Raw genomic sequence first — 263,743 nt, 5'->3', positions numbered from 1 at the left:
CCATGTCCAGTTCTCCAAGGGCTGGAGCCAGGCTGGGAGAGCTGGGAATGTTCCCCTGGAGAGGAGAAGGATCCAGGGAGAGCTCCGAGCCCCTGGCAGGGCCTGAAGGGGCTCCAGGAGAGCTGGAGAGGGACTGGGAACAAGGCCTGGAGGGACAGGACACAGGGAATGGCTTCCCACTGCCAGAGGGCAGGGATGGGTGGGAGATTGGGAATTGCTGGCTGGGAGGGTGGGGAGGGTCTGGGATGGAATTGCCAGAGCAGCTGTGGCTGCCCCTGGATCCCTGGCAGTGCCCAAGGCCAGGCTGGAGCAGCCTGAGACCTGGGAGGTGTCCCTGCCTATGGAATGGGATTTAAGGTCCCTTCCCACCCAAACCATCCCAGGATCCCATGATCACCCCGTGGCTGGGACCTGCAATTAGAGGTCTGTAATTACCGACTCCCACTCACCATCACCTGCATTCCGTGCCCAGACTCCGTGTCCTGCTCCAGCCATGCTCCCAAAGCATTCCCTCAGCACTGAACCTCTGGATGATTTTCCAAGTGCCTGGAAAACAAAAAGAGAAGAAAACCCCAATGACTTTTCCGTATTTCCTGAATTATAACAAAATTTTTTATAATTAAAAATCCCTCCTCAGTTTTGTCCTTATTTTAACTTCCTTATCTTAACCCCTCCAGTCTTCATTCCAGGAGTATCCCAAGTGGGATCTTTCCATTTTCCATCCCATTTTAATTCAAGTTCATCGGGGACGGAAGAGCAGGAATGATTTAAATAAATTAAATGAATGATTTATTTCATCATTCTTGCAGCATTTCTGTACCGACTCCTCATTAACAACAATTCCCATCTGTCCTAAATATCAGCCAATGGCTCTTCCTGCTCAGGGATTCCCAGGCAGCGGATTTAAAATTCCAGGAATTGCTGTTCCAGGATAACACAATCCATTTCCACACCAGTCACGGGGAACAGCTCTATTACAGGAAGAAAATCAGGAAGAAAAACCAAATTTCCCAGCAAATCTGTGGATGCTCCATCCCTGGAAGTGTCCAAGGTTGGACGGGGCTTGGAGCAACCTGGGATAGGGGAAGGATTCCCTGCCCATGGAATGGGATGAGCTTTAAGGTCCCTGCCACCCCAAAGCATGCCAGGATTCCATGATTCCATAAAATCCCCTCCTCCAAACCCCCAAAAGGAAGCAGCTGCCCAAAAAATAGGATTTATTTGAACTAAACAGAGCCTGACAGGGTTTGCAGGAAGAGGAGGAAGGGACAAATCCTGAGCTTCTGAGCTCCCACTTCTGGAATAAACCCAATTTAACCCATTATCCTGCAGCAAAGCAGAGGGGAATTCCTGCCCCAAACCCTGCAGCTGGGCAGGGCTGGAAGCAGGAAAAGCAGGATTTGGGGATAGGAAACGGGGCAAAATGAGGAATCTGCCAGCCTTTCCTAGAACTGACCCCACAGGATGCTGTGCTGGGGCGTTACGGAGGCTGCAAATCCCAGGGAATGGGAATTCAAGCTTCCAAACCTTGACTGACCTTTCCCATGGATTAAAGATCCCAAGTTTCTGCAGATATAAAACAACTGTCCAGGATTCTTTCTTGTGACCCCACAGAGCCCCTGGTTACCCCCACAGCCACGCCTGACCGCTGTTTCATTTTCCCCGCGGCTCAAAGCCACAGAATCCATCAGTTCATTCCCTTTCCCAGCATCCCTGCAAGGTAAAATCAACATGGATACAGCAGAACCCCCACTCTTGAGCTGCATTTTCCCACCACTGCTGGGAATTTCATTTTTTAGTGGAACCTGGGGTCATTTCTGACTCTTCTGGGGGCTGGAGAGGTGGAAATTGCAGCAGCACAGGGAGGGGGTAGGAAATGAAAGGGGGTTCAGAAAAAAACTCAGCATTTTAGGGAATCACAGAATCCCAGACTGGTTTGGGTTGGAAGGGACATTCAGGATTATCCAGTTCCACCCCCAGGGACACCTTCCACTATCCCAGGCTGCTCCAGCCTGGCCTGGGACACTGCCAGGGATCCAGGGGCAGCCACAGCTGCTCTGGCAATTCCAGCCAGCAATTCCCAATTCCCAATCTCCCACCCATCCCTGCCCTCTGGCACTGGGAAGCCATTCCCTGTGTCCTGTCCCTCCAGGCCTTGTCCCCAGTCCCTCTCCAGCTCTCCTGGAGCCCCTTCAGGCCCTGCCAGGGGCTCAGAGCTCTCCCTGGATCCCTCCCTTCTCCAAGGGAACATTCCCAGCTCTCCCAGCCTTTCTGGCCTCATTCCAAGAGGTCAAAGCCCTTCCATTCCCAAATGGGCACATCCTGTAAATCCGGATCAGCAGAGCCCTGAGCAGCTCCTTAATCCTCTGTCACTCCTCAGGCTCATCACAAATGAAGTGTCCCAATCCTCAGCAGGACAGGAATAACCTGTGACGGAAATTCCCAAGGAAAATCCCAGAGAAAAACGGAGGAATTGTCCAGTTTACCGCCCGGCTCTTCGACTGACTCAGCAAAGGAGCACAGCTGGAATTCCAGATCCAGCTGCATCCTGGGAATGTGATGAAATCTTCCTAATTAATACCAGAACCATTCTGACCTCAGTGTGGCCTCACAAACCTGTGGAACTCCAGCCTTTCTTGGCCACCTGCATTCCCAGGAATACCAAACCGAGTGCCCACATCCAGGTGCTTGGGTAAGGAAGGGCACAAAATCCAAATCATTGCCAGCATCGCTCCCAAGCCAAATAATCCCGTTTTTATGGGGTGAAACCTAAACCGGGGCTGAACAACATTCCACGAGTCAAAACTGCTTTTAGTGCCGCCCTAAACCCACCCTACGACCCTACCGAGGGTTTCCATGAGCTGGGCCTGGTAAAGCTCGGCTTAACCCGAGCTGTGTGACAGGAACAGGCACAGGCTGGGGCAGGGGTGTTCCCCTCCTCCCCTGCCAGATGTGGCCACAGCTGCAGCAGCCCCAGGCAGCTGCAGCAGCGCCAGCGGTTGCCTGGCAACAGAGGGATGCTCCTCTGGGTACCCGGACCTGCCCAGTGCCCCCAGTTTGGCCATCACATCCAGTACTGGGCTGCAGCAGCTTTGGGATTGCTCTCAGGGATTTCCCTGCTCCAAGGGGTTCCCAGCCCTTCCCAAACTCTCCCAGACTGCCCAGTGCCCCCCCCCCACTTTCCCCATCAGGTGCCCCCCATGGAACTGGGACCCCAGCCCGGCTTTCCGGCTTTGGGATTGCTCTCAGGGAGGGGAAAGGATTTTTTTCCCTGCTCCAAGGGGTTCCCAGCCCTTCCCAACCCCTCCCAGGCTGCCCAGTGCACCCCCAGTTTCCCCCTTGGAACTGGGGAGCCCAGCCCGGCCCCCCAGGCTGCAGCAGCTTTGGGATTGCTCTCAGGGATTTGTTTTCCATGCTCCAAGGGGTTCCCAGCCCTTCCCGAAGCCTCCCAGGCTGCCCAGTGCAGCCCCAGTTTGTCCATCAGATCCAGTATGGGGAACCGGGGAGCCCAGCCCGGCTTCCCAGCTTTGGGATTGCTCTCAGGGATTTGTTTTCCATGCTCCAAGGGGTTCCCAGCTCCTCCAGGGAGTGCCACGGGATCATCCAGGAATCCATCCAACCCCAGGGGCCTTCCCACAGGAGAAGGACAAGGAACCCTCCTCCTGTCCCCTGGTCACACCACAAGGACTGAGGAAGAAAAATGAAAACATCCCAGAGTCCACCCTGGCTCTCCTGCAGGATGAGAGCTCTCACCAGAGCTCAGCCATGCAAATGGGATCAGAAATATTCCCGGGAATCTGTTATCCTTTGTGCTGCTGGTTTGGTTAAACAGGGAATTAAACCTCACCCACAGCCAGGAGGGGTCGGGAAGTTCTCTGGGAAAAACTCCCAAGCTGGAATAAAATCATTCCCAAATATATTTTTCCACGGAAAGAAGGCAGAATCCTCACACAGAATTCCCAGCTTTCCCCTCTAATAAATCCAAGGATTGTTCCTCACAGCTGTCCTGGGATTCACCACACAAAAATATTCAAGTGGCACAACAAAACATGGCAAGGAAGGTTTGGAACTCCCCCTTTCCAAGGCACAGCTGGATTTTTAAAGAATCAATTTTTTTAAAATGATAAAATACTATATTAAAATAATCAAATTAAATTGAAATTATTCAATTAAAATCTAATTTTAAATTCTATTTGATCTAAGCCACCCCAAATATAAAATCCACCTTCCAAACCCCACAAATTAGCATTTAATTCCACGAGCAGCTCATTAATTCATGGATAAGGAAGAACTTTTAATGCCAGAACTGTCAAACTCCAATCAGGGAAAGCTCTTTCAAATTTAGTAAGGAATAAAAATAGGAGGGGGGAAAGGGGGGAAAAAGGAACCAGGTACCTTTAGTCAGAGCCACACAGTGTTTTTTGGTTTCAGAATTAAATTTTCTCTGCCTCTCTCGTCTCCTGAAATTCAATAATAGCCCCATTCTTCCCTCGGGAATGCATTCCCATGACTCAGGAATCCAGGTGGAAAAGCCTCATTAATTCCTCTCATCCCAGAACTCGGGAGGAAAACCTGCCCTGGGTTGGGGGGGCTTTGTTCAGGCCACAGCCACACAATTCCAGGATTCTCCCCAATTCCATCCTCCCAGCACCACATTCCCAACAGCTCCGTGTGTCCAGAGCCACTCAGCTGGAAACGATGGGAAATTTGGGAATTTACCTGGATTTCCCTCTCCTTTAAAGGCCTGGTGCTGTGCTGGCACAGAGCATCAAAAACCTGAAGTCAATTAAAATAGAGATAAACAAAAATCCCTGAATCTTAATGGAATATCACAGAATCCTGGAATGGTTCGGCTGGGACATCAATCCATGGGCAGGGACACCTCCCACCATCCCAGGCTGCTCCGAGCCCCACCCAGCCCGGCCTTGGACACTTCCAGGGATCCAGGGGCAGCCTGGGAACAGCCCGATGTTGGGAATCAGCACCCAAGCATGAGAGGAGAGCCCCTTTCCAAAACGCCCCTCCTGTTCCTGTTCCCTTCTCCAGGTTTTTCCCTCAAACACAGCCCACCTACAAAAGCAAATTGAGGGATTTTGCTCACCGACCTCCCAGATTCCTCCTTCCCAGGCAGCCCTGGCATCTCCCATTCCCACATCTCCTCCTCTCCCAGGTGAGGCAGGGAATTCCCCCCTCGGCAGCTGCAGAGCCTCATCAAGGCCGATCAGCAGCCACAGCTGCCTCTGGATATTCCCATTCCAGAGCTGGGAGCTCTCCCACGTTCCCGGGGAATTAAAAGCACTTGAGCAGCACTGACAGCTTGGCAGATCCCACCCAGGAGGAGTTTTCCAGCTCCTCCAACACAAGGAAATGTTGGAGAAAGCCAGAGTGACCCAAGGAGCAGGGAAATCAGGGAATAGTCACATTCCCAAGGCTGTCGGAGCGCCAGGAACGTCAGAGCCAGGGTGGGAGCGTTGGGGTGTCTGAGCAGGGTCAGGGGTTGGGTCAGTGATGCTGGGGGTCCCTTCCAGCTCTGGTATTCCAGGATTCTGGGATCTGGGGAATTCATGGAGCAGAGGATGTGCCGAGGGAGCAGGGATGTCCCCATGGAGCAGAGGGTGTCCCCCACGGAGCAGAGAACGGCCCCATGGAGCTGTGCCCAAGGGGGTTGGACACCTCCCACCCCACAGAGGTGTGGGGCCATTATCAACGGGACACCAACACTGCACAAATCACTGAACATTCCCATCGCACCAGGCATAAAAACATGGAATTCTGAAGTTGGAAAAGACCTTTAAGGGCAACTCCAGCTCTCAACCAGCACCATCCCTGTGTTAGCACTGAACCCTGACCCCGAGTGCCACATCCACAGCTTCGGGAACACTCCCAGGGATGGGCACTCCACACTGCCCTGGGCAGGACAATCTTTCCAGGAAGGATTTTCCCCAAAATCCACCCTGAGCCTGCCCTGGCCCAGCCTGAGGCCGTTCCCTCTCCTCCTGTCCCTGTTCCCTGCCAGCAGAGCCCGACCCCCCCGGCTGCCCCCTCCTGTCAGGGACTTGTGCAGAGCCACAAGGTCCCCCCTGAGCTCCTTTGCTCCAGCCTGAGCCCCTTTCCAGCTCCCTCAGGAATTCTCCAGCCCCTTCCCAGCTTCCTCAGTTTCTCCTCATCCCACCCATGCTCCATGGACAAGAATTCCCTCACTTCTTCGGGAAAGAAACCGAATTTCTGAGCACCAAAAAGCCGCTGGGACAACCAATAATTGTCATGTCCCACTCGCCCCAGCTCCAGACTCATCCTCACAAAAGGACTGGAATCTCCTCTGCCCATTCCTGCTTTATTCTTCCCCCATGCCCAAGCTTTTGACGGGAGCAGATTTGCTGGAATTGTTTGGCTCTCCCGATGTGGGATTTAAAAATAAGACAAAAAACCCCCAAACCTCCCGTGTCCATAAAAGTGCAGCCACGTGGAGCTCAATGCTCCCACATTTCCAGGCAACGTTTTCCTTGGCTTCAAAAAAACCCTCGGGAATTTTCTTACCTAAAACAATAAAGGAGAGATTCCCAATTCCCTATTTCCAGGCAATTCCTGGAAAATCCCTCACGAGCCACAGTTTCCCTGCCCTCCATCGGCGGGGTTTGCTTCCCACATTCCCGTATTTTGCAAACCCCAAATTCCATTAAATATTAGGAGAAAGTAACTCCATCCCACTCCCCACATTCCCACATTTCAACCAGCCCCGATTTTCCTACGGAACGGCCTTTTGGGGCTGCAGATGGTGGGAGCAGCTCTGGCACCTCTCATTTCCCAAGGAAGTGGAGCTGTTTCTGGAGCAGGTGGGAAGAAGGTGGGAAGAGGCAGAAAAACCCCAGAACCGTGTGGGATCACGTCCCCCCTCCCCTCGGAGGGGAGGAAAAAAGCAGCCGATTTTTCCATTAAAAAAAAGCAGCTTTCTCACAAGAAAAGCAGATTTTCAGACAACAAATTCACTTTTTCGAACAAAAAAAGTAGATTTATGTACCAAAAGGGTGGTTTTTTCCTCAAAAAAAGGAGGTTTTTACACCAGAAAAGCAGATTTTTAGGCAAGAAAATCACTTTTTTTGCATAAGAAAAGCAGCTTTTTACACAAAAAAAGGTGGGTTTTACTCAAAAAAACCCCGAGGTTTTTACTCAAAAAAACGAGGTTTTTACTCAAAAAAACCACTTTTTTGAACAAGCAGCTTTTTACACAAAGGCGGGCTTTACTCAAAAAATTGAGGTTTTTACTCAAAAAAATCACTTTTTTGAACAAGAAAAGCAGCTTTTTACACAAAAAAGGCAGTTTTTACTCAAAAAATGAGGGTTTTAGACAAGAAAATCACTTTTTTGAACAAGAAAAGCAGTTTTTTACACAAATAGAGGGACTTTTGTTCAAAAAGGTGTGTTTTTATGCAAAAAAAAGGTGGTTTTACTCACAAATGAGGTTTTTAGACAAGAAAATCACTTTTTTGCACAATAAAAGCAGCTTTTAACACAAAAAGGGAGGGGTTTGCTCAAAAAAGGAGGTTTTTACACCAGGAAAGCCGATTTTTAGACACAAAAATCACTTTTTTGAACAAGAAAAGCAGCTTTTTACACAAAAAGAGAGGTTTTTTTACTCAAAAAGATGGGGGTTTTACTCAAAAAAGGTGGGTTTTTAGACAAGAACACTTTTTTTGCAGAAGAGAAGTAGATTTTGACACAAAAAAGGAGGTTTTTACTCAAAAAAGGTGGGTTTTAGACAAGATATTCACCTTTTTTGCACAAGAAAAGCAGATTTTTACTCAAAAAAGGTAGGTTTTTAGACGATATTCACTTCTTTTGCACAAGAAAAGCAGATTTTTACTCAAAAAAGGTAGGTTTTTAGACAAGTATTCACTTTTTTGCACAAGAAAAGCAGATTTTTACTCAAAAAAGGTAGGTTTTTAGACAAGTATTCACTTTTTTTGCACAAGAAAAGCAGATTTTTACTCAAAAAAGGTAGGTTTTTAGACAAGATATTCACTTTTTTGCACAAGAAAAGCAGATTTTTACTCAAAAAAGGTAGGTTTCTAGACAAGATATTCACTTTTTTGCACAAGAAAAGCAGATTTTTACTCAAAAAACCGAGGGTTTTCACAAGAAAGGGAGATTTTGACCCAAGAAAATTGGGGTTTTTTACACAAGAGAAGCAGATTTTCCCCCTGGAGTTTTCCCGAAGCTCATGCCCAGCCCGCCGGAGATGGGAAGTCTGGAATTCCAGCCCTTTTCCCGACGCTGGGACCTTGCAGACACCGGTGGGATCACACAGGTGGCACACACAGCACGATTTGCCTCTTCCAACACAACCTCTGGGAAGAAACCCCTCCTAAAACCAGGCTCCATCCCCTCCAAAATCCACTTTTTACATCCCCAAAGAAATAAAACCCAAAAGGTTTGGGAGTCCCAGGCCTGGCTGAAAAGCCAGGGAAAGATAAAGCGGCGCTTTCTGATGGATGCGGAATTCCAGCTCTCCTCGTTATCACTTTCGAGTGGCTTTGCTGATAACACAAAGCACCAAGTGTGCAGCACAGCAGGAAACTTTAAAAACACCCAAGAAAATGCCCTAAAATACCTGAAAAATACCCTTAAAAATACCCTAAAATACCGTTTAAAAACACCCCAAAATATCCTAAAATACCTGAAAAATACCCTAAAAAATACCCTCAAATACCCTTTAAAAACACCCAAAAAATATCCTAAAATACCTGAAAAATACCCTAAAAAATACCCTAAAATACCCTTTAAAAACACCCAAATAATACCTGGAAAATACCCTTAAAAATACCCTAAAATACCTAAAAAGTACTCTTTTAAAATACCCTTAAAAATACCCTAAAATACCTAAAAAATACTCTTTAAAAACACCCAAAAAATACCCTAAAATACCTTAAAAATACCCTTAAAAATACCCTAAAGTACCTAAAATGTACTCTTTAAAAATACCCTTTAAAATACCCTAAACTACCAAAAAAATGCCCTTTAAAAATACCCTAAAAAACCTACAAAATACCCTAAAAAATACCCTAAAAACCACCCTAAAAATACAATAAAAAATACCTGAAGAATACCTAAAAAATACCTTCGAAATACCCTAAAAGTACCTAAAAATACCCAAAAAATACCTAAAAAAAACCCCTAAAAACCACCCTAAACCCCTCAAGTTTTAAGGCCTCATCTCCCCTTCAAAGCCCAGCAGCCACCAAGAGTTAAAATAATCTTTGCCTCCATCATTCCCAGCGTGCCTTAATCTCCCATTAATCTTTCCTCTCGCTATTCCCAGCGTCCAGATAAATTCCTGCCCGTTATTTTCCGCCAAAGAGCAGCTTTCAGCAGTTACTGTCTCTTTATCCACTCAGATCAATCCAATTTCTAATCAAAAAATGGAAATTAAAGTTTCTTTTCCACCAGCTTGGGAGCGGCTTTTAGCCCTTGGAAAGCGGCTGGCATCCCAACTTTGGGATTTTCCGAGGGAAAATCCCAGCTTTTAAGAGCCGTGCCAAATCCCATTTCCAGCAGTCCGGGTTGTTTCTCGCCTTACTTCCATGCGGGAGGAATTTAAGTGGAATTTAAGTGGAATTATCCCGGCGCATCCTGCTCGGTGCGAGCGCTGCGAAAAACCACCGGGAAAAACGGGAAGCAGCCAGGCTGAGGCGCTTCCAGGGAAACCTGCGGCTGGGACTGCCAGCCCCGAGCATTATTCCAGGGAAACCTGCGGCTGGAATAGCCCCAAACGCAATTCCAGGGAATCCTGACAACCCCTAACGCAATTCCAGGGAATCCTCACAGCCCAGCGCTGTATTCCAGGGAAACCTACGGCTGAAATCCACAGCCCTAAGCGTTATTCCAGGGAATGCTGACAGCCCAAAGTGCTATTCCAGGAAAACCTGCGGACGAAATGGATAAAACGTCGCTCCATCCTACCATAAGCAGCCTCCGTGCGCCGTTTTCCAGGGATATTCGGATCCTTCCTCGCAGCCCAGCGGAGCCGGTGTCGCTTCCTTGGGGAGCTCCCGAGCAAATCCCGGGGCCGGGCTTCAGTCAGGGCTTGTCACACATCGCTGGCCCCAGCCCGGCTGATCCCGGATTAAATAAAGCTCCCTGGAAGCGGCTGGAAAGGCGGCGGCAGCGGGATCGGGGAGAGCGGGGGGAGCGCAGGGCAGCGCAGCCGGGAGCGAGGGGATCCCTCTGGAAAACCGAGTCGGGAGCGAGGGGATCCCTCTGGAAAACCGAGTCGGGAGCGACGGGATCCCTCGGGAAGGGAGAACGGAGCCGGGGCTGGAGGAGCAGGGGGAGCCCAGCAGGAGCCCCGAGCTCGGAACCGGCCCGGGGGGGGCTCAGCCCCGCCAGTCCGGGGGGCTCAGCAGGGTCCAGGGGGGCTCAGCAGCGGCCAGGGGGGCTCAGCACCTCCATTCCGGGGGCTCAGCAGCGGCCAGGGGGGTTCAGCACCCTCCTCCTAAGGGGTTCTCAGCGTCCGGGGGTCTCAGCACCGCCAGTCCTGGGGGGGCTCAGCAGCATCCAGGGGGGCTCTCAGCCTCCACCGGGGGCTCAGCACCGTCAGTCCGGGGCTCCAGCAAGGTGCCGGGGGGCTCTCAGCCTCCACCGGGGGCTCGGCACGGAGCCGCCGGCCGCCTCCTCCTCCTCATGGCCGGGGCCGAGCGGGGAGAGCGCCGGGAGCGGCCCCGGGAGCGGCCCCGGGAGCGGCCCCGCCTCGGCCGCAATGGCCGCGGCTCCCGCGATGCTGCGGCTCGGCCCGAGGGCAGCGGGGAGGGCTGGGAGACGGGAAATGATGGAGGGAGGGATGAGGGATGAGGGAGGGATGAGGGATGAGGGAGGAAGGGCCGGGCAGGTGCCGGGGGCGGCTCCGGCCTCGCGAACCGTGCGGGGAGGGAAGGGGCGGAGGCGGGGGAGAGGGGGCGGGGATGGGGAGGGATGGGGCGGGGATGGAGAGGGGTCGGGGGGTGGGATGAGGTGAGGAGGGGAGCCGGGAATGCGGGAAGAGGGGATGAGGAGAGCTGGGGTAAGGTGCTGAGGGGAGCGGGGATAGGCAGGGACGCTGGGGGGATCGGGGTTTGGGATGGGGTGATGAGGGGAGCAGGGGAAGGGCAGGGACACTGAGGGGATGGGGGAATGTGGGGGATGTGGGAAGGGGTGATGAGGAGGGCAGGGGATCAGGGATGTGGGATGTGGATCTGAAGGGAGCAGGGGAGGCTGGAGGGGCCCGGGAAGCGCAGGGAATGCCGAGGGAAGCACAGGGAAGGCAGGCGCGGGCACTGGAGCAGAGCTATTTCCCCATATTCCAGGTCCCCAGTCCCAAGGGCCGTTCCCATCCCAGCTGGATTCACACCCGTCAGTCCCGGGGGCTGCACCTCTCCTGCCGGCCTTTGGCTGGAATTTCCTGACTTTTGGGAGGGAAATTCGCTCTTTGGGAAAGGAGACCAAAAGGCAGAAGCTGCTCATCCTCTGTGCAGGAGGAGCCGGGAACAGACTGCCCAGGTTCATGGGGAAATCCCGGAATCCTGGAATGGTTTGGGTGGGAAGGGACCTTAAATCCCATCCCATCCACTGCCCCAGGCTGCTCCCAGCCCCAATGTCCAGCCTGGCCTTGGGCACTGCCAGGGATCCAGGGGCAGCCACAGCTGCTCTGGGCACCCTGTGCCAGGGCCTGCCAGGAATTCCCAATTCCCAATCTCCCACCCATCCCTGCCCTCTGGCACTGGGAAGCCATTCCCTGTGTCCTGTCCCTCCATCCCTTGTCCCCAGTCCCTCTCCAGCTCTCCTGGAGCCCCTTCAGGCCCTGCCAGGGGCTCGGAGCTCTCCCTGGATCCTTCTCCTCTCCAGGTGAACATTCCCAGCTCTCCCAGCCTGGCTCCAGGGAGGTTTTCTTGGATCCAGGGATCCCTGCGCTCCTTTCCCTCTCCTGTCTGTCCGGCAGTGCCAGGAACTCCGGACTCACAACATTTGATTGTCGGTTTAACAATAAATGGATTTATTTTTCCTGAACACCAGAGGCACAGACGGACGCAGGAAACTTCCGGGTACCTTGGACTTTGTTCCTCATCCAAGAAATAATGAAAACATGTATCCCCTAAAAACATAATTAATGAAAATTAATTTTCATTCATTCATGGAGCAGGGAGGTTCTGGGATTGGGCCATTGAAATCTCATTTTCTGGAGCTTCCAGGCTCAAAATTTGGGAAAAACCTCGGGAAATTCCACGTTTGAAAGGACTGATCCAGCCAAAATGTAAAATGCCCTGGAAAGATTTTCCTCATTTAAATATTCTAGGAATACTTTGACTCTGTGTGCTCTGCAGCAAGTTCTCCCTATTTCCCCCCCTAAAAGCAATAAAAACCTTTATTTTTCCTTTAAAAAACAAGCCAAAAATGCTTTTTTCCCCCCTTTATAAAACAAGTCACAAAAGGATTTTTTTCCTTTAAAAAAAAAGTTATAAAAGCATTTTTTCTTTATAAAATAAATTCCAAAAGCCCTTTTTCCTTTATAAAAGAAGCCGTAAAATGAACTTTTTCCTTATAAAGTAAGGAATAAAAGCGCTTTTCATTAATTAAAATATTTAATCAACGATTCAGGGGCCTCTTTCTCTTCCCAACCCCACCCGAAAAATTCCTTGGGGATTTTCCCCCTCCCTTTGGGGTGCTCAGGGAAGGGTTAAAGGATTCCTGAGGAAAGCTGGGAGCGAGGAAAGGCGGGAATCCAGCATTCCCTGCATCCCTGAGGATGAGCCAGGGATTCCTCTGCATTGCAGCGCTCTCCTCTCCAGCCCTGCCCAGGCCGGGCGCGTTCCTCCCTTCCCGGGAATGCAGGGATGGAGAATTCCCGGGAAATCGCGGAGCATCCCTTCCCTCCTCGGGGCAATACTCGCGGGAAGGGCTTTGCTCCAACCGCAATCCAAGGAACTCCTGATCCATGGAGTCTGGCAGCGTTCAAACCATCCTCAAAAATAGGGAAGAAACAGCAAAATTCCACGGTTGAATTGTGAATTTGATCCCAATCCCACCCCTGTGGAAGAGCAGCAGGAAAACCCTTCTGTTTTACTCACGGAAGAATCCTGGAGCGGGCTGAGCTTTGAGGTCCCTTCCAACCCAAAGCATTCCGGGATTTTGGGATGCAAGGACCACGACGCCGCTTCTGTGTCTGGGAGCGAAGGGATCTTTAAATTCCTGGGTTTTCCGGGAAGGATAAAGGAAAGTTTTAGTTGGAAAATAAATTCCCACCCAGAAAAAAGCCTTGGATGAGTGGAGATGGGGAATGGATGCTGTACAGAACCCAAAAATCCAAGTTTCGCTGGAAATAAAAACTTCCAGGAAACAGCAAAAAAAATTTTTAAACGTTCCCAAAAAATTCCCTTTTAATTGTGTGCAAGAAAATTCCATGGAACCTTTGGAAACAGCAAGGAGAGAACAATAAACTCCGAAATTAGCTGGAAAACGCTCATTAAAAATGATAATTAAGACACAGGAATACAGTATGGAATTTCCGTATGGAAAAAACAGCTGGAGCTGCTGCAGTTTTCCCTTTCTTTTTCTTTCTTTTTTTTTTTTTTTTTAATAGAAAAATTCCAGCAAAAAAAATGCTGAATCTCTTTAAAGTCAACCTTGAAACAATAAAAATCCATTTCAATGCTGATGAGGAGCTGCTAGGACTGGGAATGTTCATCCCTGGCTCCAAGTGCGAGTCCAGAGGATCCCAATCCCCAGAGAATTCCATGGATGGAATGGTTTTCATTTCAAATCCAGCCCCATTTGTTGGCCGAGTGTCCGTATCCAAAGAGAATTCCAGAATTTGGGGGGAGAGAAACTCATTGCATTCCATGCCCAGCCATGGGAAGAGACATGGGGAATAAATCCTTCCTCCCTCCTTTATTTTCATGGAAATGGGATGAATTATGGAATGGGGGGGGGTTGGGACCAAAAAAAAGAGGGATAAAGCAAGGAGCGCCATCCAGGGGAAAATTCCAGAGGGTTTTTGGGCTATCCCGATCCCACAGCAGCCAATCCACGCCCTCGGTGTTGGGCTCCCGCCTCCTTTTAAAGGGGTCCTATCCAAGGATTTATCCATGCCTGGAACATTTCCGTTCCTTTTCCAGAGCTGTTTCACTTGTGAGCGCCAGCGTTGGGATTTTTCCCTGTTTTCCCGTATTCCTGATGCGTTATCTCACGGAGCAGGGGGATGTTGGGGCTTAAGGAACAGCAGGTTCTGGGATTGGGCCATTGAAATCTCATTTTGAGCTTCCAGGCTCAAAATTTGGGAAAAACCTCGGGAAATTCCACGTTTGAAAGGAGCTGATCCAGCCAAAATGTAAAATGCCCTGGAAAGATTTTCCTCATTTAAATATTCCAGGAATACTTGGGCTCAGTGTGCTCTGCAGCAAGTTTCCCCTAAAAAAGGGGGATCAGAATCTTCCCTGACTCCCATCCTGCCTCTGGAGCACGGATATTCCCGTGGCAAACAGGGCTGGAAGCATCCAGAGGCTGCAATCCTTGGGGAACCAGGAAGGGAAGGAAGGTGGGGAAAGTCGGGAATCTGCTGTGATCCACAGGGAAAACTTTTCTGTGGGAATTTCTTAGCCTTGGAACAGGATCCAACTGCAGCCATGCAGAGGGAGCATAAATTCCAGCTGGGAAGTTTTATCCCTCCCTCTGGAATGGCGGCTGAGCTTTATTAGCATCCACTTTTCCCAAGCTCTGGGTTTTATTCCTGGGTTTCTTTGGCATTTTCAGGTTTCCGCTCCTATTCCAGAGCCCTGATTTAATTCCCTGTTTATTTGAGGAAGAGGGGATTTAAGTTGGGTTTTGGGAAGGAATTCCTGGCTGGGAGGGCGGGGAGGTCCTGGCACAGGTTATTCCATGGGTGCTCCAACCCTGGAAGCATCCAAGGCCAGGCTGGATGGGTTTGGATCAGCCCGGGATAGTGGGAGGTGATATGGGAAAGGAATCATGGAATGGGGTGGGATTTAAGGTCCTTTTCCACTCCAGCCAACCTGGAATTAAAGGATTTCCCCCTCTCCCTCCCCCCCGTTTCTTTGGAATGTTTTCCACTAGGTGTGGGAAGTGTCTTGATTTTGCCATATTTGAAGGAGCAGGATGGAAAACCAGATGGGATTTTGGGGGAGAGCCTCCCACGGTGTTCCAATCCCTCTTGGAATGTCCGTCCCAATTTGCCAGACCAGTGCATTTTTATCCACTGTGCTTTTAAGGCTTCCAGCACACAGATCCCATGCCCGGGCAGATTCCCTGATTTTAAGTGTTCCTAAAATCCATCTCTGGGAGTTCTCACATCCCAGGGCACAGATCCCGCATTCCCGAGGGAATTCCCTGATTTTAATGCTCCTAAAATCCCTCTGTCCCAGGGCACAGATCCCGCGTTCCCGGGCAGATTCCCTGATTTTAAGTGCTCCTAAAATCCCTCTGTGGGAGTTTATTCCCATCCCAGGTCACAGATCCCACATTCCCGGGCAGATTCCCTGATTTTAATACTCCTAAAATCCCTCTGTGGGAGTCTATTCCCATCCCAGGTCACAGATCCCACATTCCCGAGGAAATTCCCTGATTTTAAGTGTTCCTAAAATCCATCTCTGGGAGTTCTCACATCCCAGGGCACAGATCCCACATTCCCGGGCAGTTTCCCTGATTTTAAGCACTCCTAAAATCCCTTAAGTCTGGGATCCTTCCCCACCCAGAACACTCTTCCCATATCTGATCTGATATGCAGGGGGTGGGAAGGGCTGATCCCTGCACCCGGATCTGGGATTTCATTCCCAAATCCCAAGGAAAGAGACCCCTGCTCCTCTTAAAACATTCTAATAAGGCTACTCCCTCATTCCTTATCCACTGACACAGTGGATGAGCACCATTCCCTGGGAAAACTCTTCCATCCCCTAGGAGAACTCTTGGATGGCACTGGCAGATTGATTTGAATTGGAATTTAATTGGAATTTAACTGGAGTTTTAATTGCCCTTTATATGAAACTCTGTCACTGCTGCTCTGGGAATGTGACCAGAGTTTCCTGCATTATCCCATGATCCCAAACATTTGGGAAGCTGAAGAAATCCGTATTGATTGGATGGCTGGTGATAAACGGGAATGTGTTGGGATCAAACCGACACCGGTGGCTGTACACCCGCTCTGCATTCCCAAGGATCTTTCCTGCTATTCCCAGCTGCTCTGGGAATTCCAGCCCAGCCCCTCCCCACCCTCCCAGCCAGCAATTCCCAATTCCCAATCTCCCATCCATCCCTGCCCTCTGGCAGTGGGAAGCCATTCCCTGGGTCCTGTCCCTCCAGGCCTTGTCCCCAGTCCCTCTCCAGCTCTCCTGGAGCCCCTTCAGGCCCTGCAAGGGGCTCGGAGCTCTCCCTGTGTCCTTCCCTTCTCCAGGTGAACATTCCCAGCTCTCCCAGCCTGGCTCCAGCCCTTGGAACCTCTCCATGGCCTCTGGAGTCGCTCACCAGCTCCACATCCCACCAATCCATGGGATTGTTTCCCACCCTTTCATTCCTGCTTATCTCACTTTGATAATGAACTGGAGCAGAACCAAGCTGGGAATTCTATCCCAAAATGGAGGATCCTGGTGTGGGATATTGGGATATCAGCCCTGCTGGCAGTGTGGATTCCCAGCTGGATCCTGGGATGAGACGGATCCTGGCACAATCCTTTCCCAAATTAAAATTTCCCAAATTTTGTGTGCACAGCCCTGCTTGGAACAGAACAAATCCCGACCACAACCAAAGTGGAAATGTAGGGAAAAAAACAGGGAAAAATTAAAGCTGCTGGGGCTCTAAAATTCCCCTGGGGAGAATCCCAGGTTTTTATCCAGTCCTGGGATTCCCGGGATTATTTCCACAGTGAGGTGTGGTGGCTGCAGGAGGTCCCTGCCAGCCTGGGATAGTGGGAGGTGTCCCCACCTGTGGAAAGGGGGGAATGGGATGGGATTTAAGGTCCTTTCCAACCCCAAACCATCCCATGGTCCGTGATTCCAGCCATGGAATTCCCGGGAATTTGAAGTACTCTGCAGTACCAGCCAGTCAGGCAGGCCCTCCTGGGATTTCAGGAATGGGATTCCTGTCCTTGGAAAATGGAAGCGGTGGGGAAACGGCTGCCCGGAGCCCGTGCCCGGTTCCCCGGGCTCGTTCCCGTGTCCCTGTATCCCGGTATCCCGGAGCCCCTGTATCCCTGAGTCCCGGTATCCCGGAGTCCCGAGGTGTCACTAGGTGTCACTGCTCTCCCGGCAATCCCGGCCCCGCTCCGCATCCCGGGATACGGGGCCGAGTCGGGCACCGGGAGTCAGGAAACGGGACCGGGATGTGTGGGATAGGGAGGGATGAACGGGACCGGGATGTGTGGGATAGGGAGGGATGAAGGGGACAGGGATGGGTGGGATAGGGAGGAGGGAACAGGACCGGGGTGGGTGGGATAGGGAGGAGGGAACAGGACCGGGATGGGTGGGATAGGGAGGAGGGAACAGGACCGGGATGGGTGGGATAGGGAGGAGGGAACAGGACCGGGATGGGTGGGATAGGGAGGAGGGAACAGGAGCCTTTCCACCTCCGGTGATCCACAAATCCAGCGGGAAGAGGAGCGATCCCTTCCCTGAGCCCTGATGGGCTCTGCACCCACCTGGCGCTGCCCTGCCCCAAATCCCTGTTCCCAAGGCTTCTAGGGACTTCTTTCCCTAGAAAGATGAAATGCAGACTCCTTCCCAGCGCTAATCCCATTCCAGCTGGCAAATCCCAAGGATAAAAGGGACATCCAGGGGTCCAGTCCTGCCTTCATCCTGCCCTGACATTCCGCTGGGGTGGTAGAACCCCCCAGGGGTGCCTGCTCTGACCAAGGCTACTCCTGGTACTGTTCCCTTATCCCAGAAAACCAAAAAAGATGGGATCTCCATGGGAAAGGGACGGTGTTTTCCGTGATTTCTGAGGCTTTCATGCATTTTGACACAGCCACCACGAGGCTGCCATGTCCCTCTGCTAAGTCAGGCCTAACTCTGCTCAGGGCATCACTTCCCAGAAAACATTCCCAAAGCACTTCACATTTAGGATTTGCAAAGGATAAATCCATGGAAAACCTGCATTCCCAGAGCAGGAGTGGCTCCAGCTCTCCTTGCTCTCAGCCTCGCTCCTCAGAGCTGAAAGCACACGTGGGATTTCTCCCACAGAATTTAGGGATGGGATCATTCCTGTCCTAATTCAGGGACGGGATTGTTCCTGTCCTAACTCAGGGATGGGATTGTTCCTGTCCTAATTCAGGGATTGGGATCATTCCTGTCCTAACTCAGGGATTGGGATCATTCCTGTCCTAATTCAGGGATGGGATTGTTCCTGTCCTAATTCAGCATTGTTCCTGTCCTAATTCAGCGGTGGGATCGTTTCTGTCATTATTCAGGGATGGGATTGTTCCTGTCCTAATTCAGGGATTGGAATCATTTTCCCGTGGAGCTGCCAGGAGCTGGGATTTGGAGCAGGGCCCAAGGACGGACCCTGCCCCACATGCCCGATGGGAAGGGAGGACACCATGCTCCAAACAGGAACCGTGTGGAGTTCCAAGAGCTCTTCCAGCTTTTCCTCTGGCTGCAGTAACTGCCAGCACTGCCTTGGCTCATTAGGATGGATCCCATCTTTTTCTTCCAACTGGAAAACAAAACGTTCCCATCCGCTGGGGGAGCGAGGCAGGGAGGGACCCCACAGGGCACCATCACCCCTACAGGGGACCCTAAAGGTGGCCCAGGGGTGCAGGGGACAGGGCGTGGGGACAGGTGACACCCATGATCCAATGCAACATGGAATCATGGAATGGTTTCATTGGAAAAGCCCTCCAAGGTCATCGAGGCCAGCATTCCCCTGGCACTAAGCCCTCAAGTGCCACCCCACTGTCACCCCCAGTGCCATCCCAGTGTCACTCCAGTGTCACCCCCAATGTCACCCCAGAGCCATCCCCAGTGTCATCCCAGTGTCACCCCAGTGCCACCCCAGTGTCACCCCAGTGTCACCCCAGTGCCACCCCAAGCCACCACACCAGGACAATTCAGCTGGAAGTGCTCTGGAAAACATCCTTCCTCCAGGCCTGGGCCTCTCTGCTGGCTCATTCCCAAGAGGAGAAACCCAGGAAATCCCCAGGAGCCCCAAGGCCGCTGAACCCCCGGACAGGGATTGTCCCAGCCCCTGATCCCACACAGCGATCCCTCAGAATGTTTGGGATAACCACACAGCGATCCCTTGGGATGTTTGGGATGATCCCATCCCCACACAGGGATCCCTCAGGATGTTTGGGATAACCACACAGAGATCCCTCAGGATGTTTGGGATAACCACACAGGGATCCCTCGGGATGTTTGGGATAACCACACAGGGATCCCTCGGGATGTTTGGGATGATCCCAATCGCACTCGGGCAAGGACAGCGCAGGGTTAAGCTGGGCCGCAGCTCCCAGCTCTGCATCCAGAGCCTCCTCCAGGAAATCTCCCAAGTCATGGCTCGGCCGGAGCTCGGGATCGTGCTGCCCATCCCTGGGAAAGCCAGGAGCTGGAATGTCGGGATGCGCAGCCAACCCCCGGCTCTGGCTGTCGGGAGCTGCTCCAGTTATCCCCAAAACCTCCCAAATCATCCGTGGGAAGCTGGCCCCAGGAGCAGCCCCGGGCTGGGCACTCCCCTGAGCTGAGGGGGACAAGAATTCCCCAAAACCCCCAGGCCCCTGGGAAGAGTTTGGCTGCCTGGGGTGCTCGGGGGCTGCCCAGGGAGGGGCAGTGGGGTTCAGGGGTGCGCGGCGCCCAGGAGCACCCCAGGGTCACACCCGGCTGTCCCCGCTCCTCTGCCGCCTCCCCCGGGCACACGGGAAGGCTCCGAAACGCTTGGAGCTGGATCTTCCATGAAAACAGAGCTGGGGGAACTTTGGGAATGGGGGGCTCGGCCACCTGAGCCCACAGGGCCCCAAAGGGCGGCTCTGGCTCTTCCCGCAGTTCCCAGGAGCGGCTCTGCATCCCCTCACCACAGGAACCTCTTCCCGGACGCGTTTTTTCCAAAAAAACACTTCCCAACCCCACTCCCTGGGAATGCACAGCCCAGAACTCGCTGCCACAAGAAAAACCCACGTGGGAAATCCCGCTCCCACAAAATCTGATCCCTGTGAGTTCCCCTAAAAGCACTCCCAAACCCCATTCCCAAAGCTCCCTCCCTTGGGAGAGTCCAGCCCTGAAATCCGTTCGCCAAAACCCAGCACAAATCCCACGGGCAAAAATCCTGCTGCCCCAATGCCCCCAAACCCCCAATTCCCCCTAATCCCCCTCCTCATCCCCCTCCAAACTTCTCCCATCCAAACCCGCTCCCTAAAGGCCCCTCACATCCCCCCCCTTGCCCCATCCAGCCCTCCAAGCCCCCAATCCCATTCTCCTGCTCCCCAAATCCTCCCCACTCTCCCTGGCCCCCCTCGCAGCCCCCTCCCAGCCCTTTGTGCTCCCAACCCCTTCCCCGCACCCCCCTCCCGCCTCCCCAAACGCACTCCCCTTCCCGACCCTTTTCCAAGCCGAATCCACTTCCCTCTTCCCAAAGCCACCCCCAAAACGCCGCCCTCACCCTTTCCTGATTCCCCATCCCGATTCCCAAAGAGCCGCTCCCCTTCGCGAGCCCTCTCCACGCCGACCCCTCCTCTGTGCCCCAAAACCCCTCCCTGATCCTTTCCCATTCCAGCCCAACTTCCCACCCTCCAACCCTCCCCACTCCCTCCTCCCTCTCCCACCCCAAACCCTCTCCCCTCCCTCTCCATCGCAACCCTCCCTCCTCATCCCCACCCTCCTTCCCATTCCCAAACGCTCTTCCCTCCCTGCCCATCCCAACCCTCCCTTCTCTCCCTCCCATCCCCACTCCAACCCTCCCACTCCAAGCCCTCTCCCCTCCCTCGCGTCCCCTCCCTCCCCATACCCATCCCCACCCTCCATCCCTCCCTCCATCCCCATCCCTCCCTCATCCTCCACCCCCACCCTCCCTCCGACCCCTCTCCCCTCCCTCTCTCCATCCCATCCCATCCCATCCCGGTCCCCTCCCCGGCTGTCCCCGCGGGGCGGAGCGGAGCGGGCGGTGCCGGGCGGGCAGCGCGGAGCGGCCAGGCTGGGCTCGCCTGGGCTCGGCACGGCTCCGCCCGGCCCGCCTGGGCTCGCCTGGGCTCGGCACGGCTCCGCCCGGCCCGGCTCGGGCCGCCTGCATGCGGCGGCGGCGGCCGCGGGGCTGCCGGGCGGGACGAGCGGCGCCTCGGCGGGGCTCCCGGCGGGGCTCAGCGGCTCGCTGGGGCTCCCGGCGGGGATGAACGGCTCGCTGGGGATTCCAGGAGGGATGAACGGCTCGCTGGGGATGCCAGGAGGGATGAACGGCTCGCTGGCGATGCCGGCGGGGCTGAACGGCTCCTCGGCGGCGGCGGCGGGGCTGCTGGCGCTGGAGCTGGAGCGGGCGCTGCGCTGCTGCACCGCCGCCTCCGTGGTGACCGACGGCAGCGGCGCGGCGGCGGACGAGCGCAGCCTGTACATCATGCGCGTGGTGCAGATCGCCGTCATGTGCGTGCTGGCCCTCACCGTGGTGTTCGGCATCTTCTTCCTCGGCTGCAACCTCCTCATCAAGTCCGAGGGCATGATCAACTTTCTGGTCAAGGACCGCCGCCCGTCCAAGGAGGTGGAGGCGGTGGTGGTGGGGCCGTACTGACCGCAGCGCTGGCCGCCGGACTGACCGCAGCGCTGGCCACCGGACTGACCGCAGCGCTGGCCGCCGGACTGACCGCCCGCAGCCCTCCCGCGGACACGCGGGCTCGGCTTGGAGCCTCCTGAAAAGCAGCAGGCGAACGGATCCCGGGATGCCGGAGGCCAGGAGATGCTCGGGGTGGCCGGAGCCGCCCATCCCGGCCCATCCCGGCGCATCCCGGCCCGTCCCGGTCCGTCCCGGTCCCGTCCCGCCGCCCGCGGCTGCCGAAGTAAAGCGTGCTCTGATGGCAACAGGTCTGGGCTGCTTATTCCGTCCGCCTCCATCCCATCCCATCCCATCCCATCCCATCCCATCCCATCCCATCCCATCCCATCCCATCCCATCCCTCCCGCCTGCGAGTCCCGGGATGCCGAGGAGGGGAGCGGGGAGCGGCCGGGATGAAGCTTTCCCTGTCCCCCCGCGGCCCGTCCGGGCGGGATTTCCCGTCCAGCCGCGTTAAAACTTCCCTTTTCCAGCGCTTTTCCGGCGCTTTTCCAGGCCCCGCGTCTGGCTGAACGCGGGACCCGCATCCCTGCGCGCGGGGAGATGCGGGAATTACGTTCCTGCCCCTGGATCGCGGCTGTGCCCAGGGAATCCACGCAGCCCACCCCGGCTGTATCCCGCTGGCCGGGAGCAGAGCGGGAATTTTGGCTCTGGAAAACCCCCAAATCCGGGTTTTATTATCCCAGCTAAAATCCTGCCCAACAGGTGACTTCGCACGGGCACATTCCAGGGAGGGAGAAGCCGCTGCTCCCACGGGATTTGGATTCCTCCGTCCATTCCCTCCCTAGGGATCTTTCCCTGCGAGCTTTCCCGGGTGTTTCTCCCATTCCCGGCGGGATCCTCCTGGGGATAAATCCACGCATCCACATCGGCTGGGGGAGGGGTGGCCACTTCCCGGGAATCCCGGCAGCGGCATGGGGACGAAGAGGCTCCAACAACCTGCGAGAAAATCGTTCTCCCGACACCCAAATTCCTGCTGGGAGATGTTCATTGTCCAGGTTTTTAGTGCTGGAAGTTTTTTGGAGTTTCCTGGTTTTTCCCGGGGCTGGAAATGGCCGAGCTCCCGAAATTTTATGGACACCCCTAGGAGAGGTAATGAGGAGTTTAAATTGGAGTGGAAAAGGTGAAATCCATTTACACCTGGGCTGGAAGGGGGTGGGAAAAGCTGGAGCTGCCAGAGGCACTCCTGGGAGAAGCTGAGACAAAGCAGAGCATCCCCATGGAATCAATTCCCTGAGCCCGGCAGGAATCTCGGCAGCGATCCCTCATTTCCAGCCACGTTTAAGGGAAAGACAAAGAACAGATCTGCCTGTTCTCCCGGGAACAAACACACCCTGGATCGGGCACCACGGAACAGAAACGCTCCCGAGGCATCCCGGCTGAACCAGCTGGAGAAATCTGTCCAAAATTCCCCTTTTTTACCCTTTAGTGCCGGAGGAACGTTAGGAAAAGCGGGATTTTAGGATAACGCAATAAGAGGGAGAAATAATAGAGAGGTTCCAGTCGTTCCAAAGCACTTCCAGCTGTTTAACTGGAATCACTTCGTGGTGGAGCGGAGAACACGAACATTCCCGTATCCTGGAATATCCAGGAGTGCACTGAACGCTCGGGCACTTTTTGGGAGTTAAACCATCAGGAATCCTTTATTAATTACAGGGAATGCTTGGAGTAGAAGACATTTGGATTAAGCTTTGCCGGGAGCCACGGCTTTTCCCAACACCACAATTCCAAGCTGAGGCAAACTCCTGGTTCTGACCTAAAACTGTGGAATTTTCAGCCTCAATCCAAGATCCCTCCTTGCCTGCTGCCCCCACCCTAACCCAGTGTTTGTGGCTCTAATCCCTAAAAATATCCCTCATTTTAAGCAGGGAACAGTTGGGAAAAGGGTTTTTCCTGCTGGGTGCTACGGAGGTGTTGGGACACATCCAGGGAATCTGAGGGATTTGGGCCTCTCTCCCTCTGTCCCGTGGGGATTTGGGAATTGGCACAAAGAACAGATGGGATATTTATACCCTGTCCACGGGCAGGAAGAGGGAAGGGCTGGAAGAACCTCTCAGACTCTGGGATCACCTCAATCCCGCATTTTTGGGGTGATAGAGGAGCAGGAACCTCAGGGGGAATGGAGATTTTCCAGCTGCTCCCGTCATTTTTTGGAAAACCCCTGGAAAGCTGCAAGGGCAGCCTGTGGGATCAACAAGCCCAGCTCTGTCAGCTCCTGGAAAAACAAATCCGGCTTGTGGTGCTGAGGGGTGAGGAAAGGGGGATATTTGGGATGAAGCCAGCGTGGGTCCCCACAGGAGGCTCCACAATCCTGGAGCTGGTGTAAGGAGAGCCCGAGGAGTGGCTTCCCTGGGCCTGGATGGTTCCTCCAAAATGGTGGCATTTTTCCCATCTCACCACCAAATTCCAGGCCCTTTCCTCAGTGTGCGTTCCCACTTCTCCACAATGTTTCCATCCATGGAATTCCCAGAGGAGCAGAAGACTGAGTGACCTGGGAGACGTGAGCAGCTCTCAGGAATTGCTGTGGGATCCCAGAAAGGTGGGATCCTGGAATGGTTTGGGATGGGAGGGAACTTAAATCCCACTCCATCCCACCCCTGCCATGGCAGGGACACCTCCCACTGTCCCAGGCTGCTCCCAGCCCCAATGTCCAGCCTGGCCTTGGGCACTGCCAGGGATCCAGGGGCAGCCCCAGCTGCTCTGGGCACCCTGTGCCAGGGCCTGCCCACCCTCCCAGCCAGGAATTCCTGCCCAAAATCCCATCCATCCCTGCCCTCTGGCAGTGGGAAGCCATTCCCTGTGTCCTGTCCCTCCATCCCTTGTCCCAGGGTGAGGTGTTATTGGGAGTATTTCCAGTTTTTGAGAAAATCTTACGATTCCTGGCAGGGAAGGACTCTGCAGCAGGGCCTTGTCCCTGCAGAATTCCCACTGGGATGGCAGGGATTGGAATGAGGTGATCCCTTCCAATCCAAACCGTTCTGGGATCCCATGACCCAGTTTGGAAATTTTTATGGCTGTTTCGGAGTGAACGACACCCAAGAATTCCCTGCAGCCCCAGGGAGAGCAGTCCCTCATGGAATATTTGGAATTCTCCTGGAGTACAGCAACAGAACAGCTCCAAGGTGACTTTCCTGGAGCCAGGATTGGAGTGGCATCACCTCAGGCTTCCTGAATTCCTAATCCCTGTCTCCACAGCCATGACATCACCACTTTCATGGATTAAATCCCAGTGCCAGGAGCTCCAGGGCAGAGCTCAGGGCCACACACCCCTCAGTGCTCAGCTCCCAGCTGGAAAAACCCCGGGAAAAACCCTTTCCTGGGCATCAAACCCACCCAACTGCCCCCTGGATCCGAGGGGCACCTGCTGCTTGCGCTTCCCTCCAGGAATGCAGGCTGGGAAGAGCAGCGATGGATTTCACGCTTCCAGCCCCGAGGTGCCGCGGATCCTTCCGGAGACAAACCCGGAGGCGCCTCGGCCGCTCCCTGGCGCGGCTGGGTCGATACCTCAGCCCGGAGCCGCTCATTAAAAACACTCCGGGAGCTGCCGGAGCCTCCGGATAGCCCCGGGAATGCACTCCGGGTAATGGCTCCGCGTTTTGCATTGTCTGCTCTCCACCTCGTCTCGGGAATCAGCGTCCAGCCCCGGCGAGGGATGAGGGAAGGAGCACTTTGGCAGCTCAGCCACACCAGGGGCGGGGGGGTAATTCCAGGTCCATATTCAGGCCAAATTCCCATCGATTTTTAAAGCAGCTCAGCTCGAATGAGGAAAATCTGCTCCCGAAGTTCATTTGGAGCTAAGAAAATGAAACCTTTTAGGGCCAGAGCTGTTCCAGCTCCCTGGTTCGCCTTAATATTTGTCATTCCAAGTGGAATCCGTTCCTGGACCCCACAGCGCTGGGGCTGGCAGCTCTTAGTGAAAGGATGGTCCCTAAAAATCCCAGTATTCTGCTGGGATCCCCTGTAAAATTCCTGATATTCAGCTGGGATCCCTTTCTAAAAATCCCAGTATTCAGCTGGGCCCCCTCATTAACAGGATCCCATTAACGATCATTAGCGAGCGGCTCGTTAGCGGGGCTGCTCCTCCTCCCAGCCCTGTGTGTGTGTCCATGAATGGATCGTATCCATTGATTCCAGCCGGGAATAACTGGCCCAGCCCACGGAGCCCCAGGGGACAGCGACTCTTCCGATTCCTTTGGAAGAGAATCCAGCACTGGCAGCTCCAGAATGAAACTCGGGAGTTGCTGTCCCAAAATTGGATTTTCGGAGCTGTTGCTGGCAGCCAAATTTCTCCAGCCAGCTCCCAGCCCCTGAGCCTGGAATTGTAATTCCCCAACTCTGGACTCAAAGGGTTGTTGTGGGAATTATTTTGAAGTGTTCGGGGACCTGTTGGAATTCAGGGCTGGTTTTTCTCATCCCAAGATTCCATGAGGCCTCCAAGGTGAAATTGTAGCAGCAGCATCTTCTCCCTTCACTGGACTGAATTTCAGACCAAGGAATAATGGTGGATATACAGTTTATTCCCTCTGGAATATGGAGCCGGGCTGGGAGAGCTGGGAATGTTCACCTGGAGAAGGGAAGGGCACAGGGAGAGCTCCGAGCCCCTGGCAGGGCCTGAAGGGGCTCCAGGAGAGCTGGAGAGGGACTGGGGACAAGGCCTGGAGGGACAGGACACAGGGAATGGCTTCCCAGTGCCAGAGGGCAGGGCTGGATGGGAGATTGGGAATTGGGAATTCCTGGATATGAGGGTGGGGAGGGGCTGGGCTGGAATTGCCAGAGCAGCTGTGGCTGCCCCTGGATCCCTGGCAGTGCCCAAGGCCAGGCTGGACACTGGGGCTTGGAGCAGCCTGGGATAGTGGGAGGTGTCCCTGCCCATGGAATGGGATGGGATTTAAGGTCCCTTCCACCCCAAACCATCCCATAATTCCATGACTCATTCAATGATCGCTGATGAGTTTACAGGGATCTGCCTTTTTTATGGGACACCTTTATTATTTCATGCCCAAAATCTGATATTTTTTATCGCCGGGGCCCAGACTCTTCCTCTGAAGAGGGAAACCGAAGGAAGTGGGAGCTTTCCAGGGCTGAGCAGATCCATCAATTTGGCCACGGGCAGCTTGGGACCTATTCCGCAGTTATGGGATGTATTTTTAGCCCATGGAAAAACAGTGTCAGGAGCACCTGATATGACAAACACACAGAGCAATCCATCACTGCCCGGCCGTCATTCCACTGCAGCCAGGAGGGTTTCATTTCCCCACCACTCACTGCTATTTTGGAAGTGTCTCCAGGGAGCCTGACTGGAGGAACCAGGGAGGGAGATGGAGCTGGGATGGAGGAGATGGAGATGGAGGAGATGGAGCTGGGATGGAGGAGATGGAGATGGAGAGGGGATGGAGGAGATGGAGATGGAGGAGATGGAGATGGAGGAGATGGAGCAGGGATGGAGGAGATGGAGATGGGATGGAGGAGATGGAGAGGGGATGGAGGAGATGGAGCTGGGATGGAGGAGATGGAGCAGGGATGGAGGAGATGGAGATGGAGGAGATGGAGCTGGGATGGAGGAGATGGAGATGGAGGAGATGGAGCTGGGATGGAGGAGATGGAGATGGAGAAGATGGAGGAGATGGAGATGGAGAAGATGGAGGAGATGGAGCTGGGATGGAGGAGATGGAGAGGGGATGGAGGAGATGGAGCAGGGATGGAGGAGATGGAGAGGGGATGGAGGAGATGGAGAGAGGATGGAGGAGATGGAGCTGGGATGGAGGAGATGGAGATGGAGGAGATGGAGCTGGGATGGAGGAGATGGAGATGGAGGAGATGGAGCTGGGATGGAGGAGATGGAGATGGAGGAGATGGAGCTGGGATGGAGGAGATGGAGATGGAGAGGGGATGGAGGAGATGGAGATGGAGGAGATGGAGATGGAAGTGATGGAGGAGATGGAGCAGGGATGGAGGAGATGGAGATGGAGGAGATGGAGGAGATGGAGCAGGGATGGAGGAGATGGAGCTGGGATGGAGGAGATGGAGAGGGGATGGAGGAGATGGAGCTGGGATGGAGGAGATGGAGCAGGGATGGAGGAGATGGAGATGGAGGAGATGGAGCTGGGATGGAGGAGATGGAGATGGAGAAGATGGAGGAGATGGAGATGGAGAAGATGGAGGAGATGGAGCTGGGATGGAGGAGATGGAGCTGGGATGGAGGAGATGGAGATGGAGAGGGGATGGAGGAGATGGAGCAGGGATGGAGGAGATGGATTGGGGTGCCAGGGGTAATCAGCTCAAGGTGGAGGTGCCAAATTCCAGCCAGGACCACGTTCCTTCATTTATTCTGGAAGTTTTCCTGTCAAAACGCCAAACCCTGGCAATCCACACATGGCTGGAATGTGCAGCTCCTGGAAGAGTCCAAGCCTGGCTTTGCTCCCTCATCCTCATCAGCGCTGCTTGGAGCATTCCAGGGAGCTGGTACAGTGGGGTCATGGAATTCCAGGCTGGTCTGGGATGGAAAGGACCTTAAATCCCATCTCATTCCACCCCCTGCCATGGGCACCTCCTGCTCTTGCATCCCCAAACCGGGGCCGACCAAACTCCTTCCAAAAACTCTTCCTTCCAAAACCTCTTCCTTCCTTGTTGCTCCCAAATCCAAAAGGAAAACCCAAATTACAGAGAGCACAAACATCCCATGGTGGTTGTGAAAAATCCTAAAAAGCCCCACAAAAATTGGGCCAGGACTCAGGAGTTGGGTGGTACCTCCCTTCCCATCCGTGTTTTGTTTTGTTTTGATTTTTAGGGAATTGTTTGGCAGGACAGGGATTGAATCCAGACTGGGAATGACTTAATGAGGCCAGAAAGGAAATGTATTGCTCTGCTCCAGCCCTGGATGGGGAGAGCTCAGAGATCCTTTAAAAATGAGCTGGAAGCAGAATTAATTTGGGAATCATCCCTCCCTCAGCCACCAGAGCACAGCTGAGCATTCCCAGGTGAAATCCCAGCTGCTTCTCTTGGGAATAAAAATCCAAACTGGGATTGGACAGGCAGGAATAAACAATAAGTAAGAAATGATGAATAAATAATAAATAATAAGGAATCAAGAAGGAACAGAAACATTTAAATCCCAAAAAAGTTGCAAGAAAGCTCTGGATCCTCCAGCCCTGGCACAGCTGCCCAGGGCAGGGCTGGAATTCCCGTTCCTGGAGGGATTTCAAGCCCTGTGCATGTGGCACTTGGGGACAAGGCTTAGAGGGCTTTTCCAGCCTTAGCAATTCCATGATTTCTGATTATCCCGAGCAGGAAATTCCCTGAGGACCAGGAAGGGTCATTTTGGGTGATGCGGGACCATTTTCCTTCAGGATGAAGGGAAATAGTGGGATACAACCTAGGAATGGGGGTGAGGGAGAAGAAAACTGGGAAATATCCTTCAATTTCTCCATTCTGGGCGACTCCAAAGATTCACCAGGAAGCGGGGAACGGCCTCGGCTCCTGCTGGAGCTCTGTGAGATTGAGGATTTATGGAAGGAAGAAACTGAGGAATTCTCTCCCTCCATCAATCTCCAAAGGCCCTTTCTGGGGATGGATCCCTGGGAAGAGCAGCCCCTTCCAGCTGCTCCTGCTGGTGTCAAATGGGATGGGGGGGATTCCAGCACGGCAAGGCTGGGATAAATCCCAGTTGAAAGATGGAGATCGGGCTACAGGAATGGTTCCACACTGCTGGAGTTCCCAAGGGGAGTTTTGCCATTCTCCCTCCACATCCCAAGGCGGATTCATCGGGATAATTCATTTTCTTTGGGTCTTTGGGACAAAGCTTCTGCCTTTCTTTTCCATCCAATGTTTCCTCCTAATTCAAGATTCCACAAGAGGTGAGGAGAGAGCCAGGAGGGAACGAAGCTCCCGCTCGGAGCCGGGATGGGAGAACAAGGCTGAACTCCCCAAATTCAAAGCGTAATTAAAGGAAATTGAGTTTTGTGAGGGAAAAAATTCCCAATCCCACATTGATTTCGAGAACAGGAGTTGGTTGAAATAGCCAGAAAAAGGAAAAAATCAGTGTAGGCACCATTTTCCCAGGAAAAGCTGCTGCAGCCGCTTCCCAACATTATGGATGAAGCTGTCACGGAGCTGCCGGTGCAAACGAAATCCTGGATTCCCTCTGCTGCCATCCCGGTGTCAGGAATGATCTGCTTGGAAAAGAGGCATGGAGGGCTGGGAGAAAGGGCTCAGGGTGGTGGGAAGAGCTTTCCATGGATAAATCCTGCCCTGGGATCCGTGTCCATCATGGCCAGCCCACGTTTTCTTGGCCAGTTCCCGGGATTTGCCTCCACACCACGTGTGGGGTTTTCCTGGAATGGTTTGGGGTAGGAAGGACCTTAAACCTCATCTCATTCCATCATGGAAAGTTCCGTCAAATCCTGTCCCCAGCTTGGTGTTGAGCTTTTCCAGGGATGTGGCAGGAGCAGGACATGGCTGGCCAAGGATCCTCCCACACCTCCAGCTTTTTATGGATAGCGTGGAATTGAATCATGAATCAATAAAATCCTACCAAATGTCCAAACGTTGGCATTAAATTCCCGAATTTCCCAAAGGGGGAAGGCATTCCAGAAGAAAATGTATTTGGGAAGGGGATTATGGTAAAAAAGTTGGGATTTTTTCCCCTCAAATGTTGTTCTCTACCTGCAGAACTTGTGGGGCTATGAGGACAGTGGGTGGGAATCTTTTATTGGGAATGGATCATGGAATCCTGGAATTCCAGACTGGTTTGGGTTGGAAAAGACCTTAAAGCTCATCCCATAAAAGGAAACCAGGAGGTTTGCACTGGAAATAGAGGGGGGAAGAGGGGTAAAAGGGGAAAAAAGGGAAAAAAAGGGGGGAAAGGGGAAAATGGGAGAAAAAAGGGAAAAGTGGGGGGAAACGGGGAAAATGGGGGAAAAGGGGGAAATGGGGGGAAAAGGCGGAAAAAGGGAAAAAGAGGAAAAAAGGGAAAAAGGGAAAAAGGGGGCAAAAGGGAAAAAAAGGGATAAAAGGGAAAGAAAGGGGGAAGGGGAAGAAAGGGGAAAAAAGGGAAAAAGGGGAAAAAAGGGGGGAAGAAGGTGGAAAAAGGGGGTAAAAGGGAAAAAGGGGAAAAAAGGGGGGAAAAGAGGAAAAAAGGGGGGGAAGGGGGGGGAAGGGAAATCAGAATATTTGCACCATAAATAAAGGAAAATAAAGGAAAATAAAGGAAAATAAAGGAAAATAAAGGAAAATAAAGGAAAATAAAGGAAAAGCAGGAGGTTTGCACTGGAAATAAAGGGAAATAAATGGAAATAAAGGAAAAGCAGGAGGTTTGCACTGAAAATAAAGGGAAATAAATGGAAATAAAGGAAAAGCAGGAGGTTTGCAGAGCTGGAGGCTTTGCTCCCATCTCATTTTAAACTGGAAAATCACCTCCTGTCATCCAGGCTTCAGCAGAGGATTAGGAACTGTCCGGGATATAAAAGGAAAATAAAGCATGGAAGATTTTATGACAGGAGAAAAATGAACAATGGCCCAAATCCATCTCCGAGGGGGAGAGGGGGCTGATCCATGCTTTTTGCTGGATGGAATGTAATTTCTCCGGTGTTTTCTGTCTGATAAGCAGGGATGAAGCGTTTGTGTCAGAAAAATTCTGTGTGCTCGGGAAAGGCTCATTTAAAGGGATGGGAAGGGAAGGAGGATGGAGATGAGATGGTGCCTCCAGCACTGAAAACTTCCCCGGGAGAATTGTCCGGAATTCTCCTCTCCCATACAAAACCCACTGAAAGCCCATTAAAAATCCCGGATCCGGATGCACGGCTCATTAGCACTCGGACAGACGCGGGAATGGCAAAGGAGTTGTTGGGAAAAGCCTCCAAATCCAAGTTCCTGCTGTCCCTGCTCCCCCAGCTCTGGCTCGGCCTCCTCTGGGGAGGGATTGCTTCCCAAAAGAAACAGGGATGCAGCTGCCTCTTGGATCAGGGCTTCCCTTTGGAATCTCTGAAGGGAAACACACCTGAAAGCCCCAGGAAATCCGCCCCAAATCCAGATTTTTGGGACACAGAGGGACACCTGCAGCCAGGGTTAACTCTAAACTTGGGTTTAGCTTTAGGCGACTCCTCACCAGTTCTGAATTCCCATCAAAGCTGGAATTCCCTGTTTCTCCTGAAGCCCCATATCCAGCTGGAATTCAGCTTCCAGGGATTCCCTGACTCCTTTTTCTAACGCCTTCTTGCTTTCCTGCCTTGCAGCAGGCAGGGAATGCCAAAGGAGTGAATCTTCTCCCGATCCAATCCCGTGCGATTCCCTGTCCCTGTCCCCCCGTCCGGAGGACACGGATCTCCACTCCAGTGCAATCCCACCTCTGGAATGTTTGCCAAAGCAGAGACAGGGACCAAAGGACCAGGAAAAACATTCCCTGAGGCTCCATTCCCTGGATGCAACTGCCCCAATCCCTCCCATTCCTGGAGGGATTTCAAATCCATGTGGATGTGGCACTTGGGGACATGGATCGGGGTGGCCTTGCTTGGATTCCATGACTTCCAAGGGTTTTCCCAACTCAAACAATTCCATGACTCTTCTCCTCATTTCCTGGCTTTAAAAAGAGCTTGTAGCAATATTCCGTCACTTTTCCTAAGATTTAAAGTCTGAAAGATTTCCTTAAGAAATGTATTTGGGAAAATTACGGATGGCCACAAGTAACAGAGATCCAGTAAGAGTCAGGCATCCCAAAGTTTACTGGGACACCTGGAAAGCTGCTGTTTGGAGTTTTGCACCACATTCCAATGTTTTCCCCATCTCAGAAAGCTGCTTTTCCACAAAACCCGCGGATTTTTCCGTAGGTTCCAATTGTTTTCCACAATTCTGCTTGATTTGGGAAAATCTTCCAAAGCTCTGGAAATTCTTTGGGGCGGCCAACTTTGAAATAAAGATTCCAAGGAAACGTTTAAATAAAGGATTTTTTTAGGAAAGATCTGAGCCGGCTGGGAAACATTCGGAATACTGAGAATTCCTTAAATCCTAGTTTTCCATCGTGTCCATCCATATTTTAAAATTTGGTTGCGTTTTGAGGAAGGAAAAGCAGCAGCTCCAAGGAGCTCCAGAGGGATGGGAGAAACTCTGGGATAAAGGGATATAAAACCATGAGGAGTTGGAGAGATCCATGAATACTGGAGGAGTTTTCCTTCTCTATTCAGTTCTCCAGGAGCCACCCAAAGGGAAAGCTGGAATTCCAGCCCTGGATACCAGCGGAGTGGTTTCCTTGGCGATTGTAACCATGGGAAGGACTCGGATTCCCTTCCCTCCTCCTGATATCAGGGAATATTGAAGCCTCTCCACTGATCCATAAGGATCAGTTCTGAAATCCATCGGATTAATGGAAACCACCGGGTCAGATCCAGAGAAACGATGGAAAAACACATGGAGATGGGAATGTGTCAGCAATGCCACAGCCTGGAGGAATTATTCCCTTCCCTGCTCTGCCTGGATTGTCAGAGAAAAACCTTCTTCCTCTGCAATTCCCAGGTGGAGCCAGGTGGGGATTGGGGTCTGATCCCAGGGAACAGCAACAGGATGAGAGGAAACGGCCTCAGGCTGGGCCAGGAAAGATTTAGGTTGGATATTGGGAAAATTCCTCATGGAAAGGCTTGTCCAGTCCAGGGCAGGGCTGGAATTCCAACCCTGGAGGGATTTGGGTGTGGATGTGGCACTTGAGGCCATGGATTGGGGTGGCCTGGGAATGGTTGAACTCCGTGAGCTCAGAGGGATTTTCCAAGCCAAACCATTCCACGATATTCCTGAATCCCAGAGGCTCCCTGGAAGCTCCTCGGGACCCCCAAACACCAAGAAATGGAATATTTTCTGTCAATTAACACAGATCCAGAATTTCTATTTTTAACTCCTCCCATCCCACAGTTTGCACTTCCAAAGGCTCCTCATCCCTAAATCCCTTGGATCAGCTCTCCCAAGGCTCCTGGAGCCACCTCTGGTGCCAGCCCCAGCCCCTTCCAAACGCTGCTCCTTCCCCTCCTCAGGAGCTGCTGCCAGGTGGATGCAGCTGCCCCGGAGCTCTTCCCTCATTGCCTCCTGGGAATTCCACCTAATGGAAGTCTGGGATGCGGCCAAGCTCTGCTTTTCCTGCAAAAAAGCGGGAATGCAAAGAGATGGAAGCAGGGCAGCCATGGATGGAGCAGCGGGAGCGGCTCCGCCCCGCTTCCCACCAAACCTTCCCCTCTCGTGCAGGGAACATTCCATGGATTACCCATCCCAAACCCGCTATTCCAGTGAAAGTGGGGTCCCAAATGTGCTGGGAGTTGGGCCTTCGGACAGAAACTGCTCACAAAAAACCATTCCATGGTGTGGGATAAACACAGGGATCCCAGTCCTGCTGACTCGGGGTGTGATGAATGTCCAGGGGGTCTTGGATGCCAAAAAATGGGAGGGAAACTCCAAAAAGGGGAGGAAATCTCTAAGAAAGGGAAGGAAAACTCCAAAAAGGGGAGAAAAACTCTAAGAAAGGGAAGGGAAACTCCAAAAAGGGAAGGAAAACTCTAAGAAAGGGAAGGGAAACTCCAAAAAGGGGAGAAAAACTTGAAAAAAGGGAGGAAAACTCCAAGAAGGGGAGGAAAACTCCAAACAGGGGAGGAAAACTCCAAAAATGGGAGGAAAATTCCCAAAAAAGGGAAGGAAAACTCCAAAAACCTAACCCTGGATCCCAAATCCTCGAGTGAAACAAGATTTTATCCCAGAAGCACATCCCACTGAAAAGGGGGAGGTTGACTTCAACCACGGAGCTCCTCTTTCCGTGAAAATAAACCAGCAAAAATTCCCTGCAAATTAAACATTCTGAAGGGATGGGCTAGTGAAAAATAGGGATTTCTCTTGGACACAAAGATTTCTCTCCCAAAGTTTCTCTTCCCATCTGGGGGAGGTTGGGCTCTGCCAGAAATTCCTGGAAGAAAACAGGGATTTGGGGAACCCCGGCATCTTTGGGTGTCGATTCCCAGCTCTACACTCCTAAAAATCCCTTTTTTTTCCCCCCAACTGGAATAATTTTGCCAAATTAGGAAAGCTCAGATAGGAAAGGGATGTTCATTTTGCACGGAGTTGTAAATATTCCATGGAAACATCCCAGCTACTCTTGGATTTAATGTTTGCTGTCAAAATGGGACAAATTCCCCTTCCAGTGACAAATTTTCCAGCTGGGATCTCATCTGAGCAGCTCCACTCCAGCTTTTTATGGAGCCATCCCTTTGTATCCCAATGGAAATAAACGGGAGAGAGGCAAAAATGGTGTCTAAAAGCATTTATCTCCAAGTGCTTCCAGCTGCTCTCTCCAAAAGCACTTCCAGGGAGTTCCAACCCCGCTGGGAGCTCAGGGATTTCATCCCTCCAAACACAGCTCCCCTCGACAAGGATTTATTGTTGTTTCATGGAATCGTGGAATGGTTTAGGCTGGAAAAGCCCTCCAGGATAATGGACAGGACACAGGGAATGGCTTCCCAGTGCCAGAGGGCAGGGATGGATGGGATATTGGGAATTGGGAATTGCTGGCTGGGAGGGTGGGCAGGGGCTGGGCTGGAATTGCCAGAGCAGCTGTGGCTTCCCCTGGATCCCTGGAAGTGTCCCAGGCCAGGCTGGAGCACCCTGGGATAGTGGGAGGTGTCGCTGCTCATGGAATGGGTGAAATAAATGGGATTTAAGGTCCCTTCCACCCCAAACCATCCCATGATTCCATGGAACCCGAGCGTGTGCTGCCCAGCCTGGCTGAGGAAGGTAAAACCCCTGCAGCAGAACAGATCCCGGGATTCAATCCAACTTCTGGGATCACATTTCTCCCCCTGGGACGCTCCGTTAAAACCAAACCCCCTGGATGGACACCCTGAGCACAAACCCAGCAAAATCCAAAATATTCCAACGTTGGCTCCATTTCCCAAAAGAGCTGATCCTGTCGTTCATTTTTAAACCATCCAACCATTTCCCTGGGAAGAAATGCCTCAGGAATGAGCTTCTCCTGGAGTGACAACCATGGAAAACATGGAGAGCTAGGGAAGGAAGTAACAGATGTCACTCAGGCTCCCCTGCTCCCATCCCTAATTAAGGTAGGAACCAATCAGCTCTCATTAACATATGGAGCTCTTCTCAGCCATATTTCCTTTGGTTTAAAAATATCCCATTCCTGCCATGCAGGGAATAACTGCTCAGGGAATATTGACCTTTCAGCGATTCATTTGCATATTTAAATGCAATTTTTAATGGATTTGGTACAATTTGGATGCAAAAGGAAAAGTGACCCTCCAGGAAGAGGGAGCAGGAAGTGGCTGTGCAGCATTCCCAGCGAGGGGAAGACTCTGGGAGCTGTTCCCAGGGTGGGAATGGCTCCAATAACCCATTTTTTGGGAAATTTTCCTGTATATCCTTGGATCAGTCATGACAAAACAGGGGCTTTGCCTGGCTGTTTGTATCCTAGGAAACTGGGGCAAAAACCTCACAGCCAGGAAAATTCCAGGGCCATTCCCAGTGTGGCTGCGGGCTGGGAAAGTGATGGGAACTGGGATGTCTTGGCACTGGTGGCCCTGGGTTTGGCTCAGAACAGGGATTGCTCATGGATCAAATCAAGGAGGGATGGAATCATGGAATCCCAGAGTGGTTTGGGATGGAAGGGACCTTAAATCCCATCCCATTCCAAGGGCAGGGACACCTCCCACTGTCCCAGGCTGCTCCCAGCCCCAATGTCCAGCCTGGCCTTGGGCACTGCCAGGGATCCAGGGGCAGCCACAGCTGCTCTGGCAATTCCAGCCCAGCCTCTCCCCACCCTCCCAGCCAGCAATTCCCAATTCCCAATCTCCCACCCAGCCCTGCCCTCTGGCACTGGGAAGCCATTCCCTGCCTCCTGTCCCTCCAGGCCTTGGCCCCAGTCCCTCTCCAGCTCTCCTGGAGCCCCTTCAGGCCCTGCAAGGGGCTCGGAGCTCTCCCTGTGTCCTTCCCTTCCCCAGGTGAGCATCCCCAGCTCTCCCAGCCTGGCTCCAAAGCAAGGACAGAACACTTTCCAACAACATTCCCATTTCCCATTAAATATTTTAATTCCTCTTTAAAACCTCCTCCATTTGGAAAAGCTCAGGAAAACCTTCCCATGCCTTTTGTGCATTGCAGCAGCTGCTCCGGGCGGGGGGAGCCTCTGCCCATCCCGAGCGGCCCAGGAGGGGACGGATCGGAGGGGATGGATCGGAGGGGATGGATCGGAGGGGATGGATCCCGGGAATTCAGCGAGGCGTGGCCTGATGCCTTGTGACAAAGTGCTGCCCTGTGTCCCCATGGAACGGCGCTTCCCAGGACAATTGATTTTGGAGCGGCCGAGAACCTGAGGTTATGTAACAGCAGCATCCGACGGTACACCGCAAACATCCCACATTTTCATTTTCCCCGCTCTCACATCCTGACTTTGGCATAAAATAAACGAGAAATGCGCCTTCTCATGGAATATTCTGTAGAATTCTGGAGTCTCCCAGCAGATCCCCACGGGAACAGTGGGACACGGCTCCTCCCAGCTGATTTTCCTGCCCTGCTGCCTTGGAGTTACACACAGAAAATCCATCCGCTTCCAATATCGCTCCAGGGCAGCTCTTTTTTCCAGGCCACTCTCCCATCACATCCCTGCTTCCCTTGCTCAGTGGCTGATTTTATTTTAAAAAACCAAATTACCCAGCACTGACCCCCCCAGCCACCCCAGTTTGGCCCAAAAAAACCCCATGGAAACTGCAGGAAAATTCTGCTCCTGAGCTCCATCAGGACTGGCATTTTTGCCCTTTCCTCAGCTGCCTCCAGAATTTGGGGTTGGGAAGGAAATTCCTCTTGGAATTACTGATAATCCCTTGAATTTATTTTCTTTTTTATGCAGTCAGGTGATTTTAAATTGCCTTTATCCTTCTCCTGGGAAGTCTCATCTCACCCAACACCTCCTGTCTGCTGTTCCTGCACCACATTCCCATCCCATTCCCGTTCCATGCCAGAGACAGGAATTAGCATGAGGAAAACACAATTCCTCACCTTAAATCCCAAACCCAGCTGGAATCTGGGAGCCCACCACCACCCTGCTTTCTCACATCCCGCTCTCCACCTCTTCCTCCTTCCTTAAGGAAAAATGCTGGAGCTCATTTAGGATTTCAGAGCCACTCCAGCACCCGATGGGAAAACCCAAAGGTCACCAAATTCCGGGAAAATCACCCTGGTTTGGGTGGGAAATGCTCCTTTTGATCCAGCTCTTGGCCATTATCACCTTCCAGTGGATTTGGGAGCTCCTTGGACTCCCAAACTGGGCATTTGTGGGAAAACAAAGCATTCCTGGCCTGAGATCCAACAAATTTAAAGGCATTTAAAGGATCAGGGAGCACCTCTGGCTCTGTTACTCCTGAGTTACTCCTTCTAGTAGCGTTTGAGGTGTGGAGATTCAGGAAGAGAGCCTGGCAGGGAAAAGCAGGACAGGCTCATCCACAGCCTGGCTTGGGTTTTTTTCCATCTTCTCAATCACTCCCCCTTTTTTTGCTCAGTGGGATTCATCTCTCCACTGCTCCCAGGCTGCTTTTTCCAGGATGGATTCGTACCTGGACAGGTTTTGAATTTAAAAGTCCAACTCTAACACAAAAAGCTGCAAATAAAATCAGTAACAAGCACATCTGGCTGAAAAAACAGAAAAGATCATTTTAAAAAGAGACTCCACATCCAGGAATGTTCACGTTGCAGGGAAAACCAATCCATGCCCAAGAAAGGGTTTGTTGGCACTGCTGGAGTTTTGTTTTAAATGGAATAAAAAATGCCACCAAGGTGGGCCAAGGTCTTTGCTCACTCCTGATCTGAGGGAAAAATGAGGGGGAAAACCCCATTTAACCGCAGTAGACGTAAAATCTGCACTCTTCCCATTAAAACCTGGGAATTGCAGCTGCCTTTGGCACCCCTCTGGTTCCAGTGAAATGTCAGGGCCTCGCGCTGTGCGAAAGCAGCAAAACCCAGTGACAGGAATCCTGGAATGAGCTAAATTCCCATTGATTTATTTCCACACAAACCCCAGCATTGCAGCAGGACAAAAAACAGTGACCAAAATCTTGGGAAAAGTTAAATTTATCTGGATTTCTTTTCACTCCTCCCACAGACAGAGCAGGCCAAGGGTTCCAGGCCCACCCCACCCTGACAGGGAACAACTTCTTCCCAATATCCCATGAAATCTTCCCTCCTCCAGCTCCTTCCCACCTTTGGAATAAATTAGATTTTTACAAAGTCTTTGCATTTACATGGAACAACAACGAAGTCCTTGCTGAAGGAACTCCAGGAGTGGCTGCTCCCAGCTCCAACATTCCCATAAATAAGCCAGGATTTCACCTTGGCTCCGCTTGTTGCTATTTGGAATTTGGGAGAGGTTTATCCACGCACCCCCAGGAAGTTTCCCAGCTGTTGGAAATGGGGGAAATGAATTATTCTCACTCTTAACATTCCCTCTGGTCCCTGATTTTTCACTCCCCATCGCTTCCCACATATTCCCCTTTCTTTCCATCAGTATTTTCTCCTTTTACAGGAATTTCTCCTCAAGGAAAACTCCTATTTAAAGCAGACACAGTTCTGTGAATACTGCTTTAATGGCACTAATCAGGGTCTAAGCAGCAGTTTAGCAGCTGGAGAAAACAAATGGGCTTATTTTAAGCTTAGCTTTTGTGCTGCAGTTCAAACCTAATTTCATTTTCTAATAAAGCCAAACTCTTCTCATACTTGGAGAAATATTTGGATGACTTTCCCAATTTTTAGGCTAATTCCTGCCAATTTATTTTGAAAGCTTAATTGCAATTGTCATAACAAGCAGCAATATCCGACCTGGAATTGCACATCCAAACTGCAGGAGGACCCCACAGCAAAAGCTGCTGGAAACATCCAGAAACCTCTGGTTTTATCACAGTGCCACAGCTTCCTCTTGTCCAACAGCACAAAAACTAACAGCAACCACCTCTATAAAAGTTAAATAATAAAAACAACGAGATATTAAAGAGATAATTAATATTTAAATTAAGCAGGAATAAAAGAATGCATGGAAGTGCTGGATTTAAATGCAAATTACTCACTCAGTTTAGGAGCAAGAGAGCCCAGCAAAAAATCCCTGCACAGATGAATTCTGGGATCTTTTTTATTTGGTCTGGATGCATTTTGTTGGAAAAATAAACGTGGGAGTTCAGACTTAAACTGTTGGGACTCGGTGTCCTCATTAAGCACTAATTGCTCCTGTTTATCTGGCCAACATTTTTCTGTAGGAGAAGCCTTCCAAAATCCTCCTTTTCTCCTTTAAATCATCCCAGGATTTGTTGGAATAAAGGGAACGGCCTCAATTCTATTTTGGATTTATTTCGATTTTATCCCATGACTGAACCAAAATCCTCTGGGCAATGGAAGCCAAAATTCCAGGAGGAAATGGGATGTGTTTCTCCAGGAGGAGGCGGCTGTTTCCCTGAAAACAATCCCACTTGTCAAAGCTCTTCATCAATGCACCTGATTTGGGACAACATATTTTTGGGAAAAGAGGATTCTGGCACAAAGGCTGACCTTCAGATTTTTTGGGAACAGCTGCCAGTGGGTTTGAACAGGGCAGGGTTCTAAAAACCAGGAAAATGGGACTCAGCAGACTTGGGAATTGCAGCCAGACCTGTATCCATATCCTACCAGGAGACCTTCCCACCTGTGGGATGGACCTTGTTTGGAAAACCCTCCCACAGCCCTTAAACTCCAAGGGCTGGAGCCAGGCTGGGAGAGCTGGGAATGTTCCCCTGGAGAAGGGAAGGAGCCAGGGAGAGCTCCGAGCCCCTGGCAGGGCCTGAAGGGGCTCCAGGAGAGCTGGAGAGGGACTGGGGCAAGGCCTGGAGGGACAGGACACAGGGAATGGCTTCCCAGTGCCAGAGGGCAGGGCTGGGTGGGAGATTGGGAATTGGGAATTGCTGGCTGGAATTGCCAGAGCAGCTGTGGCTGCCCCTGGATCCCTGGCAGTGCCCAAGGCCAGGCTGGACATTGGGGCTGGGAGCAGCCTGGGATAGCGGGAGGTGTCCCTGCCCTTGGAAGGGGTGGATTGGGATCATCCTTAACATCTCTTCCAACCCCAGCTATCCTGGGATTCCATGAGGTCCAAACCCATATTTTTCTCTCTTCCTGTGGGATTGTGGCCCAGGAAAATCCAGGCCCCAGGGCAGGAAGGGCCTCTCTCCATTCCCTGCACACAAACACTGCTCGCATTCCCAACTTTCATTTCCTTAGGGGTGGGAAATTTGCCAAAATCCCAACATCCTGCTCCACCTGCAGCTCCTGGCAGCCCTCAGGCTTTTTTGGGATGAGCCTTTAATCCCATTTCCCTGCTCAGTGCCCAGCTGGAATGGGGTAATAGGACCTAAAAGCCCCAAATTACACTGAATGTGGGGGGCCTGGAGCTGTGGAGCCCCAAAGGTGTTGGAATGGGATTCAATGGCACATTCCCTCCCGTTCCTGCTTCATTGTACCCCAGTTCTGGGGCTTCCTATGGAACAGGGATTTGTGTCCATCTCTCATCCACAGCCTTATTGCACAGAGGGTTACACAGCTCCACAGCCTCATAAAACACAATAAACCCTGGAAAATGCTTCTCCTGCCTTCCGGCCCATGGCACAAATCAGATTTCAGGGATAAGATCCAGCCTGGCTTTATGAGGAGAAAGGGCATTAAACCAGGACTAAAATAGGAATCACACCACCCTGTGTTAGTCCAGGTTGATGTGGAGAAAGGATTGGGATGTGCTTTAAAAAATACTTCAGCTATTTTCCCTCCCACTCAAATTCTACAATCCAGGGAAAATCTGGGATCAGCAGCAGGAGGTTCCCAAACACACAGACAGGTGAAGCATCTGCCCACAAAAACCTGCTCAGACCTGGCAGCATTCCCAGAGGTTGGAATAACTCCTTTAAAAATCATCAGTCAAGGCACAAAGGGCAGCCAGAGGAAGGAAGAGGAGATGATAACAAGAAAAATTGGCTTTATTGAAGCTGCCTCTGCTAAAGAGAAAATGACACCTCGAGGGCAGCAGGCCTCCCAAACACAAACTCGTCCTTGAACAGACTGTCCATGTTTCCCAGCCAGAGCAGCAGGAAAAGCCAGGCCAATGGAATTGTTAAGGCTTCAATATTCAGGGAAGGGCACAAATGTTGTCCCAGAGCAGCTGTGGCTGCCCCTGGATCCCTGGCAGGGTCCCGGGCCAGGTTGGAGCAGCCTGGGACAGTGGGAGGTGTCCCTGCAGGGATGGATTGGGATCATCCCTAATGTCTCTTCCAACCCCAGCTATCCTGGCATTCCATAAAGTCCAAGCCCACATTTTTCCTCTCCTCCTGTGGGATTGTGGCCCAGGCAAATCCAGGCCCAGGGGCAGGGAGAGCCTCTCTCCCATCCCTGCAGACAAACACTGCTCACATTCCCAACTTTCACCTCAGGGCAGGGGTGGCACTGGATGGGATTTAAGTTCCCAGAGATTCTGGGATTTACAAAAGCTCCATGTCCAGACCAGACCCCACCACTCTGACCAGTCCAACTCATGTCCTGAACTGGCCTTTTACCCAAACCAGCCCAACCTTGAGTAATTTCTGGGTGTTGCTGGGAGGCCAGAGGCTCCCCATCCCTCCTCATTTCCCACCTGAGAGCTGAATTCCTGCCCCAAATTCCCATTTCCAGCAAAACCAAACCCACAGTCAAGCCAGAGGCATTTTCCAAGAGATCTTCAGAGCTGAAGAGAGAGATTCATTTCGGATAAATCCACTTTTCCTTCCCAGCTCTCTACCACGAGGCTGAGGCAGAGCTTGGATTTGAGATGAATTTTTCTCCACATGCTCTGGAATCAAAGCCTGGGAATAAAAGCAGCAGCAGGACAGGCAGCACTCACTGCACTCCCAGGATTTGATTTATTGTGCAGCTTTAGCACTTCCATTGCTGAGAAAGCACAGAAAAATGGGTAAATACAACTTCATATTGCACTGAGCAGCACCAGCCCCGAGCGTGCTGTGAGAGCTGCAGTTCCTTTGGAATTGCACCTCTGGGAGAGGCCTGGAGATGGAGATTTATTCCTGTCACTCCACAATTTACATCCTGGGAGCAGACAAGGCAGGACTGGAGATGTTGTAATAAAGCAGCTTTTTGTCCTGACTGCTTTATTGCCTTGAGGAGGGAATAAAGGCACAGAACAGGGTTTGTTTGCAGGATTATAATTTGAATTTTCTTGCTAAAAAATGGATTTCAAATCAGTCCATGCACCTAAGAACCTTTCCCTTCCTGGAGTGGTTTTCCTTTTAACGGCATTCCCAAACATTCCCCTCATGGAATGTTTCCACCCTCCTGTTTGAGTGGTGAGGTGATCCTTGAGCTCTTCAAATCCAACAAATCACCAAGGAACGGCAGAGCCAGCAGTGAAATGTTGCTCAAACTCCTCCTGGTGCTTCTGCTGAACATTCATTTCCCAGATTTTCAGCAATTATGGGCAGCCAAACCCCAATTTAAACCCAAACTCAAGCCTGGTTTGACTCCTCTGAGCACCTTCAAAGCCAGAAATCTCCAGCCCACACCCTTCAGGGATTTTTCCTCCCTGTCCAAACTTCCCCAGCCCTTCCAAATCCCTCGGCATCACCTCAGGGAACATTGAACAGGAATTATTGGACATTCAGAACTCAGGGAAGTGATTTTGCCTCAGGGGTGTTCCAGGCTCTGCAGGCAGCCAGGTGAAACCTGGGCCAGGAAAAACCTCAACCGTGGTGGAAAAAGCAGGAAAAAACCAGGGAAAGGGGAGGTAAAAGCATCCAGGGACAAGGAATAAAACTCCACAGCATGCCTGCAACCAGGACAAGGAATAAAACTCCATGGCATCCATGGAATCAAGTGTAAAATCATCAAGGTTGGAAAAGCCCTTCAAGATCAAGCCCAGCCATTCCCAGCACTGCCCCATGTCCCCCATGCTTGGAAATCCCTCCAGGGCTGGTGATCCCACCCTGTGCCAGGGCTGGCCAGCCCTTTCTGGGAATAAAGCATTCCCAGATGGGGAGGGAGGGAGGGAGGGAAGGAAGGAGGGAGGGAGGGAAGGATCAGTGTCCAGCCCAGAGCTGGGGCAGCTTTACAGGCCCCGCACCCAGAGCCGGTGAATTCACGTGCAGCCTCTCATCCAAGTGCTCAGACACTGCCACAAAACCCAGCAGCTCAGGAGGCAGCTTTATTCCAGGAGGGAGCAGAGCTGCCTTTTGGACACAAATTTGAGCTGGCAAATCACGATTTGAAAGCCTGGCTGGCTGCTGGCAGCTCGGGGCCTGTCGGGCCTTCAGCTGTTCCCTGCTCTCCTTTCATTCCCAAGCTTTCAGATGTCTCCCTGGCACTGTTCCCTTCATCTTTATCCTCTGGGAGACACTCCCTGTGTTTCCTGGCAGAGCTGCTGACAGCCAGGACAGGTTTAAACCTTCAGGGAAAGGCAGAAATGCTCCCCCAGAGCAGCTGGGGCTGCCCCACATGTGGGAGAGGGGTGAGATGATCCCAAATCCCCCTCTGCAGCCATCACCGGCAGCCCAGCACTCCCTGCCTCATCCAAGCCCAAATATTTCGTTTTCCCAGGGGATTCAGGAGGACCAGATCCAGCAGGATCCTCAGGGAGGGAAGAGGTGGCTGAGTTTTTCAGGATGAACAGCCCCAGAGCTCAGGAGCAGCTGGCACAGCTTATCCAGGGAAGCTGCCCCATCCCTCATTCCCTTCATGTCCTCAGGCACCTGGGAATAAAACCCAAGATTAGAAGCAGAAAAATGGGAGTGAAATGATTCTGATCATTAATTCCACCTGCTCCATGGGCAGCGACACCTTCACTATCCCAGTGCTCCATCCTGGCCTGGGACGCTGCCAGGGATCCAGGGGCAGCCACAGCTTCTCTGGGAATCTGTGCCACTGCCTCCCCACCCTCGGTGGAAAAACCTTTCCTTACATTTCAATTTTCTTATCTTTAAAATTATTCTATTCCAGAATAGTAATTGGATTAATTATCCTTATCTCAGCCAAACAGACATTTAATTACAGAACTAAGGATCCTGTAACCTACCAGCATTCCCAGTGTTTTGTTTAGAACCCCTTTTAATTAGAGAGAGGGATGGGGGAGTTATTAATCACAGAATCATGGAATGGCTGGGACCTTAAAGCTCAAAATTCCCCAGCTCCTGCCATGGGACACCTCCCACTATCCCAGGCTGCTCCAAGCCCCATCCAACCTGGCCTGGGACACTTCCAGGGGCAGCCACAGCTGCTCTGGGAATTCCAGCCCAGCCCCTCCCCACCCTCCCAGCCAGCAATTCCCAATCTCCCACCCATCCCTGCCCTCTGGCACTGGGAAGCCATTCCCTGGCTCCTGTCCCTCCAGGCCTTGTCCCCAGTCCCTCTCCAGCTCTCCTGGAGCCCCTTCAGGCCCTGCAAGGGGCTCAGAGCTCTCCCTGTGTCCTTCCCTTCTCCCACCCCATCCCAGTTGGATCCTGGATCACCCAGCCCATCCCTGCCCTGTTGGGATCCAGCCCTGCAGGACCCTCTGGCTCCCAGCTCTCCAGGAGAGCAGCACCAATCCCTGTGGGATTGGGAATGTTTCAGCCCTCACCCCCCCCCCCCCCCCCCCCCCCCCCCCGCTGAACTGCTCCAGGTGCCAGGGGATTATCCAGAATATTCCACTGCTCTCCCACTCCCAAGGAAAAATTCATGGCTCATTCCCGGTACTTGTTTTTCATCTCCTGTTTTGTCATAAAATAAATTCCACCTCAGCTCCATCTCAAAGCTTTGCATCTTCAGGGCAACGGGGGAGATCAATTTGCTTTTTTTCCCTGGGAAAAATACCCAAAAACTGCTGAAGAATCCAATTAACTTGGGAAACTTCCCGTCACTGGAGATGATGGAAGTGAAAAGATGGGAATAAATGCAGCTGGAGTGGTAAAGGCTTCTCTGAGTGCATGGAGCACACAATCCATCACCCTTAATGCAAGCCTCATTCCTGGAATTTTCCAGAGTGCTTTCACTGCTCCATGCACCCCCAATCCCATAAAAAGCTCCCTGGCCAGACCCACATCCAGGTGGGATTTTCCAGCAGGGACACTCCTACCTCATGTTTTTATATCAAATAGAATTCCCAATAAAACCCCATCCCAGCCAGAATTCCTACAGCAGCTCTGCTCCCACATCCCAACACACTGTTCCTCTCCCTGCTCACTTGTTCCCTGGATTCAAATCCTGTTGTACCGCTCCCAAAAAGTGCCAAATGGATTCCTGGGAAGCTGCAGGAGCAGCTTGGAGCAGGCCCGGGCAGAGGGAATTGCACAATTCCCGTTCCCTCCAGGTTTTTCGCAGGGGAAGCTGCACTCAGGAAACCTGGGAACAATCCTTTGTTTCCATGGTCCATTTATCCCTGGGAATTTCCAGGTGCCAGAATTCCGGAAGACACCAAGAATGGCTTAATCAAGACCAATGAATTCCCAATTTCTGTAATAATCCAGGTTTTGTGCAATGCCAGGAGGGTAAAGCAACAATTTCTCACCAATAACAATTCCTTACAGACTTTAATTCCAGGATTCCAGGGAAATCCTAAAAGAAATCACCCCAAATTACTCAAATTTGAAAATCATGGAATATCCCGAGCTGGAAGGATCCCACAGGATCATTTTTCCAGCTGCTGGCTGTGCACAGGCATCCCAACAATCCCACCCCGTGCCTGCGAGCATTGGCCAAACATTCCTGGAACTCCAGCAGGAAAAATCCAGCAGGATTTTGTTGGTCCACGAAATTCAGCCTCAAATCCAAAAGACACCAGGCAGAGCCTAAATTTTGGGATTAATTTATGCAACTCAATTCCCAAGATTTTTACTCCATCCTGGGAGTTTTTGCTGGGAGAGGAGGAACTTCATTCCCTCACCTGCATCCAGGGGCTCATTGGGTGCTTCCCAGGGCTCCTCAAAGAGAGGGAAAAACACATCCAGGAGGGAAACAGACAGCAGGAATATCGGGAAAAGGACACTGACCGCCATGAATTCCAAGACTAATTTAATGATCAATATCCAAGAGCTCCCACTGCTTCTTTCCCCCCCCAATTCCCAAGTTCTGAGCACTAATTCCTTGCGCTGACACCTCCACCTGCATTTTTCCAGCTTCTGAGCCGGGTTTAGAGGGAAAATCTTCTGGGAATATCCTGATTTCAGCTTGTCTGGGAGCCTGGGCTGACTTCCGTGTGCTCATTAAAATAAAAAAATCTCCAAATAAGAGCTGCTGGCTCCCCACTGAGGGGGCGGATTCAGATCCACATCCCTCAGCCCTGGAAAATTGACACCCCTGAGGCTCCGAGCATCCATCCCAAATTATTCTGTGAATCATTTTCCCCTCCTGGGAAAGAAAAAATTGTGGGGGAAAAAAAAAGGAAAACAAGCAGCAGCTCAGCAGTTATTCTGTGGTTTTGCTCGTTTCACCATTGCCACCTGCTGTGGGATATTTGGTGCTCCATTTCTTCCACTCCGACTTTTTCCAGGTGGGAAAACAATGCCATTTGTTTCCTTCAGGAGCAGGAGGTGCTCGGCCTTTGTGAGGAGGGAGGGGCACCTCTGGAATGGGAAGAATGGGAGCGGGAATGGGGCACAAGGAGCTGCAAAATCCCTCCCTTCATTTCACCCTAGAGCAGGGATCAGCTGCTCCAGGATTCCAGGAGCACAGCGTGGGAGAAGAACGAGGATTGCTGGAACCGGCTTCGATAGGAACGCAACATTCCGAAGCAGGGACTGTAAAGGGTGGGACCAGCCCAGGATCCCCCTGCACCCCTGGGTTTGTTCCCCAACTTTGTGGGAGCAAGGATTTCTCCTGCTGTTCCATGGAGCACAGCTCCGGAGCTGCCCTGACTTCCCTTCATTCCCAGTGATGGATTTGATGCCTGAAGCCCAATTTTGTCCTTTTTTTTGGCCTCCTCCCAAGCCAAACCCCAGCCCTGCTGTCACTTCCCTCATCACCTCCCAGGAATTATTGCAGCCACTGCAAATATCCCGGGATGCAGCCCCAGCTCCTTAAAACCTCCCATCCATCTTTCCAAGAGGAAAAACTAATGGCTTCCCCCCCCTCCAGCCAATCCTGACTCCAGTATTCCGGAGCATCTTTTATTTAACAGCAGCAGCCAAGCTGCCCCTGCTGAGAGCAGAGGCTGGGGGTGATCCGTGGGATAGCAAAGCCATTCCTGCTCTTCCCATTAAAGCTGTTCCCTCCAGGATATCCCAGAGCACAGCAGAGGAGGCTCGGGATGTTCTGGCAGAGCAGAGGAGCTGGCGCTGCTCAGCCACTCAGGCAAATCCCAAAGGGATTTGATCCCAGCCAGGGCAGCTTTGTCTCTCCCCCCGTTCCCACTGTAGGAAACATTTGGATATCTCCCTCTGGAGATGAATTTTGAGGAAGAAAAGAGAGTTTTCCTGCCCAAATTCCTCCAGTTTTTCCAGCTCCTGGCTCCTGCAGGAAGCAGCAGGGGAGGTGAACAAGACAAGTCCTTTTAATGTCTTTTAATTGACCTGAGGCTCAAAGTCACCACATTCCTTCTGCTTGCACCTGGATCCTGGAATCTTGTGGCTATTCCTGCCTAAACAACCCCATTCCCAGAGGGCAGGGTTAAGGATTTGGCTGGGTTTTTCTGGGATAACCCCAGAGCCTCATTTTACCTCTCTGGGCTCCTGGAATCCCAGTTTTCCTGGCTAAACAGAAGGAAGTGTCCACTCCAACTCTGGCACTCCAAGCAAAGCCCACTGCTAAAAATGAACCCCGAACCCTTCATTTTCATAGGATCAAGATTGGAAAACAGCCCCAAGATCCCCAAAACCAACCCTGAACCAAGCCCCACCTCTCACCTGAACCATTTAGGCTCAGAATTAGCCCAGGAAAAGGTGCTGGACCCCCAAAACTCAGAGTGATTTTAATTAGGAGCTAATTAAGGGTGTGAGTGACAGCACAGACGGGATGCAGCAGAGCTGAACCTTTGAAATTCAAACCTCCCAACAATTCAGCTCCCAGCAGGTGGGAGATAAGGCTGGGAATCAGAGCAGGTGAAGGCAGAGGCACCAGAGAGAGCAGTGACACCTTGGGACAGCTCAGGGAGCCTGAAACTTTTAGGGATTTGACCCAGCCAGGTTTTATGGAAGAGGACGCACCCTCAGGAATGGAGATGTTTTAACTCTCTGATTTTGCACCATTCCATCATTTTTGCCAGGTTTTGTGGCTGAACAAAACCTCCCACACCTCCCTCCTGCTTCCCTTGGGACTGCCAGGGACATTTGGAGCAGAGATTCAGGAATAACCCCATTCCCAGCTCTCCTCCCGTTGTCCTGGGCCTGGCACTCCCCACATGGATTTTGCCTTTTGTGCCCTCTCTCCTCCTTTGCTGGGGGAACCTCAGTGCTCAGCCAAATCCAGGGATTTTGGGCTCTCAGGGAGCAGCTTTGGGAGGGTCTAAGTGTCCATTTTGCTGAGCCACCAACAGCAAATCATCCCTGAATTTTATCACCTCGATCCATTTCCATTCCCGCGTGGAAGAAAAGGCTTTAAAATCCAGGAAATGACTGGAATCTCCTCCCTGACCTTCAGCCAAATCCACATTTTACCTTTCCCTGCAAGCACAAACCATCCACAGATCCTTTCCCACCCCCTCCTGCTCACATTCCCTCTCCTCCATCCCTGGTTTTTGAAGTGGGGTTGCTTTGTGTTCCAGGCACAGGAAGGATAAATGTCAGGGATTCATTGTTGTGGGAGATAATGGGAAAAATAACACCAGGAAGCAGGCTGGGATATTTTCAGGAATGCAAGAAAGCATTTAGAGAAGGATCCAGGGAGAGCTCCGAGCCCCTGGCAGGGCCTGAAGGGGCTCCAGAAGAGCTGCAGAGGGACTGGGGACAAGGGATGGAGGGAAGGACCCAGGGAATGGCTTCCCAGTGCCAGAGGGCAGGGATGGGTGGGAGATTGGGAATTGGGAATTGCTGGCTGGAATTGCCAGAGCAGCTGTGGCTGCCCCTGGATCCCTGGCAGTGCCCAAAGCCAGGCTGGACACTGGGGCTTGGAGCAGCCTGGGACAGTGGGAGGTGTCCCTGGGGGTGGAACAGGATGGGATTTAAGATCCCTTCCCACCTAAGCCAGTCTGGAATTGTACCAAACCGTGGATTGATCCAACAGAGTAAATCCAGGGAATTCACAGCATCAGGATCAGTTCAGTGAGCACCTAATAAAACCTGGAAAATCCTGGTGATTTTAAACAGCATCCCTGTGCCTTGGCAGCACGCTCAGACATAAATCCCCCATTCCCCATGACAGCTTTATGGTTTTCCCAAGAAGAACTGTATGGTTCCCAGTGAACCCTTCCGTGAGGACAGGAGCAGGGAGGAATTCACTCCCGGGTTTATCTTTTGGAACATCCAACGTTGTTTTCCACCTCTGCAAGGGAGGAGCAGTTTGTGAGGGAAGACAAAAAGGGAAATTTCGTCATCTGATAAGAGCAAAGGGACTCTGCATGGAGAGAGCCATCCCTAATGGGTTTCACCTGCATTCCCAATTAATCCTGCCTCCTTGTCAGCCACTTAATTACCAGGCATCAATCTTTAAATTACTGCGAGGAGTGGAAAAATTCCTATGTGGAGGAAATACCATAGGGGGGGGTTTAATGTAAAACCATTCAAATTCACATAGGACCTCTAAAGACAGCCCAAATCTTCGTGCTCAAACTCCGTTATTTCCTAAATAATATCCCAATATTGTGGGAATAAATGGAAACATCTGGGTGTATCCCAAAGATTTGGGTACTAACACACATTTCCCTCACAAAAACCCTCTTGGTGGCTTCTTCCTATCTTGCTTTCCTCACAGCTCCCTTCCAACCCAGCGCATGCTCCAAGCTGGTAATTTCCCAATAATTCTCCAATAAATGTCCATAAATAACAAGGAAATGCCACCACTTCCAAGCCTCTCGAAGGCAGAGCAAGTCACCAAATTCTGACTGAATTGGTCAAAAGGGCAACAAGAGTCTCAAATTATAATTCCCACCCTCAGCAGGGAATTTAAAACTGCTCCCAGAGTTTGCTGGACAGAGGTAAACCCAGAAATAAAGACAGGGAGAGCCAGGATAGAATTATTTGGGAAAAGAGGGGCTAATCATGGAATAAAGTGAGCATATCCCAAAGATTTGGGTACTAACACACATTTCCCTCACAAAAATCCCAAAAAAACCCTCTTGATGGCTTCTTCCCATCCTGCTTTCCTCACAGCTCCCTTCTGATCCAGTGCATGTTCCCAGATGATAACTTTCCCATTAATGTCCATAAACTTCCAACAAATGTCCTCAAATATCCAGTAAATGTCCAATAAACATCATCACATCCAAACCCCTCCAAAGGGGAAGCCAAACCTTTGCCAGTCTTGGATGCCAAACCCAGCAGGACCATTCCAACTCATCCTTTCCACTTCCCACTGCCCCAAATCCCCTCCAAGCCCATTTATACCCAGGCAGTTACTACCAGGTGTAGCTGCTCATCCCCCAACCTTTTCCCTAAGAAGCTGCACCTGGGAGGAGGATTTTGGGAAGGGATTGGTCCCTGTGAGGGTTTGGCACAGAATTCCCAGAGAAGCTGTGGCTGCCCCATCCCTGAAAATGTCCCAGGCCAGGCTGGGATAGTGGGAGGTGTCCCTGTGGAATGGGATGGGATTTAAAGTTCAGTCCCCAAAAAGTTTTGGGATTCTGTGGGAACAGTGCCTGTATTCCCTCACCGAAGTGTGACCCTAAAAATTGCCTGTCCCCACTTCCCTCCGGGGTCAGCACTTGCCTCCTTCAGCCATGGAGAACCTGCTCCTGCTGCTCTCCCTTCCCAAAGGATCACCCCCATCCCATCCACTTTTCACCCCGGAGTGCAAAATCCCAACCCCAAATGCCGGTGAATCCCAAGATGCCGATCGCAGTCCCCGTGCTGTTGCAGCAGTGATTGCTCGTTAGCAAGCGCTGTTCATTAAGGGCTGATTAAAGAGCAGCCCATGGAAGGTGCGGCAGCTTTGGGATCGATGCGGGGGAAGTGCCGATGTTTGCTCCGCGCAAGCATCGAAGGTTTCCTCTCATTCCAGAGCCACGGGAATCCCCGGGAGAGCAGCGCTGGGATGAGCCACGGCTGCCAAAGAGGCTCCAGTCCGTGCAAAACTGAAAGATGGGGCTTCGTTAAAGCACAGGAAAATATTATTATTATTAATTTATTTATTTATTTATTTTTTGTAATGACTTTGTTATATTTTTATTATATTTCTTTTATTATTATTTTAATATTTTTGTTATTATTTTATTATTTCGTCATTTCATTATTATTTTGTTTTATTATTTGATGATCATTTTATTTGATTATATTTATTTTAATATTTAATTATGTTATGATTTTATTCTATTTATTTTAATATTTTTGTTATTTTAATGGGATTTCTTTTTATTATTATATTTTTTTTAATGTTTTATGGTATCTACTTTTGCTATTTTTAGGCTATTTATTTTTTATATTGATTTTAAATTTTTGGTATACTTATTTTTATTCTGCTTATGATATTTTTATATTGATTTTGATTTTTATTATATTGATTTTTATTCTGTTTATGATATTTTTATATTGATTTTCATTTTTATTATATTTATTTTTATTCTGCTTAGGATTTTTATTATATTGATTTTGATTTTTATTATATTGATTTTGATTATATTTATTTTTATTCTGTTTATGATATTTTTATATTGATTTTGATTTTTATCATATTGATTTTTATTCTGTTTATGATATTTATTTTTAGATGGATTTTGATTATTATCTTTATTTATATTCTGTTTATGATATTTATTTTTATTTCCATTATTATTTTTATTTCTATTATTATTTTTCTATTTTTAATTTTTTTAAAAAAATTTATTATTTTTTTTTATTCTTATGCCATCACAACCATCCCAAATAAAGCAGGACTTCCCTCTGCTGTTCTGTTGTTCTATTCAGAGCTAAACTGAAGTTCAAATTTACATTTTAGATGGAAATATCTGGGTTTAGCACACAGAAAGTTCAGGCAAACTCCCAGGGGAATATTTTAAACCCAGGTGAGCATTTAGACCACGCCAAAGCAGAATTTCCTTCACTAAACTGAGCCTAACACAGCTTTAAACTTCACTAATGAAGTTTTAACAGGGTTTAAAAGCAGCCTAAAGGCAGGGGAGGGTGTGAAAATTATTTATTTATTATAATGAAAGAAATAAATAATATGTGTTATTATATATTTCTATATTATCTATATCATTTAGAAATTAAATATTATTATTAATTAATGTCATGGGTTAGCGAGCATAGTCCTGGAAGTGATGTTCTTGCAAAAGGGAATTCTAATTAATTTTTTAAATTAATTTTAAATTAATTCTAATTTTAAATTAATGTTAAATTAATTCTAATTAATTAATTAAAAATTAATTCTAAATTCAATATAAATGCATGCAGCGCATGCATTTATATTATATATTATATATATATAATATTTTAATATTTCTATTTTTTAAACCATTCCAGCACCAAACCAATTCCGGGAATAACCCCTGGAAACCAGGAAGGGAAAGAATATGATAAGGAAAACAAAGCCCTCGGAAGGTCTGCCAATATTTCCAATTATTCAGTCAAATTTTAGCCACAGGAAGGAGGATTTGTTTCCAAAATCCCCCAGAAACCCGGATTTGTAACACCTAAAAACGCTGCCGTTCCTACGAGCTCCGGAGGAAGGGAATAAAAATGATTCCAGGCACAATTCCTGGAAGGAATAGGGGCAGGAAAAGACGGAGTGCTGGGAATGCAGCGGGGCTCATTCCTTGGGATCATTTCTCGGGATCATTTCTCGGGATCATTTCTCAGGATCATTTCTCGGGATCATTTCTCGGGATCATTTCCCGGGCTCATTTCTCAGGATCATTTCTCGGGCTCATTTCTCGGGCTCATTTCTCGGGATCACTTCTCGGGATCATTTCTCGGGATCATTTCTCGGGATCATTTCCTGGGCTCATTTCTCAGGATCATTTCTCAGGATCATTTCTCGGGATCATTTCCCGGGCTCATTTCTCGGGATCATTTCCTGGGCTCATTTCTCAGGATCATTTCCCGGGCTCATTTCTCAGGATCATTTCCTGGGCTCATTTCTCAGGATCATTTCCCGGGCTCATTTCTCAGGATCATTTCCTGGGCTCATTTCTCAGGATCATTTCCCGGGCTCATTTCTCAGGATCATTTCCTGGGCTCATTTCTCAGGATCATTTCTCGGGATCACTTCTCGGGATCGCTTCTCGGGCTCATTTCCCAGGATCATTTCCCAGGATCATTTCTCAGGATCATTTCTCAGGATCATTTCCCGGGCTCATTTCCCGGGCTCATTTCTCGGGATCATTTCCTGGGCTCACTTCTCAGGATCATTTCTCAGGATCATTTCTTGGGATCACTTCTCGGGCTCATTTCCCGGGATCAAAGGCGACAGAGCGAGTGAGGCATTCCCAGAGCATTCCCAACCCGCCAGAGCCAGGGAGCCACGGGAGCGGGGAGAATTTCGGGATCGGCTCCAGCACCTCAGGCTCCATAAAAATGAAGAGATGCAGGAAGGAGGTCGGGGTGCAGTGACGGTGCCAGGGGCTGGAGGGCCTGGAAGCCCAGGCTGCAAGGAGCCCGTTCCCGGGATTTCATTGCCGGTCCCGAGCTGACAGGAGGTTTGCAGCGGGAGCGAGCTTTTATTGCCTCATTGCCTTCATTAGGCAGAGCAGCCGCTCCCTCTTTATTCCTTTCGGATTCCTTCTGGATTCCTTTTGGATTCCTTTTGGATTCCTTTTGTTCTCCTCGTCTCCACAGCTCCTGGCTGCCGGCCTCAATCCCTCATCCACGCCCTTCCACAGAGCCTCTGGCTGCGGGAACAGCTGCATGAGCCCGTGGCGTCCGTTCCAGAGGCTCAAATTAATCCAGAACCAGTTCAGCCGAGCTGGGAGAAGCTTCCCACAGAATTCCCTCAGTTATTGCTGGGCCGGCCGGGAGGGAGGGAAAACATCCAGGAATCCAAGGAGGTGGAGGCTGTGCCGTGGGAATTGCACAGAGCTGTGGTACAACACATTCCCAGGGAAGTTTGGCTGCCCCTGGATCCCTGGAAGTGCCCAAGGCCGGGCTGGACAGGGCTTGGAGCAGCCTGGGACAGTGGAAGGGCTGGAATGGGATGAGTTTAAGTCACTCCCATCCCAAACCATTCCATGATGTTGATCCAGGTCTATCAGGGACAAGGCTGAGTTGCTTTGCTCACCTGCTGAGGGAAGGGGGACATCCAAGGGAGGAAAAAATGCCCAGAAATCGGGATTAAACATCCCAGACTGAAGTTCCCAGTCCTGACAGGACCCTTCAGTCAGGATTTCAAACAATCCCTGGTTTAAGTGAACCCCAAACGTGGTTAATGAACAATAAATGATCAGCACTAATTGCACTGGACTTGTTCCGCTCCTCTGGAGAGTGACGTTTCCCAGAGGGATGAAGATTCCCGGTTTTCCCTCCAAGGGCCTGTTTTAGAGGCACAGGTCACTCTGGCCACGGCTGCTCTGCTCACCGAGGAGTTACAGACATGAGCAGCTCCGAAAATTCCTCCCGCAGGCTCCAGACCCAGCTTTGATCCCAAGCAAGGCCCGGGTTTAGGAAGTTTTCCACACCCAGAGCATTTTGGGAATCATTTCTCACAAAAAGCAGTGGATTTGGAGTCCTGATGATCTCCAAGTTCTCCTGGAAGGGTTGGATGAGCACTGGAATGGTGGAAGCATCTGCAAGGTCACGGAATCCCAGAATTCCAGACTGGTTTGGGTTGGAGAAGCCTTAAAATCATCCCATATTCCCCCCTGCCATGGCAGGGACACCTTCCTCTCTCCCAGGGTGCTCCAGCCTGGCCTTGGGCACTGCCAGGGATCCAGGGGCAGCCCCAGCTGCTCTGGGAATGACATCCTGGCTCCTCCCCACCCTCCCAGCCAGGAATTCCTTCCCAGTACCCCATCCATTCTTGCCCTCTGGCACTGGGAAGCCATTCCCTGGGTCCTGGCACTGATTTTATCCCTTCCTGATTGCTCCCAGGTTATTTTCTCTCTGGTGTTGCTCCCTCAGGTTTATTTTGCCGTGGAAGCCATTCCCAAGCAGGAGGAAGCTGCCTGTTCCCAAGGCAGAGGGATACGGGCCTATCCAGGGAGCTGGAGAGCATGGAATGTCGATTCACGTTGTTTTATCCGGGATAGCATTCCCGTGGGACAGGAAAATACAAAATACGGCCTCTGGAAGGAAGCAGAGTTGGGAAAATCCTGTTAAATGTGGGATGTTCCAAGAGAATTTGTGGGATATTTGCTCATGGAGTGGCTGCAGCTCCAAACCGCCGTGTGCCAGGTCCTGCAAGATCAAAGCAAACCCCAAAACCAACCTGGGGCCGCCCCCAGGGCTGGGACTGAAACCTCACACTGTCCTTAAATCCGGTCCTCAAATCCTGCCCTGCATCCATAAAAACATTGGAACACCAGCACCAAGCGCTGAAGGGTTAATACTGACACTGAGCATTCATCCCTGGATCCCAAATTGCTTCCCAGGATCTCTGGGAGCTGCTCCAGGAGGCAGCTGGGAGCATCTCCTGGATCCCAAGCAGGAAATTGTGTCCTGATCCCCTGGGACTGGCCATGGAACATTTCAGGAGTGCTCTGGAGTGGGGAAGCTGATACTAACCTCAGTCAGGGAGGCAGCCATGAATTATTCAGGAATTTCCCGAGCAGTCAGGTCCCTGCTGGGTGCCAAGGGAAGCTCTCCAGAGTTAATTCCTTCAATTTAGGGTGGGAGCCGGGAGAAAGGGAAAAAAAAATGGAGTCAATAAGCAAAAGCTTTGCTCTTTGCTGTTGACATGGGAGCTCAGAACAGCCAGGATATAAATCTGTGAGTCATTTCCTGCCCTTTTCATGGAATTGCAGAATCCCAGGATGGTTTGGCTTGGGAGGGACCTTAAATCCCGTTTATTCCACCCCTGCCATGGCAGGGACACCTCCCACTGTCCCAGGTGAATCCAAGCCCCAATGTCCAGCCTGGCTTTGGACACTGCCAGGGATCCAGGGGCAGCCACAGCTGCTCTGGGCACCCTGTGCCAGGGCCTGCCCACCCTCCCAGGGAAGGATTTCTTCCCAATCTCCCATCCATCCCTGCCCTCTGGCACTGGGAAGCCATTCCCTGTGTCCTGTCCCTCCAGGCCTTGTCCCCAGTCCCTCTCCAGCTCTCCTGGAGCCCCTTCAGGCCCTGCCAGGGGCTCGGAGCTCTCCCTGTGTCCTTCCCTTCTCCAGGTGAACATTCCCAGCTCTCCCAGCCTGGCTCCAGAGCTGAGGGACTCCAGCCCTGGGAGCAGCTCTGGGGCCTCCTCCAGAATCATTCCAGTCCTCAGAGGCCCCGGAGCTGATTTTGGGAAGTTTTGCCTTAAATTCCAAGCTCTCCGAGTCTCCAGATGACACAGAGTGCTCCCAAGGCCTCATTAATTCCTTAAGAGCTGCTTTGGACTTTGCTCAAGGCCAGCAACTCCTGTTTGATATCCCCAATCCCACCAGGACATTCCTCATGGACCACCAGCAGGAGAAGCTCCCAGGCAGTGGCAGATCCTGAGGATTTTCATGAGGAAATAAACCCAGGAATTAAACCTGTGCTGCTCTCAGGACATTCCCAGCTTTCTGAACCAGCCTGGAAGGAGGCAAAACGAAGCCCAGCCCTAAGAGCTCGTTAAATCCAGCAGCGAAAAAGGCCACAGATGGAAAATAAGTCGTCCTAAGCCGATCCGAGCACAAAGATCCTTTCTGGGATCAAGGATATCCTGACGTAATTCCACGGAGTTCAGGAAATCCTCGCCTCGCTGGGTTTGCACGAGCTGCTGAGAGCAAAGCACACATTCCCTTCGCACAGGGATCCCGTGGGGGAGTGATCCCGCCCCGTGGGGGATGGCAGATCCAGGCACAGCTTCCCAGTTTGGGAATTTGGCTGCTGGGAATTGGGCACAACCCCGCTGGATCAGCAGCTGTGCCAGGCTGGCTCCAGGCTGGGAATCGTGGGGGGTTTTCCATCAGCTCTGCTTCCCGTGGTGTTTTCCAAAGGTTGGGCTTGGTCAGCTTGGAGGTCTTTTCCAAGCCCAATGATCCTGAGATTCCCAGGGATGACAAGAGCATGATCCAGGCACGGAGTCGGTTTTGTCAGGCTCTTCTTGGACATCCTCTGGTGTCAAAGACATTTAAAATCCCACATTTAGAGGGGGAGCTGAACCCAAGATGTCAAATTAATGTAGATACATGAAATTCCAAAATTTCCTGTTAATACAGATCTATCCAATTCCAAAACATCCTATTAATGCAGAGACAATAAAGTCCAAAATATCCTGTTAATACAGATATATGAAATTCCAAAACATCCTGTTAATACAGATCTATCCAATTCCAAAATATCCTGTTAATGCAGATCTATTAAATCCCAAATTTTCCAATCAAAGTGCCTGTATCCTATCTCATATATTATATTTACATGTATGTGTGTATATTATATTCCCATACAAATGTATATTCACGGAATTGTTATTAAATAGTTTAAAATTCCAGTCACGTGCCCCAAATCCATGGAAACGTTTGTTTCCCCCACTGGCAAGATCCAGGCTGGATAAAGCCCCACAGGAGCTCATTAATCCCACAAATAATAAACGTAAGGATGATGTGGGAATGGTTGGGAAAGCAGGGCAGGCACTGGGAGAATTCCATGCCAGGGACACAGCCTGCACAGCAAGAGGATTTCTCAGCAAAATGTGGGATTTTATGGAGCTTGGAGCAGGACAGGGATCCTCCCAGAGGTGGGACATGATCCCAGAAGGGACCCACATTCCTGCCCCATCCCTGGAAACATCCAAGGCCGAGACTTGGAGCAATCTGGGATAGTGGAAGGTGTCCCTGCCTTTGCTGTCACCTGTCCTTGGAACCAGGTGATCTCCAATTCCTTTCCAACCCAAGCCATGCCAGGATTCTGGGATTCGACAAATTCCTAATTCAATGAATTCCTAATTCAATGAGTGGCCTCAAATATTTGTCTTGTGGATCCTTAAAAATTCAAGTTTGATCCAGCTCCAAATCCACCCCCCCAGTGAGCAGGATCCTGCACTCTGCAGGCCACGGGAGTGGCCTGGAGGAGCCTCTTCCCAAAGGGAATGTTCCATCCCTGGCTGGAGCCAGTTTTGCCCCCAGAAAGAGCAATAATTCCATATTTTCTCCCCCAGTGTTGCTGTGTCCCTGCCGTGTCCCGCTGCTGCTGCTGCTCCAGACACACAGGGAGTGTTCCTGGGCTGAGGGATGGAATGGCAGGGAAGGACATCCCAGCGTAGCCATCCCGGCCCCCTTTCCTACAATTCCCATTAGCTGAGATCCCATTCCCCGCTCCAAGGTAAATCCCAGGATCTCCCTGTCCAGGGAGGTTTTCTCTGCCCTTCGAGGCTCAGCCATTTCAGTGCCAAAGTGCTTTAAAGGCATTTCTGTCGTTTCCATAAAATCTTTAGCCGTGCTTTCACTGGAATTTGGGAAAAGGGAAGAATCTGGGGGAAGCAGAGGCAGACTCTTTGGGAAAGCAGGTTTTCAGCTCTGCCTGGCAGTCCCACGTGGATCCCGGGATGGGCTCCGGGAATGTGGTGGCTGCTCCGAGGAGCTGCCAGAACCCATCCATCCCTTCCCGATCCCTCCTTTTCCCTCGGGAATCGCGTGCTCAGCCACCAACACCTCCGTGCTCATTAACAGCCCGGCGCTAATTGTCCGGATGCTTGTCTCGCCCCAAAGCCGGGGTGCAGAGCCCCAGTTCCCCTCTCCTGCCGGGAGCGGCTCCCTGACCTTGATCCTGGGCTCATCCCAGGGGAGGGAGCTGCCGGCAGCGCCTCTGCTTCCCTGGGATGTGCCGCAACATCTGGCAGGAGCCGGACTCTCCGCGCAGCCCGAGCCGCTGCACATCTGGGCGCCGTCCGCTGCCACCTCGGGACACGCACGTGGGAAACACGGGATCGGCGGGATCATGGGAAGCCGGCCCGGACAGGGATGAGGATCAGGGAGACACAAAGGGAACAGCAGCGAGAGCTTGATTTGGGAATCGGCTCCTGGGGGCTGGCCCGCGGCACGGTGGGAATTCCAGGGAATTATCTCTAGGGGCGGGCTGGGAATTGGAATGGCAGCACATCCTGCTCCATGCCTGGGATCCGGCCCCAGTGCTGGCACTGCTGGATTTGATCTTTCTGGAGGGAACTGAGGGAGTTATCCTGGAAAAAAAGCGGGATCAGGAGGGACCTTCTCATTCCACAGCTCCCTGGCAGGAGGGGGCAGCCGGGGGGGTCGGGCTCTGCTCGCAGGGAACAGGGACAGGAGGAGAGGGAACGGCCTCAGGCTGGGCCAGGGAGGGGCAGGGTGGGTATTGGGGAGATTCCTTCATGGAAAGGGCTGCCCAGCCCTGGCACAGCTGCCCAGGGCAGGAGTGGAGTCCCCATCCCTGGAATTGTGTCCAAACCTGTGGAAGTGGCACCTGGGGACACAGGGCAGTGATGACCATGGTGCTGCTGGGTTGGACTCGATGATCCCAAAGGACTTTTCCAGCCTGAGCAATTCCATGGCTCCATGGTCTCCTCAGCAGTGATGGACAAACAGCCGTTCCCACCACGCTGGCTGGAAGCAGAATTCCACCCTGGCATGATCAAGTCCCACCTTGGGACCAGAGCCCTGTGTAGGACCATCAGCTTTCCCAATATCCATCTGGGAATATTTGAACCTAAAAGCTCAGGCCAGTGTGGGATTGTACAGCTGGAGAACCTGGAGGTGCCCACAAACATCCCTCCAAAACTGGCTTAGGGCATCCACACCCCATCAGCCAAAACCCTTGGAGTTCAGCCGTGTAACCTCCAGCCAGATTGCACTTTGTGGATCTAATTCCAAGAGTTTCCCATTAGAGAAGGATTCACACTCAGTGAGGAAGATCCAGGGATCAACAGAGGGCACTTCCCTGCTGAGTTTTCCTTCCTTGCCGCTGGAATCAAAGGCAGCATTGAGGCTTTCCCATAAATCCAATATTTTAGATCCCGTTAAAATTCCCTGGGGATGGAGCAGCTGGAGGAGAGCAGCCATGGATCATCCCAGCAATCCCAGGTTCCACAGAGGATGTGGAGAGCCCGGGGCTGTGGCGAGCTCAGGGTTTGTTCTCCCACCTTCATCTCCAGGAGATGCTCAAGTTCTCCAATACAGTTGGCACCTGCCACGATTTTAATTAATTCCCTGCTCCTAAGGCTGAGGAAAACTTGGGAAACAGCTCCAAATGTTCCTTTGGGCCAGGCTGAGGGTGACAGGCCAGAGCTGAAGGAGCAGCAGGGACAGAGGGAGCCACAGATGTTCTGCTGTGGGGGGAAAAGTGCCAGGAAACCCATCCCAAAGGCCAGCACTGTCCTTGAAGTTTGGAATTGCTGTTCCTGGCTGAAATCAGGGATTTATTTGGGGTATCCCAAGGAAATGCTGCCCAGAAAGGGATGCTCCAGTCCCAGCCCCGCTCTGTGGGTGTCTCCGCTGCTCCAGACATGAACTGTTAAACACAGGCCGGGCAGAATCTATTGGATTCTTGGGATAATCTTCCAATAAAGTCCCGATTTGGCTGGGAGCACTTTCACTTGGTAGCAGAGGCTCCTAATTTGTGGCTAAACCACTTTGGGAGGGATATTCCGGGATATTCATCAGCGCCGGGATTATCCCTGCATTTGTCCCTGCTCCGTTGGCAGCTCCGGCTGAATCCCCAACAGCTTTAAGAGCAGCGTGGGAGCCGAGTCTCCAGCCCATCCCCTGGAATACTGAGGATGGGATGCTCCTCATCCAGCTTTTCCACACTCACCGTCTTCCTGGCTGCTTGGGAGAAGGTGGGAAATCCATGAGAGGGAAGAGGGGATGAAATCTCTCCAGGAGAGGTGTTTTGTCAGGAATGTCTGGAATGGGATGGGTTCCATCCAGTCTTTCCCCACTGGGGTCCTTTGAGCTGCTCCGAGGAGCGAGGATGGCAAATCCAGGGAGACGCGGAGCTGGATCCCTGTTGGGCTGCTCAAGCACCCGTTTATGCTCCAGAGAATCCCACAATTCCGCTGGGAGGTCAATGGAGCCGCTTTCCATCAGGATGTGGAGAACCTGGGAACCTTCTCCAAGCTCCTTCTCGCAGAGCTGCAGTCCATGGAAATGAATATTCCTTGGACATTGAGCCCCAACATCCTCCGAGGGGTAAATTCCTCCTTCCCGGTGAAATCAGATGAAGCAATCCCGACAAAACACACAGCCTGCCCCGAATTCTCCGGGATGGGGGAATTCTTCCCTCCCCACCTCCCACACGTCCAGATTTGGGAATCTCCCCTCCGGTTCTCCCAGCTGCGGCCATAGCGGATCTGCCCATTGCTGGGGAGGTGATCCATGGTCTGCTCCCAGTGGAGATTCCCAAAATTCCCAGTTCCCCATCCAGTTCCAAAGGCCTGCAGACACAGCCGGAGCCTGGGAGGCATCGCTGGGAGTTTGGAAATGCCTGGGGACTCAATGACCTTGGGGGGCTTTTCCAGCCTCAACAATTCCATGGGTTTAGGATTTCATGGGATGTAATCACCTTTATGCCGTATTAACTCTAACCACTCACATGGCATTTGTTTTCCAAAAATGATTCATTTCCATGAAAATTCTGTATAAATGTTGGATCTGGGACAAGCGAAGCCCAGCAGGTGACTGTCACTGAGCCATCCAGCTGGGAGAAGGACATCGGCAGCATCTGCTCCAGAAAATTCCCAACTTTTCCTGCAAAAAGCCTGATCAGGCTGCTCCAATGGTTAATTTAAAAGGGCCAATTTCCCCAATGCTCGTCAGTGTTTCAGAATCATTTAAGTAAGGATTAATTTAAATTTTAATTCTAATTTTTATTTTTATTTTTGTTTTTGTTTTTGTTTTTATTTTTATTTTTAGTTTTAGTTTTAGTTTTGGTTTTGGTTTTGGTTTTATTTTTGTTTTATTTTTATTTCTATTTTTACTTTTATTTTTATTTTTATTTCTATTTTAATTTCTATTTCTATTTCTATTTCTATTTTTGTTTTTATTTTTATTTTTATTTTTATTTTTATTTTTGTTTTTGTTTTTGTTTTTATTTTTGTTTTATTTTTATTTCTATTTTTAGTTTTATTTTTACTTTTATTTTTACTTTTATTTCTATATTTTACTTTTATTTTTATTTTTATTTCTATATTTACTTTTATTTTTATTTTTATTTCTATTTTTTTTAATTTTGATTTTTATTTCGATTTTGATTTTTATTTCGATTTTAATTTTAATTTTGATTTTAATTTTGATTTTACTATCGTCCCAGCAATTGCACAGCACGGGATGAGCGGGAGATTCCCACAGGGATGGGAGAACCATCCCCGTCTCTAAGGAACTCACTGGAATTGTGAAAGGGATTTTGAGCTGCTTTGGAACATAAAATCCAGCAATAATTAGGTAAAATCAGAGCTCTAATTAGTCACTGCTTTTAATGAAGCTGCACTTTAGGTGGACAGCACATGAAACTTCCAGCAGAATTCAGTTTTAGGGCTTTTCTCCTGGAATTTCTGATTGGTTTGGGTTGGAAAGGCTTCAAAGCCCATCCCATTCCTGCCATGGACAGGGAAACCTTCCAGCAGCCCAGGCTGCTCCAAAGCCTGTCCAACCCAGTTTAACTTTCATTTTCATTTTCATTTTCATTTTCATTTTCATTTTAACTTTAATTTTAGTTTTAACTATAATTTTGATTTTAATTTTAATTTAAAGTTCATCTTTAATTTTAACTTTAACTTTAACCTGTAATTTTAATCTTACTTTTGATTTTAATTTTAACTTCAATTTTGACTTTAACTTTAACTTTAATTTTCATTTTAACTTCAATTTTGCTTTTAATTTTAACTTTAATTTTGATTTTAATTTTAATTTTAACTTCAACTTTAATTTTAACTTTAATTTTAACTTCAACTTTAACTTTAACTTTAATTTTAACTTCAACTTTAACTTTAACTTTAACCTTTAACTTTAATTTTAATTTTGATTTTAATTTTAACTTCAATTTTGACTTTGACTTTAATTTTAACTTCGACTTTAATTTTAAGTTTAACTTTAATTTAATTTTAACTTTAACTTCAACTTCAACTTTAATTTTAACTTCAACTTCAACTTCATCTTCAACTTTAACTTTAACCTTTAATTAATTTTAATTTTGATTTTAATTTTAATTTTAACTTCAATTTTGACTTTAAGTTTAATTTTAACTTCAACTTTAATTTTAACTTTAATTTAATTTTAACTTCAACTTCAACTTCAACCTTAATTTTAACTCCAACTTTAATTTTAAGTTTAACTTCAATTTAATTTGAACTTTAACTTGAAACTTTAATTTTAACTTCAACTTTCCTTTTAATTTTAACTTTCACTTCAATTTTACATTTTCATTTTCTCTCTCTCATTTATGACTGGGATAAATAAAATTCAAACGCCGCCCCGAGCTCCTTTTGCCAAGAGCTGCAGCCCGGCTGATCCTGACGCTCGTGGGCTGTCATACATGAAATCCCTATTTGTGCTTGGTCTTTGCATATTAAGTGCTTTAAATAATTAATTTTGAGTTAATTATTTTTAAATTGAATGTTACAATTAACCCATCAGCCCAGGTACAAAAATCCAGTTCCGTTATCAGTGTTTCTATTTGTTTAAAGTTTATTAATAGAGTTGCACCCTTCCCAGTTAAAATTTTCCCAGTTAAAAATCACAAACTTGCCCCTTTTCAAGCTACAAACCACTGGTACACCATAAGAGTTACCTTTCCTGTGTTTACTGTATACTTTTACAAGTGTTCTGAGGTGTGTTGGATGTATTTTAATACTTTTTGTAGGTGTTTCACTTGCATTTTGATTCCAAGGCCAAAACCCCCCCACCCAGTCTTAATAGCCAGCAGCTATTTTTAGCCACGGCCATTACTCTGCAGGCAAGTTCCATGGCAACCTGAATACCTGAATTTTCATGAAGGTATTGTATTCCCTTATCTCTAACTGATACCACCCCCCTTGACAACGATGAGCCATTGGTGGACGGAGATGATCCATCAAAGGGAAAGCACCAATCGCCTTGGACCGAAGGGGCGGGCTGGGGGCGGATTGGGGGCGGAGCAAAAACTATAAAGAGGACGAAGCCGAGAGGCGGGCTCTGTTTTCTTTTTTCTCTTCTCTCTTCTCTCTTCTCTCTTCTCTCTTCTCTCTTCTCTCTTCTCTCTTCTCTCTTCTCTCTTCCCTCTTCCCCTCTTGCTCTCTCCAGACTAGCTGTGGGAGACATCGGTGCTGGGCATTCAAAGCCTTACCCCTTTTAAGGGGCTTTTAGTAATTTTTTTAAGTCAACCCAGCACTGCAAGTTTTTTTCTCTACCTGAGGTCTAGTGCTGTCTCAGCCAGAAGATCTCAAATCCCTGCGCTCCTGGGGCATACCATCTACCGAGCCATAGGATCCCAAATTTTTATATTTTTCTGATTTCTGTAATTTTTCAATTTTTTTCTGTTTTCAATAAATTAATCTTTTTAAGAGTTGTCTCATTTCTCACATGGGCGATAAATCCCGCGGCTTCCTCGCGGAACCTGCTGGAACAGGAGCGAGCGGGAAGGGCTGGCGGCTCTCGGGGCAGCTCCTGGTGCTGTGTGTGGGATGCCAAGGGAGCCGAGTTTGGGTGGAAATCCCTGCCCTGGGGAGCTTTTCCCTGCAAGAGGAGGCCGGGCTGGCTGCAGGGATGCGGGGAATTATGGAGCCATTCCACCGGGCAGCATCCCCCGAAAATGAGATTTATCGGGCCCTTTGTGTTCTCGGCGGCCCCAAAGTCGCTGTCCGAGAGAAAGAAATCCCGGGAATGGTACTGGGAGTGGTTTGGAGCCTGATCGACAATGCAGGAGCAGCCAAGCAAATGAAAATCACCCCGGGTTTAGGCGTCGAGGAGATGGTGACAGGAAATATCCTCATTTATTTAGGTAAAAAGTGCAATTCTCAGAGTTTTCAAGAGCCGTAAAGCTTTTTTCCATTTCCAGTAATTGTTTAAGGTGGAGATATTATAGCCAGATTAAATAGAAAATAAATGTAAATACAATGCAAATATAAATATAAATACAATGTAAATATAAATATAAATATAAATATAAATATAAATATAAATATAAATATAAATATTTGCATTAATAGCCATATAAATATTAATATAATTATAGTATAAATATAAATATAATTACAGATATTAATATTTATCGTTAAATAAACATAAACATAAACATAAACATAAACACAAATATAAATATAAATATAAATACAATATAAATATAAATATAATTACAAATATTAATCTTTATAGTAATATAAAGATTAATATGAATGTAGCGATATTATAGCCAGATTAAATATAAAATAAATATAAATGCAATATAAGCATAAATATAAATATGAAATAAAGAGAGATATATCAAATAAATAAATATATAAAATAAATAAATAAAAATATATAAAATTAAAAAAAAAAATAGCTATAAATATAAATATAGATATAAATATAAATACAATTATAAATATTCATATAAGTACAAATACAATATTAATATAAATATAAATATGAATTAAATATAAATATGCATTAAATATGCATTAAATATAAATATAAATATAAATATAAAATAAATATAAATACAAAATATAAAATAAAAATAAAAATAAGAGTAAAAATACAAAGGTAAAATAAATAGGTATAGACATAGACATAGACATAGACATAAATATAAATATAAATATAAATATAAATATAAATACAAATGTAAATATAAATATAGATATAAATACAAATATAAATATAAATATAAATATAAGTGTAAATATAAATATAAATATAAATATAAATATAAATAATCTCCAGTGGGTTGGGTTGCAGCTGCTGCCAGTGAAGCTCTGGGACACCAGGACAGACCAAACCTAACCACACTCAGGATTCAGAAATCTTCCCGAATTCCTGGGTTAGCCAGAGGCTCCCCAGGTGGATATTAATGACTCCTCATTAACGATTCCTCCTTAATGACTCCCCATTAATGACTCCTCATTAGCGTTGCCCCTCGGTGCCCCCTCGCTCAGGCAGTCGCTGGAGGCCGAGCCCAGCCCTGTGCTGCTGCCACTGCAGGCCGTGGGCAGTGCCAGCGTGGGAGCGCGGCGCCATTCCCAGCACGCTCGGTACCAGCGGGATCCGGAGGGAAAGCAGGATGCAGGCGCTGAAGTCATCCCTTGGCACGGCCCTGGCGAGGCGAGGGTGGCACTGCCGTGCCCTTCAGCCGCTGCTGCTCCTCGTCGTGGCCCTCTCGGGCCCCTGCAATCAGTTCTGCTCCCTGCGCTCACCCCGTGTCCTTGTCGGCGCTGGGGGATCCTGATGGAATCTTTTCCCGGCCTTGGAGCGCTGAGGCCCAGCTCTGCCTGCTCGGGGCCGGTGTCGGTGCCATCTGTGCCAGCTGCGGGCCGGGCACGCGGGGACGGCTCTGATCCTGTGCAGGGAACGCTTGGGATTTACCAGTGACATTCCGTGCTCCTTGGAGTCAGAGAATGGGGGAATGACGGGATGGCTTGGGTTGGAAGGGATGGGAAAGGTCACCCAGTGCCAGCCCTGCCGTGGCAGGGACACCTCCTGCTATGCCAGGCTGCTCCAAGCCCCAGTGTCCAGCCTGGCGTTGGGCACTGCCAGGGATGGGACACCCTGGGCCAGGGCCTCCCCACCCTCCCAGCCAAGAATTCCTGCCCAATTCCCAATCTCCCATCCATCCCTGCCCTCTGGCAGTGCGAAGCCATTCCCTGAATCCTCTCACTCCAGGCCCTGTTCCCAAAGTCTCTCTCCACCGTTCTTGCAGGCTCCCCCCAGGTCCTGGAAGGACCCCCTGAATTTTCTCCAGGCTGAACAATCCCAAGATCCCTCTTTTTTTTGGAAGAGCTCCCATGCCAACGCCAGAACTTTCGTTCCATTAAGCCCTGTGAACATAAATCCTGCAGGAGGGCTGGGATATTTGGCTGGGCCGGTTTTTGGCAGGAGCAGTTTCTGAGGGACAGCTCACCCCACGCTCCCTGCAGGCCGTGGTTCCAAGGCTGGGATTCATCACGGGGATGGAAGTGGATCCTCAGGGCTGTTCATTCCTGCAGAGAACAATCAAGCCATGGAATTATGATCCCTCAATTAGCTGCAGGGATAACTCCTGATGGAAATGAGGCATCCACAGGGCCTCAAACTGGGCTTGACGAGGCTTTTCCTGATGAATCTCTGGTGCTTTTGGATGCCAGCAGAGCTGGGGCTGAGCTGAGCTGCAGGGTGCAAAGTGTGAGCTGGGCTTGGTAAATCCGAGCTCAGAGGAGCTGGGCTTTGCTTATGCTGTGGTAAAGTAGGGTTAGGCAGGATATTGGGAAGGAATTCCTGGCTGGGAGGGTGGGGAGGGGCTGGGATGGAATTCCAGGGAAGCTGTGGCTGTCCCTGGATCCCTGGAAATGTCCAAGGCCAGGCTGGACATTGGGGCTTGGAGCAGCTTGGGACAGTGGGAGGTGTCCCTGCCCATGGCAGGGGTTGAATGGGATGAGATTTAAATCCCTTCCATCCCAAACCATTCCAAGATTTTATGATTTTGTGCTTCAAGGACCTTCAGGGAGCTCCAGGCACTGAAAACTGGGGCAATATTTAAGGGTTCATAATCCCTGTGTCCTGTACGGTGCTGTTGGAGCAGAGCATCCATGGATTTTCCTGCCCCAGTGGCACCTCCTAATTTTGGAATCAGCCTCTGGAAGCCCTTGCTCAGGCTCACTCTGCACCCCTGCCTGGATTCCAAGGGAGCAGATCCACCCTCTGCCCGTGTCTGAGGGCAGGAAGCTGTCCGGGCTGGAAAAAGGCACAATCCTGAACCTATGGATGCACTTGGAAAAGAAAAGGGATTTTTGTGGGGCACCGGGGAGGACCAGAGAGAAACAAACCCGAACATTTCCCTTTGTTATTTCCCACAGAACATTGGACACACCATCCCTTGATTCTCCCCTGCCATCCAGGCTTTTCCAAGCCCATCAGACCCCAGGAGCCGCAGCTCCTGTTGTGCCCGTTAATTCCACCTCATTCCCAGGGACGTATTCGGACGCGAAGAGCAGCTCTCAGGACATCCTTTATTCCCTCCGCATAATTCCCACACAAAGCACCACTCGATGCTGGTGTAAAACATCAGGACTCAGATTTATGAAGTGCCCGTGGCACGGATGAATCACTTTGCGCATTAAATATGGTAATTTATGCAGATGAAAGGCCAGAACAAGAGAAGTTTCTATTTATTTAGACCAAAAGCACAAAAGCCTCAGCAAATTGCGTTTTAACCAGGGAGGAAAAGGGGTTTTCAGTAATTTCAGCCTCACAATGGAACTCAGGCCGAGCTGTCATTAAAGAGATAAGAAACAGGGGGTTTTAATGGGGCTTTTTAGCTGCTTTTTGTTCATTAGTTCCTTGAATCATCCCAGAATCCCAGATTTTTGTGTGGGAAGGGGCATCAAAGCTCATCCGCTTCCACCCCTGACACCTCCTGCTATCCCAGGCTGCTCCAACCTGGCCTGGGACACTTCCAGGGATCCAGGGGCAGCCACAGCTTCTCTGGGAATTCCATCCCAGCCCCTCCCCACCCTCCCAGCCAGCAATTCCCAGTTCCCAATCTCCCATCCAGCCCTGCCCTCTGGCACTGGGAAGCCATTCCCTGGCTCCTGTCCCTCCAGGCCTTGTCCCCAGTCCCTCTCCAGCTCTCCTGGAGCCCCTTCAGGCCCTGCAAGGGGCTCGGAGCTCTCCCTGTGTCCTTCCCTTCTCCAGGGGAGCATTCCCAGCTCTCCCAGCCCGGCTCCAGCCCTTGGATCATTGCACCAACAACATCGATCCCATTTATTTTCTCCCAAAAGCCAAAGGTTTTCCTGGTGCTGCATCCACCTGTTGGGAAAAGGATAAGATTTCTCCCAGTCCCCCAGCACTACTCTCTCCCAATTTCCTGCTTTTCCCAGGATTTTGCACTGGGATCACGTGGCATTTCCTTAATGCATCTTTATTGCCTAAAAACCAACTCAGTGAGTGCCTTTAAATAAACATCCACAACACTTCAGAGCTCAAACAGGGAGCAGGAACCACCCCTTGGAAAAGCTGAGGGAACGTGGAACTCTCAGCTCATTTGCAGAGTTGTGTTGATGAATAAATTAACGAAAATAACATCCTTTGCTTCAGCTGCAGCTTTCCAGAACTATTTGTTTGTTCTCACAAGTTAACCCAAAAACTGGGAGTTAAAACAGGCCACAGGTTCTGTATCTGACAGGAAAAAAACCCAGGTGAGTTTTAGAAATCCTACAAAACCTAAAGGGATGGAGGGTTACAGATAACAGCGGAAGAGGAATATTTTCCTGGAAAATCCTTTGTTTTGCTGCCACATTTGGTTCTTCCCACAGGTTCCGTCCATGACCGACAACGAGGCATCAATTTTGATCCCAATCCATGGATTCACGGCAGCAGTGGCTGGAAACCTGCAGCTACCAATGCTGCTGCCGTCTTCCTTTTCCCATCATTCTTTTTTTCCTTCCCAAAAAAACCTCTTTCCCAGATCTGTTATAATCCATGGAGCGAGCAGAAACTTCGTGTGCAGCAATGGAGCTGGGAAGGGTCTGGAGCACCAGGATCCACTGAGGGAGCTGGAAAGGGGCTCAGCCTGGAGCAAAGGAGGATGCAGAAGGAAAAGCTCTGCAGCAGAGCCCTCCCCAAACTTCCCTCACTTTCCTTTCCCCTCACGTTTTCTCCCACTTTTTGATTTTCCCCTCACGGCAAGGGAGACCCTGAGGGGCTGGAGGAGTCCAGGGAAGGGAACGGAGCTGGGAAGGGGCTGGAGAATTCCTGAGGGAGCTGGGAAAGGGGCTCAGGCTGGAGCAAAGGAGGCTCAGGGGGGACCTTGTGGCTCTGCACAAGTCCCTGACAGGAGGGGGCAGCCGGGGGGGTCGGGCTCTGCTCGCAGGGAACAGGGACAGGAGGAGAGGGAACGGCCTCAGGCTGGGCCAGGAGAGGGGCAGGGTGATATTGGGGAAAATTCCTTCATGGAAAGGGTGCTCAGGTGGAGTCCTCATCCCTGGAGGGATTTCAAAGCCATGCTGGGAACAGTTGGACTCAATGATCTCAGAGGACTTTTCCAACCGATGATTTTATCCTTGAGCATCATTCCTTTAACAACCATTTCACCTCTCCATCCCTTCTCCATCTCCTTCCCGTGGTGCTTCCCACGGTTTCACTCCCCCTCCAGCAGCCCTTTCCCAAAGGCAGCTGAGGCCGAGTGCCAGAAGGGGAGGAAGGATGGGATCAAAGGCTCAGTGTGGATTTCCAGAGCCTCTCCTGGATCTCCAGAGTGTGAGAGCAGCTGAATTATTCATCCTTGGGATATCATCACCCGGCTTTTGTAGGTCACCGTTGGCAGCAACAGACGTTGAGCACAAACCAACGGCCTGAAATTGCTCCAAGGAGGGAAATTTAATCCAAATCTGGGAATTATTTGAGAAAGCTAAAAATAAACTTTCAAAAAAAATCCCCGGTGGATGCTGGGTGTGCTCCGGACTCACACGTTGGGATAAAGAAATTGTGAATTGTCTCCACAGAGCGAAGAGTTTTGGGAGCCATCCACGGGGGTGAGGCTGCAGGGAATGACAAGGGCTGGAAGGTCAAGTTTCAATCCACACAAGAGGAAGGAAAAAAGAAGGAGAAGGGATGAGGCCACCCGAGCACAGCTGTGGCAACTCTCAACACTCCGCCAGTGACACGGAATTGGATCCGAGCCACTGTCCTTGCCCTGTTCTTCCAGACAGCTGGTGCTGAGAGAAATCGGAAAGCTCTCGGGAAAATCTGATCCTGCTCGTGGAAAAGGTGGAAGTCTGGGTCAGGGATGGGTTTGTCCATCAAGCACAGGCCAGGAGCTGGCCCTGGGGAGGCCCCTCCAGGGCTGTGTCCTGTTCTGGGACCCTCAGGACAAGAGGGATACGGAGGGACTGGAGTGAGTCCAGGGAAGGGAATGGAGCTGGGAAGGGGCTGGAGAGTTCCTGAGGGAGCTGGGAAGGGGCTGGAGAATTCCTGAGGGAGCTGGAAAGGGGCTCAGGCTGGAGCAAAGGAGCTCAGGGGGGACCTTGTGGCTCTGCACAAGTCCCTGACAGGAGGGGGCAGCCGGGGGGGTCGGGCTCTGCTGGCAGGGAACAGGGACAGGAGGAGAGGGAACGGCCTCAGGCTGGGCCAGGGGAGGCTCAGGGTGGACATCAGCAGGAATTTCTGCATGGAAAGGGTGCTCAGGCCTTGGAAGTGCCCAGGGAATGGTGGAGTGCCCATCCCTGGAGGTGTTCCTGGATGTGGCACTGAGTGCTCTGGGCTGGGGACAAGGTGGGCATCGGGCACAGCTGGGTCTCAGTGACCTCAGAGGCCTCTTCCAACCTCAGAGATCTGTGCTGGATCTGGGATTCTGTGCTGGAAAGCTCCAACTTTTCCAGACGTGCAGATGCAATTCCCCTCCCATTCCTGGCACACAGGGAGAAATCCCAGCTCCATCCCAGGTGGAGAAATTCCAGCTCCAGCCTCCCTCAGCCCCTCACCTCTGCCCCGCTGGTGGCACCAGCTGAGCCGCAAACCTCATTTTATTGAATTATTTCAATAACCAAACCGGGCTCTGCAAAGTCATCTTGACTTTTAAATGCATTTATTTGAAATTCCTCAGATCCTGAAGGTGAGGAGACTGGAAAGGAGAGCAGGAATTTGTTTTCCTGGTGTTTTGACAGCGACAGCTGGAGGAGGAACAGGACAGGCCTGGTTTGAGCGCTTTGTACAGCCAGTGCAGAACCTGCTGAGCTCTCCCACAGACAGCACCTGCTTGAATAAAATGCATTTTTGTACCAATCAAAATGGGGGTTGATACATTTTTAATAGGGGCTGTCAGTCACACAAACACCTGCTGCCACTGGGGCTGTGCTTTCTGCACATCTTCCCAGAGAACGGCTCATTCCCAGGCTTCCCGGGATAAATAATTCCTTAAAATCCTGCATTTCTTACAGGGAATGTTCCTCCATGATTTAATTCTGACACACATCCAGTTTATATTTCTCTAAGCCACATTTTCCCCCTCATGAATTGTATGAAGGAAATTAAGTGAGACAAACGAAATTCCACACACGACTGGAGACTTGATTTTCCTGGGAAAAATCTTGCAGGAAAAGCGGGTTTAGATCATTTGTAAAGACAAAACCTCCCCTAATAATTCCTCCTGCAATTATTTAGTCTTCAAATCTGCAACACAGTTCTAAACAACACTAAAATATATAGAATTTAAATGTCCAATAACACAGCAGCCATTTTATCCTTTGTCTGTTTGTCCAAACCTTTTTACATCCTTGGTGCAATTAATTTTGGAATTTACGCCTGGCAGCAAAAGCCTGGTATGGAACTATGACTCCAGGAGTTATAAAAACCATAGGGAAGAGAAACTCCTAAAGTCAGAGAGAAGAGCAATCCTATTTTCACTGAATCCAATAAAAATTCTTAAATAACTCAGTCCCTGCAGGGTTAGAAAATAAAACAGTGCTGTACAAATATCACCGAGCCTGAGGATTTGAATATAGGAACCAAAAATTGCTGATTTTTATCAGGTGGAAGTTAAACAGAAGGAGAAGTGAGGAAAAATTACTGGATTTCATCACATTTTAATTGTAAATTGGTTTTGCCTGCTTTTCTCCGCATGCCCAAAACCAGCATGAAAATAACATCGAGAAAATCAGAAAATAACCCAGGGGTTTGGAACTTTGTTGTGTGGAAGACAAATATTCCTGTTTTGTGTTAAACACCTCCCACTATCCCAGGCTGCTCCCAGCCCTGTCCAACCTGGCCTGGGACACTGCCAGGGATCCAGGGACAGCCACAGCTGCTCTGGAATTCTATCCCAGTCCCTCCCCACCCTCCCAGCCAGGAATTTCCAATTCCCAATATCCCACCCAGCCCTGCCGTTCCCTGTGTCCTGTCCCTCCAGGCCTTGTCCAAAGTCAGCTCAGGGGCACAGGCACTGCCAGGATGGAAACACAAGGTGCTGTAATTGCATTTTGCATCCAAATGAAAAAATCCAATTATGTCCAATGCCTTTAAACACAGTTAATGAATTGAAAACTTCCTCAGGAGCTTGGCCTGGAGGAGACGAGCTTGGAGGTGACCTAATTGTGCCCTTGCAGGGCCTGAAGGGGCTCCAGGAGAGCTGGAGAGGGACTGGGGACAAGGCATGGAGGGACAGGACACAGGGAATGGCTTCCCAGTGCCAGAGGGCAGGGATGGGTGGGAGATTGGGAATTGGGAATTGTTCCCTGGGAGGGTGGGCAGGCCCTGGCACAGGGTGCCCAGAGCAGCTGTGGCTGCCCCTGGATCCCTGGCAGTGCCCAAGGCCAGGCTGGGCATTGGGGCTTGGAGCAGCCTGGGACAGTGGGAGGTGTCCCTGCCCATGGAAGGGGAGGGATAGGATGGGCTTTAGGGTCTCATCCAGCCCAAACCAGTCTGGGATTCTATGGAATGAACTCCAGAACTGGGTTAAGGTACATAAGGTTTAGTAAAAGAAGAAGAAAGGAAAAAGGAAGGAAGAAGAGAAAAAAAAGAACAAAAAAGGAAAATAGAGAAGAAAGAAGAAAAATCATTCCAGAGGATTATTCACAAAGAATTTGCCTTCCTGAGGGAGAGGCCACACCTGGATCTGGAGCGAGCTGATGTCCAAATATCCCTCCCAGGGTGTTTATTCCGTCTCTCCAGCCCCAGCTGGCATTCCCCGGAGCGGCCGCCTTTGTTTCCCCTCCTGCTGGGAGCGGCCCCGTGCTCAGGAGCAGGGAATGGCCATTATCCCACTTTTCCCCCGCTGGGATTGGGATTTAACTGCAGCTCTGCTGCCCTTTAAGCTTTATCCGCACGCTTTTATCTTGAGCCTCATTAGGCTCCTTAGGGCACATCCCAGACAGCTCCAAAGCTGGGAAAACAACGATTCCAGCTCACCCTGGGCTGTTCTATCGGGATTTCTCCACACGCTGCTCCCCCCACCTTCCCCACTTTTATTTCCCGTATCCAAAGGCTCCCAAGTGCCGCTGGAGAGCTGGATTCTGGGAAGCAGCTGTCACCACTCTCCTGGCTTTTTAACATTTCTCTGGAGAGATGTTTTATCGTTCCAATTTTAATCCTCTCTTACGACTCCGGGATTTGTTTTTCCACCAATAGTCCGGAGCCCATTTTTATTTCTAGCACTTGCTGGTAATGAAATCGGGATTATTTGCCCTAAATCCATGAATTCATCAGCTATGCAGCAGCAGGATCAAGCCAGAAGTATTACTGATCTATGTCCCAGGGCGTGATTTTTATGGAAAACAACAAGCAGATGAAAACAATAAGGTGGGAGACACAATTATTTAGGATCAAATCCCTTATTATCCATCCAAATCTGGGATTAGGCATGTGAGGTGCAGCAGGTTTTAACTGGGATTCTCCTGGAGGGCAAATCAGGTGGGAAAAGTCCAATATTTATTATACAAAGCCCAAATTATCCCTCTTGGAGTGAGAATTCCCATGAGCCAGGAGGTATCCAAGGGGAATATCAATTTATTTTTGGAATTCTCACTTATTTTCCTTTGCACTTTTGCCTGGCTTTGCTCCAGCTGCCTCCCATCCTTCCTCTGGCCTGGATTTGGGATGTGCTGCTCCTCATGGCTCCCATCCCTCCAATTCTCACTTTCCTGCGCTGTGAATAAATAGGAACTGCCCAGATCCTGAGTTGTCCAGGCTCCCAAATTCCCTCAAAGGGATCTCAGGAAATGGACACATCCATGCTCGAGGTGTGCCTCCAGAGGTGACACCTCATTTCCAGAGGCATTCTGTTTCCATCCCATGAAACATTCCCTAGAAATTATTCATCCTCAGCTTTAGACTTTTTTCCAGGAAAAAAAGTTGGAATTACTCTTTTTGCTTTTCCCTACATTGGGCTGGCGAGAATCCAGCTGCAGCCTGCTGTTCTCTGGGATGAGAGAGCAGGACATGACTGGGGTAACACATTCCCATAGGGAATACCGCAGCATCCAGCAGGAAACCCAATCCCACAGCTTGTAAGGAAAGTTCCCTGCTGGAAAATTTGATTTTCATGGGCTAAAGAGTGAAAAAGAAGTTCTTCAGAGGAAGAAATAACTGCAAAAAATACTTCAGGACTATGAGAAAAAGCTCCCTGCCGCTGTTTTCCAAAGGGTGATGGGCTGAATCCATGGATTCCGACATCCCTGGCACTCCTTGGAAGGAAAGCAAAGAGCCGCACCCTCGCCACTGGAGAACCGTGGCTTTAAAAACCCGAATCACTGCAATTCTTCAATAACTTATGAGCTCTAATGGAAAAAAACCCCAGAGCTAAATCTCCTGGAGGCACCGCTGCTGGGAATAACCATGCAAGGAAACCCAGCCCCAGCTTCCTGCTGCATCCCGTTGTCCCGGCTTTGGGATTGGGAATGTCCAGAGCGAGGTTTTACCCGGGTGGGGTGGAATCAGCAGCTCCAAATTTCTCCTGGAAGTGAGATGTGGTTGCCAAGGCAACTCTGCCCATTAAACCCACAGCTCCCGGCTTTTACACGGGAAATCGGCTTTTCCTGGGAAGCAGCACAGAATTCCAAATGGAATTGAAATGAGAAGTATCTGTAGAAGGTTCGTCCTTACCCAGCTCCTGTTGATTCGCGAATCCCGGGACAAGCTGGAAGCTTCCCTGGTGCTTCCCTGCCCTAAAGATTCCGTGTGCAAGTCCTCTCCCTGCTGGCCACTCCGGGGATTCTCCTGGAATTCTCTGTGCTTCCAAAAGAAATCCTTCTATCGGTGCCTAGGAAACATCTGAGAGCAATTTTATATTGAGTTTACAGGAAAGAGAAGAGTTTTTCTAAGAGTAAAACTAAGAGATCACCGGTTGAATATACTCTAAGTAGCAGTTAAAATTCCAGGGAAAAGGAATGTCAGGGATCATTGTCCCAAAAAAATCTTGTATTTCAGAATTCCATTTTCAGAATTTGCATTTCAGAATTTAGCTTTCCAAATTTTCATTTCAGAATTTGTAGTTCAGATTTTTTTATTTTAAAAATTTGTATTTCTGGAATTTTTATTTCAAAATTTGTATTTCGAAGTGTTTTATTTCAAAATTCGTATTTCAAAGTTTTTTGTTTCAAAATTTGTATTTCAAAGGTTTTTATTTCCGAATTTGCATTTCAGAATTTGTGCCTCAGGGTTTTCATTTCAGGGTTTGTGTTTCCAAATTTATATTTCAAAATTCTCTATTTCAGGACTTGCAGTTCCGAATTTTTATTTCAGCATTTGCATCTCAGAATCTGTATCTCAGAATTTGTATTTCGTTTTTTTATTTCAGAAACTGTGTTTCAGAGCTTTTGTTCCAGAATTTTTATTTCAGAATTCGTATTTCAGGGGTTTTGTTTCAGGAATTGCATTTCTGAGGTTTTATTGCAGAATTTGTATTTCAAAATTCTCCCTTTCAGAATTCAGTATTTCAAAAGCTTCCTACAACTTCTGTTTGAAAATCCAGATTAAAAACCAGGAGAGTTTCCTCCAGGATCAGGATGGAAGAGTGAAGGATTGGATGCTCTATCAAAATTTCTGCAAAACCATACAAATAGCTTAAAAAATCAGAAAAAGTAAATAAATGCACTTGATTTAGACATTTTTAGGCAGCTGTGTTTAAAAATAAATAAATAAAAATACTCTAAGTAGTGAAGTTACACCTCAGGCTGACAAAAGCAGCTGTGCCCCACTGAAGCTCTGCTCCCGGCACACCACGAGGGAGATCGAAACGAGATTTCAGGATTTAATTAAAAATCAATTCAGACTTTAATGTCACTGCTGGATCATGGCAGGAAAATCAGACAAATCAGGGCCTTTTAGTGTGGATGTGTTTAGAGAATTCTTTAGGCTCAGTCAGAGGGGTCAGGGTCAGGCTTGGTGTTTATTCCAAGTGTCCAAGGCCAGGCTGGAAAACCCTGGGATAGTGGGAGGTGTGGGACTGGAGGGGTAGGATTGCAGGAATTTTATGTCCCTTTTACCCCAAACCATTCCACATTTCTGTGATCTGAGCCAAACCAGCTCCTGCCTCGCTGCAGCAAAGGGATTTAAACACCTGTACCCCCAAAGTGCAAAATGAATAGTGTTTGCCAGCAATGGAAGTGTGTGGAAATCCAGAAATACGATGGGAAAATAAAATCCACATCCCTGAACATGCCCTCTTCTCCAGCAGGATGACAATGAGACACGGGACATGCAATGCTGGGGACAGGGAAATATTCCAAGTGGTGCAGCTCCAGGGATGGGAAGAGGAACACGGCATAAATAAACCGGCTGAGGGAGCAGAGGTCATTCCCTGCATCTCCCAAGTCACGCCCCTTCGGATCTCCCACTTAAATCCAGTTCATCCCGCAGAATTCTCAGCCCTCTCTCACTTTGCTGTGTGGGATCAACTCCATCCCAGCTAAACTTGATGGGAAGTGGTACAAAACCAAAGTATAAGTTATTGGGAATTTTTCCCACCTTTCCCAGACCTTCTCCCACTTTATTCAGGTGGATCTTGACGTCTTGATATCGGATTTGTGATATTAAACCAAGATTATCAAATATATCAAATGCATCTCTCCCAGTGATTTGATTGACGAGCAGTAATTTTAGGTCATATACAATTTTACCGTGATTTAATCAATTAACTCCTTCCTCCACACCAAAACCTTGGCAGGAGGAATTTGTGCAAGGAAAACACCAGGATTTTAACTCTTCTTTGAAAACCAAGAGTTACATTTTAGACAATTCCAGCTGAAGTTACATTGAGCTTTAACATTGTTTCTGTTTTCAGTTCTCCTTTTTGGCCTTTTCTCCCGGGCCCTGCAATGCCAGGACGCAGGGAACGGCTTCCCACGGCCAGAGGGCAGGGAAGGATGGGATTTTGGGCAAGAATGGATGGGATTTTGGGCAGGAATTCCTGGCTGGGAGGGTGGGCAGGCCCTGCACAGGGTGCCCAGAGCAGCTGGGGCTGCCCCTGGATCCCTGGAACTGTCACGGCCTCAAGGCTGCCGGAGCTCCAGGAGCGCTTGGACAAGGCTCTGAGGCACAGGGGGGGGTTGTTGGGCTGTGCAGGTGCAGGAGTCGGACTGGCTGATGCCTGTGGGTCCCTTCCCACCGGGATATTCCCCGATCCCAGCGGGATCTCCCCCGCCCGCCATGGCCATGGCGGCCGCTCCCTCTCAGCGGCACCAACCACGGCGCGCGGGGCGGGGGGGAACGGGCACCGGCCCGGCCGCGCTCGGCCCGTACCACCCCGCACCGCCACGGGGGGGGCGCAGGAGCTCGGCGCGTACCACCCCGCAGCACGGCTGAGGGGAGATCTACCGCCACCTCCCGGTCGGCTTGAACGCCAAGCTGAAATAGGTGGAGCGGGAAGTCCCCCCTCCTTCCGGCGCTGTTGGTGCCGCCCGGCCCATCGCGCACCGCCCCCGGTCCCACGTGAGCGGTTTCCCGGCGTGCCCCGCGCTCGGCCGCCGCAGCTGCCGCTTCGCTCCGCGCCCCGCGCTCCCGGGAGCCGCCCGAGCGAGCCCCGCGCGGCGGGGCCGCGCCGCCCGCCGCCGCCATGTCCGGCGGGGACTCTACGGCCGCGGCCGCCGCCGCCTCTCCGCAGCCGCTGCCGTTCTCGCTGCCGAAGCCGCCGCCCCTCATGCAGCTGACGCCGGGCGACGCCGTGCGGCCGGTGGGCTCGGGCGCCGACCAATCGCCGAAGAGCGCGCGGCTGGCGGCGCGCCCCGATTGGCCGGCGGGGAAGCCCGTCAGCCTCCTGGCGCCGCTGCTCCCGCCCCGCGGGGACCCCGAGCCGCTGCTGCCCTTCGGGCCCGCGGCCCCGCGGCCGCCGCTGCGCGGGCGCCTCCTGGGCCGCTGCGGGGGCTCCCTGCTCAGCCCCGCCATGCGGCCCGGCGGCGTCGACCGCGGCTCCCTCATGGTGAGTGCGGGCTCGGGTGGGGGGGCGCGGAGTCACAGCGTTGGGGAGCTGGTCCCGCCTCCCTGCTCTAGCGGGGTCATGCCAGGGTTGGGTGGGATGGGCATCCCATGGCACAGAGTTGTGTGCAGGCGGTTCTGAGTATCCCCACTGAGGGAAGCGCCAAACTTTCTCTGGGTACCTGGCACCCGCACAAGGAAGAAGTTCTTGCTCCTGTGCAGGGCAATTGCCGGGCTCAGGCCCTGCCCGGTGCTCTGGTGCCGCTGCCGGGCCCCGGAGCAGAGCCCGGGCCCTGCCCTGAGCCCTCCCTGCAGCCAGGGACACCCAGGGCTGAGGGCCCCTCTCAGCTGGGGCTCCTCTCGAGGCTGAGCAGCCCCGGCTCCCTCAGCCTGTGCTGGGCACGGGGATGCTCCAGGCCCTTCCTCAGCTGCGCAGCCTCCGCTGGAGCCTCTCCAGGAGCTCCCTGGCCCTGCTGGGCTGAGGATCCAGAGCTGGACACAGCACTCCAGAGGTGCCTCATAGAGCTGGGCAGAAAGGCAGGATCAGCTGCCTGACCTTCTGGAAATGCTCTTCCTGATGCCTGCCAGGACACACTGGATCACAGACCTGGCTGTATCCAGAGCTGGGAAAGGGTCTGGAGCAGCAGGAGCGGCTGGGGGAGGTGGGAAAGGGGCTCAGCCTCGAGAAAAGGAGGCTCAGGCGGACCTTCTCACTCTCCACAACTGGTGACAGACAGCACCAGGGTGACGGGTCCCTCTGAACTCAAGAAAACACTGAAAAAGGTCAGAGGAGAATTTTAAGGAACACTGTTCCACCTGGAATTACCTGGGACTTGGGAAACAGGAGCTGTCACTGCATGTGCTGTGAGAGGATGTGATTGAGAAAAGTCAGGTGTTCTCTCCAGAAGATTCAAACCCTTTTAGTTACTTGTGGTTTCTGGCCTAAGAAAAATCATTGGAAAACTGGTTTTGGACTGAAAGGTGGTAGAGTTTGGGGTAATTAGGGAGAAATCCTCCCCTGGGAGGGTGGGGAGGGGCTGGGATGGAATTCCCAGAGAAGCTGTGGCTGCCCTTGGATCCTTGGCAGTGTCCAAGGCCAGGCTGGAGCACCCTGGGATAGTGGGAGGTGTCAGGGGTAGAGCTGGATGAGCTTTAAGGTTCCTTCCAACCTAAACCATTCTGGGATTCTGCAATCAATAATTTGATTTCTTTTTCCCCGTTAAATGTGTTTTCCAAAGGGAAATTCTGCCCAGGGTTTACCTTGAGGTACTCTCAGAGCTGTTGCCTTTGTTTGGAACAGAAAGTTCTTAAAGTGTTTCAATAATTAAAAAAGCAGGAAAGGCATCTCCCTTATTCCCTTTAGTGAATGTTTTGGGTCATTGCCTTCCTGCTGATTTTCCCTGTTTGTTGCTGTTTTCCAGATGGGACACCCAGGAATGCCCCACTACCCCCCCATGGGGATGCATCCCATGGGACAGAGACCTCCCAACATGCCCCCAGTTCCCCACGGGATGATGCCTCAGATGATGCCCCCCATGGGAGGACCCCCAATGGGGCAGGTAAGGCCCTTCCACAAGGATCATTTTATTCCCTGTCTTCCCATAATGATGCCAAGGGATCCCTGAGCTGGGTAAATCTCCCTGGGAAGAGGAAAGGTCAGTAATTCAGGGAATTTTATCCTGTCCAGGTTAAAACTCTTCTCATGGGGAACACTGTAACTTTAATTATCAATTGGTATGTGAACAGGTAATTAGTGCACCTCTAACTCCAGTTATAAACAGGTATGAATCCATAATTTGGGGTTTATTAAAGTTTATTGGAAGTTTCCTGTACATTTTGAAGGGATAAGGTTGGTTTGGAACTTCATGTCTCTTGAATTCTTGGCCGATTCCTACATCCACACACAAGAACATTACAGCAAGGGAAGAAATAAATACATATTGAATTTTTGCAGAATTCCTGCTTGAATCCTAGGGATTGATTTATAATCCCTGTATCCCGTTGTTGCTGATGCCATGGGACAGGAAAAAAGCCCTGAGAAGTGTCACAGCCACAAGCAAGGCCCCGCTTTTGGCAGCTTTTCTTTTCAGTTATCACATTTCCTGTGTGGTTTCTGATTAAACCCTCAACTCCTGAAAGAAATAATTCTCTTTCTGGATATAATAAATATCCCAGGAATGGTTAATATCCTAGGGATGCTCCCTGTGATGGTGGATTATGGAAGTGGAGACTGGGCAGAGAGGGGATGGCAGGGAAGGATTAAACCTTTGGGAACAGCCCATGGTGGCAACTCTTCCTTTGTAATTCCTTGGACACAGCATCCGTATTTTTCCTTAAATTGGAGTGTAAAGGCTTGGTAGGAATTTCTTCACTGTGAATTTGCAGCTTCTGGGGTGAAAATAAAGCAGTTTTTTAAAAAATGAGGAGGATTTGACTCATTAGCACTGTGTGTGTTCATTAGAAAGCAAAGCAGAAATTCTGGTTTATTCTTCTACTTTTTTGTAACTTCTTTTCCACAATTCCCACTCTTTAGACAGGAAATATTTCACATGTTAGGGAGCAACTCAGGACTTTTTGGTAGATGGAGAGCAAAAAGCTGAAGGTAAATGTCGTGTCTGGGGGTTCACCTTTCCTTTGTTCTTTTATTCCCTGTAGCCTTGGAATTCTGCAGAAATCATTCCTAACCTTTATTTTTTCCTGCTTTTACTTAGGATTTCAGTGATGGTTTATTAACAGCCCCCCCCATCATTTGATGGTGTTCCTTTGGGGTTTAAATGGTCTTTATTGATATTTCGTATCCAACTTTGGAATCTGGACATGTCATTCCTAATATGAGGATCCCTGTGTAGTGGGAGTGTGATGAAGGGAATCACAATCCCACAAATCTATTTTATTTTTTGTCACCTAAGAGGGATGTTTGGGGTTTTTTTAATTAAAAAGAAGTATCAGATAATGGCTTTTCAATAAAAAGATTGTATTATATGTTGAGAATATGGTAAAATACATGGAAAATACTCTTGAATTCCAGATGCCTGGAATGATGCAGTCAGTGATGCCTGGAATGATGATGTCCCACATGTCCCAGGCTGCCATGCAGCCCACGGTTCCTGTGAGTTTCATTTCAGTTTTCCAGTTTTTAAAAGCTTTTTTTAGCAGTTGCTGTTGTTCAGTCTTTACTTTCTTTAATCAGAAAATAAGAATTTCAGTTTTAAACGTATTTTTCATTGCAATGGAGTTTTATGTGGCTCTTGAATTATTGTAAAACAAAGAATTTTGTGATTTTCATCAGTCTTTAAACTCCTTTTAGTTTTCCTTTCTGGATTCTGCTCCCCACATTCCTTGTCCTTCACTTCCTGGAGTTTGGCAGGAGCCACTGTGACCTTGGACTGTTTGGAGGAAGGAAAAATTGTCTGACCAAGAGATTCTTCTCTCTTAAATTTTAATTTTTTGAAGAGTTTTAATTCAATATTAATGAGATCTGAATCCATTAGAAAGAGATTGTTTTGTACAAGGTCCTGAAATTCAGTTGAGTATAAAAATTGCTGGAATGGCTCAAGGAATGAGGAGTTCTTTGGGTGGAAATGGAGAGGGAAACGTTAAAACAAAATACAGGTGAAATCTCTGAGGGGAGAAAATTTAGATTAAATTCTGTTCCTAGGAAATAAATTCAGTCCAACCCTAAGAGATCCACTTAAAACCAGTAACAGCCACTTAAATGTAGAAATAGATTATTTTAATGGTTTTTTTCCCCATGCAGATTTATATCCCTAAGTGAGATTCCTCTGGAATTTCCTCTAGTGCAGAGCACAAACCTTTGCTCCCATTTTTGTGGATTATTTTGGCTGCCTGGTGGAAAACCTAATCTGAATAAAGATTGAGGCCAACTGGATGATCCTGGAATGTGTCACCCAAGGATTGTGGTTTTTCCAGGTCATTCCCCTCTGGGAAGCTGATTAGAAGCAGTGGAATTCCTAAAAATCAGTATTTTAGTCAGATTAATGCTCATAAAATATGCAAAAAATTACAATTTTGATCAAATTAATGCTCTTAAAATACACAGCAAATTCCTGTGAATTCCCTGGTTTCTTCCAGTTGGATATCAAATCAAATTGATCCAATGTGATTTATTTTCATTTTTTAACCAATTTTTCTGTTTTCTTGAGGAATATTTGAGGTTTGTAGCTGAGAACTGAAAACAAACCTTAATCAAAGCTAAATCCACAAGGAAAAAAATGGGAAAACTTTGAATTTTGTTGATTTTTTTTTCCTAAATGTAAGGAATTTCAAGAAGGAAGAGCTCCATGAATGCAACTTTAATACATCCAAAGCCTTTTGCCACATAATTATCCCAACTAATGATGTTCCTAATTGCTTATTTAAGGAGCAGGAATAATTAAGAGGGAACCAGGAATCCTTATTTAAGGAATTAGAGCCTTTTGTGGCAGTAAGTCCTTGTTTGAATAATGAATATTGGATTTTTTTAGGATTTAATTCCTCAGTATTTAATGATTTAAATTTAATTGTTTAAATGCCTAATTGTTTTAATTTAATTATTTTTACAGCCAGGGGTGAACAGCATGGATGCACAAGTAGGTGAGTAAAAAGCTTGTTATAATTTCAAAATATTTACCCCAATTCAGCTGAAATATTAAAAAATTGCACTTTTCCCTAAAATGTGATGGAGCATTTCAGTCCTGGAATCTCTATTGGTGCCCAGGACATTTTTTTCCTGGCACACATTGAGGAATATTTAGAAAAATGAAGCAACCAAACCTGGTTTTAATTCTTAATTATTTTATTTTTTAGGTGTGACCCCTCCTGGAACTCAGGTATGTGGAAAGCACAATTCCAGAAGGTTGGAATTCCAATGTGATGTGGGGCAAATGTGGCTTTAGGAATTTCAAGGAAAACCTTGTTTCTTTTTTTCCTCCCCCTTTTTTTTCCCTCCCCTCCTTCCCCTCCCACCTTTTTCCAAGTTTTTGGTTGTTCCTTGAAATCTGTGGGCCTTGTCCCAGCTTAATTATTAAATATAGATGAATATCCATATTATTTCTGGGAGATTTCCATCCTGGGCCATTGGACTGTCAGGAAATCCAGCTCCCCTTGGCCATATCCAGTCACTGATCCACAGCAGGTGGATACAGTCCTGATTCCAGGGAATTCGTAGGAAAACTGGCCATGGAAAGCAGCAGGAAGTTTGATGTAAGCTCAATATGCCAGAATCTTCCTGAATAAATTTTCCTGAAGTTTTGGGAACGGGGAGTGCTGCTGGAATTTTGTCTTGGAGTTGTTGGAGTCTGACCCCTTCACTTCCACTTTCTGGTGGGGATTAGGCCCTTCAGAATGTGGAATTTAACAGCTTCACTCCCAAAGAAGGAGGTTTTGTGGAAAAATACTGACTTAAGGTGTGGATTTGGGTCCCTGCCTTTCCTGTGCTGCTGCAGCACTTGGAAAATCCAGGATATTTAGGTGAAAACCACCAATTAATCAGGATTTTCCAAGGCCTGTTTTGTCTCCTCCTCAGACAACGCATCCCGTGGTCTCCACAGTCCAGCAAAGCTCTACTACCACCAGCTCTGCCAGCGAGGACCACTCCAAACAGGTCTGTATCCCACTATTCTTGTGGAGTTGGATCCCATCCTTTTGTTCATTATTAATTTGGCTTTGAATTTTCCCAGAAATCCACGTGGACGGAGCACAAATCCCCGGATGGAAGAACTTATTACTACAACACCGAGACCAAGCAGTCCACGTGGGAGAAGCCAGATGACCTCAAAACCCCTGCTGAGGTAACCAAATCCCAAATTAATTCTGGGAGCTTGTGCGAACACGAGGATTCCCAAGCCTAACACCTGCAGCAGGGATAATTCTGCTGGAAGCAATGGGAGCAAACTCTTCCAATAAGAAATGTTCCTGAAGCATTTGGATCGTTCTCCTTACGTCGGGAGAACCTGAGGGTGCAACGTGGCCAAAATTCTTCAATTTTCCTTATTTTTAGATAGGGTTTTTTTTTAAAAATAGGTATTTTTTTAATATTTAGAGAAGTCATGTGGAATTTCAGAATCATGGAATGGGTTGGGATGGAAGGGACATTAAAGATCATCTCATTCCATGGGCAGGGACACTTTCCACTATCCCAGCTTGCTTCAGCCTGGTCTTGGACACTTCCAGGGATCCAGGGGCAGCCACAGCTTCTCTGGGAATTCCAGCCCAGCCCCTCCCCACCCTCCCAGGCAGGAATTCCCAATTCCCAGTATCCCATCCAGCCCTGCCCTCTGGCACTGGGAAGCCATTCCCTGTATCCTGTCCCTCCATGCCTTGTCCTGTCACTTTGTGCCCAGATAAAAAAAGTCCCTCTCCCTCCTTTTTATAATCTTGTTATTTTACGTGTTTATTTATTGCTAAAGGAGATTTTCCTTGGAAAATCTTTGTTTTCTGTCCATCAGCAATTGTTATCCAAGTGTCCCTGGAAGGAGTATAAATCAGATTCTGGGAAGCCTTACTATTACAATTCCCAGACAAAGGAATCCCGCTGGGCAAAACCCAAAGAGCTGGAGGATCTTGAAGGTAAAAGGGGGCTGGACTTGTATTTTTATAAATATGTATAAATAAATTAATTAATTAAAATAGCAACAAAATCAACTGGGATAAAAAATAAGTGTAAAAAAGACTAGGCAGCAGTAATTTAAATATTTCCTTTTTAAAAATTCTTTTTAATAATCCTGACTTTCCTTCTGGGTGTTCGGACTCTTTTTTAAAAAATGAAAATAATTATTTTAAACAAAAAAGTCATTTTTATATTCCTCAATCTTCCTGTAGTGGCATTTTCTAAATCTTATTTTAATTTCAATTGATTTAATTTTTAAAGGGCACAAACTTAAAATTATTGATAGTAACAAAAATATTTTAAATTTTGCTTTTATTAAATCAATAATCACCAGAACCCCCTGTGTATATAAACTATTTTAAAGCAATATTTTAACTGTTTGTCTCCTTTTTTCCTCTAGCAATGATTAAAGCTGAAGAGAACAGGTATGTTTCTAATATTATGCTATTTTTTTGCTGAGGGAGTTTAAACCTTTTTGCTGAGGGAGTTTAAACCTTTTTTCTGAGGGAGTTTAAACCTTTTTTCTGAGGGAGTTTAAACCTTTGCTGAGGGAGTTTAAACCTTTTTTCTGAGGGCCTTTCAACCTTCCCTGGGGATCTTCAAACCTTTCCAGAGAGCCTTGAACCCCTTTTTTTTCCTGAGGGCCTTGAACCCCTTTTTTTTCCTGAGGGCCTTGAACCCCTTTTTTTTTCCTGAGGGCCTTGAACCCCTTTTTTTTTCCTGAGGGCCTTCAACCCTTTTTTTTTCCTGAGGGCCTTGAACCCCTTTTTTTTTTCCTGAGGGCCTTCAACCCTTTTTTTTTCCTGAGGGCCTTCAACCCTTCTTTTCCTGAGGGCCTTCAACCCTTCTTTTCCTGAGGGCCTTCCAGCCCTTCTTTTCCTGAGGGCCTATAAACCTTTTCCAAGTATTTAACTCTCCCTAAACCCCTCATTCCCCACTTTATCTCTCCTTTAACCTCTACCCTTGCCCTGAATCTTTAAGACCAGTGCCTGGCGGTGACTGTTGTTGTTTGTATCCCAAGCACGAAGCCGGAGGATGCGGCCGCAGCCGCCTCAGCTCCGGCCGCAGCCGCGGACGCTCCGAGCGGAGCCAGCGCGGCCCCGGCCGCCGAAAGCGCCCCGGCCACGGCTGCTGCCACGGGAGCCGCTTCCGAGGGGGAATCTGCTCCAGCCGCTGCCACGGGGGACACGGACGGTGCTGGGGCAGCCACGGCTGAGGAGCAGGGCCAGGGAAGCGCTGCCCCCGGCACACAGGACGGGACTGCGGACACGGCAGCAGCTGCCACGGATGAGGCGGCCAAGCAGGAGGCCTCGGGAGAGTAAGTGGAGTTAAAAGGCAAGGGCATGGATTGCAGCTCCAGGAAAGTGGATTGGGATGGGATATGAGGGGGAAGTCCTTCCCTGTGAGGCTGGGATGGAAGTCCCAGGGAAGCTGTGGCTGCCCCTGGATCCCTGGAAGTGTCCAAGGTCAGGTTGGGTGGGATATACCTTGGGATAGTGGAAGGTGCTCCTGCCCATGGCAGGGGTGGATTGGGATGATCCTTTATGTCCCATCCCACCCTACCCATTCCATGATTCCATGATAATTTATGAAGCCACATGGCTTTGCTGCCGTTTTTCATTTCTTAGCAGCCTCAGTGACAGGAACATTCCATAAATTTTCCAGTAGCTGTAAGAATTTCCCAGGGTGCCATTAAACTCTTCCCCCTTATGCTCCTTTTCCATGGTTCTGTGCCATTGGTTATCACTGGAAGAAAATAAAATACTAAAGAGATTTTTATCTGTTCCCGCCACAATTCCTTTTATTTTAATAATGAAAAATTGATTATGTGAAAAATTAAAACTTAGGATTTTTATCATTCAAAGTAAAAAAGAAATGCTGTGGGGGATTTTAGACAGCAAGACATAATTAAGGATAAGAGGCACATTTTTAGGCACTTCTCTTTATGTTTTTATATAAAATATCAATATTCCTGCTGAATTTCAACATTATATTTTTATGAATCATTTCTAGGTAACTTCAGCAGGCAGCAAATTACAGGAGGGAAATATTTTGCTGAAATAATTTGCTTTTTTTGATCTTTTTTTCATCAGTTGTGGTGCCTGTAAGGAAAAGCTTTACATGAATTATCAGAATGACTTTTTTACTTTGAGTTGCTATTTAAAAAACTCATTCTGTGATGGTTTGTGACTCTTCAGTGCCTCTAACTTAGAAAAAAAGGCTGAAATAATTAAATTCTTCTTGTTTTAGTGCTGCTGCAAAGAAGGAGGATGAGGATGCCCAACCAGTTAAAAAAACCTACACGTGGAACACAAAGGAAGAGGCTAAACAAGCATTTAAAGAACTGTTAAAAGAAAAGGTATTTGGGCCAATTATTGGTATTTTATTGACCAATTACTAATGTTTTATTGAACTACAAAACCTGGTTTAATTTTTATTTTATTTACCAGGTTTTACTGGATTTTTTTGGTGAAGAATTCCTCACTCTTGTAGAAATGAAAGAAAAGAGTTTTCCAGTGAAATGTTGTTTTAGCTCAAAAATAAAATGCCTTTTTCCCCCTCCCCCCCCCCCCCAATGGCTGTTTTTAAGGAATTGTTCCTTGTTGGATGTTAATTCCAGATTTGATTAATCCATAATTTCCTGTTTTCACAGCGAGTTCCATCTAATGCTTCCTGGGAGCAAGCCATGAAAATGATCATTAATGACCCCAGATACAGGTACTGAGTCCTCCTTTAATTCCACACAAACCCTTTTTTAGGGAATTTGCCTTCCAAACAATCCAAGATTCTGTCAGCAACAGATATTCCTGCATTTTGTGCCGTTGGCAGGGAATTTTCCTCCTTTCCCCCATAAAGAAACGCTTCAAACAGCTTAATTTTCATTGGGAAGAAGCTTGGAAGTTGGTATTTTATGCTGAGTTTGGGATTAAAATGTTTAGATTATATTTGATTTTATCTTAAATCTGGATTAGTCAAACCTGTTGCCTTGTGCTTTTTGGTTTAGATTTTCTTATGTATTTTTTTTGTTTTCTTATTTTCTTTTTCTGATGTTTCTGAGTTTTTCTCTGACTTTTCCTTTCCTTTTTCTCTGACTTTTCCTTTCCTTTTTCTCTGACTTTTCCTTTCCTTTTTCTCTGACTTTTCCTTTCCTTTTTCTCTGACTTTTCCTTTCCTTTTTCTCTGACTTTTCCTTTCCTTTTTCTCTGACTTTTCCTTTCCTTTTTCTCTGACTTTTCCTTTCCTTTTTCTCTGCTTTTTTTTTTTCTTCTTTTCTCTGCTTTTCTTTATCTATAAATGACATTATTCTTTCCTTTTCTTTCCTGGGAAGTGCTTTGGCAAAACTGAGTGAAAAAAAGCAAGCCTTTAACGCTTACAAAGTTCAGACAGAGAAGGAGGAGAAGGAAGAAGCCAGATCCAAGTACAAGGAAGCCAAGGAATCCTTCCAGCGGTTCCTGGAAAACCATGAGAAGATGACATCCACCACCAGATACAAGTAAGGGACTTGGGACAGGAATGTGGGATAAAAATCCTGATGGGGATCCACTGCTTGGAGTGGCATCAACTTCCATTTTCAGCTTTTTCCTTCATTTATAAAAATTCAAAAGGTATCCTGGAAAAAACTTTCTCAAGAGGGAAAATCAAGGAGAATTCCTATAAAAGTGTTCCTGCTTGGGGCAGAGCTCTCCCTGATGGTCTTGGGGATTGATGGGATAATTTAGTCACCAATAAATAAATAAATAAAGAGTTGTGTGTTTTTCATTTGTTTTGCCCAGAAAAGCTGAACAAATGTTTGGGGAGATGGAAGTCTGGAATGCCATATCCGAGCGGGACCGGCTGGAGATTTATGAGGATGTTTTGTTTTTCCTGTCCAAGAAGGAGAAGGTAAATTCCCTTCAAATACATCCAGTATCTCCTCACTTGTTCCTAGATCACTTTAAACCTGTGGTTGAGGCTTTGTGGCAGATAAACAGCAGATTTTAGGGAAGTTTTTTGGGTTTATTGGGATTTATTCCTGCTGATTTTGCCATGTGTTGAATTTTTAGAGGGATTTAAATAAATTCCATGGTGACTTTTCTGCTAAATTAATGAAGCAATAATGATATGGAAAAACTGTGTTGTTCTGTGTCCAAGGCCAGGTTGGATGGGACTTGGAGCAACCTGGTCCCTGTCCAGGGCAGGAGGTTGGAATGGGATGAGTTTTAATGTCCCTTCCAACCCAAACCACTCTAGAATTCCATGATTTTATATAAATTAAAGTTGAATTCTACATTTTCTTGGAGAACACACTTGGTATCCTGTACTTCTGTCCAAACCACCTCAAACTGAACCCCCCAAAAAAAACTTTTCCCCTCAGGAACAAGCCAAGCAACTCCGGAAGAGGAACTGGGAAGCTCTGAAGAACATCCTGGATAACATGGCCAACGTCACCTACTGCACCACCTGGTCAGAGGCTCAGCAGTACCTCATGGACAACCCCACCTTTGCTGAGGATGAGGAGCTCCAGAGTATGTCCATGGGCTCTAGGATTCTTTGGGAAGGAGGGTTTCTTCCTGAGTGGGAAGGAATAACCTGATCTTTTTTCTCCTTTTCTCCCCTGTTTTCTTGCTAGACATGGATAAGGAGGATGCCCTGATCTGTTTTGAGGAACATATCAGGGCCTTGGAAAAAGAGGAGGAGGAGGAGAAGCAGAAAAGTTTGCTGAGGGAAAGGAGGAGGCAGCGTAAAAACAGGGAGTCTTTTCAGGTTGGTGGAATTTGGGGGTCTGTCTTAAACATGTCATGGAATATCATGGGATATTCCACGTGGGGTTTTTTATTTCTGAGGGTTGATTAAAGGGGGGTTTAAAGCCTCAGGTGTTGGGTTGTAGCATTTTCTCTGCTGTGTTATGCCAGAAAGGTGGAAAAGTAGGGAAAAGTGACAGGGAATAGGCCTGGATGGGAAGGAGATGCAGCTGGAATGTTGTAGATGGTGGAGAAAAGCAGGAAGAACAACATAGAAAGTGATTTTTCAATGCTATTGGAACAACAATGGAATTCCAGTTACCAAGACAATCCATCCCAGCTGGTACCAAGGAGAAGCATGAGGAATGACTCCAGATTCCCATTTTCCTCGTGTTTTCCAGCTGTTTTTGGATGAGCTGCATGAGCACGGCCAGTTACATTCCATGTCCTCCTGGATGGAATTGTATCCAGCCATCAGCTCCGACATCAGATTCACCAGCATGCTCGGCCAGCCTGGTAAGGAAGGGAAAACCTGGGATTTGGGGCAGGACAGGGCACTTACTCCTGTTTTTTAAAACCTAAAAATGCAACTCTTTGGTTAAACCTGACCTGTGGCTTAACTAAACCCTCCCTCAGGATCAACTGCGCTTGACCTGTTCAAGTTTTATGTGGAGGACTTGAAAGCTCGTTACCACGATGAGAAGAAGATAATTAAAGACATCTTAAAGGTGAGGTTTACCTGGCTCCTCCTTGAACTCCACATTTCCCATCCCAGGGAGCTGGGATTTCCTTGTGGGAATTGAGGGAATTCCTGAGTTCCCTCATGCCAAAGGAGCCACTTTTTTCCAGGATAAAGGATTTGTGGTGGAAGTGAACACTTCCTTTGAGGATTTTGTCACTGTCATCAGCTCCACTAAAAGAGCCACCACTTTGGATGCAGGGAACATCAAGCTGGCTTTCAACAGTGTAAGTATTAATTAATACATTCATTAATTAATTGGGATATCTGGGTAATTAGGATGGGAAATCCCTTTTCCAGACAGGAATTAGGGTTTATTTTCTAAGTAATTCCATAATAGTTGAGGAATATTCTGTTATTTAGAGTTATTTAACTGATTCCAGTTGCCAAAATAAACATAAACCTTAATCCGAGCCATCAACGTTCCCAAACTTGAGGAATTCTGGGATAGGAATTTAATGATGTTCTCCTGTTTGTACATAAGATTTCCCCCGATTTGTGTGTTGCTATAATTTTCCATAATTGGATTCTCAGGAACAGCAATTCCATGCTTGGAAAATAAAGAATTGCTTAATCTGCGATAAAATAATCATTTATTATAATAACTTCGATTTAATAATTAATGCATTTACCTGTACTTAATTTCCTTGTCATTCCCATGTGACTGAGACACAACTCTGAGGGTGAACTGTCCCAAAACCCCCAAGAAACTGAATGATTTTCCTTCTGCTTTCCAATCCCTCGTTCCTTTCGCTTCCCGCAGCTGCTGGAAAAGGCGGAAGCGCGGGAAAGGGAGCGGGAAAAGGAGGAAGCCCGGAAGATGAAGAGGAAGGAATCAGCCTTCAAGAGCATGTTGAAACAAGCCACCCCCCCTATCGAGCTGGATGCTGTCTGGGAGGATGTAAGCATGGCAATTCCCTGGGAAAGAATTCCCAGATTCCCAAAGGGAATCCCTTAAAACGCCGCGGTTTCCAAGCTCTTCCTGGTTCCGCTTCTGGGACTTCAAAATCCCATTTTGGGTTTTTTTTCAGGAAAATTTGGAGTTGCATGGGGAGAAATTCATCCTGATCCCTTTGATTACAATTTGAAATGAAAGAATTCCTAAAGCAAATGGAAAAAAACTCGAATAATCCTACAAAGCTCCCAAAATTCATTGGAATTATTTCAAAGTGTAAACGTTGTCCGGGATAAAATAACCTGGAAAACCTTTCCAAGGACAATTTCTAGAAATATTTGGGGATTTTTATGCTTAAATGGAATGTGCAGGAAAAACAGTGGGATTCTCCATGTTTCCATGAGTTAGAGCTTCCCCAAACACTGGAAATTTGGGATTTGCTTGGAAATCTGGGATTAAAAGAGTTTAGCCTCGTACCAGTTCAGGAGCTTTTTCAACTGGTGAAAATAAACCCATTTTTATTAAATTCTTACTATTTTAAAAATTATTATTATCTTCATTTTTTTTTCATTTTTCTTATTGTTTTTATTTTTCTTTTTTATCATCTTATTATTTTTACTATTCATTTTTATTTTTTCTTATTTGTATTATTTCTGTTATTTTTACTGTTTTTATTTTTTACTGGTTTTATTTCTTGCAGATTTTAGTTTTCTTATTTTTCTTATTTTTATTTTTCTTTTCCTTAATTTCTCTTATTTTTTTTTATTTTCTTATTTTTATTATTCCTTATTATTTTTCGTATTTTTATTATGCCTTATTACTTTTATTATGCCTTACTATTTTTCTTATTTTTATTTTTCTTACTCTTTTCTTGTTACTCCTTACTGGTTTTATTATTTCTTACTGTTATTGCCATTATCATGACTATATTATATTTTATTATTATACTCTATTTATTCTTTTCTAGTATTTTAACAAATCAATCATTAAATTATTTTGAGTATCATTAATAGAATTATTTTCCTGACAGATCAGAGACAGATTTGTGAAGGAACCAGCATTTGAGGACATCACCCTGGAATCTGAAAGGAAAAGGATATTTAAGGATTTCTTACACGTACTTGAGGTAATTATTCCTTGATTTTTAAAATCATTCGACAGCAGACAACAAAAATTCCTTTTCTTCCTAAATTGGGTGGGAAGGGGAAGGATTGGAGGGAATTTTTGTTCCGTAAAGTGATAACAGGAGATGAATTTGATTTTTCAGCTCTCACTCTTGGAGGTTTTGTTCCATTTCCTGCAGTTTGGAAGAATTTTAACTGACAGTTTACCTTCTCATTTTATAGTTTGCAATTAGGCAGAGCAAGGGGTGGGTTTAGGCCAGGCTTAACTTGGATCCAGGGAACAAATCCATGTGTTTTCCCTTGCTCCTGGCTGCTTTTATGGCAGCTCCAACATGGCAACAGTGCCCATTTTTAGGGATTTTGATACTAAATGCTGATTGTGGAGGTTTTAACCTTTCCCAGCTTTTGTGGATCAGGAAAAACATCAATTTTTTGGGATGTCCTGTAGGAGCTGATGAGGTGGTGCTGCCATTAAATGCTGCTTTTGTGGAGTGTTTAACATTTCCCAGCTTTTGTGGATGAGGAGAAACATTCCATCAGTTTTTTGGGATGTCCTGTGGGCAGTGATGAGGTGGTGCTGTCCTTAAATGCTGATTATGGAGTTTTTAACCTTTCCCAACTTCTGTGGGTGAGAAAGATCCCATCAGTTTTTTGGGATGTCCTGTAAGAGCTGGTGAGGTTGTGCTGCCCCATCCCTGGAATTGTCCACGGCCAGGTTGGAGCACCCTGCTCCAGGGAAGTTGTCCTTACCCATGGTGGAACAGGCTGGGATTTTAGGGTTTTTCCAAGCCCAATCCCTGCTGGAATTCCGAGCTCACCCCTCCTTGCCTTGCCCACAGCACGAGTGTCAACACCACCACTCCAAGACCAAGAAGCATTCGAAGAAATCCAAGAAACATCACCGGAAGCGCTCCCGTTCCCGCTCCGTGAGTATTCCTGAAGATCCTCCCTCTGCAATTCCAAACTGCACTAATTCCTGCTGCAATTCCCATTTGTTAATTGGCATTCTCCCCCTGGGCTGGCTCTGAAGGGCTCGGAGTCCGAGGACGACGACAGCCACTCCAAGAAGAAGCGGCAGCGCTCGGAATCGCGGTCGGTGTCCGAACGTTCTTCCAGCGCCGAATCCGGTATGGGATGGGATTGGCTTCCCAGCAGCTGGGGGTTTATCCCTGGGGATTTATCCATTGATTCCTGGGTTTTTTGTTTCTCCCTGTGGCTGCAGAGAGGAGTTACAAGAAGTCCAAAAAACACAAGAAGAAGAGCAAGAAAAGGAGGCACAAGTCTGTAAGTGCAGTTCAGTTTGGAGCTGGATTATGGAAAACCTGGCACCTGCTGTCAGTAATCCCAGCTGGATTTTCCAAGGGAAAAGTTGGGATCAAACTGGAGGAGGGTATTGCCAAAATAACAACTTCTGTTAAATATTCTTAATATTAAACCACTTCAAACTGCTGAATGTGGAGGATTTAACTCCGTGTGAAGGACTCCATGAGTAACCTGGGATTTGCTGGTTTTCTTGGCAAATCCAGGTGGTCCCCTTCATTGTGGAGAGCTGGGAAGGATCCCAGCCATTCCTCATGCCTGCCTGAGCATCAGGGTTGTGTTGGAAGCTCTGAGTTGTTGTACAAGAGCAGCAGAAGGATCTGAAAAGCAGAAAGAGCTTCACTTCTTCCTGTGAGGGTGGGGAGGCCCTGGCACAGGTTTCCCTGGAAAATGGTGGCTGCTCCATCCCTGGCAGTGCCCAAGGCCAGGCTGGACAGGGCTTGGAGCAAGCTGGGATAGTGGGAGGTGTCTCTGCCCAGGGCAGGGGGTGGAACTGGATGAGATTTAAGGTTTCTTCCAACTTAAGCTGGACTTAATACTCACTATTCCCTTTTTTTTTTTTTCCCCAGGATTCGCCAGAATCTGATGTGGAACGAGAGAAGGACAAGAAAGAAAGAGAGAGGGACAGTGAGAAGGAAAGAGCCAGACAGAGATCCGAGTCCAAGCATAAATCTCCCACTAAAAAACGGCCTGGAAAAGATTCCGTAAGCTCTGCTTCCTTTTTTCCTGAGGCTTTGGGCTCTAGCAGCAGGATCTGCTGGATGCTGATTCCATAGGTGTGCTCTGGGAGAGGTCAGAGGTTGGATTTTCATGATCCTGGAGGTCTTTCCCATTCCCAAATTTGGATTTTGGGGTTCCCAAGTGACACAGAGCAGCCAGTTCTGGCTCTGTTGTGGAGGCTGCCCAGAAAATCCCATCCTGACCGCTGTCCCATCTCTCCACAGGGAAACTGGGATACCTCTGGCAGCGAGCTCAGTGAGGGGGAGCTGGAAAAACAGAGGAGGACTCTTTTGGAACAGCTGGATGAAGATCAATGAGCAGATTCTTGATACCAAAAATGTTTACAGGTGGCAAAATAAAACCAAGCCTTGTGTGGGCGAGGCCCTGGGGCCGGTGGCCGGTGGCCCATGGCCACAACAACGGTGGCTTTTAGTTTTTTACCACTTCAATCCAGTCAAAAGTAGAAAAATCCATGGAATTCTGAGGGCAAAGCTGTGCCTGGCCTGGAGCTGCGGGGCGGGATGGGGGCCGGGATCCCCTGGAGGGGACACAGAGGTGGCAGCAGTGTCCCCAAGCACTTTCCCTGTGTCCTTCCTAGGCAGGGAACAGCCCTGGGCTGCCTGGGCAGAGCCCAGTTCAGCTTCAGGAAAAAAATTCCTAATTTAATTCCTTGTGGTTTCATTCGTTGGATGGATTTGGTTGGGTGGGGTTTTGTTGGGAAGGCAACGGGAGTAAGGAATCCGTGTCCTGATGTGTTCTGCACAGCCCTGGATTTTGGGATTGTCTGGCACTGGAGATTGTTTCTCCAAGCCTGATTCTTGTCCAAGTCCCGACTCCCATCGATCCCAAATCCTGGGGAATGTGGTGGATGGGAATTCTCCTGCTGTGCCAGCAGAGGGAGCGTGTGGGCCACAACCACCTCGGCATTCCCTGAATCCCGACCCGGCCCAGCCCTGGCTGTTACTCCAGCGTTTCTCTCCACCTTTTCTCTCCCCCTTTCGAAAATTTAGGAATAAAAATCCAATGTTAAACGCAATTCCATGTGTTGCCTTAAGAACCTGCTGCAGAATGTACCTGCACAGCCCAGAGCAGCCCAGAGGAGGGAGGAGGAAGCAGCTCCAGCCCTGTTTTCCAGCCCCTGCACATTCAGGAAGGTGCCCCCAGCCCTGCTCGGTGAGAAAATTGGGAACCCGCTGTCCTTGGAATATTTTTGTACATTTTTATCGATGATTAAACCTTGTCTTTTAGCATGTACTGGTATTTATTTCTCCTTAAATACTCTGTACAGCTCTGAGCCACATCATCACTCACAAAACCTGCTTGAAGACTCTTTCAAGATTCCTTTGCAGGAATTTTTCCCTGAATTTTGACCACTTTTACCAGTGCATAAACACCCAAAGGATCCATTTATGCAGGGAATTCTCTGGCTGGGGTGGTTACAAGGCTCAGACTCCTTAAGTAAGAACACCCTGGGATGGAAATGAGTTATTTGAAATCTAAAATATGCAGGAGGTTGTAACCATTTTTTCCTGGGATGCTTTGGGATTTTCTGGGATGCTTTGGGATGGGAAAGCACATCCCAATCCTGCTGTTTCCCCCTGAAGGGTCATTGCTCATCACCCATTGCCTGGGGGAAGAACACCTGGATTTGGTCAAACAGGGCTTGTGGGAATTTTTGGCATCCTTGGGCTGTTTGGTGTGGAAATCCAGGTTGGAAGCAGTGGCAGGGAATAGATTCCAGGTTTTTCCCTGCAGCAAGTGGCTCTCCCAAGGAAGTTGCTGCTCCAGGGCTTTACCTCTGTGCTTTGCTCACCTGCCAGCCACGTCCCTGGATTTATATCCCAAAATGGGAATGCTCCAAGTGGGAACTGCCCAGCAGAGTTTGGGAAACACAAGGGCAGCTGGCCCTGAAATCCTGCATGGAATTGGGAGAAGGATTTAGGGTGTGACAGGTCCTAAGGGTTTGCAGACAGGGAGGAACTTCTTCCAATACTCTTAAAAGGTTTGCCTTTATTGAATATAAGAAACTGGGAACATAAATTATTCCAGTGGTGGGGTATTTTTAACATCTTCATTCACTCTGCTGGAAGAACCTCATCTTAAGCTGAGCCTGCTTTTAAACCAAGCAAGACAGGATTGAGTTTTCCAAGGAACTGAGTTCAGGCTTATTTTCCCAGTTTTTTTGGTTTTTTGGGGTTTTTTTGGGTTTTTTTTGGTGTGTTTTCCTCCTCTTCCCTATTTCCCAGCCCCATTTTCTCCTGTGGCAGCCCCAGCACAGCCAACAGCTCAAACTCTGCATTCCCACCTGGAAACTGGAAGGAGTTTTAGCCAAATGGTTTCTTTTTAATGAATTATGGGATGATTTTGAACTGTGTCCATCAATGTTGAAACCTTGGCTGTGCTGGTTAATCCTGACCCCCCTCAGAACAATTTTATTAAACCCTTCTAAAAGTTAAGTTGGAATTTTAATATCAAACTGTTACATTTTGGCCTTAAATATTTGGATTTTTTGGAATGCATTTGTGGCAAATACTAATCCCCATTTATTTCTCTGCTGGAGCTGATCCAGGTGTCTCCCAGGAACATCCACCCCAAATTTCTTCCCTCAGCCTCTTCCAGAATAACAAAGAATCGATGCTGCAAATGATTTCAGTCTTCACCCACACAAGCTCCAGGTGTTCACCTGTCAAATATCACGATTTTTAGGGGGGGGGAAAAAAGGTAAAAGTGACCCAAAAAACCCCTCTGGATTTCAGTGTAGTAGTGTAAATAGTTTATTTGATTTTATGGCAGGAACAGACCAGGAAAGGAACGTGAACTGCTTTATAAAACACTTCTAATCTTGCTAAGAAGCAGATCTATGACTAGAAAAATATTAAAGAGAACATGCCAGCTTGGCTTTCATTTTGAGCTTTAATTAAAAAAAATACCTTTGAGCTGAAGCAAATGAGATTTAGTGCTTATACCCCAACAAGTGCTGAAATTGAAATTCAAATTGTCCAGTTCTCTTTGATCCAAACTCTCATTCCAACAGTGGCATGTTCTCTTTAGCAGGTCAAGTACACGGTGCTGCAAATGCAAAACTTGGCAGTTTTTCAAGGAAAAATTCCTGGAAATTGGTCAATGTGGTAACTCTGAGTCCCAAACTGTCCTTTTAGTTAAATATAAAAACAAAAACTATAAGTTAAAATAACATTCCGATTGTATAGCACAGGCTTGATGCATTTATTTCCTTTTAAACAATATTTACAATATTACCCAGAGGCTAAAGTGGGGGGGGAGAAGGGGGGAGAGTGTAAAAACCATAAAAAACTGCACCAATTTTGTAGCAAAATATCTGTACATTTAAAAACAGATTATCATATAACTACACATTATCCAAGGAAAACAAAAACCAGGGACCTCCACCAGTGGTTCACGGGAGCACAATGGAAAAGGGCAAAGAAATTCAGTGGTTAAATACTATACAAGAAATTTTACAATTAACAGATGCATGAGCCCAGGCAGGGAAGCTGGAAGCAAAATGGGCCTTGGGAAGGACAAATTTCTCCTCAGTCCAGCTCTTCCCAGCTCCTGGATGCTGCCGGCACGGAGTGGGATCCATCCCGCTGCTCCAGGGCATGGGGTGGTCCTAAATCAGCCTCCTGTCCTTTGTTAGGCTTGGAAAATGCCATGGAGAACCTAAAACCTACCGGGAATTTTAGGCTGGGCTTCCCTTCCACAGGAGCCTCAGCAGGGAATCCGAGCGGGAATGTCTTGCAGCCGGAGCAGGGTTGGAATCCCCGTGCCAGGAACTGGACTGCAGTGGTCCTCAGAGCCTAATACTGATTACTGGGTGTTAATTGCTTAGTGCTAATTAATAAATACGCTGTTATCCCAACGCTGCCTCCCTCGGCCCCCCAGCCACGGCCCTGGAACATCCCAAAGCCCCGGCCTGGGGTGAGCTCCTGTTCCATTCCTATCCCTGTGACTGTGGGCCCACATTCCATGCGGAGGCTGCAGGGGCTTGGAAAAGGGCTGGGTTGCTCCTTGGGATTATTAATTCCGTGTATAGAAAGCCCTTAAATGTCTTTGTTTGCAGTTTTAATTAAAATAGAGCCGTTAAGTGCAGCTGAAGGCCAGGCCCGCCCCTCAGCCCAGCATTAAAAGCCAAGCACATCCCAGTATTCCCAGCATTCCCAGTTTCCAACCAGTCGGGCCCACAGGAGCCCTCGCTCTCATCAACCCAACCCCCCAAACTAATCCGTATTTTACATTTTGGTTACAAATCCTGCAGAGTCTTGGTGTCCAGAGAAACCCAACCAACCCCCATCCTATTGCTTGGATCCATCGGAGCAGGAGCTTCCATTTGAGGCACTTGGCGTGGAGAGCCCGGCGCCGGGCCGGGAGCCCTCCGAAGGTCCGTTTTTCCCTGGAAAAGGCGGGATGGGGAGCCCATCCCGCTCCCTGGCAGGCTCACATGGCCAGCTCGGCGCCGTTGGAGCGCAGCCCGTGCTCGTCGAAGCGGCGGCGCACGCTCCTCCTCAGCGCGTCGGCCCGGCGGTACGGCTGGTTCCGGAGATCTGCGGGGAGCCGGGAGTCAGGAGCGCCGGCACGGACACACGGACACACGGCACACGCAGGACAGACAGGGAAAGGCCCGCTGGAAGCCAGTCAAAGCAGCTTGTGGAGGACGGGAGCAGGGATTGGCGCAGCGCAGGGAGCAGGACGGACGTGCCCGGAACTACGCGCCCCAGCGGCCGGTTAATACTGGTGGGATCGGGATGCTGGTGGGACCACGGGAATTGTGCTGTGGGAACGGCCCCAAGAGCCCTCTCAAAGGCCACATCGACCCCAGTGAGCTGGTTTGAGGTGTGCCCTGGGCGTTCCCACACTCCCTAAACGCCACAGCTGGAGGATGTTCCACCTCACGGTGGGGTGTGACCCATGGGTTCAGCCACAGCAGGACGGATTTAGGATCCCTACGTCTCATTTAGCATGGAATAATGGAATCATTCAGGGTGGCAAGGACCTCCAAGATCTTAAAGAGGTGCCCTGGGATTCTCCAGCTGCCAGCCCACCTCCTGGCTGGAGAGATGCTGGAACAGCCAAAGGAGGGGAGAGCTCGGGAGGGAACACTGAGCATGGGATGGGACGGATGGATGGATGGATGGAAGAGGGAGAAAGCTGATGGATGTGATGATGGAAGCCCATTACAGGTGGCCCATGTGCTGTCACCTGTGCACCTACAACACAACAAGCACTGAAGACAATTCCAGTTCTAATATTTCTCTCCTGGCCGACAAATCTGTGCTGGACTGGGCAAATCCCTCAGATTTCCTGGATAATTTGTGCTGGAGTTGACATACAACTCCCAAACTTCTCAGCTCTCCTCTCTCCACACCTGCAGCTGGAGATTGTCCACCTCATGCAGAACCCAACTGTGGGGCTGCAACACGTGGGGACAAAGCTATTTTGGGCTGGACTTGAAGAGAAATGGCCAAAACAGGGTGTGAAGGTGGTCACCAACCCACACCACGTGGGGACAAGGCTGCTTTGGGCTCAACTGGAATTTAAAAGGCCAAAAGGGAATGTGAAGGTGGTCACCAACCAAAGGCACTTGGGGACAAGACTATTTTGGGCTCAACTTGATGAGAAATGGCCAAACCAGAGTGTGATGGTGGTCACCAACCAACACCACCTGGGACAGGACTATTCTGGGCCAGACTTGAGGAGAAGTGGCCAAAATGGAGTGTGAAGGTGGTCACCAACCAACATCACCTGGGGACAAGGCTGTTTTGGGCTCAACTTGAAGTGGCCAAAACAGTGTGATGATGGTCACCAGCCACCATCCTGTGGATCCCTGCACCTCCAGAGGGGAGAATCAAGGATCTGGGTCTCCACTGGCCTCAAGGGTCTCACCAGTATTAGCTCAGCCACATCTACCACCAGCTGCCTGGCACAGAGAGAGAGGAGGAAGCCAAGTAAAAAGTGATGCTTGCCAGCTCTGGGAATCCTCCACCACGGCTGTGCTAGAAGAAATCCTTACCCTCGAGTGAACATTGGGAAATTTAGTGATATTATTCTTCTTTAGGGCTAAACAGAAAAAAAACAGAACAAAACAAAAACAACAAACAAAAACAAAACACAAAAAATGATGGTTAAGTAAAAAAATGGGATGGAGAATGAAGAGCAAGTCAAGTCAGCGTTCAAACCTCCCGGGCAGAAAGCACGGAGCAGGAGGGGTTAGACAGGCCAGGAGGGACAGGAGGCCGCTCCCTACCCCAATTCCAAGCTGCTTTGAAGGTTGGCTCCAGGAAGAGAACACAGCAGAGAAGCCGAAGAGCAGAGAAGCACGGAGCGGGTTAGTTTGTGGATTTCTTGGCAGCACTGCTGCAGTTACACAGGGAACAGGGGGAGGAGCACTGTTGGCTTCTTAAGCTGAGTCCTTAATGAGGACAACAGTGTCCTGGGACATGCTGGGTTAGGGACACCCTTAGGACAATGGGCACCACCATGGGAATCGCTCAGTTCCATGTCAGGTTTTCCTTGGCACCGTTCCCGTGGTTCTGCCCTCTATTTCCTGTGATTCCCAGCCCTGCTCCCCTCTCCCCCTGCTCCATGCACTGAGCCCAGCCTCGGCAGAGTCCAGGCTCAGTGAGAATTCCCGATGCCATGAAAGAAAGCTGGCATGGAACTGACATGGAATAAAAGAGTTAAATATGGATGTGACCAAACGAGGAGAGATTTTACCCCGCTGTTCCACCCCATGCAGCCAAACATGCAGGTGCTGGTTAGGAATCCTAAACCATCCCATGGGTGTTATTCCCGAGCCAGAAGCCACCCCCAAGGCCCTTCCCAAGGTCCATGCAGCCCGGAATTCCGCTCTGGCGTGCAGCTGAGGTGCCACATGCACAGCCCCCTGAGGTGACACAGACAAGCCAAGTGAGCTGTCACTGCCTGGGCTCCTCAGTCCTTGCACTGCAGGAGACTCATCCCAGTGACTCCCACCTTGCTGTTCTATGGGACACAAGGACAGCCGGACGGGATGGGATGAAGAAGACATGCAACAGAGGGGACACCACTACAACGTCAGGAGGACGCTGGACACCACTACACACTCAACAGTCACAGAGTCCTGGCTGAGATCCACACAAACAAAGTGGCAAAAAGCCTACAGCGACCTTCCTGGTTTCTAAGAGCGGCAGGTGTGAAAGAGGGAGAGTTTAGTAATGGAATTCCTCAGGGACAACAGGGTCGCAGAAGAACCGAGAGCCGCGCTTGGCGCTTCGGGCGGTGAACGGCACCGTCTTCAGCACTGCATGGGAACAACAACAGCCACACACAAACCAACGTCAGCACTGCTCCAGGCCACCACAGGGACAGCTCAGCGCTCCCACAGGGACACTGGGACACCTCCAGCCTGCTCCTCACGGGCCCTTGGACAAGGTAGTTGTGAGGCTTGAGGAGATATTTCATCCACTCGTGGAATCCCAGCGTGGTTTGGGATGGGAGGGACCTTAAAATCATCTCATCCCACTCCTGCCATGGCAGGGACACCTCCCACTGTCCCAGGCTGCTCCAAGCCCCAGGGTCCAGCCTGGCCTTGGGCACTGCCAGGGATCCAGGGGCAGCCACAGCTGCTCTGGGCACCCTGTGCCAGGAATTCCTTCCCAATCCCTGATCTTCCCTTCATCTTAAAGCCATTCCCCCTTGGCCTATAATAAAATAATTTCCTTGAAGAACTTGCTTTAAGATGTGCTACAGGTCTGTGGGAAGACCCCCTTGGTGTTTGGGATCAGAGTCCTGAAATGGTTTGGGGTTCAGAGGGACCCTAAAGCCCACCCAGTGCCACCCCTGCCATGGCAGGGACACCTCCCACTGTCCCAGGCTGCTCCAAGCCCCAGTGTCCAGCCTGGCCTTGGACACTGCCAGGGATGGGGAGGTGCAGGATTTACTGGGATATCTCCAGGGATGGGGAGGTGATCTCAGTCCTACCTGACCCTTCCATGCCTGACCTTTCCTCCTCCATGGCTTGAGGCCCCAAGATGGGCAAATCCAGGCACCAGAGCACAGGAAATGTTTAATTCGAGCCTGGCACCCTCTCCTCTGGACGTTTTTTCCATAGGGATGGGTGTCTGCCACACAATCTGTTCCTCCCACAGAACAGAACTGTTTTTCCAATTAAATGAACTCCCAGGAGTCCGGAGGAGTTGTGGAAGCAATGCCAGGTTGGATATCATTGCCACCCTGCCCTTTAAATGAGGAATGTTATCTCAGGGCCGTTAATCAAGGTTGAAAGGAGTTGGGGAAGCTTCACACACTTCATCCAGTTGGGCAAAAACTCCCTGGATTTCCTTAGTGAGGGATCAAACAGCTCTCCTGCCCTGCTGCAGGAAAAACTCCTGTGGAAAACTTCCAGGAGCAGTTGGCAAAGACCTTTTTTTTGAGCTTCTGTGCAAGGGAATGGAGTTTGTGAAGCTCCTGAGGTGTTAAATCATGTTCCATCCACACCACAGGTGAAGAATTTGTGGAAAACTCCAAATACTGCAATCCCAGCAGCCGGGAGGGCTAAAAAGGATTGAATTCCTGGGCAAAAGGCAGCTCAGGTGGCTCCTTTTAGCAGCAAATATTTGCAGCCAAGTCCTGACTGTGCCTGGCTGCACCAGGAGCTGTGTCCCTTCCCTCTGGGATGGGCAGGAAAACCTGGAGCAGTTTGGGGTCACCAGGGGTTGACTGAAGGATTTCTGAGCTCAATCCTAACGAAAACAGAGGCTTTTCCTCCCGACACTGACCCCACTTGTGGGGAGCAAAAAGGGATCTGGGACAGATCCACATGGCACAGCTGGAGCAGCTGCTGGGATCAGGCACTCCCTGCCTGCTCCAAAAACCTGGGAATGTCCCCACAAGCTGGAAGAGAAGGAGCAGAACCTTCTGCACTTGCTGCACAGCACACAACCAACGCCCTCAGGAGGACACAAAGCCCTGGAGCAGCCACTCGGCAGATCCACCCTGTTGTTCCTGAGGCTGGCATTCCCAGCCGGCTGGCAGAGCCCTGTTGCTCCTGAGGCTGGCATTCCCAGCTGGCTGGCAGGGTGGGGAGGAGGGTACCTGTGATGATGTCCTCGATGGCGCCGTCCTTGCCCTCGTACACGTGCCGGTTGTCCTTGACCTGCCGGCGCCGCAGCTCCGCGATCAGCTCCTGCTGCTGCCGCTTGCTCTTGTGGGAAGGGGACTGGGAACACGCACAGGGATGGTCAGGATGGACCTCTGGCTCTCCTGGGCTTCTTCCTGAACCTCTCACACCCATTTGTCCCACCAGCTCCCACAGGAACTGCCCATTTCCACCCCCTTCTATCCCAAGGCTGGGAACAGCCGTGTGCCGGTTGCTCCCGCTCCATGGAGAAGCCAGGGAAGGACAAAGTTTAGCTCATGGAAATAAGGACAACACAACATTCCACCTGTTTAGTTTTCCTTCTGCAGACTTCCCAAGCAGCAGAATATATACTGGAACTTCTCCAGCTTATCCCAGCTCCCTCCATAAAAACTTCCAGACTCTTTTCCAGGCAACTACAATTCCTCACTCAGAGCTGAGGTTTCTGAGTATCAGGAACATGATCCCACCTGGAAGCCATATCTGTCCCATACCTTTTGGTCCTGTTGCTCCATCAATGCCTCTTGCTCCATGAGTTTTTCCATTAAGGCCTGTTCCTGCTTTTTCCTCAGCTCGTTTTCTTCTTCTGCTTGCTGTTTGTGAGAAAATCCATGGGTTAGAGATGTCAGGGAGGAATGGGATCCTGTGCCAAAATGGGGCTGTCTGAGAAAGGGAGAGGAGAAGAAGAGGGAGAAGAAGAGGGAGAAGAAGAGGGAGAAGAAGAGGGAGAAGAAGAGGGAGAAGAAGAGGGAGAAGAAGAGGGAGAAGAAGAGGGAGAAGAAGAGGGAGAAGAGGAGGAGAAAGGAGGAGAAAGGAGGAGAAAGGAGGAGAAAGGAGGAGAAAGGAGGAGAAAGGAGGAGAAAGGAGGAGAAAGGCGAGGAGGAGGAAGATAAGAAGGAAGGGGAGGAGAAGGAGGAGAAAGACAAGGAGAAAAGGAGGAGGAGAAAGAACAGAAGAAAGAGGGTGAGGAAGAGGACAAGGAGGAGGACAAGGACAAGGTTTACCTTGTAGGCCTTCACAAAGCGGACGAACACCGGGAAGAAGACCGAGGGTGGGGTTGTCTTGGGATTCTCCCCGAAATACTTCACAGCATCATCAAAGGCATCCTGCAACAGGCACAGCTTCAGAGCCCTGCACACCCTCCCAGGCATCCTCCCCACCCCCAGCATTCCATGGAAAAACAGCCCATCCCTGGGTGTCACCCCCCTCACCGCAAATCCCAGGAACACAGAAGTACCTGGGCTATTTTGGCATCGTCCTGGAGCTTCTTGAGCTTGCCCTCGTTGCTCTGGATGAAGTCCTTGAGCATGGTGTTGTGGTCGTGCATGGTGTACTCACGCTTGGTCAGCTCCAGGCCCCGCTGCAGCTCCTTCACATCCAGCAGGACGTTCTCCAGGGACACTGCGAAAGGAAACAGGAATGCTCAACCCACAGGCTGAGTGATTCCCGGCGGGCAGAGCCTGCTGTGCCAGGAAACGCCATCCCAGGAGGCTGCAGGAGGCTGCTGCACCTGCTGCTGCCTTCTCCACGTAGTGCAGCTCGTTGTAGAACAGGGCCACGTGCTGGTACTTCTCCTTCACCACGTTGGAGATGTAGTGCAGCAGCGTCTGCTTCCGGTCTGTCGACTTCGTTTCCAGGAGCTGGGAAGAGCAGGAGCAGAGGTGTGGGGAGCTGGGAGCAGGCTCCAAGCTCAGGGACTCACTGGTGCTGCCCCAGCGTCTTTTCCATGCTGGAAGCACCAGTGGAGTCCCTCAGCAGCCACTCACCCTCGGGTCACCACAACCCCCTGAAGGGCCACAGGGCTGGGATGGAGAGGAAAACTGGGAAAGGACCTAGGGGTGATGAACATAAGCCCAGGGGTGCCCAGGTGGGCAAGTGGCTAGTGGCCCCTGGGCTGTGCCAGCCCTGGAGTGACACAGCCCCAGGGCAGTGCCCGTCCCTGAGCTGGCGCTGCTGGGGCACCTCCAGTGCTGGGGACAGCTCTGGGACAAGGGGGACCCTGAGGGGCTGGAGGAGTCCAGGGAAGGGAACGGAGCTGGGAAGGGGCTGGAGAATTCCTGAGGGAGCTGGAAAGGGGCTGGAGAATTCCTGAGGGAGCTGGAAAGGGGCTCAGGCTGGAGCAAAGGAGGCTCAGGGGGGACCTTGTGGCTCTGCACAAGTCCCTGACAGGAGGGGGCAGCCGGGGGGGTCGGGCTCTGCTCACAGGGAACAGGGACAGGAGGAGAGGGAACGGCCTCAGGCTGGGCCAGGGGAGGGGCAGGGTGGACAGCAGCAGGAATTTCCCCATGGAAAGGGTGCTCAGGCCTTGGAAGGAGCTGCCCAGGGGGGTTTGCAGTGCCCATCCCTGGAGGGATTTCAAAGCCCTGTGGATGTGGCACCTGGGAACAGGGGTCAGTGGTGGCCTTGGCAGAGCTGGGAATGGTTGGACTCCATAACCCTGGAGAGCTTTTCCAATCTCAGTAACTCCCCAGCTCTAATTCCCAGCTGGTGCCCACAGCACATCCCAGCTTTTCTTACCAGGTCTAAACTCTGCAGCTTAAATCCATACACAGCCCCTCGTTTGCTGCTGTTCATGTAATTCCCAAGAGCCAGGATGATCTGCCAGGGTGAAACAGAGCAGAGCAGGAATTCTCAGGACAAATTCCTGGAAGTTTAGACACCCCTGGAAGGAGAGCTGGGGTCAGACCTACCTCCAGGATTTTCTTCAGTTTTTGGGATGACTTTATGGAGACAGAGGCAGCGATTATGGCGTGGAGTTGCTGCAGGGAAACACAGGGAGAGCTTTGGTTAATGCCCATCCAGCCAGGAGGAAAATGAACATCCTGAAAAATCCCCTCCTGGTTTTCATCCACACCGTGGGACAGAGCATGGATGTCCCTCTGCCACAGAGACAGACTGGGAGAGCTGGGAATGTTCCCCTGGAGAAGGGAAGGACACAGGGAGAGCTCCGAGCCCCTGGCAGGGCCTGAAGGGGCTCCAGGAGAGCTGGAGAGGGACTGGGGACAAGGCCTGGAGGGACAGGACCCAGGGAATGGCTTCCCAGTGCCAGAGGGCAGGGATGGATGGGAGATTGGGAAGGAATTCTTCCCTGTGAGGGTGGGGAGGGGCTCTGGGCTGGAATTGCCAGAGCAGCTGTGGCTGCCCCTGGATCCCTGGCAGTGCCCAAGGCCAGGCTGGACATTGGGGCTTGGAGCAGCCTGGGACAGTGGGAGGTGTCCCTGCCCATGGACGGGGATGGAATGAGATATTCCTTATTTTCCCTTCCCACCCAGCCCAGTCTGGGATTCTGTGAATGTTCCCCTGCCCTGACACTCCAGGATTCCAAACTCTTCGTCTGCCCACTGGATTCACTCCCCTCAGATGTTCTGGGGTAAGAAAGGATTTACATTCCAGCCCCTCCAGCTGTCCCAGTGTTTCAGACTGGCTGGGACCCAATTCCAAGGGCTCACGGACCAGCACCAACAGTACCTTTTCCCACCAATATTCCTTTGAGGATGCTGGGCACTGCCCAGGCTCCCCAGGGAATGGGCACGGCCCCGAGGCTGCCAGAGCTCCAGGAGCATTGGGACAGTGCTGCCAGGGATGCCCAGGGTGGGATTGTTGGGGGGGCTGTGCAGGGCCAGGAGCTGGATCAGTGATCCCATGGATCCCTTCCAGCTGTGGATATTCACCGGGGTGAGCATCTGGATGCTCTCGGCGAAGTTGCCGATGAAGGCCATGATGGTCATTTTCTGCATGAGCCTCTCGATCTTGCTGAACTGCATCATGAACCTGTCCTCGTCCGACAGGTTCTCCAGGGGCTTCCTCTCCCTCTCGTAGAGCCTCAGCACCTTCACCTCGTTCTCCGTGGGCAGGAACCGCATCAGGCATTCCACGAAATCCACCGGCAGCGTCTTCAGGTCAAACCTGCGGGAAAATCCCAGGAAAGGGTGTGGGGACACCCCTCTGCAGGGAAGTGGCCAGGCCAGGGATGTCCCTCGGCTCTGGAGCCAGGCTGGGAGAGCTGGGAATGTTCCCCTGGAGAAGGGAAGGGACACAGGGAGAGCTCCGAGCCCCTGGCAGGGCCTAAAGGGGCTCCAGGAGAGCTGGAGAGGGACTGGGGCCAAGGCCTGGAGGGACAGGAGCCAGGGAATGGCTTCCCAGTGCCAGAGGGCAGGGCTGGATGGGAGATTGGGAAGGAATTCTTCCCTGTGAGGGTGGAGAAGAGCTGGGCTGGAATTGCCAGAGCAGCTGTGGCTGTCCCTGGATCCCTGAAGTGTCCCAGGCCAGGTTGGACGAGGCTTGGAGCAGCCTGGGACAGTGGGAGGTGTCCCTGGATGAACTGGATGGGCTTTAAGGTCCTTCCCAACCCAAACCAGTCCGGGATTCAGCTCCACATGAAGAAAAGCAAAGAAGAAGCTGTGAAGCTCCTCCTGCCCTGCACACGGAGCTGGGAACAGGATCCAGGGATAATGGGAACAATGCTGCTTCCATTTCCAAACCCGTGGCCATTCCCTCACCCCTCCAGGCTCATTTTTCCAGGAAAAAGAGGAGGGGAGCAGCAAATATTCGTATTTAATTGATCCAGAGCCCCCTAAAGCCCAACTGCTGAACCTGCCAGGGCCTGGGGCAGGTTTGGGTCACTCCTGCCCAAAGGCAAAGCCTGGCATCCACATCCTTAAGGGAGGAGTGGGAGATGTTTGCCATGGCCAGGAGGAGTCTGGGTGGATTTGGGATCAGCCCAAGGAGCAGCAGCCACACCTATCCCAGGAGCAGGGAAGGACCCATATCAGTTCCTGAGGCCACTCCACGAACCTAATTCCATGCAAAATCTGCTCCAGCACCTGGGCTAAACTCATCCTTCACGGAGCAAACCAAAAGGGCTGCCTGTTCCTGTGTTCCCTCTGGATTTTGCTCATTGCATCAGGAAATATCTGGGAGCTGCCATGGCAAACTGGATGGGCTGGGATGAGCTGCTTTAATAAAGGGAGTGCTAATTTGTCAAACCTCAACAGGGACTCAGCAACACCAAGCCGAGAGCTTCCTGAGTTCCAGGCAATCGCATTTCTGGGAATTCACAACCATTCCGTCCTTCCCCTGGAATTTTTTTCCAGCTGCCAAAGCATTTCCATCAACCGCCAATTCCAAACCCTTTCCCAGCGCTCCCAGTAAAGCTCAGGCAGGATTCCCTCGCTGCCAGGGGCTGCACTCACACGTGGATGGCTTTGCAGATCTCATCCGCCGTTTTCCCGGCTTTCCGCAGGGTGATGGCCAAATTCTTGGCTCTGTTGGCATCCAGCAGCGTGACTTTGTTGGATCCTTTCTGAGGGATCTTCTGCTTGCTGGAAGTCAGATCCATGGCCGGGCCCTGCGCCTTCGTTTTGAATATTTCCTCAAATTCATCCACGTTTAGATCCTGGAAAGGAAAGGAAGGGATTTATCCTGCAGGGAACACTAAATCCTAACCCAGAGTGGCAGGGAAAGCGTTGTGCCGGCTGAGACTGCATCATGGAATCATGGAATGGTTTGGGTGGGAATCTTAGAGCTCATCCACCCCCTGCCATGGGGACACCTTCCACTATCCCAGGTTTTTCCCAACCCTGGCTTTGGAATCCAGAGAATTTCAGGGGCCGAGGGATGGAGGGAACAGCCTCCTGAGCTGGGATCAGGAAATCTGGCCAGATCCCAGAAATCCAGCTCTACACACATTCAGAAATTGAGGAAAACACTCATGAGAGCACTTGTTATCCATGGGAGCATCCAGGAGCTGGAATGAGCCCTTTCCCAAGGTCACTGCTGTGCCCTATCCCTGTGGGAAGCTTCCCACTCCCCACAACTCCCTGACAGGAGGGGGCAGTTGGGGCTCTGCTCCCAGGGAACAGGGACAGCAGGAGAGGGAATGGAATCCTGTTGCTCCAGCAGAGGTTTAGTTGGATATTGGGAAAATTCCTTCCTGGAAAGGGGCCGGAGCCGCCATCTGGGAGGGGTTGAACCCCCTGGGGATGTGGCACCCGGGGACACGGGGCAGTGCTGGCCTGAGGGCTGCACGGGGCGCTCTGAGAGGCTTTCCCAGCCCAACCATTCCATGATTCCCTGCTTTCCCGGGCAGCAGGGAGGGAGCAGGGGCACCTCGAGGATCCTCTCGTCGTCGATCTCGTTGAAGACGGTGCCGTTGATCTGGTTGGGCTTCAGGGCCACCCAGTTGAACACGGGCATGCGGAACTTGGTCTTGATGGGCTTCTTGATCTTCACAGCTGCGGAGAGCGCATGGAAAACTCCTGGGAAACTGCCTGGGAACGCCACAGCGCAGCTCCCCAGCTGGAATTCAGCACGGGAGGAGAACTGGCTGGACCCCATTATCCCACTGGAATCCTGGAAAGGTGTCGCTGCCTCCAGAGGCTGCTGGAGAGGGGAATCCCAGCCCTCAGCAGGACAGCACCAACCCCCAGGGCTCTGCAAACATCCCAAAGGGAAATCTGGGATTCCTGTAGCGCCACAAGCTGCCTGGATTGACTTGAACTCCCAGGCTCTGTCCAAATTCCATGGAAAAGGGGGAATGTGGGTGAATCCAGCCCTGCCCTGCTGCTGGCAGAGCCCTCCCTGAGCTGTGTCACAAATAGGTGACAAGAAGGGAAAAAAGCCCCATTCCCAAGGGTTTTGGGGAATCTGCAGTGGGGCACCTCAGCAGGTTTGAGTTTCAAGGCCAGAGGGGCTGAGCTGCAGTAGAGCTGGGCTTTAACAGAGGTTTAAAACCAAGTTTTAATTCCTGTGCCATGCAAATCCAGCTAATCGGAGTCATCTGGGAACTCTGGAGTAACCTGGGAATTTAGACAGAGGAGCTGGGAAAATGAAACTTAGAAATGAGGCCTGATCGTTCCCAAACAGCGATGCTGGAGCAGGGGAACAACCCTTCCCTGTTCCTATTATATTCCTATTCCTATTGTGTTCCTATTTCTATTCCTATTCCCATTCTATTCCTATTTCTATTTCCATCCTATTCCTATTTCTATTCCCATTCCTATTCCCATTTCCATCCTATTCCCATTCCCATTTCCATCCCATTCCCATTCTATTCCTATTCCCATTCCCATTCCCATCCTATTCCTATTCCCATTCCTATCCCATTCAATCTGGAAGCCACAGGAATAATATCCATAATCCAGTTTCCCTTTCTTTTCCTTTAAATGAAAACACAGACTTGTTCCTTGCTAAAAAAATCAATCAATTACAGTCACCAATCAACTTTTTTCCCCTGAATTACTTCCCAAAAAATCAGTTCTTGTTCTTGCAAACATGAAACAGAAACCCTGGTCCTGCAGTGCTGGCCACCACGTGGACAACAGGGAGTACACAGAATATTCCACTGTGTATTTTGGGAATGGGATTTATCCAACTTGTGCTCTAACACTAAACAGAGTTTTGCTCTCTGCTTAATTAATGGGGTTACTTAAAGTAATTCCTACAATAAAAGAAGCTTTGAACACCCATGGAAAAAGGAATTTTCTACTTGTGCATACACTGGAATGGATAATTATCTGCTCCCGGGTTATTCCAGGACATGGAAGGCAGGAATGCCTCATGGGAAAGATAACGGAGCCCAGAATCCCTCTGGATTTCCCTCCTCCTCCTCCCTTCCCGAGCTCTGAGTGCCCAAATGCCAAGGGCTGGCTCTGACCTCCCCCTGCCCATCCCCTGGAGCCCCTGGGCACCCCCCAGGACACAGGGAATGCCGGGATAAGGAATACTTAGCAGCAAGGAACCTACAGAAGAGCTTGATGGGCCCATCTTAGCAGGAAGCAGAAGGAACAGAGAAAGAAGTGTTAGGAAAGGTCAGAAAAGCAGCAGTTGTTATTTCCCGACTCCCCTCGGCCCCACAGCGTTCCTGCCCTGGGAATGCCCCTTCCCATGGAGCCCTCAGATCCAGAAAAGGCACTTCCAGTCCCATTCCCTCGGAATTCCCACTGAAGAATGGGATCTGCAGCCCAGCAGCCCCCAGGCACCTCCACGGCCCCATCCCGAGGGATCAGCCCTCCCTGGTGCCTTTGGGCCTTGATTTTCCGACAAAACACCCTGGGACCCTCTGGATGCTTTTTGTCTTCCAAAGAATCTTTAAAGGCTGGGATACTGCATTAGATTTTTTGTCTTTAACAAAACTCTTCATGGGAGTCTCTTGCTTTGGACTCCTGACGAGCTCTGGAGATTTCTGGCGCAATCAGTCAGCCCTCACTCACTCCCTGAGACACCTGGCAGGTGGCAGTGACTAAAACACGGACAAGGATGGGCAACAAATTGTTCTTCCTGCCAAAAAATTCCCAAATTTTGCCTTTTCTTCCCAAATCTCCACAAAAAAGTTCCCAAATTTCACACAGGTATTTCTTCTCAGAAGAAATCAAACCCATGTTCTGTCAAAGTCAGAAGTGACCCTGTTCATAAAATACTTTTGGTGCGAGTTTGGTTCCACTGGAGAATCCAACTCTTCCAGACCAAACCCAAACCGCTGGGTTGATAAATCCCAGAATCCCAGACCAGTTTGGGTTGGGAAGGACATTGAGGATTATCCAATTCCACCATCCCAGGCTGCTCCAAGCTGGCCTTGGGCACTTCCAGGGATGGATGGCGCAGCCACAGCTTCTCTGGGCACCCTTGGAAAACCCCAAACACTCTTTTTTTTCCATGGGCTCCTCATCCCAAGCCCAGGGAGGCCCAGTGGGATTTGTTTTGGGGCAGCACTGGGGTGCCCTGCCCTCCCCTGAGGGAGATTTACCTGCGAGGCCAGAGTTGAAGACCACGGTGGGCGAGGCCGTGCCGGGCAGGGGGGGAGCCGAGGGCGGGGGCGGAGGGGGCAGCGGAGCCGCTGGAGCCGCGTCCGGAGCCGGGCCCGGGAGAGGAGGAGGAGGAGGAGGAGGAGGAGGAGGAGGTGGTGGAGGTGGAGGTGGCACTGCCACGGGGCCGTTGGGCACTGTGGGATGGAGGGAAAATGGAGTTAGCATGGAGCAAAGGGTCACAAAGAAAGAGCCACAATATCCCCACTGTCCCCTCCCCAGAGCCACAACATCCCCCGGGGTCCCCTCCCCACCCCGAGCCACCAAAGGCCTTCAGCACCTGGAAGTGCCCTCAGGAAAGGAGGGACCAATTTTTCCATCCATGGAAAAACAGGAGATGGAGGGGGCAGCCGGGGGGGGTCGGGCTCTGCTCGCAGGGAACAGGGACAGGAGGAGAGGGAACGGCCTCAGGCTGGGCCAGGGGAGGCTCAGGGTGGACAGCAGCAGGAATTTCCCCATGGAAAGGGTGCTCAGGCCTTGGAACTACCCAGGGAGGTTTGGAGTGCCCATCCAGGTGCCCCCACAGCTGGGATCTGCCCCCTTCCTCACCTGCCTCGGGTGACCCTGGCAGGGTGGGCAGGGGGGGTGGAGGTGGGGGCAGTGGCACTGAGGGGCCAGCTCCGGGTGTGGCACAGGTCCCTGGCACTGCCTCTGCTCCTGCCGGCACCATCCCGGAGCCCAGGGCCACGGGGAGGATGGAAATATCCCCATCCCCTTTCTTCTGGATCTTGATGGTTCCCTGCTTCTCCAGCTCGTGGATCTTCTTCTCCAGCGTGGACTGGCGCTGGATGGCTTCCTCCTTCTCCTTCACCATCTTCCTCAGGGTGTGAACCTGCGTGTTTGCATCCTTGTAGATCTCCTGGAATGATGCAGACACAGGGAATGTGCATTCAGAATTCCGAGGCCAGCAGCAGAACAGCCTGATCCAAACAGGGGCTTGCACTGCATGTGCCCAGGGCAGCCCCTCCAGAGGGATTCCGGATTCTCCCACCCTTTGGGACCTGCACAGGTCCAAAACTCCCACCTGGAATGCTCCAGATGTGGACAGTGAGATGTGTCCATCTCACTCAGTGATTCCTGGCACATCCAAAGGGATTTATGTCCATCCTTGGAGTGCACACACAAATAATTCCACCAGAAATCTGCCCCAGGCTCTAAATTGGGAAGCCAAGAGAATTCCCGTGCCCCAGATCCGTGATCTCCACTCCCTGCATCCTGCACCCAGCCGGGGCTTCCCCGTCCCACTCACGCGGATCACGTCCAGTTCTTTGTTCCTTTGCATGAGTTGCTTTTCCAGTTCCACAATCTTGGCCATGGCTTCGTTCTCTGTATCCTGGAGCTTTTCAGATAACTGTCCAGCACAAGAGAAATGGATTAAAGAACTGGAAAACTGGGTGTTTATCCATCAAAACAAGAGGTCACTTCTTGGAGCAGCAGCACTTGATAAATTATTGATATTCCAGGAAACCCTGAAGCCTTTCCTTGGAAAGAGAACAGATTCCTGCTTGAGATGGGAGACATCAAGTTGGAATGGGCTTGGAGCACCCCGGGAGAGTGGAAGGTATCCCTGTCCAGGGCAGGGGGTGGCACTGGATGAGTTTCAGTGTCCCTTCCAACCCAAATCATTCCATGATTCCTACAACACCTCAGAAGGGCAAACACTGCACAGCAAGAACAGATTTATTCCAAGTGATGGAAACACAGGGATGGTGAGAAAAAGGAAAGCCTTTTCTCATTTTTAAAATATGGAGAACCCCCTTTTGTACTTATTTTCCAAGAGCCAGGCCACGTCTCCCGGCCTAAGGGAAAACACCAAGGTTTGGGACAGCAAACCCTGAGTATCTACACAAGAGGATTTTCCAGCCCCTTCCCTCCTGAGCCCCTGTTTAAGGCACAGCCAGGATGGCTTTTCCCTCTATTTTGGGCCTGCTCTGCCGAGGAGTTGGAATTCTCTGTGGCAATCAGCTCTCGCAGCTCCCACACCTGTGCGGAGGCTCCCTGTGCCAGGCGGGAGCACAACCAGCGCCTGGTTAACCCCCAGGACACAGGCCCAGCAATCCCAAGGCTTTTTCCAAGGGAACCTCCCCCCAAACCTGGCCTGGCAAATCCAGAATCCCGGTGGCACCACTCACGTGGGAAAGGTTTTCTTCCAGTTCTTCCACCCTCTCCAGGGCTGCATTCTTGGTCTCCGCGTCCTCCAGCAGAGCCCCCACGTCGAACACGTTGTCCAGGTAGGCCTGGATCTGCACCTGCAGCTTGTCACTCTCCGTGTGCTTCAGCTTCTGCACAGCCCAGGGGACACAGGGGACAATGGGGACACAGGTGACACAGGTGACACAGGGGACACAGGGGACACAGGGGACAGCGGGCACTGGGACAGGCCAGGGGGCAGGGGGAGCTCAGGGCACTTCCACCACCCAGGGAAACCCTCTGGACATCAAACAGTTCAGTTAATCAGGGTCTTCTCTTCTGTTGCTCCAGGGGATACTGAAGCTTCCCTGCCCATGAAGGGCTGGAATGAGAGCTTTAAGGTCCTTTCCAGCCCAAACCATTCCTTGATTTCCTCCATGTTTGCTGGGAAAGGCTCTGCCTGGTCCCCATGGACTCCCCAGAGCCACCTCCAGGCCCCAAACACACCCATGGCCAGTGCAGCCATGTCCAAACAAATCCCACAGACCCCAAATCCCTCTCCTGATGGATACTGAGCAGGAATCAGCAGGGACAAGTCATTCCCATGCCAACAGGAGCAGCGTTTCCATGGATGTGCTCCCAAGGACAGGGACAAAAATGCTGCCTGGAGAGGTTGTGGCTGCTCCAATCCTTGGAAGTGTCCAAGGCCAGGCTGGACAGGGCTTGGAGCAGCCTGGGATAGTGGGAGGTGTCCCTGCCCGTGGCAGGGGGGACTGAGAAGCTCCTTAGGGTCCCTTCCAACCCCAACCATTCTGGGATTCTACGGAAAACAGAAAAGGGGAAACAAAAAAGCAGCTTCCATCTGACAGACAGACAGCAGAGAAGTACTGGCTGTCAGAGAATCCCAAAGGAGAGTTTTCCAGCCTGGAGAAGGAGGGAGCCCCGTGGCTGGAGCCGGGGACGTGGCAGGGCGAGGATGGCTGTGGTTCATCCTCCCTTTGTTATCAGGCTCCGGATTTAGCTCCAGGCTGTAATTCCAGCTGGCTGCAGCCATTCCCCTCTGGCCACCGCCCCTCCAGCTGTGGCACAGCCCAGAAGCTGTGGGGTGAGGGGCCCGGGGAGGCAGGAGGGGGGACTGGGAATGGGAGCAGCTCCAGACTCACATCCAGGTACTCGTCCAGGCCCAGCTTGGTGAACTCGTACTGGAGGTGCACTCGGAAGTTCATGTCCTCCACAGAGTGCACCACGATGTTGATGAACTGCATGCAGGCCACCTGCAAGGATACCCACAGTGAGCCCAGGGATCCCCAGGGACAGCTGGAATGGGATCTCTGGGACCAGCACTGGAACAGGATCCCCAGGAGCGGGATGGGAATGGGCTCTCCAAAGCCAGACACAGCCACATCTCCTTGTGGTTACTCCAAGGGAAAGCCAGGAGCTGCTCTCCTGAACTGCTCTATTCCCAAGCCAGTGCTGGATTTGGGCTCAGGGAACGTTTGTTTGCTGGGATAAAGGGGAATGAGATTCCAGGAATTAAGTCATGTCTGCAGGGTCACCTTCCCGGAGCGGGAACGCTCCTGGGCTGGAGCAGGCGCCAGCACCAGGCCCTAAAACACCAATCCTGGCTTTAAACAGCCTGGAAAAGGGAGATTAATCTGGGCCTGGGTTTAAACAGCTGTGAAAGTGAGATTAACCTGGGCCTGTAAAAGGAGATCAATCTGTGCCTGGAAGCCCCAGTTTAGGAAAGGGGACTTGCACAAAAGGAGCTCTGGTGGTTGGCCAAAGCACATTTCCCAAGCTGAACAAGGACCAGATCCCAGGGACTGGCATCCACACACACCCCAAGCCAGCCAGGGGAAGGCAAAGGCTCTCCAGGGTGTGAGATGTGGGGAAATCTCCTGTGGAGTGGCAGGAATTGGGGTACAAACCCCAAAATTTGCCCTTCCCTTGCCATGTCCTGCTGTGCCAGGTACCCCCAGCCCTCTGAGGATCCCATCTGTCACCCCTGGAGCAGCTCCAGGAAGGAGTTTCCCTCATCCTTGCTGGATTTCTCATGGATATAAGCCCATCCTGTGAGCAACACTGCAACAGCAGCTTCCCATCATCCACTGGAATCCTTCCCAGATTTCCAGGAGGAACCTGAGAATTGAAGCAACCTGATTTTACCCACAGGAAAAGCCTCCAGGAGACTCCACATCTCTGGGTCTTTTGGTGGGAAGAACAAACTGGAGGCACTCCTTGGATCACCAGTTTGGTACTGGAATTTGGCCAGTTCCCTGGGATTTGTTCCAGGGCCCAGAGGAAAAATGGATGGGATACATCTGTGACTCCAGGCTGGGGTGCCTCGAGTGAAAATGCAAGGATCACTGGAATTTCCTCTTTTTAAATCCAAGGAATTTGCCAGCCTGTCTCCCTCACACCACCTCCTTTTCAACCTGCTGGCCCTCCAGGCTGTGATCCTGTCCTGGAGACATTCCTGGAGCACTCAAAGCCTGCAGGAATCGCCTCACTGGTGCTTCAACACCTGATTTTTGGCAGAAAATGGTCTTTTACACAAAGCTCAGCACTAAATTGTCATCAAGTGCAACAGAGGCCTCAGAATTCCAGTGCTGGGGTGGGAAATGCTGCTCAGAACGGACCCACATCGGATCCAAGCACTGAGCAGGAGTGCAAGGGAGATTTTTCCTGATTAAAAGCAGGATTTCAGTTTCTCACACCCCAGCACAGCCTCAAACCCCCAGCTCTGGGAGATTTTTGCCACCAGCCCCGTAACCAGCACTCCTCCAACCCCCTCCCTGCTGCCACAGCTGTGCCTGAGAGAACAGGGCCAGGCCCAGGGAAGGAAAATGATGGAAAAACTGGGAGTTCCTGGAAAATAACACTCGCCATGAAGTCGATGTTGTTGTCTTCATTCCGGAAGTGCTCCATGAGCTTCTCGAAGCGCTGCTTCTCCCCACACACCTGAAAACAAGCACCAAACCTGGGGTCAACCCCAAGAAGAATTTCAAATATACCCCTCTGCTTGTTCAGGCCCTCTCCAGCCAGGTTTTCCTCTCATTAAAATATCCTTCAGCACAAAATAATTCCATGTGGACGCCTGCAGTGTGAGCCTGAGCAGCCAGGTACAATTACTGCCCATTTGTAATTAGAAAATCTCTCTTTTTATCTCTTTTCTCCTCAAAAATTGACTCATATCCGTGAGTGGAAGGAGCAGGGTTGCACCAGGCTGGGCCACAGCTCAGAGCTGCCTTTTCTCTGTAATTAGGGAGAAACCCAAATGACAGGGAGGGAAAGAAGAGAAAATGATCCCCGGCTAAAGGAAGAGTGAAAATAAATCAGCACAACAAGCGGCTGGTGGGAATTCCAGAGCTGTGGAAAGGGGTTTTGGCAGGAAACAAAAGATCCAAGATAAAGCAGCTCCCTGGATATTGTTTCAAACTTAATATTCCCAGTAGCTTCTCTGGGAGGTTGGAATTCTCTCTGTCAGTCCTGCTCTCCTGAGCACACAGACCTGGAGCGATCCACAAAACACCCACAGAACGGCAGATGCGTTGGAAAGGACATTCCCATCCCTGGAATGTTCCAGGCCAGGTTGGAGCGATCTGGGATAGTGGGAAGTGTCCCTGGCCATGGCAGCAGGAATGGGATGAGCTTTAAACTTCCTACTTCCCCAAAACCCTTAAAACACACATGGAAATCTGGGATAGAGCAAAGCAGAGCTGGGACAGATCCATCCCTGGGTGGAGGAGGATTTGGAGTCTCCTGGTGAAGGACACAAGGCTCTGCTTGGCAGGGATGGGATCCCTGGGACATGGGAAGGGTTTGGAGATGCCCTTCAGGCTGTAAATCCTCACACTAATCCCAGGCTTTTCTTCAGGAATAATCCTTGGGAAGCCTCCCTGCAGCACCAGGAGTGCCTCACTGGGAGATCAAACACCACACACACTGCTCAGGGTCGGGGCAGCTCCAAGGAAAAGGGAGGGCCAGGGATCCAGGATCCCTTGCAGGGATCAAAGGCAGCAGCAGCCTGATGGTCTCAGCTGAGGCTGATCCGAGTCCTGCCCAAAGCAATCCCATGGAATCCTCTCCAAAGGCTCCCCAGGTGCTCTGTGTTATATCCCACACCATCCCTTCCTGCCCTAGGAAAGGTGCTTGGAGCAACCTGGGCTGGTAAATGTGGGAAAGGAGGAAAATTTCAGGGAATATTCCAGGCAGGAGGCTGCACAGAGAGGTTTTGGACCCCCCATCCTTGGAAGTGTCCAGGTTGGAAGGGGCTTGGAGCAGCCTGGGATAGTGGGAGTGTCCCTGTCCATGGCAGGGGTGGGATGGGCTTTAAGGCCCCTTCCCACCCAAACCATTCCAGGATTCCATGGTCTCTCTTGCACCCACTTCAGAAAACATGGAGCAGATTTAAACAAAATCACGGATTGTGGATACAAACGGAACAGAACTCTGATCCCTCTGCAGCAAAGCCAGGATTCCTGGGAAATCTGGTATAAACCATTCCCATGGCTGGGAACAGCTGCCATAAACACCCAGGAGCTATTTAGGGCAGAGTCATGAAATCAGGAGCAACCCAATCAGTGCAGGGCCAATCCCAGGATCAGCAATCCTGGGATCCAGCACATGAGGAAGGGGAAAAGCAACATCCACCTGTGGCTGCTCAGGGATATTCCCACTGCCCTCAGATGAGGCAGGGCTGGAACTCAGGAGCTCCAGGAGACAGCAAAGGGACTTCCATGGAATGCTGCAATTTATCCTGGAAGATTCAGGAGAGGGAAACTGGAGATGAAGCCTCCAGCCTGAAGGTTGGCCTGGATCCTGCTGGGAATGCTGGGATCCACCACAGCAAACCAGATGCTGCCATTTCCACTGGGATACATTTCCAAGGGCTGTCACTGGGAAGCACGGCTGGGATGAGGGGAGGCAGAGCTTTCCTCTAGGAGCATTACTGTGGGGAAGAACCAGGATTAAAGAGCTGGAACAACCCTGTCTCTTGCTTAGGCTGGGAACAAAACCTTTGGAAGTTGCACTGAGCCCACATCATTCCAGAAAACAAAGTGTTTTTATGGAAAACCACCCACGGAGGGGCCTTCTCTGGGTGCTAATGAAGGAAATGCACCCCGGATCTATTCCAAACTGCACCACAACCCCATGGGGAAGCAGGAGGATCTGTTAGGAGGGGTTTAGGGAGGATTGGATCCATACCCACCTGGCAATGGACACGCAATTCCCAGCCAGACCTCCCAGGAGCAAAGCTCAACCCTCGCGTTGGTCCCGCTCTCCTGGCTGGCTGGATGCTCCAGGATCATTCCCAGAATGGTTTGGATTGGGAGGGCCTTTAAAAATCCTCTAATTCCACACATTTCCTCTATCCCAGGTTGCTCCAAGCAACCCTGATGGGGCTTGGAGCAATCAGGGATAGTGGGAGGTGTCCCTGCCCATGGCAGGGGTGGAATAAAAGGGATTTAAGGTCCCTTCCCACCCAAACCAGTCCAGGATTCTGATTCCATGGAATCAGTGGGAGTGATGTTAAAACAGAGGAAATCCTGGTGTGCTGGATCCTGCTCCTCTCCCACCCCTGGTTCCAACACCAGCTCTTCCCTTCCCAGGGAAGTTCAGACCCTGGAACAACCACCAGCCAATGACCTTCCCAAAAGTTGTCAGGGTTAGCTGAATTCCAGTTTATTTTTCTGGCATTTCTGCTTGCCTTGGAGCAAAACACATTGGATTCTTCAAAGTTATGGATCACCTTCAGAAAAGCTCCTCAGTCCTGGGTTTATTTCCAAAGCTCCTCAATCCTGGGTTTATTTCCAAATTCCAAGTGATTTCCCACCCAGAGATGCCACGAGCACACCCTCCCCTCCCAAATCCAATTATTCTGGAATATTTGTGTATAAAACATCACAACAGCTTTGCTGGATGAAAGCCAACGTTGGGAAGTGTTCCCTGCACAGAGCCAGGATTATTTCTGCCTCTCTGTCCCACTCAGATCCCAGTTTGGATCCCACAGTGCTCTCGGAGTGTTGGGATTTCAATGCAGCACCAGCTCCGAGCACCTGGGACCCCTGGAGCATCCCAAAGCTGTCCCACAGCTCCCTCTTCCCTCCCGTCCTCCCTTGGAATTCTGCTCGTCCTGCAACACCAAGATCAGGCAACTCGGATAAATCCGCAGAGCTGCCTCTCACAAATCCATGGAAACCAGGACAAAGGGCTGGGAATGCTGCTCAGGGAGCTCACTGGCAAGGGGGGAAGGCTGTGATATCCCAATCCAGCCTGCAGTGGGAAGTGCTGGGAATAAGAGGTGCTGGAATGGTTGGAATTAGAGCTCTTTAACACAAACAGGAGAATGAAGGAATGGACACCAAAGTGCTCCAAGGAAAACCTGCAGCTTCTGGAAAACCCCTCCTGGAGGGAATTTAGCTGGATGAGGAGGCTCCAATCAATCATAAGAGAAGTAGGGACACCCAAATCTGATAAAGCAGCTCCACGAACCTCCTTGAAGTTATCAAAGGCAGACAAAATGATTTCGTGGCCCCCTCGGACGAGGCAAACGGCCGCCAGGAGTTCCAGGACCAGGGCCTTTGTCCTGTGGGGAAAACAAAGGGAGACACTCAGGGACAGCACCTGATCCATCTGCTCCCCACCTGAGGGACAAGGTGGGAGCTGCAGCCTCACCCCGTGGGTTTTTAACCCCTTGGAATGAATATCCCTGCAAGGTGCACAGTGCTGATCCAGGGAATTTCGCCTCTCCCAGGATCGTGCAGTTTTCCCCCCCCGTCTCAAAGCTTCTCAAACCATGCAGGGATTGAAATCCCGAGTTGGAAACTCAAGCAAAAAGGCACTGGCAGAGCTCTGGCAAAGGCAGGGCAGTGTTTGAGAGCTGCTGCTCCCAGGGAAGTCCCTGCACGCACCTGGAGGAGCAGCTTGGCACCCCCCACCACGTTCCTTGGAGCCCAGTTTTTAATGGAAGTGCTTCTAATTCCAATCTGCAGTTTTCCTGACCCAAATCTGAATTATTCTCCGTGATAATCTGTATTTATAGCCCCACACACACACACACAATTCACTGCAGGAACACAGGATGTTGGAGCATGTCCTTCTCCTTAAAAATCAGGAATCGGAGCTGATTTTCAGCAGTGAAAACAGAGAGAAAACGAGATCACTGAGGGAAAAACATGCAGCAAACTCAGTGTAACCCTCATGGAAATAATCCACAGTGTTTTCTTCCAGGATTCCTGGAAAACAAAAGACTTTCTGGGCAGCTGAGCTCTGAGCAGAGGCAAACCATGCACACACAGAAAAAAATTAGTCCCATGCTCAAGCAGCGACTCAAACCAGATGTTACAGAACAAGAAATACCTTGTGGCTCTCAAAGGGTCAAGGTTATCTTTGGAAACCAGAAAAAATGGTCCCTTCCCTAGGAAATTTTAAATGGAATGTTCAATTCTGCCTCCTCAAGGGTTTGTTTAGGTTTTTTTTTTTCTCTCCTGCCACAAAAACTTCCAAGGTGTTTCGGGGATCAAGGAGCTCTCATGGGGATTTGCTGCAATGTCCCCTCTGAGGGGGATGTGTGTGGGGAAGGGATGGAGATCTCTGGGACTGGAGTCTCCAGCGCTGCCCACACCTCTGGGATGAGCACAGGGAAGGGGCAGCTCCAGCTGTGCCTGTGGGATGTGTTTGGGAATAACCCGAGGAGATGGAGTCCCTGCAGTCCTCCCCCACCCCCTGCCCACTCCCTCTGCAGTGGGAATGGGATCAGCCCCCCCAGTCCCCAGGATGGGTTCAGCTCTGCAGAATTCCCTGGAGCTGCTGCTTCCCCGTGCCACATCCCAGCCAACCCTGAGCACCCAAACCTCGGGGATCCCAACAGCTCCCGTGGGGCTAAACCAAACACAGTTTGGGGTTTGAGCAGAGCTAACATTCAACCCAGTCCTCAGATTGTTTTAGCCACATTTTAAAGCAGGTTTGTTATTGAAATAATCCACGTCTTCCAACAGTGAAAATTTGGGTTCTCCCCTGATTTGCAGGCACTGGAAAATGATAAAAATGATAAAAAATTATAAAAACAATAAACTTCCCATTTCTCCTTGGCTTGCTGAGTTGGGGCTGACTAAAAGAAAGGAAGGAAGAACCTGCTTCCCTCAGGACAAGATTCCTGCTCCTGTGCCCAGCCCCAGCCCAGGCTGTGCAGACACACACCCGGTGCTGGTTATCACCCCATCCCTGTTTCCCCTTTCCTTGGGGACATCTCTGGGTCGAGTTTGGATTTGTCAGACCTGCCAAGGCTCAGAACTCCAGGCTCTGCTGGAGGTGGGATCACAGGGATGTGTGGGAGAGGAAGGGACATGGAATCACCAGCAGTTCCACTGAGCAATTACAGCATCATGCCGTGGCTGCGACCTGACCCAGCACAGGAGTGAAACCCTCTCCCAGAGAAATTCCAAGCTCAGGATCTTGGATAACATTTCATAATGAAGATTTTCCCTCTCTTCAGGAAAATCCCACATTAAGCTGCTCATTGCCAGTGGGGTTTCCTTGCACTGCAACAGAGCTGGAGGGCTCCAGCAGCCAAATTCCAGCTGAATCCCAGAATGCTTTGGGTGGGAAGGAGTTTAAAGATGATCCAGTGCCACCCCTGCCATGGGCAGGGACACCTCCCACTGTCCCAGGCTGCTCCAAGCCCCAATGTCCAGCCTGGCCTTGGGCACTGCCAGGGATCCAGGGGCAGCCCCAGCTGCTCTGGGCACCCTGTGCCAGGGCCTGCCCACCCTCCCAGCCAGGAATTCCTGCCCAAAATCCCATCTAAACCCACCCTCCTTCAGTCTGAAGCCGTTATGGAAGCTGGAGAATCAGCAGCTTCTGAAAGCACTGGGATGAGACGCCCACTGCTCGTTTATCCGCACCATTCCACACATTCCATTGGATCCAGAGCAAAGGCTGCTTTGGCCCCAAATGCCCCTCTGGAAGGCCTTTCCAAGCCCTCTTTACTCACCTGCTTGTTCAGCCCTACAAGGCAGAGGAGCCTACCTGGGGTTCTTGTTGTTCAGGCTTAGTGCAATCTCATTGACGGCGTGAGGGTGGGACATGACCATGTTGAATCCGTACTGGGAAGAGAAGGGAGAATCCTGCTCAGTCTGACACCAATGAATGCTCCCCAAATCCAGCCAATCCCAGCCCCCTGACCAGACCCTGTGGCAGCTTCTCCTGATGCTTTAAGCTGAACAAAACCTCGTGGAATTTACCACTGGAATATTCCATTCTCCCGCCGTACCTAACAACTTCCAACTGGGTATTCCATGGTTTTACAATTCCCGCCCATTGGCATTGTTGGAAGTGCTGGGCTTGGCCATTTCAGCAACAAAAACGGCCCAAGAGCTGCTCCTACACCACTCTCAACCCTCTGCTCGTTCCTGTCTCCTCCAATCCCTATTTAATTGTCCTTCATTTCTTGTCTAAATGGGAATTTGCAGTCCAGCTGCCACACCCGACTCTCCTGCAGGCCCTGCACGAGCACTGCTGCCTTTGCTCCCCACAAACCAAACGGAATTCCTCTGGAATCTGCTCCCCTGGTTACTGGAATTGCTGCTTGCATCCTTCCCAGAGCTCCCACAACCCCATCCCAACTCCCAGTCAAGGTGTTCACCACAGATTTCCTTGGTTTTAGCTGAAAATCCCAAATTCCTGATGCTCCCAGGGCATGCTGCATGATCCCAGCATCCCACTGGAGAGAGAAAAAACTCAGGAAAATAAGATGAGCTTGGTCCAGCGGATTGATTTCCAGTTATCCCAAGTGCTTTGCCACAAGCACATCCAAGGGAAAACTTGGATTTTCCATCATCTCCTATTTCGGAGTGTTAGCACTAAACTCCAGACTAATTATAACCTAATCAGCTGCATGTCTAATGAACAGGAGCTGGCCCAACATTCCCAGGCCCTTATTCCCCTTCCCTAAATCTCTAAATCACAGGATCATTTCTCATTCCTTCCCATTTTATGAGAATTTCAGTATTTCCATCCATTTTCCCTTAAAAATCCCCCCTTTTACCTTCCCTCCCCCCTTCCCACCACCCCAACAATTCCCTGCTCCCCAAGGGAATTACCTGGTAGTTCATTATGGCCCGTAAGCACATGATGCACACGTGGACATCATCCTTCTTACTCACTAGTCGGGAATTTTTCAGGGTTCTTCGGCTTGGCAAGGTGTTGTACCTGCAAAAAAAAAAACAAACAAACAAACCCCATTTCTCATCAATCCCAGGATGATTTCTAGGGAGTGGAAAGAAAGGAAGAGGAATATCCCTCCGCTGGGTGAGAATGCAGGAGTTTTCCAGAGGACAGGCAGAAAATATTCGTGGGAATAAAGGAGGAAAAGGTCCTGGGATGTTTAACTGGCAAGGATAAAAATCCAGTGTTTGGCTCCAGCAGGAGCTGCAGCTGAGCCCTTCCTGCCAGCACAGGTGGCAGGGAATATTCCCAAGAAAACAGGGACAGGGAATTCACACTGGTTTGTTGTGACTTCCTGGCTCATCCCTGGATATTCCCTCTGTTTAATCCACAATAAAACAAGGACAGGGAATACCACACCGGTTTGTGTGACTTCCTGGCTCATCCCTGCAAATTCCCTCTGTTCAAATCCATGATAAAAGCAGGAACAGGGAATACCACATCAGTTGTGACTCCCTGGCTCATCCCTGGATATTCCCTGTTTAAATCCATGATAAAAGCAGGAACAGGGAACACCACACCGGTTTGTGTGACTCCCTGGCTCATCCCTGCAAATTCCCTCTTCAAATGCACAAACCAAGAGGAACAAGGTCCCACACCAGGGCTGGGTGCTCCCTGTGCCCACCCTGCCCACGGAGAGCCCACAATTCCCAGCTTTCCACAACCCCTCCCCTGGGCTTTCCCTTCCCGGCTGTGCCGAGATGAAAGAATCCCCAAATTCAAAGCAGGATTCAGTCAAAGGAGGGTTTTTTTCCATCCATAAATATGAATGAATCCATCAGCTCAGGGCACTGCAGGATTTCGGGAAGCGTGACCCAGTTTGGGATCAGCACAGAGGGGTTGGAGCACCGGAGCTGAATTTTGGGAGCAGCACAGGAGGAGGCTGCTCTGGCCCCAAGCTCTGCACCTGCACCTGGGTATTTGGGATGCTCCTGGTGGGAATGGGGGTGCCAGGATGGTCCCACATCCCTCCTGCTTCCCCTTGGATCAGCTCTGTGCCCACAGCAAGCCCAGGGCTTGTTCCTGTCCCAAATGTCCCTTCCCCAGTCACAGCAGGAGCAGAGCGACCTCAAACTGGGAATCTGAACTGGGAAGAGATGGTTCCTACACTGCTTCAGCTCAGATTTAAATTCTTTTCCCTACATTTTAAACCCCATTAATGGGATCTTTATGGTGCCACTGTTGGAAGAAAAACAATCCCCTCACTCAGTGCCCAGTGAGCCACATCCCTGAACTTCAGGACTGAAGCATCCACCAGTTCTGTTGGCTCTAAGAAAGGGGGGAAAGTCTCCTTAAACAAGAAAAATGACCGTAAATCCAGATTTTGGGATTTCCAGGTGCCTGGAGAAACAGAACTGGGGAGCAAGGGTACTCCAACATGTCCAGTACTGGGTCTGATCTGCCTGGAAGTTCAGCTTGGATCCAGCCACTTGGATGGAGCCTTGCCAAGCTGAGATGATCCCTCCTAAACCTCTCCCTACCTGGGTGACTTTCCAGGCACCTGGAGCCAGGCTGGGAGAGCCAGGAACATTCACCTGGGGAGGAGAAGGATCCAGGGAGAGCTCTGAGCCCCTTGCAGGGCCTGAAGGAGCTCCAGGAGAGCTGGAGAGGGACTGGGGCCAAGGCCTGGAGGGACAGGACACAGGGAATGGCAGGGATGGATGGGATGTTGGGCCCACAGGGGGTCACTGGTGCCACCTCCCTGCCCAGCAGCGCCATCCCAGAGCACAGGATTGTGTCCAGGTGGGTCTGGAATATCCCAGGGAGGGAGACTCCACTTTGGGATCTGTTCAGGGCTCGGGCACTGCGCAGGGACAAAGTTCTGCCTCCTGTCCAGGTGGAATTTCCTGGGATCAGTTCCTGCCCCTTCCTCTTGTCCCACTGCTTGGCATCACCCAAGAGCTTCCCCTCGTGCCAGGGGACAATCCAGGTGAGACCTGGACATGGAACATGTCCTGGAGAGCTCCTGTGCTGAGCCAGCCTCTCCAGGCAGAGGGAATTCTGCCCTGGATTCCCACCCCATCCTCTCAGCAGACGCTATTCCTTCCCACAGCCACCAGAGCCAAGAATTAACCAGGATTTTTGTACAGGAACTCCTGAACAACAGCTCAGCCGCTGGAATTCAGGCTCAGGATGCTTTTCCTTGTGTCTGCAGCCATTCCAAGGCTCTCTGATGTTTTTGTTCCCTCCCCCAAGGCGGGGCAGGCCGGTGGCAGATCCCACACCTCCCTTTGTGAGCCAGGGAACGGGTGGATGAGCTCCTCCTGCTTCTCCCTCATTCCTGGTTCCCAAAAACTTGGCCCAGCAGCTGGAGGACTTGTTGGGTTTGATTTCCTGTCTGCTGCAGGTCCCAGATGATGTCAGCCCAGGATATTTATCCTGCTAATTCAAGGCAGATGGTTCCTCTTTCATTTCCCCAGCCCCTCCTTGCAAGGGGAGCTGCAAAACCTTTCCCCTGCAGAAGAGCAGGAACTGAGCAGCTGAGCCTGGGGAAGCTCCTGCAGAGGGGATGGGTTCCTCCTGCCAGTCCTAAAGGGGGTGGCACCTGTGGGGAGGGAGCTCATCCAGAGTGTTGGGATGAGGAGGATGAGGGGAAGAGCAGGACTTCAACTGCTCAACAACCAGGAAAGCCAGGGTCAGCCCTGGGCTGGAATACAGAGTTTGAGGTTCTTTTTCTCACCCAGATCTGACAGAAAAACGTTTCTGTTCAAGAATAAATCCATAATTTTTTTATATTTTAGGGCCATGGAGATGCTCTGAGGCCTGGAGCTCCTCAGCTCTGGAGCCAGGCTGGGAGAGCTGGGAATGTTCACCTGGAGAAGGGAAGGGCACAGGGAGAGCTCAGAGACCCTGGCAGGGCCTAAAGGGGCTCCAGGAGAGCTGGAGAGGGACTGGGGACAAGGCCTGGAGGGACAGGACCCAGGGAATGGCTTCCCAGTGCCAGAGGGCAGGGATGGGTGGGAGATTGGGAATTGCTGGCTGGGAGGGTGGGCAGGGGCTGGGATGGAATTGCCAGAGCAGCTGTGGCTGCCCCTGGATCCCTGGCAGTGCCCAAGGCCAGGCTGGACACTGGGGCTGGAGCAGCCTGGGATAGTGGGAGGAAGGTTGGAATTAGATTCCAAACCCTTCTGGAATTCCATGACATCCCCTAGTGCAGACTTTGAATGCCCCAATTTAATACAAATTCCAGCTGATTTCTCCCATCATTTTTACCTTTTGATCTGCTAAAAAACATCCTGCTCTCCTCTGGCTCCCAGGAGAGCAGCCCAGGGTGGGTCTCACAGGATGAGAAGCTGAAATTCATCAGGGCTGCCTGGGTTTGGGGTTCCATCCCTGCAATTTTGCTGGTGGTGGGTTGGGAACTGTGGGGTTTGTCTCAACTGACAGCCAAAAATTCCTTCAGAAAGGAAGGTTTGGGCTCATCCCAGCAGTTTGGGGTTTCTGTGATCTGCTGGAGCTGCTCACAGAGATGCTCTGTTGAATTAGGAAGCATCTGACAAAAATGATGCCTTCCCTGGGCCCCTGAGCAGTGCGAGTGTCACTGGCAAAGCCCAAACTCGGGGACTGCAGCTCCCAAAACCGTGGCAGATTTAAGCCCAGTTACTGAACACACTCAAAGCCCATTCCCAGATTTGCCTGGATGGTTCTCTCCTCATGGACTCGGCAGATTCTGGAGGAGGAATCGAAGTTTCTCACTTCAATCCACACGGAAACTCCAGTCCTTTCCTCAGAAGAAAGGGAATTTCTAATGGGCTGGGATGCTGCAAAGCCTGCATTAATATTTATCTGACAGCAGAGGCTGGCTCTCAGTAAAGCTCCTTCTCCCAAAAAAGCAGCAATGAAATCCCCAAAGGTTCTTCCCCCTTTTTCATCCTCCTGCCCTCATTTTGGTGTTGGTTTCCCAAATCCCTGTGCCTCCTCTCCAGGAAAAAAAGCCCCTCTCAGTTGCCAAGGAAACGCAGGGAGGGGGGAATTGGCAGGTTCAGCACTGCTAAAAAGAGCTGTGGGGAGGCAGCTGGACTTGGAATTGGAGAGGGATGGTCCTGGAGGATGGACAGAGCTCTGCCCAGCCCAGGCCAGCTCCTGAATTTTCCATTACCCTGGGAAGGTTTTCTCAGCCTTCTCCTTTTTCCTCCAAGAGGGAAGAGCAGATCTTTCAGCTTGGATGGGGCTTGGGAGAGTGGGAGGTGTCCCTGCCCATGGAATGGGGTGAGTTTAAACCTTTCCAACCCAAACCAGTCTGGGATGCTGGGATTCCTTTCTCCTGTTTGCACAGTTTCCACCATTCCAGGAATTTCCACACAGCCTGGGTATCCCCACATCCCAAAAATCTCATTTACCACCCAGAGATGGGGCAGAACCTCCTGGTTTTTCCCCAAAAAAACACCCTGTGCCCCCTCCTCAACTGAGCACCTGCCTTGATCTGAGGAGGAGATTCTCTCTCAGTTCACCAATATTTACTAATTATAAAAATTACAATTTAAAAATTATAATTATAAAAACAACCCTCCTTTCTTAAAAATCTCTCACCTACCTTTAGCTTTCCCTTTTTTTTTAACACACATAATCCCCAGCTACTGAAAAAAGACACTTTTAAAAACACACCTTTAAAAAAAATGCACCTTCTTAAAAATGCATATTTTTAAAAATAGACTTTTTGAAGAAATACCCATTTAAAAAAATACCCATTTAAAAGAAATATTAAAAATACAGATTTTAAAATACAGATTTAAGACAAAAACCCCAAATCCAGGTAAGCTGCCTCAGTTGTGAGATGGCTCTGGAGGAAGGGGAAACTTTTGGCTGGAAAACTCTGTCAGGTCCCATTTCCGTGGCAGTTTTGGGGATGAGCAAAGTCTCTATTTCTAACAAAAAGAGGAAACAAGATGGACAAGGACTACAAGCTCTAAGCTGAGGTACAAAACACAACTACTTGCACCATGAGAAGGAGAACTCGGCTCTTGCTTCCAGGCCAACCACGCTTCCCTCTCTCCGCGAAAATCCCGCTCTACGGAAGCCAACTACGCTCGGGATTATAATGTGATAACCACACGTGCTGGAGCCTGCAGCCCTTCTCCTGGGGCTGGGGCTGTCCCAGTCCGTGTGGCCACCAGATTATCCATGGCATGGGAGCAGTGCTGGCCCCGGGGCTCCATGCCCTGCAGGGGACACCTTGCACTCGGACTTACGGGATTTTCCGGGCGGGAGCCTCATCGGCAGAGCGCAAAGGGAAGCTGCTCCAGAGGCAGGTGGCTGCCAAGCAGCTCTGGCAGCGTTTGAGCTCAAGGTGGTCGGGCAGAGAAACCAATCTGATGGTGTGTGACAGGAGATGAGAGCGCCGGGAAGGACGGGAGAACGGGGAAAGAGCGTTTGAGCGGGAAAAGGGAATGGAGGAGATGTTGAAACGGAGAGTCAGACACGAAAGGAATAAAGGGAGATGTGAGAAGGGGAAAAGGGTGGAAGGAAATGAAGAGAAACAATGTCAGAGACATGTAAGGTATTCCTGGTTTAGGCATTCCTAATCCCAAACACTCCTCCTTAGGGAACGGCGGAACCGGCACCTCCTGCCAGCTCGGGCTCTGCCACTTCTGGCAGAGCAATTCAGGAGCAAAGAACACCAAAACCACTAAAAAACCCCTAAATCAAGTGGCCAAGTGATCCTGCTGCACTCCACAGCTGGATTTCTTTCCCAGAGCTCTCCTCCTCTCCAGTGCCTGAGGGCTGGGAATTAAATCTTCCAGGTTTGGAGCCACTCAACAACAACCCAGGGCCAAGGGCACTGCCTGGCAAAGCAAAACCACCTCTGCTGGAAGGGAAAGCTGCAAGTGAGGTGGCTCCACTTTTGGACACTTCTCTGCTCACAGGATTATGGAGCAAAACTCCATAAAAGCCAAAAAAATTCCCAAAGGATCCAGCACTCAGAGCTGCAACCCCAGTACCAGGATGTGAGGGTGGTGGTCGGGGCAGGACATCCAAGGAATGGAAGAGGTCAGTCAATCCTGGGAAGTGATCCTGCCTTTTCCACAAATTAAAAAAAAAAAGGAACATTGGGAAAGAGAGACTTGGTAGTAAAGCGTGGAATGGTGGGAGTGAAAGCAGGTCTGGGGGAGGGAAGTGGCCTTTCCAAAGAATCCAACATCCCCTTCATGGCAGCACGGAAGGAATGTGCTGCTGGAAGAGACGGGACACAGGATGGGAGCCCCAGACTGGCTGGGTCCATGGAAATGCTGAGCTGCATTTTGGAGACGAGGAATGGCTTCCTCTGCACAAGGAATTGCATCCTCGGCTCATCCTGCCCTCGGAAGTGATTCCTGCCCCTTCCCCAGCTGCTGCCCTGAGAGGCTCCTTCCACCTCAAACCACCAATTCCTTAAGTGCCACTCCTCTGCTGGGAAAAGGGGGAAGATGAGGGATATCCCAATGGGAAAAGCTGTCCCACACTGCAGATGCCGAGGATGCCGTACCGGAGGGTCGAGTGTCTGCCGGAGCGGGAGATGCTGTTCCCAACGGGAGAGGGCAGATTGCTGCCCCTGTGCAGGTCCTCGATGGATCGGCTCCAGGGCTTGGACTTGTCCATGGAGCTCTCCACGCTGTTCTCCAGGCTTTCAAAGTCAAATCTGCAAGGAAACAGGGATTCCAAGGCCGGGTTAGGCGGGAGAGACGCGCGCCGAGTTCTCCTTCCCGCCGCAGGTTTTGGTGGCATCACAGAATCATTGGACAGAGCCAAATGGGCCAAAAACAAAGGAAAAGCTCTGCAAGATCTCCAAGATCATCCCAGTGCTCCCTCAGTACTGGGAAAGTCCCTTCCCACCCAAACCAGTCTGGAATTCTGTGATTTCAACAGGTGGAATAATGATGGAAAAGGAGAGTTAAGGACAACGTGGTGCTGGAGGGACATGGAAAAGTCCAGGGAAAGAGGATGAGCTTCACATGGGGGAAGGAAATCCCAGAACCACAGGTTCACTGAGATTGGAAAAGCCCTCCAAGACCATGGAGTCCAACCATTCCCAGCACTGCCAAGGCCACCACTGCCCCTTGTCCCCAAGTGCCACATCCACAGGGCTTTGAATCCCTCAGGGACACATCCCAACAGGATCAAACGGCTTCTTCAACATAAAATAAATCCAACACTGGCTGCTGGCTGATGAATAGCCCTGCCTGGAAGGAAAGAGCGGGAATTCTGGGAGCTCTCTCCAGTGAATCCCCAGGAACCAGCTGTGCAAGCACCGCTTCAGTTTCCTCCATCCCAACTCGGCCCCACAAACCTCCCAGCACATTCAAATATCACCACAATCATCCCAGATCCCCTGATTTCTGACTCCTTGCCCGTTGTTCTGCTATTCCAAGCAGGAATTGCTTGTTCCCCTTCCAGCTCCCGAGGTTATTACTCATGTTCCCCATGTGAGAGGGGAAAAACCCAGAGAGTTCCTTGCGTACATTTGTATAAATTTAGGCAGAAAGGCTCTGTACAAACATTTCTTTTTGCTGTGCACCATTTTTTCCAGTGGGTAACATTTTAAACCATAGGATTTTCCCTCATAAATTTTCCTGCAACCCCACCACAAATCTCTTTTCTGGGCAGTGCCAGACGTAAATCTGATGGCAGCCTTGCTAAAAATAAATTATCAGCTCTCCCCAGCTGGAGTTTCTACTCCAAAATTATCTTTAACCTTTGTCATTTTTATATAAAAAAATCTGCTATGATATCCTGAGTGAATGTGGATTCATTCCCCATCCCTGGAATTGTCCACAGCCAGGTTGGATGGGGTTTGGAGCAACCTGGGATAGTGGAAGGTTCCCTGTCCATGGCAGGGATGGGCTTTAAGGTCCCTCCCAACCCAAAGCAGTCTGGGATGATTCCATGACAATAAAACAAAGCCTCAGCTGAAGATCTCCACTGAAAGCTGATTTTCCCCACTGGTTTTTCAGAGCCCGTGTCATGATTTACGACCCAAACGTCTAAACCTGATCTCAACTTCCCAGATGTCAGAAAAAAACTCCGTTTCCAGTCTTCCCAACTTCCAAAATGCCCCTGGAATTGCTCCTGAGTTGTGCTGCAGCACATCTGCTGCCCAGGACCCCAGGCCTGCCTGCCAGGAGCCTCGGGAGCAGTGCCTGGGGGGTGGGAATCCCTCTGAACACAGCGGGAACACAAAGCCTTGGGCTCAGACACCAATTCCAAACCTACTCTCAAGGAATCCTGCATCTTTCCACACATTTGTGGGATGGGTTTCCCACCCTTAAGATGCTCAGAGACCAAAGATAAGAAATGTGAAGAGAGATGAATAATCTCAAGGTTTAAATTCCGGCCTTTTTTTGCCTGCTGTGATGAAATAATTCCAGACTCACTTCAAGATTTCCTCTGCCCTCAGGCCCACAGAATCATGGAATTATTGAGGCTGGAAAAGACCAGCACCACCAAACCACGTGCCCAAATTCCACATCTACTCCTTTTTGAACAATTCCAGGGATTGTGACTCCACCACTGCCCCCCTGGGCAGCCTCTTCAATGCTTCACCCCTTCTTAATGAAGGAATATTCCCTAATATCCATGTATTTACTGGCAGGGAATCCTGGGAATGTCTCACTTACGTGACTGCATACTGGGCAAAGGACAGGTATTCCACCAGGACATCCAGGCCTTTGTTCTCTTCATTCAGGAACTCCCTGACCCATCTGTGAGAGAAACACCAGACAGCAGAGCCTTAGAACTCCCTGGAATTCCCAGAAAAACCGGAGACAGAGCCACTGCAGCACTTTGGGTCTCACTCAGGGGGAAAAAAAGGCTTGTTCAAAATGATTTAGAGGACTTCAAAGATTCCTTTAGATGCCTTTCCAAATGTACTGAAATGAGGTTTTTTTGCAGCACTGTGAAGGTCAGTTCCTAACACAGGGGCCTGGCTCAGGTTTTCTCTCATCCTGATCTCCAACAGGCTGTAAAAGCAGGAGAAGAATCTCTGATGGATATCCTGGATGTGCATTTAACAGTAATTTTACCTCCTTTTTTTAAAAGGTGTTCACCTGCTACAGTGAATTCTGGCCCCTGGGTTTTGCAAAATAATTCTGAAAAATCGATTATCTTCCAAAGCTTTGAAAATGCCAAGAAAAATTTGAAAATCCATCCACTGAGGGGCAAAGCCAGGGGGAAAAGGAGCCTCAGCACAGCCTCAGCTCTCCTCTGAACCCCAATTGGGACAGCAAATCCCCTGGGAGTGGCTGGGTGCCACTGGAATGAGGGAATGCAGGGAGGGAAGTGGAGCTCCAGGCTCGTGGAGTGGGAATTCATCACCTCTGAGTTATTCTGATCTTCAAGGTGGAAATTTTTGATTATTTCCCTGCTAAAACAACCAGCCTGGCCTTTTATAAAATGTGTTTTGAAAGAAATCCTTCAGCCAGGGGCACCAAAGAAATGAACCCTGGTCCTGTCCCCTCTCTCATTGCCCTGGTGCAGCACCGAGGATCCTCCTGCTCATCCTGAATCCAACAGCATCCATGGATGCCTCAAGCCTCTGGTGGGGAATCCTTTGTGCTGGGAAAGGAGGGAAAACCTGGCAGGGCTGTGGGAGGAGATTTTGGGATGGTGCAGCTGGAGGGAGGGATCCCATCACCACACTGGGAACTGCAATTCCTCCCACAGCTTAAAACACCCCCATTCCCTCAAAATCACAGCAGAATCCCGAAAAATCGATGGAATTGAGCTGGAGACAGTGTGTGATCATGGAGAAAAACACTGGAAAAGCTCCCTGGCTGATGTCCCAGTGCTGGACCAGCTTCTGATCCCACAGGGAGGTGAAATTGGTGGGAATGTGGATGGGAAAGGGATGTCTGATAAAAAACTAAAGCTCTGGCAATTCTACTGCAGCAATTTGGGATGGATTTCCTGCTTGGTGGATAAATCCTGGTGATGTTATTCCCAGCCAGGCTCCACGAGCTGCCCCATGTTAAAGCTATGAAGCAGTAGGGGGGTGAGATATGAATTTATAGCTGCAGCATTACTTTTATTCTGGACACAGCCACACTCCCTGTGCTCTGACTGAGCAGGAGCTGACTCCAACCTTCCCTCAGCCTTCAGAAAAACGTGGATGAATCCATGAGGAAAGGATTAAAGCTGAATTATCCTCCTGAGATGCCCAGCTCCCCTTAACTAAGCCCATCAGGCTTTAATTAGCAACCAAGTGGCATCACTTCTTGACACGCACAGAGGGGTTTTCCCAGAGACAGGCACCACTAGAACTACAAAATAAATTAATAAATAATTTTTAAAAAATCATTGAATAGCAAAAGAAATTAATAAATTAATAATTTTTTTAAAAATAATTGGGAAAAAAAAAAAAAAAACCCCAAACAACTGAACCAGAGGCATCAGAAATTCTTACCCGATGTGGTTTGTCCTCAAGGAAATTTCCAGTTCTCGGAGCACCTGAGTCGACTCCTGGACTCGTCTCCTGAATTTCTGCAATGGAATGAGCAGCAAAAATAACAATTAGGCTCTATTAAAAAATATCAACATCTCGCCCAGCACAGAGGGAATAAAGAAAACACGGAGGTAACTGAGAACTCCTCTAAATCCCCCAGGAATGCAGCAACAACAGCCCAGCAGTCAACAAAAAACACATGTGGAGAAATCCCTCCTGCTCCCAGGAATGTCCTGGAGCTTCCAGGATGATTAAGGAAGTTAAAAGCCTGGAGACAAATAAACATTTCTGTATCAACCAGGCTTTGGTTTAGCATCAAACTTTCTTTTGAGGATTGCAGAGCTCCTCTTCTTTAGGAAACGAGGTGACAGAGAGCCAACGGAGGCACCTCAATCCCATCTGGAGAAGGATTGGAGGATCCTCTTCTCCCTGCCCACGGAGAAGTGCTGAAACAGCTGGAGAAATCCCTCTGGAGCAGTTGTTTTGGCATATTCTCATTCCTGAACAAGGCAGATGAGAGCTGAATGGGTGAAGAAGGGTAAGGGCAGGCTCAGGTGGGATATTGGGGAGGAATTCCTGCATGTCAGGGTGGCACGGGTTGGAGGCCAGGTGGAGCCATGCAGCAAAACCAGTGAGACCAGCTCAATCCCAGCAAGAATCCCAGTGGGATGAGCTCTGCCATCCCTGTGGAAATCTTCCTGGGTCAGCCAGGGCTGAGGAAAGGCTGCGGGTGATCCGGAATGACCCAACAACAGAGAGGAACTCAGTGCAGTTATTTTTGGGCCCTTTGGGTTTGTCATTTGTCACAGGACCCTTGGATAAGAAAGGCTCCAATGTGAGCCCACGGAGCGAAGCCAAACACGGAACAATCTCCAAAACCCTCCGGAGAAGAAACACAAAGACCCCGTTCACCGGGCTGGAAAAAATCCATACAGGGAAACGTCAAGGTTTCCTAGGAAATGGTTTCCTACTCCTGGTTGGAGGCCCCAGTAAGAGCAGCTCTGTCCCAAGGCATCACTCTGCCCAAGGACATGGGGCAGGAGCACAGGGAGCAAGGGGCACCCTCCTCATGCCATGGAATCGCTGCGGCAGGATCCGTGTTTTCCACAGGGAACCGACCTGGGAGCACCGCAGGGCAGCACAAAGCAGGGATTGTGGGGATGAGGCAGGGCCAGCCCCTGGCAGCAGCTGCTGGGCTCTGCTGCCTTTTTGGGGGGGTCTAGGGGCTCCTGGAGTTGTCACCATGGATGGAGCTGATCCCTATGGATGGAGCTGATCTCTATGGATGGAACTGATCACCATGGATGGAGCTGATCACCATGGATGGAGCTGATCCCTATGGATGGGAACTGTCACCATGGATGGAGCTGATCCCTATGGATGGGAACTGTCACCATGGATGGAGCTGATCACCATGGATGGAGCTGATCCCTATGAATGGAGCTGATCCCCATGGATGGAGCTGGTCACCATGGATGGAGCTGGTCACCATGGATGGAGCTGATCCCTATGGATGGAGCTGATCCCCATGGATGGAGCTGATCCCTATGGATGGAGCTGATCCCCATGGATGGAGCTGGTGACCATGGATGGAACTGATCACCATGGATGGGAACTGTCACCATGGATGGAGCTGATCCCTATGGATAGGAACTGTCACCATGGATGGAACTGATCACCATGGATGGGAACTGTCACCATGGATGGAGCTGATCACCATGGATGGAGCTGATCCCTATGGATGGAGCTGATCACCATGGATGGAGCTGATCCCTATGGATGGAGCTGATCCCTATGGATGGAGCTGATCACCATGGATGGAGCTGATCCCTATGGATGGAGCTGATCACCATGGATGGAGCTGATCCCTATGGATGGAGCTGATCACCGTGGATGGAGCTGATCCCTATGGATGGAGCTGATCACCATGGATGGAGCTGATCACCATGGATGGAGCTGATCCCTATGGATGGAGCTGATCACCATGGATGGAGCTGATCCCTATGGATGGAGCTGGTCACCATGGATGGAGCTGATCCCTATGGATGGAGCTGATCCCCATGGATGGAGCTGATCCCTATGGATGGAGCTGATCACCATGGATGGAGCTGATCCCTATGGATGGAGCTGGTCACCATGGATGGTGCACTCAGGTGCACTGAGTCTCTGCCAGGCAAATTCCCAGAGAAAATGACTCAGAAGCTGGACACCCCTTCCCAGGGGTGAGCAAAGGGCCATCAGACAGTGGTTTAGCCAAAGCCAGGCCTAGAGCCCAGCTCAGGGACAATCTGTCCGATTATTCATTGAAGCCAAGGTTAGTAAAACAAGCTGTGCTCTGTGTCAGATGCTCCTCAGCTTCCCAACATCTGCTCTCCTTCCCAAGCTGGAAAACAGCAAAATCCCACTTTCTCTTTGCTTCTCCCTGAAACTTTTCCGGGCATTTGCACAAAGGCAGGAAGGAACCTGGACCCCGGGACCATCCTGGCTGAGGAATGAGGGACAGGCAGGAGGAAACAGGATGCTCCTCACCTTCCTGGTCACTGCTGGGTCCAGATATCCCTTCAACTTCTGGATGTAAGTGTGTGGAGGATTCTTCACTTGGAATCTTTCCTGGAAAAGAGACAGGAATGAACATCAGCCATTCTTCTGTGTTTATGCAGGAAACACATGCACCACGTACATATTAAACCATGTTTATTTATAATATATTATATTCATGCAAATAAAGTACGTTTAAATGGATCTCAGTATTTATATCAACAGTATAAAAATACACCTTAAACCTTCAGTGGGAATGCTGAGTTTTGGTTGCACATCCATCTGAAGTTCCAGGGTTTCTGCTCAGCAGGAGCATGGAGAGGAAGGAGAAGGGTCAGGGGAGTGGATGCATGTCCATGATGGATTGAAACCATCACCATAAAATCCAGGAGACCTTTTTAACCACTTGGAAAAATCCTTCCACTGTCCCAGGCTGCTCCAAGCCCTGTCCAACCTGGCCTTGGACACTGCCAGGGATCCAGGGGCATCCATGGAACAACCCATGCCAGGGCCTCCCCACCCTCCCAGCCAGGAATTCCTTCCCAATATCCCATCCCTCCCTGCCCTCTGGCAGTGGGAAGCCATTCCTCAAGGTCCCAACACCTCATGCAGGGGGACACTTGATCTCCAATCCCCCCTCAGCCCCAGATCACAGTTTGGTGACAAACACCAGCTCTGTCTTCTGAGAGCTCCCTGATTTTTCCCTGCTTTCCCAGTAGCCAGCTGGAAGTTTATCCCACCAAAGCTGCTGTGAAACATGAGCTGTTCCATGAGCAGTGTGCTGTGTCCAAACCTCCTCACAGCATTCCCAAAAGTTCTGATCCTATTTGTATCTTGGAAGAACTTTACCCTGTTCTGCCCCTTTCCCTGGAGGAAAGATCTCATCCCAGTCTCCTCCTAAAATTTCCCAGTTTGTAACTGTTATCTGAAGCCTCCCTTTATTAGATCAGGATGCAATTTTGGATTATCCCAAAGTTATTCCAGAATGAACAGGACACTGCTGCCCAGTTACCAGAACTGTCTGCACACCACAAGTTCTTCCTGTTATTATCTTGCTGCTTGCTGGAAAAAAAAAGTAATCCTTCATGGCCAGCAGGAAAAAATGAAGGAAAAACTCTTCCCTGAGCTCCACCAGCCCTGGTGGGAGCTCTGGAAGTCACAGAGCACTCATGGCTTTCCTCTTTTACAGCTGGATTCTTTTTCCATGCACCTCCACACAGCTCTGGAATTGGCATTTCCTTTTTTATCTCAAAACCAGCTCAGAAAATGCAAATTGCTTCACTGAGGGTTCTTCTCTGGTCAAAGTGACACCAGCAGGGCTTGTCCTGCTCCAGCACCACATCCACCATCACAGACAGATTCCTCCTGGCTCTCCCACATGGCTTCTCGGAGCCAGGCTCACCTCAGGGGCTCCCAGGGGGCAGACAGAGATTTCCTGGAATCCCAGAGTGGTTTGGCTGGGAAGGCACCTCAAGGATCACCTCACTCCTCCCTCCTCCACTGCCCCAGGGTGCTCCAAGCCCTGTCCAGCCCAGCCTTGGACACTGCCAGGGATGGGGCAGGAAGGGGGGCTCCTTCTGTGGTTGTGTCCCAGGGGTGGGAGAACGATCCCAGAGTGGTTTGGGTTGGAAGAGACCTTAAGGATCCTCCAATTCCAACCCCTGCCACGTCCTCCTGGCAGCAGTATCCCATCCCAACAATGCTCCATGGTCCCTCTCCCATTTATTCCCCCCTTTTTGGGGGTTCTCTCCTGCTGACAGAGCTGTGCTCAGTCCAATCCCCCAGAGAAGCTCTTCTGCTCTCATGGATTTATTTCTCTTCCCAACTGATCAACCCTCATCTGCTGAAGTGACGGGAGCTTTTCCCAACAGCCAGTTTCAATTGCCTGGAATCTTCAAAACGAAATGTTTAAAGAGACTCAAGGAGCACATTCAAGAGTCTGGGATGCAACTACTGGATGGTTTTGTTTGTTTTCTTCAAACCTGGCTGTAATTACGTATTTATGTCATAATCTCTGCAGCAACTTCATTTAAAAAGATGCTGCTCGTTCCTGTGGAGTGGAATTATTTGGGTTAAAAGATTTTCAAGACATTATCCATGAACAGCAAACACCAGCAGTGCTCTTCCCTAAGGACTGACCCAGAACCACTTGTGGTAAACATCTCCTAGGCCTGGAAACATTTTTACAGCCCCTTCAAGTGCTTCTTTTTTGCCGGTTTGGAAAGCTACGAGGGATTAGCCTTTAAAATTGCCCTTTCCTGGCTATGATTCCTGTCTGGCTTTATCCAGAGTGTTTTATATTTGAGGCTGATTAAGAAGCTGCAAGAGCCAGGGCTGGGGCTGTGCAGCAAGGCCTCTGGGTCACCCTGGATGTCTGCTCACAGCCACCCCCTTCCCAAAAATCTGACTGGGAGCTCCCAGGGGATGGGAAGGCACGCTGCTGGTTGCAGGCTGTGGACATTGGGATGTGGACATTGGCTGTGGACATGGTCCTCCTTGGGAGCATCCCAACACCCACATTTCCCAAGGCACTGCTTCGCCTTAGAAACCATAATTAAAGGGTTAAAAATCCCTGCTTTTTCCTGTCAGCTCCTCCCCTCCACTTCTGGCAATTCCCACCCACTCCTTGGCCAGCTCTGCTTCCAACCTCACGATTTGACACCATCTGAACGAGGAGGTCGGGGATTTTTACCACACATAAAAAGCCTAAAATCCGGATTGGAGCGGCCAAACTTTGCTCAGCAAATACTGAGGGGTGACATCACGGCTGGGACGTGGTGGCTTCCCTGGATTGAGCCATTCAGACACAACAAAGTTCCTAAATCCTGGTGAAACCTTTTTTATCTCCGCTACGTGACTCCCGTGAGCTCCAGCATTATCTGCAGCCTGAAAGGACATGGGCACGGAGCAGCAATGAGTCCACACTGCCTTTGTCAGCCACCTACAAAGCAAACGAGCTTAATTCCCAAGGATAAAGGCCCTTTTTTACTTGGAAAATCCCTCAGGAGTGGTGTTGTAAGCCAGGATGGAACAGCACAGGGAATGCAAGGGCAGCAGCGCCAGAGATGAGCTGGGCCCAGCACCTCCCTTTGGGGGAATCAACAGGGAGAATTCACTGGGATTCAGTTCAGAGAGGGATTTTGGACAAGGGATGGAGGGACAGGACACAGGGAATGGCTTCCCAGTGCCAGAGGGCAGGGATGGATGGGAGATTGGGAAGGAATTCCTGGCTGGGAGGGTAGGGAGAGCCTGGCACAGGTTATTCCATGAATGCCCCTGGATCCCTGGCAGTGCCCAAGGCCAGGCTGGAATAACCTGGGACAGTGGGAGGTGCCCCTGCCCATGGCAGGGGTGGCACTGGATGGGCTTTAAAGTCCTTTCCAACCTAACCCATTCCATGATTCCATAATTCAGGGGAAAAGCCTGGATGAGGAGCACAACACGGCTCCAGTGGCTCCTTCACCCACAATTTGCACTTTTTTTTCCGACGGATACAGGAAGAAAGGGAGGCTGGGGGGGCTTTGCTTCAGTGGCCGAGAGGAACTGCTGCACTTCTGCATTTCCTCTTCCACGTGATCCTACAAAGAACTCGGCACATCTCCTGATCACCCAACTCTGGAAAACGTATTCATTCCGGAACCAGGAAATTGTGGCTTTTCCAACAATCCTTGGCTCCCAAAAACATTCAGGGCATTTTTCTGCATTAGCCCATATGTTGTTCTCATTATTATCATCATCCTTGCTAAGCTGTTTCATTCTTGGGATTCACAGATGCTGGGGAAGCACCTGACTCAGGATCAGAATCCCACAGGAAGTGCTGGGAGTGCATAAAACCCATGGACTGGGATCAGTGGGGAAGGAGATGGGACAAGGAGATGGGGAGCAGTGTCTCCTCCCTCCCGAGGCACAAACACATCGTGAACACGGTGCAGGATTCCCAATCTCCCACAGGGTGGCTCGCTCCTGTCCCAGCAGCACTCCAGCCATGCCCGCCAGCAGGACAACGTGTCACTTTGTGAGTGTCCTTATGGAACGAGGTGACAGCAGCTGCTCATCCCTGCCCTAATGAGGAGGCAGAATGATCCACTCCCCCAGGATTAAGGTCCTGCCAAAGCAGGTCACCGGCAGCTCCCTGCTGCACCCAGCTGCTGCTCCCTCATGCCAGGGGTGCCGAGCCCTTCCCAATCCCAAATCACTGAGCCTGGGACTCCTCGTGCCCTTATCTCCAACCTCTCCATCCCTCCTTGTCTGACCTCCCCTGCACCTCCTCTCCCAGGGTGACTCAGTCAGATGAATGAAGCCACGAGTGTCCCAAAGTCCAGCTTCTCCCGAGTTCAGTAAAACATGGGATTTTCCACCCTGTGTTTACCCCAAGAGGGCAGATTCCCTGGAATAAACCATGTTTTTTAAGCAAAGGCTCTCAAACCGGAGCTGTAAATGGCTTCTGCAGCACAGGCAAAGTGATGGAAAATCCTTGGCTGGATATTGGTAAAAACCCCTGCGTCTCTGTTGTGAAAGGGTCAAAGGCACCAAAAGGGCTCCCAGTCCCCTCAGCACAGTCCTGATGAGAAATCTGGGCTCCACTGAGGAATTTGGGGCAAAAAAATGGCCCAGCACCCCCCACAACACCCTGCTCCTCGCTCAGTCCCTTCTCCATCAGCCATCCATGGATCCCTCAGGCAGGGAAACCCCCTGGCAGCAAAGCTGAGGGGTGGCCCAGCACCCCACCCACCAAGGCCATCCCAAGAGCTCCACGTGGCCACCAGCCTCTGAAACACCAGGCACCTGCCTTCTCCTGGAGCTTCAGCAGGAAAGGGAGAGCTCTACAAACACCTCAGGAGGAGATTTTGGGTGCAAACCTCACAACTTTCCTGTGGGTCTCTTCATCCCTTACGCCCACACCTGCCGTGTGTCCCAAGGCGAGGCCACCATTTGCCATTAGAGGGCAATGAAGAACTTTGCAGGATGTCCCCAAGCCCTTCCCTCCACATCCATGTCCCTCTGCAGCACCTCCTGGCACCCAGCTGGACACAGGCCTCGAGGACACCAAAAGAGCCCTCAAGGATCCCATTTCCTGGATTTCCACACATCCTCATTGCTGCCTGGATCATTCCCAACACCAACCCCTCAGATGGCCACCATGACCTTTTTCACAGTGGACAACAGATTTCCTGGCTTTCCTCTTTTCCTCCTTCTTGTACCTTATCCAGAGAGGTCAGAGCAAGCCCTGAGGACAACACTGAGATGATTGGGAAGGTTTATAGACAAAGGAAGAGAAAATTCCACATGGGATGAGACCTCCACAACCAGCCCAGCAGCCCTTACAGTGATTCAAACAATGCACATAATCCTATTCATGGCAGATTATTATTCAATAATATTATTATTATTAACTATTATTGTCATCATCATCATGAAACCGGTTCCCCACTTTTGTTAATCTCATTTTTTGCAAAAGGGAGAGTTCCCTTTGGGGGATTAACTCCTAATATTCTCCCAATATTCCACAGATAAATATCCAGGAACCGCTGCACAGACTGTTTAGAAAACACCATTTCTGGACACTTTTTCCTTTCAGATCTAAGATGAGAAGCAGCACAGGAGAGAAGGAGTTCATTTCCTCATTGATTTACAAGCAACACCAGGTGAAAATGGTGTAGTGGGTGAAACCAAGGGAAAACAGCAATCAAAATCTGCATCCGTAATAAAAACATCCTGCACAACCCCTACTCCTGGAAGGGCTCTCATCCCTGTAATTCCAGGGACAGATATAAATATTTCACACCCCATATGCTGCGTTTGGGGCTTTTAGTGGCACCTGCTCACACTGCTCTGACTGAGGGGGGACATCAGGGAGCTGTGACAGACCCCAGCCCCTGCTCCCTGCCCAGCGTGTCCCATGGGATGGCTGGACACGGGAAAGGTGGCACTTGGTCACCTCCTGCTCCTGCTCCTGCCAGGGCTGGCCCCACAGGGCTGGTTACATCAGCCCTGCGCTGCTTCCCTGCCTTTCCAGAGGATGGGAAGGGCCTCATCCCAGGGAAGGGACTCATCCCAGCCCGGGGGTGGACTCGGAGTTGTGCAAGGAGCTGTTAAGAGCCGCGATTACTCCAGATTGCAGATTTCCTTCCCATCTGCTCATCCCTCCTATCCCACCCCAGAGCTCGGGAGTGAATCAGCAGCAGCTGCAAAGGGTGGATCAGCTCCGAGGTGGGAATTTGCACATCCAGGCTGGGATCAAACGGCTTCTGCCTGTCCCGCTGCCAACCGGGAATCCAGCACGGAGCTCAAACCTCTGCAGGACGCTCTGGGAACACCCGTGACACAAATCATGGATTAGGCTGGGAGGGACCCTAAAGCCCATCCAGTGCCACCCCCTGCCATGGGCAGGGACACCTCCCACTGTCCCAGGCTGCTCCAAGCCCTGTCCAGCCTGGCCTTGATCACTGCCAGGGATGGGGAATTCACAATCCCTCGCAGCAGTTCCTGCAATTTTTGAGTGTCTCACTAAATGGAGTCTTTAAATAGCTCAAGCTTTGCATTCTCTGCACAGGAAACTCATGGGGAAAAAAGCAATTCTTTATTAAGCTTTACTTTAAGGTACCTGTGCAATAGATTTAAACTGCCAGAGGGCAGGATTAGATGGTATATTAGGAAGGAATTCTTCCCTGTGAGAGTGGGGAGGCCCTTGGATGGAATTCCCAGAGAAGCTGTGGTTGCCCCTGGATCCCTGGAAGTGTCCAAGGCCAGGCTGGATAAGGCTAGGAGCAATCTGGGACAGTGGAAGTGTCCCTGGGGTTGGCACTGGGTGGGCTTTAAGGTCCCTCCCAACCCAAACCAGTCTGGATTCCATGACTGGATCAGACACACCCCCCCGCCCCCCGTAACAGCTGAATAGGGAGTGTCCCATAAATGTCTTTATCCCAATGTCCCTGAGCTCCCAGCACGGCTGCACCCCCTGCCAAACTCTCACCCTGGTTCTGCTGAGTTTACATCCCAAGGGAACATCCCACTTTCCCAGTGCTGGATCAATTATTTTCATTAGCCATTACTGCTGAAGTCCATGGCAGTCCCAGTTTTGCTGCTGGCTCCCAAATTCAAATCCCACCTTTGGCGCATTTCGTTTTCCCCCCAAACGCCTTTCCTGTTTATCCATCGCATCCTGTTAGGCGCTGCACAGCTCACGAGGAGATGCCTCAGCATCTGGCACTGCCTGATCCGAGGCTGCTCCCAGCCCCTGGAGGTGAACAGGAGTTCAGGCTGCAGCAGCAGCCGCCTGGCCCTGGAGGTGACAGCTCCAGCCGTCACCACGGAGTGTGATGTGGGCAGCCAAACACTCCCTGGGTTGAGATCATTTGCTCAGGACACACAGGGCAAGACTCTGAGGTCAGGCCGAGCCTGTGCAGGGCAAAATCAGCAGCGTTCAGCAGCCAGAGGGAATCCAGGATGGAAACATCAGAGGGGAAAGGGATATCCCTCTGTGAGGTGGGAATTTCCACAGCCAGGCTGGGACCAAACAGCTGCTGCCAACGCAGCCTCCAGCACGGGTCACACCTCTCTGGGACACTTGGAGAAACATCTGTGCCACAAATCATGGAATGACAGAATCCCAGATGGATCAGGTTGGCTGCAGGTATTACTGCAAGGCCTCTAGGAGTGGTCACCAACAACGGAGCAAAAGCCAAAGGAATGAGTGTTGGAAACTCCTGGGAACAGGTGCCTGCAAGGTCTTGCTCAGCCCAGGGACGCTGTGGATGGAGCAGCTGGAAAGAGGCACCTCCCAAAGGCTCTCCTGAGGCTCCTTACCTGGTCACAGATGAGCTCCCACTTCTTCTCGTTGTCGTACTGCCGCAGGAGCCGGGCTTTGTCGGGAGGCAGGTTCATGGCATTCTGTGGAGAGACAGGAATATTGTGAGGGATCAACCAGGGCCAAATCCAGCTGGAGCAAACCAAGCCAGCGTGGCTGCGGTTGTTGAATTGTTTCACGTGAATTCCTAATGCCAGGGTTGCTCAGGAACGTTCCCTCTCCCTGTTGGTTTTGGCCCCAAAAGCGCCGCTGAATAACGAGGCACCCACGGGCAGGGCTGGGCCACGCTGGGACACACGAGGTGAGACTGAGGGCCAGCCCTGAGCTCCAGGTTCTGGGCTTTTAGGAAAAGATTCCTCTCTGTGAGGGTGGGGAGGCCCTGGCACGGCTTCCCAGAGAAGCTGTGACTGCCCCTGGATCCCTGGAAGTGTCCAAGGCCAGGCTGGATAAGGCTTGGAGCCACCTGGGATAGTGGAAGGTGTCCCTGCCCATGCAATGAGATGAGCTTTATAAGGCTCCTTCCAACCTAAACTACTTTGGGATTCTGTGACCAGCCACCTCCATCCAGTGAAGAGGACAGGATTCCCTGAGCTGCCACAGCACAGGAGCCACTCGGTGCCCCAGACAGGTCCTGTTCCCTTCCCCTGAGGGAACATTCCAAAGGGAAACACCCCCCACTGTGGGCTGGGGCTGCAGGACAGTCCTCTCCCAACAGGATCTTGAAAGGCCACTTCATTTGAACTCCAACAGCTAGCCAGGTTGGAAACGCCACCACACGCCACCTTATCTGGATGACACAGACCCCAGAGTCAGGATTGCTGCTGCCCAACCCCCCGAGATAACAATCCCAGCCTGTGAGTGACAGGAGTCAGGAGGAAGGGGAGAGGCAGCAATTATTTGATCCCTATCGTTCCTGGCTCCTTTGATGTGAGATCCCCTTCCAGGACAGCTCTCTGGGAAGGGCTGTGCAGGCCACTGGCTCCCAAGGCAGCATTCCCAAGAGGCCTGTCCTGGAATGTGCAGCACACCTGTTGTGCTTGTGCTCCTGGAGAACCCAGAACACTGGATGGAACCCAGGACACCTGGATGGAACCCAGGAACATGTGGACGGAACCCAGGAACACCTGGAGAGCTCTGCAAACACCACGCCTGGAGAGGATCCCCATCAGCCCAGTCGAGCACAGCAAGGCCAAGTGGTGGGTGGAAAATCTGTTGAGCATCTCTTGGGCTCCAGCAGCTCCTGGGCTCCAGCTGGAATTCCCAGACTGGCCCCAGTTAACCCAGTTAACCACAGGCCTCTGGCAGTCCATGCCCGGTGGGGAAGAGCCGGCCAGTCCCAGCGGCACCGGACACAACAATAAATCAGAATCAGTAAATCGGAGTTTCGGACTCAAATCCCACTCCAGGAGCAGCTTCCCAAGGCTGCAATGGGCAGCCTCCAGCTTTATTCCAGCAGGCTGTCCTGGGGATCCCTGGAACCACCCCAGACCCACACTCTGCCCAGACCTCCTCCATTTCCTCGCACAAACCCTGTCCCAGGGAAGAGGAGGGATGTGGACAAGGAGCACCTGTTGGGATCAGCCATCCAGGACACCTCACTGGCACCTGGAAAATGGGCATTTAAGGAAGTTCCTGGCAGGATCCCAGGTGCCAAGGGCAATTCAGTGCCAGGGGATGGTGTAGGTAGTGCTGACCGCACTGATGGGCACCAGGACAGCCAGGAGCACCTTGGGAATGAGGGACAGCTGAGGATTTGCTCCTCTGCCCTCCCTCCATCCCAGCCCAGGAGTGTCCCCGCTCCCGGGGATCCCCTCCACGCCTCCTGCTCCCATGGCTGCTCTTCCCAGAGCTTGTTTTCCATCAGATAACAATGGCTCTTTCCTCTGCTCATCTCTGCTGTCATGCTGGCAGTATTTATAGGCTCTGATCATATCTGTGCTCGCTTCTCCTCTCAGTCTCTCACCAGGCACCTTATCAGCTCTGTTATCATTTCATGCACTTCTTGGTATTTTTCCTGAGGGCTCTTCCAGCACCATTCCTTACTCCTGAGCCATATTTCACAGCTCTCAGCTGGAGGAAAAGCTCCAGTGTTTACCTGCAATGCAGCCCTTGTCAAACTCTGATCTCCTTAGAGCTAATCAGCTTACGCACCCCGGCTGGCAGCGGGACAGGAAACCTGCCTGGAAACCTCGGCAGCACTCGGCCGTGGCAGGGGTTCAGCAGGGATGAGAGCTGGAACGGGGAAAACAAGAGCCAGGCAGCAGGCTCCAGTGATCTCATTCCCAAATGAAGCCACCTGAGCTCACTCTGCTACGGGAAGTGCTTTGCTTTGCTCCTCACAACCACTTTGTGTCCCTCAACAGCTCACTCCAGACATTCCTGCCCTCTCCCACAGGGAAAACCCTCTCTGGACACGGTGTGCAGCCAGGCTCAGCTCCCTGTGTGGAAGCTGAGGGTGAACTGCACCTGCTCGCTTCCCAGAAAGAGATTTAAAGCATGACCATGGTATGGACAGGACCAGGGCTCACCCCAGAGTCCCTCCAGTCCTTGGCTTGATCTCTGCTGGAGGGAACTGGGAAGGGAAGAACCACCTTGGTTACCTGCACAGCCTAAGGGAGGTTCAGATCTGTCAAGAGTGTCCAAAGGGGGGACCAGGAAGGGTCTGGAAGGGACAGATAAGCATTTGAGGTCTGGGGTGGGGGGGGTTCTTCCTTATCTCACTGAGTTTCCCTGGATCTGGGGGGGGTTTATCCCTTTCTTCCTTCAGCTTCCCTGGAGGGGCCCCACGAGGAGCAGCTGAGGGCACTTGGTTTGCTGAAGAAGAGGAGACTGAGGGGAGACTCATCCCACTCTGGAGCCTTATCCCAAGGGACAGCTCCGATCTCTGCTCTCTGTGATCAGGGACAGAACCTGAGGAACGGCCAGAGCTGTGCCACAGAATTTTAGGTTGGATCTCAGGGAAAGGTTCTTCCCCCAGAGGGTGCTGGGGAATGATCGCATTCCCAAGACTGCCAGAGCTCCAGCAGCACTGGGACACCGCTCCCAGGGATGCCCAGGGTGTGATTACTGGGGGTCTGTGCAGGGCCAGGGGCTGGATCCATGATCCTTCCCACTCAGGATATTCCAGGATTCTACACCATACCTTTGCTGAAACCTGGACTAAGGATTTCCTTACTCTCAACAGACACTCCCTGCTGGAAAATCGCTTCCTAATCCATGATATTTTTACTCACATGGGAAGCAACAGATTTTTAACATCTCTGCATGGCACTACCCCAAGTGGCTCCTGATATCCAAGTGCACTGCTCCCAAGTCCGTAACTCCAGCCGTAGCAGCAGGATCTGAGGCAGCAGCTACTGAACTGGCTCCGGGAGCTTTGCTGCAGTCACACCCAACCAGACACATTCAGTGTCTGGATTTCTTATTCCCTGTGGATCCCTGGAATGACTCACCAACGTCTCCTGGCCACTTCCAGCTCCTACAACCGTGGGCTTCACACATCCCAGTGTTCTCTAGTTAATGGCAGGTCTACGTCCTGTGGTTTCCCTTCCCATCTTTTCCCAATGAGAGCTCTGAAGGCTTCTGACAGCAGAACTATTCCCTCCCTAAAACAATCCAAACTCCTGCTGCGGCCAGCAGGGATGGCCCCACTCTCTCCTCTCCTGCCTGTGTCCCCAGTGTCACCACCCACTTGTGCAGCTGGGACTCTCTGCCAGCAGAGCAGATTTCCATCAGCTCAGGAAGAGCTGCACCTTTAACCGGATCCCCAGCCTGCATTAGGATCCCATAAAACCCATTCCTGAGAGTGGGAACTGCAGCTGAAGCAGCCTCATCTCGTGCCCCACAGCTCTGCATCCTCACTCCCACTTCCATCCTCATCCCTATCCCTGGCTCCTGGCTCCAGGGATGGCTCCTACCAAACACAATCCAGATTAAAAAGAACCATTTTTGGCCGAACTGTTCTGCCCCCCTGGCCGAGCAGCCGAGCCCAGGTGAGCTCCGCAGCTTCGCTCCGCTCCTTCCTCCCACAGCCCCAGGAAATCAGTCCCACCTTCCTCACTTGCAACTTTCCACTACCTCACGGTGCTTCCAGGCCTGGGGAGGGAGCAAAGCCAAGCTCCGGCACATCATCCTGCCTGGAGAGGCCGTAGGAAACCGGAGCCCTCGGCTTCCGACTCCTCAGCAACACCTCCCAACACAAACCTGGAGTGACTGCAGCTGGATCCTGCACAGCCTCCTGCTGTCTGCAAGGGCTCCTGTCCAACCCCATCCCGGCTCCAAGAACACGGGACTTCGCTTTTCCCCCCAAATTCCAAAGTTATTCATGTCTGCTGCTACGTGCCAAACCATCTAGGTAAGGTTTCCATTCCGTTTGCTCTGGGTTGGCAGGATAAAGCTGGGCCTTAAATTAATCACAGTAGCAGATGGAAAACTGGGGGGAATACAAGCAGACCTCCAAAATATTAAATTGCTTAAGAGTTAAAAATAAAACCAGAGTGCAACAAGGAAATTTATGTCTTTTTAACCTATGAAATAAAGCCCAGCTTCGTCCAAACTGGCGGAGCCTCCAATTCCAGGTTTTGATGCTAAAAATCTCATTTTGTGGACTGATCTGCAGGATTTGGGCACCACCACCACAGCTTGGCTTCACCCCTGGTCTCAAACATGTCCCTTGGGCTTGTCCTGCTGTCCCCTTCCATGGAAAAGGGGCATTGACAGAGCTGCTGGTGGCCACGTGGGGTGGGGGTAAAACGCTCCTGCAGCCAGCATCATCCAGGGAAAATGCTACAAAACATCCCATGTAAAATACATCCCAGAGCGGGATAAAGCACCCAGCTGCAAAGGGAAGGACCAGCAGATGCCTCCAGGTGCCACCTGCAGCCCAGGTCACACCAGCACCAGCTCCAGTGCCAGTGGTGGAATGACTGAGCTGTGCTTTTTCCAACTTATTCCTTGTTTTCCTGAGGATTAAAAGGTTCAGTGTTTTGGAAAACCAGTGTAGCAGCAACTCAACTGACTCAAAAGCATGAGCATTGCTAATTAATAGCATTGCTAATTAATAACATCAGGCTGCTGCTCTTATTGATCTTATCACCTTCAAGTCCACAGCCCTTTTATTAATGAATCCTGGCATTGATGTGCTGGGAATGAACAGAGTCCTCCTGATCATTCGTTCCCATGAACTGCCCTGGATGCATCAGTACAAGCTCATGAAGCCCTGAAATGTGGGAAGTCCTCACCATCCAATGGATGGGGATGGAAAAAGGCAGGAAAGCAGAGCCTGGCAAGGGAAGGTGAGTCTGACACCACTGCCAACACCAGCACTGGAGCAAGGGACATTAAAAGCCATCCCAGCAAAGAGTTAAACTTCCCACTTCCATAGAGGCACTGCTAACCTTGCAAGGAATAAAGGTATCCCAGGAAAACCTTATCTGCAAGGACACACCCTGATGTGGCAGGGGAGGGTGAAGGCAATTCCCACTCCTCCTCCAGGAGACAGCGCACCGGAACTCACATTCCTGAGAATTAATTCCCAACTGGCTTTCTCCTCCTGTCCTCCCTCTGACTGGGATTATTCCCACCTTGCACTTCTCCCAGAGAGATGGATAAACAAACCTGGATCATTTCTGGCTTCACAACAGCACTGAGGAAAAAGATCAGGGCTTTCAAACACTTCAAGTCTTGGTCCTCGTGACTCAGATTTACACACCCACACCAAAGCTCTGCTCTTACTCCAGGCTTCAAGGACTCCCTATCCTCACCTGGAACTTCCCAATCTGAGCTTATTCTCCAGCTCATCTGTTCAACTTCCCAATTCCTCAGGTTCAGCACAGCGTTTTGCCTCCAGCTCTCCAGGGTTTATCTCTCTCCACCATGACGAGCTGCAATCCCGATTTTTCCTGCATTTCAGTCAGGGCTGTTGTAAGGCAGAGCCTGAAGTATTTTTAACTTTTATTAATATCCAGTGAGTTCTTACAAAGCAGACCCAAAACTGGTTCCTAAGTGAAGTCCATACCTCCCACCTCCACAACACAGAGACAGAGCAGCCCTTCCCTGGCTGGAGAGAGCCTGAGAACCAAATCCCAGGTCCTGAGTGGATCCAGGTTTCCTTCTTGGCACTGAGCTGCCCACGTCCTCCCAGAGTCCAGGATCCAAAAGCAACCAAATTCCAAAAACATTAAAAAGAGAATGAAAAGCAACATAAATCAGTTCAGATGCGTTCATGTGACACTGCCACCCTTGGCTGTCAGAGGTGTGATGAGGCTGGAAATGTTCCCTCACAATCTCTAAATTTAGCTGGTGTGAAAAGGAACCAGTTTAGAACGAGGAGAGTGCCCAGGCAGGAGCAAACCCAGGGCTCTGTGCTCATCCTTTGAGGCTGCAGCAGGACAACTCCAACTTCCCAACAACCCTCCTCCTCTGCTGGGACAACCAAGGGGACAGTGGCTGCTTGATGGTGGCTTGGAGCCATCAAGAGCCACCAGTGAGACCTCACCCCACTCACTCAATCACCTCTGACTCGAGGTTTACTGAGGGTCTGGAACATCTGGGTACAGCATTAACGTGTGCATGTGGCACCTGGGGACAGGGGTTAGAGGTGGCCTTGGCAGTGGTGAGGGAATGGTTGGATCTGATGATCCTCGAGGGCTTTTCCAACCTTAATGATTCTGTGATTCTTCATCCCCAACACTTCCCAGGGGAAACACACATTGATCAGGTCACCCAACGCCACAGCGCAGGAGGGCCATGGCAGCCAGGTCTCTTGAGCCTGAGGGAAAATCCCCAGAATCCCAGAATCATCCAGGTGGGAGGAGACCTTGAAGAGCATCGAGTCCATCAACCCAGCACCACCACAACCATCCCTAACCCACATCCCCAGGTGCCACGTCCAGACACCTCTTGAGCATTTCCAGAGACAGTGACTCCACCACATCCTTGGGCAACTCATTCCAGTGCCTGACCACTCTTCCAGGGAAAAAAAAATTCCAATATTTAATCTGGACCTCCCCTAGTGCAACTCAAGGTCATTTCCTCTCATCCCCTCACTGGGGACACGGCAGAAGAGCCCAACCCCACCTCACCCCACCCCCCTGTCCAGGAGTTGGAGAGACCAATGAGTTCCCCCTGTGCCTGCTCTTCTCCAGACAAAAATTCCAGAAGAAAAACCAAAATTCCATAAGAAGCAGATCCTGGCCCCAAAGCCTCCTCACTCGCCATGTCTGGAGAAGGTCCCTCACCCTGCCCTAACTGTGACCCTTTCTGCAGAACAAGTCTCTGTGTAGCTCCAGGAGCCGCCTACCAAAACAACCTCGGGATTTTTGTCCAGCATTAAAATTTAATTCCAGGGCCTGGCCTGTAAAACAGCCCTTAATATTCTCCTCGAATATTAAAATGCAACTTTTTGCAATTTTCTGTGCCACTTAACTCCCCAGCCCTGCTCTGGTGTGTTTATTTAGGAGAGCCAGAGGCAACTGAAGGGAGCTCCAAGTTCCCTGACTTTATGAGGAACCCAAGCTAGGCTAAAATTAAATGCACTTATTGTTCTAATCCTCCTTCTCCTCTCCTGTTTTTTTTTATTAAACTCGTCTTTGATCTAAAAATACCAATGCTCTGCCTGCAGCAGGCCTTCCTCCTCCTAAACACGCCCTGGATCCGTAGGGAAGAGCAGGAGAAGCTTCCACAGCACGGAGGGACCTCCTGAGGGGAGAGGACACGGCGTGAGGAGCTCATCCTTGGGAAATGATTGGAAAAAAATCCAAGTGGAACTCTTGACTTCTGGATCTGTGATTCCCCACGTGCACCTCGGTGGGCCTGAGGTTATCCAGGAACACCCACTTCATACATGCAAGGGGAAAGCTGGGATGTAGAAAATTGTGGCGGGAACGTGCGGTTCCTCAGCTGATAAGGAAGGACTAAACCATCCAGGAATCCAGTGGCAGGGAAGGGGGACTATTCCTTGGGAGATCATCACCTTCTGGGTGTTTCTAACCAGCCTGGAATCCTGCTGGAGCACGGCTTGGAGGCAGCCAGGGGGTCCCTGCCCCACATGGCCGTGGTGGACGATGTCCACGTGCAGGGCTGACGCCCAGGTTCCTGTGTTTTGCCACCACTGTGGTTTTCCACGACTTTTCCAAGCCCCTCAGTGTCCATCACCCCTCCCCACGTGCCGCTCATCACTTGGCTCCCTTTGATCAGCACTGCCATTTGCATATTTATCATAAATTAGCATTTCCCTTCCGAGCTCTTCCCAGCCACTGTGGGATCGCTCCTTCAGTCCTGGCTCAGTGATGGGATAGACTGGATATTAGGGACATTTCTTCATGGAAAGGGTGGCCAGGCATTGGAATGGGCTGCCCAGGGCAGTGGAATCCCCATTCCTGAAGGGATTCAAAGCCATGTGGATGTGGCACTTGGGGACACGGGGCAGCGGTGGCCTTGGCAGTGCTGGGAAATGGTTGGATTGGAGATCTTGGAGAGCTTTTCCAACCTTCAGGATTCTCTGATTCTCTGATCCTAAACCCCTTCTCCTCACACAGCAAGTGGGGTCTCGCTGGGAGAGCCACGACGGCTCCGACCCCGCTGAGGGAACTTCATCCAGGAAACCTCTGGAAGGTTTTGGGGACCAAGGACTGCAGTGACCACGGAGCTGCTTGTTCCTCTCAAAAACCCAGGCTCGGCTTAAGGGCCTCACATTTTGGGAAAGCTGAAACCTCATTAATTCATCACTGAAAAAGAATTCCATGGTAGGAAAGCTTCAAAGGCCAAGCCAGGCCTGACTCACTCCGAGCTCCAAGCTCGTCCCGTGGCTTTATTAAATCACTCACTGCTGATAAGGCAAACCACAAAATCCAAAATTACAGCCCTTTCAGTGAAATGTCAGAGAAAGTGACTTCCAAAGAACCAAAATGTGTATTCCAGAGGCTGTGCTGGGAATTGCACAGATGGTGGGCAGTGCCCACGACTCCATTCATGGGGCAGCCCAGAGTGCTGGGAGCTGCGGGGCACAAAAACGCTGGAAAACACACAAAAAACGGGGTTCCAGCCATCTTTACATCTTTCCACTCCTGTGCTGCCTCACAGCAGCACGGGCAGAGCAGTGAGGTCCAAGCATCCCTACAATTATCCCAAAGATGCCAATGGATTTTGGGTTTTCTTTGGAATTTTTCCCCAGATCCCATTGCTGTGAGTCAGAGGATCCCCATCCCCTCGTGCCATTGTTCCCTACAAACCCTCTGGAAGTGGAACATATGTCACCTGTGGGACTGCACTGCTGCTCATCCATCAGCTGCTCAGGAGGAAAAAGGAAAAGGAAAATTCCAGCCAGCAGTTCTGACCGGCGGCTGCCGAAGCCCAGCTGGCAACTGTGCACACCCCACTGCAGCACAGTTACATGGGATTTGGGAAGGAATTCCTTCCTGGGAGGGTGGGAAGGCCCTGGGATGGAATTCCCAGAGAAGCTGTGGCTGCCCCTGGATCCCTGGAAGTGTCCCAGGCCAGGCTGGATGGGGCTTGGAGCAGCCTGGGATAGTGGGAGGTGTCCCTGCCATGGCAGGGGTGGGATGGGATGGGATGGGATGGGATGGGATGGGATGGGATGGGATGGGATGGGATGGGCTTTAACATTCCAACCCAACTCAGTCTGGGACTCTGTGATTTATTTATATGGTATTCCAGAGGATGACAGAAGGGATTTTCAGAGGGTGGGTGGAACAAAACCCCTCCGACCTCCCCTCACATGGAGGATCCCACTCCCCCTCCAAAGGGATGAGCTGGTCAGAGACATCGACCAAGTCAACCTCACTCAGGAAAAGCTGGATAAAATTCTCATCAAAACACTTAAAACTTCTCCTAAGTGCAAATTTTTAAGGCAGTTGATAATCCCAGATTATCCTACATGCACTTCTGTGATAGAAATACCGTGTATTTTCTCATCAGAAATCATGGAATTCCTGAATGGTTTGGGTTGGAAGGGACCTTAAAGCTCATCCCACTCCTCCCCTGCCATGGCAAGGACACCTTCCCCTATCCCAGGCTGCTCCAAGCCCCATCCAACCTGGCCTGGGACACTGCCCAGGATGTCACAGCTTCTCTGGGCAATGTGTGCCCACAAACACTCTCCACACATAGGGATAAAAATCCATGGAATCCATTCCAAGTGAGTTTCTTATGCAACACCAGCTGAGACTTCAACTCCAGCGCCCACAAAAAACCCCCACACGGCAAAATCCAACCACCATCCCCACACAAGCAGATGGATAAAATCCCCCCCAAAGCCAGAATAAAACACAGGGATGTGTTTAGAGGGACACAAATAAAATCCAAGAGCAAACCCAACCCACGAGGTTTGGTCTCAGGACAGAGGAAACGGGGCTGGCTGGCAGCTCCCTGATGGATGCTGCTCTAGGAACAAAACCTTCACTTGAATTATATTAAGGGTTGGATAAACCAAGAAAAATAAATGAAGTCAGGGATAAAAAGCCTGGCCCGGGGCCTGGTCCCAGGTTTTCTGTCTCCAATGAATGTCAGCACGAGCCCTCCTTGGAAAGCCACATCCCAGACAAAAGTCCTGCTTTGGAGGCAGCCAGGAACTCGCTCAGATGCTCAGAGCTGGAGCCTTTGGAGCCTATTTTTAATTCTCCCTGATTCCCCTTCTCTTCCCAACGTCCTCCAGCCAATCCAGGTCTCTGCCCTCCCCTCAGAGGGAGCAGGTAAATCAAGAGGCCTCTTTAAAAAATGCAAATTATTTACATCCCTCTTTGCTGCACTCAAGTACTTGATGGACAGGGAAAGGAATTTACTTGGAAGTTGATTCCACCTAAAAATGTAAACACCAGAAAATCTCTCACACACCGAGCCTCAATCCCAAGGGAATTTTTAACAGCGAGTTACAAACTTGGATTTACACTGGAAATATTTACAGGTCTCACTACTGCAGGCACCACTCCAGCCCGGCAGAGGAGGTGCAGGGAAGCCAAAATAAACCCAAATCCTGTGACTTTCCAGCCATAATATTGGAGCAGGAATTCCTGCAGCAGGGCTGCTGCTCCGCTGTCCCCAGGGCTCCCTGACATTCTGCTGGCAGTAAATCACTGAAAACGTGTCACCCACACACACAGGGGCATTGTGTGACTCATCTGAAGTGACTAAAATTCAGCATTTTCAGGCACCAGCCCTGATTTTTGCTGCTTCACCACAGATTTCACAGCACCTGTTTGAAATACTATTTTCTTTTTTTTTTTTTTTTTTTGAAGTGTTCAAGGCTCCACGGATTTGCCAAGAGCGAGGCATCAGGATTCCAGGGAATGCAGTGGCCCTGAGGGAACACCTCTGCCTACCCTCCCTTTGTTCCTTTCCTGGAAATCCCAGCCTCTGCCGTGTCCTGATTCCGAATGCATCCACATGGCCCTGCTCCCTCCTCCTGGACACGGATACTTTACAGATGTCACACCCAGGGATGCAGCAGCATTTCTGGAGTGCATTTTCCTTGAGTTTCCCTGGATCTGGGGGGGGTTATCCCCTTTTTCCTTGAGTTTCCCTGGATCTGGGGGGGTTTATCCCCTTTTTCCTTGAGTTTCCCTGGATCTGGGGGGGTTCATCCCCTTTTTCCTTGAGTTTCCCTGCATCTGAGGGGGCTTATCCCCTTTTTCCTTGAGTTTCCCTGGATCTGAGTGTGTTTATCTCTTTTTAAATTGAGTTTTCCTGGATTTGAGGCGGTTTATCTCCCTTCCCTTGTATTTGCCTGGATCTGGGGGGTTTTCCTTTATTTCTTTGATTTTCTGTGGATCTGGATGGATTTATCCCCCATTCCCTCATATTTCCCTGGGTCTGGGAGGGGTTTCTTCCCTATTTCCTTGATTTTCCCTGCATCTCAGTGGGTTTATCCTCCTTCCCTTGTATTTTCCTGGATCTGGGGGGGGGAGGTTTCCTTTATTTCCTTGAGTTTCCCTGGATAAAAAGGGGGTTATCCCTTTTTTTCCTTCAGTTTCCCTGGAGGGCCATACAAGGAGCAGCTGAGGGCACTTGGTTTGCTGGAGAAGAGGAGACTGAGGGGAGACTCATCCCACTCTGGAGCTTCCTCCCGAGGGATCACTTTGGTTATTCCTTAAGCCCTTTTACTGTGGCCATCCCAAAGCCGGTCCCCAAGGTAGGTGCTAGACCAGTAAGTGTTTGAACTCGCCCATAAAATCCCTACTAGGTTACTTTTTCCAAATAAAATCTGTGGCTGTGCTGGCTGGGCTCCCATTCCCGAGGCAGTTCTGGATGCTATTTTTAACCTCTGTGAGAAGATGAATCCCAAATTTCTGGACAATGTATGCAGCCACCTAAGCTCAGGAAAAGAAGGGAAGGGGAAGAGGAAGAGAAGATTTCTCTCCAGCTGCTGTCATCCCAGAGTCATCCTTACAACTGAATCCCACAGGATTTCTCACCTGATGGCAACACATGTTTACAATTCCCTTTGTTTAGCCACAAATACCTCCCGAATTTCATCTCTTCATGTCAGACACACTTCACCTGCTCACCCTCCCAGACATCCACCTCGTGAATTTCCCCAGACAAAACTTGTATTTCATCAAAATTCCCTTTGATGAATGTTTATAAACTTAGGAACAATGGGAATTGTGACGGAGGATTGCACTGCAACACCACACACTGACATCTCCTGCCTGGAGCACACCGAGGGTGCTGCCAAAATCATGGAATCAGGGAATCAGTGAGGTTGGAAAAGACCTCCAAGACCCCTGAGTTCACCCTGTGATGGATCCCCACCCTGTCACCCAGCCCAGTGCACTTCGGCTACGGTGCTAATGGCAAAAAAATGGGAAAACTATTCCACACACCGGCTCTTCCTCAGGTTCTCTAAGGCAGAACTGTCCCCAACTCCTGTCTAAATCAATTTAGAGTCAGGATGGTTATGGAGAAGGAAGCTGGATTCAGTCATGAGTGAATATCCAAGGACTGTGAGGTGCTGGTCCCAGGTGGAAGGAGCTGGGCTGGCTGTCAGCACCACCAGGAACTGAAGAGATTCAGCCTTGAAGACAGGAACAGCCAAAAATTATTTATAAGGGGGCTTTTTTGGGAACATTTTAGTCCCCAAATCCTTCACCTGGGGGCGGGTGCCAGTGGCTTGTGGCACCTGTGTGCCAGGGTGTCACACACGAGCCAGACTCTGGCATTTTCACTGGAAATTGGAAGTGCTGATGTGAAGAGAGCTTTGTAAAAGGAGCTCTGGCTCTCCTCGGCTTCCCACGCCGAGAGCTGGGGATGGGAATTAGGTTAAAGAGCTCCTGGGCTCCCAAGCAGAGCATGGCACGGAATGAAAACGAGCCCTGGCCGGCACATGACCGGGATGAGCAGCGGGATTAATCCCACACTGGCACCGGGAACAACCAGCCCCCAGCCTGGCGTCGGGACAAGCACCAGGCCAGGCTGCAATACCTCAAATTCCACTTGAAACAGTACAAAAACAAACCAAAAAATCCTTTCATCCACTAAGTATGATCCAAGTCTGGCACAGGCAGCCCCATCCTCGGAGGGCAAATGGGATCCAGCCCTGAGCAACCTGCTGGGAACACCTTGGCCTGTCAGGGATTCCAGGAAATCTCACGGGATCTGCTGGCGATGGGAGAAGCAGCACGAACCCCACAGCACAGGACAGGCAGAGCTGAGGAAGTTTTGTGCTCCACATCACAAACAGCTTTTACCTTTAGCTGGAGTTGGCAAAGGCAGAATATTCTTCCCAGCAATGGTCCTTCCTCATCAGCCCCACACTTCATTATCCTTATCTGCAAGAACTCCCAGATGCTATCAGCAGGTCCCTACTTCCGTGGCTGAGGGAGCCTCAGGGAAGGAATGCCAAAACCCAGCCAAATTCACGTGTGTGAGCTCAGCCACGCTGCCTGGATGGGGTGGGCTGGGAAGCAGAGGGATCAGCTCCCTCTCCAAGCCTCGGCACAGCTCCCACTGCCAACAACAGCTCCCGGCCCACGCTGGAGACGATCCCTGCCTGGGAGCTGTGTGTTCCTGGAGCTGCTGGGCTTCCATTGGGATCATGCCTCGGCTCCAGGGCTTCCACACAAGACCAGCCCGTGACTCCTGCACCTCTAGAACCGAGTGAGGGTGTCTGGAAGCCTTGTCGGAAGCATTCCCACGAGACCCAAATTTTGGGTCCCACACAACGTGACGTGGTGTGAACCCGGGGACCTTTGGGAATTCTCCCCTCCCAGCCTCACCTGCCTTTCCAGCTGTGTGGGAACCTCTCAGGGATGGCCAGCATGACTTGTAGGTTCATTTTGGGGGAACAAAGATGAAAAGAGAGCCCTACACCAACGCAGAGCTGTGGATCTGGCTGCACCCACCAGCTGCCACCAACACAGAGCAGTGACACCAACATCCCACAGGACAGGGGGAGTGGTGGCACAGCCAGGGGAGCAGCTGCTCCAGAACAAATCCAAGTATGGATTGGAGTATAGAAGGCAATGGAGCTCTTGGATGCTGTTCCAGCACCACACAGTGCCCCTGAGGGGAGGCCCCACTCCCAGGGTGCCACCAGCATCCCCCATTCCCGACTGGAGCCGGCAGGCATCGGCCAGACCCAGCCTTCCAGAAAGCTCCAACTCCTCAGCTGCCTTTGGGAATGTCTTCTCCAGCTCCACAGGCACCAGAGATTACGGGAAGTCTGTAAATCCCAGCATTACCAAGGCTGCAACCAATTGCTCCTAATGATGCCCCTTCGGAACATATGCTCGGCCTTCTGTCACCGCACTCAGAGTGGCTTTGGGAGCACAGCAGCCCCAGCACAGCCCCACAAACAGGATCTCACACTTCCAGGCTGGAATTCTGCCTTTGATCAGGTATTGAGTGACAGCAGCACCCCCAGGGCACCCACACAGCTCCACAGGGAAGGGCCAAATTGGAAGATTCGGGCCGGGAGTTGGCAAAACGGAGCTCCTTAAAATCTAGCTCCTGCACCGTGCCCAGGCAGGGGGATGGCCCTGATTCCAGGGAATGTCACGGCCCCGAGGCTGCCAGAGCTCAGGGAATGTCTGGACAATGCTCTCAGGGATGCACAGGGTGGGATTGTTGGGGTGTCCGTGCAGGGCCGGGGCTCAGACTGATGATCCTGTGGATCTTTTCCAGCTCAGGAGATTCCGTGACCTACGGTTTTAAGCGGAAAGGAAAATTCCTACAGCAGCCAGGCACCTCCAATGCTCAGGGAAAGATGGGCATAGGGGGAATGTGGGACCCCCAAAGCAGGGAGAACACACCCAACAGGAGCAGCAGCACGGCCCTGGCAGCTCCGCAGATCCCGGCCGTTCCCGCGGCGCCGCGGAGGGAGCCTGGCTCTGCTCCTGGGAACAGCACACACGGAGCTGGGCACAGCACAGCTAATTAGTGTCCTTTGCTGTCACTAATGAGGGTGGGAATGAGCATTGGCCGTGTGATGTCTGTATTCCAGGACGGCTGACAAGTGTTCCCAGCCGGAGCCTCTCGGCCGAGCGAGGGGCTGGGATAAATTCCCTCTGCAGGAAGGGACTCCCAGCTCCACGGGCAGGAGTGGGAGAACCAAACCTCCCTCCCAGGGTGACAGCAGTGAGGAGCACTCAGCCATGCTGCTCTTACAGCCACACACCGTTCCCAGCAGGGAAAAATCCTGATTTACAAACATCATTTCCTCTGGGATACCCAATCCAGGTGGTTTTCCTACCAAAAAAGGTGCCCCCACTGAGCTGGCACAGGGTGAGGAAAGCAACCCAAACCAAACCCCATAACCCAAACCAAACCCCACAACCCAAACCAAACCCCACAACCCAAACCTCACACGAAGCACCAACTTTATAAACACATCTTCCCATCTCTGATAGTGAGGTCTGTGCCAGCTTGCAAAGTGCAAGGGCTCAATTCTTTCCCATAATCCCATTTATTGCCGTGTCTCTCCAGCTGCGTTTTAGCTTTTGAAATGATAAAAGACAAAGGTACACCTGCAATTCCCTCTTCAATCCAGACCAATCCAGGGAACGGCCCCGTGACACCTTCATTTCAAATGTCACCTCAGCAGATGTTCCAGAAGAGCCCAGGAGGGACAGGTGACAGCAAAGGCAGCAAAGCACAAAGCCTGGTTTCCACAGGCTTTCTTTGAACTTCCCTTGGAAATTCTGTGGCATCAAAACTGGCTTGGCACAAATGACAATTGTGGAATTAGGGCAGGACCTGGACACAGCCTTTTCCCAGACTTCCAGCAGCTATCTGGGGAATCCGAGCTGATACTCTGTATTTAAACAGCATTTCTTTTCTATTTCTAAGGTACAAGGTGGGTTTGGTGGACGAGGATTTATTCCAGGAACTCCCCACAGTTCAAGGTGAAACAAATCCTTAAATTTGAGTGGAATGGCAGGAACTGATTTACATAACAGATTCCAGGAAAAGTAGGTACTGCCAGCTGAGCTTGGTGGGATGGTGGATGTGCTGATGAGGAAAGGGGGCACAGGGCAGCAGCTCAATGCCCATAAAATCATGGAATCATTTAGGTTGGAAGAGACCTCTAAGATCACAGAGTCCAACCCAGCCCAATCCCAGCAGCACGGCCCATCCTGCCCAGGGATGGTCAGAACGCTCTGCCTTTCCAATCTACACAGAATTCCAGGAATTCAGCCCAAAACCTCAGGCTCAAAGTCACCTGAACACCGAGGAGCCTCAGCTGCCCCCCCAAACACATCCCCAGGGATGAACACAAACCCACACAAGAGCTGCCAGTCTCCAGAGGATCCAGAGGGGAGCAAGGAGAGGGGCTGGGACTGTTCCAGCTGGGAAACGGGTCACTGAAACAGGACTGGCTCATAATTAACCCCCTGCATTAATCAAGCTCCTTGGAAGGGCAGAATCCAGCAGGAATAGCTCAGGAATTCCTGCCTTGATGCCCGGAGCTCCCATCTCAGCACCCACCGGGAAGGAGGAGTCATCCCTGGGCACAAGGCAGGAGCTCTGTCCCACAGGGAATATTTTCCCCTCCCAGCCATCAGTCAGGAGCTCGGCCCAAGCCTTGGAACAGGATTTACGTGCCCTGGAAGGAACACCAGCTCTGGGGAGCAGTGGGAGCCCGGCTCTGCCCCTGCCTGGGAATTCTCTTCCATGCCACGCCAGCCTGTCAGTGGGGCTGGCTTTCATGGGAAGCAGGGGAATTTTGCATGGATCAAAGACAAACCCCTGCACGTGCTGGGGGCTCAGCAGGAATCCGGGCTGATCCACAGGGCAGCGCTGTAAGGGAGCGGTGTCCCTGCACTCTGCTTTTGGCCGTGAATTCAGGAGAGAATCCAGGATATAATCCAGAGTGTGTGGGACTAAATAACCCCACCTTTTTTATTTAAGGCAGCAAAATAGCTCAAGTAAATCCAATAGTTAGAGCAAAATGGGGGGGGGTTTGCTCCTAAGTTCCCAACCCTGCACCTCCAGCAGGTGCTGGGGAGCAAGGATCCGAGCTGGATACTTCAAAACCCCCCTTTGCCTCCTCACCTGCATCCCAGCTTCCTTCCCAGCTCCCACTTCAGGAAGGAAAACAGGGGGCCAGGGGAAGGCTCCTTGCTCTGGGCTAAGAGACCAGGAGGTTTCACTATGGCCAAAAGGTTATTTTTATAAAGATTTGCCAAGCTTAATTACAATGAAAATACTCCAAACATTTTTTTTTCCCCTCACAGAAAGCAGCAATGGAAACCTGTTGCTGAAGATTCCCTTGGAGGAGTTGAAACCCAACCAAGCAGAGCCTTCTGAAATGCAAACCCTCCCTAAAGAGGTTAAAAGCAAAAATGGGCCGCTGGAACAGCTTCTGGGTCCAAAGACAGACAGGAAAACAAGCACGGATATAAAAGGAAAAATCCGGACAGAGAACACGGAGTGATGGAACTGCTCCGTGTGGGCTCGGGGCAGGTGGGCTTTGGGCAGCACCCGTGGCCAGGCAGATGCAACAGCCTCATCCCAGGTGGACACACAGCTCCAGAGGGTCACCATGGAGCAGGGAAGGGGCTGGAGAATTCCTGAGGGAGCTGGAAAGGGGCTCAGGCTGGAGCAAAGGAGCTCAGGGGGGACCTTGTGGCTCTGCACAAGTCCCTGACAGGAGGGGGCAGCCGGGGGGGTCGGGCTCTGCTGGCAGGGAACAGGGACAGGAGGAGAGGGAACGGCCTCAGGCTGGGCCAGGGCAGGCTCAGGGTGGATTTTGGGGAAAATCCTTCATGGAAAGGGTTGTCCAGCCTTGGCACAGGCTGGAGGCCCCATCCCTGGAGCATTTAAAGCCCTGTGGATGTGGCACTTGGGGACATCAGGCAGTGCTGGGAATGGCTGGACTCGATGGTCTCGAAGGACTTTTCCAGCCCAGTGGATCCTGTGGTTCCATGACACTGGGACAGGAACAGCTCCATCCTCTGGAAACAAACACCTGGAGCAGAACTGGTTTCCAGCCCTTTGCTCATTCCAGCTAATCCTGGATGTCCTTAGGGCAGGCAAGGAGGAGTTCCTGGCTATCACTGCTCCCACCAGCCAGGCTGTTAGGGAAAGGAACACAAACACCTGGAGCTGAACGTTGGGATTCCACAGCCAGTGCTTCCCATTAACTGCAATCCATGGAACTGAGGAGGGCAGTTTTACTGCTCAGTCACACCATTAATACCAGCTGAAATTCTGGGCTCTTGGCTTAAAATGAAACCAAGAGAGCATTATAAAACCAGTGTGAAACCTTCCAACACCACATCCACCTCAATTCCTCTGCATTCCCTAAAATGAGACACACAAAAGGTCACGCTGGACACCTGTAAAAGAGGAGGACAAGACAACACTGCTCTTCAATCACAAAATCATGGAATTCCAGACTGGTTTGTGTGGGAAGGGACCTTAAAATCAACTCATTCCACCCCCTGCCATGGGCAGGGACACCTTCCACTATCCCAGGTTACTCCAAGCCCTGTCCAAGCTGGATTTGACCCCTGTATTTTTTCATCTCCCTTTGTACCTCTGTCTGAGATTCTTAAACCTTTCCCAGGTGCTCTGAGTATCCAGGTTATTATTCCTACCAGGAAAGAAGTGCTCAGATCACCTCTGGAAATCCATGGCAAGAGACACTGCTTCAGATCCCTCCTGAGTTCAACGCCAAAGCAGGAACTGGGCCCTGCATCCGCCCCCAAACCCACGCACAGCCCTGCACCCCGACGTGCTGGTGATGAATCAGTTCGTGGAATCAAGTTCACACCACCCTGAGAAACACAGGCCTCTGTCCAAAAGCATTTGTCAGAACAAAAACAGAACCACCCAAAACTGAACCGCACTCAAGTCCTTAAAAAAGGAGGAAGGGCGAGGAAGGAGCAGACAGGGCTGGACATCAGGGATTTGGGCTGGAAGGGACCATCTCACGAGGATACCCACAAATTAAGGAATGCAGGAGCCAGGAGAGGGATTGATGCAGTGTTTTCTGCAGGGTGCCAGGATTTCTATCAGCGAGATGCTGTTTCCCACCCAGCAGGGGCTGAGGTGGCACTGGGAGCTGTGTTATCCCTGATCCCTTCCATGGAAAAACACCTTTCTGCTAAAAAGGCCCCACACAATCCAACTGCAAACCACTCCAAAAGCAGCATCAGGAGCACTCGTGTCCCTAAGGATAAAGACGAGCAGAGCAGCAGAAAAAAACGCTTTTACAAGGAATCACAAAAACACTGGAATTGATTTGAATCTCTAGAGCTGCCCTTGATTTCCTTTCTCCAGCACAGACCAGCAGCAGCATCACCACTGACACCGTGGTCCTGGGATCCCAAAGGGAACTTCCAGTGATCATGGAATCCCAGAATGAGCTGGGTTGGAAGGGAACTTGGAGCTCATCCAGTGCCAGCCCTGCCATGGGCAGGGACACCTCTCACTATCCCAGAGTGCTCCAAGCACCATCCAACCCGGCCTTGGGCACTGCCAGGGATGAGGAGTTCACAGAGTGCGGATGGGATCCCAAGGGGCAGGGAATGAGGATGGGATCCCAAGGGGCAGGGAATGAGGATGGGATCCCAAGGGGCAGGGAGGGAGGATGGGATCCCAAGGGGCAGGGAGGGAGGATGTGCTCTGGGATGACCCTGCTCAAGAAGGGAGGTTGGACCAGATCACCCCACTGGGGCCCGCTCTAACCTGACCTATCCCATGAGGGCCACCAGAAATGCTATACAAACCCAAAGCAGGAAAGCTCCAGCCTGGAGGAACCAGAGAGCATGCCAGGGGAGCAGGAGCAGGCAGAGAGGAGGGATTTGAGGGACGTGCCAAGGCTGCAGCCCCTGCCCAGGTCGCTGGTGCCCCGCAGGACCGCGCAGGTGTGGGAAAATCCCGGTGGGGCTCTCACAGGCCCAGCAGCTCCCAGACCTGTGGCTTTGCTGAGGGAGCAGGGCCAGCTGGGATCCCAGCCCCGAGTCCAGCTGGCCCCGAGCTCCTCACGGATCCACCCAGCAAACCTCAGGCCAGTGCAATCTGGGCGCGGCCCACGGGGATCTCGGCGTTCCAGCGCTTCCCATCTTCCCTGACAAACACGGATTCTACGGAAAGCCAAGCACGGGGGCAGAGGGCTATTTTCACTGAACATGTTTTACCAATTAGGGCCTCGTGGTCTCCATCAAAACATGCAACACAACCCAGCAAAGCCATTAATAAAGTGAACACACGGAGCGGCGTTTTACGGACACTGCACGCTCCAGGTCCCTTCCCCTCCCGGCTCCAACACTCATCAGAACCCCAGGAAGCTGCCTTAGCAGCTCTAATTAATTACAATCATTATCCAAGTCGTGCTATTTCCCCGTTTAGATACGTTTAAACTTCATTACTTCATCCCAGGATTTCTCCCGTTGCAGCTTTTCACACACCAGCTCCGCCAAGGCCATTTTCTGCTCCGCAAGGGGTAAAAATCCCTGGGATCTCCAGCTGCCCGGGGAGGGACACAGCTGGCTGCATCCAACACCTACAGGGCAGCAAAGGGAGGAACCCCAGGGAATTATGAATAATGCAGGGATCTCAGCACTGATCAAGGCCTGTTAGGATTTCCTTTAGCAGCAAACAGGGACCATTCTGCCTGGTACTAAACCTAAAACTTCTTCCTACCCTGTGCTGCTCAATTAAACATAACGAGCTCCATGCTCACAGCCAGGATGCTCCTTCTTCCACATCCCAGGATTTCCAGGGACTGCTGTTCAATGCTTTCCACCAAGTCTTAGGGGAGATTTATTTATCACTGTCGAGCTTGCTTTTGTTCTTACTGAAGCCTGACAGTTCTACAGAACTTTCAGCCTCATTATTGGTCCAAAGAGCTGAGTCAACCCCCACCCCACCTGAAATCCAACAGATCTTAAAGATGGGAATCCACCTCAGCATATTCCTCCTCTATTTTTTCAATCCAAGCTCTTCCAGCACCTCTTTCCCAGGTGGATCTGAGTCCAAAACCCACACCAGACATGGAACAAACTCCAGAACCCTCATCCACGGCTTCCATCTGCATCCAGCCACTCCCTGCATTTCCAGGGCTCTCTGATGCCCTGGGTTTTGCAGCCAGGCTCAGCCTCTGGAAGCAGGACAATGCCAGGAGGATTCCCTGAGGGGTCCAGGCTCGGGATTGCATCCCAAGGATATCCTGCACACCGGCACTATCCCGAGGGAGCTCCGGCTGTGCCCTCAGCTATTTTACTGCACTGCTCATAAAAGGCAGGCAGTTTTCTCAGGACTCAGTAAACAGGCTCCTTCTGCCAATTATGCAAATCAGATGTAGATTTATCCCAACAAACTTGGCCAGTCCCACCAAGGAAAAGGGAACTGCAGCATCCCGATCGTATCTGCCCTGTGCTGGTGCTCCATGAGGGGATCCCGAGCCAAACCCATGCCCTGGCATGCCTGGAAGGGCTCCCCTCACTGCCCCCCACCCTGCAAAGCAGAGCCAGGGCGCCTCTTGCACCCCAAATTTCCAACCACCCCTATCTGGATCACCTTTGGTTTGATTGCCAACATTTTGGTTGGTTTTCCTCAATCCTTCATGGAGGTGACATGGAGGGCACCCATGGGCCCACAGACCCTTCCTGCTCCGTCCACACCTATGGAATTGGAGCATCTACAGAGAGGGAACAAACATTCCTTGCACCAAAAACCCCACTTCAGCCCTAAATCCCATGGGAGGACATGCTGGATGTGGGAACGATGTGGCACAGCCCTGAGGGGAGGTGGGACCAAATGTGAGGCTCATCATCTTCAACACCTTCCATCCACGCTCCTGCTCCTTCCCATGGCAAACAATCCCCTTGTTGAAGGCTCCAACCCAGCTGGGTGTTAAGCCCGGACTCTGTTGCCCATTTCTCCTGCAGAACGTGGCTCTGGTTTGGAAATGCATCCTATGGATTCCCTGGGACACGGGATGTGCTGGGATGGGCACTGGGATTCGCTTCCCGCAGGAGCTGCTCTAAGCCAAATTACGAAGTCTCAGCAGCAAGGTGAGGATCATGTTGCTAACATGACACAGTTTAGAAAGAGTGGGGTTATTTTTGTTACTGCAAATATCTAATAGAACCATCCTTGGGGTCCGCAGCTACCTGGCAAACAGCAGGTGCCAGACATTCCCGTGGAAGGCAGCAGCAATTCTTTGCCATGCCGGTCGTTTTCCCAACCTGCACTTCAGAACATCCCCTCCCCTTACACAACAACTCCCTGCTGGAATTCCCTTGGGAACCCCACATCCACATGTATTTTGGAAAACTCGACTGGGAAGATGTTCCGGATGAACCCTCCTGGAGATGAGCACGGCCCCTGCCAGGGTCACACCTGCAGCAGGCGGGACCTGGCGGCTCCCCCCTCCTCCTGCTCAGAGAACCTTTGCAGAACTCCCTTGAACGTGCTCCAGGGACAGGATCAGGACTCGGATCAGGACTGGATGTCCTCACAGGACGGCTGCTGACCAGCTCTGCACTTAGGAATGTCAAGACGCACCCTTGGGACAGGAACTTGCTTGTTTAGGGGATCACTTCGGGATTTAGGAACTGATCTTTAGATCCCAGGAAGTTTTCTTAATTGCTGATGAAGGAGTGGCCAAAATGTTAGGAAGAGTGGTGGGACTGAGAGAATAATCCATGGATATACAGCAAGAGAAGATCCAGGGAGATGTATCCAACAGCTGTGCCAAGACTGAGTGCTTGGAAAACTGATGCCATCCTCTGCTCCTTCCTCCCAACATTCCTCCAGCCCTGAATCACCAGGGAGCAGGTTAGGATTGCTCAGGAGTCCACCATGACCGCACATCACAAACACAGACTTAGTATTTCTCATCCTATTTCTAATGTCAGTAAGAATCTCTAATCTCAAAGTTATTCCCCCCCCCGAAAATGTCTTTAAAAGGAACAACAGCCAAACCCCCCTAAAATCCACCTCACAAGCAAATTTTTCACCTCCTGAGAAAGCCCCGAAGTGCAAAACCCCACGCAGGCACCACGATGAGGGAGGTCACTAATTAAAACATTAGCAGGGGAAAAAAAACCCCACCAAACCCCAAACCTGCTTAAGGGTCCCCTTTAATTAGATTTGTTTACAATAGCAATAGTATCGTTCTGGAGATATTCTGGGAAGCTCCTGCCAGAAGTGATTTACCTTCCTCAGCGGGAAAGGTCAGGCAGGGTGCAGCTTTAGCACTTTCATGGACATCTGCTGATGCATCCGGAACACAAAGGAGGAGGCAGGAAAGGCTGGAGTCAGACAAACCCTCTGAAATATGTTTTTGTCCAAACAATATTATTATTTTTTGTTGGCATCCCAAGAACAATCAAGTAAACTCGGCTGGGTGTGTTTCAGCGCTTATTAAAGTGCTCTCCAAATTCTGCTTTTTTGTTATTGCACAACAGGGCTGGGGCTGGGGGTGATGTCAAGCTTTGACACGCTCCGAGAGCCCGGAGAAGCCGACAGTGTGGGAGGAGGGAAGAGGTGCAGCCAGGGCAGACGCTCACCCCGAGAGCCTCCACTCAATGGGAAGCAGGAAAAATCATCCCCATCCCTGCTTGTGTCTGAAGAATTCAAATTAATTACAGCCAAACAAGGCAGGACCTCCAAATGAAGGGGAATCGTCACCGGGAACTGTTCACACCTGCTGGATGCCTTTCATTCCTGGATCAAAGCTCCTCAGGACATGAAGCAATTAAGGTTCACAAAGCCCGTGTGAATCACGGAGACTTTCACTGGGATTTCTCCAGGCTCAGCTGAGAGCAGACACACTCTGCTGCTTTGAAGGTGATTTAGTTACTCAGGACAGAGAGGTGAGAGGTCTCTGTGAACTTCCCATCCCTGGAAGTGTTCCAGGCCAGGTTGGAGGGTGCTTGGAGCAGCCTGGCATAGTGGAAGGTGTCCTTGCCCATGGAATGGGATGGGCTTTAAGGTCCCTTCCAACCCAAACCATTCCATGATTCCACGATCACCGAAAGTTCTACAGGATGCTTCCAGAAGTCTGAAGTTTATGTGGAAAACCATGAAAACCCAGGATATACCTGCACTACAGGCTCCTGCCCTGACAGCACCCAGGGAAGGTTCCTCCCCCTGTCTTTCCCATGGTTTGACCCCCTCCTTAACCCCATTTGCATAACTAATTACCACACTGGGTTTGTTGCATTTAAAGTTTAACAATCCTCAAGGCTCTGAAAAGAGCTTTACAAGTTAATGTATCACAAAATCCCAGGATCCCTGAGGCTGGAAAAGCCCTCCCAGCCCATGGAGTCCCAGCTGTGCCCGATGCCCACCTTGTCCCCAGCCCAGAGCCCTGAGTGCCACCTCCAGGAATTCCTTGGGCACTTCCAGGGATGGGCACTCCACCATTCCCTGGGCACTTCCAAGGCCTGAGCACCCTTTCCATGGGGAAATTCCTGCTGCTGTCCACCCTGAGCCTCCCCTGGCCCAGCCTGAGGCCGTTCCCTCTCCTCCTGTCCCTGTTCCCTGCCAGCAGAGCCCGACCCCCCCGGCTGCCCCCTCCTGTCAGGGACTTGTGCAGAGCCACAAGGTCCCCCCTGAGCTCCTTTGCTCCAGGCTGAGCCCCTTTCCAGCTCCCTCAGGAATTCTCCAGCCCCTTCCCAGCTCCGTTCCCTTCTCTGGACTCCTCCAGCCCCTCAAGGTCCTTCTTGTCATGAGGGGAAAATCAAAAAACAGCAGAAAAAGTGAGGGGAGAAAAATATGTGGGAAGTTTGGGGAGGGCTCTGCTTCCTTCTGGATGCTCTGGGATGCATGCTGGGCATCACAGCAGTTCCAGAACAGGAGATGATCCCTGCCAGCCTCTGCTGCTGCCCAAAGTTCCCACTCCTGCAGCTTCAACAGTGCTGGAAAACCTGAGCGGAGCATCCTGCCCTTCCACCAGTGCAGAGATAAAGGAAAACCACAGGGAGCTTGGGGAAAAGGGGAAAAATGAGCTCTGTAAACACACCCTGTGCTCCTGGGTGGTCTTCCAGGAAATCCAGTGTCCCTTGGAAGCAGCTGGATGAGCACTTGTGGGGTGCTGGATCCCCGGCACTGCAGCACCATTCATCCAGGTAGCTCTGGGATACACCCGGGCTCCACAGCTGGGAATGTGCTCAGGAGAGACACATTCCCAACAAACCAAAAACCCCCACGATCCTGCAGTGCTCCAGGCCCAACACCAGCTCCCACTCCCAGAACAAATTCCCTCATTCCCATCAACACTGATCCCCATCATTTCATCTCAACCCTGCTAAAGGGAAGTGCAAGGAAGGAATTCCAGCTTTCCTGGAGTTACTTCCCACACGTTTGTGTGGAGTACGTGGAATTCCGTGCCCCAGCTCCTCCCTGAGCTAATTCCTTCAACTCTCTGACCCTCCTTGGCAGCCCAAAAAGCCAATCCAGGCATTTGGGTCAAAGAGAAGACACAGAGATTTTTTTTGTGTCTCTTGTTTTGTTCTATTTTTCAATAAAAGACCAGAAAAGTGCTGACAAACCCACTTTAAACTGAGAACAAAAACATGCTGCAGGCTCACCATATATTAACCCCAAAATTCTGTATATAAACAGCCCTACAACCCTGCTGGGCTCAGAGCCTTAGTGAGAACCCAGGAACAGGGATTAGTTCGGAATGACACCACTCAATGAAAGCAGAATCCGGCCCCAACTCCTTCCATCCAGCTGTTGGTGCCATGTGTACATATTTGCAAGGATGTAAACAACGAATTTTTGGACAAAAATTAGAATAACAGCTTGAAGTGAGGCTTTTGGCATCCTTTCCTTCCGCAGTTCCCGCAGCAAACCCACAATCCATGGTTAAACATGACTGTGGAAAATGGGGCAGGCCTAGGAAAAGGTAATAAAAGCTTTTTTAAGTCAAGTTGTTGCAGTTATGAGGATTAAGGAGCTCTGGCCACCACAGATGTCCATGGATTCTGCAGTGGAGAGGGATTCTAGGAGCACCTGGAGATGTCCAACCGGGCTGTGGTGGTCACATCCCTGCTTTACCCATCCATCCATGTCCTTGTGCTCTGGCAGAACCAGAGCCAGACCTCAGCTGATCCAATTTCATCAGGAGTTAATTTGGCTTTTCATTACAGGTGCTGTTGCTGTCTGAGCTCCTTGTGTCCCCAGCTAAGCCAAAAATAGCATTCCTGACCCAATTAAATTGCCATGCAGGACGACAAAAGGTGAGGGAGCAACTGGAGCAACCTCAATTAACAGGAATTAATTTGAAGCACAGCCCTCCTTGCCCACTGCTGAGCCACCTACGGGAGAAATAAATGCCAAATGCAGAAAAGGTTATTTAGCCAGCTTGTAGCTCTTGGGTGTTTCAGTGGCTCGGATTTGCATCAATTATAATCTCTGGGGTTTGATCTCCTGTTCCCTGCTCCCCATCCACTTCCTTTGGATGTCACTGGGAATTTTCCCTGCGTGGGATTGCAAGTCCAGGACCTCTTCCCGCGAGCCCAGGCTCCCCCAGACACAGGAGCTGCTCCCCGGGGTCACCCCTGGCCTTGCCCAACACGGGAAGCACAACCAAGGCTGGGAATTTCTAAAAAGTCTGAGTACAAAACCGAAATCCTGCTCAGAGAGAAGAAAACAGCAGTAAACCCTCCCAGCCTAAATCATTTCACTGCCTGGATCTGGTATTTTATCTCCTAACTTCCCTTATCAGACACCAAAAACCCCCCCGGCCGTTTGTTTTTAATAACAGATATTTCTGTGATTAATTCTCCTTTACTGTCTATGGAAAACTCCCAGTGCTTTGATACTCCAGGCAGCATTTAACTCCTGGATGAATCCAACACCCCCTCCCCACCTTCACAAATCCTGTTTGGAAGGAAAAGCTGGGGAAGAGCGCCCAGGCAAGGGTTGTGTACAGAGCAAAGACAAATAAAGGCTGCAGAGCAGGAAGCTGGAGGCTCCTGCACACTCCAGCTCACACCAGCCCGTCCTACACCCACTCCTTTGGGTCAGGAGTTCAAGCCAAGAGCCCTTCCCAGCACAGAGGGAGGGATGTGGGATGTGCACAGATCCACTCCCTCATCCACACCGGGAAAATGATTCCTGTGGATTGCCTTCATGTATTAATTGGTTAAAAATCTTACTGCTGTGACATCTAAAAGCTGTCATGCAACAATAAGAATAAGAGTAAGAAAGAATGCAGTGTCCTCCCAAGCGGGAAAAATGATTGTTGTATCCATGAATCCAACAGATCTGACAACAAACTTACGCAGGACAAGGTATAAATGGGATATCGGGAACTCCTCCCTGTGAGGGTGGGCAGGCCCTGGCACAGGCTCCCAGGAAAGCTGTGGCTGCCCCTGGATCCCTGGAAGTGTCCAAGGCCAGGCTGGACAGGTTCAAATCCCTCCTATCCCTCTGTGCCAGGCTCCTGCTGGTTGTGCACCTGCTCAAAATAAAATGTTGGCATCTGTGGGTGTAAGAGGGGGAAAACGCATGAAAAGGGCTTTAGAAAACCACCTTGCTTCTGACACAGCTGCAGTAACTTGGAGTTAACTTCTAATTCCTTGGAGAAGTCCCTCTTTTCCTTGCCCCCTGCACTCTTGGAGCATTTGCTGGGATCCCCATCCAGCTCATGCTGGCACCCAGGCAAGCGGGTCCTGGCTGTTTGGGATCTCTGGGAGCAGCAATCCATGGCATGGGTCCCCCAAAACAGCAACACCCCCAGAACAGCAATCAGTGAAGAGCCCATGATCTCCTCAGAGAGGTTTTTGGTGCATCCCCCCGGGCAGGAACACGGCCCCTGCTCTCCGGGCGGGACACCCGGGATCTGGAACGCCGCGCTTCCCGGCCGGACGCGGCGCCGGGGTGAAGCCGCCGCTGTTCCTTCTCGTGGTGAGGTCACACCAGATAATTCTTGGAAGCAGCCAAAGGAATATTGATGAGAAACATCTGGCAAACGACGCAGAGCTACCTCAGCTCCCCCAGCCCCGGCAGCGCTCCATGGACGTGCTTCCCACCGGAGGAGCTCGGCCCCTCCGGACAGCACCCGGACCCTCCCTGCTGCGCTCCTGGCAGACCCCAAACTGTCCCTCCAGAGGGGCCATCTCCTTGTCCTTTTCCTTCCCAACTCCCCTCTGGGCCAAGTGGCAGCAGGGGCCACCTGGATGAAACGAGGCAGCTCTGGATTTCAGTCGCCTCCTGAGTTCTGGGAGCAGGGGATGCTGCACCACGTCCCTGTCTCTCTTTCCAAAGGATGAGCTCCCAGGGAGCCAGCCCTGCCCACTTCCACCCCAGGCAATCAATTTCCATGGAATCACGCTATAGAATTCCAGAATTGTCCAGGTTGGAAGGGGCATTAAGGATTATCCAGTCCCACCTCCTGCCATGGACAGGGACACCTCCCACTATCCCAGGGTGCTGGGATGCAGGATATGGATACAACCTCTCAGCATCATGGCAAAACGTTCCCAATTTGTCATTCCCTGTGACACGGGGCTTCCTGCAGCCGCCTCTCACACACACCCAGCGGGAACTGCAGCACCTCCACAGGAAAATACATTTTGGTACATTTCCTACAGCTTTTTTTCCTGGAATATAACGGGATAACAACCACCTTCCTTCATTCTTCCTTGCACAGTTCTGCTGCACTGGAGCCTCCACTCCAAACTGGGCGATTCCTGGGGTAGAAAAGCTCTGGTGATGTCACAGTCACTTTGTGCCCCTCAGATTGAGGATTTTGACCTGCAATAACCCAACACCCCACCTACAGCCTATTCCATGCCATTTGAATCCAACGGCTTTCAGGGAAAACAGAAAATATTTCCAGCATTAATCAATAAAGGCCCCAAAATAGATCACAGTGTCTTTGATAATTTTAACGTCTTCTGTGGCATATCCTTGGTTTAACCATCTGCTTAAACCCACACAGCCCAGAGCACTTGGGGAGCTCTCAGGGGCTCCAACATAGATGATGGAGAATTTCATGGAATCACAGAATCCTTGAGGTTGGAAAAGCCCTCCCAGCCCATGGAGACCCAGCTGTGCACCATCCCCGCCTTGTCCCCAGCCCAGAGCACTGAGTGCCACCTCCAGGAATTCCTTGGACACCTCCAGGGATGGGCACTCCAAACCTCCCTCGGTTATACATTTCCAACATTTAACAACCCTTTCCATGAAGGAATTCTTCCTGCCTGAGGCCGTTCCCTCTCCTCCTGTCCCTGTTCCCTGCGAGCAGAGCCCGACCCCCCCGGCTGCCCCCTCCTGTCAGGGACTTGTGCAGAGCCACAAGGTCCCCCCTGAGCCTCCTTTGCTCCAGCCTGAGCCCCTTTCCAGCTCCCTCAGGAATTCTCCAGCCCCTTTCCCAGCTCCCTCAGGAACTCTCCATATGATTCACTCTCCAAACCCTTCATTTTCCTGGCCAGGTGCAACACGGATGATGCTGAACCTCGACACTGATGAAGCACAACAAGAAGCACGGGGATTCCCTTTCCCTATGGACACAGGCCCTTCTCCTGGCCTGGGACACCTCTTGTCCCTCTGAGGTCACAGATCTCTGTGGCCAACACAGGGGGACGAGCCCACCCAGCACCCCCTGCAGAACTGCCACACCTCCCACAGCCCTGAGCTCCCGCTTCTCCTCATGCCACAGGGAGCCAGTTCTGCTGTAAACAACTCCATCAGCGGCTCCAGAGGGAGAGGAACACCTCCCTGTGCCCGGGGTGGGCAGCTCCCACTGGCAATTAGAGCCCAGCTGGAAGGGCTCAGCTCTCAACGTGATCGGATGCTTGGAAAATCCGGTTGTTCATTTACTACTTCAGGAGGAGCTGAGCTCGTTTGAAAATCTAGTTCTGACTAGCCACTGAGCTTCTGCACAAAACTGGTCCTTAATCTCGCCACATCTCGGTTTCCTCACCTTTAATTAAAAGGTATTTAATATATAAACCTCCTCCACTGAGACTCTGTCAAGTGAACTCCATCGGTTTTCCCATCCTGGGAAGGAGGATTGTGCAAGTTTTCCCTCAGTGACAGACACAAAGGAATCGCTCAAAAATTGTAGGATCCCCCCCAGAAAACCAAGGGAGACATCCCAATGGAAAACAGATCTTGTATCTAAGGGATTTTCTTATTTCATGCTCATGGGTACTGCAGGCAGCAGGGTAAGAGTCCCCTCATCCCCGTTCCCGCAGTATTCCCTGAATCCCTCACCGTGGCTGGCAGGCACCAGGAGAAGGTGTGGATACCACAGCCAGTCCCACCAGGTGTCCTGACTCCCAGAGCAGAGCTGCAGGGAGCAGAAAGCCTGGCTGAGGTGGGAGGGCACCCCCAGCCAGGGCAATGGATGCAGATATGGATTAGGGCTCTAATAAAACACGCCTTCGATTAATCCCAGGGGGAAACGCATCCCAGGCACAAAATCCCTGCACGTTCTGGCACAGATGGAAATCTCTTCCCAAGAAGAGCTGTGCAGGGAAAAGCAGGGCTGGGGGAGGGACTGGGGAGACTGGTTAGCCCTGCACCAGCACTCCCGGCCTTTCCCTTTCCCAGGCACGAAAATCCCTCTCTAACTGAACTCCCAACAGCAGAAACAACAACCCACCAGGAACACACAGCCCAGAAGCTTCCCAGTGTGAGGAGGTGACCTGAGGGAAGCTCTGTGCTTGTCTGGGGGAGCTGCAGCCCCGGTGTCCAGCACTGACCACATCCCCTGGCCGCAGCCCAGAGCTGCAATCACTTTCCCTCTCCACGAAGCTGCTCTTGCAACACTCCCAGCTGGGTGTTCTCCTGCAGCACAGCCTTTCCCATCACCGTTTTCCCACTTGGAGTGCTGTGCCATCCCATCCCTCCGGGTCTCCATCCTTGGGAATGGGAGCTTCTCCTGCTCATGTGGTCCCCAGTCACACCCAGGTGGTTCCCAACACCAGGAACAACAACATGGATCAATGCAGGAGCGGGAGTGACTGAAGCCATCAATTAACTGCTACAGTGCCACACCAATTAAATATCCAGAGGGTGACCACCGCTCCCAGATTTATCAGGTGGGAGGAAGGCAGCTGCATGAATTCCCATCAAATCACGATCCACCCCAGAAGGGGAAGTCAGATTTTGCCTCCGCAAATACAGTGGGGATCTATTTGCACCTCCACTGCCCGTCCCCATCTTCAAATTCCCCCATCCCAGCCCAAATTCCACTTGGCAGTGACTCCAGAAAACAATGCAGCTGTGTGGCAAGTGGGCACGGAGGAGCCTGCGGGCACTACGTGGGCTCTGCCTTCATGTGAAGCCCATTATTTATGCAAAAACACAACTTCAGGCCAAGCACCACAAACATAGATAAACAGATATCCCTGGCTCATCCCCGGCTGTCCCATCCCTCAGCATCCCAGGCTTTCACAACTTTTGTTGCCTCTCCTTTGACTCGGGAAAGCAAATCCCTTTGAGTTTTCCACTGATCCCTCCCTGACCCACAGCTTGTTCCTATCACTAACCCACACTCATGCCCTTAATCCCCCTGCCTGGGATTAGCTCCATGGCATTGGGAAGCCCACAGGAACACTGAGGTCTGGTCTGCAATTCCCAAGCAGGTGTTGTTCCCCATGGAAGGGTTCAGGATGGGGCTCCCCCTAAATCCCAACTCTGTCCCACTTTTCTCCTCTGTCCTTTCCTCCCGAGGTGTTTGTGCCTCAAATCCCTTTTCCAAAGCATGGCCCACTCAAGGGTTTGGAAACATCCCTGCCATCCCACAGAGCAGGGCTGGCACTCCACACACTGAGGAGTCCTGGAAGCTGGGAGATAAAATTCCCTCTGGCACCACACAGATCTCAGCTGATGGAGGACACCACACCCAGCTCCCAGGGCTGGATCCAGCCAGGAATTCCCATGTATGAAGGATGCACCAGCATCTCCCTTTGCAAAGCAGATCCTGTCACACACACAGACCAGCATTTTCACTGCTCTAATTTCATGAAGTCACTTCAGTTCTCACCTGCTTTGAAAGGAGCAATTACTGCCACTGCTCCCGGGTGAGCAATATTCCTATTACAAGTGAGGAAATGACACAGGGTTCCTCCTCAGACATTACAAGTGGTGACAGAGCCACCATCAAGTCACAGCCTGTCCTGTCTTGGCCAAGGCAGAGTAAAACATGAACCTACAGCTCCAGTTTATAGGAGGAACGTGACAATTTCCAAAACCCAATAAATCAGCAAGGTGCTTTTATTGATCCTTCCTAACATTTCCCACAGTGGGGATGCTGGGATGGGGCTTCCACACAGCTCTCCCTTCACAGGAGCCCAACCAGCTGCACCTCCCAGTCCTTGGGATGTCCATGGGGTGTCTCTGGGTCATCCCAGGAGTTGGGGGCAGGCAGATGTGGCCGGAGAAGCGGCCTGTGCTGCCAACTCCCTGGCATTTCATCCCTGCCATGGAAATATGCACAGGGACCACAGCATCAATGCTGCTTTTGTGATCTCCTCAGCTGACTTCATTCCTAACACATATCCAAACGGAAGAAGTTCAGTTACATGACAAATCCATGACATTTTCCATCCCAAGAATGCCGAGGAGAAGCGCGCTTGCTGGGATGAACTGGGTCCCACCGCTGCCAAGCGTGTATCTTCAGGAAACTCGGAGTTATCCTGCCAAAGGGTGGGGGGAGACCAGATCTCCTTCCTGTCTATAAATATTTTTCTGCTGCTCTGCTCCCTCAGCAGAGCTCTTCCAGATTGCTGTCGGAGCAAAGGAGTGCTGGGGCTGCCTCTGACGCAAGCCTGGAGCAGCTCCAGCGACATCGAACACCAGAGCCAGGGAAGAACCGGGCATAACCCGCACTCACAATGTCCTAGAACTCCTCTCCTCTCAAAAACTTCACCCAAATCCCCGTGGCTGTGTGTGTGTGTCCCACAGCTCTCCTGTGGGGCTGGGTCATGGCGAGGTAACTCTGCATCATCCCACATCCCTGAGGATGCTCCCCGGTCCCTCATCCGGGGCTGGACGTGCAAAATCCGAGCAGCAGGTGGTTGGGAATCTCAAAATAGGAAGCTTTAATCTGCCTCCTGCTTTTCTGGAGCCTGCAGAGCCCCTTGTGCAGTGCAAGGGAGAGGAGCCTGGCACGATCCTGAACCTCTTTCCCAAAGGGAAGGTCTCTGGGTCAGATGTTCGGGAAGCGAGCGAAGGCAAACGCTGAGGTTTGTACCTTCAATCTGCTCACCAGATGTGCACTTCAAAAAGCCTCCAAGTCCAAGTCAGCTGGAGGAAAGAGCCTTTAAAGTCCTGTGCTGTGTGACCTACATCCCTCATTCTTCACTCCTCCAGCAAAACTCTTCCTTTTTTCACTTGACCTCCGATTGTTTCCCATTTCATCCCAAAGGCTTAAAAGCCATAAGAAAGTGCATCGCCAGCGATTTAAGAGCAAGGAAGAGAGAGATGTGCAGCTCACATGGAAAACCTTGATGTGTGTTATACCCTCGAGGTTCCAGCGCTTCCCAAGCAGCATTTCCTATCTCAAAATCCCTAAAACCCTGAGCCGGGCAGGCAGGGAGGGCACAGCCAGAACCGAACAAAGGCAGGAGCGCTCTGTGGAAGCGCTCAGCTGGAATTTTCTCCCCAGGTACTCTGAGCTACATTCAGTGGCAGGAGCATTAATGTCTAGTCCATTCTTCCAGCACGTTGGCTTGACCTCCTTGGATGTTCAGAGCCGAGCAGCCTTCGGCTCTGCCCTCCCTGTCACCCCCAGTGCACTCGGCTGCCACAGGATTCCCGCCTGTGCCCGTCCCGCATCGCCTGCTGCAGTGGAATCATGGAATATCCAGAGTGGGAAGGGACCCACAGGATCACTGATCCAGCTCCTGTCCCTGCACAGACACCCCAACAATCCCACCCTGTGCATTCCTGGCAGTGTTGTCCCAATGCTCCTGGAGCTCTGGCAGCCTCGGGGCCGTGCCCATTCCCTGGGGAGCCTGGGCAGTGCCCAGCAGCCTCTGGGGGAAGAGCCTTTCCCTGAGATCCAACCTAAATCTGCGCTGGGACAGCTCCAGCCGTTCCCTGGGTCCTGTCCCTGTCACAGGGAGCAGAGGTCGGAGCTGCCCCTGCGCTGCCCCTCAGGAGCACAGGTGACCCAGGGACAATCCCTGTGCCCCCAGCGCCCGCCCGGCCCTTCCGCACGCACTGCAGGAAGCCCTCAGTGCTCAGAGCGAGCTTCCCGAGCTGCGCCTGGAAAAAGCATGGCACGGTGCCAGGCAGCTCATCCAAAACAATCTTAAAACTCCGCAGCCTGGCGCCGGTGCCAGGAGAGGATATGGATGTGCCACTGACCCAGTGACACAGTGACTGCGGGCACGGCTGGCACGAGGCAGCGCTGCCAGGGACACCGGGGTGCTGCCAGCCTGGGCCAGGGGCTCCCGCAGGTAAAACCGAATCAGGAATCAAGAGGAGCTGTGCTGGCAGATGCCCCCGCGCTCTGGGAAAGGGAATCCAACAGTGAAAAGGAAAAGGGAGACAGGAACATAAAGAAAACAGGGAAAAAGTGTTTCTGTCCACCGGAGTCATGTCCCATCTATTTTTAATATTTGAAAGGAAATGTGTTTGCTGGCTCATTTGCAATAAAGCTTTTCATCCTCTGCAGCAGAGTAAACTCCCAGCCACAACTCGGGAGAAGCAGCATCACCAAGCCCCAAAAGCTGCACCTGGAGCTGGGCCAAAGGGGAAATTAACACAAATAAGGTTTTAGAAAAGCCCTCCCCGTTTGCATTCTCCGTGAAATACCATCAAAGCCAGCAGCAGGGCAGTGCTCTTCTCCTGCTCAGTAACAGCTCAGGGTCTGCTTCCAGCCTTGGAGCTGGGAGAACAGGGACATTCCCAGTCCCAATCCCGGCGAGTCCCTGAGCCTCCAGCCTCCCAACACACAGCAAATGCCCTGGGCTGGGATTTACATCCTCCCACACATCCCCAGAGCCAGCAGCACAAGGACACAAGAGGGGGTTGGAGCTCAAATGCCCTGTGTGACCGGACAGGGATGCTGGGCTCGGGTCCTAACTCCCATCCCACCCTGGATTACTCCACGGCAATCCTCCCCCAACACTCCTGAGCATCCTGGGCAGGACTGGCAGCCAGGCTGGGGCCCTCGGCCTTTCTCCATCTCAGACAATGCTGCTTCCCTTTATTTGCTGACATAATCCCTAAAATAGGAAACTCGTTCATAACAAAAACAGACACACCCACACCCACAATGACAAAACTGTCTCCACAGTAATATCAACACCCACCTGCTTTCTCCCGTTTTCTTACAGAGTTTGTTTGCAACACAAGCACAGATAAATGCTTTGTGATGAAAAATCCCAGGAACAAAACTTACAGACAGAGGTTTTTCACTGCCAGCCCTCCAAACTCACCGGGGTTTATTTTAGTTTCTCTGACACAATATAAAAGCAAACATTCAAGGGAGCAGGGCTTGTACTTCTGAGGGGTTACATCTGTATGAATAAAATCACAACTTTCTCATTTGTCAAAAATCAACTGGATGGAAATGGACCAAAGCCCTTGCCAAGACGATGAGGTGGAGAATCACAGGATCACTGAGCTGGAAAACACCTCTGAGATTATCGAGGCCAAGCATTAACTGTGGTCACCACTAGCCCACATCCCCAGGTGCCACCTCCACACACCTCTGGAACACCTCCAGGGATGGGGACTCCACCACTGCCCCGGCAGCCCCTTCCAGTGCCTGTGAGGACAGAGGGGACAGAACCCAGGAGAGGAGGGAGAGCCGAGGAGCTCCAGCAAACCACGGTGCTGACGTGGCAGAGGGAGCCAGGCACGTCCCAGCTCCGACCCTGCGGCCAAGGGCATCCCTGTGTTTCCTCAGGCATTTAGGAAGGAAGGGATGGATAAAAACACAATGCAGACACCTCGAGAAGAGAAGTGTGATGGGTGCAGAGCGTGCTGGTGACATCCCAGGGGTTACAGCCAGCTTTTATTGAGGCACTTTCACCTGGCTGAAGCCAGCACAGATTCCCACCAGGAAGGGTTTGACAGATAACACAAAACGCTGTTCCCATGTCACAAATCCCACCTGGAAACCCAGTGGAAGGGGTGTTTCACCTCATAATACAGCCAGAGCTGGCATCTCATCCCAATCCTGGCTAGAAAGGGAGCAGCACCAGCACAAACAAGCACCAACACACGCTCGGTGCCCTCACGTTTTCCTTGAAATCCTGGCCACGTTTCAGCAGGAGCCCTCGGCCCACTGCTCCTCCCTTTGCTGGGAGGATTCAGAGCCTGTTCCCATAGGAACCAGCAGCAAGGCACCAGCACACGATGGCACAGGGACAGAAAGGAGCCCACGGACACCAGGATCACCGAGCTTTTCCTGGAAACCCTTCCGTGGAACGAGCTCTCCTTGGAAGCACAGCCAGACACTCACCGTCCCTCAGCACACACAACCACAACACAAGTGCCCGTCTCAAGGGGAATTTTTTTTAATGAAAGAGCCCTTTCAACTCCAGAAGGTACAAGGAAGTAAACATGCTCGTGGGTGTAAGAAAATAAAGCCTTTTCATTTAAGCAGCACTTAACATAAGCTCTAAAACAACAAGAAAATCCAGGCGCGCTCCTGCCGCTCCGACGTCTCACGTGTCAAGGTTGGGGTGCCTCCAATCTGTGCACAAAACCTGCGCCCCTCAGGTTCCCCCTCAGAACATCCACCCTGCTCTCCATGGGAAGCTCTTCCCAAGCCACTGGAGCTGCTGCAGCTCAAGGAAACTTGAAGGAAAATTTGGGGGGAAAAATCCATGTTGTGTCTTTTCCCTTGGCCGTGTTTTCTCCAGTGGCCTCTTTCCCCAGCTCCAGAGGCCAGGGATGTGTCTCCTGATCCTGTCAGCTGCAGGGGGGTGCAGGACCACAGCTGGAGCAGGATTTGGCCCATCCCACGGGAAAACCTTTGGCTGTCATACCTTTGCCCTGCCCTCAGACAAGGGGTAGCCGAACCCTGCAGCCTCATGGCTCCGGGACTCCGAGGTGGAGGAGGAATGGATGGACAGGCACCATGTCACTGCTGGCAAAGGTTCCCTGATCCCAGGGCTCGTTAAGGGATAATTAATAATTTTGTCCCACAGCTATTGGAGGATGTAGCCAAGCCACTCCACATTCCCTGGAGCAGCCCCTGGGAGCCCTGTTTACCTGGAGCTGTGAGCACTGGGCACTTCAATGAGCCCTGTGAGCGAGGTAATTAAGTCACTCACTAATCATCATACCAGACAACAAGGGGGGACTTTTCACTGCAGCAACCTTTAAACATCAACAGATTTCCACCAAAAACTGACTTTGTTCATCAGCTGAAATCCCTCCCACAGCACAGCTCCCCACCAAGGGCCTCATCCACCACTTGTCAGGGGGCCCTCGGCACCAAAATTCCTCCTGTCCAGAGAGAACTGGGAAAGAGAGGATCCCAAAAGTGACAGGGATGATGTTTAAGCTCTGCAGCATCTTGGCTACTGCATCTGTCACCCACTGAGCCCCGGGGAGGTGGTGGGAGGCTGGCACAGGAGGTGCACCCCCCTTGGAGCTCTCACAGGGGACAGAGGACAGCAACCCTAAAAATCCTTCCTCAAACTCCAGCTGCCTCTGATCCCCGAGCAAAGGAGAGGAGGAAAAGCTGAGGCTGGTGCACACGTTCTTCCCAAGGTGAGCACCTGCTGCTCATCCCACGGTCTTCCAAAGTGCCTGCAAGGATCACAAAGCCAAGGAGATCGAATTCCTCTCTTCCCTGATCCCACAGAGGGGAATTTTTCCTCCAGACCAGAAAGGCTTGCGATTTTCTTTCACTTTTACTTTCCCAGCCTGCTGCTGCAAATCTCCCGACTGGTTTTGGATCAAGAGTTTATCCATTAACCACCCTGGGCCAGGAGCCAAACTCACATCCCCTGGAGCCCGGAGCCCCCAGTGCTGGGCAAGCCCCATGAGAAATCCATTTCAAAAGGGGTTTTCCAGATGTCCAAAGGGAAACCCAACCGAGCTGCCCACACGTGTGCCCCGAGCGCGAGGAATCCCAGGCTCCCCTTCCTGCTCTCACTCCAAACGCCCCAAAAGCACAACCGACCCCAAGTGTTCGTGTTCGTGTCCCTGCAGCCACATCAAAGCCCCTCCGAGCCTCATCCTCTTGGCATCCCAAAGGACTCCCAAAATCCCAGCCAGGCAAAACCCTCGGGAGACACAGAGGGGTTCGCAAAACTCCTTTCAAGTGCCTGAAACTCCAAGCGGTTTCAACTTCTTCAAGTCACTCAGAGGTCCTGTTTCTCTACAACGCTTCTCTAAAGCAGCTCGTGCCTCAGCCAGGATTCAGAGCCTCCTCACAAAGCCACCCCCAGCTCTGATGCATTTCCCACTGCCGGAACAACCCCAGAACCAGGGATCTCTGTGGAAGCCAGGATGCAGGAGGAGCCTGAACCCGAGCCCAGCTGCCCATTTTGCAGAGTTTAAACCTGCCTGGGTCCTGCTAAGGGAGTTAAACCAGAGCCTGCCTGGCTCAGTTTGGGCTCACGTTATTCCTGCTCTTTGCTAGCATGTTTGGATGTGCAATCCATGTTAATTATCACAGATAATACGCCTGGTCCATGACAAACATACAGAAATTAACATTCCTGGCTATTAATGGCTCCACAAAAATCCATTCTCTTCTGGAAGGACTACACCTACCTTTACTGCAGTCATTCTGCACTCAATTCACTTTTCAGCCCCAAATTCCTGCATCTTTTACGATCTGTACACTGCAGTATTTTCTAATTTTGAGGAGAACCAGGGAAGCTTTGGCTGGTTTAATCTTTACAGCTGAGATTTGTTGCTCAGAGCAGCTGTGGCTGCCCCTGGATCCCTGGAAGTGTCCAAGGCCAGGCTGGACAGGGCTTGGAGCAATATGGGATAGTGGAAGGTGTCCCTGCCCATGGCAGGGGGTTGGAACAAGATAATCTTCAGTGTCCTTTCCAATCCAAACCAGACTTCTTAAAAGCTCTCAGGTGTAACTGAGGTCAGGGCACCACAACATTAATTTCCCAAATCAGACACCCAGAGCCTGGATTTCCAGCCTGCCCCAGCAGCACCCCCAGCTCTGGGGACAGGAATCTGTCGAGGCAAGCCCAGAGCTGAGGCTGTGATTTCGCAGAAGGAAGAAGCGCCTGTGAAACGCCTTCCCTGAATGCAGGCAGGTATTTATGGCTATCCCAGCACAAAAAATGCAAAAATTATCTGTTCAGACATGTGGTATGACTTGGAAGCACCAGCAGGGTTATGCTGCAAGCCTGGAAAAGTGGTTCAGGAGAAACATTATCCCTCTGGTATCATTATCGTTTTTGATTCTTTATTTTAATACTTCTTTTCCCCCCCCGATCCTTAATTTTTCACGATGACTTCCTTTAATCAGGAAGTCTATCCGGGAAATGGCTCAGAATCCCAGGCAGTTTGGCATGAAGCATTTTAATCACCCTCTTGCTCATGTGCAGGTTACTGACTTGGGAGGGTTTTTACTTCATTTCCAGGCTCGGCAAAGTCACTTCATTAAACTCAACGAGGCTTCAGCAGGGAGCTTTCAGATTGGAACCTATAAATTACCTCCAGTAATGACGAGAGGGGAGGGAGACACCCCCCCCCCCCGGCATTCCCGGGATCCCTTTCCAAGGGGAAGGGGTGGAGCAGGCACTTTGGGTGGAGCAGGCACACTGGTGGGCACCCCACCACCACCTCTGTGACCCTGTAGTGCCCAATTTTCACCTCCAGCCCACTAAAGGGATGAAGATGCTACACCCATCCTGACATTCAGGCACAGGGAAGCGGTGGAATTCCCACCCCTGCAGGGATTTCCAAGCCGTGTGCATGCGGCACTTGGGGAAGGGTGGGCTCAATCTTGGAGGGCTTTTCCAACCCGAACCATTCCGTGATCCCACGACTGCAACACTTCCCCCAGCGCAGGACTGCTGCTGCTTCCTCCAGAATCCCCATTTTCTTCATCCCAAGGCCGGGAGGTGCTCGGAGGGCGGTGCTGGTGTGGCTGCCGAGGCCCCTGTGCCAGCTCCGAGGGCACAGCCAGCAGGATGCCACCCCTCGGCCGGGAACATTTGTGTCAGGAATGGCACAACAGACGGCACCAGCACCAGCCCTGCCAGCAGATCCCACACGTGCCAGGAGCCCAAAGGGCCGCTGTGTCCATCAGGGGAAGGTCGAGTCAGGACAGAGCCCAGCAGCTCCCACAGAGAACAAGGTCATAAATCCCCTCAACTCAGATGCAAAGCAGCACCTCACTATTTTTAAGAGTTAAAAAGGTAATTTTTGGGGTTTTTGGATGTTTGGCCCAGCCATCCCTGCTGTGGAAGGTGTTACCCTCCCAAATGAAGAGTTCTTCCTTCTGGGCTTCCTCTTCAAAGGTCACAGCATCCCACCAGGAGAACAACCTGGATTGCAGCCCCAGGGACAGCGGGTTTGGAGAGGGTACATCCACAAGAGCAGAAGAGAGGGATCCCACTGCTCCTGATCCCACTGTTCCTGATCCCACTGCTCCTGATCCCACTGCTCCTGGCCCTGCCCAGTGCACCCCAATCCCCTCAATCCCCACAGGCACGCAGGTGGCACCCACAGCTCATCCCCTGTCGGAATTCAGGGATCAAAGGGGGACAGTGCCAAAGCTGGAAGGCAGAATTCCAGATCTACATCCAAGCAATCTGTCCCCAGCCAGGGAACAGCCTTCAGTCCATGCTGCAAAGCCACCTCATTGCAAAGTGACAGAGAGTGTCCCAGCACCCAAAAATACGTCACCAAATGCAATCATGGAATCATGGAATGGTTTGGGATGGAAGGGACCTTAAAGTTCATCCCATTACTTCCCTGCCATGGGCAGGGACACCTTCCACCATCCCAGGCTGCTCCAGCCTGGCCTGGGACACTTCCAGGGATCCAGGGGCAGCCACAGCTTCTCTGGGAAGCAGAGAAGGAATTCCTCCCCAAAAATCCCATCCAACCCTGCCCTCTGGCAGTGTCAATCTGTTCCCCCTCGTCCTTGGCCAAACACAGGACAAATCCAAACACACAAACCTGAACCAAGTTCTCCCGAAGTTCAAGGACCCCAAGCAAAAAACATGGAAAGAGCAAAGTAAGGAACTGTTAGTATTAAGGGAGTGCACAATTTAAACACACAGCAGCGCCCGTGCTCTCGCCTCCTGACCTCCCACCACAAACGCGTCTGCAGAGCGCAACAATAGCAGGACACAAACCAGATCTGCGTGGGACAGGAATAAATTCGGGTCTGAAACGAGGGGCATCTGTTCCTTGTAATGGCAACCACCAGAGATCTGCCCCCGTGAGCAAAAGTGACAGCAAGACATGCATCAAACCAGGGAGAGCTGCCCTGCCCCACGGACCCAGCTCCTCCTGACGTCAGCCAAGCTGTCTGTAAGTTAACTCAAACCAGAATTTGACCAGGAATACACACAGAGCTGAACACAAATTAAACGTAAATTGAGCTCTTCTAAAGAGGCTGTGCTCTGCTAAAAAAGAAAACACAGGAAATATGCAGGATGAGGCTGATTACTCAAGAGGAGCTACCACAGGGACCAAATTGCCATCCTTCCTGAAAATAAATCAGGAATTGCATGTACACAAATCTGACTCTGAGGCTAGAATATAGAAAGCTTTCCTATGCATGCCTAAAATATTTATTATAGAGGTCTGGAGTTGTAAGACACACAGGGATATAATTAAAAAAGGATTTTGTGCTCTGCCATCATCTGTCATGTCCTAAAAAATGGGAGAGTGTTGCAAGAGACTGGGAAAAGAGAGGGGCTCAGCTCAAAGCACTGCTGAGAGAGACCCCAAAAAACTTACTGAATATATAATAATTAGTAATTATTAATAACATTAACAGAGAATTATAACAATGATTATAATAACAATAAAAATGAAGCAATACCAACAGTAACAAGAAAAATAAAGTGTGTTTGGACCCCCTGGGCAGTGTTTATTTACTCCTTGATGGTCACAAACAAAAGGTGGCCAAAGCACAGCTCATCCCATGGTAAAACCATTCCTGGATCAAGGATCACTAAATCCACACTCACATTTACTTAACAGAAGCTTTTCACTCTCTTGTTGGGTGGCAGCAAGGAGAAAAATCCCCAAAATACCCTAAACTCACGTATTTTTCAGAGAGATCTCATTTAGGGTAAGTGCTTTCATTCCCTGCTGATGCCAAGCCCTGCTGCTACTGCTGAACCCTGGAAACACAGGATTTGCTGCAGTGCTCTGGGCTGGCACCACCACCTTGGCTGCTCCACAGGGGCAACAGGAGCCCAGGGCATGGAACAAGGGCCCCCAGGAATGTGGCTCCAGGGCTGGCTGGTAATTCCAGGGCTGGCTGATAATTCCAGGGATGGCCCCAGGCTCGGAGCAGGTGGCTGCTCCAGCTGGTCCCTCATCCCGAGGCAGCAGGAAGGCAGCACCCCACCAGCCTTCCATGGAATGGGGATTTTGGAAGTCACAGGGCTTGGCACAATGTCCTATTTATGAGAAAAGGTAACACCACAAGGGTGTTCTGGCTGCCCCTGGATCCCTGGGAATGCTCCAGGCCAGGCTGGACAGGGCTTGAAGCAACCTGGGATAGTGGAAGGTGTCCCTGCCCACGGGATTTAAGATCCCTTCCAACCAAAACCATTCCATGATTACAATCACTGTGTCTAATCACCTACAAATCTTTGGGTACTCAAATGTTGATTTTGTTCTTTCCCTCATTTTTTTTTTTATCTGCAGAGATTATGAAAGAAACAGAAAAGTTCCTACTGAAAACAAAAAAAGAAGAAAAGGGAAGAACACTGGAGGTTTGGTATCAGCCTTCAAGCTGTGAGAATTCCCTTAAAAACAGGGGGAGGGCTCCCAGTAAAATTCACCCCCAAAGCAGCTGTGCTGGACTCAGTTCCTGAAGGATTTGCTCCTAACCATGAATTAACAACAGCACTGTAAAACTTTCAATCATGGAATTCCAGAATGGATTGCCTTGGAAAGGACATTAAGGATTATTCCATCCCACCCCTGCCATGCCCAGGGACACCTCCCACTGTCCCAGGCTGCTCCAAGCCCCAATGTCCAGCCTGGCCTTGGGCACTGCCAGGGATCCAGGGGCAGCCCCAGCTGCTCTGGGCACCCTGTGCCAGGCCCTCACCTCCCTCAGAGCCAGGAATTCCTTCCCAATATCCCATCTAAAGCTGCTCAGTTTCAGACTGAAGCTGAGAATAAAATGACTCTGTAACAATGGCAAAGAGAACAATATAAATTTCTTTTTAAATATCATTATTAAACATGTCCCCAGCCTCCTGGGGCAGGAGTTTTCCAGGCACGTTCAGACCTAATATTTGACAGGAAAATAAACCCACACAGGGAGTTTTCTGTGACCTGGACAAGCAGGGGATGTGCAGAGGGTATTCCTGTCCCTTGGAATATAACCCCACCCAAACTGAGCAGGGCTTAGGGGCTGGCACAGAAGATCAGGAAGGTGAAACCTTCCCAGATTCCTGGTTTCCCTTTCTTAAGCAATACCAGCACAGAGATTTCCCCCCCAAGCTTAGGACAACAGGGTTTTTATTTTTTTTGGAAAAACAGTGCCCCACACATCCCAAAAGCACTCCTTGTCTGGGAGCTGGGTTTGGACAGAAAACCCAGAGCTTAAAAGGTGGCAGAGGGAGAGAAAAGAGCCCTGGCATTCCCCAAAAAGCCAAGGAGCCAGAGCCAGGCAGTCTGAGGCTGGGAAAGCGCCTTTGTCTCCCCGAGCTGTTTTTAACTCCCTGTCAGGGTGTCTTGGGAGCCTTTTCTTGCCCACATGGAATTAAGTGCATCCAAAAGCCCTTGGGGAGCTGCTCCCAGGTTCAGGGCACTAAAAGCCCCCATCAGCTCTGTTTTGGCCCCCAGAAGGGCTGAGAGCCAGCCAGGATCTCCGTGGAGCCGGAGCTGGGTCTGGAGCACAGGGAAGGCTCCATGAACAGATGGCCAGAGGAGGAATAAAGCCTAATTAGGGGGGAATTTCTGTCCCAAAGTGGCTGAAGCCCAGCAAAACCTGCCCCAGAGTGCAGGAACTCTCTGAACTCAGGCGCTCTCAGGGCGCCCCAACCTATTCCCTGCCAAGGGGTGCCATCCACGGGCTCCAGCTGAGTGGAATTATTGTCATTATTCCCTCCCCGTGCCGAAAATCTGAACGGCAATTAAATTAATTTACTTCCCAAGTTCCATTTTCCTGATTAACACCTTCCACAGGCACCAAAAGCAGCGCTCAGGGAAAGTGTCTCTCCAGCAGCTCCACTCCTACAAACAGGCCAAACCACACAAAGCATCAATAAATAAATAAATACAACCCCAAGTGATGGAGCTGTTCTTTCTCACTGCCTTTTTATCCCCTGAATTTCTCTTATTTTTGCCCTTAACCACTTGTGTCCCATCCTCCCCAATGCTTCCAAAGCCAAGGCTGTGGTGCCAATTCCCTGCTGTACAGCTGAGCCTAAACAACAATGCCAAAACCTGTGATTTATTACAATTTATTGGGATTTATTCCAGCACAGAGTCAATAAACAGCTCTCAGCATGGAGCATTTTGCCCTGATAAGCCTAAATTTGGGGCTGATGTCGTAGAAGTTTAAGGAATTGAAAAACCGAAATTAATTTCACGTGTTTTGCTGGGTTTTAGGCTGCATTAAAAAACATTTGCTGGGATGTTTTTTGTAAGGACACCCATTCAATTGGATTAATTATCCTCAACTATTAGTACTCCAAATACTGCCATAATAAAAGCATGACACAATCAACTGTTAATTATACATGCTTATATTTATGCATCCATTCCTGCATCAGTCTAGGTCTGGCAAAGCCCTACTTTAAAGGCCAGGTGAGCCCCAAAAGCACCAGGCAAACGGGAAAGCTGAGCCTGGAAACATCCTGGATTTCAGGCCTCCTAAGCTTTTCCAATCCATTCCCTAAATGAATGCCCAGAAAGACGATTATTGCTGCTTTGCAGTTGCCGTGTGCCATTACTGCTCCTGCCTCCAAAGGAACTCATGGAGATTTCTCCTCCAAAACCAAGCAGGGAAGGCCATTGCTGGGAGTGCTCGACCAAGATATTCCCCATTTGTGTAAATTCCCATCTCCTGGGAAGGCTGGGGAGGAGAAGCCCGGCTCCAAAGCCCCCAGGGCAAGCACAAAGCTGTGTTTATCTCGTTGGGATGCAGCCTCTTGCTGCACGTTGTGCTGCTCCCCAGGCAGCTGCTGGGTGCTCCAGCGCTCATCCCACTGTATCCACCCGTGGCTCCAGCTCCACAATGTGGCCTCCGGAGCAATAAAAAGCCCGTTTTTATTTTCCAGAGTCCAGGAGTTAACCCCAGCTGAGGAATAAAGACAAGCAGCATGATCCATGTCAAACATCTGTGGGCCAGAGCCACTCGTCCTTACATTAGGCTGGGTTTAAGTTGGTTTCCAGCAAAAAGGGAACGGCAGCCGGAGCTGTATCCGACGGGAATGGCGCAGGGAGAGCAGCCTTGCCTGGCTCAGTGGTTCCCTGCTGGCTCCCAACTCGCTGCCAGCCCACTGGGAAAAGACAGGCTGAGCCTTGGCTATAAATGGGAAAATATCCTGGGTTTCCAGATGCACTTGCAAGATGCAAATCCCTTGGAGAGGGACTTTGGATCAGGGATAGAGTGACGGGACAGACAGGACACAGGGAATGGATTCCCACTGCCAGAGGGCAGGGTTAGATGGGATATTGGGAAGGAATTCCTGGCTGGGAGGGTGGGATGGAATTCCCAGATGGTTGCCCCATCCCTGGAAGTGTCCAAGGCCAGGCAGGAGCAACCTGGGATAGTGGAAGGAACCTGAGGGTAGCACTGGAAAATCCTTAGCGTCCCTGCCAACCCAAACCATTCCATGATTCCAAGTCACAGCTGACCCTTCCTGGTCAGCACATTCCTGCCAGGAGCTCGTGGTGGCTCCTTCCCATCCAGGGAAGCTCCGGGAATGCTCCAGGCTCCTTGGAGACTTCCTGGCTGATCGTGCCATAAATAACCCTGGCACTGAACTACTGCAAACAACTAAAACTTAATTGAGTCACCAGGAAATTACTGGGAAATGATCCTCATTTTTATCCCTAAGCTACTTAAGGGGCATGCAGGCAAACCTGTGGAATACTGAATGCAGACAAGCAGGGATAATATTGTCTGCAAGCAAAAAAAAACTGGATTGATTTAGGCAGAGGGGGATTAAGTTATGGAAAAGAAGCTCTCCTAGCTCAGGCCAGACCAGAGATAAAACACTGCAGATGGAGAAGGAGGAGAAGGAGGAGAAGGAGGAGAAGGAGGAGAAGGAGGAGAAGGAGGAGAAGGAGGAGAAGGAGGAGAAGGAGGAGAAGGAGGAGATGGAGGAGATGGAGGAGATGGAGGAGATGGAGGAGATGGAGGAGATGGAGGAGATGGAGGAGAAGGAGGAGACAACCACTGGAAGGGAGGTGGCCATGGGAAAAGAATACACAAAAATAAAGGAGCATTTTCTGGGCTCACCAACCACCTTGGCTCAAAATACAGCGAGATGGGATGAGTTAAACTCCTCCACCTTCAGATTCAGGTTGGAGTAAAGCATAAAAGAATAAAAATCTATAAACTGCTGGGATGGAGAAAATGAAGAGGTGAGAGGTGCCACAAACAACAGTAAACATCGATTATTCCAGCATCAGGAAGGATTTCACAAAACTAGATCCAAAAAGGCATCAAAATATTGACAATTCAAGAGTCTTGAGTGCTTAAAAAGGTATAGAAAGTGTGAGAGGAGTCAGGGATGCCCTGCCACACACCAGGCTCCAAATGGGGAAGAAAAAGGGAAAGAAAAATATCCTTTCCCAAGCACCAAAACAGCAGAATGAAAAGAGGGTGTCTGAGATCAATAAATCTGAGAAATTCAACACATGGGATGAGACAACAGCAAATCTATTCTATCTCAAACCTTAAAATGAACTGCCCAAGTTGTGCTGCAAGTGATGAACAAGGTGAGTATTAAACACCACAGAACAGGTCATTCACTGCTTGGGAACAGCTGAATTCCCTTTCCCCCCCCTGCTTTTAACAGCTTTAGAATATCCCCAGAAGCAGCTAAGGGGAAAAGCCATCGTGCTGCTGCACAACCACCCTGGTGAGGACAATCCCAGCTTCTCCCTCACACATCCACGTGCTCCTGGATGATCCCTTGGGCAGGCTGGGGGCTAAATGCATTTCTCCAGGGATTTTGGGGAGCAGCAGCTCTCTGGGCTACACTGAGGAAGGGTTGTTACCTCAGGGTTATCCCCTGTGCCGGCAGCAGAGGTTGCTCCAAGTTCCATCTCCTACCAAGAACACCAGGGTGATAAAATCCAAAATTAAAACTATCTGGCCTTTCCTGTGCTCAGCAGGAACTTCAGTCTCTCACCTGCACTCTGCAGCCCCCCAGCACACAAAACCTGGCACACAGCACCCAACAAGGACATCTGCTCTTCCCTAGCACCCAACTCCCTGGATCGAGGAATCCTGGTTTCATTCCCAGCTCCTTCCCCAGGACCAGAGGCCTTTTCCTGCATCACCTCCTAAAAACCACATCACAGAACTTTGCCCTAAATACTGACATTCAAGAGAAAGCATCTTCATCTAACACCCATGCCAGGCACCCATCCCTCATGAATCCCAACACCTCTGCTGGAATTCCAGCTCTAATATTCCTACGTAAAGACAAAAATAACACTTTACTTGGAGAGCTGGAAGTCACTCCAGAAATGAGACATTTCCAGAGACAAAAATCTCTTTGGTTGGGCGAGAAACGTGACTGGCTTGGGGCAGCAGCATTTCTGACCATCCCACGAAGATCTGTCAGATTACCCAATCCTACACAATTCCTGCATTTTTTAGCACTCCACTGCTATATCAGAACGGGCTCGTGCTTTGTTTCTCCCTGGATTTTCTACTCCAAATGATCCCATTTCAGCCTGCAGAACGTGAGGCTGGCCACTCCCCATTTTTGTTTGGAAAATTGCTGATCCATCAGCTGTCAATTAGCATCAATTCTTCTGCTGGAAGCACTGTCTCCATCCCATTCAACTCTCCCAACTCATTTCCCAGGAAGAAATGGGATCCAGGCACAAAGCTCTGCTCTTCCTATTATTCCATTCATCTTATGCACAAATACTGGGATAATGGAGTTTATTCAATCTCATTGCAGGCTTTCCTTGGCTTCCTGATTCAGAAGTTCACAGGAATCACTTGATGTCTAAAAGGGATTTTTGAGGATTCGATCTATGGGATTTGATAACATCCCATTTTAGGTTGGAATGCTGCTCTAAGGAAAGGGAAGCTCTCACATGAAGGTAAAAAGCACCAATCTGTGGCATTTAATCAACCACTGACAGCCAAACCCAAGGCACTGCCCTGATTACATTGAATTTTAAAAACTATTAAACTGTTCCTGCCGTATCCCACGCTGAGGGGGGACATCATTCCAGCCCTGCACACTGAAGAGCACTTATGGTGATTTTCAGACTGGTTTTACCTCAGAAAAAAACCCACACAATGTAAAAACTCAAATCTGTTTTCCAGATGATTTAACTATTAAGTGAAAGACGGGTAAAAAACTGCCTAGAACTTAAATTGGGTATGACCAAGTGAAATGGTTGCTCATGAAACATAAACCCTGCACAATGTGGTGCTACCACAACCCAGGGACTCTGGGAGAAAGATGTTGCCTATTAAAATGAAAAAAAAAAGAAAGTTTTCTATTTTCATGACAGCTGAGGGGTTCAGCACTGAACAGAGGGAAGGAAGGAAAGTATCCAGTGTAAAACACAACCTGAAAAGTCTGTTCAGAAAGGTTTGTAAGTGCAGCTCTTGTTTTATTTAGAGTAAAAGAAAGCCTTTCTTATTTTTCAGGAGTTCCAGTGCTGCATGGGAACTGAGGGACTGTGCTAACACCTGGATAAGCCTGTTGGATACAGTCCTGCACTGGGAAGAGTCCAGAACATTCCCCGAGGGATCCTGAACCCTGAGGGAGCAGCGATGGCAGGCAGCTCACCCAAAACCAAAGGTTTCTATTCTGATTTCTTACGCAGCTGAAACATTTGGTGACATTTTCCAGATACCAGAATGTGACATAAAAGTAGGGGAAATGGCATCAGAGCTACACAGGATTTGCACAAACACACCAGGGAACAATGGGAAGACACTGGGTTCTCCTGGCAGGAACAGGAGACACTGCTCAGAGATCCCAGCTGCTGGGAAAGGCTGCTCCAGACAAAAACCAGGAGATGGAGAGTGGGAAAATATTCCTAATAAATAATCCCACCATGAGAAAAACGTGGTAGAAGAGATCACTGGGCTGGTCACAGACTGGGCATCCTCAGCTGCCAGACCAGAGAAGTGCAGCAGTGATGGAACAGGGAAACACCCCCTCCTTAAATCACAGCATCCCCTGAAAAGGAATCACGGAATCCCAGACTGGTTTGGGATGGAGGAGCCCTTAAAGCTCATCCCATCCCACCCCTGCCATGGGCAGGGACACCTCCCACTGTCCCAGGCTGCTCCAAGCCCCAATGTCCAGCCTGGCCTTGGGCACTGCCAGGGATCCAGGGGCATCCCCAGCTGCTCTGGGAATTCCATCCCAGGACCTCCCCACACTCCCAGCCAGGAATTCCTTCCCAGTATCCCACCTAAAGCTACCCTTGCCACTGGCATCACTTCCCACAGCCACTCCTGTGCATCTCAGCACAGCATTCCAGCCAGGATTTCCTCCAGCAAGTCAGGGGTGGCTGTGGGACAGCAGACCCAGCTTTCGGGGGTTTTTCTTTTCCCCATCTTTCCCATTTTGACGGATTTCCATCCCACATTACCCAACTGCTCCCTGCTGCTCAGACACAGCGTGCAGATTCCTCCCTCATCCACCCCGAGCACACAAACACCACAGTTCAGCCTCCTACTAATGCAGAAGAAGTTAAACCCTGCTCCCTAATGAAGCAGATCTGCTCGTGGCACGTTGATATTTCTCCAGCCACATTCCCTCCCACGAAGTTCCAAACGCTCCCAGAGAACCACGGGCAGAGGGAGCGGGCTGAGCTCCCACAGCTGCACTGGGAATGGCCTGGAATGTCCCATCCCTGCCTGCCACAGAGCCAGGAATGGGGCAGGGACAGCACCACAAACACCACCTTTGCCAAGGAGCGACCTCCCCCCTTGGCTGTGCGTGATCCCTGAGGGAAGGACCCGCACAGACATCTCCAAGGATGGAGTCTGGCCAGAAAAATCCATAAATCTGCTCTTTTAATCACTGTCTGAAGCCTTTATCATTGTTATTATTATTATTATTATTACTGTTATCATGGTGCACTGAGATGCTGCAAGAGCTGCTGCTTCCAGCTCCGGGGAGGAAAGGGAAAGTTTTAGCCCAAAATTTGCTGATCGAGGGAAGAAGCAGAAAACGAAAAATCTCTGCTAACTGAAAGGACAAGGAAACAGCCAGAATTCGGCACCTTGGGAAACAAAATGGGGTCATTCCTGAGCACTGGAGGTCTGGGCATGGAGCTTCCAGAGGAAGAGCAGCCGTGCCCATGGATGTGGCATCCCCCATGGATGTGGCATCCCCCATGGATGTGGCATCCCCCAGCACAAGGTCAGCGCTGCTGGAAGCTCGGCAGGATAAGGCAGCCCCATTGCAGCCCTTAATCAGTGTTTTGGCTACGCAGCTCCACAGCTCAGTGAGGGACTCCCTGTTTTCCCTGGTATCTCTGTGGGAAAGGCCCTGCTGCAGGAAATCGTGGTGCCCCAAAGAGCTCAAACGTGGCTGTCCTGGGAGCCCAGGGATGGGTGGCCCTGGGGCAGACCCTGAGCTGTCACAGCAGGAACATCTTCTTCACCAGGAATTCCCAAACCCACCACTTCTGAGCTGGAATAAATCCAAATCTGAATTTTCCCAGTGTTAAAGAGGGAAGGAGCTTTTCTTCTTCCACATCTTTTCTGGGAAATATTTTGGCACAGCAGCAGCAGCTGGGACATGGTACCCAAATAAACCTGTAGGTCAAACTTAAAATATTATAACAGGCATTGTTTGTAATGTTTCAGTGCCTCTGTACATTTATTTATGTACTGTCTGGGCTGTTCCAATACCAGAACAAGAAACACAAGTGACACTCGGGTTCTTGCACCTCAAGTATCCCCAAGCACTTCCTCGGAGCACCTCAAACAATTCTAACAATTCCAACAATTCCCTGAATGCCTCACAAGTGCATCGGGGCTGTTTTCACTCCACTTGCTGAACAGAAGGGATAATTCACCTTTAACAAAGATCTGCCATCAGACAGAAAATAAACACGAGCAAAACCAAACAAACAATAGCTCTGAGCTTTCCAAATAAAATTCCTTTTCCCTTTCAGTTGTGCAACCTTTTGTCCCCGAGCCAGCAGAGAATTCACTGCCAGAGAAGAATTTTATGCTTAATCAATTTTTGCCTCGCTGGTGTTTGCAGGTATCCCAGTTCCTCCTCTTCCCTGCAAATCCAGCTCAGGATACCTTGGATCTGCCATATCCAAGGGTGCAGGAGAAAACTGAGGGCTGGTTTTCCTGCCCTCTGGAACAAGGAATTCATTCACATCCCCCTCGCTGCTGAGGGAACAGGGATCCTGGTGTTCAGCAGGGAAGGACTCAGCTCATGGGAACTCTTGCACAATTTCTTTTATGATCTAATTGAAGCACTTAAATCTGACAGAATCATTCCCTAGCACGGAGGAAGCCCACCTGCCTTCTGCTCAGAACAGGCTGGATTTCCAGGAATAGGCACAGATTTATTTCTGGAAAATACCTCTTGCTCCCTTACCAAGTGATGGTCAACAAAGGCAGAGCTGGGAATGGTCCCAAAGCTTCTGCAGAGTCAGAGTGAGCAAGAGCTGCCTCAGACAGGAGAAAAGGTCACCAGCCACACACCTGACCCTGTAAGCCCTGTGTGGGCTGAGCTGAAAGGTCATTCCCCTCTAAGCCGTGCACAGTCTGAGACTCAGCTTCCTAAATTCCTCTTCCCCCATTCTTCTGCCATTTGATCCAAATCAGCTGAATCTCCCACTTCTCCTGGGTGTGGTCAGCACAGTAACAAGGAGAACAGCCTTGACCATCCCAGGCCCCACAGGGTCTCATATTAAAGGAGTCAAAAAACAAAATTTAAGAAGCAAAGCGTTTTCCCCACAGTGTTTTGTGCACTTCATCCGTCTGCTCAGGCACAGAACTGTGGAATACCGGAATGCTTTGGGTTGGGAGGGATCTTCAAGCCCATCCCATCCCACCCCTGGGATATTTCCACTATCCCAGGCTGCTCCAAGCCCCTCTCACTCCTCACCTTCCTCCACAGCACCGCCAGAGGCTCCTGAAAAATTCATGGCTAAAAAACGCCCATCAAGCACAGAAGTTCTTGTTTCACTTAGCAAAAGGAACACCGTGCATTTGCCACACTCAGATACTCATTTAGATGATCAAGAGAACAGGAATCTGCAGCTGAAGCTCTGACACGGAGCAGAGCTGAGCTCTCAGACACAACTCCCCGCAAGCGGATCATGACAACTCCCAGACTATTTCAGGAAGCTGCAGTTCTCAGCCAACAGCTCACAGCCATCCACCCGAGCTACCTGCAAGCAGCTGCTATCACACAAGGATCAAATTAATTACCAAACACTTCCTGGCTCAACCCATGGAGCTTTAATAATTATCCCGACGTCAAATGGATTCCGGTTACCCGGAGAGAGCTGTGCCCACACCTGGCACCAGTGCCATGGAAAATCACTCCTGAGCCAAAGGTCTTTGTAGGGATGGCATGGCCAACCCTACAGTCCCCTAAAAGTGTGACTGCACTGTTCAATCTGTTTCCCATCAGCTTCCCAATAAAACTCCTTGTGCCATAATTCACCCCGATGCCAACCAGCGCCGTGTCCCTGCTGCCCACGGAGGGGGAATAACAAATGTAATTAATAATTATTTACATCTCCAGCTTTAGGCTTCTTATATGTGAGAGGAGAGACAAATTCAATGCTCACCCAGGGTCCCTGTGAGAGTGCACGGGCACACAGAGGCTCCCCCACACACTCTCAACATCAAAGCTGCTGTTTGAGCAGGCTTTAAGTTAAATATTTGTGATAGTTAATTTATTTGATCATCTGCACTTGCAAGGCTCAGAGCTGGGCAGAGAGGCCTTTGAAGCACTCCCAAACACAGTAAATTATTGGGAACCTGTGTCAGGAAAGTGCTGCATAAACTCAGCCAAGCCATTCCCATCACCTCCCAGACCCTCTGGGTAACGGTGCCACCCACCCAGCTCCAAACCTGCCCCACGTGGGCCTGGGATAGTTCCCTGTCCTTTGGAAAGCAGGACAAGGGGAATCACAGGGGGACACGCCAGGATGTTGGATGGATGAACAGCCAGGATTTCTGGATTGAACAATTTGCTTCTTCATTGTAATTACTGGCTTCTGAAAGACTTCAGCAACTTTGCCAATTTGTACAACCCTCTATTCTCTGCTTTTGGCCTCCACTGTGCAGTCATTTCGCAGACAAACAAGGAACAGATGTACAATCTAGAGCTGCCCCAAGTCCTTTTATAGTAAAGGATTTCTGGCCAAATAATATATATTAAAAAGAAGGGGGGGGGGGGAAAGGAATTTTTGTATTTTTTAAGGCATCTCTCACAACACCCAAACACACACTAAAAAAAATCTAAAATTTCTTCGTATGATTCTGGAAGGCTCAGGAATATTCTGTCCTGGAGCAAATCCTGCCCTCAGCCAATACCCACGTGGGGAGAGCGGCTGGAGCTGCTCACAAACTCTGGGGACAGCAAGGGCAGCCCTGGGGGCTCCTGCTGCCATCACCAACCCCTTCTGCCCCTGGGCCACCAGCACACAGCTTCTGAAAGGGCAGGAGGCTGGAGCTGCAGAATTCCAGAGAGGTTTGGGATGGAAGGGACACTAAGAATTATCCAGTGCCATGGGCAGGGACACCTCCCACTGTTCCAGGCTGCTCCAAGCCCCAATGTCCAGCTTGGCCTTGGACACTTCCAGGGATCCAGGGGCAGCCACAGCTGCTCTGGAATTCTATTCCAGCCCCTCCCCACCCTCCCAGCCAGGAATTCCTTCCCAATATCCCATCCATCCCTGCCCTTTGGCAGTGGGAAGCCATTCCCTGTGTCCTGTCCCTCCATGGCTAACACTGCTCTGTGCTGCTCAGGCAACATGACGAGGGAAGTCGTAACCTCTGGGAGTTTTCCTATGGATCTTCCTGCCACGGGATCCCTCCCTGGGGCCCAGCCCAGGCTCTGGGAGTGCTGTCCCAGGAGCAGGACAGTTCCCAGAGCCGCCGTGCCGAGGTGTCCCTGCTTGCCTCTCCAACGTCGGGAAGCGCCGGGCACGGCTCCAGCTCATGATCCGGGACACACAGCCGCTCTCAAGAGCTGCACTGCCGAGTCCTGGAGGTCCAGCATGGCCCAGCTCTCATGTGAGGAGCATTCATATCCAGGACAATGCCCCTATTCTGGTGCTTTATGACTATCCTCCCCAAATGTATGTTTAACGCTGCGCAGTCCCCGCGGACAAACGCTTGTTTTGTTAAAGAGATCCCGGGGTAAACTGAAAAGCAGCACATGCTGGATTTCTGCAATATGTTACTGAGAGCACAGCGTACACAGGTTATACATTAGCCAAGTCTCTCTGCACCGAAACCCTCGTGAAAGGCGTTGTTTTGGGAAGAGGCAAAACCTGGGACAGATTAATGCCTGTGTTTTCCAGTATATCCGGACGGAATTCCGTGCATCTTGGGTTGTTGGAACTGCAGAGTGCATCAGGGTCAGAGCAAGGAGTGCAAGTGAAACGATGCTCTGTTAAAACAGGGGTGCACATCACAGACCTTTCACCACCCACAGGTCACAGAATCAGGGAATATCCCGAGCTGGAAGGGATCCAGGGACCACCCAGTCCAACCCTGCACAGACCCCCCAACAACCCCACCCCGGGCATCCCTGGCAGCGCTGCCCAAACGCTCCTGGAGCTCTGCAGCCTCGGGGCCGGGACCATTCCCTGGGGAGCCTGGACAGTGCCCAGCACCCTCGGGGGGAAGAACCTTTCCCTGAAATCCAACCTAAACTGGAGCAGAACTAACTGGGAGCACGGCATTTCTCAGCAACAACGTGGGCGGGAGCACAGCCCCTGGGGCCAACGGGTGCAAGGGCATGAAATGATGAAAACCTGCTCATTTCACTATACTGACCCTCCAGAACTGAAATCAGGATGTGATAAATGGGAAATTCCCGCATTTTAAGCACCAGCAGCTCCAAGTGCTGGTACCTGACCAGCCCGAGCCCTTTGACCCCAGGGATGCTGCACTGCTGGAGGCTCGGGGTAGAGATTTTCTCCAACCCAAGTATAAATCAAATTGAACAAGTCAGTGTCACTTATTTCCCATGCCGAATTCCCAGATGGACTCCTCCAAACAAAGAAAACAATAATTAAGCTGAGTTTGTCTAAAATGTGGCTGCACACTGCTCACCATGGAAATCCCCCGGCAGCCGAGCGGCCGGATCACCACCCCTGCCTGCAAGCACACTGCAAACTGCTCTGCTGGTTTGTAAGTCCAGTTGTATGGTTACCAAAGAAAAACCCCATTTACACCTCCCAGCAGAGAGGAAAAACCCTCCAGAGCCACAGCTCCAGCCTCCCGCTGTCCCCGCACCTCCCGAGGACACGGAAAGGGACCGGGAAAACCAAGCCCTTCTCGTGCCTGGCTTGCTGCACGGGGAAGCGTTTTGATCCTGATCAGAAAGTGCTCGATTCAAACCCAAGAGGCAGCCCAGATGCTTACAAATACACTGGTGCTGAAGTGCTGCTGCATTAGCATGTTCTGCATAATTCATGTTCTCGTGCCGGGGAGAGCTCTCCAGTTGAGCTCCGTGCAGGGTCACGGTGCCACAGCTCCAACACGGATTCCTCCGGGCACAGCCGGGTGCCAGCCTGCCCTGCCAGACCCAGGCCAGCCCAGGAGAGAGGCAGGGATGGCTATGGACCACAGAATCCCAGAAATCCAGGTTACTCCCAGAGAAGCTGTGGCTGCCCCTGGATCCCTGGCAGTGTCCCAGGCCAGGTTGGACATTGGGGCTTGGAGCAGCCTGGGACAGGGAAAGGTGTCCCTGCCATGGCAGGGGACGGATGGGACGGGCTTTAAGGTCCCTCCCAAGCCAGGCCATCCTGGGATTCTGTGCCTTTTCAGAGGTTGTGTCCTGGTGGTCCAGGGGCAGAAGGGGTTGGTGATGGCAGCAGGAGCCCACAGGGCTGCCCTTGGTGTCTCTCCAAGGCACCAAAGTTAGGCAGGATATTGGGAAGGAATTCCTGGCTGGGAGGGTGATGAGGCCCTGGCACAGGGTGTCCAGAGAAGCTGTGATTGCCCATGGATCCCTGGCAGTTTCCAAGGCCAGGCTGGACACTGGGGCCTGGAGCAGCCTGGGACAGTGGGAGATGCAAAAGTGGCACCAAACTCTCCTGACGGACATCACCAGCTCCGACAACAGCGTGTGCAGCAGGAATTGCAGCAAAACCCAAGGGGTCTCACATTCCCTGTGCCATAAATCCACAGTGGGCACCAGTGCCAGCCCTTTCACCCGGGCACAGCAGTGCTGGTGCCCCTGGAGCACAAACCTGCCCCAGGACCCTTCTCAGCCACTCCAGAAGCCCAAAGCGAGTGTCACAAGCCGTGGCTGGGTCAGCAAAGCAAAGCAAAACTGCCACCAGTCCCAGGGATTTTCCACCTCCAGAGGGAACACTGGGCTGTATTCATCCCCCCTTCCCCACTATTGAGTTGGAAGAACAGCAACAGCCTGGAAAACGAACAGAAAGCTCCAAACTAAAAGTGTGTTTGGGGAAAAACGCAGGGGTGGCACAAGGTTTGCCTCTCAGTAACCTCCCAGTGACCAAACTAAAATCAGAAAGTGAATGTCAAAGGTTGGTTTCATTTTAGGATGGATCCTGAGCGAGAGATAACGAGGAAAACAAAACCAGCTACTCCTGCAGGGTCATTCACCCTGACGAGCTCCAGAGCAAGGTGACAGATTTAAACCACTTGTTCTGACAGACGGGGAAGGAAAATTCATTCATTCAGCAGGTGCTGGACTCCAAATGAGAGCACAAGACTGCCTGCACCCTGTTAAACCAGGGGTGGTGCTGATCCCACATGGAACACCAGCCCAATCCTCTCTGCAGCTGGAAGGAGCACCCAAAATTCCAGCAGGGGAAAACACTCCCCTTCCAAAGCAGCCACACAAGCACAGGACACGGGCTGGTAATTACCACAGACACCTTCACATAGATGTTTTATTCCAAAAGGGGTTGGAGTCTGTAAGAAGTTGCCTGAATAATTCAGAGTCTTTGTCCAACAATCCAAAAATACAGTAAAAACACCAAGGTACTTTTGAAAACACGTGAGGAAATCAAACATTTTGGTTTGGGTTTGTGTTCTGCTGAGTTTGGCTGTTCAGGGGGAGAAGTTTCTGTGCCCTTTAATACCTCTTCATGCAGCAGGAAAAGCTAAAGTGATTCTGTTTTTAAAATGAAAGCCTGCAGGCAGCCACCCGTGGCTTCAAGTCATTCAATCACCCATCGAAAACCCCTCAAGAGCTACTGTTTTATTTAAGACCACCTTGTAAACTCTGAATTTCATCTTGCACCTCTCCAATTCTTTCTTTAGCATCACCCATGACGTGGAGTAGTGCACAAGAGACCATCTCACACCTCGGGGCCAGCTTGTGCACAGCCTTGCTCGTGGAGACAAAATAAAAACAATAAAAGCCCCTTTACCTTGCACACAGGGTTAAGGAAGCTGATGGAGATGTTTGATAAAGCTTCAATGCTCTGAGGAAAGAGGATGGTGCAGGTTAAAGGTAAAGGCAGAGGTTTCGCTTGAGCTGCTGTTGTTCATCTTAGACAAAATTTAATGTGTAATTTAGAGGGTTCATCCCTCCACCATCACCCAAATTAATGGGATTATTTGGCATGGAGAAACAGTACACAGAAAAATAAATGCATCTACATCAGCCCAGCCATTTTTTAAGGTTTCCAGGAGCTGCAATTAATTTTAGCAGGGTTACCAGCAGCTAAATACGCACCACAGCACCCTCGTATTCCAGACACTGCAAGGAAAAAATCACTTTTACAAAAAATGTTCTCCTGTCATGTCTGGGTGGAAAAACTTAAAAATGCCACCCCCTGCCTGACAAAGCAGCTGGGCAGAAGTGTCACCACCCAGCACTGCTGTACATTTAACCCCTCTGAAATATATACATTTAACATTGTGATTTTTCAGGTTGTTTCTTCAAGCAAAAGCGTCACTGCCCCAATCATTTCAAGGAGACCTCCTGGAAAAACCCCAGTGGCAGGAGCCTGTCAAAGCTGAGGCCTCAACAAGGAAACCCCACAGGTCTTTTTGAGATCTGAATTTTACAAATCTCCTTTTCCTGAAGATTCCTAAACTTGCTCTAGGGTCTCTCACCTTCCAGTACCACTCCCACTTGTATCAGATATTTCAGGATCTCAACTGAAATCCATCCCAAGAGAATTCTGCTGAATTTAGGAATCACAACAAGGAATCCAGTGCCCCACCAAAGCAGGGAAGCTCATCCCATCCCACAGATATCTCCTGCAGCCATGCCATGCTTCATAATGATTTGCAGATCTTAAACCATATATATATATATTTTATAAAACAATGCCTAACATATCTGATAGACAATGAGGAAGGGGAACAGAGAAACAGCTGGGAAACATTAGGAGTTTTCACACTGAGCTTCCAAATTCTTCAGCAGGAGACACTCAAACTGCCTTCCCTGGGATGGAAAACGACGCTCGGACAAAATCGAGGGCGAAGAAGTAAATTCCAGCGGAAGGAAGATGCTCCTGTGGGCAAAGCAGAGGTGCTGCCCTGCCTCCAGGTAAGTACCTTCCCTGGGGATGGCAGGGACACGTCCCTCACCCTCTGGCCAAGCCCTCCATCCCACAGCAGCGGGCACAGAGGAGTCCTTTGTACACCCAGATCCCACTCGGAGGGGTAAGAGGATATTTCCTGTTAACCTCACCGCAGATTTGTAATCCAGCAGTCAAATTATGTCAATCACAGCTCATTAAGCAGCGATTTCCCCTGCCAAGCCTGGCCTGGCTGCTTCCTCCAAACCACGTGGCATCTGCAAACGCACAGCCCCGTTCTGGGTTCAGGGAGACCACCCTGCTGCAGGAGCTGGAAATCCGGGATTCGCTCCCACGGCTCCCAGCAGCGGTGCCACCGCGTCTACGGACACTTCTGGCACCCTCGCTCTGCTGAACTGTGGTTTCCTCTGACAGACATGGGGTGGTTAGCAGAATTCAGGATTTATGCCCACGTGTCCAACACAGCCGAGGAGAAGAGAGTGTTGGGAAAGGGACAAGGCTGGGATGTTCCCAAGGGGATGTGCCAGTGCTGGGAGGCTCAGGGGCAGAGCCAGAGCTGGGATCCAACACAGGCAAGTCAGGAACTCGGTGGCAAAACCACACCACTACTTCCCTGGACTTCACATGGTTGTGTAACCCTGAGAGTAAGGGAATTATTTCACAGGAAAAGGGGAGAATTCCCATCAGTTTGAGAGGATGGAAGAAACAACACTCAGCTTACAGACTGAAACCTGGATCTCTCTTGGGTTATCCTCCACATTCTCCTCCTTGAAGTACACGCCATCAAACACATCTTCCTGGAACACAGGCACAGACCCCAGTACTCACCAGCACAGACTCAACATACGAACCGTGGCAGCACATCTACTGCAGCAGTGCCAAAAACAGCACCAGGAGACACAGATGCACAGGGAAAACCCTGATGTTACTGCCCAACAGACCAGGAGGGGTGACACAGCCAGTGCCATCACTGGCCCTCCGGTCGGCTCAGGACATCCTTGGGAACGCCGATGCCACAAGGAGCACAGATTTGACAACCTCACCCAAAAAAATGTGACCTGGAGCAGTGCCCATCATGTCCTGCAATTTATGTACCTCAGGGAGGATCAGGAGGCAGGGGGGGCACTGTGTGTGCTCGAGGTGACCGTGCGTGTTCGAGGTGGACAGACCACCTCACCAGAGCCCTTCCTCAACACAAACTCCTTTAACAACCCAGCAAACACAAGCTGGCACGCGTCCATCACCTCCAGGCACACCATCCCCTCACTGAAGGGACTCCAGAGATCCTGGAGAAGCTCAGGACAGCATGTTTGAAGTGGAAAAAATAAACCAGTTGGTGTCACGGCACTCACGGTGAAATCACAGCCAGCCTGTGCTCTCCTCGTGGTTTGGAGGGCCAGGGCCCCCTGCTCTGCACGAGGGGAGAGAATAAAACTTCAAAACACACAGGAGGGACCTTCCCCACACAGAAACAGACACAGCCCTCCCAGTGTGAGGACTCAAGAGCTGCACACAGCAACTCAACGTGTTCATCAAAGTCCAAATCAGCCTTGGGAATTTTATTAGAGACATGAAAATTGGTATTGTCAGCACAGCCCGCCGGGACCTCGCCAGGGCTCTGAGTGCGCCAGCAACGCTTGTGCCAGGCTAATTTCTTAAGACAGCACATAAAATAGGTGAGATTTAGTCTTATAACCTTCAGCATCTCCTTCTTCATACTTGCATCTCCTGACTAATCCTCTCTCCCCACAGAAAACATTCCTCATCGTTTTTCCCCTAATCGTTCCTTTCTCGTCAATCCCTGCACTTCTCCTGCCTGCCCCATTCTGGGGTTTGACCAGTGGCACAGTCATCTCTCCCTCAGAGCCACAGAGTAAACAAAATAATGACAGCCTGGCAGTTTATTCTTTCATAAACCGGTCAGATATTTCCTGGAAGCCGCAGCAACATCAGCCATCCCCGGCTGGCTGCAAGAACAGCAGGAAGGTGATTTTTGGTGGTGCTTGAGCCCCATCTTGCAGCTTCTCCCAGTGGGAGAAGAAACCAACGGGAGCAAATTATCCCACACCATGTTTGTACAGACTGTCCACCTGCATGGCTGGCCTCTCCCTCCAGCAAAGCTGCAGCACTCGAACTCTGAGCCTTAATTGAAGTCCATCTTCTAAAACCAGAGGCCATCCACTGCTTTCAAGCAGCTCAGGCAATGACAGGCTGGGTGCTGTTATCTCCCATATTTACGTTACGCGTTTCTAACGCTTCCCCAAATGACGTCTCTGCCTTTTACTGATCCCATCCATCAGCCCTAACCCAAACCCACCGATTTCCTCCCGCAGACCACGCACGCAGACGGAGCCAGGAGCCCTTATAGTAGTTAAAGATGAATCCAGACTCGATTCCGAGCCATGTGCCGCCTGTGGGAGCATCTCCCGTCTCTAACACGACCCCGGGTTTCCCCGACAAGAGCAACGCGACACCAGGCTTTTTCCACTGTGCCTAATAATCGTAACATCTCACTCGCCATTTGGCTCGTCAGTGGGGGTTCCTGACTGAATAGGCTTATTCTTTTCTTAGACATGATAATCTAATTGGGTCTAACCAGAAATAATCCCCAACACACACCAGTTTGTGAATCCTCGCCCAGCGCCGGGAGCGGTTCAGGGAGCGGGGGGGCGGCTCTGGGATGCGAGACGGGAATTACTCCGGCAGCTCTCGCCGTGCCGGGCTCCCGTGGCATTACAGCGAGCGCAGGGCATGGCACGCACATGGAGCTGCTCGCCCTCCTCCCCCAGCCCCTGTTCCACACGCAAACGTGGCTCCAAGTGAAAAAGGCACGGCAGAAGAGATGGGGCGCGACCATCGAGCCGCGCCGCCTGGGTACCCCAAGGAACCGGGAGGTTTGCCCAGGGAAGCGCCCAGGGAAAGCACAGCCCTTTCCCGGAGAGCTGATCTCACACACCGACCCGTCCTGCTGAACTGAAAACCCGGCAGCCCAGCGCCGGCCCCGCTGCCCCGCACACAACCCGGGATGTTCCGGGGGGAGAAGGACCGGGGTGCCCCCGGTGGGGGGACAGGACCGGGGTGTTCCGGGGAAAAAGGACCGCCGCGTCCCCCGGAGGAGAAAGCCCGAGGTGTCCCGGGAGGCACGGAAGCGGGGTGTCCCCCGGAGGAGAAGGAGCGGGTGTCCCCGGCCGAGCTCCCGCACCGCCCGCTCCCCGGGGCCGCCCGCGGGCTGCGCTCCGCCGGCGCCGGGCGAACCGGCCCCGGGATCCGCCCGGGCCGGGGCACGGCGGCCCTCGGGGGGCTGCCGAGACAAAGAGCCGCGGCCCCGTCCCGCGGGCGGCACCGCCCGGCCGAGCCCACCTGTGCCCGTCCCCGGCTCCCGAGCCAACTTTTCGCCGCTCCCCCCTTCCCCCGCCGCGCTCCTCCCCGGCGGCCCCTCCGCGCTGCCCGCAGACAATGGGGCCGGCGCTCACCAGGACCACGGCGAAGCGCTCCTCCAGCTCGCCGGGCTCGGGCATGGGCAGCTTCAGGGGGACGCTGTGCGCCCTGAGCTCCGTCTGCTGCGCGTCCACGCTCCCCGCGTTGCCCATGGCGGCCCCTCCGCGCTGCTCCGCGCCCCGCGCCGGGCGGGCTCCGCGCCCCGCGCTCGCCCTCTACCACCGCGGGCGCTCCGCGGCGCCGCCGCCCGTCATGGCTCGCCGCCCTCGCCCTCCTCCCCCCGGGGCGGGCTCGCTCCGGCTCCGGCTCCAGCCCCGGCTGCGGCTCCCCCGCATGCCGCCCGCACAAAGCCCCGCTCCGCCCCCGGCCCGCGGCGCCATGGGACTCGTAGTCCCGCCGCCGGCCGGGGGAGGGACGCGGGCGAGGGTGGGAATGCCTGGAAAGGGGTGGAAGAGAGTGGAAAAGGGGGGGAAGGGGGTGGGGGAGACCCCGCCGCCTCCATTTTGCCTCGGCGGCCGCGCTGGCACTGGCCGAGAGTGAGTGGACACAGGGAATGGCTTCACACCGAGGGCAGGGGGAGAGCGGAGATTGGGAGAAATCCTTCCCTGGGAAGGTGGGCAGGCCCTGGCACAGGGTGCCCAGAGCAGCTGGGGCTGCCCCTGGATCCCCGGCAGTGCCCAAGGCCAGGTTGGACATTGGGGCTGGGAGCAGCCTGGGACAGTGGGAGGTGTCCCTGCCCATGGCAGGGGTGGGGTGGGATGGACTGTAACGTCCCTTTAAACCCAAACCCATCTGGGATTCCGTGATCCTGTGGTTAACTCTAGACCTTTGCTGTGGAAAGCCATGCTCCTGCTGCTCACCAAAAAGGTGCCCAAGGACAGTGGCCCCACTTGGTCCCCACAGCCCACATCCCGAGTGACTGAAATCAGGACAAACGGGGTGATTGATCTCCATGGATTCACCACCCCAACAGATCCGTAACTGAGCTGAAGCCGCCTGGGCGTAATCAGGAGGTTCATCCTCCCCAGCGTGTCAAACCTGCCCATTCCTCAGGTGTTATCCCCCATTTCTTCATCGTTTCCTGCAGGTTCTCTCCAAGGTGGGGTTTCAGCAATCCCAGGAATGCAAGGGCTGCATAGGAAAGAGGAGCCTGGAACCCTGACCCTGGGAGATGCCATCAACTCATTTGGTGACTGTGCTGTGCTCACATCTGGTTTAGTCCCAAGTCCAAGATGTAATTCCCTCCTGTCACCTCCACCAATCCATATCCCACTGTCCCCTATTAGCATTCCACTATCCTTCCAGGGAAGAACGATTTTCACTCAGCTCTCACCTTCATGACAATACTCGTGCTGCTGCCCCTCCTGGAAATTCCTGGCCATGGAAATGATCCACATGGAGATTAATTTGGGGGGGAAAGCAAGAGGATAAGCATCATTGTTTGGAAAATGACCATTCCTTAATTTACATTCTCTGGGATAGGAGTTGTGCCAGAGGCACGGCTTAGGAAGCTGCCGCAGAAGCGCTGGGAATCCTGTGTGGCAGCACATGCAATCCTGCAGTGGAAACCCATGGAAGTGACAGGCAGCTTTTCTCTGTGTGAGCTCTAAAGCCACTACTAATTAAATGTGCTCATTCCAATTAAAAAAAAAGACGTACTACATCCATAACTGGGATGGGGAGCGACACCTTGTCCTGGCTCACTCCCCACCTTGCCCACAGAACATCAGGACGTGGCCCAGGATCCTGAGTGATGCCAAAGGTGTGGATTTCCCACTCTGCAGGCTGCAGGAACAGCTCAGAATTTCATAAACTGCTTTGTTAAAAGCCTAAAAATCTTGCAATATCCTTCATGAACAAAGGTTTAAACCCCGGAGGGATCTCAGGAGTTAATAACAACGTCATTGTCGATAGTGAAGGAAACGGTAATAGATACTTTGCCTCGTGTCTTTTATCTGAGACCATCACAATTCTTTGAAAGATTAATTAGTTAATTAAGCTTCACAACACTGCTGTGAGATAAGGGAGCGTTAGAGTATCACTGATAACAGAGGAGGGTCAGGGAACAGTGACTGAAGACAGTCCCCAGCAGTGGATCCTTCTCTCTCCCAGCAGCAAATTGCCAGCAGGGCTTTCAATTACCTACAACGACAAACTGACTCCAGTGTGAGGAATCCGGAATTTTCCCAGTCAATAATTCCCACCATGGAGGCACTCAATAGCTTTCTGATGATCCTTGTGGGTCCCTTCCAACTCAGCATATTCTGGGATTCCGGGAATCACCTCAGCATTTTTACCTCCCTCTGGACACTGGGAGACCCTGGGGGACGGGGAGCTGCTGCTGGCCACAAATACCTGGGACAGGTTGGGAAAACTGCAGGATAAACTGGATTCCTGGGCTTCAGCAAGAAGTCAAAGGCAGCTCTAAATCCTGCTATGAGGCATATTCAGGTCAAAACCAGCCTTGCAAAATTTTTAATGAAATTAGGCATCCTTACACACAGCAAACATTTAACATCAATGCAGCAGAGCAAAGGAAAGAATTCTTTTAAAGGATAAGGTGATTTTTAAGCAATTTGTTGTTGTCTGTAACTGGGATGTCGACATTTGCAAGTGCCGAAATTAGTGCGGGTAAGTAAAAAAGGGACTTAGCTGGCTCGTGCAATGCAAAGAAATTATTCTGGGATAACAACTAATAAACAAGAGACCTTTGTTTTCACATCTATTTATTCAAATAAAATCAGCAGCTACACAATGTGCAGTTCCCAGAGCTCATCCCAGGCACCTGGGCAATGCACACCGGGTGATGCCACCAGGGAATTCTTTGTCTGCCTCGGGATTAATGGCCATACCAGCTTTGCAAGGGCTCTGTGCCACGAGCTTGTGTGGAATTTCACTGGAGAATGAGACTGCTCAGCCTTTCCTCAAGGTCTGTTTGTCACCAGAATCTCCTCATAAAAAGCTGGAAGTTTGGGGACGAGTCATTCCTAAATTCCCCTGACCCAACTGGCCTGTTTGTCACCAAAATCTCCACATAAAGAGCTGGAACTTTGGGGCTGAGTCATTCCTAAAATCCCCTGAAGCAGTCTGGACTTACTTATCTACGGAAGAACCTCTGAAGGGAAAAGATTGGTTTATGAACCCTCCTTTTCCCTGCTGCTCAGCACTTCCAGATGCATCCTGAGCTGCCATCTCAGTGGAGTTCCAGGTGATCTGATAAAAGCTGGAGAAGCTTTAATAAATAGCCAGGTCCTGGCTCAGCAGTGGCCAAGGATGTTTCATTCATAATAAAGATGTAGAGTACCCATAAAGTCCATCCGTGAGCTGAGCAGGGCTCACTTAAGGAGAGGTTATTGATTGCAGCTCCTGAATGCTGAGCTTGCCTAGGAGAGGGGGTTTTCTGTAATAAATGAAAAAAAGATATAAAAATCACGGGCTGCTTTCTGAGGGCAGTCTTCTCAAGGAAAATGAGCTCCTGCAGAAGCTGCAGGGTGGAAATGCTCAGTCCCAGTGCAGTGAGTTATTAGGATCACAGCTAACCAGCCCTCTCATTTTCCTCTGTGTGCTGGAAATTAAATGATTAACTTTGGATCTGATTTCCTTGTGCCCTGCTCTGGCCCTGCTGACATCCTTGGGCGTCACTTCCAACACTGGTGTGGATCAGACGGAGCTCCACCAAAGCCAAGTGTGGTGTTGTTACCAATATCCCACCCATCCCTGCCCTCTGGCAGTGGGAAGCCATTCCCTGTGTCCTGTCCCTCCATGCCTTGTCTCCAGTCCCTCTCCAGCTCTCCTGGAGCCCCTTTAGGCACTGGAAGAGGCTCTGAGCTCTCCCTGGAGCCTTCTCTTTCCCAGGCTGAACATCCCTCCAGGTGTAAATTGAGTTTAAAGCAAGATGCAAAGCTGGGATGGAGAATGCCCAAGGAGCACTGGGATGTGAAGATGAGCACCTGGAGTTGAAGGACATCTGGAGGAGGAGCCCCTGGCACCTGCCCTGCCAGACTGGGGTGGTGACACCCCGGAGCAGACGTGGGATGCCCACATTGCTGCCATCCCACTGGTGAGCAAACTCAACACGAGCGTTGTTTCCTGGTGGGGTTCAGCCCGGCCGGGAGCTCCTTCGTGATTTCCCAGCAGGAGGGCAGGCAGACAAAACACAGCCTCAGAATTCCCAGCAAGGCGAGGAATTGCAAATGCTAAGGAAAGTGAGATAATGGAGCAGAAAACAGGGCTAGGGAAGGAGTCAATATTTAATAGAGCTGCAATGTGAGAGCAGAGCAGCACCGAGATGGAGAGGCTGGAGGAGATGTTGGCTGTAAAAACTGCCAAAAGATCCTTCTCCCTGTTTCCCCTGAGGAATGGAGGGGCTGCAGCTCAGCCCTCAGCTGGCCCGTGGCTCCAAAGGGCAGTGGGGACAATGCCAGCCCTTGTCCCCGTGGCAGGAGGACAGCGCCGGGTGCTTCCACGTGGGCCTCGCACACCAACGCCCCACAAGTTTCCATTGTTTTCCCACCAAAGGCTCTCGACAAAGAACTCCCAGGGATGCTTAGGCAGAAGGAATAAAATGAATTTGATTTTTCCAGCTGATAGAAGCTGTTCAGAGGCCTTAAATGGGTTTCAGAACTCACGAGAAAAATATGGATCTCAATTTACGGGGCTGATTAATAACATTTGTTTCCCAGCAAGGCAGCGGGAGGGGGAGGATTTGCCAGAGCAGGAGTTGTGCAGTCACTGGGAACACCTTTTGCAGACCTTTAAATCACATTTCCAATGTCACCAGCTCCCTTCAGTGCTGGTGAAAACTCCCAGCAGAGCTGAGATCCCACCTCAGCCCACACTTCCCATGTAACTGGTGTCCCTGGGATGCTCCTTGGACACAGGGGCAAGGCAGTGGGAAGCCATTCCCTGTGTCCTGTCACTCCAGGCCCTGTGGAGTCTCTCTCCATCGTACTTGCAGGCTCCCTTCAGGCACTGGAAGGCCCTGATTAGGTCACTCCAGAGCCTCTCTTCTCCAGGGATCTGCAAGGTTTTGTTCCGATGCTAAATTAAACAGAAGGCCAGTGATGCAGGTTTTCCCATAAAACAAACATTTCCCCTTCCCAACCAACTCTGAACATCTCCACTCCTGTTCCAGACAAGGAGAACAGAAGTTCACCCTGAATTATTTACTGCCTCGTGGAGCGGGGCCGACGGCAGCCTGGCTCCCTTTGGCTGAACCCAGACAAGAGGGAAACGCTGTCGGATGCAGGGAGCGTGAAGCAGACTTGCTGCATCTTTAATAACTCCTTTAAGCAGCCAGCTGGGAGGCTTTGCAGCTACCAGGGATAAAACTTCCAAAGCCCTTGTCACCTTCTGGCCCATGGCACAGCTATGGGGATGGCTGTGGCGTGGTGCCACTGCCAGGGCACCAGCATGGCCTGGGAAAGGCACGTCCCAAACCCTCCAAAAATGCTGGTGGTGTTGGTTGGAGGGGGTTTGTGGGCAGCTGCAGGGCACCCCCAGCCTTAGGGCACTTCTGTGTGGGCAGCTGCACCCAGCAGAGGTGACAGAGCACTGGAGATGAATCAGTGGTGATGGAGCAGTCCTGGTGGTGCAATGGTGATGGATCAGTGGTGATGAAGCAGTGATGATGGAGCAGGCTGGGAGAAGTGGGGGAATATTCAGCCTGGCTCCAGAGAGAGCTCAAAGCCCCTTGCAGGGCCTAAAGGGACTCCAGGAGAGCTGGAGAGGGACTGGGGACAAGGGATGGAGGGACAGGACACAGGGAATGGCTTCCCAGTGCCAGAGGGCAGGGATGGATGGGATATTGGGAAGGAATTGTTCCCTGTGAGGGTGGGGAGGCCCTGGCACAGGGTGCCCAGAGCAGCTGGGGCTGCCCCTGGATCCCTGGCAGTGCCCAAGGCCAGGTTGGACATTGGGGCTTGGAGCAGCCTGGGACAGTGGGAGGTGTCCTTGCCCATGGCAGGGCTGGGATGGGATGAACTTTAAGGTCCCTTCCAACCCAAACCACTGTGTGATTCCACATCTGTACCTTGGACTCACAAGCAGAGGAACTCGCAGCGCCGCTCTACAACAGAGAGCTCAGGTTTCCCAGACATTGGTAACATAATTAAAGCTCATTTCCCAGAAAACAGGACAGGGTGACAAATTGAGCCTGTTCTCTGCACAGCACAAAGCCCAGCCCAAGCCCAGACGTGCGTGCTGTGTGTGCCTGGTGTGTGTTTAAGCCACGTGCCCGCAGGTGCCTCCACGTTGGACCTGCCACCTTTTTAAATGCTTCAAAGGAAATGGAGCTGTTGCTTGAGCAAATATTTACAGATGGAGAGCAGTGGCTGCATCCCTTGGCTGGAGCCTGCGTGCTTGCATTGCAAATCGTATCATTCAGCCACAAAACCAGGCCAAGCCGGTAATTATTGTTTGGGATGTGAGGCAGGAATTGAGTGTGACCAGTGGCCATGCAAAGTGCTAAGATGTGTGTCAGAGAAAATGCTTATTCAGAGGGATTTGCAGCAGTGTCCTGGGATGGACTGCAGAGCCGTTTAACGGAGCCCTTCGCCATCCCTGATTGCTGTCCCGTTCCTGCCGACTCAGCTCCTCTTTGTTTGGCTGCTCCTTGCTGCCCAGAACAGAGATGCTGCAGTGCACGACTGGGTGGGTGACCTCAGCCTCGGTGCCAACTGGATGACTAAAATGAACACAGAAAATACAATCCATTGTCTTCCCCCTGAAATGCCAGCTTTGTTCCACGTGGAGCTGCTGGCTTATCGCTATAACCCCTTCCCTGCTGCGCCCGGGTTTAAACTGTGCTCCCTGCCCTTGCACTCAGTCACATTCCTAAAAATTCCTGTCAAGGCTTCATTTGCACCTGGCAAAGGCAGATCCACTGGGGTGAAAGGGGTGCAATGCCACAACACATCCTCCCTGTGCAGAGTATTCGCAGTTTGGTGCAAATCCACCCAGAACTGGGTGTTTTAATATCTGGTTGTGGTTAAACCTGTAGGGATGAGCTGGAGAAATCCTTCCAGCATGGACAAAATTATCATCTCCTCAGTCCTGATGAGGACTGGGCCTGGTCCCCTCCAGCAAACAGTACCTGTGGCTGGTTTTGGAAAGAGCAGGATGCAGCACAGGTGACAGCCTGATCCGTGCTGGGAGGGGCAGGACATCCTGGGATGTCTCTGGGGAGAAGCCCAGAAGGGGTGGTCACTCTGTGTCTGCAGGACAGGGAGGACCCTCACAGGGACAAGTCCCTCTCATTGTCAGGCACTGAAGAAAAGCTGGTTTTTGCTAATTACAGCAGGTGACACTTGTGTCCTACGAGGGTTGGGGTGATTCCCTGCTGGTTGGGAGCTCCTCCAGCTCCATCCCTTCGGCACAGCGCCTGCAGCCAGGTGCTGCTTGCAGGGACGGATCTGTGACCTGAATCCCCTCTGCTCTGCCAGCTCGGGGACGTGACTGCCAGTTTGCTGTTGAATTTTCCGAGTGCTTTAACACGTGTCTATCCAGATTGCTCCCAGGTCCCAGAGAGCACATTTGCAGCAGCCTTTCAGACGAGAGTGACGTGGGGGATGCGAGGGGGGCTGAGCTCAGCGTGTCCCTCTCTGAGGCTCTTGCTTATCAGATACACAGATAAAAGCTCTGTGTGTTGGATAAGCCGGGGCTGTGTTGATAAGGACAAGCACGGGATTAAAAGCAAGGAAGATCCAAACTCTACAAGAGCCCACAAGAGGGAATCCCAATCCCAGCAGGGGGTTTCCAGTGCACTGCTGCCCATCCATCCTCTCCTGCCATGCTCAGGACAGATATCCCCGTGCCCACCCCTTGCCCATGCAGCTCAATCCCTACTTCTAGGGATTTGCTTCCAAGTGGGATGAAAGCAGCAGAGATTTTTGTGCATCCCAACCCCTCGAGGGCCGGGCAGGGATTGGTTGCTCCTCGCCCACCTGGCTGCTCCCGGCCAGAGACATCCCTGCCCCATGGCCATGCCATCCCAGCCAGGTCCTTGTTTGGGAAAAACAAGTAAATAAACACCCAACCCACAGCAGAATCCACCCCGGCCGACTCCTGACGCCCTCCCTCTGTGAGAAGTGGGTTCAGAAGAGTCGATGGTTTTTCATGACGTGGGTGTGATTAATGAACTTAATCACAGGATACTTTGATCCGTCTCCTGTTTTTAAGGGATAGTCGAAAACAAGAAGAACTGCTACCCTTTGTGCTTTTGTAATTTTGTTAATCGTGGAAACCAGGGAGACTTTTGCATAGTCAGCACTTGCATGCATTATAAAATATATTTGCAAAACACAACAACACTTGCTTTCATATTCTGAAGCCAGCGAGCATATCCTAGTTGGCAGGGAGCTCAAAGGAAAGTTATGAAGACCCAAAAATCTTGCAGGAATTTAATTAAGCCCTAATCTTGGTAACACTCATACATATCTGCTTCCCCAGTGTCGTCTGCAGGCACAGCTGCTTCGCTGTTTGTGTCTCGGGGTCGTCTCGACTCAGTTCACTGCAGGCTCGTGGGCAAACCTGCCCAGCTGGGGATGGCCCTGCTGGAGCAAGTCCCTCTGTCCCCCAAATCCTCGAGTCCCTCCTTGCACACAAACAGGAGAAAGGACCTTTCTGTGCAGCTGGGTCCCCGGGGCCGTGCCGTGGTCCTGCACAAAGCGCTGCTCAGCGGGCAAAGCCTGCGGCTGGAAAAGGGCCAGGTTTGGGTCGTTTGTGTTTTGCTGGTGGAGCAGGGGCTGTGTGGGCTCAGTGGGGACACAGCTGTCACCTCTCACGGGGTACAGGCGTGTGTCACACCCCGCCCAGCAGCACCCACAGGTGCCACCGTCCCCAGTGCCGCCAGGGGTGGGTGGCACGTGCTGTGCGGGTCTCCAGCGTGGCTGAAATGCAGATCCATCCCTTCTGCTTGGCCTCACCTCTGCCTCTCAGCTGCAGCATTGCTTTTCAATAGGAAAAAAAAGCCCCAGTGAGCATCCTGCATGACAATCCCAGTTCCCACTGTCCCTGCCCTGCATCCCAAATCCCTCCAGCTCGGAGCACGCGCAGCCCAGGGCTTCACTCCCTGAGAGCAGGAAAGACATTTGGGTGACCCCCCTGCAGGGATCCAGCAATGCCCGCAGAAAGCAGACAGGACATTATGTAAAGGGAGGAAATTTAGACTGAATTTAAAACTGAAACTCTTTTAATTAGTAAACTCTTTGCTGAAGAACCACTTCCATTGGTGGGGTCGTGATTCCTCATTGCTTGAGGGATTTAAAACCAGACTGCTCTCTGCTCCAAAAAAGTGCTATAAGCAACAGTTCTTTGCTTATAATGAACTGGAAATACTGGCACATCTCCATCTCCTTCACATATTTTCCCTTGTATCTTCAGAGGTTAAAATAAATTATCCTGAGATGTAACAGATGTAGAATGCAGCCAGTGACATTCTCCAGCTTTTTCGACTGAGTTTTCTTTCCTCATGGAAAGGAGCATGACCACGTCATCCTCCTGAGCTTTGGGAGGTGGCACTGGTGGCATCTGCCTGGTCACTGGGGCCCTGTCCTGTCCTGAACCCATCCAGCTGAACTGAGATAAACTCCACTGCCTGAACTGCCAATCACACTGATCATTAGCACTGGTGTTAATGAAGCTACCTCTGGAGCAGTGGAGTCCTACCAGCAGCCTTCCATGATCCATTCACATCAGCAATGGGCATCACAAGGATAAAAGTGACCCAGCTGACAGCCCCTGGAACCCCAGGACTGCTCAGCCCTGTCCCAGCACTGCAGTTTCAGAGTGGGAGGCAGGAGGGATGGAGCTGTGGGAGCCATCAGGGAATTTTCTCCTGGGAGAGACAGATCCTGCCCAGAGAGCAGCCCCGGAGAAGCTCAGCCACAGCAGGATTTGGAGGCAGTGAGGTGCCAAGGGGAGAGGGCCTGTGGTGCTCTGCCCACGGAGCTGTTTTACAACACTTTTACAACCAAAAGCTGTTCAGTTTTTTTGCTGTTCATTTTTGGGCAATTCCTACACCAGATCCTGGGCAGCCCAGCTGGCACCACCAGCAACTCCTCTCCTCTCCTGCCAAACCCACTCAGTGTCCTGAGGTGAACATCAGGGAAGTCTATTCCTGCAGCAGCAGTGAAAGAACATCTTTCTAAACATGGAGAAACTCCTGGGACAGAGTATTTCAGTTACTCCTCGGAGTCACTTGTGCCCAGAGAGGCTGTGGACTCCACATCCCTGGCACTGCCCAAGGCCAGGCTGGACAGGGCTTGGAGCAGCCTGGGATAGTGGAAGGTCTCCCTGCCCATGGTAGGGGTGGAATGGGATGGGCTCGAAGCTCCCTTCCAGCCCAAACCATCCCAGGATTCTGTGATTTTCCCAAGATTCTCGCAAGAGAGAGCAGTTTGAGTTTCCACACGAGTGAGAGCCAGGGAGGTGCAAGTACAGGTATTCAAATGACCCATGCAGTGTTTAACCAGAAGTGGTTCAGCAGGAATTATTTGACAATGCCAACATGTCTAGATCAGGTTTTTACACATCCACACTTTCTCTGGCAATGACAGCACAGGGAACCTTCTCCCCTCTCCCTGGCCTGCCTGAATCAGTTGTAGGACAGCAGCAGGGAAAGCCCCCATCTGGCTTTTCCCCACTTTTTCTTTACCTGGGTATATAATCCAGCTTGGATTTATTTGGAAATAAAGGTAAGCCAGAATAGGACTGCATGACTGCATTCTCTGGGAGTTGCTCACTGGCTGGAGATTGGATCAGGGAGAATGGAGGATGACTCAGGAAACACAAAAAAGGGTCTATCATATGAAAATATCAGTGATTTATAGAATTAGAACAGAATCACCTCAGGCTTTAATGCTACAGAACAGAGTAGAATGTTTTTTAAAATCAATTTACTAGTCCTGGTAGCTGGAGGAGGTCTCAGAGCAGGAGGATGTGGCTTGGGGACAGCCAGGATGGGTGTCCATGATTGGATTTCCCGTGGCGTTCTATGACATAGGAAGAAGCTGTAGTACAACAAATATTCTGGGGAAGGGAAATGTTATGATTCTTGCTTTTTTCTATATTAAAAATAAAAAATAATCAGCTCACTCTGAGGTCAGCAGCCCTGGGTGGGAAACAGGGAGTGAGGAACAGCCTGTTTGGATGCTGTCACCCCCTGGATGCTCCGCTCTGGAAAGGTGCAAGCCCAGCAGCATCACAGCCCTGCTGCTTTTATAAGCCAACGCTGTGGTTGCTCATCAGTAACTTCAAAGCTATGCCCTTTTTTGATGACATAAACAAAACCAGCAGCAGCAGCCTTTCCATTATTTAAACAAGTCCTCAAATCCCTTGGCCCTCTTCCTTCTTCTATTTTTTTTTTCCCCTTTTTTAACAAATGCCAGCAGCCTTTTCTGTAGAAAAATGAAAATTGCCACTGGCCAAACCACCAGATTTGCGCTTTTGGTCCATGGCCTAATGGGGTGTGAGGGCTGGCTGCAGCTCTGGAAGTGGCAGCTGCTTGTCCACGCTGTTTGTTTGGCATTTCCCCGCTCGGCCGCAGCATCCGTGGCCACGGGGAGCCACCGAGGCCTTGCCAGCTCCTTGCTCCATCCCCGGCATCCAGCGCCGAGGATGGAACAGGAAATGTGACAGCGGCTCTTATCAGGGTTCATCCATCAGATTAAGCTGTAATTATGATGCCTTCTGTTCAAATATTAAACAGCACAACCTCCCCGGCTTGGAGAGCAGCCTGTTCCTGGAAGGGAGTTCTGCTGCCAGGTGTCCACCGAGGAGCACCCAGGGAGCCCTTGGTGAGGAGCATCCATGGGCAGCTGCATCCCCACAGGTGGGGTGGACTCCTGCTGGCTGAGAAAGGATTCCTGTCAATGCTGGAAGGAGCCTCCAAAACGCTCCACAAGGAAACTCCACCTGGAGATTGGCTCTGCTCAGGGCAAGGGAAGCTTCTGCCTTTGCAGGGTGGAAAACTTAGGGAGCACCAGCCAATGGAGGGGAGATGAATCCTTGAAGGAATCAGGGGGCTGAGGGTGAGCATTTCCCAGGATGGGGAAGCCCAGGATGGCCAGGAGAGCAGGCTGTGGCCACCAAACCGTGCAGGGCTCCAGCCCACACACTCACTGCTGCCTCTGGTTATCAGAGAATCCCAGGCTGGTCTGGGTTGGAAGGGACCCTAAAGCCCACCCAGTGCCATCCCTGCCATGGCAGGGGCACCTTCCACTGTCCCAGGTTGTTCCAAGCCCTGTTCAGCCTGGCCTTGGGCACTGCCAGGGATCCAGGGGCAGCCCCAGCTGCTCTGGGCACCCTGTGCCAGTGCAGCAAAATTAATTATTATTAATCACTCTGTTTGCAAAGTGGCCCATGAATAACTCCTAAATTTCCTCACACATCCATCATTCCCTCAGTGGGGTCCGTGTTTCTGGCTCTCAGGCTGCCAGCCCAACAATTCCAGCTTTCCCACTGCAGGTCCACGAGTGGGAGGAGGAATGAAGCCACGGGATCCCAGCTCAGCTGCACAATTGTTTGGATTGTCTGTTTCAGTGAGTGGCCCCACAACAAACATGTTTGCTGTGGTTTGTGTGACATAAAGGAACAAAGTCGAACCGAGCTGAATGGATTCCCACTTCTCAGTTCATATTTCCAGGAAGCTTTTCCTTAACGCCATGTGAATATGGCACAAAGGGAGAAACAAAAGAAGGAGGAGGGCAGCTAAAAACAAATGAGCTTCCCATTTTTAGAATGTAAAAAATATCTTTAGAAAGGCTTTTTCTCAATTCATGATTAAACACGAGGCTGGGCTTGCAGCAATGGAGGGAATTGTGCAGTTGGAGCTCTCAGGATGGATGATGGAAACTGTTCCCAGTCCACTTGTGCGATCTTGCCCTCCTCAGTGTCTCCTTGAATTTAAAATTATGTGTTTATGAGGTTAGAAACTGTTTGGCAACTTATTATTTTGCACTCGTAAATCCTTTTTCTCAGATCTCAGAGTAGTTTATAAACATGAATGAAGCCACAAACAGCCGGGCAGGGCCTCTCCGATCATACTGGTCCAACAGGTGGGGAATCAGGAGTGCAGGGCTTGCCCAGCTTTGCACGGGAGAGGGCAGTTCCTTGAGATCTGGGGAATTTCCTTGAAGTCACACTGGGGCAGATCTGAAATACATTAAAAAAAAAAAAAAAAAAAAAAAAAGGCAAGACAAGGAAACTGGAGGAAATATTTTCATAAAAATGCTGTTAGAATGGGAAATTCTCCTGGCAAACTTCTCCGATGCAGCATTGGTGGCAAACGGTACTGACACAGTGTCACTGATCCCAGGGCAGGGACACCCTGGCATCGCTGATCCTGGGGCAGGGACATCCTGGCAGTGCTGATCCTGGGGCAGGGACACCCTGGCATCGCTGATCCTGGGGCAGGGACATCCTGGCAGTGCTGATCCTGGGGCAGGGATACCCTGGCAGTGCTGATCCTGGGGCAGGGACACCCTGGCATCACTGATCCTGGGGCAGGGACACCCTGGCAGTGCTGATGCTCTCGCTGATCCAGGGGCATCCTGGCATCCCATCTGGGTACCACGACACTCCTCTGTCCTTACACCTGAGGTACAACAGGATCCTGCCGTGAGTGGGACACACACCTGGGAGCAAAGGACGTTTCTGCTCCTCATCACATCCAAAGGCACCATTGACCCCTTTGGAAGTGGACCCTGGAGGAAGCAGAATTCCCTAGAAAACCCCCCCAAAACACAAGCTGCTCTTGCGGGGGGGGGACAGGGAGCAGGACAGGGGCTCCTCTGGCATCCTGCTGTGAGGCTGGGAGCAGCCTGGTCCTTGCTACTGCCAAGGGATGGGAAAAGGCCCGCACACGAATCCCAGGAGCAGCTCTTCCCTTTGAGTCCTCCTCTCCAGAGGTGCCTCTGGGTATGTCCTCAAGCCCTGTGGATCTTCGGGTGCCTCACCAGAGGTGCCGGGATCGGGGTGCAATTCCTTGGTTAAGGAAAGCACCCCTTGTTTATCTCCCACCTTAACTGCCTCTTCATGAGGCAGAATCTGGGGGCTGACACCATTTAGGAGAGGACTGGATCCATCGATTCCTCTCCCTCCCCACTCCACCCAGTTTTAACCCGTGTCGCTCGCCGCCCGCGGGGGTTCATCCTGTCACGCAAAGCTGGCGCGTCCCACAACTTCCCCATTCTCTTCCTGACACGGGGCTGTTTAGATCCGTTCTGTTTTTCTGGGGAGGACTGGAACCAGCCTGGCAGCACAGACCGGCCACGGGCTGTAATTAGCAATCAGCTGATGCTGAGCCTCATTAAAGGCGCACGGCGCTCCGACACCACTGTCTGGGTGTAGCCGTGCCTCCCCCTCTGCCCTCCCTGAGCCCCCGTGCAGGTGGTTGGATGTTCCAGGGCTAATTAGCACAGTGCATTTGCACATTCTAGACTGCTTGTTAATTAGCTGCTTCAAGGCACGCTGTGTCTGGATACTCACTTTGGCGTTGGGACGAGCATCCCAAAATAACGCGCGGCGGCTCTGGAAAGCGGGAGGGCGTTTGGAAAAAGGAGGTATTTGGGATATTTGGGTTGTGGGGGAGGACAGAGGCGGGCAGAGGTGCAGACAGCTCCCACCGTGGTCCCCACGCTGCAGAAAGAATCGCTTACACGCTGTCTGGGCGCGCCCGCCCCGGATAACGAGATGCAAAGCAGCGTTCCGGCACTTTCCATTCACAGATAAATGCTCCCGCTGAAAGGACATTGAAGCCCGGAGCTCAGGAGAGGAAGCATCTGATCCCGACTTTGGCTCGCGCCGGGAAACAATCGGGATTGCCCGCCGGCTGCATTCCTGCCCGGCGCGCTCCGTGCAGACGGGACGGGAGGCCCAGATGGTGCCAAAGGGAGGCAGATTCTCTGACAAAACCTGGGACGCCGGGTTAGGATCTGCTGCCATATGGGATGGGCACCGGGACGCCCCACGTGCCCCAGCACTGAACAAAATCCCTTCTCCCAGGCAAATTTCCTGGGTTACGGGAGCACCTGCCCCACATGCCAGAAGCTTGGAAGAGCGTCTCCCAAGATTTGTGAGATGAGGTCTCGACAACTGCCAGAGGGCAGGGATAGATGGGATAGTGGGGAGAAATCCTTCCCTGTGAGGGTGGGGAAGCTCTGGCACAGTTTGGATCCCTGGCAGTGTCCAAGGCCAGGCTGGACATTGGGGCTTGGAGCAGCCTGGGATAGTGGGAGGTGTCCCTGCCATGGCAGGCGTGGGATGGGATGGGCTTGAAGGTTCCTTCCAAGCCAGCCCATCCTGGGATTCCATGACTCTTTCCAGAGTTCCCTACTGGAAATAGGGAGTCAAGTGGCTCAAGGAGCTGCAGCACTCCCATATACCTCCCAGCGTACAGGGAAATGTTGGATCGAAGGGTTGGCTCTTCTGGCTGCTCCAGGAGGATCTACTCATCCTGCTGGCACCACCCTGCCCTGCCTGAGGCTGCTTTTTAGGAGATGCCAAGACTCCCAAGCAGTGTCCATTAACTGCCACTGGAATTGTCTCTGTGCATTTGGGGGACTTCTGGACGTAGACACTGGGGGGGTGCTGTGCATAGAAGTGGGGAAATACAGGATACATTTCCTCTGTGGCAGCTAAGGTAAGGAAGAGGAATCCCATCATGTAACAACAGGTACAAGAAAATAAAGTGTGATTGGAGAAACAAATACATTCCTGTTAACACCAACTTGCTTCCAACAGCCACGTGTGGAAAAGCGTCGGAGACGCTTCCATGAGGCAACTCGAGTGGCTGAGCTGAGTGACAACAGCCAAAGGAAGCTGAGCAATAATGAATCAAAGCTTTGAGCAGCAAGGGGATTTCATTTCAGTGGCATCAGGCTGTGTGTGCAGCGAAAGGAGTTATTAGCACACCCCAGCCTTTCCATACTCGCTTCTTCTGCAGGAATATCCCAGTGGATACAAAGTGTGTCCAGCTGCTGAGCAGAGCTGTAAAACCCCAGCATATTTACACTTTAAAGAGTGGGTTTCTCATCATCACAGCAGTTCCTCGCTCCCACCTTGGAATGCTTTCCATGGAATCATTTTCTGCATTTCTCTGTTTCATCCGTTTTCGGGCCGCGTGACTCCCACACAGAGTGCTGAGGAGAGGGAGCAGCCTAAAAAACAGGGAACAAATATTCCAGCAAACCACAAAGTAAACGAGAGGGCAGCTGGAGGAATCCACAGGATCCAGCCAGACACAAAACAAAGCTGGAAGCTTGGACAAGCTGCTTCTGTGCACCAGGAAAAAGCTTCCTGGGAGCTTCCCGAGGGTTTTCAAAGCACTTTGGGGAATATAAATTGTCCTTTCAAACAGCTGTTGCCGAGGCCAAGGCTGCAGATTAAATATTATGACAACATTTTGTAACAAAGAAACCGGGAAAGCTGAGTTGGCCCCTCGATGTGGGACAGGGCAGGGAGGAGGGAGGAGCAAAGATTTCCTATAAACCCCCCCAGATCCATCAGGGATATGGACACCATGCAGGTGGCTGGTCCTAAAGATGGTAAAACAGCTGGGACACAGGGGCACAGACTGCTCAGGGAGAAAGAGATTCCCAGATCCAGAGTCTGGAAAAACAGGTTTGGAAACAGCTTATTTTTACATCATTTTTTCTGTCCTACTCTCCTGCTTCTCCTTAAGGAATAGTTTGTTCCTCCATGACTTGGGATAACAGTGCCCTGATATTTTCTTTTCCCTTCCTTGTTGTTACTGTGGACTTTACCATTTACTGCGGGATTTTTCCCTTGGGAATTGTGCTGTGGTGTGGCACAGAGCAGAAGTTCTGTAGGTGCTTCTGGACTGGACGTTCTCCATGACTGCTGGAACCTGGGAGGCTCAGACTCAGCAGAAGGCCCTTCCCAACCCTTCCTTCCCAGGTGCTCTTGGATGCATTGTCCCACCATGTCCAGGTAAAAAACGGAGCAAAGGCCCACGGAGACGAGTGACATTTGGTTTGAGGTGACAAAACCAATGGAAATAGAGGAGCCAGCAGTGCATTTCCACGCCCAGCTGCTGCGACTGTTGCACCACATGGAGTCAAAAAAAAGAAAGCCAAACCTCAATGCCTGGAATTAACCAGGATCCATTACAAATTCCCACTTCAGCCAGACAACATCAGCAGCGTTCTTCGGTGCTTTGCTGCACTAATGGCTTCATCCTTCCTTTTTTAAGGCAATTAAACAAATGAATGCCGTCCTCCGCCTGATCCATGCAGTGAAATTAGAAGTTGCGATGTAATTAGTGAATTTAGACCTCGGGAAAGACTCTCCATTTTGCCTTAAAGATCTGCCAGGAGGTGATTTCCAGCAGCCGGTTCGGGATGGCAAACGGTGGCCGGGAATGCGAGGCAACTGTGCCACCTGCAGACAGCCTGAATCCCTGGAAAACGGGAAGGAAACGGAACAGCCAGGGAAGACAGCCACTAATTGGACCTCCACCGTCTCCTCAGCCACAGTCCATCCCTTTGAACTTCTTGATCCTCCAGCCGCGATGATTTTATGGAATTTCAGAATCAAAAAACCCGACAAAGAAGCTTTGACAACCCCGGGCCACCACAGCTGATTTAAAATCAATGTTTTGATGTATAGAAATATGAACTGTTTTCGTGAAAAACATGAACCGCTAAATTTTTGAAGGAACATCAGTGTGTTCTTCAAATCAGATTTTAATTCCTAATAATAATAATTTCTGATTATTCAAATGTATAATTCAATTTAATTCTAACGTAAGAATTAAAGCTCTGTACAAAATGTGCTAAAAAATATTGTTTTCACACATGTAAGTGAAACTTAGGTATCTCTAAGTTTCTTACACTTTGATATTACAGCTGAGGAAAGGAATGCGGCCCCTGAAATTCGAGGTGAGTGGGCAGGGGAATATCACTGAATCATACAGGAAGCTTTCAGAATGGTTTGTGTTGGACTTCCAAATTCCTGCCCTTCTCACAGAAGCAGGCACTCTGCTGCTGCCGTGCCTCACTTCTCCACGAGTTCTTTGGGAATAACTCAAAAATAGGCAGTGAGTCATGTGGTGACTCCATCAGGACGGTGACTAAGGCTCCCAGCCGCTCCGAGACGGGTGACACTGCACATTCCAAAGGCACGTGGTGCTGGGTACCAATCCCTGACTCACCCCAGTTCATCTGGAGGCACATTATTGCTCAGAGGAAGAAGGACTTGGAGCTCCTGCCAGGCCCTGCTGATGCTGCAGCGGGGTCAGGGACAGGTGGTGCTCAGGTGTGTCCGTAAAGGGGATTTTGGGGGGCTTCTCCTCCTCGAGACAAGCCACACCCCGTCGGTCACGCATCCCCAAAATCCGCCCCGTTGCTGAGCCATCCCCCCTGCCGGAGCCGCGTTCCCTATGGAATGCCCCGTCTTGGGTGACTTTGTGATGTGTATCCCATGTCGCTGCCCTATGCCCAGAAATTATCTTTGTGCCTTTCTATGCCTCTAAACTGAGCCTGAGAGGGGGAAGGAAAAACTGAGCAAAACTTTTTCAAAGCAGTTTGCAGCTTGTTCAAGGTCACACAGAGATAGCGACTTTTCTTTCCAGCTGCGGCAGGGAAGGGAGGAAGCACCCGGCTTGCTGTTTCCCGGGTCAGTTTTTTGGCCAGTTTCAGCTTCCTTTTCTCTGGAGAGAGACTGAGAGTTGAACTTTGCTTTTCCTTCCTTGGAATTTTGGATTTTCTCCCTTTTCTACTGGACTGCTTCAATATCAGAGCACATCGGGAGGACTTTCCACTGAGCGCAGAGGGCCTGGCCCTGGGCCAAGCCCCAGCTCCCAGGAGACCAAAGGGAGGACTCTGACACTTTCCCAGGTTTTTTTCTACAGCGAAAGATTTTATTATTTAGCATTATTTTCCTTTTCCCGTGTGTTTGTTAAATAAATAGATTTTATCTAACTTTCACTTTCCTTCGAGGAAAATCTATCTTTTCCCCGAACCTGGTGGGGGAGGGGTGGTTGTGCCTTCTCTCAGAGGATCTATTTCTAAATTTGGCCACACTGGGACAGCCCCCACCAATGCCACCATCCCACTGCCACCCGTTATCCCACCATCTCCTCGGCCACGCTCCCTCACCACTCATCTCCTTGGCCAGTTGTTAATTAGAGCTCTCTCCTCTGCTGGTTGACGATCCCAGCCCTTCTCCTCTTCTGGGCCAGGCAGTTCCTTGGGTCAGTGCTTGCACGCCCCCAGCCAGAATTCCCTTTCAGCCAGCCGGAGCTGATTTAACCACGGTTGCTGAACTGGGTTTATTGGTTTCTTCCTTTATTGGGGGTTCTGCCAGCTGTCTTTGTGGCCCATAAACTCTGCGTTCCCTGTAGCCACCCCCCGTGGAAATCCTTCCTCCGGAGCTCTGTCAGCCTCCCCTACAGCTGACACCACCAATGATGTCAAGTCCTGAACTTAACAGGGCAATTCCACCCACGAGTCATTTGTTTTTCCAACACCTGAGCATCACTTACAGCTTGTTGGCTGCTCTGTTTCGCCGATTCCATCGCCCTTCTTGTTGATTTGGCCTGGCAGCCACAAAGATCAACCACCCAAGAACATCCTTCCTGAAGGAAAGTTTTACATATTCCACGTTTGACAACAATCAGGCAGGACGCTGTTTCATAACCCCCTTCTCCCTGTAGCTCTCTGGGCAAATTGTTCACTATTTCTAATCGTTAACCATTTTTACTGAATTTTTTAACTATTGCTCTTGACATGTCAGGACGAATTGCCCCACCGTGCCCTCAGCCGCACTTCCCACCCTCTTCCCCCCTCACACCCACGGAGACGACGCAATTTGTGCCCTCAGACAACTTTATTTTCGGTTCCCCCCGGCACAACGCGGAGCGACGGCGCCTGCGCGGGGACACAGGCCCGGCCCCCTCAGCCGCCGCCTCGACATGGCGGTACGTGACGTCACGCCGCCACCGTGACGTCACGGGCGCCCGCAGCGCCCCCGCCCCGTTCCCACCTCCCCGCCGGCTCCGCCCCCGCGAGGCCCCCGTGCCGCGGGGCTGCCCCGGACAGCGCCTGCCGCCGCCGTCGCGCTCCCGGCGCCGCCGCCCGCCGCGTTCCCCCCCTGTCCCGGCGGGCGGCTCCGCTGTTTCCCCGCCCGGCCCCTTATCCCGGCGATCGGCGGCGGCGCGGCCGCGGCGCTCGCTCCGGAGGGTAGTCCGGCGCGGCGGGGCAGCCCCGTGCGCTGAGCGGGCTGAGGCGGGGCGGGCGCGGCGGCGGCTCCGGCCGGGTCTGTCGGGGCGAGCGGGAGCAGCGGCGGCACCGCGCGGCCGAGATGCCGCTCTTCGCCCCCAACCCCTTCGAGCAGGACGTGGGTGAGCGACGGGGTGGCGAGCGGCGGCTGGGCCCGGCCCAGCGGCGGCCTGTTCGTCCCTTTCCTTCTCTTCTTCCTTCTCTTTTTCCTCCTCTTTCTCCTCTTCCTTTTTCTCCTCGTGTTTTTCCTTCTGCTTTTCCTCCTCTTTTGCTCTCCTTGTTCCCCTACCCGCTCTCCTTCCTCCTGCCGCTGGCGTCCCCCAGGGATCAGTGTTGGGCCCAGTCCTGTTGGGTATCCTGAGTGAGGGTCTGGAGGAGGGGATCGAGTGCTCCGCGGGCAGAGCACCCCGGGCTGGGTGGGATGTGGGTGTGCTGGAGGCAGGAAGGCTCGCAGGGGGATCCGGACAGGCTGGATCCACGGGGTGAGGCCGGTGGTGTGACAGCCGGCAAGGCCGAGTGCCGGGTCCTGCACTTGGGTGACACCAAGCCCCGGGAATGCTCCGAGCTGGGAGAAGAGTGTCTGGAGAGCTGGGAAAGGCGCTGGGAGGTGCTGGTGACAGCAGCCGAACGTGAGCCCAGGGGTGCCCAGGTGGGCAAGAGGCCAGTGGCCCCTGGGCTGTGCCAGCCCTGGTGTGACACAGCCCCAGGGCAGTGCCCGTCCCTGTGCTGGCGCTGCTGGGGCACCTCCAGTGCTGGGGACAGCTCTGGGACAAGGGGGACCCTGAGGGGCTGGAGGAGTCCAGGGAAGGGAACGGAGCTGGGAAGGGGCTGGAGAATTCCTGAGGGAGCTGGGAAGGGGCTGGAGAGTTCCTGAGGGAGCTGGGAAGGGGCTGGAGAATTCCTGAGGGAGCTGGGAAGGGGCTGGAGAATTCCTGAGGGAGCTGGAAAGGGGCTCAGGCTGGAGCAAAGGAGCTCAGGGGGGACCTTGTGGCTCTGCACAAGTCCCTGACAGGAGGGGGCAGCCGGGGGGGTCGGGCTCTGCTGGCAGGGAACAGGGACAGGAGGAGAGGGAACGGCCTCAGGCTGGGCCAGGGGAGGCTCAGGGTGGACAGCAGCAGGAATTTCCCCATGGAAAGGGTGCTCAGGCCTTGGAAGTGCCCAGGGAGACTTGGAGTGCCCATCCCTGGAGGTGTCCAGGGAATTCCTGGAGGTGGCACTCAGTGCTCTGGGCTGGGGACAAGGTGGGCATCGGGCACAGCTTGGACTCCATGGGCTGGGAGGGCTTTTCCAGCCTCAGGGATCCTGGGATTCCTCCTGTCAGTGTGGAGGGCCCTGGGCCCCAGGGTGCTGCAGCTCCAGGACATCCCGGTGTGAGCTCCTGACACATCCTGGCCGGGCTTGGGGGCTCTGATCAGTGTGTCCCTCTCTCCCTTGCCCTCAGCAGCATCAGGGAGTGTTTTGTGTCCCGTTTTGCTCTGACTCCTGAAGGTTCACAGCTTTTCCTGTGTGTCTGAGGTGCTCTGTGCCTCCTGCCCTTCCCATGGTGTTGCTGAATCTGTAAGGATTCAGGGAATTGTGGCTGCTGTAAGGTCACTTTTATTGATGATTCCTTCCAGCTTCCCAGTAGCTTCCCTGTACCCACACCAGGCACGTGATGGGAGTGCTGGGGTGTCTGTGCAGCGCCAGGAGTTGGACTGGTGGATGATCCCTGTGGATTGCTTCCAGCTCAGGACATTCTGTGACTCAGTAATTACAAAACCTGGCTGGAGCTGGGGTGAAGATGGTGACTCAGTTGTTTTGCTTTGCGTTCTGCCCTGACTTGTGCTTTCTTAAACTCGTGCTCTGTGTCAGTTTTTCTTTACACAACGCCTGTTCTGAATGGCAGCACTGAAAAAAGCAATGCAGTAAGTGAGGCACCAGGCTCAGCTTTCTTGTTAGCTGGGATTGAAGGAAAGAGAAGAACTCAACATTCCTGGGATTTTTGTCACGGCCAAAGCGGAAGAGACTGAGTGCTCTTGTTGCCACACTTTCTCTGTTTTGTTTGTAGTATAAGTTCAGCTGGTTTCTTACTTTGTTTATTCTTATTCTAATTTCAAATCCTTGCTGCAGTTTGCTGTTTGACCACACTCACATTTCACATGGCTCAAACTGATGTATTTGTACAAGTGGGCTTTTTTTTTGAGCTCTGCAGGATTCTTTAACAAACCTAAAAACTTCAAAGGCTCCCAGGCTGCAAAACTTCAAAAATGGGACTCCGTTCACTTCCAGTTGTTTAAATTTTACTCAGTGTAATATTTTTTTTGGTTATCATTTTAATATTGATTATTTATAATTTATAATTATCATTTATTATAATGTAGTAAGTGCAACAGAGAAGGAACTTGAATTATTGGGGCTAAATCTTAGAGTCCCTTGCCAGGAAAAAATTTGTCATTATTCTGTTGTAAATTAGACCATCCCAAATACCAGATTATCACATGTGGATGGTCTGGGGAGGTGCTGAGTTTGGAAGTTCAGTGCTTCCTGTAGGCAGATCCAGCTGCCTCTTCATCCAGAGCTGCTCTTTCCTTGGGACACCTGTGGGGAATGTGCTTTTCCTGTGCCACAGCTGGATTTGCTCCCATGGTTCTGAGTCCACAGAGCTGTGCAGAGCCTTGGAATGTGCTCTGGACACAGCTGCAAATCACGGGATAACCCTCTGGAACAGTGCTCTGGAGGAGTGTGGCTTCTTTCATTGAGAGGAACCCTCAAAACTTTTAGAAGCTTAGAATTTCCTGTGTGGATCCCTTCACAGTCCACGTGCGCTCGCTGTTTTCCCAGCTTTGCCCTTCCTCTTCCATAACCTTGGTCTGTGGAGCAGCAGGGAGCAGCCCCGTTCCCTTTGATCCTTTGTTTACCTGCCCTTCTTTCCTCTCGTTGTTGACAGGCTCAGGGCAGCAGGAGGTGTTTGCTGTGTGGCTGGAGTGACATCCAGCACTGTGCAGGGGTTCAGGGCTTGCTGAGAAGGTGGATGAGGACATTCCCTGTTTCCTCAGGTGTTGCTGGGAAGTTTCCCTGTTTCATTCCAGGATTGGATTTGCCTTTTGGGGCTCCTTAACTTTGTCCTCCTCATTCTGCTCTTGTTTCCAGCTGCTGAGCACTTGCTTTCCCAGAGAATCTTTTCCATTTTGGTCCTTTTCCTACCTAATCCAGCCCTCAAGGGCTTACATTTCCCTCATGTTTTATTTCCTTTTTTTGTTTTTCTAGTATTTATTTTTATTATTTTATTATCAGCATTATTATTATTTATTTTATGTTCCTTTTATTGCTGATACCTGCCTGTAACACTCTCCCCCCTGCAGTGCCTGTCAGCCAGGATATATTAATACTGATTTCAAGCCTGATTTTTAAGGCATTCAGGACACGAATTCAGCCTCATTAGAGTACTTTGTATTAATTGTGGAGTGATCCACGAGCTGTAGCTAATAACCATTGCCTGTGGCATCCTATGGAATGTTTGTATGGGATCTGAACAGATAATTTTAGATTAGTCCTTGATGAGATGTTGTTGCCTTTTGTTCAAATTCACCACATTTCCCCCTCATTTCTCAGTCCATAATAATTCTTGTCTTAAACATTTGGGCTTAAATCTTGGAAATATTTGAGGAAAAGCTAATTAGACTTTTTTTTTTTTTCCTTGGTGTTACTTGGGTGTTTCTTTTCTTCTTGAACTGCAGGGACAATATTTCCCAGTCTGTGATTTGACTGCTTCAAATTCCTCAATTCTGAGCCTGCATTTTAATGACATTTCTTTCTCATTTTTTGAGATTATTTTTGCACTGCTCCCCCATCCTGCCTTGATTATTTTTAATGTAGCCTCACTGTTTTGCTTGTTTTATATTATGAAAGCTATTTTATATATTTTATATAATATACATAACTTTGTAATTTAATATAATTTATATATTATACATAAACTATGAGTTGTTAACTTCCATCCTGGTGTTTCCAGGCTCTGGAATATAATCTTTGTTAATCCCCCTCAAGTATTTTCAATGTTTTTAGGTTTTTTTTGACAGGCAAATGAAATTACTTCCTTTTCAGATTATTGGCCTCAGTGAAACAAAACACTCACTTTCCAAGCAAAACCTGCATCTTAAAAAGCCTTTTCAGTGAACTGGATTTTTACTGCAAAAAGTTCCTTTAATAATCTATTTTAATCCAGTTTTTTAGGATATAATAGTGGCATGAGTAGGGATCCTTACAGGTAGGGCTGCCTTGTGACTACAGGGTCATCCTGGCTATGATCTTTAATTAAATCCAAACTGGAATTCTTTAATTAGGCTCTACAAAGGCCAGGCATACAAATGAAGGTGTGTGGGATTAAATCTCTGCCTTTCATCCATGTCTTTCTGCTTTATCTCCTGGAAAACAGTGCTGGAGTAGCCCTCCATTTGTTTTATGTTTACTTTTCACTTGAAAAGTTCATACGTGCTTTGTGTAAAATTTGAAATATTTCCGTGCAGACAAGGGTTTACTTCACTTCGGGGGCAAAGTGATCAAGCAAATTTTTATTTTAGTGATCAGAATCACTAAAAAATAAAGAAGCACTGGTTTAGCCCAAAAACCTTCTGTGCTAGAAGTGCCTGAGTAGTGATTTTTTTTTTTGTGCTAAATCAGTGCTCCAGTGCTTATTTTTTCTGTTTCTTGCATAGAAAGTGACACAGATGAAGAAAAAATGTTGTATTTTAGTACATTTCTGGTTTTTTAACCCAGATCTTACTTGGCAAGCCTATCCCAAGGGAATTCAGGGCTGAAATAAAATGTTTTGCAAGTGTGAAGGTTGTGTGTGCAGTGCACAGGTGGAGCTGCCACCAGCCCAGGCTGAGGAGCTGGGCTTGGGAGAGGTGGGAGCAGGGGGGCTTTGAGCATCCCCACACCTTGCCTGCTTCAGTCCTCAAAGGGGGCTCTTCCCTCAGTTTTTGGGTCTTATTTCTGTGTATTGCCCATCCCTTCTTGTGAAAAAAGGGAAAAGAAAGAACACAATTAACCTGGATGGAGGGCTGGAGAGGCTGAGAGGGCTGGGTTTGTGCAGCCTGGACAGGAGAAGGCTCCAGGGAGAGCTCCGAGCCCCTTGCAGGGCCTGAAGGGGCTCCAGGAGAGCTGGAGAGGGACTGGGAACAAGGCATGGAGGGACAGGACACAGGGAATGGCTTCCCACTGCCAGAGGGCAGGGATGGATGGGAGATTGGGAATTGGGAATTGCTGGCTGGGAGGGAGGGGAGGGTCTGGGCTGGAATTGCCAGAGCAGCTGTGGCTGCCCCTGGATCCCTGAAATGTCCCAGACCAGGCTGGCTGGGGCTTGGAGCAACCTGGGACAGTGGGAGGTGTCCCTGCCCACCCATGGCAGGGCTGGATTGGGATGAGCTTTAAGGTCCCTCCCAGTGAGTGATTCCATGACATTCCACTTGGTTTTGGCTGTTGCGTGGTAGAGGGATGATCCTGAAAAACTTCAGGCAGTGGCAAAGCATTCCCTCCTTTCCTGGAAGAGCTGTTTGCAGTGTTCTGAGGCAGGAGCTCTTCAAGCATTTCTCCTTTTGGCAGTGGGAGCAGCAAACAATTCCCAGCCCCTTCCCAGCTGCTCCTTTGAGTGCTCTCCCCTCTCTGGGATTGGCACCGTTCTCGTGCAGCCACGCAGCAAATCAGCTCAGGGAGCTCACCCAGGGAAAAGTGATTCACGGCACTTTGGGTTCTTCAGAAAAACACCCCAAGCAGCACATTTTGCTTTTATCGTTATTTCTATAAAAGCCAGCTCAAGTCTGATGTTCCTTCATTAATTGGAGAGCTGCAGAGGACAAGTCATTCCATGTTTTTAAAGGTTATGTTCCCTTAGTGCTGAAAAAATCATGGAAAATGCGTCCTCCCACATCTGTTTCTTCTGATCTGTCTGTGTCTCAGCATCTGTGAGGAGTTCTCCTTCAGAATGGTTCCTGTGAAGGGGAAAAGCAGCTGCTGTTCAGTTTGGCACTCTGGCAGGGAAGGAAGCTTCCAGATCCATGAGAGTTTGGACAAGGATGCAGTTTGATGGCCACAGCTGCTCCCAGGGCTGTGTGGATCCAGGAGCAGGGACTTGCCTTTGACACTGCTCCATGTAGGAATGTGCTGGCTCAGGGGAAATGCCTGGGAGCTGGGAGTGAGCAGCACTGAGCCTGGTGTGGTGGGAGCTGTGCTTGCTCTGGGATGGGGAAGGCGTGAGGGAGTGAGGGATCACCTGGAGCAAAGGAGGCTCAGGGGGGACCTTGTGGCTCTGCACAACTCCCTGACAGGAGGGGGCAGCCGGGGGGGTCGGGCTCTGCTCCCAGGGAACAGGGACAGGAGGAGAGGGAACGGCCTCAGGCTGGGCCAGGGGAGGCTCAGGGTGGACAGCAGCAGGAATTTCCCCATGGAAAGGGTGCTCAGGCCTTGGAAGTGCCCAGGGAGACTTGGAGTGCCCATCCCTGGAGGTGTCCAAGGAATTCCTGGTGCTCTGGGCTGGGGACAAGGTGGGCATCGAGCACAGCTGGGACTCCGTGGGCTGGGAGGGCTTTTCCAACCTAAATCAATAATTCTGAGGTGAAAACTTCCTGGTGAAGCCTATAAACACCAAACCTTCCTGTTGCCAGTGGAAGAGTTGGGGTTATTTCTGTCATGGCAGGGAAAGCTGGTTGTGATTTCCACTCAGGGTTCAGGAAAACTTCAGTGTATCCTTGGGAAGTACTTCAGTATTATATCCCTGGGAATCTCTTCCAAGACTTTTGTGGAGGCCAGAAGTGACACTTGTGCCTTCCTGACGAACACCCTGAGATGGGGAGCTGCTCCTGGAGGCTGAAGGAGTCCTGGAGCTGCAGCACTGCTCGTGTTTTGTTGTTGTCCTGCCACCAGCTCCTCCTGTTTCTTGTTGGCCCTTGGCAAAAGGGGCATCCCAAGCATGCCAGGAATTTCAGAGGGGACACCCCCGGCAGGCTGTTCTCCAGGCATTGGTGCTCTCTGTCCTTGGCTGTCCCAGCACAGCTGCTGGAGTTTGAGGAGATGATCCATGGATTGGGTGGGAGCATTCCCACCGCCGGGAACAGAGACGTGCTCTCAGGCAGCAGCTTTTCCTGGCAGAACTTCCCAGGAAACCCCAGGCTCAGGCTGTGTGCACCAAACACTTCATTAAAACCTTCCATGGTTGTTCAGTGCTTAGGGATTGGATATCCAGGGAATCTGCAACTTCCAGAGACTGACTTGGTTTGATTTTTTTTTTAATAAAGTGTTTAAAATTGCAGGCACTGATTTATTTTCCACAACATCCATGAATTTTTTTATTAATGTCCTAAAATATTGATGCACTTTAAAGAAAATTTAGCAATGATATCATTTTTGGGTAAGTTTTGAAGATGATTTGTGCTGTAGGAACATGGTTTCAAGATAATACTTGCTTCCTCTGAGTAAATATTCCAGCTTGTGGAGATAAATTATGGCCAAAATTCCAAATTTCCATTGTTTTTACATCTGTAACAAAAGGGATTTGGGACATTGGTGGGTGCTGTGTTTGTGTTCCCTTTGTGGAAACCTTTCTGCTGACCAGCCAAAATAAAATTGAATTTAGTTGGTTACAATTTAATCTTGAGGCAGCAAATGCAATAAAATATTTAATTTGCCGTTTGTAAACTTGAACTGCAATATTTACATGGGAATTAAATAACCTGGCTAATAAAAACTTAAAAGCACAAATAAATACAATTAAGCCGTATTAATTAATCTATACAATGAGTGTCCCTGCAGGAACTGGAACAAGATGAGCTGTTAGGTCCTTTCCAACCCAAATAATTCCATGAATCCATGAAATATTAATTAGGGATACATCCTGTTGAATTGATAGACTCTGAATTGAATAAATAAATAAATCAATCACTTAATAAATCTTATTTTTCTTTCCAGAGAAAGCTACAAATGAATACAACACCAGTGAGGATTGGGGGCTTATCATGGATATATGTGACAAAGTTGGAAGCACTCCCAATGGGTAAGCTGGGCCTCAGCATTCCATGGAATTCTGGGCTGGTGTGAAGAAGAAAATGTCACAGAGAACACATCTCAAAATGCTCAACCTCACAAATACATGGAGTTGGCTTTGAAATTCTTGGAAAGAAATGTTCCAACAGGATTTGGAGCAGAGCAATTTGTATGTGCTGAGTGCATTCCAGTTTTTTCCTGTAGTTTTGCACAGCAGACCCGAGTTATTCATATTTAATGATCTGGCAGAACTTTGGGGAAGTGACTGTGCCAGTAGGAGAAAGTGAAATAATTTCTGTGCAGAAAAATACCTGGCAAGGACCAGGGGCTTCTTATGATGTTTGTCTGTGTTTGGTTGTTAGGAAGAATGGGAGAGAAAAGGGGAAAAGTAGGGATCAAAGCACAAATCACTTGGAGTCAGTTTAGCCTGAGTGGAACATAAGTGGAATTTCAGTGATCTTGCAGCAGCCAAAAGTATTTGCTGAATTTTTGAGTGGTAACATCTTTGAAATTTCGAATTAACCCTCAATTAGTGCATAGGCAGAATTCTTAAGCAGTTCAGATTTTTTAGCAGCTCTATTTAACATGAAAATTGGAGTGGTTTTTTTTGTTCTGTTGTTTTGGTTTTCATTAATTACCTTCCACAAGGAATAACAGCAAATCTATTCAATCTGGGAATCTTTAGTCCTGAAGGAAAAAACTGTCCTTTGAGTCCTTTATTAAAAAGCAAAGTTTTTAGTGCCACAAGACTTTTGTAGTGGGAATTGGTTTAAATCTGGTTTTGGAGGAGGGAATGTTGTAAAGAAATCAGCTATTAAAAAAATTATAAATGCAGAAATAGAAGTATATAAAATGCATAATCAAATCTAAATATATATATTTGTGTAGAAAATAAAATGCTAAATTTTGAATTTTAAATGCCTCTGCTGCTGGCATATTTTAATTCAATTTTGTGTTGTTTTCTTCCCTCCTGCCCTTGAAAATAATGAAGATTGTTGCCTACCCTAAATAAAAATATAGCTGAAAATAACTGAGTTGACTTTGTTGGATGGTTTGTATATGAAATAAAATGGAAATATTAGGACTAAAATTGTCTTTTTCTGGCACAGAGGCTTGTCTGTGCTTTGCTAAATCCAGCAGCTCAAGTATCTGCCAGTGATATTATTTTTAAATGCTGCATCAGCTTTTTTAGAAGGATTTCACGTTTTTAAGAGTTCCAAATATCAGTGTTAATGAAGCCTTTGATATGCCTGAGCTCCTGCCAGCCATTAATGCTCATTTAAAGTGTGGAAACCCCTCAGCAGAAACATTTAAAATGCTATTTATTATTCTCTACTCACCTCAGATTGTGCTGAAACAAATTAGAAAATCTTTGTGTCCTCAGGCTCTAGAAAAGGGGATCCAAGAGCTGGGAATTAAATCCATGGAGAGCCTTTCCAATGGCCACTAAAATAACCATTTATTGAATCATCTCTTTTGATGGTGACATTCCTTTCATTGTCTGTCTCAAACCCATTTCCTCAGCTTAATGCAATTGCTTCCCTTGCTGGCCTGTCAGCAGTTCCTGGGAATGGGGATGGAGTGCCAGGGGAAAAACAGGGAATCTCCTCCAATCCAGCACACAGCAGAGGAGGAACAGATTGGTCAATGGGTAAATCTGTGTGTCAGCCCAGCCCTGGGAGGTTCAGGTTCAGTTACATTTTTGTTCAATAGGCTCAGGTTTGGTGCAGCTCTGGGCTCCTGTCACTCCCGTTCATCCTTCATGTCTTTGTTCCTCTGCAGAGCCAAGGATTGCCTTAAAGCCATCATGAAGAGAGTAAATCACAAAGTTCCCCACGTGGCTTTGCAAGCACTCACAGTGAGTACACTCCCAGATTTCCCAAAAACCTCGTGGAATGCAGCAATTCAATATTTACTGGTCAATCAATTAATTAATACCTTGATTAACCTCAGTAAATCAATGTCCATGCTGAACTTACCTTTCATTTTGGATTATTTGCACTCTTGTTGTGCATTTTCCCAATGGTGTTTCTGTTGTCAGCTTTTAGGAGCCTGTGTCTCAAACTGTGGGAAAATATTCCACTTGGAAGTGTGTTCCCGGGACTTTGCCACTGAAGCTCGAGCTATAATAAACAAGGTAATTGTTCCAGAACCTTAAATCCTGGGGGAGGATTATTTTGGTAACTTCTCCAAACTATTGTTGTAGTTACTGCACATTTCCTAGTTTTTGGTGCTGTTTATGTTTTCACTGAAATTTGTGTGATTTTCCCTATGAAAAAAGTAATTATTAAAGAACTGACAGCTGATAAGCCTTCAAATTTTTACAAAATTACATGAGCAATTTTAATTAAAATCTGTCTTCCTAAGCTCCATTAATTTGATCATGGTAAGTGCAGCTTTTCTTGAAGAGAGTTTTTATTAAGCTTGAAGGAAATTCATGGGCTGAAGTGAAAGGGAAAATTATGAGGAAGTAAATGACATTTTTACAAGGAAAAGGATAAAGTTACAGACAATCGTTTTTCGTTTTTGGAGATTCTGGGAACGTTGAATGAGAAAATAACCAGGAAAAGAAGACTGAAATGGTTGGGGTGAAGCAGCTGCTGGGATCTAAATCTGGATGTGAGGAGTTGAACAAGCAGGAGCAGCTTTTCCCTAATTACTGCTCCAGTTGGAGACAAAACTGGTTAATGGGTTAAAAAGGAGTTTTCAGATCTGTGGGAGCCCTGGAATCATCAGAGGCTGAGCAAAGCAATTAAGGAAAGTAATAAAATTGCTGGGAAGCAAAATGAGTTCACAGCTCTTGTGTTTCTGGCTTTCTGAGGAAAAATAGGTCTCTCTTTGTTCTCATTAGCCAGAGTCCATCCTGAAGCACAACAGTGACCTTCAGGGCCTGGCAGCACTCAGGGATGTGCAGGAAACCTGGAATGCCACCCAGGCATGGGCTCTGGAGCACAATTTATGTGTTCTTGGGAAATACTGACCCTTTACCCCCACACACAGTTGGAGGAATAATGAATAAAATTGTGCTTTTTCCCTCTTCTCCGAGAGAAAATGAGTTCAGGCAAGCATGACAAATGTCTTTGGGCTGATCCTGAGCCCAGCAAACTTTCTTTCCTGTAAATTATATGCAGGTTGGAGTCCAGACTTGTCACTGTTCTGCCTGGTCAGGCCATGTTGGCCTGTGAGGCACAGGCCCCAGTGTGATCTGATTCCTTGGGTTGGCAATCTTGGCCAGGCACTTCTTGTCCCAGTGCCAGAATCTGGGAACAATGTGGGAGCCAGAGGAATTCCAGGCAGAGCATGAACTGATCTTGGTTTGCCCCCACTCCAGGCAAATACCTTCCCTTACCAGGCTGTCCCTGCAGCTCAGCTCCCAGTTTGGGAATAGAATCTGTCCCTATGGATTGTCCCTATGGATTATCCCTGTGGATAATCCCTTCTTGTGGGAGAAGCTGTTTCAAGGAGGCTCAGAGCAGGTTTTTGTGAGGTTCTCTCAGCTGGGACAAACGTGTTCCAGCATCTGAGGAGAAACTGAAGAGGCCAGGAAAAGTAGGGAAGATGGACTGTAGGGAAAGATTTCTTGTAGGATTTCTTGTAGGGAAAGACAGTGGCTTAAATTAGACCAACTTATGTGGTTGGGAAGTGGAAAATGACACACCTGAGAGGGAATGAAGAGAAAACTGAGGTTAAGTGGAGGGTGAGTAACACAGAGAGGCAGAAATTTGGGATAAGTGTGGTAGGCAGCCTGAATTTCTCCAGAATTAGTGCTCCAGGAGCTCAGCATGTTCTCTGTAATATCAGATCAGGGTATAAAAGGCCGGATATTCTAGACTCTGCTCCCCAAATCTTCTCAATCAACACAAGTATTAATGATTAAGGATATTTATAGTAAAATGGGTTTGGTAACAATTTTGGTAACAACTCTTTCTGTTCATTTTGAGGTTCAAACATCCCTTTTTATCCAATTTTGTCTTCCAGGCTCATCCAAAAGTGTGTGAAAAGCTGAAAACCCTCATGGTGGAGTGGTCAGAAGAGTTCCAGAAAGACCCACAGTGTAGCTTAATATCTGCAACCATCAAATCCCTAAAGGAAGAAGGGGTCACTTTCCCTGCTGCTGGATCCCAGGTGAGAGCTGGTTTGGGATAGTGATGGATCCCATGCTCTGGTTTCCTTTCCCAGAGCCCCATTTCCTGTTCCTGCTTTACCTGTCCATGTCAGGAGTTGTCCTGGATTTGGAGTGGTTTATTTTTCACTTCTGGGGGTTTGTTGCTCCTAATCTAACAGCAGATACGATGCCAGCTGGTTTGTTCCTAACTTTTATTATTGATGCTTCTAACCATTTTCATATTATTCAGTCCTGAGAATCAAAATTACAATTTCTATTACAATTTCCTTACACAAAGTTTACTTTCCTCTGTATGAAACACTGAGAGTTTTTTAACTTTTACAATCCCTCCTTCCTCCACAAAGATGTTTTCACTTCTAAATCTGATCTATGTGTTAAAACATATGGCAGAAACATGGAAGAGCTTGAGCACTGGCACCCAATTCCAGTTTCTGGTGGGAATGAAAACTCCAGGAATGATTTCACTGTGCTGCTGGGGAGACTTGGAGCATCTTCTCTCTTCAAGGGAGGAGTGAAGGATAAAGGTGGAAAGAGTCATTTAAATGAGCACTCTCACTGTAATAAATGTGACTAAAATAATTACTTAAATAAAATAATTTATTTCAACTAAATCTCATTATTTATTTTACCTTTTTTCCCCTGCTGAAAACAGAATAAAACCTGAAGAGTGGTGATTTTGGTTCCCAGAACGTCATCTTGATTCTGTAAGGCAGCTGACCAGGAACAACTCCATGCTAACTTTGTAAAATATATAATTGCAGAGATTTCTTTTTCATTTGTAACCTCAAGTCCCTCTGTTGTTCACACCTTACAGGCTTCCACCAGTGCTGCTAAGAATGGCTCCTCATCCAGTAAAACCAAAGAGGATGAGGATATAGCTAAAGGTGAGTTTGCTGTCTTAGCCTTGGGTCAGACTTGGGCTTCAGAAAAAAGCAGGGAAATGGGAAGCAGCTCCTTCCTGTTGCACAGAATTGAAATCAAGGGCACAGGAGGCTGGGAATTGTGGCATTCCAGGTGTTTTCCTCAGCCATGAGGATGTGGGGTGAAACACATCCTTCCCCCATCACACAGCATTTTAAATGTTAACTTTAAATACTACAGAAGCAGATACAGACCTTGTTTAAATAAAGCAATAAATCCTATTTTTGTTAAATGAAGAAATCAAGCTGCTTTGTCTACAGGCATAAACCACACAAACTTGTTCTTTTCTCTCTCCCCCAACTGCAGCTATTGAATTGTCTTTGCAAGAGCAGAAACAGCAGCAAATAGAAACCAAATCCTTGTACCCATCTGCAGAAATCCCACAAAACCCTCAGAGCCTGAGGAAGGTGCGAGCTCTGTATGACTTTGAAGCTGTCGAGGACAATGAGCTCACCTTTAAAAGTGGAGAAATTATTTTTGTTTTGGATGACAGGTACAATACACTCAGGTGGAGGTGACTTTGTTCCACCACTCTTGTTTTCTCAGGGTAGCACATTTTTCCTCTGATGCTTTTTTCCCCCACAGAAATGTAATTGTCACTCTGACCTCCCTCACATGCCTTTATCTTCCTTTTATCTTTCCATAATCTTGGTTTTTGACCTCAAATCATTTTCGGTGCGGGGAGAACCTCGAGTATTTCATCCAGTTTGTAGTTTTGAAGATCAATCTTAATTGGTTGTATTGACATAAGAAAATGCATTGCCATCACATTCCAGCTGCTTCCAGCAGTTGTTAGACCTCTGGCTATCAGGGGTCACATTTGCTAAGAAGAAAACTGAGTAAAAATAGCTAAAATAATGATTGTTGTTAACACCTATAGATATGTATACAGCTTTAAAGGGCTGGCAAGTAAGCAGTGTAAAGAATTGATGAATTATGGTCAATTTTGAGTGATCCCCTGATTCCCCTTCCTCCCTTCCCTCCCCTCTGCCCCAGTTCCTGTTTGGCTTTGTGTTAATCCCTGCAATCGTTCTCTTCTAGATATCACAGGGGTTTGGTAAAAAAAAACCCAACTACGTCTCTGAATCCCAGGTTTTCAGTAAAAACCCCCAAATATATCCCTGCCTCTGTTCATGCCAGAGTTCTGTAATCCTTCTTTATTTCCCCAGTGATGCCAATTGGTGGAAAGGGGAGAACCACAGAGGAGTGGGGCTGTTCCCATCCAATTTCGTGACCTCTGACCTGACCGTGGAGCCCGAGGCAGGTGAGTTACCTGCTGGAATGATGGATTCTTTCAGAAAGGCAGCTTTGTGCTGCAGCTCCTAATTAGCCCAGCAGCAAAATAATTTCCTGTATCAGCCCCAGGAAAGAACCGAGAGACATCCTGCCCTTGTTTCAAACAATCAGGCACAGATCCCTCCATAGCTCACTTTAATTTCTGCCTCTGTTTCTCTTTTAAGTTATTACCATGTTCTGTGACAGAAATTCGGTTCAATTCACCATAATTGATATTTACACATCCAGTGAATTGCCCTTTCAGATATCACAGTGTCTTTTCACCCAGACGAGTAACAAGGAGCAAATGTGTGTTTGAAGTGATGGCAGACACAGAGAGAAAAGAAACTCATCTCTGTTCTTTCAGCAGCTGTGGATAAAATCTCTGTTCCTGAGGACACTGCAGAAGAAATTAAGAAAGCAGAGCCTGAGCCAGTTTATATTGATGAGGTATGGAGCCACTTTAAGATAAAATAGTGCTGGGCTTTTACATTCTTTTGGTGCTGGATGTTGGCAGATGATTCTCTGTCTATAAAGAACTTTTATTTGAATATTAAACCAATCTTGGCATGGTTGAGAGATGAAAGTTCTTCATCTTGTCTTCCCCTCTCAGGATAAGATGGATAAAACACTGCAGGTGCTTCAGAGCATAGATCCCACAGATTTAAAGCTTGATTCTCCAGATCTGCTCGACTCAGAAGGTACTTGGAGCACGAAATGAGCTCTTTCTGTATTACTTCTTCTCACAATTACCTTTTGTGGATTGAGCTGGGAGTTCTTTGTGTTTATTTTAAGCTTAGGGGGACTGTGGTCTGTACTAACAGTGCTGGAGAACACTTATTTCACTGTGGGAGTGTGGGGCTCTGGGGATAATTTGAATTTTTTTAATAGTTCCAAGCCAGCTCCATGTTTAGCAGAATCATTTGCATAACTCCCAGCTCTGTAAGATGCCTGAGCTTTGCAAGATCCATCTACCAATTCCAACCCTGAAATAAATAAGCAATTAATTTTACTGTAGTTGGATAAAATATTTTTGGCTGCATTTAAACTTTTGATTGTGCAAGACATCAACTGCCTCAACGCTTTGTCTTCACAGATATCTGCCAGCAGATGGGTCCAATGATAGATGAAAAACTAGAAGAGATAGATAGGTGAGCCGAATTTATTCACTGATTTACTTCAAATGGGGCAGTTTTAATAACTTTTTTTTGGTGCTTTCATCTCCCAAGCTAGAAAATCTGGCCAGAAAAATGTAACAACTCTATTTTTTAATGCTGAAATACTGAGTTCCCAGCGTGTGCACTGAGATTTCATTGCTGCTCTCCCAAAATTCACTGCGTAGGTCATGGATGGATGCTTTTTATTTTGGCATTTTGTGTCTGTAGCCTTCTCCAGCCTGTCTAGAGGTTGGAATTTTCAGTCTGTGGGTGATTGTTCCATGTTATCCTCACCTCTCCCTCCTCAGGTTTGGCTGTCCAGTACCTGAAGGAGCTGATCAGAAAGATGGAGAGGGACTGGGGACAAGGCATGGAGGGACAGGAGCCAGGGAATGGCTTCCCAGTGCCAGAGGGCAGGGATGGGTGGGAGATTGGGAATTGGGAATTGCTGGCTGGGAGGGTGGGGAGGGGCTGGGCTGGAATTGCCAGAGCAGCTGTGGCTGCCCCTGGATCCCTGGCAGTGCCCAAGGCTGGGTTGGAGCAGCCTGGGGCAGTGGGAGGTGTCCCTGCCCATGGCAGAAGGTTGGAATTAGATAATCCTTTAAGGTCCCTTCCCACCCAAACCATTCCATGATTCTGTGACTCTGGGTTATATTTGAGGGTGAAAAGAACAGGGAACTCCACCTGGGAGCTGCTGGTCTGGTGACAGCAGCAGTTGGGCAGCACTTGGACTCTCCTTCCTGTGCTACAGCAGCAATTTTTCAGTATAAATGGGCAAAAAAAGTGACCTTTCACCTTTTAAGGGCTTCTTTTTCTTGTCCCTCTGTTCTTTTCTCCCCATCTCAGCTGTTAAAGCAGCTCAGTGCCCTCTCCCTTTGTTTTGCAACAGGAAACATTCCGAGTTATCCGAGCTGAACGTGAAGGTTCTGGAAGCTCTGGAGCTCTATAACAAACTGATGAATGAGAGCCCCATGTACTCAGCCTACTCCAAACTCCAGCACCCTGCACAGTTCCCACCCTCCTCCTCTGGGGTCTCCGTGCCGGTCAGTATCCCTGGAACCTGGAAATTCCCTTCTGCTACTTAGCCCTATTTTAAAAAAAATCACAGCAAAAACTGAAGTGAGCCCACGAGCAATCTGACACTGCCTGGGGGGATTTTTATAGCCTTTGCAAGAAATTTGGATTTCTGCAGCAGAACAGAAGGTTTTGCTTGGCCACTAGTGAAAATTTTCAAAAGATCCCTTCCATAATTCATTTCTTGCAGTTGGAATTGTGTGTTAACAGCAGCTTGGTGGATATTCTTGCTGTGAGTCATGTCAATCTCCAAGTCAAATGTTCCCTTCTTATCTAATAGTGGGGATGGGAGGGAACTGGAATATCAGTGTATTAATCCCAAGTGTATTTTTGCTAAATATAGAAACCCTCTGCTTTTAGCTCCTTTTCCCCTTAGAAAAATGAACATTTTGTATCAGTTCTAAACACGTTGGATTTGTGCTCCAAACTGTTGTACACTGTCCCTAATGATGGCTTAAGGAATAAAAATGGAGGAGAAGGAGGGATTTTCTAAAAAGCGCAGAATGGAGGTTTTTACTTGAAGTGAATTTTACTTTGATGTTAATTGTTCAGTGGGAAAAGAATAGTTGCCATAGCAACTGCTAGATCTGAAAATATGTCAGTTAAAAGTAATTCCGTGTCCTTAACTCCCGGTAACGATGGAAAATTCATTATATTGGAGGTTACAAAGTAAATTAAGCCAAAAGGCAACTGGAGTTTGCTGTTTCCTCCCAAGATTGGTGCCTAGAAATGCAGGATAATGCTGGCTTTATTTGGGACAAACCTGTTCCTTGAGTGCCCTTTATCCCAAATCCAAACCCCATGAGCAGCTCCAGCCTGTGCCACCTGAATTTTGAGGGAATCTTGGATTATTTAAACCAGAAACGGGAAAACCTGCAGGTTTTTCTTCCCTTTTGTGTCCCAACCTTAGAATATTGTGGTGGGTTAATTCCAAAGCGTGCTAAACACCAAACCTCCTGGATTTGATTTGCAGTCGTATCCTGTGCAGCCTCCCAGTGGGAATTACATGATCCAGGGAGTCTCCATGTCCCCAGGATACAGCCTGGCCCCGGAGCAGGTGGGCCAGGTCAGGTCTCTGCCTCAGAGCATCAACTCTGCAGCCACTCAGCCACCTCCAGCTGCTTATTTAAGGTATGGATCCAGCACATTCTTCTTCCTGGGGGGAGTTTTGCCACTTTGCGTGCTCTCGTGGTATTTACATTTAGTGACACGTCATTTTGAGAGGAAAATACCAATTTTACTGAACTAGGGAGCAATGAGAGCATTATTCTGCATAAAATGGATCCTGCTTGAGGAGGTTTTCCAGGAAGCTTTTAGGAGAGGAAGGTTGAAGAGGAACCTCTGACCTCAGCTTTAACCAGCCAGCACCAAAGATTGAAAGTTAAATAGTAGGAGTGAGTTAAAAAGTGGGAGTAAGCTAAAAAGTAAGAGTAAATTAAAAAGTAAAACTTACACAGAATTATTAACTCATGTAGAATTATTGAGCTGCTGGAAGAATTTTGAGGGTGAAAACATTTTTCCTGCAAAACCCATAAAAACCTGCTATGTTACAGGCATGAAAAGTATAGAATTCCTGGGAAACTCTGTTTATTAACACGGGAGAGTAACAGGAGAGAAACTGCAAGGCCAGAGCTGATTTAAGTGGAGAGTGTGCATGTAAAAAACCGTATTTTCCTAGCTAGAAAAACACAAAATACCTTCCACAACGACCGTTTTGGTCACGTTCTTTTCAAATTTGTGTATTCTGGGAGCTCCCAGCTTGCTGTGGGGCTGGAGATCGCTGCTGGGGGTAAATGTGCTTGGCAGAGCTGGCCCTGAGCTGTCAGTGTGAGCGTGGTTGGTGTTGTGTCCCCGCAGCCCCGGCCCCGATCCCGCGCTGCCGCAGCCCTTCCCGAGCGTCCCCAACGCCGGCACCGCCCTCCCAGCTGCTGGCACAGCTGCCTTCCCCCAGCACCAGATGGGCATGGCTGTGGACGTGGCTGCATTCCAGAGCAACCAAGGACCAGGTTATCCCGTGGCACTTCCTGCTCATTCCCTGCTCCAGCAACAAACAAATTACCATCAGCAGCCTCTGCTTTAAACAGGCAGCGTTGAGGAGCGGCCGCCTGACCCGACGATCTTCGTGAAGCCCTGCCATGGATATCCAAGTGCATTTTCCTTTCAAATAACCCAACTCGCTGCGTTAGGGTGATGCAGAGTAAAAATAGGCACCAGCTCTGATGGTTATTTGCATATTTGCATCCTGAACTAGATTAGGGGATGGTTTAAAATAATTCCAGATTCCTCCGAGTCCCTTTTTTTTTTTCTCTCCTGCGCTTTCAAGAAATGCCACTTGTGAATCTTGAAAGATTGTCCCAAAATAATTCTCTTTTCAATGTGTTTCTGGAAGCTTGAGGATGCTGAGACACTGTTGCTTTGCTCTGGTGTCTTCTGTAATCCCTCTATCCCAGTGGCTCTAGGGAATCTCTGCAGTTCGGAGTCCCCTTCCCTCAGCCCAAGGACGCGCTGCGGAATCCGAGCTTTCCCTGGGTCCAGCTGGAAGAGGAAGCGGTGCTGCTGAGGGCCACATCCCTGTGGAAATATGAAAAAGAGGGGTTTGACAGTGCTGCCTCTATATTTTGGAAAACGCAGAGAACTGCTGTGTTTTCCTTGAGGAAAACAAGTTTTCCTAGAATTCCCTGGTGTCTCGGCAGAGGTGGCACTGCCAGCACGAGGCTCCTTGGGAAGAGCAGGCAGGGGATGCTCCCAGCTGCCTGTGTGGGCACTCCGTGGATCCAAGGTGCTGAGCCAGGAACTTGCACAGAACCTCTTCCCAGTTTTCCTTTTTGGATGGATGTAGAAGTGAAGGAGTGTTATAATTCCTTGTGGGAAAGGAGGGGGCTGGAGAATGTTTGAAGCTGCTGAAGACTGTGAGGATCTGTTCCATTTCCAAGGGGGAGCTGAGTGGAACAGGAATTGTCTTGATGGGACCAGGGGGTTCTGCCTCTCTTGGATTTCCTTCCTCTGCCACTGTGTCCGTGTCTAAACAAGCACTGACCCCAGAGGAGCTCTTACACCACTTGGGAAAGGGGGATTTAAGGAGGCACATGCCATGTGCTGGTGGGTGGGATTGGGCTCCTGAGCACATGGAAAATGAGAGCCATGTCCCTGGAGAAGGGATTGCCTCGGAGCTGGGGACGTGTGGCAGTTGATAAAAGAAACCCAAGAATTTCTTCCCTGATGCACTTTTTAAAGGGTGGGGTTTGTCCTAGGGAGCACATGAGCTGGATTATCCTTTGGAAATGTGGGATTTCTTTCTTTTCTTGTTTCAACTGCTGGGAGGAAAAAAAAAAAAAATCACTTCATCCTCCTATTTACCTCCTCACTGGAGCATGGTCACATTTATCTTGCTTTTAACAACCTCTGGTGAGTGATAATCTTGGTTTGGGGAAATAATGGAAGCAAATCACTGATAAAACCATCTCCATTAAAAGCAGGAAGCTCCCAGATGTCTAAATAAGCATTTTTGATGTGTGAATTTCATCCCAGATTGGAACTCCCAGGCTGCTGAGTGACAAAACCCACCCTTCACTCAGCACCTCCTCGTTTTATTTAATTATTTCCTATCTTGACCTTATATTCACTTGCAGCCTCATGCTCATGCAAGAAGTGTTCAGCACCTGCTCTTTAAATCACTTTTAATTAAAATGTGTGCAATTGGAAGGAGGATTTTGTCTTTCCTTTGGACATGACTTTAATTTGTCTCGATCCTTCCCCTGGATGTAGCTCAGTACAAATAACACACGTGGCAATACTGAAGCATTTTGATAACTTGTTCCTTGTGTCTTTTGAGGAAATGAATTGATTTCAATGCTGCTGTTCCAAATTCTTATTGTTTGGAGCTTTTATTTGTCGGAGTTTCCTTTGTTCCCCGTTGCTTTGTGGTCAAACTAAACCTTGTTCTCGTTGTTATAAATTCTCCGTGTTTGTCAGGAAATTGAGATTGGTGTTTTTTTGGATTCTGAGCTTTGGGCCAAGAGGAATCTTCAAATTGAGCCAGCCAGATGTGATTTGCTGATGTCAATTGTTAGGTATAAATAATGTATATACTCATTTGTCTGAGATTTTCTACACAGCTCCACACATGCCTGAACTTTTATAAAAGCAGGATTTGTCCTTCTGTCACCTCTTCTATTCCTAACTCCGTGATATGCAACTTGTAGATAGTGTAAAATAATTTAATTATTATTAAACCGGTGTATTTAGAGGGGGTTGGTGTTTCTCTTCATACTTCTAGACATGATCATATTTATTTTTAAGGCCTGATTGTAACTGAACATGCTGCCAAAGGATTTCTCTAACTCCAGATTTCTACCTTAGGTTTCTACCTGCTGTTTTCTATCAGGAATTCAGGGTGGAGAACTCCTGCTTTTTCATATAAACCCTTAACATAGGAACCTGGGCGACTTTCTAATGACACTTTTATTGTGATAGATTTGTTTCATGGGTGTTAAATATCACTGTTAGATCCATTTCCTTCGGTGGGAGCTGGGGACCTGTTGTGTCTGTTCAATTTGTCACCCCACACGGAGTGGTCTGAGGGGTTGTGCTCTCTCACCTGGTGTCACCCACGCTTTGTCCCTCCAGTTGGCTCCAGAAATAATGTTAAAAATCAGATTGTTGAAACCTTCCAAGTGATGTTGTTGTGTGTTCTTTGTGCTGGAGGGTTCGGTGGGGAACGGCCCTGGGCCTGTGGGACTCTGTCCCTCGATGCTGTGGCCTCTCTCGGGGTTTATTTCCTGAGATGAAGATGATTTTCTTCCCTTATTTTTATCTGTGCATGTTTCCTAAGAACTCCCAGGCACTGCCCCTGCTTGCACTGAGAGGTGTCTGTGGAATGAGTAACGTTTGTTAACAAACACACCCAGGAGAATTCCCTGGTGCAAGAGGCAAGAGCGGAGTCGTGTGATCGTGGCTGAGAATTCTGGCTCATCCCAAAGCAGGATGAATCCCTGTGCTTTAATCCTGCTGCTGAAGCTGGGCATGGACACCAAAAATGCAATCAAGGAGCCTCATGTCCCCAAGAACAGCCCCAAAAATTGCCATTTACACATAAATCACTGCTTTTCATCATTTCTTTACAGCCCTTTGGAGCTGCTGACCCCCATGGGTTGATTTGGGGTCACTTTGGGCTGAAAGTCAACCTTATAAAGCCAAATCATATCCTGAATTATCAGGAAATGCTGCCTTGTTTTTCCTTCTGAATCTCAACCGTGGAGTGAGACCCTGATCCATCGGGTCTCCAGAGAGAATCTTTCCTTGGGAAGTCAGCTACCCCACGATTAATGTTGAAACAGAAGTGCCTTCCTGGGACCGATTTAATGATGAAACTGAACGTAAAAATAATCTAATTTAGACTACAGCCTTCATGACCCACATTCATCTTGGACAGAGAAACCAGGCTGCTCCTTTCAGCCAAGGAATTAAAGGATTGGGTGTCTGGAGCGAGGGAGGAGGACGTTTGCTGGGCTGGACCCTCACCAGAGATTGCGGTGTGCGCTCAGAGCGTGCAGGTGTGAGATCACTCTGAAGATGTGCACATTCCTCCTCTTGCTCATCCCAGTGGGAGGTGTAATGTGCCTGTAGGTGAAGCTCAGGAGTGGGAAGCAGGAGATCCAGGTCCCGCTTCCAAATCTTCGTCACATTTTAGCTTCCAGCACATCGTCTCCTGATTTAGCGGGTTTTCCTCCATGCCCTGGAAATGGAAGCTCTCTCCATGGCTAGAAGCTGATGCCAGTCGGTGCTGATGGATGTGGGAAGGGTTGGGCAGGGCCCTGGGGTTTGGGTTCGTGCCAGCCAGGGCTCAGCTGGAGGGGGTCGAGGTGGGCTCAGAGGGTGCTGTTTGCCCAGGGCATCCCCAGCTCAGCCCAGCTTGCCACCATCGTCCCAGACTGGCCTGGGTGGGAAGAGAGCTTAAAGAGCTGCTCAATCCAGCCCTGCCGTGGGCAGGGACACCTTCCACTGCCCCAGGCTGCTCCAAGCCCCAATGTCCAGCCTGGCCTTGGGCACTGCCAGGGATCCAGGGGCAGCCACAGCTGCTCTGGGCACCCTGTGCCAGGGCCAGCCAGGAATTCCCAATTCCCAATCTCCCATCCAGCCCTGCCCTCTGGCACTGGGAAGCCATTCCCTGTGTCCTGTCCCTCCATGCCTTGTCCCCAGTCCCTCTCCAGCTCTCCTGGAGCCCCTTCAGGCCCTGCAAGGGGCTCGGAGCTCTCCCTGGATCCTTCTCCTGTCCAGGTGAGCCCCCCAGCGCTCTCTCCCAGCCTGGCTCCAGAGCAGCGGGACTCCATGGCTCCCATCCCGCCCGGAGCCGGGGCTGGGCCGGGCTGGGCTCAGGGGTTTTGCGGTGCCAGCCCCGCCCCGGGGCCGCCCCCCGCCCGCCGCCCCCTCCCCAGCGCGCTCCGCCCCGGCGGCGGCTCCGCTGCGCGCGGAGAGCGGCCCGGGAGAGCCGGGGAGCGGCAGCGGGAGCGGGGCGCCATGGCCGCGGTGCGTGAGGGGGCCGGGGGCGGCGGCGGGGCCGGGGCCGGGGCGGTGGCACGACCTTGATGCTTTGTCCCCCGGGCAGGTGACGAGGGGCACCGCGACGCGCCGCAGCCGCCTGAAGCGCTCGGACGGCAGCACCACCTCCACCAGCTTCATCCTGCGGCAGGTCAGCGGCCGGGCACGGGCTGGGCTCAGGGACGGGGCTGGGGGGGGCTCGGCGCGGCTCCGTCCCGCCGGTGCCAGCGGGGCCGGGACCCCCGTGCCGAGCGCGGCGGGGCCGCTGCCGGGGGATGCCCCAGCCCCGGCTCCGGGCACCGCACGAGTTGCGAACGCCGCGGGAGTTCGGGCTGGGCTCGGCGCTGCGCTTGGAGCCGTGACCCCCGGGAGCGGCCCCGCATCCCGGCTCGGCCGTGCTCCAGCCGGATAAACCGTGGATTGTCCTCGCCTTGGGCTCCCAGCTGCCATTGACCCGGTGGGCATTTCCTGGTTATTCCCTGTAACACCGGGAGCTGCACTTGGCTCAGGGAATGGAAGCGGAGGTTTTAGTGATCTCCTGAGTTTAGGATTTCTGGGAAAAAAATGGTTTTAAATGTGTTAAGAGCATCGGCATCTCAGGTTGGGGCTCCTCAGAGCTGATTCTACAGCAGCCCCGTGCACTGCAGGAGCACTGGTAGCCATCGGCATGGATCCTCTTGATACCATTCCTCTTTTCCTTCTCTGTCACCCTTTTCCTTCCCTGCGCCCCTTTTCCATCTCTCTTCCCAGTCTCCCACTCCTGCCTGCCAGCCGTCCCTCACTCGAACACAGACTGACATCCCGAGTCCCCCTGAAGCATCACCCTCACCTAGAAAACGCTGCTTGCAGTAAATGTTACCAATTTGATTTCAAAGTAGAGGATGTGGAACCCATATCCCAGATTCCTCAGTGACTTGGGCAGGAATTTAAGGAAGCTCAGGGAAAGCGGAACTGGGCCCTTGACGGCTTCAGGGACACTTGTCATGCGTGGAAGCGTGTTGTGCTCAGGACATGGAGGTTGGTGTGTCAGGGAAAGGGATTTAAGTAACCCAGGAAAGTTTTATTTTGCTTGGTGGCATCTCCTTGTCACCGCTCCAGCCCGGAGCAGAGCCGGAGCAGCCGCGTGGGGCTGGCAGTCTCCATTTCCAGGGTGACATGTGAGAGTCTCAGGAAGAACCTGACGTTCCGTGTGATCTGAGCCGTGGAGATTGGAGTTGAAACAAGGATAGATGAACAGAAAGGCAGTTTTGGGTTATGCTGGAGGGTTGTGGCAGCCGAGGAGACGCTGCCGGCAGCCATGGGCGCTCCTGGGAGATGTTCTGGAGGAGCTCTCAGCTTGGCAGGGGTGTTGCTTCCAGAGGTGGATTTGTGCCACATGGAAACTCAGGGTTTGTGGTTTAGGCAGAGGGTCACTGGCATCACCTGGAACACCTGGTGTCCGAGGGAGCAGGATGTGACCTGGGATCTTGGAATCCTGGCCTCTGCCTGTCTGTCTGGTTTTGGGAGGAAAGGGGGCACCCGCTTCACCCCTGACCCCCCTGAGGTGTTGCTTTACACATTGGATGGGCACTGCCAATTAATAATAGGAAAATCAGGTGCTGGGATGTTTTTCCTGTCCTCTAACTTCCCACTGGGAAGTTTTGCCTAATAACAATCAGGCTCTACCAGCAGAAGTGGAACAGAAAGTCCCACCAGCAGGGATTAGCTTCAGGTAACACTGTGGTGCTTGTAGGTCTAATTTAAACACAAATAGGAATTCTGCCAGTGGGATTTGCAATCAGTGTCCCAAAGGAGTTTAAATCTTTTGTAGATCTTGTATACATTAAAAACCGAGCACCAGCTTCTTGCCCAAGTCCATAATACCTATGGAAGTTCTATCCTTGGTTTCCTTCTGTGCCTGGGATTTGAACTCATAACTTGACTTTTCATTATGTTGCATTTCATTTTTGGTTTCGATCCATTGCTCAGTCTAATTTAGTAAGGAAATAGTGTTTGGAGGAGCTTTTGGCTTTGCATTTTTTTGCCCACGCCGTGTGGTGGGAAGCAAAGAGGGTCTGTGGTGCTGAGTCCTGGGTGTGTGTCCACAAGGATGGAGCTCCCAGCTCCAGCCTCTCTGTGTGGGAAGCTGCCACTGCCCCTCTTTTCTGTGGGAAATGCCTCATCGGAGGGCACAGATGGAGTCCTGTACTCCCAGGAGCACACAGGTGTGTGCTGGAAATCAGTGGGATGATGCTTAAAAACGCCCAAAGTGAGTGGGATCGTTGGTGTCCCGGAGTGACTCCTGATGCAGGAGATTCCCAGCTGGTGGGATGGGCCCCAAATCTGGTGGCACAGCCAAGGCTGGGAGCAAGGCTGGCACTGAGGGGGTCAAGTGTGGCCTTTGAGCAAGGAATGGGTGCACAGAACTGTTCCTCTGACGTGGCAGGTGCTGCTCAATTAGAGCCAAGAACCCCTTAAGGGACAGGAGTCAATTATAAGACACTAAGTAGGGCAGCTGGAAACATGTGCTTGTGATTGCACACAGTGCTGGCATCGCAGCTCCTGGTTGTGCTTCCTGGGAGCTTTTGTGTTCCCAGCCCTGGCGACCTCAGGATTTGCTGTTCTCCCTTTGGATTCTGGCAGTAGCAGTTTTATTCCCTGTGATTTCTAATGGGATTTATTTCACTGACAAAAGCTGGGACCTGTGCAGAACAACAAGCACCCAGAGGTTGTGTCGGAGCATCCATCACTTCTTGGGATGCTGGGGGTGGAAGTTCAGCTTCCCTTCCTCCTCCTCCTCCTCCTTTTTCTCCTTCTCCTCCTCTCCAGGTGTCTCCCAGAGGAATATTTACACATTTTGCTTTTTGTTGACCCAACTGCAGCCCTTGTGCAGGTGAAATTGAAACATCCCCTCACGCAGGGTCTCCCTTTGGAATGTTCTCCCTCACACCTCAGGGTCTGGAGCCCCAGGAGCAGCTGAGGGAGCTGGGAAAGGGGCTCAGCCTGGAGCAAAGGAGGATCCAGAGGGATCTTTTTCCTCTCTGGAATTCCCTGACAGGAGGGGGCAGCCGGGGGGGTCGGGCTCTGCTCGCAGGGAACAGGGACAGGAGGAGAGGGAACGGCCTCAGGCTGGGTCAGGGGAGGCTCAGGGTGGATATTGGGGAAAATCCTTCATGGAAAGAGTCACCCAGCCCTGGCAGAGCTGCCCAGGGCACTGGAGTGCCCATCCCTGGAGGGATTTCAAGCCCTGTGGATGTGGCACTTGGGGCAGGGGTCAGTGGTGGCCTTGGCAGGGCTGGGGACAGTTGGACTCGATGATTTCAGGGGATTTTTTGGTACCAGCAGGGCCTTGTAATAAAATCTCCTTGAAACATTCACAGGAATCAGTGGAAATCCTTCCCAGCTTGTGGCAGAGACTCCAAGTGAAGCCACTGAGTGTCCCCAAGCAGCCCAAGGACATTTAACTTCACACAAAACTATATTTAGATGTGCAGTTTATTTCTGGAAGTTTTTTGCTGCTTCTTTAGAGATAGTTGAGGTTAAAGCCAATTTTCTTTTGAGACTTAGTTACACCTGGTGCTGCATCTCTGGCAGCACTTGTGCCTTTGTAAATATAATTTTTCCTGTGTAATATTGAGAAGAAGAGAAGAGCAGCATTTTCTGTTATCAGAGCAGCTCTCAGGCTGTAACAACACTTTAAAGGTTGGAGACATTGCAACAAAAGAATTTGGAATCTTTCAGAAGAGTTTTGTGGCCTTGTTTCCATCGGGCTCTGCTCGTCAGTGACCATTTCTTGATGAACTTTTCAACATGCATCTGAATTCTTCCCAGAATTCAGCATTTTTTGTCTCAGAATCCTTTTCCTCAGCATGAGATGAGGACTCAGAGCATCATCTGGGGACTCTGGTCTCTACTGGAGGCAGATGCTGCTGGGAGCAGGGTCCATTCCAGTGGGAGCCTGCAGTGATCCAGGCATTCCTCAAAATCCAGTGCTGATTAAACGGATAAAATACGTGTCTGCAGAGGAGCAGAGCAGAGGTTCAGTAATTTAGCAGGATGAGCTCAATCCTGCCATGAGTCATTAATTTCTAAAATACAGCTTACTGTCATGGAATGTGATTATTCCTCAGGCACGGGGCTGGGCTCTTGTTTCCCTCTGTGCAGTGTTCAGGAGCTCTTGAAGCACTTGACAGGTGAATCAAAGGCTGAGCCCTCTCTCCCCAGAGCAGCAGCCCCAGCACGGCTCTGCCTCGTCCCTGCTGCAGTCAGGCTGCTCAGCTCAGCAGCTCTCAGGTTAAGCCATTTGATGAAGTAACAGACAGTGGATTTAGTTTGTAAAAGTCAAGATTTGATGGTGTAAATCTAAATATTGAGGTTGAATCAACGAGGGGAATTAAGGCTTGAAGGGAAATAAGTGTACCTGGGATGTCTCGCTTGAGTTTGCCTCAGGTTTGAAGTTTTCTCCTGCATTCAGCACCACAGAGTTTACAAAAGGTTTACAAAAGGTTTACAAAAGGTTTACAAAAGGACCTTGGAGCTTTGGGGAAAGCAGTGTTTTCTGCAGATGTCACAGAATCCTGGAATGATTTGGGCTGGAAGGGACCTTAAAGCTCATCCTGTTCCACCCCCTGCCCTGGGCAGGGACACCTCCCACCATCCCAGGGTGCTCCAAGCCCTGTCCAGCCTGGCCTGGGACACTTGATGCTGCTGGTTTGTCAGTCCGCATGGCCTGAGTTTAATTCCAGGTGATTTTTGAGGATGGTTTGCTGTTGGCAGGGCAGAGGTGGGGCCATCCCCGGTGTCAGGGCTGCACTGGGATGATCCATGGCAGGATTTCCCTGTGCTGGACTGGGGAGCTTCCATGGAGTTGTCCCTTGGCAGCTGGAGAGAAACCATCCCACCGACAGGCAGAGCTGGGTTTTTGGAGTGTCTGCAGTGACCTTGGTGAGGGTCACTGACAACTGTGGTGAGGAAATCCTGGGAGAATGAGGAATGGAGTCAAGCCCTGCTTCCCTACAGCTTCCAGTGTGGGCTCCAGGTGGGCCCAAGGGTTCCAGGGCATCCAGAGGGCATCTCTCCATAAGTTCCTGCAGGATGCTGCCCGTGTGGATAAGGTCAGAGTGATGGGATGCACAGCTGGTGCCTTTCCCAGAGTTTCCCGATGTGGCTGGAGGGACTGATGGACTTGGAGCGTGTCCTTTATGGAGCTGGGCCAGGGCAGGGTCAGGCTGGAGATCAGGAAAGGTTCTCCCCCAGTGGGTGCTGGGCACTGCCCAGGCTCCCCAGGGAATGGGCACGGCCCCGAGAGCTCCAGGAGCGTTTGGACAGCGCTGCCAGGGATGCCCAGGGTGGGATTGGTGTGCAGGGCCAGGAGCTGGATCTGTGATCCTGTGGGTCCCTTCCTGCTCAGGATACTCTGTGACTCCATGGACCTTCACAAGGTTGAAAAAACAGTAAAAGGAAGTGAAATTGATTTTTTCCTTTTAATTATAAAAGAAGGAGTAGGAAAATTGGCTCCTCTCCTTAATTCTGTCATCACCACGGCCGTGCTGAAGCCAGCAGCCTTCTGCACATTCCCGTTTTTCCTCTGGAAAGCTGTGTGGCTGGGAATCTCTGTGGCACCGGGAGGCTTAATTGAATGTTTCTTAATGTTCTAATTGAGGCCCCAATTAGGTTCTCACTTGGTGCTCCGTTAGAAAGAGATTTTGTGTGCGCTGTGTTTGCAAGCAAATCCCGGTCACGGCTGTGTTTTTCCAAGGAAAAATGCCCCAGCTGTTTATTTCTGGCTGTGTTCGGAGCCTCCACAAGCTCAGGGCAGTTCTAGGAGTGATGTCCATGCCGAGGTGTCCGTGCTGGTGCAGCACACGGAACTGGGACACGATCCATGTCCCCAGCGCCGTGGGGATCGGAGCGCAACCGCAGCTCCTGGAATTGTCACAAACCCGGGAGGCAGCGCCGAGCGGACGGGATCTGTGCCGTGGATTCAGAAAAGTCGGAGCCTTTGGAATGGTGCCTTTTCCAAAGCCCGTGTCCTGTTCTCCAGCAGATGTGCTGACCGGCTTATTGTCTCCATGGCAACAAGGTTTGGGTTTGAAAATAGCCGAAAGTCACCCAAGAAAAGTCAGATATTAATAGAGATCAGCGTAGGGACGGAGAAAAAATAGGATTTGGCTACTCCTCACCCCAAATTTGGGGGATTTGGGAGTCATCTGTGTCTCCGTGCTGGCTGTGGGTGTTTGTTTACGTGTCTTTGTGGAGCGTGACCTATAAAATTAATTCTCTTTAGTCAAGCAGTGTTATTCCAACGAGGCATTTCCGTGGTTGGAGCAGCAGAATGGGAGCAGGATGTGAATGGGGGATGTTTGAGAGGTGAGAATGAAAAAACACCTTCACAAACATGTAAATATATAGATGAAAAGAGTATAAATATATATGTATATATATACACACACATGGTATGAATGCACAATGCTCTTGCTGTCCCCCTTCAATATTTAATAGGTAAGAATGAAAAAATACCTTTACAAATGTGTAAATATATATATTTTTAAAAGGTATAAATATATATATATATAAAATGTATAAATATATAAATTAAATATAAATATAAACATAAATATGAATATAAATATAAATATAAAATAAATATAAATATATAGGATATGAATGCCCAGTGCTCTTGCTGCCCCCATTCCTGCAATGAGGAGCTTGGAATTCAGGAATCCTACGTGACCTGATCCACCCTGAGTTAAATCCAGGATTGAAACTCCCTGGGCAGCTCCATCCCCACCTCCCACCGCCCACCTCCTCCTCCCAGTGCCACCAGTTTGATTTTCAGGGCCAGGATTTCTGCTGGGTGGTGCCTGGTGTGATCCCAGGGGAGCCCTGGGAGCAGATCCGGGGCTGTGCCGACGTTTCTATGGACACCAGCACACATCCCATGGACTGTGCGGAATGTGGGGGAAGCAGAGATGATGATTACATGGGACTCCATGCTCAAATATGTTCTGTTGCTCTGAAAAGAGCATGGCAGAGACAGAAATAGCTTTTTATCCTAAACCCCTTAGGTTTTGGGGGACCCACAGAGTTGGAAAAAAGAGCTCTTGGATTCCTTTCTGTTGGTTTCAGGGTTAGGGGGGGAAGCCTGATGTGAATAATCTTCAAAATTGGCTTTGAAAAATAATCAAGCAGAGCTCTAGGAAAATAAAATCTAAAATTCTGGAGCCACTTGCCATGTTAAAAAGAGCTGCTCTTAAAAGAGTTTCTGGCTGATAGTCAAATGGAATAAAAAGAATCCCAGAATCCCAGACTGGTTTGGGGTCGAATGGATTTTGAAGCTCATCCAGTTCCATCAGGGACACCTCCCACTATCCCAGGTTGCTCCAAGCTCCATCCAACTTGGACTTGGGCACTGCCAGGGATCCAGGGGCAGCCCCAGCTGCTCTGGGCACCCTGTGCCGGGGCCTCCCCACCCTCCCAGGGAACAATTCCTTCCCAATATCCCGGCTAAACCTTTTGGTAATGACTGATGGATAATTTGACAGCTGAGACAAGTGGGAGAGTTGGGGTAACAACGTGTCTGTCCTCTGCTGTTTCAATTGTTGGCTGCTGGTAGTGAGGTCTCCAGATGAAATGGGATTGGGAATAGCAAGGCCTTGCTTGCCTTCCCCTTTCCCTCGAATGAGATTGGGAAGCTTTCCTCAAGCACAGGGAGGGAGGTTGGAGATCACTCCCAGCCCCATTCTCTGCCCTGGTACAAACCCCGTGGGGTTTTGTGCCCTTTCCCACCTCACCCCTGCTGTGGGAGGTGCTGCTGCCGCTGGGCTGTTGGGAATTTCGGTGCCTCCTCATCCCTGAGTGTCCCCACTCCAACCCCTGTGGGTTGTGCTGTTTGCAGGGGGACCTGGGGGTGGAGTCTGCTGAGAGCTGGGCTGGAGGGTGTTAAACACCGAAAGGTTCTGGGAGAACCACGTCCGGCTGGTTACACCCAGCACATTCCCACTGAATCATAAACCCTTGGCATTCCCTTTCCTCGACACTTCCATGATGAGCATCACGCTTTAGGGAAAACCTTTTTTTGTCCCAAATTAGAGATTGAACGTCCTTAAGTAAAAGGCTCTTAAATCCTGACAGTCTGCAGTGCTCAGGTCTGGGCTGTGCCATCTTTTCCTGCAAGGAATAAGCTGTAACCTCCGCCTAGTTTTCCTTGGATCCCGTTTCTCTGGTTGGTTGTGCTTTATGGTGGTTGTTCTCCGGGCTGCTGGGTTTAGTGCTTACCCAGGCACTCTTTTCCCAGCTTACATAAGGCACCTTTTCCCATTTATCCATCCGGACAGCGGGAGCTGCTGCCGCGTCTCCACATCTCCACACGTTACTGCACGTAATGCAGTTTGATATCCCTGGAAAAATCGGACATCCCGAGCCAGGCAAGGCAGTGAAATAATTCCAGGCTGGAATTTTGCAAAATCCCTTTGAAAACACTCCTTTGGAAGTCAAGACAACCCTTCCACTGGGATAATTATTGGGATTTGCTGGGTGACACCTGGGTTTAAGCAGGAGAATCCCAGCCATGCCCTGGAGGAAAATCCCAGTTATGCTCCTCACTTGTGACTCCAGTAAGCTTTGACAACTCCAGAATTACATGTCCCTTTCCAGAGAGAAAGGTGGATTATGTGAGGATTTTCCAGCCAAATTCCATCGTTGATTTGGATTTGGATTTTGCTTGCCCAGGTTCTTGTGGTGACTTACGTTCTCCACTTCTACCTCAAGGGCTCAGGGGGCCTTCTCCTGGACATGATCTTCTTGGGGACAACACATGACATGTAAACGTTCACCCCCGTTTTTGTGAAGTGTTTTTGGAGCCTTTTATGCCAAATTCCCTCCGGACTTCAAAGTTCAGGAGTGGAATTTTTGTACTGGGAATTAGTTGGTGCGTTTGTTCCTTGGGTGATCTCTTCTGAGCAATGGGAACTGATTTTCCCATTAGGAGCCATTTCATAACCTGGTGGGGTTTTTTTCCTGCTCTCTTTTATTCATCACAGAGTGATAAAAATGCCCTCAGCACTTGGCATTTCTTAGGCCTTAATGACCAGCCAGGGTTAATGGCCCGAGATGATGAAACCTCCAGCCAGGCATTCATCTTCAAGTGCCTGCTGGCAATTAGGGCTGAAATAGTCTCCCCCTGCTTTGGCTTTGAGCATCTTGGGCCAGCAGGAGCATCTTCTCCTCCCTCTCCCTGCTCCCCACATGTCGGGACTGGGGGAGAAAAGCTCCATCCCATGGGACAATAACTCTGCTCTGCTGTGGATGAAGGAGATGTGTGACCTGGGGGTGGCAGAGGGGAGAGCTGGTGGTGCTGGGCTGGGTGGGACATCATCTTCACATTTCTGGGGGCTGTGATGGGAGGAGAGGGAATCCAAGAATTCCAAGTGGAACCCACTTCCTTGGAGGGGAAGGTCATGTGGAGATGCACAGAAGTGAAGAATGAGCTGGGGTTAAAAGGGCATCAGGAAGGTGGGGGAGAGCAGATGTGAGAGCCAGAGCCACGGTGAGAGCGTGGGGTGAGTGCTGGGTGGGAAGGATCCTTGTGCAATGAATCGTGGATTCGGTAAGGTTGGAAAAGACCTTCAAGATCCTCAAGTCCAACATCAACCAGCACCACCAGCGTGCTCACCAGTGACCCAAGTCCCCAGGTGCCACCTCCACGTGTGTTCTGAACACCACCAGGGGTGGGGACCCCACACTGCCCCGGGCAGCCCATTCCAGTGCTCTACAACCCTTTCCATGGAAGAACTGTTCCTAATATCCAACCTAAACCTCCTCCAGCACAACCTGAGGCTGTTTCCTCTCCTGCAGCTCTTGGCCTCACTCCTCTTCCCTTTCCTCTTTGATTTCCACTTCCATCTTCCTTCTCCTCCAAAAGCTCCCTCTGGACTCTGGCCTTGCCTTGGCTGTCTCCTCCTCACCACTGCCTCTCATTCCTCTGCACTGAATTTCAGCAGCTGCCTCATTACCCACTTTTGTACCAGACAAAAAGAGTGGGAAGAGGGGAAATCCCAAATTTTTACTATAGTAACTAGTTAAATTTGGGTAAGGACGGCACGTGGGATTTGTTTTGTTTGTTTCTGGTTTTCCTGGGAATGTTGTTACTCTCTTTAATTTCCCATTCTGCGTGTCACAGCTCGTGTCTGTCCCTAAAAGGGGCAGTGTTGTGACACTCCCTCCCCAGCTCATGAGAGCTGCCCAGTGGACAGGGTGTCACATCAGCCAAGTGATGGGAACAGATTGAGGGGTAAAAAACCCAAAGATCTCCCCAAAACCTGACAGAAAACCAGGGGCAGGGAAAAACGTGAGAGGAAGAAGGAGAAAAGGAGTGGGGGAAAAAGAC

General features: G+C 50.5%; 4 protein-coding genes across 9 annotated transcripts; 3 read left to right on the top strand and 1 right to left on the bottom strand.

The window, feature by feature from the left end:
- Positions 1 to 21,342: 21,342 nt before the first annotated feature.
- RPRM (reprimo, TP53 dependent G2 arrest mediator homolog) lies at positions 21,343 to 21,735 on the top strand (the record flags this gene model as incomplete). The annotated part of the gene is made up of 1 exon (XM_082285376.1): positions 21,343 to 21,735. One exon carries the CDS (start codon positions 21,343 to 21,345, stop codon positions 21,733 to 21,735), a length of 393 nt encoding a protein of 130 aa, XP_082141502.1.
- A 57,785-nt stretch (positions 21,736 to 79,520) lies between these two features.
- Positions 79,521 to 97,362, top strand: PRPF40A (pre-mRNA processing factor 40 homolog A). Its single transcript, XM_082285444.1, has 26 exons — positions 79,521 to 79,988; positions 81,406 to 81,543; positions 83,013 to 83,093; positions 84,547 to 84,577; positions 84,791 to 84,813; positions 85,509 to 85,586; positions 85,663 to 85,773; positions 86,431 to 86,551; positions 86,992 to 87,016; positions 87,613 to 87,909; positions 88,842 to 88,950; positions 89,245 to 89,309; positions 89,920 to 90,084; positions 90,365 to 90,473; positions 90,946 to 91,096; positions 91,201 to 91,334; positions 91,714 to 91,828; positions 91,949 to 92,040; positions 92,162 to 92,278; positions 92,815 to 92,952; positions 93,977 to 94,072; positions 94,910 to 94,996; positions 95,101 to 95,197; positions 95,293 to 95,354; positions 95,960 to 96,094; positions 96,335 to 97,362. The coding sequence occupies exons 1-26, from the start codon at positions 79,626 to 79,628 to the stop codon at positions 96,425 to 96,427; spliced, it is 3,033 nt and encodes a 1,010-aa protein (XP_082141570.1). The 5' UTR covers positions 79,521 to 79,625; the 3' UTR covers positions 96,428 to 97,362.
- A 1,528-nt stretch (positions 97,363 to 98,890) lies between these two features.
- FMNL2 (formin like 2) lies at positions 98,891 to 210,280 on the bottom strand. 4 transcript variants are annotated; one of them, XM_082284860.1, is made up of 27 exons: positions 210,067 to 210,280; positions 147,160 to 147,243; positions 139,345 to 139,425; positions 136,777 to 136,853; positions 134,993 to 135,076; positions 132,865 to 133,017; positions 126,278 to 126,386; positions 125,205 to 125,281; positions 122,670 to 122,763; positions 119,061 to 119,135; positions 117,338 to 117,448; positions 116,177 to 116,326; positions 115,294 to 115,395; positions 114,594 to 114,903; positions 113,987 to 114,181; positions 111,352 to 111,476; positions 110,436 to 110,638; positions 108,915 to 109,149; positions 107,934 to 108,002; positions 107,761 to 107,841; positions 106,754 to 106,883; positions 106,481 to 106,644; positions 106,248 to 106,349; positions 105,738 to 105,836; positions 105,201 to 105,324; positions 102,139 to 102,185; positions 98,891 to 100,672 (listed from the first exon to the last, which is right to left on the bottom strand). In XM_082284860.1, the coding sequence occupies exons 1-27, from the start codon at positions 210,181 to 210,183 to the stop codon at positions 100,634 to 100,636; spliced, it is 3,237 nt and encodes a 1,078-aa protein (XP_082140986.1). In that variant the 5' UTR covers positions 210,184 to 210,280; the 3' UTR covers positions 98,891 to 100,633. The 4 variants fall into 4 exon arrangements, with proteins under 4 accessions (XP_082140986.1, XP_082140984.1, XP_082140985.1 ...); XM_082284858.1 differs by having other exon boundaries at positions 98,891 to 102,185; XM_082284859.1 differs by lacking the exon at positions 102,139 to 102,185.
- A 19,989-nt stretch (positions 210,281 to 230,269) lies between these two features.
- On the top strand, positions 230,270 to 251,496 carry STAM2 (signal transducing adaptor molecule 2). Of its 3 annotated transcripts, none has more exons than XM_082284712.1 (14): positions 230,270 to 230,393; positions 238,213 to 238,297; positions 240,070 to 240,145; positions 240,329 to 240,424; positions 242,266 to 242,412; positions 243,228 to 243,297; positions 243,641 to 243,827; positions 244,504 to 244,598; positions 244,980 to 245,059; positions 245,223 to 245,310; positions 245,706 to 245,760; positions 246,656 to 246,809; positions 247,814 to 247,971; positions 248,698 to 251,496. In XM_082284712.1, exons 1-14 carry the CDS (start codon positions 230,354 to 230,356, stop codon positions 248,918 to 248,920), a joined length of 1,554 nt encoding a protein of 517 aa, XP_082140838.1. In that variant the 5' UTR covers positions 230,270 to 230,353; the 3' UTR covers positions 248,921 to 251,496. The 3 variants fall into 3 exon arrangements, with proteins under 3 accessions (XP_082140838.1, XP_082140837.1, XP_082140839.1); XM_082284711.1 differs by having other exon boundaries at positions 244,977 to 245,059; XM_082284713.1 differs by lacking the exons at positions 230,270 to 230,393; positions 238,213 to 238,297 and having other exon boundaries at positions 240,099 to 240,145; positions 240,336 to 240,424; positions 244,977 to 245,059.
- Positions 251,497 to 263,743: the final 12,247 nt, after the last annotated feature.

The sequence above is a fragment of the Coloeus monedula genome (genome assembly GCF_965178545.1).
Source record: "Coloeus monedula genome assembly, chromosome: 7".
NCBI lineage: Eukaryota > Metazoa > Chordata > Aves > Passeriformes > Corvidae > Coloeus > Coloeus monedula.
The sequence above is the reverse complement of the archived record's forward strand: the minus strand, read 5'-3'. Positions and strand labels throughout refer to the sequence as shown.

Bases quoted from the DNA above. Each gene is read 5' to 3' on its own strand.
- PRPF40A (XM_082285444.1), top strand. From the start codon at position 79,626: ATGTCCGGCGGGGACTCTACGGCCGCGGCCGCCGCCGCCTCTCCGCAG. The intron at 90,085-90,364 runs GTAAGGGACTTG...TGTTTTGCCCAG, and splicing joins ACATCCACCACCAGATACAA to AAAAGCTGAACAAATGTTTG. The intron at 92,279-92,814 runs GTAAGTATTAAT...CGCTTCCCGCAG, and splicing joins TCAAGCTGGCTTTCAACAGT to CTGCTGGAAAAGGCGGAAGC.
- FMNL2 (XM_082284858.1), bottom strand. From the start codon at position 210,183: ATGGGCAACGCGGGGAGCGTGGACGCGCAGCAGACGGAGCTCAGGGCG. The intron at 135,077-136,776 runs GTAAGAATTTCT...TTTCTCTCACAG, and splicing joins TTGAGGACAAACCACATCGG to ATGGGTCAGGGAGTTCCTGA. The intron at 108,003-108,914 runs GTGAATATCCAC...GTTTCCCTGCAG, and splicing joins GCATCCAGATGCTCACCCCG to CAACTCCACGCCATAATCGC.
- STAM2 (XM_082284711.1), top strand. From the start codon at position 230,354: ATGCCGCTCTTCGCCCCCAACCCCTTCGAGCAGGACGTGG. The intron at 230,394-238,212 runs GTGAGCGACGGG...TTTTCTTTCCAG, and splicing joins CCCCTTCGAGCAGGACGTGG to AGAAAGCTACAAATGAATAC. The intron at 245,761-246,655 runs GTGAGCCGAATT...GTTTTGCAACAG, and splicing joins AAACTAGAAGAGATAGATAG to GAAACATTCCGAGTTATCCG.